This window comes from Somniosus microcephalus, chromosome 14, assembly GCF_052327205.1.
Source record: "Somniosus microcephalus isolate GS21.2 chromosome 14, FLI_Smic_1.0, whole genome shotgun sequence".
In the NCBI taxonomy this organism is placed as follows: domain Eukaryota; kingdom Metazoa; phylum Chordata; class Chondrichthyes; order Squaliformes; family Somniosidae; genus Somniosus; species Somniosus microcephalus.
This window is the reverse complement of record NC_141000.1, coordinates 82,604,524-82,853,064: the sequence shown is the minus strand read 5'-3', so window position 1 is coordinate 82,853,064 and position 248,541 is coordinate 82,604,524. Positions and strand designations below refer to the sequence as shown.

The following is a 248,541-nucleotide window of genomic DNA, read 5'->3' as shown; positions in this document are numbered from 1 at the left end:
TTCAGAAGTGTTTCATATTCTAGTTTTATTTTTTGTCATCAGAATATTGTAAATGGTGTAGAACATGATCCTGTTGTGATATGTCTACTTTCTGAATTTGCTGTCACAGTGGAATAATAAGCATGCAGCGTAAATGGCTGTTGCCATTACATGTTGCTTTGTCAATCTCATAATGATGAGCAGCTAGTGATGGTGCAATGTACACAGATTATAGGAAGAGAGACAACCGTCCAGATTGAAGGACTAGTCTGTGATGAAATTCTATTCCCATAAACCTCAAGTTATATGTGTTCCACACTATAGCCCCGATTTTAAATCAGTGCAGCATGCTGTAAGGTCGCATCCCAGTGCTGCATAGGGCCTGGAGAGATTTTAACTCCTGGGCCTCATTCCAATGATGAAGGAGCGAGCCCCGCTGGAACCCGACGGGAATTACTACCTGGCCGGTGAATGGGAGTGGGATTGGGTGCCAGAAAGTCACTGCCGGGTCCCACAGAACTAAGGTAAGTGGTGGGGTGGGGGGGGGGGGGGGGTAGGCTGGTTTGGGAGGGCATCACGGTCGGGGGAATGGGAGTGAAGTCTGGGGAAGGAGAGGCCCGTGGTTTCCTCGTGGGGGCCTAGAGGAGCATAAGGAAACCATAAAAATCAGTCTAAAAACTTACCTTCTCAGGCCTCTTCTGGCCCAGATCCAATTTGCTGCCAGGTTTCTCTGGCAGATCTTACACTGGTCGAGACTCACATGACTGCAAGTTAGAATCACATTGGATTTGCATCATAGGACTCCCATTTTTGCATACTTATAAGGCCCTTGACTTGCCTGCAGCGAACGCATTTGACGCCTCCCGAAATCCAGGAGTTAAGTTAGGGGCAGGCTCAAATGGGGAGGTAAATACTCTCCCCCTATTTTAACCCTCACGTGCTCTATTTTTGTCGGGTGCAGCGGGGTTAAAATTGGGGCTTTTTTTGTTAGAACGTATTTAGCAACTATGCAAATTAGGCATTGACATGTAAAACATAATTTATTCTCTAGGGAAGGTATGAGTACTGGACAAATTCACCAATCCCATGCACTTGAAAAGAGCTCAGACCAGAGAGTGGGTTACAAAACTATGAAACTGATCGTCTAACCTTCATTCTAGTCTACCCTAGGAGCACAGAATTGGTTAATTTATATTTATACTTTTGCCTGCCCCAGACATCACAAGAATAGCAACCCAAAAATACCCTTAAACAATGTAGGTAGCTCATGTGCTAACCATCCCAACTTCTATTCACCCATCATATAGCACTGCCAATGAAACATCATGATGCAGTTGTACGCAATACTACTGCTCTAATATATCTATATATATTATAGATACATACAATAAAATGAGTTTGCAAGATATATATGTGTGTATGTCTGTGTACCACAAACTCATTGTATTAATCTAAGTTCCAGTAAAATCACGTTCAACCGAAAACAACTTCATCAGTATGAAAACCCAATGCAAAATTCTGTCAAAAACTTCCTGTGTCAGTCTCAGTCTTCATTCTACTGTACAAATGAGAAATAATGTTGATTTCAAATTAAATGATGAGTATTGGAACTGGTGTGCTGAAATTTGAGAAAAACATACAATAACAATAACTTGTATTTATACAGCACCTTTAATCTAGTAAAACGTCCCAAGGCGCTGCACAGGAGTATTTTAAGACAAAAAATTTGACACCGATCCACATAAGGATAAATTAGGGCAGGTGATAAAAGCCTTGGTCAAAGAGGTAGGTTTTAAGGAGCGTCTTAAAGGAGGAAAGAGAGGTAGCGAGGCGGATAGGTTTAGGCAGGGAATTCCAGAGCTTAGGGCCTCGGCATCTGAAGGCACGGCCACCAAAGGTTGAGCGATTATAATCAGGGATCCTCAAGAGGGCAGAATTAGAGGAGCGCAGATATCTTGGGGGGTTGTGGGGCTGAAGGAGATTACAGAGGTAGGAAGGGGCGAGGCCATGGAGGGATTTGAAAACAAGGATGAGAATTTTGAAATCGAGGCGCTGCTTAACCGGGAGCCAATGTAGGTCAGCGAGCACAGGGGTGATGGGTGAACGGGACTTGGTGCGAGTTAGGACACGGGCAGCCAAGTTTTGGATGACCTCAAGTTTACGTAGGGTGGAATGTGGGAGGCCAGCCAGGAGTGCGTTTGAATAGTCGAGTCTAGAGGTAATAAATGCCTTCAAATGCCATTTCTATGAATATGTAGGGTAGGATGTAATGTCGGTAATATCAACACAGATGCCCATATGTGTGTAAATTTCTCTGGCAGCACCTATGATTGTTCTTTATCACTTCCAGTCTAACCTGGGGCAAAAAAACCTGATTAGTATATGTCTGCTGGTAAGAATTGATAATTACATTGTATCCTTGCAAGATGACACACTAGTATGGTTTGAAGTTGTCTTTACTCTAGTATCAAATTCCCAAATTTAAGCATGAGTGATAGAAATGGCAAAAACAAAGTTAAACATGGGGAAATAAAGTTTTCTATTTTAAAAATCTATGCTGAGATTTGCTAGCTCAAAGTTTATTTACCTGAAAGTACATTCTGCAAAGTTTCTGCATGTCCTGCCAAAGGGAAATCAATCACAACTCCATGATGTTTTTATAGCCTACATTACTGGACTGATTGCTTTCCTTGGTATAACAATTCCTTGATCCCTGAAGCTGAAGATCCACCATGTTCCATGCAGTATCTGATCATCACGGTGGCATAGTGGTTAGCACTGTTGCCTCACAGCACCAGAGACCCGGGTTCGAATCCGACCTCGGGCGACTGTCTGTGTGGAGTTTGCACATTCTCCCCGTGTTTGTGTGGGTTTTCTCCGGGTGCTCCGGTTTCCTCCCACAGTCCAAAGATGTGCAGGTTAGGTTGATTGGCTATGATAAATTGACCCTTAGTGTTAGGGGGATTAAATATGTGGGGTTACAGGGGTAGGGTGGGATATGTGTGGGGGTTACGGGAATCGGGTGGGATATGTGTCGGTGCAGGCTCGATGGGCCGAAATGGCCTCTATCTGCATTGTGGGGTTTCTGTGATCTGTATTTGACCTTACACCCCTCAGTCCCATTCCTGAACAAAGAGTCACCTACCTTTTAAAAGCTGTTACTTGACACGGGATTAATGGTTATGGCTCAGACTCTATTCCACATGTCCACTGCTCGGTGGAAAACAAATCTTTCTATTTTCAAGTGTTGCATGATGCTTGTTAATATTTTATTTAGGTCCTTTAGTTCTGTACTCACAGTCCAAGTTAAATAACCAGTTTGTATTGACTTCACACAATCCTTTCAACATTTTATAAACCTGGATCATGTTCCTTCTCAGTTCTGTTTTCATGATCAAAATAAATGTATCTCTGTGACTCTGCTCATAACATAGAGCCAGAAGTCCTGGAAATATCCAGGGCAATTAGAGAAGGGCAATAAATGCTGGCCTTGCCAGCGACGCCCACATCCCGTGAACGAATAAAAAAAAATCCTTATTGCTAATTTCTGAACTCTCTGCAGTGGCCCATTTCCCCGAGGTCTTGGAAGAGTCTATCCTTCTTTGAGCTACTTATGCCCCCTTTTCCTAATTCAAGTGCTTCCTTCGCAATTAAATTATGTAAATAAAACAAAAAAGCTGCCTTCCAAGAGCTCATAGAAGAGTTGCTCTTCCTCCCCCTCCGCCACCCTGATGGGCACCCCCAACTGCACACAATACTCCAAATGTAGGATCACCAGTTAGAATAACACTTGTAAGTGAGAGAAAATAGCGGATAATCCTGAAATATTTTCAAATATGTCAGCATGTAGTGATTTCAGAGAATTAGATGAAAGAATTTCGAATCATTTGCACTTTTCCTGTTGTATTTAATACTCCCAGTTAGAGATAAATATTCAGATACATTTGCACTTTTCTTCAGGCGAACAAGTCCAATGGAAACAAAATGTTCTACATTTGGCTGAAGTGTAATTTTCTTCAAATAAATTCAAGGTGGGCCAATTCAGGTTTATTGACTTAGATTTCAAATTAGCTGTAGTTAGCTGCTTTGTTTACAAGCAGAAATTTCTGATTTTCAAAACTGAAACTTCTGATCATCCACAGACTGTAGTCCTAATGCATCTACTGGCAGGCAGGCCTTACAGCGCCACTCAGTCTATGTTAATGATCATTTGACTAATGTTAAAGTTCAGATTGTAGACCCCCCCCTGCCACCCCATCAGATGTTAGAACCACGGCTCCTGCTGATACTGTATTTAGAATGCACATGCTGTTTGCTTCTACTTGTCAACAGAATGACCTAGCATCAGTATCGTGCTGGGATTCACAACAGGCCACCACAGGGGCAGTACTTGCCAGTTAGTTAAGAAAACAGTTGCCCTGCTTTTGGCTTCTGCTCTCATTGCCCCTATTAGGAACTGCATAATGTCTCCCAGGCATTTTACTAATTGTTTTACCACATCAGGCATCCTGTCTGCCTTGCAAGCCATACTAGAGCTTACTGAGATTATTAAGAAACAATCATTAACCAAACAGATTTATGAAGTACCAGGATCCAATATACTGACTGATTGGAGCAAAGGAATATTGGTTTAATTCTGTGACTGAGGTAGAACCTTTAAATAATGAAATTGTTTTGGTCAGCCAGTATCTGAAACACAGAGAACTTCATTACCATCTTTAAAACTCAAGTCAAGCTGTTAAGAAATCCATACAAGTAGAGTTTCTGTTTATGCAGTGCACACTCTCCCCCGCCCCATCACCCCTGCCATAGGCACAAACCCCACACAACTACGTTGAGAGATTTTAGGTGCAGTTAGGCAAAGCCAAGGCTTAGGGACCCTCCACAGTGAATTGGGGTGCTGCTAGAGTCCAAACAACACAGATCACTGTTAAGCTCCCTGCTGCTTGTTTGACCAGGAACAGCCTACCTGATGCGCTATCAACAATACCAAAGACTACGAGATGGACTTAAATGAAGTAGGCTTTTATTGACTAAGAACTAGAGCATGCCTCTGCTAGTGAATCCATCCTAAGAGCTCCCGGGGGAAGGGTGGTGAGTCACTTTTATACCTGGGCTTAGGGGTGGAGCCAGGGGCTGAGACATGCCTGGACTTGTACAGGGTTAACAGTGGTTTACCACACAGGCATGTACAGGTTAACAGTGGTTTACCACATTCACCCCTCGTTTAAAAAAGAGTCCGGCGGGGTGAAGTGTTTCAAAAGTTCGTATACGAAAGTCTCTCCGGGGGTCTTGTCTGCCGTAATGATCTTCGTGGTGCCGGTTGCGGCGGTTCTTTGCCCGCGGCCGCTTCTCGCGTGGGACGGAGCACTGGCGTGTCGTCCTCTCGGGGTAGGGATGGCACCGGCATGTCGTCAGTTCGTGGTAGACACCCCGGTGGTGCGTCGTGGGTAGTGGTGGTGGGTGGAGGTAGTGGATGGTGATCGATGGTGTTTCGGGTGGTACCTGAGGGTGCGAGGTCTCGAATTGAGACTGTGTCCTCCCGCCCGTCAGGATACGCCACATAGGCGTACTGTGGGTTGGCGTGGAGGAGGTGAACCTTTTCGACCAGGGGGTCCGTCTTATGGCTCCTCACGTGTTTCCTGAGCAGGACGGGTCCCGGAGACGTCAGCCATGGCGGTAGTGATGTCCCCGAGGTGGATTTCCTGGGGAAGACGAACATCTTCTTGTGAGGGGTGGCGTTTGTGGCAGTACAGAGCAGTGATCGTATGGAGTGGAGCGCATCGGGGAGGACATCTTGCCAGCAGGAGATTGGGAGGCCCTTGGATTTTAGGGCGAGCATGGCGGTCTTCCACACCGTTGCGTTCTCCCTCTCTACCTGTCCGTTACCCCGGGGGTTGTAGCTGGTAGTCCTGCTCGTGGCTATGCCCTTCTCGAGCAGGTACTGGCGCAGCTCGTCGCTCATGAACGACGAGCCCCTGTCGCTGTGGATGTAATTGGGGAAGCCAAATATGGCAAACAGGTCGTGGAGGCACCTGATGACTGTGGCGCTGGTCATGTCCGGGCAGGGGATGGCGAAGGGGAAACGGGAGTACTCGTCAATAATATTGAGGAAGTACGTGTTGCGGTCAGAGGAGGGAAGGGGCCCCTTGAAATCGACGCTGAGACGTTCGAAGGGGCGGGTGGCTTTAATCAGGTGTGCCCTGTCTGGCCTATAAAAATGCGGTTTGCATTCGGCGCAGACCTGGCAGTTCCTGGTCATGGTCCTGACCTCCTCGATGGAGTAAGGCAGGTTGCGAGCTTTAATAAAGTGGAAGAACCTGGTGACCCCCGGGTGGCAGAGATCATTGTCGAGGGTTCGTAGCCTATCGACTTGTGCGTTGGCACATGTTCCACGGGATAGGGCGCCTGGGGGCTCATTAAGTTTCCCGGGCCGGTATAAGATATCGTAGTTGTAGGTGGATAACTCGATCCTCCACCGCAATATCTTATCATTTTTGATTTTCCCCCTTTGTCTGTTGTTAAACATAAATGCTACTGACCGTTGGTCAGTGAGCAGGGTGAAACGTTTACCGGCCAGGTAATGTCTCCAGTGCCGTACAGCCTCCACTATCGCCTGGGCCTCCTTCTCGACTGAGGAGTGTCGAATTTCGGGGCCCTGGAGGGTCCGTGAAAAGAAGGCCACGGGTCTCCCCACCTGGTTAAGGGTTGCGGCTAGGGCGAAGTCGGATGCATCGCTCTCCACTTGGAAAGGGATGGACTCATCCACTGTGTGCATTGTGGCCTTTGCAATGTCCTCTTTTATGAGGGTGAAGGCCGCACGGGCCTCTGCCGTCAGGGGGAAGGAGGTTGACTTGATGAGGGGCCGGGCTTTGTCCGCATAGTTGGGCACCCACTGGGCGTAGTAAGAGAAGAACCCTAGGCATCTCTTCAGGGCTTTTAGGCAGTGGGGGGGGGGTAGTTCCAGGAGGGGGCGCATTCAGTCGGGGTCGGGGCTGGTGACTCCGTTTTCCACCACGCAGCCAAGGATAGCGAGGCGCGCGGTGCGGAACATACATTTTTCTCTGTTGTATGTCAGATTCAGCCGTTGGGCCGTACGGAGGAATTTTTCTAGGTTGGCGTCGTGGTCCTGCCGGTCATGGCCGCAGATGGTGACGTTGTCCAGATAGGGGAAGGTGGCCTGCAGCGCGTTCTGGTCAACCATCCGGTCCATCTCCCTTTGGAAGACCGAGACCCCGTTGGTGACGCCGAAGGGGACTCAGAGGAAGTGGTAGAGGCGACCGTCAGCCTCGAAGGCTGTGTACTGGCGGTCCTCAGGCCTGATGGGGAGCTGGTGGTATGCCGACTTCAGATCAATCGTCGAGAATACCCGGTATTGTGCTATCTGGTTGACCATGTCAGATATGCGGGGAAGTGGGTATGCGTCTAATTGCGTGTATCGATTGATCGTCTGGCTGTAATCAATAACCAGGCGCTGTTTTTCGCCGGTCTTTACTACCACCACTTGGGCTCGCCATGGGCTGGTGCTGCCCTCGATAATCCCTTCCCTCAGGAGTCTTTGTACTTCTGATTTAATAAAGCTCCTATCCCCGGCACTGTACCGCCTGCTTTTAGTAGCAATTGGCTTGCAGTCTTTGGTGAGGTTAGCGAACAACGGGGAGGGTTTGACCTTCAGGGTGGACAGGCTGCATACTTTGCGTGGCGCCGTGTTTAAATTCTGCTGGCTGCAGACTGTAAGTGGGGGCAGGGGCCCGCCATATGCCATCGTGACGCTCTCCAGATGGCACTGGAAGTCTAATCCTAGCAGTACGGGAGCGCAGAGCTGTGACAGGATGAGGAATTTAAACTCTTTGTACTCCACGCCGTTCACTGTCAGAGTCGCTACACAGTAGCCGTCGACGTCCGCCGTATGGGACTTTGAGGCCATAAAGACCTGGTGGCGTGTGCGCATAACCGATAGGGAGTAGTGTCGCACCGTGTCGGGGTGGATGAAGCTCTCCGTGCTTCCGCAGTCGAAAAGGCAATTTGTGGCATGGCCATTTACCTTTACGTTCATCATGGACCTGGCTAGTTGATGGGGCCTAGATTGGTCCAGGGTGATGGAGGCCATCGTCGAGGTTGGTGGGTCACTGTAGTATTCGCCCGCGCCGAGGGCCTGGTCCCAAGATGGTGTCCAAGATGGCGGCTCCCCCTCGGCTGGTGGTGTCCAAAATGGCGGCCCGCACGACTCACACGTGGTTGGTGGGGTCCAAAATGGCGGCCTGTACGGTTCACACGCGGCGCTGCTGGAATTGGGGGTTGATTTCGCCTTGCACACTCTCGCGTAGTGGCCTTTCTTGCCGCATTTGGAGCAGGTCGCGTCCTTTGCTGGGCATTGCTGTCTGGGGTGCTTGGCCTGGCCGCAGAAGTAGCATTTCTGGCCTCTGGTCATTGCAGCTGTAGTTGGGCTGCTGGCGGCTTGTGGCCTTACCGGGTCCCAAGATGGCTGCTCCCGTGGCATCCACGTGGCCATCCGGTCAGGGGGGTAGGCGTCCATGTTCTGGAGGGCCACGTCTAACGAGTTAGCGAGGGCCACCGTCTTCTGCAGGTCGAGCCCCCTCTGTTCCAGCAGCCTCTGCCAAGTATAGTTGGACCTGATGCCGGCTACGTAGGCGTCTTGGATCAGGTCTTCCGTGCATTCCTTGGCTGTCACCACTTTGCAATTACAGTCCCGGCCGAGGACTCTCAGTGCCAGTAAATATTCAGCGCCCGATTCCCCGGGGCGCTGTTTTCGGGTAGCCAGGAGGTGTCTGGCGTAGACCTCGTTAACAGGCCTCACGTATTGTTCCTTTAGCGTCGCGATGGCGGCCGCGTAAGTAGTGGCGTCTCGGATGATCGAGTAGACTCGGTGGCTCACCCGTGAGTTCAAGACAAGCCGTTTTGTGTCATCTGTAGTGACAGTAGTGCTGGAGGCCTCCAGGAAGGCTTCGAAACAGCTCAGCCAGTGTTCAAAGTTATTGGCTGCATCTGCTGGTTGAGGATCCAGGTCTAAACGTTCCGGCTTCAAGATTTGCTCCATGTTGAAAATTAGTCAATAAAATTGATGCGCTATCAACAATACCAAAGACTACGAGATGGACTTAAATGAAGTAGGCTTTTATTGACTAAGAACTAGAGCATGCCTCTGCTAGTGAATCCATCCTAAGAGCTCCCGGGGGAAGGGTGGTGAGTCACCTTTATACCCGGGCTTAGGGGTGGAGCCAGGGGCTGAGACATGCCTGGACTTGTACAGGGTTAACAGTGGTTTACCACACAGGCATGTACAGGTTAACAGTGGTTTACCACACTACCTGAGTTCCAGAGTTTTCTGGGGCTGAGTGGGAGACCGGATGGGATGCATCCTAGGATGATGAGGGAAGTAAAGAGGTATTTGCGGAGGTACTGGCCATAATCTTCCAATCCTCCTTGGATACAGGGGTGGTGCCAGAGGACTGGAGAATTGCAAATGTTACACCTTTGTTCAAAAAAGGATGTAAAGATAAACCCAGCAACTACAGACCAGTCAGTTTAACCTCGGTACTGGGGAAGCTTTTAGACATGATAATCTGAGACAAAATTAACAGTCACTTGGACAAATGTGGCTTAATTAAGGAAAGCCAGCACGGATTTGTTAAAGGCAAATAGTGTTTAACTAACTTGATTGAGTTTTTTGATGAGGTAACAGAGAGGGTTGATGAGGGCAATGAGGTTGACGTGGTATACATGGACTTCCAAAAGGCGTTTGATAAAGTGTCACATAATAGGCTTGCCAGCAAAGTTGAAGCCCATGGAATAAAAGGGACAGTGACAGCATGGATACGAAATCGGCTAAATGACAGGAAACAGAGAGTAGTGGTGAACGGTTGTTTACCGGACTGGAGGAAGGTACACAGTGGGGTTCCCTAGAGGTTGGTACTAAGACCACTGCTTTTCTTGATATATATCAATGACTTGGACTTGGGTATACAGGACACAATTTCAAAATTTGCAGATGACACAAAACTTAAAAGTATAGTGAACAGTGAGGAGGATAGTGATAGATTTCAAGAGGACATAGACAGGCTGGTGGAATGGGCGGACATGTGGCAGATGAAATTTAACGCAGAAAAGTGCGAAGTGATACATTTTGGTAGGAAGAATGAGGAGAGGCAATATAAACTAAAGGGTACAATTCTAAAGGGGGTGCATGAACAGAGAGACCTGGGGGTATATGTGCACAAATCGTTGAAGATGGCAGGGCAGGTTGAGAAAGCGGTTAAAAAAGCATACAGGATCCTGGGCTTCATAAATAGAGGTATAGAGTACAAAAGCAAGGAAGTTATGATGAACCTTTATAAAACACTGGTTTGGCCTCAACTGGAGTATTGTGTCCAATTCTGGACAACACACATTAGGAAGGATGTGAAGACCTTAGAGAGAGTGCAGAAAAGATTTACAAGAATGGTTCCAGGGATGAGGGACTTCAGTTACGTGGATAGACTGGAGAAGCTGGGGTTGTTCTCCTTAGAGCAGAGAAGGTTGAGATGAGATTTGATAGAGGTGTTCAAAATCATGAGGGGTCTAGACTGGGTAGATAGAGAGAAACTGTTCCCATTGGCAGAAGGGTTGAGAACCAGAGGACACAAATTTAAGGTAATTGGCAGAAGAACCAAAGGTGACATGAGGTAAAACTTTTTTGTGCAGCAAGTGATTAGGATCTGGAATGCACTGCCTGAAAGGGTGGTGGAGGCAGATTCAATCGTGGCTTTCAAAAGGGAATTGGATAAGTACCTGAAAGAAAAAAATTTGCAGGGCTACGGGGAAAAGGTGAGGGACTGGGACTAGTTGAAGCGCTCTTGCAGAGAGCTGACATGGGCTTGATGGGCCGAATGGCCTCCTGTGCTGTAACCATTCTATGATTCTATGAAATCCCACTCCCAATGGCAGGCGTACAGCTCCAGGTTCCCTTAGTAAACCAGGCTGGCTGGTCAGTCATCAACAGTGCCCTGAAATATTGTGGACCTGCCTGGCTCTTATATCAAATTACTTTTATTGTCAAGTGTATCATCTTAAAGCTTGACCCCAAAGTGACCCCAACTTACCCCACCAACCTCCCCCCACCCTGGTGAAGGAAAATAGTCACTAGTTAATTATTAGACAGTTAACAACCAGGGGGGAGAAATTCGCTCCTTTTAGCGCCCCAATAAAGTTAGCACCTCTGCTCCGTAAATTGAGTGGTAGGGCCCCAAGCAGGAGGCGGGGCGTGACTGGAAACACTCCCCCTCCTTCCTGGAAGCTACCATTGAATATTGCGGCGCTACGCGCAACAGCGCCACAATATTACAGACCTCCCTCCCCTGATTAAAGGGGAGGGACCTAGCGCAGTGCGCACCGGGGCTCTGCTGGACCACCGGGGAGCAGGGTGCTGGGAAACCAGCCCGGCACTCCTCTTGAGCAATCGCGGCTGGCACCCTGCATGAAAAAGCGGAAGAGGGCAGGTGCTGGCAGGTGGTCCCCGAAAAAAATGGCCGCCAGGCACCTGCTCTTTAATTTACGCTGCTGCGGCCGCAAAAACACCTCCCTGGCCCTGTCAGACATATCGCCTGGTGGTAGGTCAGGGGGCGCAAATGAAGTTTGCGGCCGGGGTGCTGCGCACGGCGATGACATCATCACTGGAGGTGCAGCACCATGGGGAGCTACCGGCTACCGCCGCCGCTAACATCCCACTGAATTTTGCGGGAAGCATTAGTGGTGCCGCGCCCAGGGGGGGAGAGCAACTCAACTTTTCCCCCCAAGAGTTTGAGCCCTTGCCAAGTGCACAGACGGTACCAGAAACTCATTATAAGCAGCATAGTGAACATTGCAATTTACCACAAGATGTGAGATTGCATTCCCATAATCCTCCTAACCATAGCATGCACACACTCCAGACCCCATTAGCAGTACATCCATCTATTCGAAGCACCATCTGCTTGCCTCTCTCCAATCTAATCATGGTAGGTTTCTTATCCTAGATATATGAGCACATGTTCTCATATCCTGGCCTCCAAGTTATGCATTCCAAGTCTCAAGAGTTTTTTAAAATCAGCTACGCAACAGGCATCTGCCTTCAGTATGGTTGAATGACCTATGCAACAATGTGCCAGTAATTACTTTGATGTTTCTGATATCTAAATCCAATGCCACTTAGCAGGCTTTCTCACCATCATTGAATGATCCAGGCCCTCGTGTGAGGGGTTTTGACAAAGAGACATGCCTTTTTTCCCAGAAATTGACTTCACAGTTTGGTCCTGGATCTTGTGAATAGGCCACAGAAAGCCATTCAGTTGCATGCCTAAGAATTCTGAGCCACGAAGGAGAATTTTTTGTGCACATATTTTAAATGTTACAAACTTAACTTGTAGTGGAACAACTGCTGTCATTGAACAAAAAAGACATTGGCCCGGAATTTGCGGTCCTGATGACAGCGAGCTGGCAGCATTCACCGTCATTTTACCTTTGAAACTGACCGCAATGTCAGGATTTAGCCCATGCGCTGCCTAACATGGAAATCTTGAAGTTGCGGACTGTCATTCACTGCTCCTCCACAGGCTGTGCTGTGACCCCCACCCCCGCACCCCCACAGAGCCGGCAATATCAAAATGTCAAATCATAGAAACTGACGAAAACTTCGGCTCTTCCGCATTAATTACTCTGTCAAATTCCCCATTAAAAGTTAGACCCAAAGGGATTAGGTGTAACCGGGGTTTTAACAGCGTATTGACTGCTAAACAAAGGTTATGGTCCTGAAAAACTAATTTAAATTTTGTGCAGTGTCAAATTTATCCATTTTAATAAAAATTACAACTTTTAAGAAACTTAAAAAAAAAATTACATTTTTTTTTAAAGTTTGTTCATCTTTATTTCAGGTGTGCCTTTTCCCCATGTGAGAGCCCCAATCTTTGTTTCGCTCTGTCTAACATTTTTTGAAAGTTAGAATTTTAGGCGCTTACTCACTTCCTGGTTCGCTGTATGTGTGAATTTTGCGTTTTGATTGGCTGCTTAGACAGCTTGTTGATGTCACAGCAACTCTTCGCTGGGAATCCCCATTAACTTCCGTTGATTTCAATTACGTGTCATAAAACCAGAAATTCTTGACACAGAGATTGCGAGATCTTTGTGCAAAGCTTACTTCGGGGCCAACGGCGAAAGCCTTTACATAGAAACATAGAAACATAGAAGATAGGAGCAGGAGTAGGCCATTCGGCCCCTCAAGCCTGCTCCACCATTCAATGAGATCATGGCTGATCATCCAAATTCAGTAACCTGTCCCTGCCTTCTCCCCATATCCCTTGATCCCTTTAGCCTTAAGAAATATATCTAACTCCTTCTTGAATATATTTAATGAATTGGCCTCCACTGCCTTCTGTGGTAGAGAATTCCACAGGTTCACCACTCTCTGGGTGAAGGAATTCCTCCTCATCTCAGTCCTAAATGGTTTACCCCTTATCCTTAGACTGTGACCCCTGGTTCTGGACTCCCCGACCATTGGGAATATCCTTCCTGCATCTAGTCTGTCTAGTCCTGTTAGAATTTTATAAGCTTCAATGAAATCCCCTCTCATTCTTCTAAACTCCAGTGAGTATAAGCCCAATCGACCCAATCTCTCCTCATACGTCATTCCTGCCATCCCAGGTATCAGTCTGGTGAATCTTCGCTGCACTCCCTCCATGGCAAGAACATCCTTCCTCAGATAAGGCGACCAAAACTGCACACAATACTCAAGGTGTGGTCTCACCAAGGCCCTGTACAACTGCAGCAAGACATCCTTGTTCCTGTACTCGAACCCTCTCGCTACGAAGGCCAACAAACTTACAGGATCTGGGCTTCATAAATAGAGGCATAGAGTACTAAAGCAAGAAAGTTACGATGAACCTCTACAAAACACCGGTTCGGCCCCAACTGGAGCACTGTGTCCAATTCTGGGCACCACACTCCAGGCAGGATGCGAAGGCCCTAGAGAAGGTGCAGAAAAGACCCACGAGAATGATTGCCTCATCGTTGACCACAAACTCTGGGCCAATAAAGACCAAAACTTCCTTTTTCTCTTCTCAGCATGGTGCTGAAAAACCGTGTCCAGGCTGAAGCTGTTATCTACCAGAACCTCTTGGTACTGAGAAGATTCAACAATTAGGACAGATCTAATCAATATCTTTGAAATTTCTTGCTAAGCTGTGAATAGCCATTATACCAAACTTGGGGGCATCTACATAGGAACAGGAGCAGGCCATTCAGCCCCTCGAATCTGCTCTGCCATTCAATGAGATCATGGCTGATCTGCGACCTAACTCCATATACCCATCTTTGGCCCATATCCCTTAATACCTTTGGTTAACAGAAAGCCATCAATCTCTGATTTAAAATTAAAAATTGATCTAGCATCACTTGCCATTTGTAGATTGATGCGCTATCAATTACTCATAAAAGACTGAGAGTTAGGAGAGTAACTAAAGGCTTTTATTAACAAAAGAATGGAGGTCTGCCTCGAGTGGTCGACCGGTCCAGAAATACAAAGGGCTGGGGAGCAGCCACCTTTATACTAGGACTTGTGGGAGGAGTCAGCCGAGGCATGTCCAGGCATGTACACAATGGAATGCAAACAGTATACAAACAGTGGTTTACCACATTCACCCCTTGTTTAAAATTGAGTCCGGCGGGGTGAAGCGTATTAAAAGTTAGTGTATTGGAGTCTCTCCGGAGGTCTTGTCTGCCGCTGTGATCGGCGTGGCGACGGCAGGGGTAGTGAAGCTTCCGGCGTCAAGTCCCGCGTAGGCTGTGGCGCTGGCGTGTCGTCCTCGTAGATGTTGAGCGGGTCGCGGGACCCAGGCCTGCCGTCTGCTGGGGCTGGATATCGGATCGTGGGGGGGGGGTGGTAGTGGGTAGTGGGTTACTGCGGCCCCCGAGGGTGCAAGGTCTCTTATGGAGACTGTGTCCTCCCGCCCGTCCGGGTACGCAATGTAAGCGTACTGGGGGTTGGCGTGGAGGAGGTCGACCCTCTCGACCAGGGTGTCCATTTTATGGGTCCTCACGTGTCTTCTCAGTAGGACCGGCCCTGGGGACGTCAGCCATGGCGGTAGCGATGTCCCCGATGTGGACTTCCTTGGGAAGACAAACATTTTCTCATGAGGGGTGGCGTTAGTGGCAGTGCAGAGCAGTGACCGAATAGAGTGGAGCGCATCGGGTAGCACATCCTGCCAGCGGGAGGTTGGAAGGCCCATAGACTTTAAGGCTAGCAGGGCGGCCTTCCAAACTGTCGCATTTTCTCTTTCCACCTGTCCGTTCCCCCGGGGGTTGTAACTAGTGGTCCTGCTTGTGGCAATACCCCTAGTTAGCAGGTACTGACGGAGTTCGTCGCTCATAAACGATGAGCCCCGGTCGCTATGGATATAGCTGGGGAAACCGAACAGGGTGAAGAGGTCATTTAGGCATTTAATGACCGTGGCACTGGTTATGTCCGGGCAGGGGATGGCGAACGGGAAACGGGAGTACTCATCAATAATATTGAGGAAGTACACGTTGTGGTCGGAGGAGGGGAGAGGCCCTTTAAAATCGACGCTCAGGCGCTCGAAGGGGCGAGTGGCTTTTATCAGGTGAGCCCTGTCTGGTTTATAAAAGTGCGGTTTGCACTCAGCGCAGACTTGGCAGTTCCTGGTCATGGTCCTGACCTCCTCAATGGAGTAAGGTAGGTTGCGGGCCTTGACGAAGTGGAAGAACCTGGTGACCCCCGGGTGGCAGAAGTCATTGTGGAGGGCCCGCAGTCTATCGATCTGCGCGCTGGCGCAGGTGCCACGCGATAGAGCATCCGGGGGTTCGTTGAGCTTCCCGGGCCAGTACAAGATCTTGTCGTTTTTGATTTTGCCCCTCTGCTTGTTGTTAAACATGAAAGCGACTGAACGCTGGTCAGTGAGCAGGGTAAATCGTTTTCCGGCCAGGTAGTGCCTCCAATGACGCACAGCCTCCACAATAGCCTGGGCCTCCTTCTCAACAGCGGAGTGTCTGGTCTCCGGGCCCTGGAGGGTTCGTGAAAAGAAGGCCACGGGTCTGCCCGCCTGATTGAGGGTAGCGGCCAGGGCAAAGTCGGACGCGTTGCTTTCCACCTGGAAGGGGATGGATTCGTCCACTGCGTGCATGGTGGCTTTGGCGATGTCCTCCTTGATACGGTGGAAGGCTAAGCGGGCCTCTGCCGTCAAGGGAAAAGAGGTGGACTTGATCAGCGGACGGGCCTTGTCCGCATAGTAGGGGACCCACTGGGTGTAATAGGAGAAAAACCCTAGGCACCTCTTCAGGGCCTTGAGGCAGTGGGGCAGTGGGAGTTCCATAAGGGGACGCATCCGGTCGGGGTCGGGACCGATGACTCCGTGTTCCACAACACAGCCAAGGATGGCGAGGCGGTTTGTGCGGAATATGCACTTCTTGTTATATGTCAGGTTCAGGAGTTGGGCGGTGCGGAGGAATTTTTCGAGGTTTGCGTCATGGTCCTGCAAGTCACGGCCGCAGATGGTCACATTGTCCAGGTATGGGAAAGTGGCCTGCAACGCATTTTGATCTACCATCCGGTCCATCTCCCTTTGGAAGACGGAGACCCCGTTGGTGACGCCAAAGGGAACCCTAAGGAAGTGATAGAGGCGGCCGTTTGCCTCAAAGGCAGTATACTGGCGGTCCTCAGGGCAGATAGGGAGCTGGTGGTATGCTGATTTCAGGTCAATGGTCGAGAAGACGCGGTACTGCGCGATCTGATTGACCATATCAGCTATGCGGGGGAGTGGGTAAGCGTCCAGTAGGGTGTAGCGATTTATTGTCTGGCTGTAGTCGATGACCAGGCGCTGCTTCTCGCCGGTCTTAACGACCACAACCTGGGCTCGCCAGGGGCTGGTGCTGCCCTCAATAATCCCTTCCTTCAGGAGCCGCTCCACTTCGGTTTTAATGAAAACCCTGTCCCCGGCGCTGTATCGCCTGCTCTTTGTGGCGATGGGCTTACAGTCGGGGGTGAGGTTAGCAAACAGTGGGGGGGGGGTGACTCGGAGTGTGGAGAGGTTGCACCTGGTGCGCGACGGGCAATTTGGAAGCTGCTGGCTGCGGACTGTGAGTGGGGGGAGGGGTCCACCGTACGCCATCGTAACACTTTTAAGGTGGCACTGAAAACCTAACCCCAGTAGAACGGCAGCGCAGAGGTCGGGCAGGACCAGAAGTTTAAAATTATCGTACACAGTCCCGTCTACTATGAGTGTCACCACGCAGTAGCCGCCAATGTCCGCTGACTGGGACTCGGAGGCCATAGAAATCCGCTGGTGTGCAGGCAGGACTGGGAGAGAGCAACGCCGCACCGTGTCGGGGTGGATGAAGCTCTCCGTGCTCCCAGAGTCAAAAAGGCAGATTGTATAGTGACCATTTACCTTAATGTCCATTGTGGAACTGGCCAGTTGGTGCGGTCTCGCTTGGTCCAGTGTAACGGATGCCAGCGTAGGGGTCGGTGTGTCGCTGCGGGTATCAGATGAGGCGGTGTCAGGGGCCTGCTGCGTCCCGGCTGTCGTCCAAGATGGCGGCGTCCATGATCCCCATGTGGCTGGAGGCGTCCAAAATGGCTGCTGTACCGGTGATTCGCACATGGCCGGGGAGGCCCAAGATGGCGGCCCGCATGGCCCACACGCGGCGCTGCTGCTTTGGCCCTGCAGACACTAGCGTAGTGTCCCTTCTTCCCGCAGCCCGAGCAGATCGCGTTTTTCGCCGGGCAGCGCGCTCTGGGGTGTTTTGCCTGGCCACAGAAGTAGCATTTCTGGCCTTGGGGCACTGCTGTCTGGCCTTGGGACACTGCTGCGGTAGTTGGGCCGTTGCTGGGGTGTGGCTGGGGTGGCACGGCGCTATGAGGCGGTCCTACCGTGTCCCAGGCTGTCGTTCCCCGCGGCGTCCACGGTGCAGAGGAGTAGGCATCCATGCCCTGGTAGGCTGCATCCAATGATAGTGCGAGTTCAGAGGCCTTGTTGAGGTTGAGGTCACTCTGCTCCAACAGTCGCTGTCGGGTGTAATTGGATCTGTGGCCCGCTACAAAAGCGTCCCGGATAAGTTCCTCTGTGTACACGGCGGCCTTTACATCCTTACACCCACAGGCCCGGCCAAGCACGGACAGTGCCTGAAGATATTCCACGGTCGATTCCCCAGGTTGTTGTTTACGACTCCCCAGAAGGTGCCTGGTGTACACTTCGTTCACTGGGCGCGTGTACTGGTCCTTGAGGAGCTTGATAGCATCCGCGTACGAGGTCGCGTCTTGGATGACCGAGTACACTCGGTGGTTCACTTTGGAGGTCAGGACATCCAGTTTGTCCTCTTCCGATTTGATTGCTTCGGAGGCGGTCAGGAATTTTTTGAAACACTTAAGCCAGTGAGTAAACTTGGTGGATGAGTCCGCCTCCCGATGATCTAAGTCCAGGCATGCTGGTGTGAGGATCTTCTCCATTATAAAAAATGTTGTTAATAAAATTGATGCGCTATCAATTACTCATAAAAGACTGAGAGTTAGGAGAGTAACTAAAGGCTTTTATTAACAAAAGAATGGAGGTCTACCTCGAGTGGTCGACTGGTCCAGAAATACAAAGGGCTGGGGAGCAGCCACCTTTATACTAGGACTTGTGGGAGGAGTCAGCCGAGGCATGTCCAGGCATGTACACAATGGAATGCAAACAGTATACAAACAGTGGTTTACCACATAGATGAGAGTTCCAAACTTCTACTACCCTTTGTGTGTAGAAGTGTTTCCTAATTTCACTCCTGAAAGGTCTTGTTGTGTATGTACCTTTAAGAGAGAACTGATTTTATGCTGTAGTACCGGCAGTGACCACACCTGTATATAAAGCCGTAGCAGGCTTCTGTACTTTCAGTTTTCAGCATACCCTCTGTTCAGTAAACACCTGTTATTATTGTTCTCCTGCAGTTCATGTGTTATTGATACGCGGACACTACACTGGCGACGAGCAGGTTCGAACTCACCTGCAGTACTGCATCACCTCACGGGGATCCTTCCCTGAAAAGAAGCTTCTTGGAGGTCGAAGTCAGAGCAACGGGCATCAACCGCGGGCAACCGCCCAGTGATCCAGCGGAGTTCAGAGAATCGCAGGGGAGGCTGTAGAGAGCTGGGCTTGGCTCCCCAGTCAAGGTGTTCCAGCAAATCGTGCTGGTAGCAGGTAGTGCGCTGACCCTTCTGGACTGCGGCGGGCTTGAGCTCGATCAAGCGGCTCTGCAAAGGGGCCATGCAGCGTCGTCGGGAGGAAAAGAGAGAGAGAGAGGGTGGAGCTAACAGGGCGCGGTCGGTGCTCAAGAACCGGGCAGCGTAGAGAAAATAAAATGAGGGGAAGGAAAGAGAGACGCGCCGAAGCCGCGGGGCGCCGCCATTACCCTTTAGAACGCTAGGAGCAGCGTTGGCAGCAAGGGGAAGAAGGAAAAGTGCGGGAGGCGACATTTCATTCCATTGGGGAAGAAGGAAAAGCACGGGAGGTGCCATTTTAATCCATTGGGGAAGAAGGAAAAGCGCGGGAGGCACCATTTTAAACCACCCAAGATGCCGAAGAGTGGCAGTATCGCTGCTTTCAACAACGAAATAGAAGACTGGACCACGTATGTGGAAAGAATTGAAGTGTACTGCAAGGCAAATGAGGTGGCCGATGGAAAGAAGGCGTCGGTATTATTAAATTTGATGGGCGTGAGAACGTACGGCCTATTGCGGAATTTAATTACCCCAGCTAAATCAATGGAGAAAAGTTTTGAAGAGATTGTTAATATCTTACAGGAACATCTAAACCCTACACCGCTGCTGATAGCAGAAAGATTCAAGTTCCATAAAAGAAACCAGCACAAAGATGAGCGCAATGCTGACTATCTTATGGAACTACGCAAGTTATCGAAGCACTGCCAGTTCAGAGCAGGACTGGCAGATATCTTAAGGGATTAGTTTGTCTGCGGGCTCCAGAGTGAAGGAACCCAGGAACGACTACTTTCGGAAAAGGACCTGACGCTAGAACAGGCTTTCAGCGTGGCAGTATCCTACGAAGCAGCAGCACGGGGAGCTGCGGAAATACAACAGAAACCACAAGAATATAGTGCTAACGAAATGGCATATGGAGCAGAAAAGTGCTATCACTGCGGCAGAACAACCCATGATCAGAAGGACTGCTGGTTTAAGGACAAAGTATGCAGGCAATGTGGGAAAGTGGGACACATAGCAAGAGTCTGCAGGTCAGGAAAGAAAACAAACACTAAAAGAACTACTAAGGAAAAGTACAAGAAAGTAAAAAAAAATGGCAGACAGTAGTTCAGAAGATCAGGAGAGTGATAATGACTCCGGGAGCAGGAGACTAAGTTGTCTAAAGTTACACAACGTGATTGCAAAGGAGGATCACTGAACCATTTGGGTCACCCTCATGATAGCAGGGTCCCAAGTAAAGATGGAATTGGACACAGGATCAGCCCTAACTGTCATGAATCGACGAGACTATGAGCGGCTATTCTCACACATACCCTTGAAGGACACGTCCATTGTATTGAAGACATACACGGGGCAAAAAGTCTACCCCAGAGGAAAAATAAGGGTGCCAGTTAAATACAACGGCAAGGAAACACAGAAACTGTATCTATATATACTACAAGATGGAGGACCACCATTATTGGGACGTGAATGGATCCAAAAAATACAATTGGATTGGCATTCCATTCAGGCGCTAACTGTGGCTGACAAAAAGGATGACGATGTCACACCTGGACGACTGTCAAAAATTCTAACTGACGCGAAAGAGGTGTTCCAACAAGGACTTGGGACTCTAAAAGGAGTAACGGCAATGATAAAAATCGAAGATAACGCAAACCCAAAATTTTTTAAGGCCAGACCGGTACCATACGCGATCCGCCCAGCCGTTGAAGCAGAGCTGGAGCGTCTGGAGCATTCGGGTGTGCTGTCCAAGGTGGACTGGAGGGAGTGGGCCACACCCATCGTTCCTGTAATGAAGAAATCATTGAGCAGCACGCCTGGGAAGCAGAAGAAGGTTCGCATCCGTGGGGACTTTAAGGTAACTGTGAACCCAGTCCTGCACACAGTACAATATCCACTTCCACGGCTAGAAGATATTTTCACCTCACTATCTGGAGGGAAACGCTTTACGAAGATTGATCTGGCCCAAGCGTATCTACAAATGGAGGTGGAAGAAGCATCTAGGAAATACCTCACGATAAACACTCACAAATGTCTTTACCAGTACAACCGAGTGGTATTCGGGGTAGCATCAGCCCCGGCTATTTGGCAGAGGGTGATGGAACAAGTCCTGCAAGGGATCCCGGGGACCCAGTGTTATTTGGATGACATCCTGGTTACGGGCGTAAATGACAGTGAACACCTTGCCAAACTGGAGCAGGTGCTCACTAGATTACAAGAATATGGGCTACGAGCCAACCGCCCCAATGCGAGTTTTTCAGGAGACAAATCTCGTATTGTGGCCACATGATTGATGAGGAGGGGTTACATAAGTCCCCAGACAAGATTGAGGCAGTAGTCAAGGCTCCGGCACCGGAAAATGTGTCGCAACTGAGGTCGTTCCTCGGGTTGGTGAACTACTACCATAAGTTCGTGCCGAATTTATCTACAATTCTGCACCCACTGAACGCCCTGCTGCAAACTGGAGTAACATGGAAATGGAGTGATGAGTGTAAGCGTGCCTTTCAGAAATGTAAATGCCTAATCACTTCAAAAGAAGTATTGGCCCACTACAATCCAACACTACCGATTCGGTTGGCATGTGATGCGTCTCCCTATGGCATTGGAGCGGTGCTGTCACACAAATTCCTTGACGGTTCAGGGAGGCCAATAGCCTTTGCGTCGCGCTCGTTAACCTTAGCCGAGTGTAACTACGCCCAGATTGACAGGGAGGCCCTCAGCCTGGTGTGGGGGGTGAAGAAGTGCAATCACTATCTGCACGGCAGAAATTTACCCTACTGACTGATCATCAGCCTCTGGTCTCCATTTTTTACCCAAAGAAGGGCGTTCTGGTGATGACGGCGCAACGGCTGCAAAGATGGTCACTTTTTCTAGGGGCACATCAATACGACATAGAGTACAAGGGTACGAAACAGCATGGAAACGCTGATGGGCTGTCACACCTACCGTTGCCTACGGTGGAGGAAGCACCTGCAGTGGACCCTGTTGAGATATTCCATTCGACCATAGTCGAATGTCTACCTGTTACAAACTCAAGTATAGAGAAGGAAACCAAAAATGACTCGACACTCTCTCGGGTCTATGATTTGACGGTGAAGGGATGGCCAGCACATGGCGACTCACTGTTGCCAGCATTCTCGCCAAGGAGAGAACAGCTGTCAGTGTGCCGGGGGACCTTGATGTGTGGATCCCGAGTGGTAATTCCACCCAAGTTGAGAGATAGAGTGCTCAATGAGCTTCATGAGGGTCATCTGGGAGAGGTAAAAATGAAGAGCCTAGCCAGGGCTTTTGTGTGGTGGCCGGGAATCGATAAAGAAATCGAGGATATGACCAAGAGATGCACAGGATGCCAGAAGGTCCAAAACGCTCCACCACAGGCCCCGCTACACTCATGGGAGTGGCCCTCATCTCCATGGCAATGGGTACACATTGATTTTGCTGGTCCATTTATGGACTCAATGTTTTTAATCGCCGTGGATGCACATTCGAAATGGCCAGAGGTCATCAAAATGTCCTCCACCACCACGGAGAAAACTATTGCAGTCCTACGGACCATCTTCACCAGGAATGGCTTGCCAGAACAGATTTGCTCTGACAATGGACCACAGTTTGTGTCCGAGGATTTCCGGAGGTTTCTGAGGAATAATGGGGTAAAACTTTACACATCTGCCCCATATCATCCAGCCACAAATGGATTGGCTGAGAGGTTTGTTCAGACCTTTAAAAAAGCAATAAAGGCGATGTATAATGACGACATACCACTACAACACAAGGTGGATAATTTCTTGTTTGCTTACCGGAATGCAACGCATGCAGTCACCAACCAAGCTCCAGCCATAATGTTCTTGAACCGAAGGCTAAGATGTCGCCTGGATTTGCTCAAACCAAACATAAGACGAGATGTTGAGGATAAGCAATTCCAGCACATCAGTGAGAAGCCAACCAGGAGCTTCAAGATAGGGCAACCAGTCTTGGCCCGCGACTACCGAACAGAAAAATGGCAGCCAGGAACGATATGCACACAGCAGGGACCAGTAATGTACACAGTGGATGTTGGAGAGAGCATCGTGAGACGCCATGCTGACCAGATTCTAGAGTCACAGGAACAAGCCAAACCCATACCACAAGCATGCGCACCTGGTGATGAACCCGAAGTACAGATTGCGTCTACCTCAGAATCAGTGGTATTGGAAGCTGACAAACCAACCAATGACAATGAGCCAGAATCGACTCCGCCGCAAGAACTGGATACTCGAGAAAGGCGCTATCCAGTCAGGATCAGGAAGCCTCCTCAAAGACTGAATTTATAAATGATTACTTCAGTTGATGTATATAGTACAGAGAAAATTGTAATTGTAATTAGTTATTATTTAATTGTTAAATGAATGTTATGTACTGTTTATCTAAAAGGGGAGGAATTGTTGTGTATGTACCTTTAAGAGAGAACTGATTTTATGCTGTAGTACCAGCAGTGACCACACCTGTATATAAAGCCATAGCAGGCTTCTGAACTTTCAGTTTTCAGCATACCCTCTGTTCAGTAAACACCTGTTATTATTGTTCTCCTGCAGTCCGTGTGTTATTGGTACGCGGACACTACAGGTCTGGCTCTAATTTTTAGACTCTGCCCCCTAGTCCTAGAATCCCCAACCAGTGGAAACAGTTTCTATCTATCTATCTTATCTGTTCCCCTTAACATCCTGAAAACTTCAATCAGATCACCCCCTAACCTTCTAAATTCTAGGGAATACAACCCTAGTTTGTGGATTCTCTCCTCGTAACTTAACCCTTGAAGCCCGCTGCACTCCCTCCAAGGTCAATCTATCCTTCCTAAGGTAAGGTGCCCAAAACTGCTCACAGTACTCCAGGTGTGGTCTAACCAGGGCTTTGTATAGCTGTAGCATAACCTCTACCCCCTTGTATTCTAGCCCTCTAGATATAAAAGCTAGCATTCCATTAGCCTTTTTGATTATTTTCTGTACCTGTTCATGACATTTTAATGATCTATGTACCTGGGCCCCCAAGTCTCTTTGGACCTCCACTGTTTTTAGCTTTTCATCATTTAGAAAGTACCCGGTTCTGTCCTTTTTAGGTCCAAAGTGGATGACATCACATTTGCCTACACTGAAATCCATTTGCCACAGTTTTGCCCATTCACTTAATCTGTCGACATCCCTTTGTAATTTTATGCTTCCATTTACACTGCCTACAATTCCACCTATCTTTGTGTCATCAGCAAATTTGGATATATGACATTCTATGCCATCATTGAAGTCGTTAATAAATACTGTGAATAGTTGAGGCCCCAAAATAGATCCCTGTGGGACACCACTAGTCACCTCTGCCAATTTGAGTACCCACCCATTATCCCTACTGCCTGTCTCCTGCTGCTCAGCCAATTTCCTAACCAGGCCAATAATTTGCCCTCAACTCCGTGGGCTTCTACCTTAGTTAACAGTCTCTTATGTGTCACTTTCTCAAATGCCTTCTGGAAGTCCATATAAATAACATCCATAGACATTCCCCTGTCCACTACTTTAGTCACCTCTTCAGAAAATTCAATCAGGTTTGTCAGGCATGACCTACCTTTCACAAATCCATGTTGGCTCTTTCTGATCAACTGAAAATTTTCGAGGTGTTCAGTCACCCTATCCTTAATTATAGACTCTAGCAATTTCCCGACAACAGATGTTAGGCTAACTGATCTATAATTCCCTGGTTTCCCTCTCTCGCCATCCTTAAATAACGGAGTGACATGCGCAATTTTCCAATCGAAAGGAACGGTTCTTGAATCGAGAGAACTTTGGAAGATTATAGTTAGGGCATCTGCAATGTGCTCACCTACTTCCTTTAAAACCCTGGGATAGAAACCATCTGGTCCTGGAGATTTGCCACTCTCTAGTGCCATTATTTTCTTCATTACTGTTATTTTACTTACATTAATTTTATTGAGTCCCTGTCCCTGATTTAGCTTCCTTGAATTTCTGGCACACTATTCTCTTCCTGTACTGTAAATACTGACGCAAAGTAATTTTAATTATACAACCATATCCCACTGATTAGTCTGTTGTTCAAGATTGTGAGCAGAGCACCTTAGCTTCCCAGGTGAGTCTGTTAACAACACAATATCATGCATGAATTAACACAAGTGTTTCAATTATATGTTCTCTTCATATTATAAGTTAAAACTAGACATATCAACCAGTTTCACTTTTACATAAAATCCAATGGAGACAGTTGAGCAGCTTTATGATGTCATGAAGAAATGCTGTGATCAACATCTACAACAACTTATATTTCTATAGTTCGCATTATGTACTGGGAGATGTCTTAGGATGCTTTACAGGGCAGTGGTTAGTAAATAGAGACCAAGCAGAAGGAAGAAAGGGAAGATAGTCAGGAGAGGACGAAAAGATTGTGAAAGATAAGGGCCAGGAGATTTTTGGTATACATAGCAAATACACAATGGTATGTCTGCTTCCAACCATCTCATCACTTTTATCATCGCCTCCCACAATTTAGATTTATTCTTTAATCTCCTGTATTCTTGCTCAAACATTGTATTGTGCTCCTGTATACAATTTAAATGGTATGATGTGGGAATGGAGGTTCCTACTAAATCACTGAGATCGACTCAGGCAATTAAAGCAACGAACTTTAATGAAACAAGTAACAAACTGCTGGAAACATCTATAACAGGTTTTCTCTCTATGACTACTCCATGAGGACTGCTGGGCTGGTCCGATCGCTGACGTCATGACGTCATCACGTTCTTCCCGCCGTTGGAGGATCACGTGACTGACGGCATGACGTCATCACGTTGGAACTGTGCTGTGAAGGCAACTAGACATAGTACAGTCAAACAGAGTAATTAAAGGTACAGGCACAGGCAATAATTACATTACTGTTAAAGGCATTATGACTAACTGCTCTGAGTCCTTTGGTGGCTCCGCCACATGCACCCCCCCAGAATTGTCTTTAACAGAAAACGTAAGACGAGGTGGCGGTCTGACCATTCTGTCCGACCGAGTGCGGTAGGCTGGCAGTGGAAGTGGATGACTGGTGGTCGAGCTGGTAGGCGGCTGTGGCTGAACTGGTGGGGTGGGCATAGTCGAACTGGTGGACGGCTGTGGCTGAACTGGCACGGCGTTCGTTTCCATAACGAAAATCTTCCACGAAATCCGATCGTAGAAGTCGAGGTCACCAATGTGGGAATGGAGGTTCCTACTAAATCACTGAGATCGACTCAGGCAATTAAAGCAACAAACTTTAATGAAACAAGTAACAAACTGCTGGAGACATCTATAACAGGTCTTCTCTCTATGACTACTCCACGAGGACTGCTGGGCTGGTCCGATCGCTGACGTCATGACGTTCTTCCCGCCGTTGGAGGATCATGTGACTGACGGCATGATGTTATCACATTGGAACTGTGCTGTGAAGGCAACTAGACATAGTACAGTCAAACAGAGTAATTAAAGGTACAGGCACAGGCAATAATTACATTACTGTTAAAGGCATTATGACTAACTGCTCTGAGTCCTTTGGTGGCTCCACCACAATGACCTTTTTATTCACGACTAATCACTCCCATTTAATTGAGTTGCAGATCCTACAGCCACATAAAATTTGCCAAGCTAACTTTATTCTATAGCATGCACTTAATTTTGCATGTACTGTGGTTTGAAATATCCTGCATGCTGGTTATTTTTGCCAGATTTGATTCCTGCTTTATCAAAGGTCAGGAAATGTTTAGGTTTATGATACATTTCACGCTGTCTACCCAGTTTTCTGTTTTTGACACTGACAGATGGCAATTCAGATTTCTCATTTGATTGTATCTTAATCCTGTTCCTAAATCAACTTTGAATGGTCCCTCACTGTAAAACTCTTCAGTCTGCTCTCTTAATAGCCCAGAAATTCGGGTCCCAACGCGTGAGTACGCATGGGGTACTCACGCGTAGGCCCAACGAAAGTGCCGATTTCGTGCATGCACTGTGCATGCGTGGGAAACCGGCACTTCCATTCCCCTGAAAGAAGGGGTTCAGAAGTCGAATGCGTGCGCCGGAGAGGCAGCGCGTGCGCATTGAACTTACGTTTTTTTTGCAGGTTTTTCCGGGAGGGTAAGTCTCCAGCAGTTACACTTTTAAAAAGCAGGCGCAAGGCCTGCTTTTAACAAGGTTAATTAAAATTAAACATTTTTTTCCACAGTTTTATTATTTTTAAATACTTTAAAGAAAGGTAAGTTTATTTTTAGCCCCGTTAGAAAATGTAATTAATTTTTTCAAAAATTAAAATTATTGTTTAAAATAGTTATTTCATGTAATTTATAGTTTATTTTAAAAATGTGATTTAAAAAAACAATTATTTGAGGTTTTAGTGATGTTTTGGGGCTTATAGTATTTATGGGTTTGACAGCTCTTCCTGTCAAACTTATGAATGAAGCATTCCCTGCTACCATTGGCTCTCCATGGCCCACGTGATCCCAGGGGACGCATCGAACTAACTGCGCCCCTGGGATAAGCAAGCACTGCGCGCCGGCAGTTGGAGCAGGCCCAGGATCGGAATCCCACGCGGGTCCACAGCTCAACGGCCGGCGCGCAAGGTAAGTGCAGGTCGGGGGCTTGCACCCGCGGGAAGCCCCCGACCCGAATTTCTGGGCCATTGTTTATTCTGTCCTACCTATCAATATTGCTTTATGTAATAAAAATAGAAACGCTGGAAATACTCAGCAGGTCAGGCAGCATCTGTGGAGAGAGAAACAGAGTTAACGTTTCAGGTCGATGACCCTTCGTCAGAACAGGAAAGAGTTGGAGATGGAACAGGTTTTTAAGCAAGTGTAGGGGCAGGGGAAAGGGGGAAGGGGAGGAAAGAACAAAAGGGAAGATAGGATGGAAGGCAGGAGAGATTAAGAGACAAAAGGGATGATAGTGCAAGGCAAAAGGAGATGGTAATGGGACAAGTTAAGAAACAAAAGATGACTCTAGATGAAGTGTAAATGGTAATGGTAGAATGATCGACAGCTGCATGTGAGAGAGAGAATTTTTTTTAAAAAAAAGATTGGGGCAGGGGTTATAGTCTGAAATTGTTGAACTCGATGTTGAGTCCAGAAGGCTGTAAAGTGCCTAATCAAAAGATGAGGCGCTGTTCCTCGAGCTTACGTTGAGCTTCATTGGAACAGTGTAATAGGCCGAGGACTGAGAGGTTAGGGTGGGAGTGGAGCAGCGAATTAAGGTGACAGGCGACCGGAAGCTCGGGGTCACCCTTACGTGCTGAACGGAGGTGTTTCGCAAAGCGGTCACCCAATCTGCGTTTGGTCTCCCCAGTGTAGAGGAGACCGCATTGTGAGCAGCGAATACAATATACTAAATTGCAAGAAGTACAAGTAAATCGCCATTGCTTTATGTAATGTTAGGCTGTGTTCCTTGAGTGCCTTTCTCTAACAGATTTGTCTGGCATTCCACAAACTGTTTTGTCCTTTAGCAGTGAGTTCCCCAAATTCACAAATCTTACTACAAGTTATAGGAACATAGGAAACATAGGAACAGGAGGAGGCCAGTTAGCCCCTCGAGCATGTTCTGCCATTCATTTAGATCATGGCTGATCTGTTTCTTAACTTCATCTAACCACCTTGGTTCCGTACCTTTTAATACCCTTACCTAACAAAAATCTATCAATCTAAGTTTTGAAATTTTCAACAAACTAGTCTCAACAGCTTTTTGGGGGAGAGAGTTCCAGATTTCCACCACCTTTTGTGTAAAGAAGTGCTTTCTGACATCACCCTTGCACGGCCTAGCTCTAATTTTAAAGCTATGCCCACTTATTCTGGACTCCCCTACCAGAGGAAATAGTTTCTCTCCAGTGACCCTATCAAATCCTTTGATCATCCTAAACACCTCAATTAGATCACTGAGAATCTTCGATATTCAAGAGATTACTAGCCTAGTCTATGCGCTAGTTCTTAAATCAGTTACATTTTGATCAATGGTTTTGTCTGTTTTCTGCACAACTGAATATTGTGTGCCTTTCAAATGCAAGATTTCATTTAGGATTGCAATAGCTCTCAAATCTCATCATTATTACATCCGGTACCACATTTTCTCTCTCCTGAAAGTTGAAATTCTTATAAATACCTAGTGCTTCTTTCCCAGTAACCTGTAGGAAAATGAATGGTTTCATCTGCTTACTCTTTCTACTTGCTGAAATAGTTACAAAATATACTTCCAATTTTCTGCAAGGCTTCCAGTCAGCTGAAGGCTAGGTGGAAGTTTCAATTCAACCACGTTATTGGGCCGTAATTTTCAGTCACTATGGGTGTGTATGAGGTGTGTACGTGCCCGTAGGGGCCGCGCAAGTTCTGGGTTTAGGTATGCGAAGCGCACGCGCTAAAACCTGGAACTTGCGATCTGTCAAGAATCACCTTGATAGATTGCACGCATCCCCGATAAAAAAGGGCCCCCGCAGGTGGCGAGTTGGGCTATTTGCCCAACTCTTGCCCAGCGAATGCCCGTGAAATTCTTACACCTGGTAAAAGCAGGTGTAAGGCCTGCTTTTACCAGCGTAAGACTTTTAAAGGACATAAAAATACATTTTTTCATTCATTTAAACATTATAACACATGTAAAATAAGGTAGGTTTATTTTTAGACCATTTAAAATAAGTACATTTATTTTTCAAAAAATTACATTTTTGTTTAAAATATTTAATTAAATACAATTTTGATTAATTTTAAATATGTGATTTTAAATTTTTTATTTTAAGTGTACGTGCATTTTTGGGGCTATCTCCATTCATGAAGGTTCTGTACATATGGAATCTCCATAAGTATGAATGGGGATCCCCTTCTATCATTGGTTGGACCGGCCCACATTATCCCAGGGGCGCTTGCGAATCGCCTGCGCTCCGGGATACCTGGGCCTCTACGCAGGCCTATGCATAGAGGCCCAGGAGGGCAAGTGTCCGAACCTCTGGGTCCATCAGGTAGGTTTGTAGATTTTTTGCAATTTCGGGCCAATTATTTCCTTTTTTTTACTTCATGAGGTTCTATTTTCTTCCAGTTACTATGCTTCTTTAATTTTCCTATTATGTATTTCACTTCTACTGACTGTTCATCACCCTGGCTGCTTACTTTCATGCAGTGCTACTAAAAGCATGACATACTGTGTTTGGGATGCCTTCGTGGAAGCATCCAGCATCATGATTATTCAGGCTTTCACATATCTCAGGGCCTCTGCATGAGAGTCATGTTCACCTCTGTCTGTAGAAATGAGTACTGGCACATTGGCACAAAACATTTCTCATGCAAAACATTTCTCCGGCCCGACATCCCTTCATTGGTCCTCCTCTTCTTTCAAATACCTTGGATGGGATATTCTTATTGTGGAAGATTGGAGCCAGTGAGCTTGGGATGAATATCAACAAATGGCAGTAATGTGGACAAGTATGAAGTCATAGTGGAGACATAGGAAGAAAAAACAGACAACACACACACTCCATGAATGGTGTTGAAATAGCTAAGATGAAAGCATCGTAGGAGTCTTAGTGGACTCATACTAAATATTTTCAACCAATGTGAAGCGGCAATTAATGATGCTAATAGAATATTGAACTACATAGCCAAAACATAGAATATAAGTCAGAGGAGGTAATGATGAAACTTTATAGTTCCCTTGTAAGAACACACCTTGATTACCGCATCCATTTCTGGTCATCAACAAACTGGAAACAGTGCAGAGAAGAGCCACAAGTCTAATCCTCATGTCAGGGGACTGGGGAAATTTGGGCTTTTCAACCAGGAAAGGAGGCATCTGGGAGGTGACATTGTAGAGGTTAGAATAAGTTAACCCAGAATATTACTTTAAATTAAACTGCAAGAGTAGAACAAGAGACTCGGGTTCAAACTAGAGAAGGGTACTTTTAGGATAGATATCAGAAATTCTTTCTTCACACAAAGAGTGATTAACATGTAGAATAAACTTCCAGATAGAGTAGTGGATAGATGAATCAAGATGGACTGAATGGCCTTCTTCATCTGTAACGATCTTGCGATCTTGTGAGCCTTCATTTGTCTCTTGCTCTGTGGGTCTCTGTGCTATTGTGTTGAGCTGTATTTCCACCCCCTCCCATTTCACGTTACAATTTTGATTGAGATTTAAACTCACCTGCCCCACTGGAGGAATTAATTTCTTAACACAGAATAGGCAACCAACAGCTGCTCTTACCCACAGTGCTTGCGCCTCAAAGTCACAGCTGAAATAGTAGATTGGGGACATGGAGACACTGTTGTGAGGCGGCTGGTGATGGATGTGCTCAGAAGACCATGTTATTTATTGCAGTCAAACACATTGCTTATTTTGTACGTGTGAGAATTCCACAACACTTGGTGGGGTGCGTGGAGGGGGAGAAGAGCTTCTTTCAAAAGAGGTTCAGCAATTCCTCCACTGTGTAGCCAAAGTAACAGTTCTATTCTCATTCATTTTAAGACTGTATCACAGCGCATCATCCCCTTTTCTGCAGTATTCCATTTGCAATGCTTCAATACTGTGAAAGCCAGTTGCATCCACACATAGATTACACATATTGCCATTAGCTTTTCACCTACTTTATGTCTAATTTATAAATCGAAGTACAGCTTGTGGAAAGCGAATGCATTAAGTGGGATTATGTTTCTGTCACTTAGTAAGCCAGGAGTCCTCAAGCACATTATAGCAATGTCAGATGCAGGTACTCGATATTCGATTACCAGATGAGTTTATCATTTTCTGTTATGAGACTGAACACTGCAGAAAGATGGCCATGGAATAATAACAACATTTTCTCCGTAAAGAAGGGGCACTTGTGTATTGCCATGAATTTATTGTTTGTCTTCCCGTGCGGGGCAGCAGGGTGGTCGTGCGGGGCAGCAGGGTGGTCGTGCGGGGCAGCAGGGTGGTCGGGCGGGGCAGCAGGGTGGTCGGGCGGGGCAGCAGGGTGGTCGTGCGGGGCGACGTGGATGAGAGGTCTGAGTTTGTAACTTAAACTGTCAGGAAATATATGGGAGAGATTACCCTTTACAGAAATTAATTACAGTGATACACTGGTAACCACATTTTATGTGTTTAACATGTTTTGTAGTGAAAGTCATTAATACTTTACGCCTTTGGAATTAGTAACATCAATTTGAATTATATGTATTAAAATGTGTAAATGTATTTATTGTTCAACTATTAACAAATAAAAAGAATTTGATGTCTGAAATTGAACTGTATGAAATTAATATTAAAATTATCTGCTTAAAAATTTAGGGAAATTGTGGTGATTTTTAAAAATTTGTTATGAAAGCCAATTGCAAATACTTTATCGCAATTTCATAAACGTTTATAACAATTTATATTAACTATATATTTAAGAAGCTATATAATTTAAAGTCTTGTGTCTGATAGGTGTTCGTAGTGCCTAGAAAAATTGTTCACTTCAAAGTGTCATATATGTAAAGTATATGTAACACATACCTGATTGGCTCAAATAGCCACTGTTTGTTAAGTTATACTGACTCATTTCAATGTTGACATGTGGGAAAAGCTATCAATCACAAACCAGCAACTTACAAAAACCCAACCATTGCTGCCTGTGTTAGGGACGAGGGATCCAAGTGATGCAACCACGCAGGGCTATGGTGTATCCAGCTGCATACAGTTTTTATCGCCTAGGTTGGTCAATCAGCTATTGGAGCACAGGATCGTGCTGTAATAACTGAGTGCAGCCGCAGAGGATCTGGCCAGGAAACCGCTGCCTTCCATTCACCGTTGTTTTTATTGCTTCTACTTAACGATTCTGCTTTGTCCTGGCAGCAGACTCTATACTGCAACTGAGAATTTGCTGCCTATGGCAATGTATGGGAAAGGTGATACACAGCCTCTCTCAATTATTACTTGCAGCCATCCAGTACTTCTCCATGCATACTCATTGACATAAGAAAACTACTAGGCACTTGGTCTAAGCATTAAACAAAGCTTTAATCAACTGTTTCACAACATGGAGGTCTAGTTGTGTCCTTCACTAGTTCCTGTTAAGAATGTCCTGCGCAAGCTGGGCCCGTGCCCGTGTATTTATACTCTCCCTGGACAGCGCCACCCGTAGGCTGCTCAGTATTGTTTCATAAGTCTTTCTTTCATGAATGACTGATTCATGTCACTCATTACTCTCCCCTAATGTCCTATAAATGATTGAAGCTCACTGGGTTCATTGAAATCTCAGAGTAAACAAAGATGGTGGTTTCTCATCTGGCACACGGAAATAAAGCAAATTCTACAGTGCAGTCAAAGCTCTTGTGGCAAGGGCTCTGAACTTTTCATCAGAAAGAAAATGATGTATGTGGAGCTACTAGTAAAAATAACCACCTTCAAGGTGAACCTTTTTCACATGACTTTTTTAAATGATTATTAACGATGGTTTTCTGCTTATAAATATGGTATGAACTGAAAATATGTCAGGAACCTGTGAGATATGGGGCCAGAAATTCCAGGCCAGAAGCGTGAGTACGGTTGGCTTACTCACGTTTCTGGCCGTTGGAAATGCCGGCGTTCAGCATGAACAGTGCATGCGGGGAACGCCGGCATTTCCAGACCTCGAGCGCGTGCGACTGCACAGGCAGCGCTTGCGCAGTGAACTTCGTGGATTTCATTCATGAAATCCGTGAGGTTAAGTCCTTAGAAGTTACACTGAAAAAAAGCAAGTGTAAAGTGGTTCATTGGCTGCGGAGGAAGATATATTTTATCGTGGAGCTTTTGAAATGCAATATTTTTGTTTGGGAAAGGGAGGGAAGTTATTTTAAGAAATTTTAAGTAAGTTTTAAAGTTAAAATTTTTTTTTTTTTAAAGGGTTTTCAGAACAGTAGGTAGAAGGAGCAATTGTGGCTGTGTGAATGGAATGTGAGAATGAGTTATGTATGTATGTCCACATATATTCCTTCACGTATATGTATGTATGTTTTATATTCCTTTACTATGAATGTATGTTTTTAATTATGATTTTCCAATAAGTTACTTTCTCTGAAAGTCATAATTAAATAATACATTCATACACATAAGTAAAGGAATATATACATAACACGCAAAGGAATATATACAGACATACATACTTTCAGAAGCTCCACGATAAGAAATATCTTCCTCCGCAGCCTCTGTAGCAACTGTACCCATGCTTTTTTCATGTGTAAGTTGTAATGACTGGACCTCACTGAAAGCATTAATGAAAGCGGCGAATTATACTGCGCACGCGCTGCATGTGCAGTCGCACGCGTTCTGCCTCTGAACCCCTTCATTCAGAGGACAGGAAATGCCGGTTTTCCCCACATGCACTGTGCATGCTGAAAACCGGCATTTCATCCGGCCAGATGCGTAAGTACCCCGACCGTACTAGCGCATTTGGAAGGGAATTATTGGGCCAACATTTTACATGTCAATAAAATAAAAAATTTAACACTTGCACGACTTGCCCCCTCGCATCTGCGACTGAGGGTCCAAGGAGGTGCATTGCGCAAGAGGTCATCATCGGACGTATCCTCACACTGTTCCCTTTGGGGAACTGTATGAAGTGGTGGAAGGATTTATGGCCGTGATTAACGCTCATTCCGTGACCGTAACCATCTTTGAACCAGCCATTAGGGTGGTTAGTCCTATGGCGGGAGGGTTTTACGGGCTCCCACAACCCATCTGAGGGGGGGGGGGCCACCAACACCCACGGACGCAAGTATCCCGCTGGATGTCCACCCAGAATTTAAAGTTGGAGCTCCGACTCCACTTGCCGGGACTGTCTGGAGTGGGGTTCAAAACCCTACTCCTTCTGGCCCAGCGGCGGGGATGCTTACTGCTACGCAAAAGGCCCACTCCGCACAAAAGGTGACACCCATACGTTTCCTGCGCCTTTTCCCTCCCCGTGACTGGAGCCCTATGCTGCCATTTCACGTTGCTAATCGGATTGGGCATTTGTCATAGCGGTAGGATCCCCGCCGCTGGGCCAGATCAGGGTAGGGTTTCGAACCCCGCTCCAGACAGTCCCGGCAAGTGGAGTCGGAGCTCCGGCTCTAAATTCTGGGTTGACATCCAGTGGGATATTTGCGTCCGTGGGTGTGGGTGGCCCCCCCTCCTTGTATAGCTTGTGGGAGCCCGTAAAACACTCCCGCCATAGGACTAACCGCCCTAATGGTTGGTTCAAAGATGGTTACGGTCACGGAATGAGCGTTAATCACGGCCATAAATCCTTCCACCACTTCATACAGTTCCCCCAAGGGAACAGTGTGAAGACACGTATGACGACGACATTGCTAAATAAATAAATGGAATTAAAAAAATTCTTTTAGGGCTTTTAAAAGTCTTTAAATTGCTTTAATTCTCTTTAAAACTACTTCAGATTACTCAAAATAATGTAAACATTTTAAAAAGTTTATATAAGTTACCAAAATCTTCAAAAAACTTCCAAAAACCTATTTAAACTGCTGCTTTGCATGTAAAAAAGCAAAGCAGCTTGACAGAAACATTGGGGGCGTGTCCAGTGAAACTGAGACCTCAAGGGGCGTGTCTCACTTACACTGCACGCTCCTGGGTCCGCGCTGGCTGCACTCCTGGGCGGCATGACGTCATACGCTGCCCGGGAATGTGCTTTCTATTTCTCCAAGTTCAGGCGTCCCAGAAGCTGATCGGCAGGAGCGCGGGGTAAGTGCAAATACGGGGCTTGCACGTGCTGCAAGCCCCGTTCTGGAATTTCTGGCCCATGATCTGTCCAACAGGCAGATCCAATTGCGATAAAGTATTTGCAACTGGCTTGTTTGTACATTATTCAGTTAAATCTGCCCATTCAATACCCATGGGTGCTCAACATACACCCATATTTGCTGCACATTTCTAAAATAAATGATATATGTGTTCTTAAAATAATATTTTAATATTGTTTTGTTCTCTATTTATTGTCATTTCTCCTATACATGGCCCATAGCAAAGTACTTTATCTTAGCAAAGACAATTTTATCTTGCTTTTGAGTAAGACTCAACTATTCCAATGTTATCCTAGTCACCCTCCTATCTTCCACCCTCCATAAACTTGAGCTCACCAATCACCACTTTGCTCGCTGACCTACATTGGCTCTCAGTCCACCAATGCCTCAATTTTAAAATTCAAATCTGTCCATGGCCTCACCCCTCTGTAACCACCTTCAGCCCTACAATCCTCCAAGAACTCTAAGTACCAGCTGGACTCAGGCGCATCCCTCACTCCTTTTGATCCACCACTGGTGGCTGTGCCTTCAGCCGTCTAGGCCCTAAGCTCTGGAATTCCCTCCTTAAACCTCTATGTCTCTCCACCTCTCTCTCTTCCTTTAAGACCCTCCATAAAACTTACCCCGTTGACCACGCTTTTAGTCATCTGTCCTAATATCTCTTTCTTTGGCTTGGTGTCAATTTTTGCCTGATTATTCTCCTGTGAAGCGCCTTGGGGCGTTTTGCTACATTACAGGCACTATATAAATGCAAGCTGTTGTTGAGTACATGCCTCCTGTAAATATTTCAACTAAAGCATAACAAAGCCAAATTACTGTTCACTTGATATGGCATATATCCATAGAAACCTAACAATTGTGACAAGTGAACTTCAGATCTGTTGCTTCTCTAAAGCACATTAGGCACAAAATTGGGATAGTTAGCGGCAGTTTCTTGGGCGCTATGAGTGCCCTTAGAGCTCCACTTGAGGAGCGAATCGCGCCGGACACCATATTGATGAGGGTGTTAGTGCGTGTGCAATGACCGTCCACCGGATGTATGCAGAGCAAGGTAGATCATGATGTCAATCAGTGTGTAACGCTGATTTGACGCCAGTGCTGCCATTTTGGAGCTCAATGCTCCAGCTAACACCCTCTCTTAACCTTGCACAGCTGAATACGAGTTCAGCAGCAGGAAGGGCCTACCATCAGTGCTATTTAAAGGGATCATCAACTACTTACAGGTTAGTTGCTGATTGATTTCTAATGACTGTTGCTACGATTCTACAAGTGTTTGGCACATTCTATAGTTGTTTCAAGTTTCAAAAGTCTACATGGAGTGGTGTGGCAGGTGCTGATGGACTTTTTCCTGACTTCAAAGCTTCTGCACAAATCACTTGTTGCCTGATATGGGTGTACTAGTAGGCATTCCCCTTGGTATACAATTGTACAGGGCCTTGGTGAGACCACACCTGGAGTACTGTGCTCAGTTTTGGTCTCCTTATATAAGGAAGGATATACTTGCCTTGAGGCGGTGCAGCAAAGGTTCACTAGATTGATTCCTGGGATGAGAGGGTTGTCCTATGAGGAGAGATTGAGTAGATTGGGCCGATACTGTCTGGAGTTTAGAAGAATGAGAGGTGATCTCATTGAAACATATAAGATTCTGAGGGGGATTGACAGGATAGATGCTGAGAGATTGTGTGATGAGGAGGAAGTGGGATGTGAGAAGGTATGAGGATACCGTCATCTTCAATTGATTCAGCCCTGCCGCTGGTCACAGGCCAAGCAATGGCTATCCCAATAATGGCCAGCACCTTCTCTTCTATGGATGTTAGGACATGCCTGTGCCCCTTCGGGTAGCTCCTATTGCCTCCAGTTGTGCACCACCTTGTCCTACAAGAGAGAGGGAAGTGTGTCAGTGACTGTCATGGAATGTGTTTGGCTGATGTGGCTGTCATGGTTGAATAGCTGCCAGTGTGTGCAAGCTGTGAGCTGTGGATGTGAGGCTTGCAGCAGTGCTAAGTGAGTGAGGGTGAGGTGAAGCATATGAATGTTAGGTATGAGTCTTGATTGATAGAGATTGTTGTTAGGTGAGTGATGGGGATTTGGTGATTTGAGCAGTAGCTGAGGCTACTGGTGCAGTTAGTAGGATATGGCATTTGAAGTTGCATTCACTGACCTTGACCACTCGTGTAAGGTCATTGAACTTCTAGTGGCACTGCATCCAGGTCCTCGGGGCATGACTCCTGGAAGTGACCGCCATGGCTATCTGCTCCCACTGCCTTCTCAGAGTTTGTCTGGAGGGCCTCCTGGCCCCATGTGAATAGAGGACCTCTCTCCTCCTGTTCACCTCCTCCACCAAGGCCTCCAGTGTAGCACCAGATAACATTGGAGCATGCTCTCTCCCCTGTTGTGCCATTATTCAGTCTTCTTCCTGTTCAGAGTCTCCTCCACAAAGAATTCCAGCTCCTGCTCCAGCCAGAATGCACCTCCCCTTTAAGAGGTGCAGGCTAGCTTTAAGTTGTGCTCGCCTCGCACAAACCTGGGCCCCCTGCTGAGGACTGCAGCTGTTCAACAGCGCTTTTAGCGCTGGCTGCACGCTCCAATCATTTGAATTAGCAGGCAGCCTGCATCAGAAGCAACGGGTGCGGGTTAATTGCGCATCGGGATCTCCGCGCCCGTTTTCTGGGGCTATCCAATTTAGTCCCCATTTACTTTAATCTCACTCTTTTAAGCACTGTTTTCTATTTTTAAACCCAGCGTAGAAGTACTTGCACAAGAGCAAGGCTACTTCATGGGATTGTCTCCAGAGTCTCCATTTTTTTCACATGTCTCTAGAAGTGAAAAAAGTGCTTTAACAGGAATTCATACTCTGGAACATAATGGAGGGGAAACAACTTTAATAAAAAAAAAGAGATGAGGTAACTCTTGCAGGACTTCTGGAGTGTCTGGGGAAATGTAACACCGCAGATCTTGGAGGAGATCCTTTGGGGTGGTGAGATACAAGGGGGACAGAAAATCACTCACACACACTCTTCCCAATTGGACTTGCAAGTGTTTATCAGATTCAGCTTCATTAAAATGTGCACTGATATCCTTATAACTGCATACTTCACCAAAAAACAATTTTAACATTTAATTACTAGTTGATAATTAAGTGCACATGCACAGGGAAGTGGGAAGGGAAGAAATTCACATTAAAACGTAGTTTGAATTTTATTACTAAACGATCTTTCCAATAAATTGGAGTGTTTTATGGTTCTACTAAAGACAAAAAAAAGTACAAATTACAGCAGGCAGATGGGAGAGCAGAGGGTCTGAAAAGCCTATAATAAGTAAATCCTTTCTCCAGAGAATGGAGGGTGTGCTATAAAATCTATATGAGGGGGTGTAAATCAGCTAGCAGCATACAGTGCTTTGGTGGCAGCGGCAGCTCCAGGGGACAGGGGTCTGCACAGTATCTGCTGCTTTTTCATTTCCTGTTGCTTTCCATGTTTTTGCAGAGTTGGAACATTCCTACAATTATGGATTTTTATATGTTAAACAGACCCTTTGCAAGACGAGGTACGTATCTGGAGTCTGAGCAACATATGGCTGGCACTTGGGCAGATATTTATTCATTACTTGTACTTTCAATGATGTTGAGTTCAAGCATTCCTAATGTAGTACAAAAGCCCTTTTAAAACAGTTTTCATTAGATTAGCTCCTCTTAGAATCATTTGCTGCAATTTAATTTTTAATCTTCGAATTTAACCCAATAACATTCAATTTTTAGACACCATAATTATAAGTTAGCAAAGATCAAATTTATGTCATGGGTGGGGGTGGGGGGTGGCAGTGGCGATATATTCTACAGTCGGCCGCCTGTTTCTCACCTGATAAATGGACAACTGGTAGAGGGACATCTGGTGGGGACCTTGTGCACCCAATTGTTCACCGGAATACAACTTCAAGTTAGCCAGAACTCCCACCCAAGAAAGGCGGGAGGCTGTTTTAATACAAAAGCAAAATACTGCGGATGCTGGAAATCTGAAATAAAAACAGGAAATGCTGGAAATACTCAGCAGGTCAGGCAACATCTGTGGCGAGAGAAACAGAGTTAACGTTTCAGGTCGATGACCCTTTGTCAGAACTGAAAAAAGCTGGAGACGTAACAAATTTTAAGCAAGTGTTGGGGCAGGGAAAGGAGGGAGGGGAGGAAAGAACAAAAGGGAAGGTCTGTGATAGGATGGAAGGCAGGAGAGATTAAGAGACATTAAGAGAGATTAAGAGATGGTGCAAGGCAAAAGGAGATGGTAATGGGAGAAGTTAAGAAATAAAAGATGGCTCTAGATGAAGTGTAAATGACACTGGCAGAATGAAAGACAGTTGCCATGTGGGAGAGAGGAAATGTGGTTTAATACATGTGTTGTAGTACAGAATTGCAATTTTCCTGGCGAAATAGGCAGAGAACTTGCCAGCCGCACTTTCCCCAGGAGTTGAGAGGCCTAACCGACAGTCCTTAAAGTGATTTTCGTGTGGCCAGGAGGAGCAAGAGTGCATCTGCTCCCCAACCTCAACAGGCCTTTTCTGTTGGCTGGCTGCGTGCGACAACTGGATGATTTTCCACTGTAGGCAACTGGCGAGCTGCAGTTGAGTGCCCATTTAATGCCCACAAATTTGCAGCAATATGTTAATGAGATCTGAAGCTGGAAATGATTCACATCTCCCAACTGCCCCATTGATCAGGCTGATAATGTGCCCAATTGGTGCCCAAGTAGAAAATCTTCCCCACAATATTTGCAATACTTCCACTCACCTGAACATTAGCAGAGTGTTTTACTGGCCCTGAATGTGTGGTCGGTATGATGGCATACTCTCAGAGTACGCTGTCATACCACCTTTGAAATTGACCGCAAGTTCACTTGTGATCTGTCCAGTTCCAAATAGACAGGCTGCGAATTTCAAGTCCTCATTGTAATGATGTGCTGGCGAAAAGTTTGTCTAATTGCCCACTTACTGTGCATCAATTACGTTGGAAAATTTTACGGCTGGTGTAAATAGGCATAGGAGCCTGTTTGCACAGCGTAAGGGGAGGGGGGCTGAGAAAATTGTATAATAATTAAAAATGAACGTGTAAAAGAACCTACCAGGCAGATGAGATCATTTCAATCTTTTTTTATCTTGCAGAGTCTTCCAGTAAATAACTGTACTTGGGTATTCCCTATGCTTTTTAAAGCCAAGTACTGTACTTGTCAAATAAATATAATTAGTATCACATCGTTTAATTTACAAATTCTTTGATGTCAAGTTGAAATGTTTCCTGATTGGTTAGTGAAAGGAACACCGGCCCACGTGATCCCAGGTCCATTTACACACAACGGTGCACCCTGGGATCCGCGGGCCACTCCGCTGTGCACAACTCCACAGCATTTCAAAGCAACTTCTCGAAGGAGAGTTCGCAGATAAGTGCGGATTCCATTCAGAGGTCGGAGGCATACTCCATAGTTACGCCGCCAACTGCAAATTCAGGGCCATTATTAGAAAATCTTTGGCGTCATTTAAAAGAGAATGTTAGTGTAAGAGTACATTTAACGGAATGGATTCTCATATGTCTCTCAGGTCCCCTGGATTTTTTAGACGAGTGCTCCATAGCTTCCAGCATCCCAGCAATTTGTGCGGCTATTGTCAGCCCTGCATTACATCATGGAGCAGTTCCACAGAGAAAAATCGAGTTTCCGATTTGGGAGTTGCGATATTCCTTGTAATCAGATACAAGACTGGTTTTGCTGTAATCTTTGAAAATGTCAGCCCTTGTTTAAAATCAAGCTGCTTTTCAGAGTTGACTAGCCTGCTGACACTCATTGCCAAGGATCATATGTGAGGAATGACCACTTGGGTAAAGTAGCGGAGGCCTACTGAAAACTGCAAGACCTAACCCAATATGAGTCACTGCTTTCAGAAGAGGAGAGTTGAAAGGGAGAGAAAATTGCAAAAATAAAAAACAATTCCTTTTGTGATTCATCTGCTATGATTATGAGAAACTAATTATGTGGGATACCTCAAATCTTTGTTGCTCGCTACATCGCACCACCATTTTATTTCAACCAGTGACTATCACAGTGGTTCATATTAATGAATTTTGTTTTTTTGAATAGACCTGAAATGGCCAGTTCTGATCACTTTGGCTGGGACTTTTTGCTCTGGCTGAATCCCAGTGTAAGCTCGTACGTATGGACCTTGCCCTCATCACAAGGCTGCAGTCCTGTCCCTGGCTAACTTGAGTGCCGCTTCCATCATGGAGCCTGCCTTGGGTGAGAGAGGAAACTGGCATGCCTAGTGGCCTCCAGGGCTGGCAAAAATAATTTTTCAAAACTCCCGCCTTGACCAATTCAATTGATTGTCCTGTGACTGATTGCACTAGACAAGGCATTGTTGAAGTGCCTTACTTCTTAGCTCTGGGTAATGACTCAATACACTCTTGGATTCGTCAGACGGACAGGCCTTTTATTTCCCTTGCAAGGGGAATCAGCACCTCCACTCAAGGGGTGAGGCTACTATTCCCATGATACAGCGTAAGCGTTCCATATTTATACAGTGTAACAAACAAGTTTGATTGACATTCCTTTGTTACTCTATCAGGATACATTTTAGATTAATCATCAGGTCTTATGACATATTGACAGAAGGATCCTGGACACATAAGTCAACCGTTAATCTATAACAGGGCATGAATCATGTAACCGGAGGTCCTCTTTAATCTTAATCATGTATTGGGAGGCTAGGTTTGCTTACGGTCGCAAGTTGTCAGGTCACTGGGTACTTCAGAAACGGAACCCATTGTTTCACTTCTACATTCTCATTAGGTGGGCAGACATCTGTTCTTGGCTGTAATCCAAGTACGTGCAATAGCTCTAGTTACACATCGACTCTTGACCGGTGTCAAGTCTGAAAACTTTTACCCAGCAAGCACCTGAAATTAACCCCTTATAATATGTAGATTTCCTCAGCGTGAAAGAAAAAGATCGGACTTGCTACAGGAAACTTTTGATTTACTGGCACCTAAAATAACCGGAAATCTCGGTTAACCGGCAAAATTCAGGAGTAGGTTCAGGTAAGTTTTACTTCATATTGTACTTGCCTTCATCGATCTGTTGCTGTGCAAGGGTGTGGCTGCAGCTGTTGCTAAGCTACAGAGATGCTTGGAACTTGTGGGCATTGTTCTGCACTTGTTGCTAAGCAACAGGGTTTGTTGCTTTATACAGAGCTGTCAGCTCTCCGTATCTTTTACTATAGCTTTCGGTTATCCGGAATTTTTGATGAACCGGCACCACGTCGGTCCCGTCGGTGCCGGATAAAAAAAAGTTTCCTGTACAACTTGTTTGGACGCACTGACAAATTGGTGCTCAACCTATGTTCTCAGAGGAAGATAAGGTGGAAGGCATTGTTAGGCCTCTCCCACCTCATGTGCTCCAATCCCCCTCAGGGAAAGTCCCAGAAATCCTGAGGCAACATAAAGAGGGCGGTAACCAGGCATCAGTGGTCTCTGCCTTTTTTTCCTCTCCTTTGCAGCTGGGAACTGAATGTTTCCCAGGCATATAGGAGAGGAATAACAGGGGCAATGTGTTCTACAATGAATTTCTGAAATATTCTGCACTGCAATATCCAATTGTTTTTGATATCAGCTAATTAGGTGTAATCTAACATTTTAAAATTTCTTGTAACTTAAAGCACGGTGTTATTTGGCACACAAAGCGTCTCTTTTCCTGGTAGATCTGGATTTTATCTGCTACCAAGTTTTCGGCAGCTAATCATCCTGGCAAGTTAATGTCCCACCCGCCTGTGGCAGAATGAGACCTGTCCAATTGTAGCTGTCTGCTCCTATTTAAGTGATGCCAACTGACTTGTCGGTGGAAAATCCCACAGCCCGGAGGCCACCCACCGAGACCAGATAAGCGGCAGGATCGGCTACCAGGACCATCTAGCTGGAGTCTCACGGTCGGGAAAGTCTCACGGCGCGACTAAAATCTGTGGCAGGGCAGGCCTGAGCTTTCCTTGTGAAGCCCGGAGGAGTACTCCTGCTCTTCCTGGTCCCACAAGGAAAGTTAAAAAAAAAAGTAAAGTTTTTAAACACTTGTAGGAATTGATGAATTCCTAACTAATAACTGAGGTTGAGTCAGGAGATCAATCAAACAGGTCTTTAATGTAAGACTAAACGAGTTCAAACAGTTTGTTGAGATCGATACAGGAGAACCACAAAAACAGGTCTTAACAAGATGGAGATTCCACAAGGACTGCTTGGGCAGTCATGTGGTTTGCGACGTGACGTCATCGCGTTTACCCGCGTTTTCCCGCGCTCTTAAAGGGGCCACGCCCCGTACATACAAAACACTATATACAAAACAAAGTAATGTCTAACACAATGGTACAGGCTTAGGCTGGTGTTAGAATATTGTTAAAGGGAATTATATACAGTTGCCCAGAGTCATTCAGTGGCTCCGCCACACACTTACCTTTTTGGGCCTCCTCTAGCCCCGATTCTTTTCCTCGCTAGGTTGGCCTTGCGGGAAACTCACAGGCCTATGGGTCTGTCTGGTTGGCCTTCCTCGCAGCTTCTCTTTCTTCAGCAGGCAGGGTTTTTAAAATTTCATCACATGGTTGGGAGTCTTCACATTTAGGGAGATCATTTTGAACTCAGCTGTGGCATGCTGCCTTGGTATGTTGTGGGTGCAGAGCCCAAGTTACGCCCAGCACTGGGCCACAAGTGGGGGAGTGGAGGAAATTCTCCTGTGGATTACAGTAATTGATCTCCAGTTTGTTGTGTCCTATGCCATGAGGAAAGTTTACTCTGGGAATAGTGTAGCTGGCTACTTTCATCCATTTCCCTGGAGGCTCCACCAGTCTCCCACTGGAGTTACATTGGGAGACTGGTAAACCCTCATGTAATTTCAATGAATTAAATTGTGCAGTTACTAGGAGCTGATGTTCCTCTCTGTGCTCCCCCTCCCCTTGCTGCGTATCTGCTGGAGGATCGTATTCACAAATTTCTTGGCCTGGCTCATTTATATGGACAGGGGTCCCTCTTGCACAGGGTTGGCCCCTAGCAGTGCCCTGCGCTGGGATCAGCGGGTGAAAGCTGTAGGCCTGAGGGTCTACACTCCTGACCACTGGCATCAGCACCTGCTGACTGCTCTTCAGACTCCTGGAAATCCTGCAACAAGCCCCACTGACAACATTTCTGGTTGCCCTCCATTTGAGCATCGCACAGGCACACTCAGGGGAAAGTGAGCCGGGAAAGCCCATTTTAGAAATCCCTTGAAATCCCAGGACAGCACAGTTGGATGGAGACTTGATCTAACTAGTTCAATGTAGAGGAACATCTACTCTAATGTTTCTTTGTGGGTAAATGTGGCAGTCATTCTGAATACAGCAAAGTCTCACAAACAGCAATAGGATGAATGATCGGATAATATGGTTTTTTTTTGTAATGTTGGTTGAGGGATGATATTGGCCATGACATCATAAGAACTCCCTACTCTTCTTCAAGCGCTGCCATGGGATCTTTAATGTCCACTGAAAGAACTAGAACAGGTAAACAGGGCCTCAGTTTTACAACTCATCTGGAGTATGACACCTCCAACCACACCATACTGCCTCAGTACTGCACAGTGCTCTTTCCGTACAGCAGTCAAGTGTTAACCCAGAATATGTGCTCAATTCCCAGTAGCAAGAACTAGTAGAGATTTGGTTTAGCACTTGTAATTCTGTTTAGTTGGGATAAGGGCGCTTTCTCAGAATAAGTATAGAGAACAGAATCTAAAACAAAAAGAAAGTGTAATTTAGCATGAGTTTCTGTATTTGATTCATGGTAATGCACCTGTCATTCATTTCATGTGGCTTTCACACACAGTAAAATGTCCAGCCGCGTGGCTTTATGCCCTTGTCACACAGTTTTAATGAACCACTGCTGAGACGGAAGGTTCTTGCCTAAAGCAATGGGTCTGGAAGTCATGACTTATTCAAAGTGCTTTTTTTTCTTGGTGACTGACTAATTGACAACAGCTCCATCAGCATGTAGACTGTCACCAAGATACCTACATCAACACATCTGACACCAGAGGGGAAGATTTTCTCTGTCCACTAAATGTAGTGAAATCATGTGTTTTTCTATAAATAGGTCTCCTATTTCATTACATCAGATGCACGGAGAAAATCTTACTCCCTGTTTGTAAGTACACTCACAAAGGAGCATGCCTGTTTACAAACCTTTCATTAAAATTACCAAAGCGGATGGTATAAATTAAGCAAATATATCTTAATAGTAATGATTTACTTGTGGGTGCATATTCCTGGGTGGGTTTTTTGTGTGACTTCTTGCTACTTGGCCTCTATCCTCAAGTAAATGAAGTTAGAAAATAAACTGATCTATCTGTGAAACCCGCAATACAAATAAAATATGCCTGTAGGATAACAAAAACCTGAGAGGTCTGCAATTAGCAGAACTCTGATGTGGCATATATCCATAATGTAATTCTTTGCTAATCATATCAAACCCATAGCTCTCATGAACAGAAAAGTTTTGCACTCAATTACTGTTCAGGTGGTGTCTGACCTCAGAAATATCATTCTGCACATCTTGGAAACAGCCACTATGCCTTTCTTGTGCAGCATTCCAAGGTGTCCACATTATTTGAATAAGAAGCAGCTTTGGACGAATGGCTCTTGGAAGAAAAAAACTGGCTCTAACATCATTGAGAAACCCTGTAATAGCAGAGGAGCACCTCAGTCTGGGAGTCTCTGCTTCTGTTTTGCTGGTTCTCACTAGCCGCCATCACCACCTTCAATAAAAGCTGCTATATAGCTTAGGCACAATGAAAGAGTATGTGTGCAAGGACAATCGGTTGTGCAAGAGTTCCCAACTTAGGCTGACTGCTATGGCTGACAGGATATCTGGAACCTTCTTTATTATTTTCAGCCAGTTATAAGGGACCTGGGTGACTACATTGAATCAGTTGGCAACCTTCCTAGATGCACCTGTGCTTTTATCATAGGATGCCCTTCAGCCCCAAACAGAGCTACCCTCCTTAATGCAACTCTTGCAATAGGATGTCCGAATCATCAACACCAAAGGGACCAGTGTTTATCCTCCTAGTTATTTTAATTACCTTCAATAAAAATAAGTACTCTTGGCTGAGAATTCAATGTTTGAATGAATCTGTTTAAAATTCAATGCAAAACTCATCTCTCCTCTCTCCCAACTCTACCATCATTGTTCAGGATCCTACTTCTAATTATAATGTAACACAGATATTTCTAATGCATCTCTGTTCGAAGCTGGAATGATTTCAGGTTTCTGCTGGCTCACTGACAGTACTACTTCAAGGTTTCTATGAACAGAAACCAAAATTCAAACTGATCTGAATTTAGTGGTTTGATTTCCAATGGGGGTTCCTGTTATCCACATGGAGCAACAAACTCTCAGAAGTAATACTATAACCTATATGATCAGTCTGGATAAAGTAAGGAACGGCCAGGAAGTTAGAATTTTGATACCAATAACATTTCAGAATCCTGACCCCCTGCTCTCAGAGACAGATTCATACAATAGTTAGAGAGGAGACCAACACTGGTGGAGGCAAGAATGCCCTTTATTGCTTGATCCCCTAGAACATTACCCTTTCATCTGGGGAGTTTAGGTTCAAAATGCAGTCTGCTGGGTCAAAAATCTTTCTTTTCTGCTGATTGTATCCTAAGTGCATTTGGTCAGGCTCAACCCAGTTTGTAGAGTGTCAAACAGACACAGTTCACTACAAATTGATAATCACAATGAGAAACCATAAATATTGCTGATGTGGGAAGTAATAAAAATCCCATTGGTACAGTGGAAATACTTTTCTAAGGCTCGGACTAAGCACATTACTGAGGTCGTGCATAGGGAGATTTTCCCTTAACTTAATCTGTGTTAAATCTGGCCTTGGAATATTGGATACTGACACCGAGGGCGCGATCTTGCCAGCCCTGGAGAGGTGGGTATGGAGGCGGGACTGCCAGGAAAATGGCAGAATCTGGGGACGGGTGCCCATCCCGCCCCCAACCTGCCCTCTTGCCAGGAAGCGGGTAGCCGACCCGCGCCGGGTCCCGTCTCCTGGAGGCGGAAAGGGGTTTACAGCCACTTAACTGCCTGTTAACAGGTAGTTAACAGGCAGTTAAGAGGATTATCCCCATTTTTCCAACAGAGGCGCGGGCTTCCCGACGTCGGGATACCCCGCTAGGGTCACCGAGGCGAGTAGTGGGTCTGCGGGGGTCTGCGGGGAGCAAAAGTGCGCTGTGAAGGTAAGTGATGGGTGCAAGTGTGGAGCGGTAAGTATGTGAGGTGAGTGGAAAGTGATAGAAAATGCTTACTTACCTTTGTTTCTTCCTGCAGACTTCAACAGTTGGGGTTGTGGAGAGTCTCGCATCTCACCGGCAGAGATGACAGATGGCTGCTACATTCTCCGATGCAACAACCATCTAATTTCTGCTAAAGAAAGAGGTTTGATGAGTCTTGAATACAAGGACTCATCAAACAATATAGAATGTCAGTGTTTGACAGCTTCACAGAGCTGACGTTCTCTGTAATCGGCTTCCCCTTAATTGGCCTGCTAAGCCCGCTGGGCGGGCTTAACAAAGTCAATCAAGGGAAAATAGCGTGGGTTGGCCACAAGTAGATGGCGGCGGGACAGCGACCCGACAAGCAGCAGTCCCGCCTCCAATGCGCCCCCAGTCACAAAATCGCCCCCTGAGTGAAAAAGGTGGAAAGCTGTTCCATTTCCCAGCACTCATTAACGTAAGAAAATTACTAGGCACTTGGTCTAAGCATTAAACAAAGCTTTAATCAACTGTTTTACAACATGGAGGTCTAGTTGTGTCCTTCACTAGTTCCTGTTAAGAATGTCCTGCGCAAGCTGGGCCCGTGCCCTCTCCCTGGACAGCGCCACACGTAGGCTGCTCAGTATTATTTCATAAGTCTTTCTTTCATGAATGACTGATTCATGTCACTCATCTCTCATTATTTTAAGCATGGCAGCTGGCAAGGTCAGTTTCCAATTTGAGGTCAACTGTACCTTGAACAAAATCTCTAAATTCTGATTCTGGCAGCACAGCAATAGATTTATATATATCTAATAATCTAAGATCTAGTGTTGCAGGAGTGGAGCTGAGATAGAAGTTGTCACACTGACATTCTTTGTTATTCAGAGATACACAGAGACATACACAGAAAGCATCCTCCCGTGCCAGACTAGATATCTGTTCAAAGTGTATTAATCCCACACTAGTGTGAATTCAGTGAGCAAAAGGCATCACAGTGGGATAATTGTCAGGCGAGAGCTTTAGGCTGCCAAAAGCAATGTGGTTTAAACTTGTTAATATGAATAGTCTACTCGCTCACACCATTTACTTTTTTTTATCCAGCTTAGGCCTCTTCACTCTGCCATTGCAACTGAAGGAAATTCAAATACAGATTCACCATTAAACCACCCGAACCTTGAACATGCATGCACCACTAGACAAATAGAAAATTGAATGCAGACACACAACTATGGTACCAATACATTGGTGCATATATTTCTCCAGAACACTGGAGAAATGAAGACGTCTCCTGTCTTCTCCCCACTCCCCGCTCCCTAGGTCACCAAGGGTAAAAAATTAATTGAACATTTTTCAAATCAAGTTAGAGTTCAGATACACACTCTGCCAGTTGGCAGGTCATTAATTTTAATCAACAAAACCCTTTTAATTATAAAAACAAACTACTTTTATCCCTGTGGTTTGTATGACAGACAATAGTTACTTACATGACTATGACCATGATGATGGAACCTGGAATATGTTGTCAAAAATATTCAGAGGAATATTTTGCCCATGTATACAAGTGCGTCATTTTATTTACTTAATGAAAGTTAGACAGCCATTTTAAAATCAAAGTGCGCGGAATGGTCACATTTGGTTATTTTACTGAATTGGCTTAAATTAGGTAAATTGTGTTTGGAATCTGGAGTAGTGCTCATTCTCATTAGGTGTTATAAGGCCGTTACTGGCAATGAGGTTGTTGCCCACTGATATGTTTATATTATAAAAACATGCAGTTTTCATTCTGAAAAGCAAATATGCAGGAAACATCTAGGACCAAACAAGGAGCCAGCAGGAAGTCCAGTTGACCTTGGGGGACATTTTCCTGTACTGTGGTCTCAGCAGTCATTAGTTGAAAATGCAAGTACCAGAAGCTCGAAGGAATGCCCCCCTCCAGCCCCCTCTTCTATGAAAAGTCAGAAAAAACAGATGTTCCTAGATTTACAGCCCACATACCGTCACAAGGGAAAGTGTGTGGTAAAAATTGACTGACATCGAACTATAAGAACCTGTAATAAATCCCAGCTGAGATAAAATGTAAAGATTATTTCCAAGAGGAGACTGTAAGAGCAAAAATACTTGTAAATAAAGATTAACTTGAGTTTTTTCAGAAAAACATTTGTGGCAGACTGATGACTTTTTTGTCAACATCTTATAGCTCAAAAGAAAGGGAACTGTTTAAGAGACAGTCTATACTTTTCATCTCTGTTCTTTAAAACAATACTTTCCATGCATGAAAAAAGATAATTACAGGCAATAGCACTGATTTCATTTTGATTCAATAAAAGGAAAGCCAAAACATGCTCATTTTGGCTGTTTATATGGCACTGTTGATAACTGCACTGGCTAGTATGAAATAGGTGCACGCCCTACTCTAGGACTTGAGTATATAATATAGACTAACATTTCAGTACAGTACTGAAGGGAGTGTTGCACTGTTGGTGTCAAATTTTGGAAGAGACTTTAGGCTGATACCCTATCTGCCTGCTCAGGTGGATGTAAAAGATCCTGTGGCACCATTTGAAGAAGAGCAAACACAGGTACACAGTGGAGAACAATGGAATAGCCAATCATTGGTCTTCCTCATTTGTGAACTACAACAATAACTTGCATTTCTTATGCACCCTTAAAAGTGCTTTACAGAGGTGTAAGGAACTAATCTGGTTGTTCTACTGTTCCCAACGGGTAATCTCTATAAAAAATGCACAAATTATTTCACATCTAATAAGAAGGTTGAAAGCAGGAATGATGGTGAGGAGCACAATTGAGAAGTAAATCCTTAAGATGCTGAAGGCATAGCTTAGGGTTTCAGTAGCTGTAATAATGCTCTAAGTGGAGAAAGGAGCAGATGGGCAGTGAAAAGTTCATCTTAGACTTAAGCAAGATTCTCAAGTTGATCATCATCTGATTCAGCCTGAGGGAGTTGATGGAGCTGGAGCCAGAGACATGTAAATGCTGAGTGGAACAGAGAAGGATGGCTTCAATTTTCCTGATGTTGAGCTGAAGAAAACTTTGACCTATCCAGGACTTAATGTTGGACAGGCAGTGTGGAAATATAGCAGTAATCTTTGAGTCAATGGTGAGAGGTGAAGTTGAGTTTTGTCAGTGTACTCTCGCCTCTGAGTCACGAGGGTTGTGGGTTTGAGTCCCACTCCAGTGACTTGAGCGCAAAAATCTAGGCTAACACTCCAGTGCAGTACTGAGGGAGTGCTGCAGTGTCGGAGGTGCCGTCTTTTGGATGAGACGTTAAACTGAGGCCCTGTCTGCCCTCTCAGGTGAACGTAAAAAATCCCATGGCAATATTTCGAAGAAGAGCAGAGGAATTATCCCTGGAGTTCTAACCAATATTTATCCCTCAGTCAACATCACTAAAAACAGATTCCCTGCTGTTTGTGGGTGCTTGCTGTGCGCAAACTGGCTGCCGCGTTTCCTACATTACAACAGTGACTACGCTTCAAAAGTACTTCATTGGCTGTAAACTGCTTTGGGGCACCCTGAGGTCATGAAAGGCGCTATAGAAATACAAGTCTTTCTTTTACTTGTGAAAGCTGACCCAGTGCTTCCAGCTGATGTTGCTGAGGGAAATTGTGTAAATGATCTTAGGAGGAAACAAGAATGGAGTGATAGGCTCTATTGGACATGACCATGCTGACATAGGAGGAGAAACCATTGGAGGAGATGTAGTAACTGTGCTGGGACAATTTGGAGTAGAACCACAGGAGCACACTGCTGTGGAGTGGGACTGCAGTGGAGAAGAAATGAGTGGTTAACAGTGTAGAAGGCAGCAGAGAGGTCGAGGAAGGACTCTTGGTCATAATTGCACAGGATGTTGTTGGTCACTCCAATCAGGGTAGTCTCTGTGCTGTCGATAGGTTAGAAACTTAATTGGAGCTATTTAAACAGGGAGTGTTGAGACAGATGAGCATGTTGGAGAAAAAGAGTGACTTGGAAATAGATAAGCCATATTGGAAGAGGCAAAACCATTCAGGTTTTACATAATGCAGTACGTGAGATTATTTTAAATTATGCATTGGTAATTCCATGGCAATATGACCAAAATTCAGTAACTGAATCATTTAAATATTCCAAGAGTACAATACAGAATAGACACAAGAACATTTGTGCCATGCTGACAAAATATCTTGTTGTCATCCTATTACCTTAGATACTAGGCCCAAATATTTCAAGTCCTGAGATCCACCATCCAGAAGTGTGACGGGGCAGCATTTCTGGCCACCTAGGACCCTGATGTTGACCCTAACAGAAATCCCAGGGTCAGTTCATTTTAATATTTTAATATTGCTGGATTGGACAAAGATCAAAATTCTGCCAGCAATTGATGAGCTACACCAGGGAGTCCTGCAAAACTCGAGGGTGGGTGGGGGGGGAGGGGGTGGGGGGGCTGCGGGAGGGGGGGGCGGTGGGTGCAGGGGTGTGTGGGTGAGAAGGAATGCATTACTTGGACGCTGTTTCAGCATTTAATGTTGGGCTGTCCTTAAAGGAAACACTGCAGGCAAGAGGAATAGAAAATGGTACCTGTAAAGGAGCCAATAATACAGCTTCTAACTTAACTGAGTGATGTTCAACACCTATTAACTGAAGTTAGGCAGAGGGGGGATAGCATTGTGGGTGTGGGTAGCAAGAACCCAGCAAAAAAAGCAGCAAACACCACGTGGAAGAGGCACAGGCAATGAATGATAACTGCCGAATGCCCCAGGATTCCTCTCCAATGCAGCAAGAAATCTAATGATATCACAAAGTCAGCAAAGGTAAGTGTTATGGCTGCAAGCTACCATTAATGCAGAGTTGGGTCAATTCAGACACTAGACCAATATTTACCCTAAAAGTTGACTTACAAGCTTAATGGTTTCACCCCGAACACTTAATGAACTGTAGTTACAACTGCACATGGAAGACTTAAAGTAAATGATGATAGCATCCTACAATGCATCACACACACTGAAGCTTCACTATCTGTGAGAATTGCATATGAAGAGGGAGGAGAATCATCAAATAGGCTGTGAGTGAGAGCAACAAGCATTGTTTCTTCATGCTTAGAACTGGGCGACATTGCCCATATTAAATGACATCACCTCCAAGCTGGGCACTGCCCATCTAAGATATGCCACAGTAAAACAGAGATATCTTAGAGCAGCAACTGAGGAAGACTAATGTTGGATTCTTAGTGCGTGTCCCCCTGGAGTATGTATAAGGAGTCTGAAATTCAGCCCAGAAGCTCTGAAAGAACTTTGCTCCCTCCAACAGGAAACTCTTCAAAGTATCGCAAAAAGGACAGCACTTATTGTGCTCAGAAAGTCACTACAGTGCCTGGATTTTAACTGCCAGCGGATTTCCCACCCACCTGCAACAGAATGAGACCCAGCAGATTTTAACAGCCAGACCTCAATACTGGAAACATGAATTACTGGGGAGAATTGTATACTATATACTCCAAAATGTATGGATGTAAAGAAACACTATGAATGCTGAAAATCCGAAATAAAAGATGAAAATGTTAGAAATACACAGCAGGTACATCTAAAAGGGAAAGATAGGTTAATGTTTGTTTGGGACCCTTCAAATTTCCTGAGCAACAGTCCATGAAATAGATGCCCTGGCAGTGTTAACGCGCCGTTTCTTTACAGTACAGAGTGACATGTGAAACATGTGCTGAATCAGCTATTAACTTACACAGCAATTCCACTAAATTAAATCACCGTGTGCCTGCATTCTACTTTTAACGTTCTGATGATAACCTTCCAATAGTCTGCAGGCATTCTGAGCTCATAGACTGCTCTTCACTAGAATACAATTTCTAATTCAACTCATCATTTTAATTAAATGCCATGTGTTTGTAGCCGTAATATGTAATATAATATAACGTGCCAGCAGCAAGGAGCAAGTATATGAGCACCAAACTAATGCAGCCAATTCAAAACAAAGAAATTCATTATAGCCTAGGAATGGGAGGTGTCATTAGAAAAGTTGGAGAATTAGCGCCAGGCGCTAATGGTTTAGACTGCATGCAAAATTCATTCTCTCTCAAAAAAATGATTGGAGTCCTAATTCAAGTTTTAAAGCCCAAGCTCATTGGCACTACATTCAAAGAGTGGACCAATATCAGGTGCAGTCTAATCGCAAGTCATGATTGCCACAGGCTTTCTTCAGTACTCAAAGGGGAGGTTCATTGATGCTGCAGAACCTCATTCTCAGCATTGCTGGTTGTGCAGCTGTCTCAGCAAGCAGAAGCAGGACAAGGAGAAAGAGCTGGAGGACTGAAGCAGCTGTACTCATAGAAGATCCATGCCCCAGGGAGAGCCCGCAGATTCTGCGATCAAGAATTGGAGGCGCTGGTGTTCGCTATGGAGAGACGGAGGGTGGTGCTCTACCCAGCAAGTGGCAGGAGGCCCTCGCCGTAAGTCTTCTGAACCATGTGGAGGGAGGTAACGCATCACGTCTTGGGCAGCACTGTGGTCCCCAGGACCCACACACAGTGCAGGAAGAAATTTAACGACATCACTCGGGTGGTCAGGGTGAGTGAATGCTTCAACAAATGCTACATAGCACCGTCTGAGCTACAACCTTCACACACTGCCCAAAGCACCACACCCCCAGCACTCACCCAGCAACACTCTCTACCTACCAACACTCATACCCACATCTCACACCTTGCACACCATGACAGCTATTCAACTATGACAGGCACATCACCCAAACACATTGATCCACACTCACTCACACACTTTCCTTCCTATTACAGGCCAAGGTGGCTCACAACAAGAGGGAGCAGGAGCTCACAGGCAGCAGACAAGCTGACACCCAACCACTGTCTGCACTGGAAATCGAGTGCTGCATATTATTGGGTGCCAGGTGGTGGGCACTGTGGCCACCGGTGATGTTGTCCCCCAACAATGGTATGTTCATTCCTACTCCTTCTTCTCACATCCCACTTCCCCCTCACCCCACAAGCATTTCACACTTTCCAGCTAATCATGCTGTTCGCATGCGTTTCTCCCTTCCTGCCCCCCTCCTCTCACCTTAACCCGACTCTTGTGCCTTTATGTTTTCAGATAATGAGCAAGCACCTGAGCAGCCTGTCCCTGAGGGCACCATAGAGAGCGAGGTGAAGAAGAGGAGGAGGAAGAACACACCGCATCACTGCATGCCTCACCCGCAGGCACCAGCTCAGAAAGTGGCACTACACTTTCTTTAGAGGCTAGTATAGTAGTGGGATCTGCACAGGGTGAGGCACCGGGGACGAGTGGGCTGCAGCAAGGCCAGAGGGAAAGGGTAGCTTGGGGGCCAGCTCCCCGGAGAATGAGGACCTCGATGGGGAGGTCTTTAGAAGAAGGGTGATGGGCATGCACACCGAGATGATTGGTGCAATGGCAAGGGTGCCCGAGAGGCTCTGCGCACACCATAGAGCTCATCATTTCCAGTCTGCAAAGGATGGTAGACTCCCAGAAAGACCGTGGCTACCCAGACCTGATGCCGCGTGTGATAAGCGATCTGGCAGCTTCCATTGCAGCACAGGTGGAAGCAACGCAACAAGTTAGGGCTGTAATGCAGTCTAAACTTGATGTCATCCAATCTCAGACTGCTCTCATGCAGTCTCAACTTGATGTCACGCAAGCTCTGACTGCTGCCATTGTGACTGGGTCTACCACCGTCGCAGCAGGCCAGCAATCTGTGCTTCAACATATTGCTAGGGATGCTGAGGTGCAGCCCCGGGGGAGTGGCAGTGGAGCAGGATCCTGCTGTCCTCTCTCAGGATGACAGCATTCTTGCTCCCACCACTGCCACTCCGACATTGCCCTGTCGCTGCCTGTCATCCAGCCAGCCCAGACTGCTGCTGCCCATGCTGAGGTGGTGCAGTCTACAGCCGGGCCGAGAGTTGGTTGAGGGCGTCCTGCAATGCCATCTGAAGTCTCCCTCATGGACACTCAGCAGCCTTCCACCAGTGTGCTGCAGCCACTTGGGCTAACACTTCGTAGGAGCACTAGAGTAGGCAAAGGCAAAGTAACGAGAGGCACTAAGGGATTGCACAAGGGTGAATAGTTAATATTTTTGTTCATATGTGTTCACTGATTTTTGATAGATTTAATAATTCAGTTTGGATTCTTTTGTGCAGTGTCTCATTTCAGCTTTGCACTGTGATATGGCCTGTGACAGGGAAAGATTGATGGGGATGTGGTGAGCAACGGGGATCTGGGGTTTAATTCATTGTAACCGCAGTCTGATGAGGCGATCCGGAAGGCCGATTGAATGGCTACCTCCTCCCTCGCTCCTGTTCCTCCTCCTCGTTGTCTTCCTCATCTTCCTCTTCCTCTTCATCCTCCTCTTCCTCTCCCTCTTCCTCCTCCTGAGGTGGCCCGCAATCCCTGGTGGCAAGGGCTGGGCCCTCATGATGGCCAAGTTGTGGAGCATGCAGCAGAGCACCACGAAATGGGACACCCGCTCAGCCGAGTACTGGAGGGCTCCTCCCGAGCGGTCAAGGCAGCGGAAATGTTGCTTCAGCAGGCCGATGATGATGTTCCTGGTGGCAGCTTGGCTCTCATTATATGAGTGCTGGGCAGGAGTGTTGGGGTTGTGGAGGGGAGTCATGAGCCAGGTGGAGAGTGGATGGCCCTTGTCTCCGAGCAGCCAGCCTCGAGCTTGACGTGGTGGCTGGAAGAGTGCTGGCATACCTGTCTGGCACAGGATGAAAGCATTGTGGCTGCTGCCAGGATAGTGGGCATTCACATTGAGGATTTGCTGTCTGTGGTCGCAGACCAACAGCAATTAAGTGAGTGGTAGCCTTTGCGGTTACAGAAGATCTCAGGATTGTTATGCAGTGCCTGCAAAGCCATGTGGGTGCAGTCAATGGCATCCTGTACCATGGGGCATCCTGCTATCCTGGCAAAGCCACATGCATGCTTGTCCTGCTTCTGTCTGGTGATGGGGAAGGAAATGTAATCCCTCCTCCTACTGTGGAGAGCCTCTGTGACCTCCCGGATGCAGCAATGGATGGCGAACTGCGAGATGTTAGCTGTGTCTCCTGTTGCAGACTGAAAGGATCTGCTGGCGAAGAAATTGAGGGTGACAGTGACCTTCACTGCCACCGAGAGAGCCACGGTCACCCTTTTCTGAGGCTGGAGGTCTGGTTGCAGGAGGTGACAGAGTTCTGTCTGTGACCACCTCTTTGGTGAAGTGGAGCCTTCTAATATACTGCTCCTCACTTAATTGGAGGTAGGAGACGTGCTCTCAGAATAACCTCAAAGGGTAAGGCCTCCTGTTGAGAGCCCTGATGGCCCTCCTCCTCCCTCTGGGCACATGTTCCAGTCTTGCTGGCTGCCTCTGCTCCCTCTGCTGTAGATCCTGAAGGGCAAGGTTGACTGGCAGTACAGCCCCTATTAATGTAATGAAGTGTAGCAGTTTGATTTTTTAAGAATAAATGTAGCTACTTTTTAGTTGCCACAACACTGCTGATACAAAATAACCTTGAAATTACTGAATGAAACAGTTAGACTATGTGAAACTGACAAGAAACCACTAAAATTTCACTAACATGACAGCTGCGAGTCATTACTGATGATCCCTTTAAATAACATCCCTTGAGCCGGCTTCCTGATGCTTCACGCCAGTTCTCCCTGTCGCTGTTTACTCCAGGCGCTAAGGTAGGTGGCGACAATCAATTTCACAGATCGGGCGGTCAGTGAGCGTTGCACACTCACTGATGCCATGATCCACCTGGCGTTGAGGCTCCCACCAATAACTGTTACTGGTGGGGGGCGGGATTTGGCATGCGGCGCTGGATTCGCCTCGCCCCAATGATAATGCTCTAGCGCCTCATCAGTGCCATCTGCTGGCGCTAACGGGAGGCACTAAGGGGACGAATTTTCCCCCCAAGCACTCCTAATCCAAGTATAGAACTCTAACCTAGTCCAGCATTCCTATTATCTCCTGATGTTTGTGATTCCTGCTCCAATCAGAACATATAAATACACATTGCTGATCTGAGCATCTGTGTTTCCCTTTGACACAACAAATATAGCCAGTCTGCTGATGAATAGTGCCTAGAGACCACAGGATCCAGTCACTTCTGTGAAAAATTGCATCTGTTAAATGTTTTCTGTTCCTTTTGTTTAGATTGATTTGCTGAATGAATGATTAAATGAACTATTGATTGAAGATTTATGAATTGGCTTTTTGTATCTGTTGTTTCTTGAAATCCAAACAGAACGTTTCTTGCCAAAGCAGTTCCACATTTATCATGGTTTTCAACAATACCTGAAGTGCCAGCAGTCTCACTCTACTTTGATTTTTTGAAACATTTTTGTTTATATTTTGTAGTTGTAGTTCTCCCCTCCTCCTTTTCTCCCCCTTCCCCCTTTTATATGCCAGCATTTCCCTTGTGTCTTCCTCAAACCACACAATTCTTCCTGAGTAGGAAGGTTCAGTCTGTGGAAATCCTTATGGATGCCTTCAGTATGGTTCCTTGGTTGACACTTTCAAGACGGACATCAAACTTGGCTTCTAGTAGATAAACTACTCAGTACATATTGCATACAGCAGAAATTTTCCTCTAGGAATCAAACTGACTCTTGCTGCCAGCATCTGATTTGAATTGTGAAATGAATATTGCAGCTGCCAATGAACTAGATACAGAGAAGAAAATCAATCCAGCTACTGACAAGAACACCAACAACATGCAAACAGCCAAGGTTAACAAGTCTTTGATTCTGTTGATAAACTGCAAAGAAATCAGTGATAACAGCATAGATCACTCCAGTTGATTCTGGAGTACTTTCACATTGACTGAATATATTTTTGTATAACTTCAAATAGTCCATTATTAGCAGAATTTGAAGATTGAGTTGGCACTGTACAACAACAACAACAACTTGTATTTATATAGCGCCTTTAATGTAGTAAAACGTCCCAAGGCGCTTCACAGGAGTATTATAAGACAAAAAATTTGACACCGAGCCACATAAGGAGAAATTATGACAGATGACCAAAAGCTTCGTCAAAGAGGTAGGTTTTAAGGACTGTCTTAAAGGAGGCAAGAGAGGTAGAGAGGTGGAGAGGTTTAGGGAGGGAATCCCAGAGCTTAGGGCCTAGGCAGCTGAAGGCACAGCCACCAATGGCTGAGTGATTATAATCAGGAATGCTCAAGAGGGCAGAATTTGAGGAATGCAGATATCTTGGGGGGCTGTGGGGCTGGAGGAGATTACAGAGATAGAGAAAATAAATTGAAAATAGAGCTTTATTCTTCCCTCCTGATTTTAAATGACTTTGGATGATGAATGCTTGCTGATTCAGTTCAGTTAAAGACTTCACTGACCTGGAACAGTCAGATTCCCTTGCAGATGCTGCAAAGAATCCCTATATAACTGGTATGCTTTTTGGCCTTCCTGGGAAGGCAGGGGAGGCGAGGTGGTTAATGCAAACTTGCAGAAATTAGTGATTCGCTTCTATTTTATGTATCCAATTTTCTTTTTCTTTGAGTTCCTAGTTTCTGCAGGTTCATGGTGGAAAACTCCAAAATAATTCAGCACTAATTGGTATTCTCGCTGACGGGAGAGGCCAGAAGAATGGCTGTTGAGGGAAGTGGATTATTTTTAATGAGACAAGTGTAAAGAACTTTGCAATTTAACAAAATGGCCAGGAGCACCCAGCACTCTTTCCAATAAGGTTACTGTCTACAATAAAGCTTATTGAAAAATTGATCCAATTAGAATTGCGCTTTTCAAGCAACTGATTTGCTTGAAGTACATTTATTTACTGCCTTTAGTCATTGCGCTAATCGAAAAATAAATTAAAATGAGAAGGAATTATAGTTGAGGTTTACAACAAACATACAGCGCAATTCTTCAGTTTATACCAGAAATGGCTGTGTATCATGTGGCTGTGAACAAAGGCTTTATGTATGGGTCTGAGTTGGCGCAGTGTAGTCGAGGTATTATTTATTTTTTATTTATTTTTTCCAGGATATGTGGTGGAGAGTGTTTTTCTGTCCATGTAATTAGAATTTTCAAAATGCTTACTGTAATTCTAAAACGTAAGGCCCAGAAAATCTGTGGACTGGTGCATCTGGCATAAGTACTGAGATGTGCCTTCATCAAACCTTCCCTGCTGATTCTGTCAATGTTCGTGCGGTCAAGGGAAGGTCCTGTGATTTACATGGCCATGGTGGGCTCGGGGCATATCTGAGGCACCAAAGATGCTGGCACGTCCAGTTCAGGTGCCTGTGCCCAGGCCAGGGCCAGGTTGGAGATGGAGGTTCAGGTCCCTTCCCCCCACCCCTGGAAGTAACTTTAAGGTACCAATGCAGCAAAGAAGGCCTTTGAACTCTTTAACAACAAAGTTACGAGACAAAACTTCGGAGGTCCAGGTCACAGTGCAGGCCTGGACTGCCAGCTGAGCCTAATATCTGCATTGGTGATGGCCAGCATGCCTGCTTTCACTAGGCGTACTGTCGCCAAGGATATGCTGGGTTCCTTTGAAGGTCAAGGTCATGAGAATCTCAGGCCCCTTAAGACAATGGTCAGAATTTTGCTAATAACAGCGAGGCTGTCAGCACTTGTCGTTATTACAGGGTAAATCTGACAGCAACTTCTGGCATCCGCACATACGCAGTTAAATGCGGAAATCCAGAAGTTGCTGGCAGTGATACCCTGCTCTTCCACAGGGTGTGCTGCTGCAGACTTTGCCGATGGAATCTGTACAGAAATCACTGTTAAGGCGTGAACTTAAACTGATTAAACGCTATTATCGCACTAAAGACCGATGAAAAACTTAAACCTTGTTCAATCACGAGTAACTGAGTTTTTAACAGCACAGTAAGTCATAATTACTGCTGAACAACTTCTCTGACCCTGAAAAATTAATTTTACAAGTGTGGAGCCTCATTCCCTCAGAAGAAAATTAATATTGTAGATTTTTTTTAAATAATTTTTTTAAAGGTTTTTGTGTTTTTCTATTTCAATTTCCCCCTTAATCCCATGTGTATGTCCCAATTTATATTTTCTCTGTTTTACTTCCTGAAGGATTCTTCAATCCTTCAAAGGTTGATCAGCCTCCCTTAGCTTGTCCTGTTCACAGACATCGCAGATCCCCTGTAGAGGGCGCTGAATTCAAACTGACAGTAAATAGGAAGTCTGCGCTCTAGAGTCAACTTTTTTCGAGGTGAACCGTGAGTGCCGTTCCTTCGCAACTGACCGCAAAATCCGGGCCAATGGCCGTGCTTGATGGAGTTTCCGACCCCAGAATGCCATCTAGAAACAGGAGTGTAAGGTTGGATCCCAAGTGTACCCAGGTCCCAGTTTTGTTTACAGCCTTTCTTGGGGACTCCTGCTGAGGTTATGAAAGAAAGACTTGCATTTATATAGCGCCTTTCACAACCCCAGGATGACCCAATGTGCTTTACAGCCAATTTAAAACTTTTGAAGTGTAGTCACTGTTGTAATGTAGGAAACGCAGTAGCCAATTTGTGCACAGCAAGCTCCCACAAACAGCAATGTGCTAATGACGAGATGATCTGTTTTTTAGTGATGTTGGTTGAGGGATAAATATTATGTTATGGCGGGAATATGTCAGAATGGTCATGGATTTTCAGTTTCAGGATAAATAACAATATGCCGACGAGCATCTTTATGTGCGGGTGTAACGTACTTGGAATAAGTGACATTGAGTTGAAAGGCATATTCATGTGTTGGGTATATTTAGGATTTTTTTCACACTAACTATTAAAAATGTAGATCAGGATGTAATTCAGATTAAAGTTGGTATGCTGGTATGTTTTGACTTTTCACAATGTGATATATTCAAGTGACTGTGAAGTCTTTTGGAAAGTATGTAATAGTGCTGTTGCAAACATTGCACTCACAATATAGTTCTCTTTAAATAAGAAAAATCTCTTAATCAGCTGCTGCTGCACAAGAGCTCTACCCATTCTTGTGTCTGACTGAGCAGCACTGCTAAGTGTCAGCATTCAGCTGTTCTCTCCTATCCAGCCCAGCAGGTGAATAGGCCCAAAGCGTCTGTCAGATTGTTATGGTAGCACGACAAATAATAATGACTTGAAACCACCAGTCATCCATCAAGGTTATAGCTTGTCCCTGCACAGCCTGGATCCAAACATCGTATTTTACTGTAAAAGACTGAGTAGATGGTTAATTAGTCACACTTATAGGGTTTAATTGAATAACCTTTGGCTCTGTTCAAACATAGTGTTTATTTGTGCTAAAACAATAGACATACTGTGCTTTATTAAATCAATTAGCACACCAAACAGCAAGTAAGCCCATCTGGTTCAGGTTAGGGAGGGTGTAAGAAGGTATTTAGGATGGCCAGACCTTAAGTTTTGATACTTGGCCTCTTAGAGCAGGTGACAGAACAGAATTGTCTGTCACCTTAATGGGTCAGTAGCTCTGCTAAAGAGATGACATTATCACTGTGTTAGAACTGTCTTAAAAAGACAATTATACCATTATCACAACCACCACTCCTCCCGCCCCCGATATAACATTCAGTGCACAGCTCCACTGCATAGCGTGGTACTGGTCCATGCTGATGAGGAAAGATCCAGATTCGAGCTCAGGTTTTTGCTGAGTTAGTGGACTTCAGTAAGCAATAGGGAAGTGGGGCGCTAAAATTTCTTTCAGAATCTCTAGGGCAAAAAGTAAAATTATTAGTGGCGGTTGCTGCTCCAATGACCCCTGCTGGAACGGGGTGTGTGTGCGTGAGTTTGTGTATTTATAGGGTAGATTTTAACTTGGTGTGCCCGTCGGGAACAAGGTGGCTGGGTGGTTAAAATCACGGTAGAGGACTTACCGCTGCATTCCCGATGCGCACCATATTAGCCGGTTGCCATATTCGCCGCAAAGTTTTCAGAGTCGTCCAAGGCTGCCCCCAGAGGCAGGCGGGAGCCTCTGGAATATGTGCAAATTGGGGTCCTAGGACACAATTATGAACCTGATGCAATTTAATGCCAAATTGTAGAAGCCCTGTCCAGTGCCCAACCCGCCAGTAAAACAGATACTTCATAACAATTAGATAGTGAGGAAATTATGGCGGTACAAGCTGAAGGCCAGGACACCTGTAATGAAATGGTGGCAAGTATGGCATTTTTGTCTAAGATTTAGCCTGGTATTAGCTTTTTCAATTCTGTCAGAATGCAAGGGGTTAAAAACCAACTTCATTGAAAGAATTTAAATCCCAGCTTAACTTAATATAACTGTTACAGATTTTATTTAGTTTCTTTGTGCCTGTTGCTTGAGCGAGGGAACAAGCTATTCAATTCAGATACAAACATCTTATGGTATCTGTTTGATTGGCAGCCTTTTTTAATTTAATAAACAGCTATTTAAATCTGCTTGGTCTAGTCAATTTTCTTTAAAAAAATGTTTTTCTAATTTTTTTTGTGCTTATTTAGGTGATGGATGCTAAAGAAAGAAAGAAAAACTTGCATTCATATTGTGCTTGCCGGGATTTCTCAAAGTGCTTCAAAACCAGTGTATTACTTTTGACGTGTAGTTGCTGCTGATTTATAGGTTAATGTGTTGGGCTGTGTGTGAGCAACTCCCTCAGGAGAGGTGGGTTGGGGACACCAAAAAGGTGGGTTGTCAATTTTAATATGTTAATCGCTCAATTACAGTGATGTTAACGTGGGTTTTGGGTTACCCAGGCTTCCTAAAACTCGCCAGTGCAAGCAAGGTGAGAAGAAAGCGGCAATTGAGGTGGCTGAAGCCATGACAGGGAAATATGCCAATAAGTACTGAACACTCAGCTGCTTTCTTACTTGCTTGTGTGAAAGGATTTGTTCACAGTACCTGAGCTGAGAAGTTACTTTACACACTTTGGAGGAGTCATCTACACTTTGGAGATTCGGAGGTCTGATCTGCACTTTGGAGCTTTGATCTATCATATCAGTATAGGTGCTGCTTACACTGTATTACTTTGGACCTCAAATGAGGACCAAGATGACCACCAACAGCACCAGCAAGAGCAGCATGAGCAGTAGGGGCAGCAGGAGCTGCACCAGCAACAGTCTTCTGCTCACAGACCTGCAGCTTCACAGGAGAGAGGGGATCAGCAGAGAGGTGCAGCTCACAGGAGGCCATACCCGGCACATAGTGTCTACAGGCAGAGGATAAGCTTCCTCGACATGTCGGAACACCAGTGACTCAGGAGGCTCAGGATGTTGCGTCAGTTGGTGGCAGACATTTGCAGCCTTCTTGAAAAAGACCTGCTGCCAACTTGTCCTGGTGGCCACAGTTTACCAGTGGCTGTCAAAGTCAACACTGCCCTCAACTTTTTTGCCTCTGGATCCTTCTAGGGCTCATCCAGAGGCACTTGCAGGATCTCACAGTCGGCGCTGCACAAATGCATAAGACAGGTGACTGATGGTTTCTTTGCCAGGGCTGACAATTATGTCTAACTTCGCCTGTGATGATGCCAGTCAGAATGAGTGGGTGCTCGGGTTTGCAGCTCTGGCTAGCTTCCCACAGCTGCAGGGCATCATCGACTGCCCACTTGTGGCAATTAAGGCGCCCGTAGATTACCCAGGAGTGTTCGTCAACCACAAGGGCTTCCAATCCATCAATTTGCAGCTGGTGTGCAACCAAAAAGGTTCTTTATGCAGGTGTGTGCAAGGTTCCTGGGCAGCTGCAATGATGCTTGCGTCCTGCGGCAGTCCACCCTCCGAGGCGTCTTCGCACCTGGAAGCAGAGTTACTGACTGGCTCCTCAGACAAAGGGATACCCACTTAAAACATGGCTGATGACACCTCTCAGAAACCCGAGGATTGAGGCACAGGAGCGATACTTTGAATGCCATATGACTGCCAGAAGTGTCATTGAACAAGCCATCAGCATGCTGAGGATGTGCTTCAGGTGCCTGGGCAGATCTGGAGGTGCCCTTCAGTACTCACCAGCCAGGGACTCGAGAATAGTCATGGTGTGTTGCGCGGCAGCGAGGTTTGGACCTGCAGGAGGAAAAAGGCTCAGAAAACAGAACCTCCACGGACGATTCCAAGGAGGAGGAGGAGGAGGAGCAGGAGGTGGAAGGTGTTGCAGGCAATGCTCCACCAACGGGGCACATTGCTGCCTGGGATGCCCAGGATGTCTTCATTATTGCAAAGTTCACTTAGGTTCCACCAGTGCGTCCATCTAACAGCCACGTGCAAAAGCCACTTTTGCAACCCCCCACCCCACCACAACCACCCCCCCGACCCCCGCCCAATGCTACCAACACAAAGCAGTCCTGCAAACAACCAAGCCTCCCTTTCACAGGCCCTCATTGCTCGGTGTCAATTCATGTCTTCCCATTCATCATCACACAACTGAAAAGGCCACTTGTCAGCCAGCACCCAAGAATGGGCAAGACGTGAAAGTGGTGCAAAACAATAATATTTATGTGGCTCACATATAAAACAGAAACTTAGGGTTACGGTAGCATAGTGGTTATATTACTGGATTAGTAATCCAGAGGCCTGAACTAATGATCCGGAGACGAGAGTTCAAATCCCACCACGGCAGCTGGGGAATTTAAATTCAGTTAATTAAATAAATCTGGAATAAAAAGCTAGTGTCAGTAATGGTGGCCATGAAACTATCGGATTGTTGTAAAAACCCATCTGGTTCACTAATCTGCTGTCCTTACCTGGTTTGGCCTATATGTGGCTCCAGACCCACAGCAATGTGGTTGACTCTGAACTGGCAGCTCACCACCACCTTCTCAAGGGCCATTAGGGATGGACAATAAATGCTAGCCTTGCCAGCGATGCTCACATCCCAGGAACAAATAAAAAAAACATAACATTCTAACAATGTATAACTCACCCATGCGCAACTACAAATTCTTTTCCTACCACTGCTAGTGGCTTCAGCAGAGATAGAGGCAGGCTGCTCAGATCCCTGCTGAGATGCTCTTGGCCAACATCCTCTGGAATTTGGAGCTTGTGAGAGCCCCGCCAAAGACTGCTCCACCTGCACCTGTACAGGGGCAGACTCGGCCATCGGAACATGAGGCAACATGTGAGATACTGACTGAGTGGGGGGGTGGAGGGGGGGTGTACTGCTGAGAAGTGGAAGCACTTTGAGCGGAGTCCCCACTTCCATGTCCCCTATCACCATCATCCCTATCATGGCCCAGTCGTACTTCCCTGCTAGCAATGTGCTGGAGACTTTACTGCTGATCAGTCGGGTGATGAACGGCCAAGGCTAGGGTATCATTCAAGGTGACATTCATAGTGTGTAAGCCATTGGTGAAGGCCTGCATGCACTAGTACGCGTTTGATGCTCCATGTAGGTGGCCACTCTTTCAGGGACAAAGACACCATCATAATGGCCTGCAACATCATGCCACTCATGCTTGAGATGGACTCCTCCAATCTCTCTGCAAGCGTGCACAGTGTTGCTGGAACGTCTGCCAGTACATTGCACATACTCTGCTGCTGCTACAGAAGTATCCTGTTTGTCAACGGCCCCTGAGGTACAGCATCTGCGTCCAGCTGAGCAGAGCTTGGAGGGTCCTGCGTCCTCCGATGCAGACTCTCCCCTGCAGTCCCTGCCACCACTAGCTGCTCATGCTCACTTGTGATGTGCAAGTCGCCAGGTGAAAACCCAATTATCTGCCTCACTGGTTCCACTGAAGTGAGTATCTGAGCTAGTGCATGGTCTGCATGAGTCCTGTGATGGTGCACCCTCAGAGGGAGTGACCTCCTCTGAGGACTCGTTGGCAGTGGCGGTGAGCTGGACCACCTCCTACGGGACGCGTGAAGTGCCCTGTGGGAGATAAAGCATGAATGAGTACTGTCAAGGTCAGAAAGTTCGACGTTATCTTTATGCACATGATCATATTTCACTTGCTGTTGACATCAAGTCAACATGAGTGAGTGTTATATGCTATGTGGATGTCTCGATATTTAATTCTGTCACCGGGTAGCTGAGAATCCCCCATCTCCGACAGCCTGGCACGCTGAGAATCCACTGATTTCCAGTGCCTCCTCCTCTGTGCTTGTAAGCTGTGAGATCTATGAAGGTCCACCTCTGGTTCTCAGCCTCTCCCTCGTGTACTGTGCTCTCCTCTGTAAGGAGGGAAAGAAGAGACCATTGAGTGAGAGTAATGACATGTGTTGAATGGATGGATGGAGAGCATTTGTTGAGAGTGACTATGAGGGAGAGGCATGACATTGCATAAGGATGAGGGCAAGTGTGAGCGGTTGAAGGACAGATGGGGATATAAGGAAGTGCATAGACAGAGAGATATGGGTGTACCTGCAAGGTAGGTTGGTGTGAGCTTTGATGTGCTGGAGTAGGCTTGAGATGGCTGAGTGAGGGGGTTGGGGTGATATGCATATCAGAATGTAGGTGAATGAACCATTGTTCTCACCTTTGTTGCCCTGCTTAGGTCATTGATCCACTTCCTACATTGTATCCATGAGCGTGGCACCACGCTCCTGCTGCTGACGTCTTGTGCCACCTCCAACTACACCTTTTTGGTATCCCGAGTCGCTTCTTCCTCCCATCGCTAGGGAACAGTATATACTTCCGGGTCCTCACAGCCCCCAGCAGCACATCGAGGGAGGCATCACTGAACCGAGATGTAGCCTTTGACCATCTGGACTCCATTCTCCCACTTCCTTCTCTTTGGCTCCCAACTGGGATCAGTGAGGGATTGGGGGGAATCAGTGTGGGATTGGGGGGATCAGTGCGGGATTGGGGGAGTTCAGTGTGGGATTGTGGGGGATCAGTGTGGGATTCTGGGTATCAGTGTGGGATGGGGGGATTAGTGTAGGATTGGGAGGGATTAGCGTAGGAATGGGGGGGGATCAGTGTGGAATTGGGGGGGATCAGTGTGTGATTGGGATTAGTGTGGGATTAGTGTGGGTTGGAGGGCTCTGTGTGGGATTGGGATGGGATCAGTGTGGGATTGGGGGGATTAGTGTGGGATTGGGGGGATTAGTGGGATTGGGGGGATTAGTGTGGGATTGGGGGATTAGTGTGGGATTGGGGGGATTAGTGTGGGTTGGGGGGAATTAGGGTGGGCTGGGGGATTAGTGTGGGATTGGGGGATTAGTGTGGGATTGGGGGATTAGTGTGGGGTTGGGATGGATTAGTGTGGGATTGGGGGCAATTAGTGTGGGATTTGGATTAGTGTGGGACGGGGGGGTCAGTGTGGGATTGGAAGATAGAACAAGTGGACATGACATTGGATGATGAGACTAGTAATGAGATAAGCACATTTAAATAAAAAGAGGGGATATATTAAATAAACTAATCAAACTCAAAGATCAGCCATGATCTTATTGAATGGCGGAGCAGGCTCGAGGGGCCGATTGGCCTACTCCTGCTCCTATTTCTTATGTTCTTATGTTCTTATAAAACCCCTGGTCCAGATGGATTGCATTCACACATTTTAAAAGAATCTGGGGAACAGATAGCAGAGGCATTACTATACATATTTAATAATTCATTAGAAAAAGGTGTAGTGCCAGAGGACTGGCAGATAAGTAACATAATCCTTATATTTAAGAAGGGGGATAGAACATGTCCAGGGAATTATAGACCAGCCAGCCTAACATCGGTGGTAGGAAAAATAATGGAATTCCTACTAAAGGAGAAAACAGAAGAACATCTAGAAACCCAAAACATAGTAATGAATGGTCAGCATGGATTTCAAAAGGGAAAGTCTTGCTTGGCCAACCTCATTGAATATTTTGAAGATGTAACAGAGAAAGTAGACAATGGTAATGCAGTAGATGTAATTTATCTAGATTTTCAAAAGGCCTTCAATAAGGTACCCCATAACAGACTGATGAACAAGGTCAGAGAATGCGGAGTCAAGGAACAAGTAGCAGAATGGATAGCTAGCTGGCTTCAAGACAGAAAGCAGAGAGCAGGGGTAAAGCGTAGCTATTCAGAGTGGCAGAAGGTGGGTAGTGGTGTTCCACAAGGATCAGTGCTGGGACCACTGTTGTTCACAATTTATATTAACGATTTAGACTTTGGAATCAAAAACACAATTTCTAAATTTTGCGGATGACACCAAATTGGAGGGGATAGTCAATAGAGTTGGAATAAACGGGTCTTTTTCAGAGTGGCAGGCAGTGACTAGTGGGGTACCACAGGAATCGGTGCTAGGACCCCAGTTATTCACAATATATATTAATGATTTAGACGAGGGAACTAGATGTAATATCTCCAAGTTTGCAGATGACACAAAACTGGGTGGGCGTGTGTGCTGTGAGGAGGATGCCGAGAAACTCCAGTATGATTTGGACAGGTTGGGTGATTGGGCAGATGCATGGCAGATGCAGTATAATGTGGATAAATGCGCGGTTATCCACTTTGGTGGCAAAAACAGGAAGGCAGATTATTATCTGAACGGCAATAGATTGGGAAAAGGGGAAGTGCAACGAGACCCGGGTGTCCCTGTGCACCAGTCGCTGAAGGTAAGCATGCAGGTGCAGCAGGTGGTTAAGAAGGCAAATGGTATGTTGGTCTTCATAGCGAGAGGATTCGAGTAAAGGTGCATGGATGTCTTGCTGCAGTTGTACAGGGCCTTGGTGAGACCACACCTTGAGTATTGTGTGCAGTTTTGGTCGCCTTATCTGAGGAAGGATGTTCTTGTCATGGAGGGAGTGCAGTGGAGATTCACCAGACTGATACCTGGGATGGCAGGAATGGCATTGTGATATCCGAATGGTAAGGTCAGAAACTGAGATAAGCCAGACTTCAGGAACCAAAACCCAACTTTTTAATTAACTGATTTAGCAGAGAACATAGCTCTTACAGCTGCAGCAAACACACTCTATTTCTTACTGTGCGATCACAAGATGGAGGATCAACCTCTGAGTCATACCCAGAATGCAATGCCACTACCTTAATAAGTGGTGTGCCAGGACATTACCTTAATACTGGTAATTATGATCCCTTAATATTTGTCTCCATCTGGTGGATAACTTAAGCATTACATCCCAGATTACTATAGACATATTCGCTAGAGTTTAGAAGAATGAGAGGGGATCTCATTGAAACTTATAAAATTCTAACAGGACTAGACAGACTAGATGCAGGAAGGATGTTCCTGATGGCGGGGGAGTCCAGAACCAGGGGTCACAGTCTAAGGATAAGGGGTAGGCTATTTAGGACTGAGATGAGGAGGAATTTCTTCACCCAGAGAGTGGTGAACCTGTGGAATTCTCTACCACAGAAGGCAGTTGAGACCAATTCATTAAATATATTCAAGAAGGAGTTAGATATATTTCTTAAGGCTAAAGGGATCAAGGGATATGGGGAGAAAGCAGGGACAGGGTACTGAATTTGGATGATCAGCCATGATTTCATTGAATGGCGGAACAGGCTCGAGGGGCTGAATGGCCTACTCCTGCTCCTATTTTCTATGCTTCTATGCTTCTACTGAGGAGGACTGCAACAAATTACAGGAGGACATTAATAAACTTGCAGAATGGGCATATAATTGGCAAATGAATTCAACACAGATAAATGTGAGGTATTACATTTTGGTAGGAAGAATAGGGAGGTCACTTATCACTTGGAGGGTGCGAGTCTAGGTGGGGTAGAGGAACAAAGGGATCTCGGAGTATAAATACACAAATCACTAAAAGTTGCAACACAGGTTAGCAAGGCCATTAAAAAAGCAAACCAAGCACTAGGGTTTATTTCTAGAGGTATCGAATTGAAAAGTAGGGAAGTTATGCTAAACTTATATCGAACCTTGGTTAGACCACACTTAGAGTACTGCATACAATTCTGGTTGCCATATTATAAAAAGGATATAGAGTCACTGGCGAGGATGCAGAGAAGATTTACAAGGATGATACCAGAAATGTGAGGGTATACATATCAGGAAAGGATGAACAGGCTGGGTCTCTTTTCTCTTGAAAAAAGGCTGAGGGGTGACCTAATAGAGGTCTATAAAATTATGAAAAATGTTGATAGAGTGGATACAGAGAGAATGTTTCCACTTGTGGGGAAGAGCATAAATAGAGGCCATCAATATAAGATAGTCACCAAGAAATCCAATGGGGAATTCAGAAGAAACTTCTTTACCCAAAGAGTGGTGAGAATGTGGAACTCGCTACCACAGTGAGTGGTTGAAGCGAATAGTATAGATGCATATAAGGGGAGGCTAGACAAGTATATGAGGGAGAAGGAAATAGAGGGTTATGCTGACAGATTTAGATGAGGAAAGATGGGAGGAGGCTCGAGTGGAGCATAAACGCCGGCATGGACTGGTTGGGCCGAATGGCCTGTTTCTGTGCCATATATCCTCTATAAACTCTAAATTCCTTCAAATTTCACGTTTGGAGTGTTCCTTTAAATACTGGAGTTGATATCACCTCATGCTGGTAGTCATCATGCCCGCTGATGTAAATTGTTTGGGAAAGCCGGAAATGATATAGTAATTATTATATCCGTATATAATTGAGACACGGACTGCAGGAGTTGATTATAACAAGTCTTTACTGAATGGAGACAACCTGGAAACTGAAACTACAGAAGCCTGCTAGGGCCTTTTATACAGGGGTGGTCACTGCCGGTACTGCAGTCTGAGACCAGTTATTCCCTTAAAGGTACATACACAACAGTAATGATATGGTAATGATATAGTAATGATATGGTAATGCAGTGGCTGGGTTAAGAAGCCACTGACAGATGGCTGCAGTAACTTCCGTGCTACCAGACCCACCCGCACCGAGCGTGTCCCGAACTTAAAATCCAGCCCAGTATCTCAATATCACTTTCAGGAGGTGACATACCAGCAGGATTTATTGGATAAAAGGGCAAACACAATCTTCTTGTTGCCTTATTTATTTATTAAAGACATTTATACTTACGTAAAGGCTCAGAGAAGTTTGGAAGATTGTTTACCAGAAACATCCGTCTGACATCAGCTCAGTACAGTGCATCTCAGGAGCCATGACTCTTCGGCTCACCCTAGCCCACTACGGTCATCAGTGCGTATGCCCCAACACTGGAAGCCACAGACAAGACCAAAGAGGAATTCTACTCCAGCCTCAAACAATCTCTGTCCCGGGTCCCAATGGGCGACAAGCTGATCCTCCTTGGTGACTTTAACGCCAGAGTTGGAAAGGATACAGACCTCTGGGGAGGTGTGATCGGCAGAGAGCGGGTAGGGAAAGCCAACTCCAATGGTACCCTCCACCTGTCGAAATGGTTAGAACATGGCCTTGTCATAACCAACACCTTGTTCCGTCAGAGAGACAAGTACAAGGCTTCATGGCAACACCCTCGCTCCAAGCACTGGCATCTGCTGGACTACGTCATCATTCGAGCGAGGGATGGCAAGGACGTCCGCATCACCCACGCCATGACAGGAGCTGACGACTGCTGGACAGACCATTGCCATCTCCATCAATGTAGCCCCAAAACAGTGGCGGCAACAGAATCAATGCCGCAGGAAAATTAACGCTGGAGCACTCAAAGACCCCATTAAGAAAGCCCAATTCTGCCTGCACCTCACAAACAACCTGATGACTCCCAGTGCTGCAGAGACACAGCGTGCCCACAGCACCTGGTCTGCACTCAAGGCCTTCATAATCAGCACCTGTGAAGAGACGCTTGGTCACTCGACCAGGAAACACCAAGACTGGTTCGACGAGAATGACCAGGAGATCCAGGAGCTAATAAGCCGCAAGCGCAAGGCATTCCTGATCTGGAAACAGCAACAGAACTCGGGAGCAAGAAAGCAGCTCTACAGAAGCCTGAAGGCCGAGGTCCAACAAAAAACTCGCGACCTAAAGAACAGATGGTGGGTGGAGAAAGCGCAGGAGATCCAGCAGTTAGCCGACAACCATGACCTGCGTGGATTCTTTAGCACAGTCAAGACCATCTACGGCCCAAACAGCCAAGGCCCTACCCTACTGCAGGCCAAGAACGGAGAGGTACTCATCAAGGACAGGGAGGCAGTCAGTGCCCGCTGGAAGGAGCACTTCGAATATCTCCTTAACCGCGACTCTGTCTTCAACGCGAGTGTCCCCAACTCCATCCCACAGCATGCTACCCCACCATCTCAGCACAACCCCAGCTCGGCATGAGGTTGAAAAGGCCATCCGACAACTGAAGAACAACAAGGCCCCAGGAGCAGATGGAATCCCCGCCGAGGCACTAAAGCATGGCGGAGAAGCACTACTGGTGCGAATTCATGAACTCATTTCTCTTATCTGGAAGGAGGAGAGCATGCCAGGGGATCTCAGAGATGCTGTAATTGTGACCATCTTCAAGAAAGGTGACAAGTCCGATTGCGGTAATTACAGGGGAGTTTCCCTGCTGTCTGCCACAGGGAAAGTCATCGCAAGAATCCTCCTCAATCGCCTTCTCCCAGTGGCCGAAGAGCTCCTCCCAGAGTCGCAATGCGGATTCCGCCCACTAAGGGGCACAATGGACATGATCTTCACCACACGTCAATTACAAGAGAAATGCAGGGAACAGCACCAACTGCTGTACATGGCCTTCTTTGATCTCACAAAGGCCTTCGACACTGTCAACCGTGAGGGATTTTGGAGTGTCCTCCTCAAATTTGGCTGCCCTCAAAAGTTTGTCACCATCCTCCGCCTGCTTCACGACGACATGCAAGCCGTGATCCTGACCAACGGTTCCACCACAGGCCCAATTCACATACGAACCGGGGTCAAGCAAGGTTGTGTCATTTCACTAACACTCTTCTCGATCTTCTTTGCTGCAATGCTCCATCTCACCCTCAGTAAGCTCCCCACTGGAGTGGAGCTAATTTATAGAATAAACGGGAAACTGTTCAACCTCCGTTGCCTCCAGTCCAGATCCAAGGTCGCCCCATCCTCTGTCGTCGAATTACAGTATGCAGACGACACTTGTGTCTGCACTCACTCGGAGATCGAACTCCAAACCATCGTCAACACCACCGAAGCGTACAAGAGCATGGACCTTGCACTAAACATCCGTATGACAAAGGTCCTCTACCAACCTGCCCCCACCACACAGTACTGCCTCCCGATTATCAAATTCCACGACAAGGCCTTGGACAACGTGGACCATTTTCCATAACTCGGGAGCCTACTGTCAACAAGGGCAGACATCAACGACGAAGTCCAACACTGCCTTCAGTGTGCCAGTGCAGCCTTTGGTCACCTGAGGAAGAGAGTGTTTGAAGACCAGGACCTCAAACCCGGCACTAAGCTCATGGTCTACAGAGCAGCAGTGATACCCGCCCCCCTGTATGCCTCAGAGACATGGACCATGTACAGCAGGCACCTCAAAGCACTGGAGAGGTACCACCAACGCTGCCTCCGCAAGATCCTGCAAATCCACAGGCAGGATAGGCGCACCAACGTCAGTGTTCTTGTTCAGGCCAACATCCCCAGCATCGAAGCTTTGACCACGCTCAATCAGCTCCGATGGATGGGTCATATTGTTCACATGCCCGATACGAGACTCACAAAACAAGAGCTCTTCTTGGTGCTCCGGTATGGCAAGAGAGCCCCAGGTGGGCAGAGGAAACGCTTCCAGGACACCCTCAAAACCTCCTTGAAAAAGTGTAACATCCCCACCGGCACCTGGGAATCCCTGGCCCAAGACCGCACAAAGTGGAGGAGAAGCATCCGGGAAGGCGCCGAACACCTCGAGTCTCTTCGCCGGGAGCAAGCGGAAGCCAAGCGCAGGCAGCGCAAGGAGCACACGTCAACCCAAGCACCCCACCCACCCACCCCTTCAACCACCGTCTGCCCCACCTGTGACAGAGACTGTAGGTCCCACATTGGACTCATCAGTCACCTGTGAACTCATTTTTAATGTGGAAGCAAGTCATCCTCGGTTCCGCGGGACTGCCTAAGAAGAAGACAGTGCATCTAGATGCAAAGCTAATCAAGTGGTTGCAGTTAGTGGCATATCATAGAGCAGATAGGCAATAATGTGCAAATCAATCAAAGTCAAAGAGCCAAAGAATCCACGAATTGGCGTTGAATATGGCCACCCAAACTTTACTGAAGCCAGATTCCATAGACAGCTACAAATATATTCTCTGAATATTGTTCTGATAGGCAGTGGAATCTTGCCATAGATTGATTAAACAGCATGAACATATATGAGTGAACTGATTAAGGGAGAGAATGAAACCATTCTTCCTGAGTAACTAATATAAAATTTGTTATTCAATTACATATATTAGTTAGCACGATAGTCAACTTCAAATAAATGCTGATTTGATTACAACATGAAAATGTTCCAAGCAATTTTGCACTCAATCCCAGAACGCAGAATCCCAGGGGACCAAACCTTTTGTCTATCAGATCCAAAGTTCCTCTGAGGACTACAGCACCTCTAAAGAATTCAAATTCAGAAATAGTACAAGATTACAATTTAGTCACTATTCCCCATTGAACAGTCTGAAAAACAAAATGCTTTTTTTGATTCTGTGTATTTCTATAACATGGATATTCAGAAATTTACCGACCTCGGGGAATGAAATTCCTGCTGTCAATCGGTTTACCTAAAGATTTGGCATGACAACAAAATGGGAAATCCTGCTTTACACTCATGCCAACGTTTTCACAAAAATTATTGGCAGGCCGCATTTCAGTCCCAGTTTGTATTTGCTTTAACACAGAAAAAGAGACATTTGGAAAATCAGTTTTTCATTACTGAAGGGTTCAAAAGAATTCCAATATTCTAAATTGTTTCCTATTTGGTATGATTACATAGAGTTCCAATGTCACAAATCCCTTTTCAGTCACTTTGATATCATCCCATTGTACCAAATGCAATCCAATCTTTTCCATGATATAATTCCCATGTGTGAGATCTTTTCTCATTTATGTCTATTACAATGCGAAGAATTCCAACGTACCAAATTATTTTCCATGCCTTCCTATCACCTCAAGGGAAATATCCCATATTGTTTTCCATTTTCCCCCATTATATAGAATTCCAAGGTATTAAATCATTTCTCTCCTATTCCCATTGTCTAGGTTTCTTGATACAGCTATAAAAACCTTCATTAGAACGTTGATAATTAAGGAAATGTTTAGAGAATGGAAGTAAGTTTTGGCTCCTGTAAAACGCTTTCTGGCAGATACAGAATACTTTACAGAAACAGCTTTTCAATTTTCCAATTTTCATTGCATTGTAACGTAAATCAATATTTTTCTTTTATTAAGTTTACAAAATTCAAAGTAAAACACTTCTTCTTGTCATACAGCTGCGATTGTGTAGCCCCAATTGCTTTTTAAAGACACCATCACTAGGAATTTGCTTGGAGTTTCTCCCGATTGGCTGCCGTCATTTTGGCGGAAGATCAATGAAATCCACTTTATGCAGTTTGTACGGAGTGTCCGTCAATCTTCCGCCGCAGCTACAGCGGCAGGTCAGGAGAAGCCCCGAGAAATTCCTGGAACATGTTCGCAGATTGCCTTATTTTGGCTTTGGATTTGCATTGGGGGGATCGGGGCGAACACAGCCTTATTTATGGTGAGCGTCACCAGTAATGCTGTTGCAGCAAATTCCCAGCCAGTAGGTCCACCACTTGAACTGCTGGTTTGCCTGATCTTGCCATAGTTTTAAGAGTGAACAAAAATTACAATTGTACCCCAAAAATTGACTTATTTTTTTAACAGATATTTTGGTCTCGATTTTGCCATTGGGAGCGGGCTGGGGGCGTGTCAGGTGGTCGTCATGTCAGGATCCTGACTCTGATGTGAAGTGGGACAAAAGTGCGATTTTGCCCTAATTGGGCACTTGATTTCCAGCGTGTGGAAACCCCTGGCCCAATGAGCCTTTTCATACAGAAAGTCGCCTCCGATGATGTCATCAATGCTGCTGGCTTTAAGGCCTGCAAGCAGCCTTGCTTCTTTTTCAGCCTTTAAACTTTATGCCCATTGTTCTGGGCACTTCCTTCAGCAATTATGTCCACCAGTAGACCAAAGTGTGCTCCAAGATTCGATGAGGCATCCCTCCAAGCTCTGGTGGAGGGAGCAAGAGCAAATAAGGAGGTGCTCTTCCCTTCCTCAGGGAGGAAAAAGCCTCCCCAGCAGACTAAAGCTGTGTGGCTGCAAGCGGTCCAAGAGGTAAACGCAATTTCTATCAGTAGCAGAAACTGGCTGCAGTGCAGGAAGAGGTTTCATGACCTTCTCCGCACAGAAAAAGTGAGTATGACTTTCACATCACCCTCAATCTGATCCCCATCGCCTCTTATGACCAGCACTCTGCTTTGCCAACCTCTTCCTCCACATCCCACTTGACCCTTACATCCCTGCACCCTTACCCATTCCCTCTCTCTCTATGGTCACATTCACTTAACTATTCGACCATGCAGCCCTCACACTCCCTATCACTGTGATGCAATGACAACAACTTACAACACACAGGGAGGGCCCTTTGTCTCCTTCTAAGCATCTATGCTATGGATTCTCTACACTCACTCCTTAATTCTCACTCAAACTCCACTTGTGTCCCTCATTGCAGGAAAAGAGAGCCCACAATAAGAAAAAAAGAGCGAGGACAGGAGGAGGGCCACACTCAGTAGCCCAGCTCAGCACTTCGGAGGAAGCGGCCCTGGAGATCGCCGGAGTGGAGGACGATTCGCAAGTGGGGGACGGACAGACGGGTGCATCACAGCAAGCTGGTGACAGAATAGTTTTGCATCTCTCTCATTGACATTGCATGAGTGACTGATAATGATTCTGATGCTCTAACAGATTGACTTATGATCATCTGCACAATTCAATGTTAATGTAACTTTTACCTCACATCTCTAACTCTTTCCTTTACTCCCCCACAGGACCATCGAGAACCCCCGTCCCCACTGTCCAGGAGGAAGAGCCTGAGCTTCCAGACTTCTCAGAGGAAGCGGCAACCTCTGAGGGCACAGCGTCAGCAGAATTCAGCGCACCCAGCACCAGCGCAGACACTCACACCTTGGTGGGACCTTCGCGAGATAGAGTAGTGTTGTCACCTGGTGTATCACAGATCACAAGTGAGCATCAGCAGATGGTGGAGACAGGGACAGCAGTGGGGAGTCCTCGTTGGAGGGCGCAGGACTCTGCCAGCTCGGCTCAGCTGCATGTCGACCCTGTGCGTCCGGGTCCATCCAAAAGGAGAGCGATGCTGGAACTCCAGGAACAGGTGCAGGAGTCTCTGGCAGGTTTTGTCTCCAGGGTCACTGCGAGTGCGGAGCGAATGGAGGAGTCCATCGCGAACATGAGCAGAGCTTTTGTGGAGGCATTGGCGCATGAACGCTTCACCACGGAAAGGATGGCAACCTCCGTGGAAAGGATGGCTACCTCCATGGTAAGGCTGGCTACCATAGAGGAGAGGATGGCTACAGTAGAGGAGAGGATGGCTACGGCCATGGAGGAGCTTAGTCGCCAGGGTATTGAAAATATGGTCATTGTTCAGAATAGACTGACATCTCTTGAGGAGCGATGGTCAGCTATTGAGCATAGAAACCAGACCTTCATGGAAGTCCTCTGGAGTAGGACTTCCGGTGCAGAAATGGGTCCTCATGGCCCCCCTGAAGTGCAGCAAGGTGCTGTCAAGCCACTTGCTAGCTCTGCAGTGGGGCTGACCCATGAGAGGGATGTTGGTGGCAGACAACAAGGAAGTGGAGGCTTCTCTCCAAGCGCTCACACGACCATGCCACTGCAAAGCCCTCGGTCAGAGCCCCACCAGAGTCCTCACCCAACTGAGATGGGCGTCTCATCCCCCGCACAGCTGCAGGAGCAGCAGACTGTTGCCGAGCCCTCACAGGTTCCAGAGGACGGCCGCCAAAGGTGTCGAGACAGCAGCAGCAAGAAAGTGAGCAAGGGGCCTCCACATCTGCTGAAGCCACAGGGGAAGCACCACGTAGGAGCACGCGTAAGAGGAAGATAAAGCACAAGTAGTCATAATGGTAGTTACTTGGGTGTTCTGTTGTATTGATTTTTGACAAGCCATCCTTGAATTGTTATGATAAACAGATTTTATGGCAAGCTGTTGAAGTTGTGGCCTGTGTCATTTTGCAAATGGGACTTCCACATTAAGGGCTTAGGGCAACTTGCAATTGTCAGTATGGTGGCCAGAGTGATAGGAATCCATAGGTTCTTGTCCATTGTCGATGCTCTGGTAAGAAGGTGCGAGGCAAAAGTGTTTAATTGTGCAGGCTAAGCAAATCTGGCCAACATGAGTAAGTCCCTTGCATCCTGGGCAGCAATGTGGTCGTGCGTTGGTGCCTTCTGGCCTGTGCAGCTTCAGGTGGGTGAGCAGCAGCTTGGCACGCCTGTTGTTGCTCCTGCTGTTGGTGGTGCTGTTGTTCAGGGTTCTGCTGCTGCTGCGGCTGGTCTTCGTCCGAATCTGATGTCCAGGAGGAAAGGAAATAAATGGTTCCCATGCTTCTGGTATATGCCTCAGTTGAGGAAGCGCTCAGTCAAAGTGGGGAGAGGGGTTTCCCAGGAGGTCACACTGGAGATGGGTGTCAGGCTCCAAACTTCCACAACAACGAGTAGGCCTGCTAAAAGTTCCCCCAGACCTGAGACAACAAAGTTCTGACACCTGCAAATGATCATTGGTGAAAACGCCTTTTTAATGGTAGAGCTGCAGCTGTTAGTAAGCAATCCACTTGTGAGGCCGCCAGGATTAACTGGCGTGTTCCAGAGGAGGCGTGTAGGATGGGGGAAATGTGTTAAAATCAAAAAAGGCCTCTCAAAATGGGATTATAGTGGCAATTAACTGGTTGTTAAGGGCCTTAAGGGCCTATCCCGCCTCTTGGAAGTGGGATGGAAATGGGTAGTTCGTGAAACCACGAATGTGGGAAAATTGCTCAGAGGCGGGATGGAGGCGGGATCAGAACTACCCGCCATTTTTTGCGATTTTGACAACTCACACTCCTCCAAATCCGCCTCCTCGGGCCTGGTAAAATCGAGCCCTTAGGCCACGAATTTAATAGCGCACAGGGGGTGGGTTTGGAGGCGGGTCTGCTGTCAAAATAGCAAAGATTGACAGCGGGTAGGAAACCCGCTGTCAACCCACCTGCACGCAAGTCTCCCAGGTGTCGGGTCTGTCAGCGGAGAACTCACCCGACACCAAGCGACGGGGGATACAATTCAACTACCTAAATGGCTTGTTAACAGCCAATTTAAAAGTATTTTGAGGCTTACTTCTAATTTTACCTTCTCCCCACGGGTTACCCGCTATTCGGGGAACACGCCAGCTCAACCTGGCATGTTTTGAGTCTGCTCTGATGTTTGTGAAAAGCTGACAGCTGCAGAAGTGGTGTCAAGGATGCCATGTTGCAGATGGTCAGTTTCAGAGTGCAGAAAATGTTGGTTACTGCATTTGTAAGACATAGAGATTTCTTTAGCTTGCAAGATTTTAGATCCAACTGTATGTCCAGTGCCACCTCATTGGGAGAACCTCTCTCACCAGTGACAGCTCGCTTCTGTCATCTCACCTGCAGCTGCCATCTATTGCAGCAACATCACAGCCAATAAAAGAATCAGACCTTGGTCCTCCGAATCCTTTCACGATCGGTAGGCACACCAACATCACCAACAACATCACCAACCTTCTCCACCATCACCTGATGCTGCACTGGACATAGGGCGTCAGCACCCGACAATATTGCTGTCCGGGAGGCCAGCGACGGCATCACCATGGCCAGATTTACTTCACTTGATGCTGTAAACCCTGGAGGAAGTCATTGGAGAGTCTGGGTGCAAATGTTCATCTTTGTGTAGTGATTGTCAGTGTTTGCAGCACCTCAATGCTGTCAAACACTGGCTGCCACATGATGCGCCAGGTTGACACCATCCTACACCAGCACCATGAAGCATCCCTTTAATGTCCAAGCCATTCCATGCACACTCATCACTATAGCAGCGGGGGGGGGGCGGGGGCTGGAAGTTATGACTGAACAATCACTGGAACACAGTAAAACACTTCTCAAGGTGCGCTCAGATCTGACCAATAAGGGCCACTTTTTGAAAAAGAGATTTCACTCTATGACAACACATGACCAGAAACTTCACATGGACATTGGCTAAACCTTTCAAGTGCCTACTCTTGTGTGTTGTGAGTTGGTATGCTTGCAGTAGGATGAGGCTGAGTGTGAGTCGTGGCTAGTGAGATGGGGAAGTGATAAGGTAGATAGAGAGGGTTGGGTGGAGGTGCAAGGTAAGTTGGTGTCCTTGGGAGTTCTCTTCCACCCTTGGAAGGGAAGAGAACCTCCCTGCGTGCTGTGACTCCCTCCATAAGCATATGGAGGGAGTCAGTGGAGAGTCTGGGTGCAAGCGTTCACCTTTGTGTAGTGATTGTCAGTGTTTGCAGCACCTCAATGCTGTCAAACACTGACAGAACAACAGTCAAACTCTAGGTGGGCGTGGTCCCTTTAAGGAAACCGGCTGATGACGCACCATCAAGCGAAGTCATCAGACCCGCTTCCTGTTAATTGGCCAGGAAGCCCACAGGGCAGGCTTAACAAGACCAATCAAGGGAAAATCACGTTTACAGAGCGACTGTAGCTGGGAGCGGGACTGGGACCAGAACTCGGAAACCAGCTGTCCCGCCTCCTCCATTAAATTCATGGCCTTAAAAAATAATGTGATAGTACTCAAGTTATCCTTCACTTTCTGTACATATGACAAGCTTCCAGGAAACTGATGCACTCTGTTTCTCTCTTCACGGATGCTGCCTGACCTGCTGAGTGTTGCCAACATTTTCTGTTGTTATTTGCACTTTTCTGAGGTGTGAGTGGAAGCTTTGATTGTGACAGTGCTGAAATTGCTTAAAGAATGGAACAAAAAAGGGAACAGTTTCCTTAAATTGATGGTACGCCTTCACTATTCTTTGCTATGCTGTAATTCATAGCCCTAAAAATCATCTTAAAATAATTTTTGTTCCACCCGTAAGGTAAAAATGCTGTCATTTTTCCCAGTGGTTTAAAATGTTTAGTTTAAATTGTGCAAGTGGCATAACCCCTGCCCAGAACATCCCTTACCTCCATTATTCCTCGGCAGTATTGCAGATCCTCTCCTTATTCAAACAAACATTCTTTCCCCGCTCAGAAATAACAAGATTTTAAATAGTTTAAATATGAACTGGCCACCTGTGATTACAACATCTGCTAAAAGGAAATGGTCGGCTAATCATGTGCGATTGGAACTGTAGGGTTCTCAAAATTCCCACATTCCCCAAAAGATTATGGATAAAGGGGCTCTGTATGGACAAGTTATTAAAAAGGGTACCCAAAATGGCTTCTGTAACCTCGTGACCAGAAGTACAGGATTTTAAAAGCAAGGCCCTGCAAAAGGGCAGGCACTTTTCAAAACCTGAAACGAAACCTAAAATGCATGAATCTGTGAAGGGACTTTGTGGAGCCAGACAGCTAAGCAAACACAGAATATGCATTCATTCACCTTGGAACAGATCAGGTTAGAATGGGCCTAAATCGAGGCCATTAGGTTTCTGCATATTTAATCGGTAACAGCTCACAGTAGCCATCAAGCCAGGGTGAGGACAATTAAGTTTCATAAATGACAAACAGCCAGGACATTGAGGCCATTAAGCACGGAGACAACCACTCCAGAAGTTATTAAAGTAAATGGCTGTAATCATTTTAAACGAGCCTGCCAAAAGTTAGACAAAGGACTGACCTGATTTGGCGCGCAGATAAGGAATGAAGAACGGGTATAATTGTAGGCCCATCAGTGGTGATTGCTCTCTTGCTCCTGCCCTCATCTTTTGGCCTTGGCCTCCTGCCTCTCGTTCTTGTGCCCTGGCCTCGTGGCGGGCTCTCTTCTCGCTCCCTGCGCTGCTCAACACCAAGGACGCCCATTACACTGGGGCCAAACGCGGGCAGACCCAATTCGAAAACACACAGGACACACAGGTCACAAACGGGCAGACGAGACGAGACGAGACGAAGAATACGTAAACCGATAAGGGCAGAGAAGGGCAGCGGAAAGACGCGTTGGGGGACAAACGCCTAGTTATAAGCTGGCGTTTGACGAATAAGTTGGTGTTACATGCATGGACAGTAAAACCCCAAATCATAGCCCAGTTTAAGAATAAGCTGGCGTTCGAAGGATGGGTAGCAAAATCAAGACAAACGGCCTAGTTGTAAGCTGGCGTTTGTTACATGGACAATAATAGCCCAGTTTAAGAATAAGCTGGTGTTCAAAGCTTGGATAGGAAAATCATTAAACGGTAAAGACCGCCAACCGACCCCCAACCGCAGCAATACCGTTGACAACCGCCCGAGGAAGAAGAAGAAGACCCATCGCGACTCGACGACGACGTTAGCTGAGGAAAAAGGAGGGTGCTTCGCACAAACAACTTCAGCGTCGAGTCCTGTGACCACGTGGTGACGAGATACCCCAAAGGACAGAAAGAGTGAACCTCAAAACCAACCCAGTTAAAGCAACAGGTTTCGAATTGGTGAGCATGAATTCCTGGCCCCTCATAGCTTAATCTAGTTAGGTATTAGCGGGTGGGATAAGGAAAAGGGGATTTTTAATGTATTTGTTTCCCTCGATGCGCCGTGTGTTCCCCATTCCCATATAAGTGTAATTGTTTATGCCTGTAACTATATCAGTAATTCTCAGTAAGATTGTGTTTATTCTGCCTTTAATAAAATTTTGGTTTTCTTGCACCAAACCACTTGTCTACTTGATTTTCTGTATCGCCGTCTGTACCTAAGTCCGGTGTCTAGAACCCAGGGGTGTGGGAGCGATTCGAACCACTCAGAGACAGTCAGAGGCGAAGCTGACTGGGCACACGCCAAGCCCCTACAGAACTAACACTGGATTTAAACAGCCCAATCAGAATCAAAACCAAATTTGTGGTTGGATTTATAACATAAAATGCCATCCTTCATTGGAGATAACCATTCCTCCCCACTTGTCGCCAACATTTGTGTTCTTCTATTAAGATTATTTTTAAAGCTGGGATAAAAAAAAGTCCATTTCTTTTCTCATTGGAAAGCTTTTTACAAGTGGCATATAGCTGTAACTCATCTATGTATGTGACAGATTGGATTTTACAAACTGCAAAGTACATGTAGTGCTGTTCTACCTCACAGCTTGGTCACAAAGTGTGTGTGCAGGACTCGGTTAGAAGTAATGATTTGAATTATTCCTATAATATAAAATCGTGTATTTCAGAGCCTGAAACTATGGAAATACTATTGCACGGATACTTATTTACACAATTTACATTGCAGTTGCAGGCCTTGCTCCACCATTGCCAGAAGCCACTGAAATCCCAAGAAACAAGGAAGGGATAATTTAAGTAACGATTGAAGTTGATGGAATCAGAGATAGTTCATCAGAGATACCATGGATCGCAAACTGGCTGGGAGGTAGGAGGCAGAGAGTTTGGATAAAAGGAACATACATGGATTGGCAGGCTTTAGAAAAGGTTGAAGGGCAAGAGCAGGGGGAAAGAAGGTCCAGGCAAAAATCAAATGAAAGGAACTCCAATGTAGAGTCTGGAGGTAAGTGACCGAGCAGTACAGCAGTCGACTCCCTGCTTTATGGTTGATGAAATTAACATTGTGCTGCATGAGATTAATGCAAGATATGTAGCCTTCTTTCGCACTCCAGACTACCATCCCATGGGCTGCAGCGCAGTATGCCTGCAATATACCTAAAGCATCAAGAATAAGGGTTTAAATGGCCTTCAAAGCCACTTGCAAAGCCATATCTGTGCTCGAGTTTGGCTGCAGGTCAGCTTACAGCATGCGGCACAGCTGTCAATGCCTTTGGGGTAAATAGGAGCAGAGTATCTATTGGCACCGCTGTGCCAGCCAATGAGTTGCAGTGTGTTAGCCAATGAGTCGGAGGCAGGACTTACAGCAAATAATCTATTTTACAGCAAACTAAGTCTATTGACTCAGCAAACAGAGTCTGTTTAAAAAAGAGTCTCTACAAACTACAGCAAAACAAACTCATGACCGAAACCACAGCAACATCTCCCAATAAAGGCACGGTTGTTTCACCAACAAAATACAATTAGTGGAGGTTAGTTACATAATACAAATTATGTGTGTAAAATCAATCCTTACAGCAGTGTGATCTCCAGGCGTGATTGACGGGGGGAATTACCCAATCATATCAATTCTGGCCAGGAATAGTGGCGTCACTATAAGTAGCCAAATAGGAGCGTACTCACAAAGAGTTGCTAAGCCAAATCCAGATAAGTGCTCCTCTGCCTGTGTTTGTAGGTGAAAGCGTAATGGTGGGTGAACACCTCACACACCTGGCATCCCTCCATTCCCCCTCCTCATCTTCCTCCTGATACAATGGGGAATTAGGCAGGAGAAAAAAGAATGGAAACACGTAATGCCAAATCTCTGCCCTATTTGCATTTGACATGTATTTCCTGGGGCATTCTTGGCATGGCAGGACGTTCCTGTCTTCAAATTGTATGCTAATGATGTGGGAGAGATGTCATAATGCCCCCTGCATCATTTTCTGGGGATTCTGTGCACAAAAGCACTTACAAAGTATATAGTTTATCTTTCCTGAGCCTTTAAATGCTCACTTTTGCATTCAACTTCTGCAGCAATCCTGGATGGCTGTTGCACATGAGTATATTGATGTACAACTCCAGATGTGGTTTAATATCTGGGTTGTCTATGGCATCATCTAACCTTTATTCTCATATTGTAATGAAGCTTCTACCTCCTGCTGGCGGGAGCTTCCTGAGTACAGTAGTTGATTTTGTTCACTAGAAATGCAGATCATGTGTACAGATCAAGCATAACTGATCTCTGCCTATTTTCATGCTCCATAATGCCCACAATTGCAACCATTCATAAGGCATAACATAGCTGAATATCAAGTCTACAGTTTCCTCATAAGCAAGCCTGTAAAGTCAATTAGAAATATATCATTTGGAATGCTCAGAAACTACCCAACACTGCAAGTAAGTTATTAAGTAAGGTAAATTTTATGAGCTGTGTTTTGCAGATGGAGCCCCATCTCACTAATTAATAATATTAATTTTAAGGACTAAAAAATTGGAAACACTGTGAATCAAGCACGCTGAACTCCCTGCGTCAGGTCGCTGTGCCCCAAAAATTGATCCCTTTTGCCCCTGTTTTCTGCCCAGAAAATGGACACAGCAGGGACCAATTTCCACCCCTACATGTTCTGATAAATTTTGATGATTTTATAGCGTATCATAAATATTTTATAAAGTAGAAACCATTAATTGAACACAGTTACACTGAACAATACAGAGCAACAACATTTTAACAAGACATAAGAGAGATTGTCAGGCAAACTGCCAGGGAAGCAAGCCTGTCAGACTGAGGCCTGTACAGCTTATTTTGGATGAAGAAGGTAAGGAGCTCCCCTAAACTTCGGGGAGGGAAAGTAAGCTTTGCTCAAATAAACTACTAATGGGGCATTACTCATTCATACACATTTTATGAACATGGTTTATGATGAATCATTTATGAAGTGCTTTAATGAGTTTTATCATATTTGCCTCTTGGCGGATATGTTTCAGGATTTGGTTCTGTAGATTTTTAAAACCATGGCCTCAATATGAATCACTCCCCCCATGATGGGCAGGCAGAGGCTGGATGAGGTTAAACAGGGAACACAACCCCAATCTGACGTCTATGCGCCTGTTGCTGTTTTTACGGCAGTGGGTTTCAAGCCCTGCGTGTGTCCTGTCTTGGAGAGGTGGGACACTTCATTAACATACTTAAATCATGCTCCTATAATGCAATCGGGAGGCTGATTTAAATTTAACTGCAGCCGGCCAGGTTTCCCAGGGCTCGGGAAACCCCGCAGCGAAAGGGAGGCGGGAGCTGCCGGCTCCGGGAGGTAAGTGTTTTTTATAGCACTCCTAGAGGGCTGGAGTGCTCCTCCCAGCACCTCAAATAAGTCCTCAGCCTCCCTTCTGCCGATCGCAGCCTCTCTCTGAAGCCCATGAATGTGGCTGACCCCCTCTCCACCAATTGAAGCCTGCCTCGCAATCACGATTGCCCGGAGCCCTCCCCAACAGGCCCCAGCTGCGGCCTCCTGCCACTGGTTTTCCTGCCCGGCTGCCGCCAGCCAGCCTGTTGATTTGGCCGGCTGCTGGGCGAGAAACAGAAGAAAAAATGATAATGAGGTCCTGCTGTTAAGTTCGACAGTAGCTCCGCATCCCGGCTTTACCGTGTTTCCCCCGTGCTCTGCCGCACCCTCCCCGCCTCCCAGTAAATATCCGGGCCCAGATCTACTAAATCTTTGCAGACTGTGGTATACAGTTTCCGTATCACAATTCACAGTCTGCACTGAATATTTTCCGGAGCAGTGACCTGGATCTGAGTGACACAGCTAGTGAGTGGGCCATTTATATTTAAATCGCTTTCGAATCAAACGGAATCATGATTAAATACCACATCCTATTCCAGGCAACAGCAAGGGCACTGGCAGAGTAGCAGTGGTGGGAGGATGCACGCTGTCATCCTGAGAGTGGACAGTAGGTTCGTCCTCCATAGAGCCAATACCACTCCCCCAGGGTGGCGTCTCAGCAATCCTAGTAATCTGCTGGAGGAATAGAATGCTGGACTGCTGTGATACCTATGCTTGCTTGGCAGCAAGCTGAGCTTGCATGCCTTCAGTCTGAGCTTCCACTGCAGCACTCAGACACTGGGTGGCTTCTGTTTGTGCTGCAATGGAAGCAGAGACTTCGGCCATCAGACGCTGCATGATGGTTGGGTCCATAAGTGTGCTAATGGATCTGCCACCACTTCCACGCTGGAAAGGATGGGCCCCAAGCTCTGTGCAAAGCCCTGTGCAAGTTTGGAGCTGTTCTCCTTCATGCTGCTTGACATTGCATTCAGGCTTTCCGGCAGGCCTGCCAATGCACCAAGCGTTTTGTTGTGCATACACATCAGCCTTCTTCTGTAGGCCGCCCCATCAAAGTCCTCAACTAAGTCCTGTGCAGCAGAACTCGTGTGCAACCTCGCCCTCCAGGGAGCTGGCACCTGTGCTACCCTTTCCCGCTGCCCTGGCTGCAGGCCACTCATGCCCGGTGTCTCACCATGTGCAGATCCTGTGGCTAAGCTATCCTCTGACGTACGCAGAGTGTCAGTATCTGAGCTGGTGGCTGGGAGTTTGAAATTGAGTGATGGTGCTGTGTCTTCAGCATCACTGCCTCCTTCCTCTTCCATTTCCTGCTCCTCCACCAGTGCCTGGCCAGGTTGCAGTTCTTGGCTATCTGAAAGGAGAAAGGCACAAGGATAGAGTTGTGGTGAGGGGAGGGGGGGGGTGAACTAAGAGGTGCATGCTTACACCATGTGCGGCTTGTAAATCAGAAGAGATTGTGGGATGAGGAGTAAGTGAGATGTGAGAAGGAGGATTAGGTATGTGGATATCATCATATTCAATTGATTCAACCCCGCCACTGACCACGGGCTCAGCAATGTCCCTCCCAAGAATGGCCAGCACCATCTCCTACATCGGAGTAAGGTTATGCTGGTGTGCCTGTGCCCCTTCGGGTAGCCACCTTCTCCTGCAAGAAAGAGGGGAGGTGTGTCAGTGAATGTCATACAATCTGTTTAGGTGATGTGCCTGTCATGGTTGAATAGCTGGCAGTGTGTGCAAGCTGTGAGATGTGGGTGTGAGGCTTGTAGCAGTGGTAAGTGTGTGAGGGTGAGTTGAAGCTATGAATGTGAGGTATGAGTCATGATTGATAGAGATTGTTGGTAGGTGAGTGAAGGGGGGGTGGTGAATTGAGCAGTGTGTGAGCCTCGTGCTTCACTTGTGAGGATATGGTATTTGAAGATGAATTCACTGACCTCGAGCACTCGTGTGAGGTCATTAAACTTCTTGTGGCACTGCATCCAGGTTCTCGGGGTTATACTGCTGGCATTGACCACGGTGGCTATCTGCCCCTATTGCCTTTACCGATTTTGCCTGGAGGGCTTCATGGCCCCCTGCAGATACAGGACTGCAATCCTCCTGTCCATCTCCTGCATCAAGGCCTCCAGTGTTGCATCCGAGAACCTTGGAGCACGCTCTCACCCCTGTCCTTCCATCAGTACTTCTTCCTGCTCACACTCTGTCCCCCAGCCAGTTGAATCACCTGCTGCATCCAGAATGCACCTACCATTTAAGAGGTGCAGGCTGCCTTTAAGAAGTGCAGGCTAGCTTTAATTGGTGCTAGTCTCGCATGAACTTCTGTAGTCACTCAGTAGCGCGTTCAGCGCTGGGCTGCATGGCACAATCATTCTAATTAGCAGGCAGCACAAAGTTGGTGTGCTGCCTGCATCGCTTTGAACGGGCGCAGCTTGATCCCCCATCGCAATCCCCACGCCTGTTTTTGGGGCAGTCCAATTTTTAGTCCGTGTTGTCTTTCATCATTCAATTGCCATAGAGTCTTGTCCCTCCTCGCTGTGATCCTAATCCTGAAAATATTGAAGAGCAAGTCTCAGTGCTTAGGGCTGTAATTTTGTCATGGTAAATTTAATGGAGATTATGGATTGGTCACAGTAAAAATGCCAAAACTCATGGATCTCCCCAGAGGTGGTGAATAAGTGTTTTGTGATTAATTCTTGGAAAATAAACAAGTGATTTTTTCTCTGTACTGAAGCTGACATACTTGTTAAGTAATTGGAACACACTGTTGCCTGGTACGGTATATTTTACTTTAATCAATTGGCAGTGTTACGCTGGCTTTTAAAATTGCTCCTGATTGGACTTAATAGAGTGGCATTCTATTGCAATGCAATTAATTCAGCTGAAAAATGGGAAACTAAACCAATGGTTTGTCAATTTGGCTCAGTGGTAGGTTGCTTACCTTTATGTTAGAACAGGGGGCAAAATTGGGTCGTGCCTTCCTTTGGGGCTCTAACTTCGCCGGGGTGCAACTTTTAGCGCCCCGAAAAAATTAGCACCCCCGTGCCCGAAATTCACAGATAGTGTCCCAAGAGGGAGGCGGGGCGCTACTGGAAGCGCCCGCCTCCCTCTTGGGGCGCTGCGAGTGAATATCGCAATGCGACGTGCCGCAGCGCATGTCACGCCGCGGTACTGCAGGCCTTCCTCCCATTAAAGGGGAGGGGCCTAATGCAGTGCGACCCGGGGTCCAGCTGGGCCACCAGGGATTGGAGTGCCAGCAAAAGAACCCGGCACTCAAGAGGAGTGTTGGTAGGTGAGTGATGGGGGTGTGGTGAACAAAGCAATGGTTGAGACTAGTGGTGCAATTGTTAGGATATGGCATTTGAAGATGCATTCACTGACCTTGACCACTCGTGTGAGGTCATTGAATTTCTTGCGGCGCTGCATTCAGGTCCTCGGGGCTTGACTCCTGGCATTGACCTCCAGCTATCTGCTCCCATTGCCTTTTGAGCGTGTGTCTGGAGGGTCTCCTGGCCTCCTGCGGATACAGGACATCTCTCCTCCTTTCCACCTCCTCCACCAAGGCCTTCAGTGCAGCGTCCGAAAACCTTGAAGCCCACTCTCTCCCATGTTGTGCCATTCTACACTGTTTCCCAGGTCAGACTCCCAGCACCTGCTCCAGCCACAATGCACCTCCCCTTTAAGAGGTGCAGGCTAGCTTTAAGCAGTGCTAGGAAGTTACGATTCTGGGCCTCTTGTTGATGCGTTCATCCAACGAACAGCATGGTTAGCACTGGCTGAATGCAGCAGCCACTCTAATGAGCTTACAGCACGTAGTTGGCGTGCTGCCTGCATTTCATAGAAACATAGAGACATAGAAAAATAGGAGCAGGAGTAGACCATTCAGCCCTTCGAGCCTGCTCTGCCATTCAATATGATCATGGCTGATCCTTTATCTCAATACCATATTCCCACGCTCTCCCCATACCCCTTGATGCCTTTTGTGTCTAGAAATCTATCTATCTCCTTCTTAAATATATTCAGTGAATTGGCCTCCACAGCCTCCGTGGTACAGAATTCCACAGGTTCACCACCCTCTGAGTGAAGAAATTTCTCCTCATCTCTGTCCTAAATGCCCTACCCCATATCCTGAGACTGTGACCCCTCATTCTAGACCCTCCAGCCAAGGGAAACATCCTCCTTGCATCCAGTCTGTCTAGTCCTGTCAGAATTTTTATATGTTTCAATTAGATCCCCTTTCATTCTTCTAAACTCTAGTGAATACAGGCCTAGTCGACCCAATCTCTCCTCATACGACAGTCCTGCCATCCCAGGAATCAGTCTGGTGAACCTTCGCTGTACTCCCTCTATGGCAAGTATATCCTTTCTTGGGTAAGGAGACCAAAACTGCACACAATACTCCAGGTGTGGTCTCACCAAGGTCCTGTATAACTGTAGTAAGACATCCTTGCTCCTGTACTCAAATCCTTTTGCAATGAAGGCCAACATACCATTTGTCTTCCTAACTGCTTGCTGCACCTGCATGTTTGTTTTCAGTGACTGGTGTACAAGGACACCCAGGTCCCTTTGTACATCAACATTTCCCAATCTATCACCATTTAAATAATACTCTGCCTTTCTGTTTTTGCTACTGAAGTGGATAACTTCACATTTATCCACGTTATACTGCATCTGCCATGTATTTGCCCACTCACTCAACTTGTCTAAGTTGCCTTGAAGCCTCTTTGCATCTTCCTCACAACTCACAATCCCACCTGGTTTTGTGTCATCAGCAAACTTGGTATATATAGTGAATAGCTGGGGCTCAAGCACTGATCCCTGTGGTACCCCACTAGTCACCGCCTGCCACCCCAAAAAAGACCCATTTATTCCTATTCTCTGTTTCCTGTCTGTTAACCAATTTTCAATCCATGCTAATGTATTACCCCCAATCCCATCTGCTTTCATTTTGCACACTAACCTCTTATGTGGGACTTTATCAAAGGCCTTCTGAAAATCCAAATACACCACATCCACTGGTTCTCGCTTATCTATTCTACCAGTTGCATCCTCAAAAAACTCCAGTAGGTTTGTCAAACACGATTTCCCTTTCATAAATCCATGTTGACTTTGTCTAATCCCGTTGATATTTTCTAAGTGTCCTGTTATCACATCCTTTATAATAGACTCTGAGGTCTCGATATTTCAAGCCCCAAGGAGGCGGGTTTGGAGGTGGGAGTGATGGGAAAATTGCAGAATCGGGGGGCAGGAACCCATCCCGCCCCCAACCCGCCTCCATGCCAATGTCCCAGGAGGCAGGTACCTGACCTGTGCTGGGAGCCGCCTCCCCGAGGTGGGAAGGGGATTAGTGCCAATTAACTGCCTGTTAACAGGTAGTTAACAGGCAGTTTTTTGCATAATCCCTATTTTTAGCCCTGAAGTGTGGGCTGTCCAACAGCTCCGAACCACGCCAAGTTAGTGAGGCGGACCATCGGTCTGCAGGGATTGGAGGGGTCGAGATGTCCGTTGTGTAGGTGAGTGATGGGTGCATGTGTGCAGAGGTAAGTGTGTGAGTTAAGTGTAAAGTGTTTTAATAAGTTTTACTTACCTTTACTTTCTCCTGCAGGCTTCCTTCCTTCAGTTCTCGGGAGTCCCTCAGCTTACCGGCACAGAAAGCAGAATGGCCGCTGAACTGTCAAAAGCTGCAGCCTCTGCTTTCTGCTCAGGAGAGCTCTCTAACTGAGTCTGAGTAGAAGGACTCAAGTTAGAAGACAGATTGTCAGTGTTTGACAGATTCACAGAGCTGTCAAACGCTGATTTTTCATCTGTCTAAAGCTCTTGACAGGTGAAATGTCAATCGCTGACGTCACCAGTAACCAAGTATCCCTTAATTGGCCTGCTGAGCCCACTAGGTGGGCTTAACAAGGTCAATCAAGGGAAAATAGCGTGGGTTGGCCACAAGTCGATGGAGGCGGGACTACAACCCAAAAAGTGGGAGTCCCGCCTCCAAAGCTCCCCATTGACAAAATCGAGTCCTCAGCATTTTCCTTACTACTGATGTTAGGCTAATTTCAATCAACGGGTGTGGGTTAATCTTGCATCGTGATCCCCATGCCTGTTTTTGGGGGCTATCCAATTTAACAAATATGCCTGCATCCCTTAGTGACTCCCTTCCCATCCCCTACACCATTACTCATAGCTTCCCCATCCATCACTCTCACCATGATCCCTACCACCACCTCATTCCCATTACTATTCCTACTCATTCCCTGCTCTACACCTACGTCTTCTCCCCTGAAACACCCACTCAGCCCCACATTCCCACATGCACTAAAATTGTCAAATATGGTCCACTAGGTCCAGCAAATATGTCAACTTCAACGCTTTATTTATGTGTTTTTATATTGTTTCACTTCTGTTTTTATCTTTATTGTCCGAATATATTTACAGTTCTTACTTATGACTGAGGCCATTCCCATACTTAAATGTCTTTATAGCCATTGGCAATCATAGAATGATACAGTGCAGAAGGAAGCCATTCGGCCAATCATGCCTGTGCCGGCTCTTTGAAAGTGCTACCAATTAATCCCACCCCCTTGCTCTTTCCTGGTAGCCTTTCAATGTTTTCCCCTTCAAGTATTTATCCAAATTCCTTTTGAAAGCTATTATTGAATCTGTTTCAACCACCCTTTCAGGCAGTGCATTCAAGATCATAACAACTCGCTGTGTAAATTTTTTCCCCCCTCATGTTGCCTCTGGTTCTTTTGCCAATTACCTTAAATCTGTGTCCTTTGATTACTGACCCTCCAGCCACGGAAACAGTTTCTCCTCATTTACTCTAACACAACCCTTCATGACTTTGAATACCTCTATCAAATCTCCCCTTAACCTTCACTGCTCCAAACAGTTTCTCTAGTCTCTCCACGTAACTGAAGTCTTTCATCCCTGGTACCATTTTAGGAAATCACCTCTGCACCCTCTTCAAGCCTTCACCATGATCAGCTAACAGGTGTTGCTCTTGTAGAAGGATAGAACTGATGTGGATGGAATTCTATTCTTTTTTCTCAGGTAAAAAATACAATTGCCTTGATGTGTGATGATGAAACATGTGTGCAGTCATAGAACAGACAATCCATTATATCTGTGCCATTCTTTGCTACCATGTAGTTTAGCACCTAACCTTAGTAAAAGGAATGGGGATACTTAAATTAACTGTTGTGTATAGCATCAAGAGACAGCACTGTGGTATAAGAAAAGCAATCTCCCTTGGATTTCAGCCGCATAAGATAAATGAGGTGGGTGGGGAATATACTGAAGATGATACATCAGCATTTCTTGTGCTCCTATGGTTACAGCAACAAGAATCAGGATAACAAGACTCCTGCTACAGACTGTGACCTCTATTTGGAACTGATATTGTCGGACTGGATTTTATTACCATACAACAGAAATTGGTACTTTTACAAAGATTGTACAGCAGTTCGCCCCATGAATGTTACACATGGATTGGTGATTTTTCTTTTCAAAATTTAAATACCGTGCAAATTTTGAAATTAAACCCGGGGGAATAGCCTGGGATGTGCATTGAGTTGTGGCAGTTATTCCTCTTGGCTTAGTGTTTTTTTTAGTGCCACAATGTAGATCTTTTACAACCAATTTCCATCTTTCCATGTGCACCATCCAACATCAGTTACATAAGAACATAAGAAGTAGGAGCAGGAGTAGGCCATACGGCCCCTCAGGCCTGCTCCACCATTCAATAGGATCATGGCTGATCCGAATCTAGACTCACGTCCACTTCCCTGCCCTCTCCCCGTAACCCCTAATTCCCTTATCTGCTAGGAAACTGTCTATCTCCATTTTAAATTTATTTAATGTTGCAGCTTCCACAGCTCTCTGGGGTAGCAAATTCCATAGATTTACTACCCTCTGAGTGAAGAAGTTTCTCCTCATCTCAGTTTTGAAAGGGCAGCCCCTTATTCTTAGATTATGCCCCCTAGTTCTAGTCTCACCCATCAGTGGAAACATCCTCCCCGTATCCACCCGATCAAGCCCCCTCACAATCTTATATGTTTCTGTTGTGTATGTACCTTTAAGAGAATAACTGGTCTCAGACTGCAGTACCGGCAGTGACCACCCCTGTATAAAAGGCGCGAGTGAGCCTCTGTTGTTTTCAGTTTCACTATTGACTTCCATCAGTAAAGACTTGTTTTGTTCAACTCCTGCTGTCCGTGTCTCAATCATTCACGGACGTAATACTGGCGATGAGCAGATACGAACCTACCTACAGTCTGCACCACCTCCGGGGATCCATTCCTACAGCGAAGTGAGCAGAGGTCGAGGCCAGAAAGAAAAGAAAGTAAGAGGCAGTAGAAACGGGCATCGACCGTGGGCATCCGCCCCTGTGTTTGCGGAGTTGAAGATTGCTGGAGAAGCTGTCGGAAGCGGGGCCTGGTTCCTGTCGACGGTGCTTCAGCTAATCGGGCTGGTGGCAGGTAGTACACTGATCCTTCCTGGGCTGCGGCAGTCGCGAACTCGAGCGGGTGGTTTGCAACAGGGCCGAGCAGCGTTGTCGGGAAGAAGAGAGAGAGAGGGTGGAGCACACAGGGCGCGGCCGGTGCTACGAAGCCGGGCTGCGTATAGACCCGCGAAGAGGGAGGCAAGAGTCCCACAGGGTTGTTCCACGACGGGAAAATAATAAAAAAAGAAATATTAAACGCGCAAGAAACCGCGAGGAGCTGCAGGTTGCAATGGGAACCGCGGAAAGCAGCGCTAACAACAGCGGGGAAGAAGGCAAAGCGCGGGAGGCGCCATCTTAATCAGCGGGGAAGAAGGCAAAGCGCGGGAGGCGCCATTTTGTTAAATCGGGGAAGAAGGCAAAGCGCGGGAGGCGCAATTTTAGATTTGCAAGATGCCGAAGACTGGCTGTATCACTGCTTTTGATAATACAATAGAGGACTGGACCACGTATGTGGAAAGAGTCGAGGTATATTTCGAGGCAAACGAAATAGCGGAGGAGAAAAAGGCATCGATATTGCTAAACTTAATGGGCGCTAGAACGTACGGCCTATTGCGGGACCTGATTACTCCAGCCAAACCGAAGGCGAAGAGTTTTAACGAAATTGTTGCTGTCCTACAGGAACACCTAAACCCTGCACCGCTGTTGATAGCAGAAAGATTTAAATTCCACAGGAGAACTCAGCATAAAGATGAGAGCAATGCTGAGTACCTTACAGAACTACGCAAGCTATCAAAGCACTGCCAGTTCGGAGCAGGACTGGCAGATACCCTACGGGACAAATTTGTCTGTGGACTCCTGAGTGAAGGAACACAGAAGAAGTTACTCTCAGAGAAAGAGCTGACGCTAGATAAGGTTTTCAGCGTGGCAGTATCGTATGAAGCAGCAGCCAGGGGAGCTGCAGAAATTCACAAAAACCACAGGAATACGGCACCCACGAAATGACACAGGGATTTGCAAAATGTTATTGCTGCGGCAGAACTAACCATGACCAGAAGGACTGCTGGTCCAAAGACAAAATATGCAGGCAATGCGGGAAGATGGGACACATTGCACGAGTTTGCAGGTCTGGGAAGAAGACCAGCGACAACAAAAAGGCTACTAAGGAACCGTACAAGAAAGTACAAAAGATGACGGACAGTAGTTCCGAAGGCCAGATGAGCGATAGTGAATCTGGGAACAGGAGACTAAGCTGTCTCAAACATCACAATGTAATCGCAAAAGAGGATCACCGAACCATTTGGGTCACCCTCATGATAGCAGGGTCCCAAGTTAAAATGGAATTGGATACAGGATCAGCGCTAACCGTCATAAATCGACGAGACTACGAGCGGCTATTTTCACACATACCCTTGAGAGAGACATCCATCGTCTTGACGACGTATACGGGGCAAAAAGTATACCCCAGAGGAAAAATAAGGGTGCCTGTCGAATACAACGGCAAGAAAATACAGAAATTGTATCTCAACATACTGCCAAATGGTGGACCACCGTTATTGGGACGGGAATGGATCAGGAAGATAAACTTAGATTGGCACTCCATTCATGCAATGACGGTGGACGGTAAAAAAGATGAAGACGTCACTCCTGGACGATTGTCAACAATCTTAGCTAACGCCAAAAAGGTATTTCAACAAGAACTGGGCACGCTTAAAGGTGTAACCGCCTCGATAAAAATAGAAGAGAATGCAGTTCCCAAGTTTTTCAAAGCAAGACCGGTACCATATGCAATTCGCCCAGCCGTCGAGGCAGAGCTGGAGAATCTGGAGAAGGCAGGCGTGTTGTCTAAGGTCGACTGGAGCGAGTGGGCGACACCCATCGTTCCTGTCATGAAGAAAACGTTAAGCAATAAGTCCGGGGAGCCAAGGAAGATTCGCATCTGTGGGGATTTCAAGGTGACTGTGAACCCAGTCCTTCACACAGTACAATATCCTCTTCCAAGGATAGAAGACATCTTCGCCTCACTGTCTGGAGGGAAGCGTTTTACAAAAATTGACCTAGCACAAGCATATTTGCAGATGGAGGATGAAGAGTCCTCTAGGAAGTATCTCACGATAAACACTCACAAAGGTCTTTACCAGTATCATCGATTGGTATTCGGAGTAGCATCGGCTCCGGCGATATGGCAAAGAGCGATGGAACAATTCCTGCAAGGGATTCCGGGGACTCAGTGTTACTTGGACGACATCCTTGTGACAGGTGAAGATGACAGTGAACACCTTACAACCTAGAACAGGTGCTCACTAGACTACGGGAACATGGGCTGCGAGCCAACCGCCCCAAGTGCGAATTTTTTACGAAACCGATATCGTATTGTGGCCACGTGATTGATGAAGAGGGGTTACATAAGTCCCCTGACAAAATTGAAGCGGTTGTTAAGGCCCCAGCGCCTGAAAATGTGTCGCAACTGAGGTCATTCCTCGGATTGGTGAATTACTACCATAAGTTTTTGCCGAATTTGTCGACAATTCTGCACCCACTGAACGCCCTGCTACGAACGGGGGTAGCATGGAAATGGGGCGATGATTGTAAGCGGGTCTTTCAGAAGAGTAAGGACTTAATCACTTCAAGGGAAGTATTGGCTCACTACAACCCAGCACTGTCGATCAGACTGGCGTGTGATGCGTCTCCCTACGGCATTGGGGCGGTACTGTCACTTAAATTCCTTGATGGTTTGGAGAGGCCGATAGCTTTTGCGTCACGCTCGTTAACTTCTGCCGAGCGTAACTACGCCCAGATTGACAGAGAGGCCCTCAGCCTAGTGTGGGGGTGAAGAAGTTCAATCACTACCTGCACGGTCAAAAATTTACTCTACTAACCGATCATCAACCTCTTGTCTCCATTTTCAACCCTCAGGAGGGCGTACCGATAATGACAGCAGAGCGGCTGCAGAGGTGGTCCCTTTTCCTAGGGGCACACCAATATGACATCGAGTACAAAGGAACTGAACAGCATGGAAATGCTGATGGATTGTCACGCCTACCGTTGCCGACGGTGGAAGAAGAAGACCTTGCAGTGGATCCAATGGAGTTATTCCACTCGACCATAGTCGAATGTCTCCCTGTGACGAATGCAAACATAGAAAAGGAAACACGGAATGACCCGACACTATCACGGGTCTATGATTTAACGGTGCAGGGATGGCCAGCACATGGCGAACCACTGCTGCCAGCATTCTCGCCGAGAAGAGAACAGCTGTCAGTGTGCAGAGGAACCTTGATGTGTGGATCCAGAGTAGTAATTCCACCTAAGTTGACGGATAGAGTGCTCAATGAGCTTCATGAGGGTCATCTGGGTGAGGTAAAAATGAAGAACTTAGCCAGAGCGTTTGTGTGGTGGCCGGGAATCGATAGAGAAATCGAAGAGATGACCAAGAGCTGTGCAGGGTGTCAGAAGGTCCAAAACACCCCACCAGAAGCTCCTCTGCATCCATGGGAGTGGTTCTCATCTCCATGGCAAAGGGTGCACATTGATTTTGCTGGTCCTTTCATGGACTCGATGTTTTTAATTGCGGTGGATGCACATTCAAAGTGGCCAGAGGTAATAAAAATGTCCTCAACCACCACGGAAAAAACTATCACAGTTTTACGAACCATATTCGCCAGGAAAGGGCTGCCTGAACAGATTTGCTCTGACAATGGACCACAGTTTGTGTCTGAAGAGTTCCGGAGGTTCTTAAAGAACAATGGTGTTAAGCATTACACATCTGCCCCATATCATCCAGCCACTAATGGATTGGCCGAGAGGTTTGTCCAAACATTCAAGAAGACTATCAAGGCAATGTGTAATGAAGATATACCCCTACAACACAAGGTGGACAACTTCTTGTTTGCCTACCGGAATGCGACACATGCGGTTACCAACCAAACTCCAGCCATGATGTTCTTCAATCGAAGACTACGATGCCGCTTGGATTTGGTTAAGCCAAACATCCGAAGAGATGTTGAGAAGAGGCAGTTTCAGAATATGAATGAAAGGCCGACCAGGAGTTTTAAGATAGGTCAACCAGTTTTGGCCCGGGACTACCGCACTGAGAAATGGCAGCCAGGAAGGATTTGTACATGGCAAGGACCTCTCATGTATACCGTGGACGTTGGGGAGAGCATTGTAAGACGCCATGCTGACCAGATTCTAGAGTCACTGGAAAACGTCAACTCCACACCACGATCTGATACACCTGGTAATGAAATCGACGTTCCAATTGCAGCTACCGCAGAACCGGTAATATTGGAAGCAGATGAACCAAACAACGACATTGATCCCAACTCAACATTGCCAGAAGAACCTGATACCCCAAAGAGGCGTTATCCAGACAGAATCAGGAAGCCTCCTCAAAGACTGAACTTATAATTGCTTAAACTTAACCAATGTATATAGCAACCGTAATTGTGATTGTAATTAGTTATCATTTAGTTGTTAAATGAATGTTATGTACTGTTTATCTAAAAGGGGAGGAATTGTTGTGTATGTACCTTTAAGGGAATAACTGGTCTCAGACTGCAGTACCGGCAGTGACCACCCCTGTATAAAAGGCGCTAGTGAGCCTCTGTTGTTTTCAGTTTCACGATTGACTTCCATCAGTAAAGACTTGTTTTGTTCAACTCCTGCTGTCCGTGTCTCAATCATTCACGGACGTAATAGTTTCGATAAGATCGCCTCTCATTCTTCTGAACTCCAATGAGTAGAGTCCCAACCTACTCAACCTTTCCTCATACGTCAACCCCCTCATCTCCGGAATCAACCAAGTGAACCTTCTCTGAACTGCCTCGAGAGCAAGTATATCTTTTCTTAAATATGGAAACCAAAACTGCACGCAGTATTCCAGGTGTGGCCTCACCAACACCCTGTATAACTGCAGCAAGACTTCCCTGTTTTTATACTCCATCCCCCTTGCAATAAAAGCCAAGATTCCATTGGCCTTCCTGATCACCTGCTGCACCTGCATACTAACTTTTTGTGTTTCATGCACCAGGACCCCCAGATCCCTTTATACTGTAGCACTCTGCAGTTTCTCTCCATTTAGATAATAACTTGCTCTTTGATTTTTTCTGCCAAAGTGCATAACCTCACACTTTTCAACATTATATTGCATCTGCCAAATCTCTGCCCACTCACTTAGCCTGTCTATGTCCTTTTGCAGGTTTTTTATGTCATCCTCACTCATTGCTTTCCCTCCCATCTTTGTATCGTCGGCAAACTTGGATATGTTGCACTCGGTCCCTTCCTCCAAATTGTTAATATAGATTGTAAAGAGTTGGGGTCCCAGCACTGACCCCTGCGGAACACCACTAGTTACTGATTGCCAGCCCGAGAATGAACCATTTATCCCAACTCTTTGTTTTCTGTTAGATAGCCAATCTTCCACCCATGCCAGTATATTACCCCCAATCCCGTGATTTATCTTGATCAGTAATCTTTTGTGTGGAACCTTGTCAAATGCCTTTTGGAAGTCCAAATACACTACATCCACTGGTTCCCCTTTATCCACCCTGTATGTTACATCCTCAAAGAATTCGAGCAAATTTGTCAAACATGACTTCCCCTTCATAAAACCATGCTGACTCTGTCCTATTAAATTATGTTTATCCAAATGCTCTGTTACTGTTTCCTTAATAATGGACTCCAACATTTTGCCAACCACAGATGTTAGGCTAACTGGTCTATAGTTTCCAGCTTTTTGTCTACTTCCCTTCTTAAATAAGGGTGTTACATTAGCAGTTTTCCAATCTGCCGGGACCTTTCCTGAGACCAGGGAGTCCTGGAAAATAATCACCAATGTATCCACAATCCCTACCGCCACTTCTCTCAAGACCCTAGGATGTAGGCCATCAGGTCCGGGGGATTTATCCGCCTTAAGTCCCATTATTTTACTGAGTACCATCTCCTTAGTGATTTTAATCGTTTTTAGCTCCTCCCCCCCCATTGCCCCCTGTTTATCCAGTGTTGGGATATTTTTAGTGTCCTCTACTGTAAAGACTGATACAAAATATTTGTTCAGCATCTTTGCCATCTCCATGTTCCCCACCACTAGTTTTCCGGTCCCATCCTCTAAGGGACCAACGTTCACTTTAGCCACCCTTTTTCTTTTTATATAGCTGTAGAAACTCTTGCTATCTGTTTTTATATTTTTTGCTAGTTTACTTTCATAATCTATCTTCCCTTTCTTAATTAATCTTTTGTTATTGTTTGCTGGCTTTTAAATGCTTCCCAATCTTCTATCCTCCCACTAGATTTGGCTACTTTATATGCCCTTGTTTTCAGTCGGATACTATCCTTTATTACTTTACTAAGCCACGGATGGCTGTCTTTTCTTTTACTCCCCTTTTTCCTCAGTGGAATATATTTATCTTGAAAGATGTGAAATATCTCCTTGAATGTAGACCACTGCTCTTGTACCGACTTACACTTTAATCTGTTTTCCCAGTCCACTTTAGTCAATTCTACTCTCATACCTTCATAGTTGTAACGTCCGTGTGTAATTGAGACACGGACTGCAGAAGTTGGTTATAACAGGTGTTTACTGAATGGAGACAAAACTGGAACTACTATACAAAGTTACTGCACAGGCTTATATACAGGGGTGGTCACTACTGGTACTGCAGTATACAGGGGCTGCAGAATATAGTTCCTTCTTCAAGGTACATACACTACAATTCCTCCCCTTTTAGCTAAACAGTACATAACATTCGATTAATAATTAAATAACATATTTACAATTACAGTTGCTATATACATTAGCTGAAGTTAATCAATTATAAATTCAGTCTTTGAGGAGGCTTCCTGATTCTGTCCGGATAACGCTTCTTTGGGGTATCAGGTTCTTCTTGCAAAGTTGATTCGGAATCAACGTTGTTGTTTGGTTCGTCTGCTTCCAATATCACCGATTCTACGGTAGATGCCATTGGTACTTCGGTTTCATCACCAGGTGTATAGGATCGTGGTGTAGATTTGACGTTTTCCAGTGACTCCAGAATCTGGTCAGCATGGCGTCTTACAATGCTCTTTCCAATGTCCACGGTATACATTAGAGGTCCTTGCCATGTGCAGATCGTTCCTGGCTGCCATTTCTCTGTGCGGTAGTCCCGGGCCAAAACTGGTTGACCTATCTTGAAACTCCTGGTTGGCCTTTCATTCATATTCTGAAACTGCCTGCTCTCCACATCTCTTCTGATGTTTGGCTTAACCAAATCCAAGCGGCATCTTAGTCTTCGATTGAAGAACATCATGGCTGGAGTTTGGTTGGTAACCACATGTGTCGCATTCCGGTAGGCAAACAAGAAGTTATCCACCTTGTGTTGTCGGGGTATGTCTTCATTACACATTGCCTTGATAGCCTTCTTGAATGTTTGAATGAGCCTCTCAGCCAATCCATTGGTGGCTGGATGATATGGGGCGGATGTGTAATGCTTAACACCATTGTTCTTTAAGAACCTCCGGAACTCTTCAGACGCAAACTGTGGTCCATTGTCGGAGCAAATCTGTTCAGGCAGCCCATTTCTGGCGAATATGGTTCGTAAGACTGTGATAGTTTTTTCTGTGGTGGTTGAGGACATTTTTATTACCTCTGGCCAGTTTGAATGTGCATCCACCGCAATTAAAAACATCGAGTCCATAAATGGACCAGCAAAATCAATGTGTACCCTTTGCCATGGAGATGAGGGCCACTCCCATGGATGTAGAGGGGCTTGTGGTGGGGCGTTTTTGACAATCTGGCATCCTGTACAGCTCTTGGTCATCTCTTCGATTTCTCTATCGATTCCCGGCCACCACACAAACGCTCTGGCTAAGTTCTTCATTTTTACCCCTCCCAGATGACCCTCATGAAGCTCACTGAGCACTCTATCCTTCAATTTGGGTGGAATTACTACTCTGGATCCACACATCAAGGTTCCTCGGCACACTGACAGCTGTTCTCTTCTCGGCGAGAATGCTGGCAGCAGTGGTTCGCCATGTGCTGGCCATCCCTTCACCGTTAAATCATAGACCCTGGAGAGTGTCGGGTCATTTCGTGTTTCCTTTTCTATGTTTGCATTCATCACAGGTAGACATTCGACTATGGTCGAGTGGAATATCTCCACAGGATCCACTGCAGGTGCATCTTCCACCGTCGGCAACGGTAGGCGCGACAATCCATCAGCATTCCCATGCTGTTTAGTTCCTTTGTACTCGATGTCATATTGGTGTGCCCCTAGGAAAAGGGACCACCTCTGTAGCCGTTGCGCCGTCATTATTGGGACGCCCTTCTTAGGGTTGAAAATGGAGACAAGAGGTTGATCATCAGTTAGTAGAGTAAATTTCTGTCCGTGCAGGTAGTGATTGAACTTCTTCACCCCCCACACCAGGCTGAGGGCCTCTCTGTCAATCTGGACATAGTTACGCTCGGCTGCAGTTAACGAGCGTGATGCAAAAGCTATCGGCCTCTCTGAACCATCAAGGGATTTATGTGACAGTACCGCTCCAACGCCGTAGGGAGACACATCACACGCCAGTCTTATCGGTAGTGATGGGTTGTAGTGAGCCAATACTTCTCTTGAAGTGATCAGGCCTTTACACTTCTGAAAGGCCCGCTTACATTCATCGCTCCATTTCCATGCTACTCCAGTTTGTAGCGGGGCGTTCAGTGGGTGCAGAATTGTGGACAAATTCGGCAAAAACTTATGGTAGTAATTCACTAATCCGAGGAATGACCTCAGTTGCGACACATTTTCAGGCGCTGGAGCCTTAACTGCCACTTCAATTTTGTCAGGGGACTTATGTAACCCCTCTTCATCAATCACGTGGCCACAATACGATATTTGTTTCTTAAAAAACTTGCACTTGGGGCGATTGGCTCGTAGCCCATGTTCTCTTAGTCTAGTGAGCACCTGCTCTAGGTTGGCAAGGTGTTCACTGTCATTTTCACCTGTCACTAGGATGTCATCCAAGTAACATTGAGTCCCCGGAATCCCTTGCAGGACTTGTTCCATCGCTCTTTGCCATATAGCCGGAGCTGATGCTACTCCGAATACCAGTCGATTATACTGGTAAAGACCTTTGTGAGTGTTTATCGTGAGATATTTCCTAGAGGATTCATCAACCTCCATCTGCAAATATGCTTGCGCTAGGTCAATTTTTGTAAAACGTTTCCCTCCAGATAGTGAGGCAAAAATATCTTCTATCCTCGGAAGAGGATACTGTACTGTGTGAAGGACTGGGTTCACAGTCACCTTGAAGTCCCCACAGATGCGAACCTTCCTTGGCTCCTCACACTTATTGTTTAACGTTTTCTTCATGACAGGAACGATGGGTGTCGCCCACTCGCCCCAGTCTACCTTAGTTAACATGCCTGCATTCTCCAGATTCTCCAGCTCTGCCTCGACGGCTGGGCGAATTGCATACGGTACCGGTCTTGCTTTGAAAAACTTGGGAATTGCATTCTCTTCTATTTTTATCGAGGCGGTTACGCCTTTAAGAGTTCCCAGTTCTTGTTGAAATACCTCTTTAGTGTTAGCCAAGATTTTTGACAATCGTCCATGTGTGACGTCATCATCCTTTTTACCAGCCACAGTCAGTGCCTGAATGGAGTGCCAGTCTAAACTTATCTTTCTGATCCATTCACGTCCCAATAACGGTGGTCCACCATCTTGCAGTATGTAGAGATACAATTTCTGTATTTCCTTGCCGTTGTATTCGACAGGCACCCTTATTTTCCCTCTGGGGTATACTTTCTGCCCTGTATATGTCTTCAAGACAATGGATGTGTCTTTCAAGGGTATGTGTGAGAATAGCCGCTCGTAGTCTCATTGCTTCATGACGGTCAGGGCTGATCCTGTATCCAATTCCATTTTGACTTGGGACCCTGCTATCATGAGGGTGACCCAAATGGTTCGGTGATCCTCTTTTGTGATTATGTTGTGTAGTTTGAGACAGCTTAGTCTCTTGTTCCCGGATTCACTATCGCTCTTCTGGTCTTCGGAACTACTGTCCGTCATCTTTTGTACTTTCCTGTAGTTTTCCTTAGTAGTCTTTTTGTTGTTGTTAGTCTTCTTCCCGGACCTGCAAACTCGTGCAATGTGTCCCATCTTTCCACATTGTCTGCATGTTTTGTCCTTGGACCAGCAGTCCTTCTGGTCATGGGTTGTTCTGCTGCAGCGATAACATTTTTCAAATCCCCGTGTCATTTCATGGGTGCCGTATTCCTGTAGCTTTTGCTGTACTTCTGCAGCTCCCCTTGCTGCTGCTTCATACGATACTGCCACGCTGAAAGCCTTATCTAGTGTCAGCTCTTTCTCCGAGAGTGGAATTTAAATCTTTCTGCTATCAGCAGCGGTGTAGGATTTAGGTGTTCCTGTAGGATATCAACAATTTCGTTAAAACTCTTCTCCATCGGTTTGACTGGAGTGATCAGGTTCCGCAATAGGCCGTACGTTCTTGCGCCCATTAAGTTTAGTAGTACCGATGCCTTTTTCTCATCGGCTACTTCATTTGCCTTGCAATATACTTCGACTCTTTCCACATACGTGGTCCAGTCTTCTATTGCATTATCGAAGGCAGTGATATTGCCAGTCTTCGGCATCTTGGAGATCTAAGATGGCGCCTCCCGCGCTTTGCCTTCTTCCCGGATTGAACAAAATGGCACCTCCTGCGCTTTACCTTCTTCCCCGCTGGATTAAGATGGCACCTCCTGCGCTTTCTGTCTTTTCCGCTGCTGCCAGCGCTGTTGCTGGCGTTTTTATGCCTTGATGGCGACGCCCTATGGTCTTCATGCACTTCCCCCTGCGCTGCTGCCAACGCCGCTCTCCACGGTCCCCGTGGCAAACTGCAGCTCCTCGCGGCTTTCTGCGCTTCTAATTTCTTTTATTTTAATTACTGTTCCCGTTGTCAGAGCAGACCCTATGGGACACTTTCCTCCCTCTTCTCGGGCCTGTAAGCTGCCCAGCTTCGTAGCACCGGCCGCGCCCTGTGTGCTCCACCCTCTCTCTCTCTCTCTCCACTTCCCGACAACGCTGCTCGGCCCCGTTGAAAAGCCACCCGATCGAGCTCTAGCCCGCCGCAGCCCAGGGAGGATCAGTGTACTACCTGCCACCAGCCCGATTAGCTGGAACACCATAGACTGGATAACCAAGCCCAGCTCTCGACAGCCTCTCCTGCAAATCTTCGAATTCGATGAATCAGAGGGCGGTTGCCCACGGTCGATGCCTGTTTCTTCTGTTTGTTTTTTTTTTCTTTTTGGATTTCTTCCTTCTGGCCTCGACCTCGAACAACTTCGCTTCAGGGATGGATCCCCGTGAGGTGGTGCAGAACTGTAGGTAAGTTCGGATCTGTTCGTCGCCAATGTAACGTCCGTGTGTAATTGAGACACGGACTGCAGAAGTTGGTTATAACAGGTGTTTACTGAATGGAGACAAAACTGGAACTACTATACAAAGTTAGTACAATAGTCTCCTTTATTTAAGCTCAGTATGCTGTTAGAATGGCTGGAGTGTCAAAAGAGGAATAAGTTACAGTAATGTTTTATATCAATTTAATAAAAAACAAACTATATGGAAGATAATCTTGATCGATCATGTTATATGATTTTATTTTTATTTCCACGAGCGCACAGGCTGGATAACCATCAAGAACCAAGGGCACCAGTGAGATTTGGATAGATTACATGTGAAAAAAATCAAACTCAGGTAATGTGTTGTTCAAACAAATGAGCTAATTCTGTAATGTTATTAACTTTAATTTATAATGAACACAGATGGCTTCTCAATACTCCCCATGACTTTGACACATATTTACGCTCACTCAAGCAATGATTGGGCTCCATCTTGAAAACCTCTAAATTTAATTTAAATTGACTCAAGGGTCCATTTCAGTCTGAAACAGTCAATGAGATTGTGCAAAATTTTCAACTCCATGGCTTGATGGAACGACTTTAATAAATGTTCAAAATTACAATTTTCCCGTGTCTGGTAATAAAATCAGCTCTTACAACCTCAATTCCATGTAGCAGGTCACAGTCCCAGTTGACTAACAATGTCATCAGAACTGCGGAGTTATGCAAAATTAATCCACACTTTAGAGTCCACTTGAGTGTTATAAATACCACTAATGAATTTTAAAATGTAGTCTGTAAAAACATTTTCTGTGTTGTAGTTTGAGATCCCAGCCAGTGAATGTGGACAGGGATGAGGAATGGAAACGGCACACTTTATTAGAAAGACTGTTATAACAAAATGTATACTTTAGCGCAAAGTAAGTTTTGCAGTAATCAGACTTCATTTGTTTCACGTTCAATGTCTTATTTGTATTATGAAGTTATTTTTTATTTCTGTGACTTTGTAGATTGTACCATTAAGACTAACACTATTTTAATTTACTCTTTGTAAAAATATTAATAAGGTTAAAATGTAATAACTGTCAGAAGTCCCACCAGCTAAGAAGCAGCAAATGTCTTTATTGCTGAATTCAAGCATCTGATAGTCTCAGAACCTGATAGCTGGTATTACATTGTATTACAGAGAATTTACAGCACAGAAACAGGCCATTCGGCCCAACTGGTCTATGCTGGTGTTTATGCTCCACACTAGCCTCCTCCCACCCTACTTCATCACCTTCTATTCCTTTCGCCCTCGTGCATTTAAGGGGAAGCTAGATAACTGCACGAGGGAGAAAGAAATGGAAGGATATGCTGATAGGATTAGATGAAGCAAGGTGGAAGGAAGCTTGTGTGAAGCATAGACCAGTTGAGCTGAATGGCCTGTTTCTGTGCTGTACATTCAATGTAATTCTATGTAATGTAATACTTATCTAGCTTTCCCTTAAATGCATCTATGCTAATCGCCTCAACTACTCCTTGTGGTATTTATTTCTAAGTGAAAGGAATGGAATGGAATAGCGGGAATCCGAGTGGCAGCGACCTATAAAAGGTAAGCCCGAGGCGCGGGTAGGCCTCAGTGTGGCAGCGGCGGGGATCCGAGCGGCAGCGTCTATAAAAGGTAAGCCCGAGGCGCGGGTAGGCCTCAGTGCGGCAGCGGCGGGAATCCGAGCGGCGCGACCTATAAAAGGTAAGCCCAGTCCACAGGTAGGCTTCAGTGCGGCAGTGGCGGGAATCCAAGCGGCAGCGACCTATAAAAGGTAAGCCCGAGGCGCGGGTAGGCCTCAGTGCGGCAGCGGCGGGAATCCGAGCGGGTGCGACCTATAAAAGTTAAGCCCGAGGTGCGGGTAGGTTTACTAATCTCCAATCTCAGAGGGAGAGAAGTAGAAAGTAATCGAGGTGTGATGTCACCACAAAGCAGGTAAGTGATTGGTTGGGAGTATTTCTCTCTTTTTTAAAACTTTAACTCTGTGGTTTATAGTTTTTAAGGTCTCTGTGGTGTAGTGGGGACAGTTTGTAAACCAGGGCCCTTAAATATATCATTTAACTGTAGTGAAATTGCTGGGATTCATTTGTTTAATTTAATTGCAATTAATTAAAGGTTAAGTCATGGCAGGACAGCCCGGTGCCGTGGCATGCTCCTCCTGCACTATGTGGGAACTCAGGGACACTTTCTGTGTCCCTGACAACCATGTGTGCAGGAAGTGTGTCCAGCTACAGCTACTGGCAGACCGCATTACGGTGCTGGAGCAGTGATTGGATACATACTGGACCATTTGCGATGCTGAGGATGTCGTGAATAGAACGTTTAATCAGTTGGTCACACCGCAGGTAAAGGTGGCACAGGCAGAGAGGGAACGGGTGACCAACAGGCAGAGTAGTAGGCGCAGGCAGGTAGTGCAGGGGTCCCCTGTGGCCATCCCCCTCTCAAACAGATATACCGCTTTGGATACTGATGGGGGGGATGGCTTACCAGGGGAAGGTAGCAGCAGCCAACTTCCTGGCACCAGGGGTGGTTCTGCTGCACAGGACAGGAGGAAAAAGACTGGGAGAGCTATAGTGATAGGGGATTTTATTGTAAGGGGAATAGATAGGCGTTTCTGCGGCCGCAAACGAGACTCCAGGATGGTGTGTTGCCTCCCTGGTGCAAGGGTCAAGGATGTCTCAGAGCGGCTGCAGAACATTTTGGAAGGGGAGGGTGAATAGCCAGTTGTCGTGGTGCATATAGGTACCAACGATATAGGTAAAAACTGGGATGAGGTCCTAAAAGCTGAATATAGGGAGTTAGGAGGTAAATTAAAAAATAGGACCTCAAAGGTAGTAACCTCAGGATTGCTACCAGTGCCACGTGCTAGTCAGAGTAGAAATAGAAAGATATTTCAGATGAATACGTGGCTAGAGGAATGGTGCAAGGGAGAGGGATTCAAATTTCTGGGACATTGGAACCGGCTCTGGGGGAGGTGGGACCAGTACAAAATGGACGGTTTGCACCTGGGCAGGGCCAGGACCGATGTCCTAGGGGGAGTGTTGGCTAATGCTCTGGAGGAGGGTTTAAACTAAAATGGCAGGGGGTTGGGAACCTGAGCGGAGAGACAGAGGAAAGGGAAACAAGGATAAAAGCAAAAGACAGGAAGGAGAAAAACAAAAGTGGCAGGCAGAGAAATCAAGGGTTTAAATCAAACATGGCCACAGTAAATAATAATTCTAAAAGATCTAAGAGTGTTAAAAAAACAAGCCTGAAGGCTTTGTGTCTTAATGCAAGGAGCATTCGTAATAAGGTGGATGAATTAGCTGCGCAAATAGAGGTAAACGAATATGATATGATTGGGATTACAGAAACATGGCTCCAGGGTGGCCAAGGCTGGGAACTCAATATCCCGGGGTATTCAATATTCAGGAAAGATAGGCAAAAAGGAAAAGGAGGTGGGGTAGCATTGCTGGTTAAAGAGGGGATTAACACAATTGAAAGGAAGGATATTAGCTCTGATGATGTGGAATCTGTATGGGTAGAACTGAAAAATACCAAGGGGCAGAAAACGTTAGTGGGAGTAGTATATAGACCTCCAAACAGTAATGTGGAGGTCGGGGATGACATTAAACGGGAAATTAAAGAAGCGTGCAATAAGGGCACAGCAGTTATCATGGGTGACTTTAATCTACATATAGATTGGGCTAACCAAATTAGTAACAATACTGTGGAGGAGGAATTCCTGGAGTGTATACGGGATGGTTTCCTGGACCAATATGGGCAGCACGGTGGCATAGTGGTTAGCACTGTTGCCTCACAGCGCCAGGGACCCGGGTTCGAATCCGGCCTCGGGTGACTGTCTGTGTGGAGATTGCACATTCTCCCCGTGTTTGCGTGGGTTTCCTCCGGGTGCTCCGGTTTCCTCCCACAGTCCAAAGATGTGCGGGTTAGGTTGATTGGCTATGATAAATTGACCCTTAGTGTTAGGGGGATTAAATACATGGGGTTACGGGGATAGGGTGGGATATGTGTTGGTGTAGGGGTTACGGGGACCGGGTGGGATATGTGTCGGTGCAGGCTCGATGGGCCGAAATGGCCTCTATCTGCACTGTGGGGTTTCTGTGATTCTGTGATTCTGTGAATATGTCGAGGAACCAACTAGAGATCAGGTCATCTTAGACTGGGTATTATGTAATGAGAAAGGATTAATTAGCAATCTTGTTGTGCAAGGCCCCTTGGGTCAGAGCAATCATAATATGATAGAATTCTTCATTAAGATGGAGAGTGAAATAGTTGACTCGGAGACTAGGGTTCTGAATTTAAATAAAGAAGACTACGATGGTATGAGGTGCGAGTTGGGTAGGATTGATTGGGGAATGACACTCAAAGGGTTGACGGTGGATGGGCAATGGCAAACATTCAAAGATCGCATGGATGAACTGCAGAATTTGTTCATCCCAATTTGGCATAAAAATAAAACAAAAAAGGTGACTCAACCGTGGCTAACAAGGGAAATTAGGGATAGCATAAGATCCAAGGAGAGGACATATAAATTGGCCAGAAAAAGCAGTAAACCTGAGGATTGGGAGCAGTTTAGGATTCAACAAAGGAGGACAAAGGGATTAATTAAGAGGGGGAAAATAGAGTATGAGAGTAAGCTTTCAGGGAACATAAAAACTGACTGTAAAAGCTTTTATAGATATGTGAAGAGAAAAAGATTGGTGAAGTCAAGTGTAGGTCCCTTGCAGTCAGAATCAGGGGAATTTATAATGTGGAACAAAGAAATGGCAGATCAATTAAATACATACTTTGGTTCTGTCTTCACAAAGGAGGACACAAATAACCTCCCAAAGATGTCAGGGAACACAGGGTCTAATGACAGGGAGGAACTGATAGAAATCAGTATTTGTAGGGAAATGGTGTTAGGGAAATTGATGGGATTGAGGGCTGATAAATCCCCAGGGCCTGATAATCTACATCCTAGGGTACTTAAGGAAGTGGCCCTAGAAATAGTTGATGCATTGCTGGTCATCTTCCAAAATTCGATAGACTCTGGAACAATGCCCATGGATTGGAGGGTAGCTAATGTTACCCCACTGTTCAATAAGGGTGGTAGAGAGAAAACGGGGAATTACAGACTGGTAAGCCTGACATCGGTAGTGGGGAAAATGCTAGAGTCCATTATAAAGGATGTAATAGCAGAGCACTTGGAAAAATGTGACCGGATCGGACAAAGTCAACATGGATTTACAAAAGGTAAATAGTGCTTGACTAATCTACTGGAATTTTTTGAGGATGTAACTGGTAAAATAGATAAGGGAGAACCAGTGGATGTGGTGTATTTGGATTTTCAAAAGGCTTTCGATAAAGTCCCGCATAAGAGATTAGCGTGTAAAATTAAGGCACATGGGATTGGGGGCAAGGTATTGACTTGGATAGAGAACTGGTTGGCAGACAGAAAGCAAAGAGTTGGAATAAACAGCTCTTTTTCCGAGTGGCAGGCAGTGACTAGTGGGGTACCGCAGGGATCGGTCCTTGGATCCCAGCTATTCACAATATATATTAATGATCTGGATGAGGGAACTAGATGTAATATCTCCAAGAGACGACACAAAGTTGGTTGGGCGTGTGTGCTGTGAGGAGGATACCGAGAAACTCCAGTATGATTTGGACAGGTTGGGTGATTGGGCAGAAGCATGGCAGATGCAATATAATGTGGATAAATGCGAGGTTATCCACTTTGGTGGCAAAAAGAGGAAGGCAGATTATTATCTGAATGGCAATAGATTGGGAGAAGGGGAAGAGCAACGAGACCTGGGCGTCCTTGTGCACCAGTCGCTGAAAGTAAGCATGCAGGTGCAGCAGGCGGTTAAGAAGGGAAATGGTATGTTGGCCTTCATAGCGAGAGGGTTTGAGTACAGGAACAAGGATGTCTTGCTGCAGTTGTACAGGGCCTTGGTGAGACCATATCTGGAGTATTGTGTGCCGTTTTGGTCGCCTTATCTGAGGAAGGATGTTCTTGCCATGGAAGGAGTGCAGCGAAGATTCACCAGGCTGATACCTGGGATGGCAGGAATGACGTATGAGGAGAGATTGGGTCGATTGGGCTTGTACTCACTGGAGTTTAGAAGAATGAGAGGGGATCTCATCAAAACTTATAAAATTCTAACAGGACTAGACAGACTAGATGCTGGAAGGATGTTCCCGATGGTCGGGGAGTCCAGAACCAGGGGTCACAGTCTAAGGATAAGGGGTAAGCCATTTAGGACAGAGATGAGGAGGAATTTCTTCACCCAGAGAGTGGTGAACCTGTGGAATTCTCTACGAAAGAAGGCAGTAGAGGCCAATTCATTAGATATATTCAAGAAAGAGTTGGATATATTTCTTAAGGCTAGGGGGATCAAGGGATATGGAGAGAAGGCAGAAATAGGGTACTGAATTTGGACGATCAGCCATGATCTCATTGAATGGTGGAGCAGGCTTGAGGGGCCGAATGGCCTACCCCTGCTCCTATCTTCTATGTTTCTATGTTTCTAATAGGCCAGTTATCCTGCAGCTTCTACATTGATCCAATGTGATTTTCTGAGCCCACTAGCTGCAGTTTGGGTTCAGCCAGGCAGGAGTACGTTTCTATTGTCAGGCTCCTGCCTGGCTGGAAGTGTAACAGGGATGCCCAAGAGAGCAGTGTGCATGTCTCAATACAATGTGGGCACCTCTCCCAACAGTTAAAAATGGCAATATTTTGAAAGTGGGGAAGAGGAGAATCCTCACTCTGTAGACATTTAAATTGAAGTTAAGTGGGTTTACAGAGTGGTCAGGGGGTCGAATTCCCTGAACATATTGTAAACCAGGTTTGACACTGCACTGGGTTTATGCCCCATGTGGTGTCAAACCAAAGTGCAATGAGACAACCCACTCGAGGGAGTCTCAATCCACTTCACTCCGGAGTCAGGTGGAGTCCTGAGGTCCAGGTTTACACTGACAGGTTTTGTGCTGCTGTGAAACCAAAATTGCTTTGCACCCACGTTAAGCTTACAGTGTAAATGCATCCTAAGCGCGGCCTGAAAATTGTAATTCGGTGTGATATTACCTTTTTATAACTGCAACCAGCGCAAAGACATCTTTTTAAATGTTAGTTCCAAAATTAGAAAAGATCCCTGTTGGATTGTCTTTACATTTTTAATAGTAAGAAGCTGGCAGGACTGTTAGCTCTTTACTAATGTTAAACATGTCACAGACTTTCGAATCGTCAGCAGAACAGGCTCGAGGGTACTGAACGGCCTGCTCCTGTTCCTATGCCAGCAAGCACTTATCCACGGTTACCCTGGGCTCCGTTTTGCTGAAGTACAAACTGATAGTCTTCTTTGCACTTTTCTAAGGGATGTATCAGATTCAATCTAGTACCTGCAGTATAAAGGAAGCATAACTCTCCCTGATCACCAACTTTGAAACTTCCCATTTCTAATTTCACAAGTCCCAATTTGTAAATCCAATTCAAATATTTATGCTACAAATAATCCTTTAACTGGACACTGACAAGCTTTTATAAACTCCACCGCGTCAAACGAGAAAACATCATAAGTGTGCACTGTTTCAGCTCCATATATCTTTACATCCCAGTGGGGACAGATTAAATGGCTTCTGAACTTTGCTGTCTCAGTAGAAAGGGGAAGCAGTTAAATGTCAGACTATAACACAACTTGACTGGTCCAAGGCAACTTCCATTATCTCTAGCCCCTTCTTCCCTGGGGAGAAGTGCTTTAATTTCCTGTCCTGGGCTGAAGTCCACCATCACATGTTTGTGTTTCTCACCGAGCAGCGCAAAGTGATGAAATACGACATCTGGCTGGGGAGTGATTGTGGAGAGGTAAATTAATTGTGGGTCCCCTGAGCATGAACAGAGAGTAATGAAGGCCAAACAGACCAGGATTAGCTCTCCATCTTTGTGATTTAGGTCATTGTGTTAACCCTGTGTAGTCATCAATAGTATCCTGTTGTCAAAATGAAATCATCTAATAACAAAATTATAAGTGTTGAATTTCTTATTAAAATATTATAAATTAACCACTGAAATGCTAGTGCGAGCAGTTTGATGTTTGCGTTCATTTGCCAGGATGAGGGTTAAAACTTTGAGGGTCTAGTGCTGCAAGTGTTTTTGGCCTTTTAGCAGCCACGTGCTGTCAGGAATTTCTGTTTTGTAACTGATTGCGAGTAGGGTTCCATTTGGAGCGCCAACGAAGGCAGAAATATGGAACTGCCATGATTTTTTTAATGAAGTGTGATCTTGTTTAGCTGCAAAATGCTGTTTGGCTCAACAGGTCAGAATACAGAAAAACATTGCATCGGAGATGAATGATTTTCAAAATTAAATCTAGTCACTCTAGCTAATAGCATAGGTATGTAGTTATGTGCTATATTATCTGTGGTGTACAGGATAATTAAATAAGGGACTGTAGTTTGAAAGGGCTAATTATTCAAATTCCACTTGCGTTTAATTGCAGCAAATAGTGTTAGATGATTGCGTACACACAGGGGTGTACCTACAGGGGGAAACTAACAGCTGAGCAGATTTTAAAGAACAATCTGGACAAACAGAGCAAAGATTCTGAACTCATTACAGATACAGAACCATCAATTTATTCTGACCTACTTTGTCAAAGATGAAGGCAATACAGAAGTTCACAGAGTCGACAGAACCTGCATGTTTTTCACTCAATCCCTCACTTGCTGTAAGCTTACATATTCATCTTATATTAGGTACAGGGAGGCAGACATTTGCATTATGTGGTAATATCTACTTTTTAAAACAATTGTAATTGCTTGAAAAATGCAATTAAAAGTTTTAAAATTGTCATTTATTGTTAGAGTTGAAAGTTGAGGCTGTCTTGTTATTCAAGTGAAAAAGAAAACAGGCACATGGTAGACGGACTAACAAAGGCAGAGTAATGGGCTTATACAAAATGCTGACCGTAGGCATTGCAGGACCACAATAGGAGCAAAGGTTTCAGTGAAGTTTAAGAGATAGGTAACAGTTCACAAGTTCACAGGATAGGTTCAGATGAAGAACGTCCTTCAGCCTATCTTATTTCAACCTTCTAGAATATCAACCCCTTCCATTTTCCCATTACAGCTTGGTGTTTTTTAGTTGAAGCCAGTGTCCTTGCCTCAAACACCTTTCCTGATTGCCTGTTCCAGTTGTTGAACATGTTCTTGGGGGAGCATTGCCCAGGAGCCCCCTAGAAATGTGCCACCAAGCTTGTGACTTCAACATTTGCATTTCCCCTTCAGGCTTTTATGTGCTTATATTTTTTCTCTCTCTAATACAATTAGAGCTATGTTGTGTATACCGGCTACTTAAGTTACAAAGCCCATGGAGCACATATCAGGTCTATTCTTGAGTTGGAGGCTGTGCCAATCTTTTTGAAGCTGTTGGTCAGCTTTTGCTATCCTTCTAGGTTGGCATGCATGACATGGCGAGGGATGACTCCACGAACACTCTGAGCGCTTTTTCAACTTCCCTCTTGCCAAGTTCTATCCTTTGTGAACTGCAGGATGAAGAGCTTGAATCCTTTGAACAGGGGGTGGGGATGGGAAGGAGAAGAGGTGTATCAGAATCAAATGGGAGGGAGGCAGGAGAACATCAGTGCCAGCATAAACTGCTGTGGAGAAACTTAGTGCCAGCGTGAGTTAGGGATGGAGTCAGGAGAAGAAAAGTGCCAATGTTTTCTGGGGAACTGAGGGAGAAGAAAACATCAACTGGTGGGGAAAGAAAAGTGCCAGTGTGAACTGGGGAGGAAGGTTTTGCTGAGCTGGCATTCAGGCACAGGAGGCATTGCAGAGAAGAGCCATGTGGTTGATTTCCAGTGACAGCAGTTTGATTTATGGGGGAAGGCTTGAGAAACTAGGTGACCGAGAAGTAAGGGTGGGGAATTGACTGCCAGTGAGTTTCTGGTAAACCGCTGGTTTTAGTTAGTTTCCCGCTCACCCGCAGCAGTCGACCAGGAACAGGTGGGAAGCAGCCTCTGGAATATTGGGTGATTAAGGCTTGCCCACCGGCACCCAGGTATGTATGGGGGAAGGGGAAGGAGTCCAGGGCAGGGCAGGCCTAAACTTTCCTTGTGGGGCACAGAGGAAAGTAAAAAACGTGCCTGGACGGCTTCTACAGCTTCACAATCCTCTTCATGGCAGCCTTCAACTGACAGGAAAGCTGCGGTGGATTCTCTTCTCAGGTTGAATTTAAAATCACGGTTGAGGCTCAATTACATCATTGGACCCCTATTAGCATAAGTGAATTAGGACCCGCCAGCTTTGAGTGGGGTGCTTTTTGGCAGGTAAGATGCCCGGGGCATTTTATCTGCCCACCAGCCCATTTTTACACAGGTTCAAACTAGAGATGGGTAATTTTAGGACAGATATCAGGCAATTTTTCTTCACACAATGATCAACAGGTGAAATAAGCTTCCAGATAGAGTAAAGGAGGCAAAAACCCTGGAATCATTTACGAACCAACTGGAAGGGCAGCAGATCCAGATTGAGGCTCCTATCTGGTACTAAATATTCAAATGTTCAATTAGCAAATACAGAGCCACAGAACATTGCTACTTTCACAAAATACTTTGAAAAACGCGAGAAACTGTAATACTAATTAATTTCCACTTTACTTCAATGTGTAAATAGAAAGTAACATATTGGACCTTGACCCATATTTGGACTACCAGAAGTTCTTTGAACCGCTGAAGCTTTCAACAGGGCTGGATTATCTGCTATATAAAGACATTTGATTTCACATTTTTAATTTGCTCCTGCATTCTGTTTACTTTACCCAGCCTTCACCGGCAGGAAACACTCTGAATTGTGCTAAAATATATATTTACTGCTGGACTCAGCGCGGCATGGTGTCTAAGGAACTTGTTAATTGATGTCAGCGTGATATTCTTGTAATGTGGAATGGTTGTAGACCTCCAACAGGGTCTTTCATAGACCCTCTCTGAGCCAAGAGACCTGTCCAAAATGTAATTGTGATTCCCTGCCATAGACTATTTTTTAATATTATTCTTTATTGAAATTCTCATTGAGCACAAATAGCGATCAAAATGCAAAAATTACAGTCCAAAAGAACAAGAACAGTAGTTATTTTGGGTAAACCTTATTTAAATATGTAAGTAAAAATTTCATTCATTAAAAAAAGTTAAAGTGCAATTAGAATAAATTTAGAATAAGATCAAGCTAGCTATGTAGGGGCTATTTCCTGCAACTGGTGGCCAGCCACTCATCACTATTTATAAAAATACATACAGAAGAAGTCTGAATTGCAAATGAAAGTATTGTTTAGTAACAACCATTTGGCAATTACAATTCGTGTAGTGCAGCTTCAATCAAAGACTGTAAACCAACCAAATCATCAACAATCTTCCTTCGCTTGCCTTGTATCTGTTGCTGGGTTGCTACTGCACATCTCCGAGTTTCCCTTTGACTACATTTGACTCCCCTTCGTATTTCTCATGGCTCTCTCACAAGTAACTTTAATTGCTAAGGCCTAGAAATTCAGTTGTTTGCGCCAGCCGCTAGCGCCTTAGGAGGAGGAGAAGTGGGACGCTAAGCGGCTAGTGCCCGGGCGCGGCGCGATCTGCACCTCTCGCGAATATCAGTTAAGATTTAGCGGTGGCGCAAAACCTTTGCGCGCGCTCAGCTGCGCGCGCAGATCCTGACGTCATTTCATGGTGCAACGCTCTTTGTGCGCCCCGAACCGGAAATTCAGTGGCGCCGCCCTTCTTTGCGCCTGGCGCCCCCAGCGACTGGTAGAGGGGAATGGTTCCCAGTCGCTGCGGGGCGCGGGGGGCACTATTTAAAGGGGACTTCTCTTACATTATAAGTGGCAGCCATTTTGTGCCAATCCTTCTGTGTGAGAGACGGATATTTGGAGGGCGACAAAGGCAGAGAGCTTTCTGCTTTGACTCAGCGCTCACACAGGTACTTCTGGCTTCAGGCCAGAGCTTTGCACTTGGATTTCACTTTCAGTGCCATAGCCTTGAGTCGCCACATATAATGGGGGCTGCAATGGGTGGAAACGTTGGCTTTCTGCATTGCATTCAAAGGGATCAGAGACGCCGTGAGAGAGTGCCAGTCATGGCCAGACGGAGAAGGGCCAAAAGGTGTCGGCACAGGAGGCCTTACCCACCCAGGGTATACCGCCAGCAGTTCTCATATCTGAACATGTCTGAGGAGCAGTGTGTTCGGAGGCTGCGATTCAGAAGGGAGGTGGTCACTAAGATCTGCCACCTGCTTCGCAGAGAGCTGCAGCCACAGCTGAGGAGCAGGACGTCTCTGTCAGTGGCAGTGAAGGTGACGGTGGCTCTCAACTTCTATGCCACCGGCTCCTTCCAATCCGCTACTGGGGACATTGCCAACATCTCCCATTTCGCGGTACATTGCTGCATCCGCCAGGTGAACAATGCCCTTTTCAGAAGGAGACGTCAGTACATCGCCTTCCCCATGACCCTGGACAAGCAGCAAGAGTGTGCAATGGGATTTGGAAGAATAGCGGGCTTCCCCGTGGTCCAGGACGTAGAACTGATGAACCAGCAATGGTCAGGCCTTGCTTCAGGGCTGCAGTGTGCAGGGCATGGCAGCCAAACAAGTCGACCCTTCCCCTTTAAGAGCTGACCGGCGCCAGCGTGTCTGCCTTCATTGAGTAACTCGCCGCACCTGCGCTGCGCCCGCCCTCGGTGTTAGCGCCCCGGATCGCCGGCTTAGCGCCTAATAATAGTCTTGCATCACCTGCTTTAGCGCAGCAGCAACCTCTAGGGGCGATGCAACTGAATATCGGTGAAGGTGGCGCTAAGTTGCGCTGGGCGCAAAATTTAGCGAACGCCCGGCTGTAGCGCCCCAAACGTGGCTATACTGAATTTCTAGGCCTAAATGTCTACCCTCTATTCTGGCTACACATCCATCCAGTCCGATGGCGTAACTCCCTTTTACAGTCAGACTCAGTACCTGCCTAAGTTCCTTCTCCCTCACTCAGTGCCTGCTCTCTCTGCCTTCCTGGCATTGAAAGGGACTGTAACACGTGTCGTGCCCCTTTTAGTATTGTTGCACCAAGTAGCCTGGAAGACCTGCTCAATTGAAAGCAGTCCCAGCTACTGACTTCCCTTGGGATGATCCTATTGATTTCTGTGGGGCTGAGCGCTGGAGGGCTTGGATGTTTCTGGTGTTCCTTCATTCGACAAGGGATGAGTTTGAGGCACAAAAGTCCCGCTTACTGCTTTGCAATTCGATTGATATTTGGAGTAGCCAGTCAAGCTCCCCGGATCACATTCCCTGCAATGGAATTTTCACTGTAGACTTCCAGAGCTCGATTTTACCTCCAGGGCGCGAACACGGCAAAGTGAGCGGGAGGTCTGTCTGGGCAGGGCGGCTCGGCTGATTTTACCGTCCGGCCCTCATTAACATGCCACGCTCCGATTTCTCGACAAAAATGGCCGGGATGTCAGCGGGAAGCAGCTGTCCTACTGTTAAAATCAGGTGGCAGGGGCTGAGGGAATTAGATAGTGGCAGTGAGGACGTAATACACAAGTTGCTGACCATGCATGTATTATTTTGTACCCAATATATAGTCAAAAATACCATCAGCAGTGTTTTAAGCAAATGAAAAGATCAGGATACCATTTTAATGGTGAATTTTGAAAGACAATGGCAAAAGTGACTGCATTCTGACCAGCCTTAAGCACTGTTAAACTGATTGCAATCCCGGTAAATTGCAAGAGCCCATACAGGCACTTAATACAAAGGTTATTTGAGTTTTATAACTATGCGATTCACAGAGCACGAGGGAGCCGGACGAGTGGAATGTTGGTGAGGATGTGCCACCTTCCCAGCGGAGGCTGTGGAGAGGGTTGCCCATGGCATCAGAGTTGTGGGACCCAGAACTCATGCGTTGATCTGCCTGATACTGCTGTCACCTGAAAAGGAGGATGTTTGAGGAACATCACACCTACATGCAGGCTCTGAGGTCAGACGTCAAGGATGTACGGCAACTGACAGATATGACTCAAGTCTACAACCCTCATTACTGGCAACGTCAGGGAAGCTTCTTCTTAGTTGCAATGGAGTTGTGTCAGTGTCACTGGACTCTGCAGCAGATGTCCACCTAAGAAGTGGCCAGGAACCAGTTAGTATCTATGGAAGTGCGGATTGCAGCTCTGGTGGCAATGGGGAGAGAATAGACAGTGCTGTGCATACTGGCTTTCAGGGCATAGCAGTTGCGATGTATTCTGCTGCCCCTCAGGTCTTTCAGGATCATATAACTAGCTACCATTAGACCAGCCATCTCGCTGATCATTGGACACAGGGATCCAGGGCCTAGTGGAATGGTGATGGCTGGAGTTGACCTGCTATCTCACAAACAGCACCACATACCAGGTCTGCAGCCTTCCCCCACTGAACACCAGTGGAACATAAGATGCGGCATGAGGCTGCCCAGGAACATGCTCCGGAGAAGCAGCCAGCAGCTACTGTCTGCCTGGAGTCGGCTGCCCTGAGAGGAGGGCCACCCCTAGTCCCCTGACCCTTTTGTAGAACATGAACAACTAATCATCTCTCGTGATACTGGCCCTCAGGTTGCATCTCTGAGAAGCAGTGGAATATGTGCAATAAAGGCATGTTTAACCAACCAGGGGAAATGTTGTGTTAGGGAAGAGTAAGTTGTCTTGTGTTCATTTTGAAATTTGTTGTAATAAAATAAAATATGCCCTTATGTCATGCTTTGTTATTTATAGAGGTTAAAGTCAGAGGAAAGGGTTCCCCTATTTGGTGCTGACTTATTCAATCATGTTTGGATATCTGTTTCTCTTTCCTGATCACTCTCACATTCCATGTCTTTCTCGCTTTCCCTCTGATGGTTGTCTCTCTGATCGCTCTCAGTCTGTTGATGTTTCTCCTGCTTCATCGAGTACTATGCAACCACTGAGGCTTTCATCAGAGAAAGAGGCTGACGTAAGAAAACTACTAGGCACTTGGTCTAAGCGTTAAACAAAGCTTTAATCAACTGTTTTACAACATGGAAGTCTAGTTGTATCCTTCACTAGTTCCTGTTAAAGAATGTTCCGAGCAAGCTGGGCCCATGCCCGAGTATTTATACTCTCCCTGGACAGCGCCACCAGCAGGCCGCCCAGTATTATTTCATAAGTCATTTCCACATGAATGACAAGATTCATGTCATTCTTCCCGCCTGAAGGATTGGTAGTCCGGCGACTTCCTTCTACCGGATTAACCGGACTACGAATAGCCACAGTCGTTTGGATCTCCGTTTGTGGCTGGAAGGCACGTCTCCTCGGACTGTGTCTTGGTGCCTGGGGCGCTTGGTTTGTACCGGCAGACTGGCAGAGCCCGTGTCGCCTTGATTGACCTGAGGGGGACTGGGAGATGGTGACTCCAGGTGTGGGCCCCCACAGGCACAGAGTTGGCTTCAGCCTGCTCAGTAGTCGGTGATTGACTGGCATCCTGGCTTCGGGTGGTCATCCTGCGGGGAGAGCTCTGTTCCCCGGGTTGATCCAGCGGAGTAGCTGGCAGATCCCTTGACGTCCTGGGTAGGGCATCATCCTCGGAGGAGCGCAGAGGATCGGCGTCGTTAATACGGATCCCTCTATCGATTGGGTCCGTGGGGCTGGTTGGGCAGGGAGCCAGATCCCAAAGTGAAACTGTGGACTCCCGGCCATCAGGGTACCGCACGTATGCGTATGTAGGATTGATATCCGTTAGTTCCACTTTGTCGATGAGGGGATCACTCTTGGAGGATCGGACGAATCTTCGGAGCAGCACGGGGCCAAGAGCTGCCAACCATGATGGTAGGGACGTCCCATGAGTGGAGCGATGCTGGAACCTGAAGAATTGTTCGTGAGGAGTAACATTGGTGGATGTAGAAAGGAGAGACCTGATGGAATGCAACGTGTCAGGGAGAATAGTTTCCCACTGCTGATCTGGTAGGTTGTGTGACCTTAGTGCAAGACAAACAGCGTTCCAAATGATAGCGTTGTATCTCTCAACCTGTCTGTTTCCAATAGGATGATACGGTGTTGTTTTACTTGTGGCGATTCCCCGTTGGGAAAGATAACTTTTGAGTTCACTTGACATGAAGGAGGGACCCCGATCAGAGTGGATGAAATTGGCCATACCGCAAAGGGAAAAGACCTGATCGAGGCATTTGATCACTGTGGAAGTAAACATATTGGGACAGGGGAAAGCAAAGGGAAAGCATGAATATTCGTCCACCATAGTAAGCAAGTAGGTGCTTCGCGTTGAAGAAGGCAGTGGCCCTTTAAAGTCAATGCTGAGTCGCTGCATAGGCTGTGTAGCGTGTATGAGCGAGCCATCCGACGGACGGAAGAATTGCGGTTTTAATTCTGCGCAAATTTTACAAGTGGAGCATGTTCTTTCCATGTCTTCCGTAGAAAATGGGAGAATTTTAGATCGCACAAAGTGTAACATACGGGTAACGCCAGGATGGCATAAGTCAGTATGAAGATCCGCAAGAGTCAAAGTTGACATGGAGAAGCAGAATGCACGTGTGAGGGTATCTGGGGCCACATTATCTTTGCCGGGTCGATAATGTATGGTGTAGCCAAAGGCAGCCAATTCCATTCTCCAGAGCTGTATCTTGTTATTCTTGACCTTAGTGCGTTTCCGGTTATCCAGCATAAAGGCCACAGAGCGCTGATCGGTTATAAGCGTGAAATGGCAACGAGCGAGAAAATGACTCCATTTACGTACCGCTTCAATGATAGCCGTAGCCTCCTTCTCGACAGGAGGATAATGGAGCTCGCTACCCTGCAAAGTTCTGGACAGAAATGCAATGGGTCGACCATCTTGATTCAAGGTAGCCGAGATCACCACCTCCAATGCATCGCACTTGACCACAAAAGGGAGATTTTCATCGATGGAACGAAGCGTGGCTTTTTCCAGTTGTTGCTTGAGGAGGTTGAAAGCTGAACTAGCCATTGCCTCCAACGGAAATGACTTTGCGTGAAGCGGGGCTGGATCTTGTCGGAGAAGTGGGGTATCCACTTCGCATAATAGGCGAACATGCCGAGGGCCCGACGAAGAGAGCTGAGTTTCATAGGGGGAGGGAGCTCCTGAAGCGGACGAAGTCACTCCGGGTCCGGTTTGATGACACCATTGCCCACCCAGTAGCCAAGGATGTTGACTGATGGTGCTGATTTCACGGATTTGGACTCATTTAAGGTTAAGTTGCGACGACGGAGAACGTCAAGAAATTTCTGGAGGTTGGCATTGTGCTCCTTCTGGTCATGACCAGCAATGGTGATATTATCCAGATATGGAAAAGTGTCTGTTAAGTTCTCCTGTTTGACTAGGTTATCCACTGCCCGTTGAAAGATGGCCACCCCATTGGTGACGCCAAACGGAAGGCGACAAAACTGGTAAAGCCGACCATTGGCCTCAAAGGCCGTATACTTCTTGTCAGAGTCCTTTAACGGTACTTGATGATATGCACTCTTTAAGTCAAAAGTTGAAAATACCCTGTAGTTGGCAAGGTTATTGACCATGTCATCGATGCGTGGTAGTGGGTAGGCATCCAGGTCAGTATACTGGTTAATAGTTTGCGAGTAATCGATGCAAAGACATTTCTTGTGTTGTTTCAGTGGATTTTTAACAACGACGACTTGAGCCCGCCAGGAAGATGAACATGGCTCAATGATACCGTCAGCTAGAAGGCGAGAGATTTCTGCCTCGATAAAGGATTGATCATCTTGGCTGAAACATCGTGATTTAGTGACTATGGGTTTATATCAGGGGGAAAGTTTGGCAAACAAGTAGGGCTTGTCGAGCGAAGCCGCCGAAAGCGCACAAAACGGTACTTTGGAAATAGTAAGCTCCGGCTTTGACCCTCCAAACTCGAAAGTGAGTTTTTTGTGTTGCTTCTGGAAATCCTGTCTCAGGAGCACATCACTGCATAGGTTTTTGAGCACCCCAAGCCGGGTCAACAAGACAAAAGCCGAAAGAGTTGGTGGTCAGTGTCATCAGAGCCATTGCAATTTCCCTGTCCGAGGGGTAAATACGCAGTTTTAACTTACTGACAGCCTGCTCACTGATGAAGCTGTCAGAGCTACATGAGTCAATTAGTGCACTCAAAATGTGTCCATTTACCGAAACCTTTGTGGCTGCATGGGACAGACTTTGGGGAAAACTGGCTGTGATGGGAGGAGGGGCAGTTTTATACTTGACAGCTGTAACATTAGTAGTCGTTCTTGGGGGAGGAGCAGTTTTATAGATGACAGCTGTAACATTAGTAGTGGCTCTTGGGGAAGGAGCAGTTTTATACTTGGCAGCTGTAACCTTAGAAGAGGCTCTTGACTGACATACTTTAAAAAAGTGACCTTTCTTACTGCAATGATTGCAGATTGCATTACGGGCAGGACAAAATTTCTTATAGTGAAATGCACCTCCACAGAAGAAACACTTCTTTTGAGATTGCCAAGATGCCGCTAGGGTAGGGTCGTCGTCAGTTAGGATAGATTCATCATCAGTGAGGGCTTCCGCCTGAGGCTTATCGGAGGAGTCACTAAAAGTGATAGCAGCAGTCTGTGCACGTGGTACAAGATAAGCATCTGCATTTTTTTTGCTAAGTCCAGAGAGTATGCCTGGTCATAGGCAGCTTGTAACTCGATGGTTCTATTCTCCAACAGATGCTGGCGTATGAAGGGAGACACAATTCCATTAATAAAAGAATCACAAATTAATTCCTCCTGGTACTGCTCAGCTGAGACAGCTTTGAGATTACAGTCTTTGCTGAGCCTGCGAAGCTTTTGAAGGAATTCATCAAGTGATACCCCAGGTTGTTGTCGAGTTGTGGCCAGTAAGTGCTGAGCAAAAATTTTGTTTGGGGCCTTAACATAAAGTTGCTGCAGTATTTGGATAGCGGAGTCATAGTCTACATAGTCTTCGATATAGTCAAACACATGAGGAGATACATAATTGGCAAGCATTTGTAACTTATCAGGAACATTCTCACCACAAGCCCCGAGGAAGTTGCCGAAGGTATGATACCAATGTTTCCATACCTTAGCAGTTGTAGGTGAATTCGGGTCCAGGTCAAGACGGGCGGGTCTGAGTAGTTTCTCCATGATGGGTTGATTATTACCCCTGGTTCCCTTCTACCATTTGAGTCGTAGCCATCTGTTCCCAAAATCACTCGGAGCCTGGAGCAAGTTCCAGTTGATTAAATTGACATAAGAAAACTACTAGGCACTTGGTCTAAGTGTTAAACAAAGCTTTAATCAACTGTTTTACAACATGGAAGTCTAGTTGTGTCCTTCACTAGTTCCTGTTAAAGAATGTTCCAAGCAAGCTGGGCCCATGCCCAAGTATTTACACTCTCCCTGGACAGCGCCACCAGCAGGCCTCCCAGTATTATTTCATAAGTAATTTCCACATGAATGACAAGATTCATATCAGAGGCTATTTGCCCCCTCATGTCTATGCCAACTCTTTGCCAGAGCAATCAAAATCTAATTCTAATACCTCTCTCTCCCCATAGTTTTTTAAAATATTCTTCTGCTTCAAATATTTATCCAATTATCCCTTAAAAGATGTAATTGTCTCTCCCTCAATCACGCCCTGTGGCAAAGCAGTCCAAGTTTAACAACCTGCTGAATGAAGTAATTTCTCCGAATCTCTCTCCACTCTCATTTTAAATTGATTACCCCTCCTTATTGACTCCCCAACCAGAGAAAATAATAATTCCCAATGCACTCTATCGAAACCCTTCATAATTTTAAAACCGTCTCGAAAATCTTCTTTTATCCTTCTATGCTCCAATGGAAATAGTCCCAGTATCTCAAGTCTCCTTAAACCTATAGTTATTCATTCTAGGCATAATCTTAGCGAAGCTATGCTATACACTCTCTATGACTTTAATGCTGTTTCTATAATGGGACAGTCAAAAATGCACACAATACTCTAGCTGTGACCTAACCAGTGTTTTATGCAAATTTATCATTATATCTTTACTTTTGCACTCTATGGCCCTATTTTAAAAACCCGCAGTGTTACTGTCCTTTATTATGGCTTTATCTTGTTGCACTCACACTTTCAGGGAAATAGATATATTTGAACCTCTAGGTTTCCCTGTTCAGCCACATCCTTCAATATATTTCCACTAACTGTATACTCCGGTTCCCTTTTCCCTCTGACTATCCATATTAAATTGCATCTGCCACCTGTCTGCCTATTCCACAAACTTGTCCATGTCTTTTACAGTCCTCCTCATTGTTTGCCGAACCTCTTACTTTTGTGTCATCAGCAACTATTGAGATTGCATTCCTATACACAAGTCAAAATCACCCATTTATACCAGGAGCAAAAGTGTTTCCATCCCTGACCCCTGGGGTACACCACTCCATCCCCTTCTCCAGCTGAAGCAATTCCCATTTATCATAACTCTTTGTATCAGCCCATCAACTAAATTTCAATCTATATGTCCTCTTATACCGTACACCTGAATTTTTCTGACAAGCCTCTTGTGAGACACCTGATCAGAACACCTCCTGATAATCCATACATCTACTGCATTTCCTGTTACATATCCAATCCTTGTGAATCTGCATTGCACCCTCTCTATACACTCTACATTCTGAAGAAGGGTCCCAGACCTGAGACGTTGGGGTCAATTTTAACTCAGGTGTGGGGAATTCTCGGTTTCCCCAAATTTAGTGTCTCCCACACGAATCTAAATGGGTCTGTGAGATTGATGCAATATTAACTCAATTGGCCAATTGATTTCCAATGTGTGGGAAGCCTTGGCAATTGAGTATTTCCAGTCAGAAAGTCGCAGAATATGACGTCATCGTTGCTGCTGCTTTTAAGGTCCACAGCAAGCCTTGCTTCTTCTGCAGGCTTCCAAACTTTACCATTAAGATGGCACAGGAGCCTACAGGAGCAACGGCCAGCGGGAGGGCAAGAGCTGCCCCAAAATTTGATGAGGCTTCACTCCAGGCATTGCTGGATGGTGCTAGGGCCCACGGGGAGGCCCTGTTCCCTTCTTCAGGGAGGAAGAGGCCTCCCAGTCAGACCAAGGCTGTGTGGCTACAGGTGGCTGGGGAAGTCAACTCCTTGGGGCTCACACGGCGCACCAGGATGCAGTGCAGGAAAAGATTCCATGACCTTCATCGCACTGGAAAAGTAAGTACTGTATGACGTTTCCATCACCCTCAATCTGATCCCCATTGCCTTTCCTCACCAGCACTCAGCTTTAGCAATCTCTTCCTCCACATCCCACTTGACACTCACATCCATGCACCCTTACCCATTCCCTCTCTCTCTATGCTCACATTCACATAACTATTCCACCATGCAGCCCTCACACTCCCTCTCACTCTGATGCTTTGAACACAGCTGACAACACACAGGGAGGGCCCTTAGTCTTGCAACCTCACTCCATCTTTGTCTCCTTCTAAGTATCTATGCTATGCAATCTCTGCACTCACTCCTTCATTCTCACTCAACCTCCACTTGTCTCCCTCCTTGCAGGAAAAGAGAGCTCACAACAGGAGAGAGTGAGCCAGGACAGGAGGAGGGCCGCCCTCATTAGCCCAGCTCACCCCCTGGGAGGAAGCCATCCTGGAAATTGTCGGGGCTGACAGAGATGTGGAAGTTGGGGAAGAACAGAAAGGTGCATCCCCGCAAGCTGGTGACAGAATAGTTTTCCATCTCTCTCATTGGCATTGCATGAGTCACTGATAATGATTCTGAAGCTACATCATATGGACTTATGATCATCTGCAAAATGCAATGTGCATGTAACCTTGGCATCACATCTCTAACTTTTTCCTTGACTCCCCCACAGGACCATCGAGAGCCCCCGTCCCCAGTGTGCAGGAGGAAGAGCCTGAGATGCCAGACTCCTCAGAGGAATCTGCAACCTCTGAGGGCGCAGCATCAGCAGAAATAAGCGCACCCAGCACCAGCGCAGACACTCACATCTCGGTGGGACCTTCGGGACATAGAGTAGAATTGTCACCTGGTGTATCACAGCTCACAAGTGAGCATCAGCAGATTGTGGAGACAGGGACAGCAGTGGAGAGTCCTCGTCGGAGGGCGCAGGACTCTGCCAGCTCGGCTCAGCTGCATGTCGACCCTCTGCCTCTGGGTCCATCCGTAAGATCAGAGGTGATGGAACTCCATGCACAGATGCAGGAGTCTCTGGCAGGTCTTGTCTCCAGGGTCGCTGCGAGTGTGGAGTGAATGGAGGAGTTCATAGCGAACATGAGCAGAGCCTTTGTGGAGTCAGTGGCGCATGAACGCATCAACACGGAAAGGATGGCTACCTACGTGGAAATGATTGCTGCCTCCGTGGTAAGGCTGGCTACCGTAGAGGAGAGGATGACTACGGTAGAGGAGAGGAGGGCTACGGCCATGGAGGAGGTTAGTCGCCAGGGTATGGAAAACATGGTGAGTGTTCAGCATAGAATAACATCTCTTGAGGAGCGATGGGCATCTATTGAACAGAGAAACCAAACCATCATGGAAGCCCTTCTGAGTAGGACTGCCATTGCAGATACGGGTCCCCATGGCCCCCCTGATGTGCAGCAAGGTGCTCTCAAGCCACTTGCAGGCACTGGGGGGGATCTGGCCCATGAGAGGGAGGTTGGTGGCAGACCTCAAGGAAGTGGGGGCTCTTCTCCAAGCGCTCACACTTCCATGCCACTGCAGAGCCCTCGGTCAGAGCCCCGCTGGAGTCCACACCCAACTGAGATAGACGTCTCAACTCCTGCACAGCTGCAGGAGCAGCAGACTGCTGGCGAGCACTCACAGGCTCGCCACCCCAGAGGACGCCCGCCAAAGGTGTCGAGACAGGAGCAGCAGGAAAGTGAGCAAGGGGCCTCCACATCTGCTGAAGCCACAGGGGAACCATTATGTAGGAGCACACGTAAGAGGAAAATAAAGCACAAATAGTCACAAAGGTAGTCACTTGGGTGAATTGTGTATTTTGTAAAAATGCCATCAGTTGTTTGTTTTGCATAAAAATTCTGATGGCAACTGCTGCAGTTCTGGCGTGTGTCATTTCATGAATGGGGCTTTCACATTGAGGGCTTAGGATTACTTGCAGTTGTCAGGATGCTGGTCAAATAGCTCGGAATCCGCAGGGTTTGGCCATTGTCGATGCTCAGGTAAGAAGCTGTGAGGCAAAAGAGTTTTATTTACTAGGCTAAGCAAATCTGGCCAGGATGAATGCGTTCCTTGCATCCCGGGCAACAATGTTCTCGCGTAATGCTGCCGCTGGTTGATGGGCCTCTGCAGGATGCTCGTTCTCGCCCTCCTCCTCCTCCTCCTCCTCCTCCTCCTCTTCCTCCTCCTCCTCCTCATCATCATCATCATCATCATCTGAGGAGGGTATGTGAGGAGCCACTTGGTCCTCAGGAATCTGCAAGCTACGACGCTGTGCCATGTTGTGGAGTGCACAGCAAACCACGACGATGCTGGAGATCCTGGCTGCTGAGGACTGTAGGGCTCCACCTGATCTATCCAGGCATCTGAAGCGCATCTTCAGTAAGCTGATGGTTTGCTCAATTACAGATCTAGTGGAAATGTGGCTGGAGTTGTAGCGCTCCTCAGCTTCGTTGGCTGACCTCCTCAATGGCGTCATTAGCCAAGTCCTCAGGGGATAGCCCTTGTCTCCAAGCAGCCATCTGTGAAGTTGGTCTGGTGGACTGAATAGCAGAGGCACACTAGACTGGTGCAGTATGAAGGAGTCATAGCAACTGCCAGGGTACTTGGCACAAACATGCAAAATCTCCTTCTTGTGGTCACACACCGGCTGAACGTTAAGGGAGTGGAAGCCCTTGCGGTTGACAAAAATACCTGGATTGCAATGGGGTGCCCTAAGGGCCACATGTGTGCAGTCAATGACGCCCTGCACCCTTGGAAAGTCTGGCAGATGAGCTAATCCAACTGCTTGTGCCGTCACATTTGCGCGATCCCTGGTGAAATGGATCTGATTGTGTGCGTGATGCAAGTGTGTGCGGCCGACTGGGAGATGCCGCTGATGTCTGCTGCTGATCCCTGGAATGAGCCTGAGGCAAAAAAGTTGAGTGCGGTGGTGACTTTGATGGCCACTGGTAAGGAGTGTCCACCTGGTCCTCTGGGCAGCAGGTCTTGCTGTATCATTGCGCAGATGTCAGTCACTACCTGTCGCGAAAGTTGGAGCCGCCTTTGGCACTGCTGCTCAGTCATGTTGAGGTAGCTGACCCTGTGTCTGTAGACCCTGTATAGTGATCTGGGTTGTTATGGTTGGGGTTGTCCACCGCTAAGGTCGGGGGTTTTACTTCCTGTTAAGGTCAGCAAAGGTCAAATGCCAGGATGCAGGCCTGATGTATGTGTTTCCCAGTTGTTAATAAAGTACTCGTGTTAAATCTACGATATCGCCTCCTTGAGTCCTTGTTCCACTTAATGGATTTATCACATTTGGCAACGAGGCAACTAAAGGACCCTGCATAAAGAAGAAAAGTCTGCCGGGACCTTTAAACAACAAAATCACGAGCTAAAGTTAGCTACAAGCTGGAAGGGAACGTGGCTGCCATGGTAGGAACGGTTTCCGCTTTTGATATTCAAGCACAAACCTGGGAAGAATACTGTGAAGTGTTGGGTTATTTTTTCGAAGCAAATGAAATAAATGATGCCGGAAAAAGGAAAGCCATTCTGCTTAGTTCAGTGGGAAGCCAAACCTACAGTTTGATGAAAAATCTGCTCAGTCCTGAAAAGCCTGGAGACAAATCATTTGTTGAATTAGTGGCCTTGCTAAAAGGACATTTCAACCCTAAGCCTAGTGAGATTGTACAGCAGTTCAAGTTTAATTCAAGGAACAGAAAAGAGGGAGAGAGCGTAATGGACTATGTAGCGGTGTTGCGTAAATTAGCACAAGATTGCAATTATGGGAACAACCTGAAGGAAATGCTGTGAGGTAGGCTAGTTTGCGGAATTATGGACGACCAAATGCAGCGTAGATTATTATCCGAGACTGGGCTTACTTATGAAAAAGCATTGGAACTTGCTCAAGCCATAGAGACAGCGAGCCGAGATGTATAAGAAATACAGGGTTCAGACAGGGCTAATGCTACGCAAGTTACAGGTCAGGTTGTTGTGCACAAGTTGAACATGCGTCAGAAACCACAACGTAAGCATGTGAAGGCATGTTATAGATGCAAGGGCGATCACCTGGCGAGTGAATGCCGGTTTCTGGAGGAAAAGTGCTATAAGTGTGGGAAACAAGGACACATAAAACGAGCTTGCAGGGCGAAATCACCTGTGGAGGAATCCAAACCAAAAGGGGGAGGACAGCAAAACCAAGGGAGAGAAGTGAAAAAACATGGGGCACACCACATCAGCGGGGAAGCTGAGGAAGAAGAGGACATGTTCATAATGTATAGCATGTTGGAGAACATTCCAAAAGTGTCTCCTATCACATTGCAACTGACAGTAAATGACTCTAAGGTGAACTTTGAAGTGGATACAGGGTGTGGCGTGACCATAATGAACAAGGCAGAGTACTCAAAATTGTGGAACCGTGCAAAAGTTCCAGAGTTAAAGCCTTGCTCCCTGCATCTTAAAACATATACAGGCGAACGAGTAGCGACATTAGGTACAGCTAAGGTGACTGTGCAACACAGGGACACAGTGGAACAGCTACCTGTAGTTATAGTATCGGGTACCGGACCAAACCTGTTAGGTCGGGGCTGGATAAAAGAACTTAAATTAGACTGGGGAGCAGTACATCAAATAGATGCGGGCAAACAGTTGACTTTGCAAGAAGTGTTGAGTGAACATGAGAGTGTGTTCAAGGAGGAACTTGGCACATTTAATGGCCACCCAGCTAAGATTTATGTAGAGAAGGAGACACCACCAAGGTTTTTTAAACAACGACCTGTGCCTTATGCCATGAAGCCAAAGGTAGAGGCTGAGCTTGACCGTCTATTGAGAGAGAACATACTGGAGCCGGTGAAATGTTCGGAATGGGCAGCTCCCATAGTACCTGTTTTAAAACCGGACAATTCGGTAAGACTCTGTGGAGACTATAAATTGACTGTCAATCGGGTGTCCAAACTAGAGCAGTATCCTATTCCCAAAACAGAGGATCGCTTTGCAAACCTAGCTGGAGGAAAGAAATTCACAAAGTTGGATATGAGTCATGTCTACTTGCAGATTACACTGCATGATGAATCAAAGAAGTATGTCACCATAAATGCACACAAGAGCTTGTTTACATATAACCGCTTACCGTTTGGTGTCTCATCTAGTCCAGCTATCTTCCAGAGGACAATCGAAGGTGTACTGCAAGGGATTCCACATGTTTCCATCAATCTGGATGACATTCTGGTGATGGGAAGAACCGACCAGGAGCATCTGAGCATTCTGAGAGAGGTACTACAGAGATTGGAGAGGGCAGGGTTCCGGCTCAAGAGGAGTAAGTGCACTTTCCTGGGGAATGAGGCAGTGTTCCTGGGACACAGAGTGGATGCCACCGGGCTCCATCCACTCAAGGAGAAGGTACAAGCACTGCAGGACGCCCCTGCTCCTACAAATGTGGCTGAGTTAAAAGCTTACCTGGGACTGCTGAACTATTATAACAGGTTTTTACCAAACTTGTCAACAGTGTTAGCACCTCTTCACAAACTACTGCGCAAGGAGACACAGTGGCAGTGGGGAGAGGAGCAGGGGGTTTCATTTGAACAGTCCAAGAAACTGATGCTGTCGTCGGATGTGCTGGTTCACTACAATGCAGAGAATGACATCATTCTCTCGTGACACTTCACCTTACGGGGTGGGAGCAGTTCTTTCACACTGCATGGAAGATGGAACTGAAAGACCAATAGGGTTTATGTCCTGAACTCTAACAGCAGTGGAAAAAAACTATTCCCAGTTAGACAAAGAGGGGTTAGCAGTAATGTTTGGGTTACAGAGGTTCCACAAGTACATATATGGCAGGAAGTTCACCATATGCACCAATCATAAACCTCTTATCTCTCTTTTCAATGAAACGAAAGCAGTTCCACAGATGGTGTCACCCCGGATCCAGAGGTGGGCCGTGACGTTGAGGGCATATGAGTATGTCATCGTCTACAAGGCGGGCAAGTACCATGGGAACGCAGATGCCTTGAGCCGTCTTCCACTGCCAGGCACACCTATCCGTGCAGCTCCAGAGGACAGAGTAATAATGTTGGAGGACACTGACACGGCACTTGTGACTGCAGAGCAAGTAAGAACATGGACAGGTAAAGATCCAGTACTGTCTAGAGTTCGAGAATATGTGGTGAGGGGATGGCCACAGCATCCGGAAGGGGCTGACTTCACACCCTACAGTGTCAGGAAAACAGAGCTGAGTGTGCAGGATGGTTGCGTGTTGTGGGGCGCACGAGTGATTATTCCACAGCCAGCATGACAGTCTATCCTAGAGCAACTACATCAGTGTCATCCTGGGGTCTCGCGTATGAAAGCCTTGGCTAGGAGTTACTTGTGGTGGCCAAAGCTAGATGAGGAGATAGAAAATCTAGTCAAGACATGCAGCACTTGTCAGGAACACTGGAAGGCACCAGCAGCGGCTCCTCTCCACCCCTGGGAGTGGCCGGATAAACCATGGAGAAGATTGCACTTAGATTATGTGGGTCCATTCATGGGGAAGATGTTCCTCATAATCATTGATGCACATTCCAAATGGATGGATGTTTAGCCTGTAAATTCTGCTTCCGCCACTACTACTATAGACTGCCTGCGTCGGAGCTTCAGTAATCAAGGGCTACCGGAGATCGTGGTAAGTGACAAAGCCACTTGTTTTGTGAGTACAGAGACAAAAGAGTTCTTGAGGAAAAATGGCATAGTGCAGGTGACCTCGGCTCCATATCATCCGTCCTCAAATGGACTGATGGAGAGAGCCATACAAACATTTAAAGAGATGATGAAAAAAAGTGCAGAAGGGAGTTTAGCAGCCAAAGTGTCACGGGTTCTGTTCAGCTACAGAATAACACCTCAGTCCACCACAGGACTCTCTCCTGCTGAGATGTTATTAGGTCGTAGACTACGCTCCACTCTTGACCTTGTCCACCCAGACCTAAAAAGGAAAATGGAAAACAGACAAAACAAACAAAAAAAGAACCATGACAAAAGAACAAGGAGCCGAAGTTTTGGAGAAGGAGATGCGGTCCTTGCCAGGAATTTCAGTTATGGACCTAAGTGGATTCCTGGTTTCATAGACTCAATGACCGGTCCAGTCTCATACAAGGTCATGTTGGGAGATGGTAGGGTAGTACGCAGACATGTAGATCAGATATTTACCAGACAAGGGGAAATTGAAATGAAGGTTCCAGATGCAATGGCTGAGGACAGGTTGGCCCCCAGTTATTCAAGTGCATCTGTGGTGACACCACCAGGGACAGCGACAATTCCACAGGAACCCATTCGTCAAGAGGGAACCATCATTGCAGAGTCAGATACTCCGAGCACTGCTCAGGAGCAGCTGGTGGCTTCACCACAAACAAGCAGGGACTTTACTGTTAGACGTTCACAAAGGACTCGTAAGCCACTAGAGAGATTGATACTGACCTGTTAGATTCGTCAAGTATGGAACATGGTGAATGGAGACTTCTTATGTGATCCTTAGGAATGGTTGTTTGTTAAGAAATTCATACTGAAATCTTAAGGGGGGAGGGATATAGTGATCTGGGTTGTTATGGTTGGGGTTGTCAACCGGGTGGTGCTGTAGCCAATGGTGCTGCTAAGGTCAGGGGTTTTACTTCCTGTTAAGGTCAGCAAAGGTCGAATGCCAGGATGCAGGCCTGATGTATGTGTTTCCCAGTTGTTAATAAAGTACTCGTGTTAATTCTACGATATCGCCTCTTTGAGCTTGTTCCACTTAATGGATTTATCACACCCTGTTTGGGGGTATCTTTTGCACTGACGGGCTTCCATGCGCTGGCCCCTTCTGGCCAGTGCTGCCTCAGGTGGGTGAGCAGCAGCCTGTCGCTCCTGCTCCTGCTGCTGCTGCTGCTGCTGCTGTTGTTCCTGGTTCTGCTGCTGCCGTGCCTGGTGCTGGAGGTCCTCTAATGCCAAGAAGGGAAGGAAAACAAGGCCTCACATGCTTCTGGTAGATGCCTCAGTTGAGGAAGCAATGTTGAGGGTGGTGAGAGGGGTTTCGCAGGAGGTCACACTGAAGAAGTGTGTGAGGCTCCAACCTTCCACAGGTGTGGTTAAACCTGGTAAAAGTTGCCCCAGGCCTGAGACAACAAAGTCCTGCTACCTGCAAATGAAGACTGCTCAAATCTCCTTTTTAATGGTTGGCCTGCAGCTGATAGTCAGCAAGCCAATAGTGCTCACGCCAGGTTTCACAGGCGTGATCCCCACCAGGCGTGATTTATGTGGGAAAAGGGTTAAACAGGCAAGGGCGTGTTAAAATGAGATTATAAAGGCCAATTAGTGCTGTTTAAGGGCCCTAAAGACCAGTCCCGCCTGTTGCAGGCGGGACTGATTCGGGACCATCAGACACGCCTGGGTTAAAATGGCTAGGTGTCTGGAAGTAGGCGGGGGGCCCCGACCCCCAGGTTTTGCGATTTTAACCCCCCACATGCCTCAATGCCCGCCTGACGCCTGAGGTAAAATTGAGCCCAACGTTAACTCTGTTTCTCTCTCCACGGATGCTGCCTGGCCTGCTGAGTGTTTCCAGCATTTTCTGTTGTTATTTCAGATTTCCAGCATCCACAGTATTTTGCTATTGTTCAAATAAAATAATAATAATAATAATAATCAACTTTATTGTCATTGTTAGTGCACAAGTGCAGTACAACGAAATGTAAGCTTGCGGCTCCCGAGAGTGTACATTTTGATTAAGACATTTAACATTCAACATTCATTTGGCTTGTAATACATAAACATAAACATAATAAAGTGCATTGGCAGATGTGCAGGCTTTAGAGTTTATTTGTGGAGTTCAGTAGGGTGACAGCCCTGGGAAAGAAGCTGTTCCTAAATCTGGTCGTTCGGGTGCGAATGCACCTGTAGCATCTCCCAGATGGCAGGGGGGCGAACAAACTGTGGCTGGGGTGGGTAGGGTTTTGATGATGGTCAGTGACCTCCGTAAACAGCGTTTCAGGTAGATGGTCTCAATGGTCGGTAGCCGGGTGCCGGTAATGCGTTGGGCAGTTTTGACTACCCGCTGCAGGGCTTTCCGGTCATAGGAGCTACAGCTGCCATACCACACTGTGATACAGTTCATCAGGATGCTCTCTATTGTGCAGCGATAAAAGTTAGAGAGGATCAGGGGTGACAGGTTACATCCCTTCAGCCTCCTTAGGAAATATAGGCGCTGCTGGGCCTTCTTCACCAAAGAGGAGGTATTGAGAGACCAGGAGAGGTCTTCCATGATGTGGACTCCGAGGAACTTAAAGCTGTCCACCCTTTCCACCACAGCCCCATGGATGTGGATGGGGGTGTGTCTTCCGCCTTTAGACTTCCTGAAGTCCACAATGATTTCCTTGGTTTTCTTGATGTTAAGGGCCAGGTTGTTATTGGCGCACCACTTCACGAGATGCTGGACCTCCTCCCTGTAGGCTGACTCATTGTTGTTGGTGATCTGGCCTACCACGGTGGTATCATCCGCAAACTTGATGATGGTGTTGGAACCATGAACAGCCACACAGTCGTGGGTGAAGAGGGAGTAAAGGAGGGGGCTCAGCACACATCCTTGTGGGGCCCCCGTGTTCAGGGTCGGGGGGGGCGAGGTGTGGTTACCTAATTTGACAGACTGGGGTCTGTTAGTTAGGAAGTCCAGGGTCCAGTTGAAGAGGGAAGTGTTCAGGCCAAGAGTGTGGAGTTTGGTGGCCAGCTTGTTGGGGACGATAGTGTTGAATGCCGAGCTGTAGTCTATGAACAGTATTCTGATGTAGGTCTCTTTACCGTCTAAGTGTTTCAATGCAGAATGTAGAGCAGTTGTGATTGCATCCTCCGTTGATCTGTTTGCACGATAGGCAAACTGGTGTTGGTCAAGAGAGGCGGGAACACTGGCTTTGATGTGAGCCAGGACCAGTCTCTCGAAACACTTCATTATGATGGGTGTGAGTGCGACAGGTCAATAGTCATTCAGACACGTCACAGCCGTTTGCTTTGGCACAGGAATAATGGTGGCGGTCTTGAAGCATGTAGGGACTACTGCCTGGGCCAATGACAGATTGAAGATGGCGGTGAAGACATCAGCCAGCTGATCAGCACATTCCTTGAGTACCCGTCCAGGGATGCTATCAGGTCCAGCAGCCTTACGTGTGTTCACTCCGCGTAGAACACCCCTTACGTCGGAGGTCGACAGAGTGAGCACCTGGTCTTCCGGGGGTGGCAAGGCTTTGGTAGCCGGCTCCCTGTTGTCCCTGTGAAAGCGAGCGTAGAAGTTGTTAAGCTCCTCCGGAAGGGAGGCATCGCTAACCGGGGGGCTGGTGTTTTTACTCTTGTAGTCAGTGATGGACTGGATGCCTTGCCACATGCGCCGGGGGTCCGAGTTGTTGTGGAAATGATCCTCAATCCACAGTGTCTGTTTTCTTTTGGCAGTCCTGATACCCTTTTTTAGGTTGGTCCTAGCTGCACTGTAAGCCGCCGCGTCGCCAGATTTAAATGCTACATCGCGTGCTTTCAACAGCGAGCGGACCTCCCCGTTCATCCAGGGTTTCTGGTTGGGGTATGTCCTGATATTTTTATGGGTCGTGACGACCTCGACGCAACTGTTGATGTAGAAAAGCACTGTGGATGCGTATTCCTCGATGTCAGTATGGGCAAACATGCTCCAATCAGTGTGTTCGAAGCAATCCTGAAGCTCTGAGACTGCCCCCTCTGGCCACACTTTCACTGATCTTACTGATGTTTTCACTCTTTTGATGAGCGGTTTGTATGCCGGGGCTAGAAACAGGGAGAGATGGTCAGACTTCCCAAGGTGGGGGCAGGGAATGGCCTTATAAGCATCTACAATGCTCGTGTAGACTTGATCCAGTGTGTTCTCCCCTCTTGTGGGGCAGGAAACATTCTGGTGGAATTTCAGGAGTACAGATTTTAGGTTTATGTGATTGAAGTCCCCCGCGACGATAAAAGCTCCGTCTGGGTGCGCAGTTTGTTGTTCGCAGATGGCCCTGTAGAGGTCCTTCAGTGCTAGTTTGGCATTAGCATGTGGTGGGATGTAGGCCGCAGTGATGATAACAGCCGTGAATTCCCGAGGCAGGTAGAAGGGTCTGCACCTTACCATGAGGAATTCCAAATCAGCCGAGCAGGACCTATCGATTATGTCCGTGTTAGTGCACCAGGCATTGTTAGTGTAAATGCACAAACCGCCTCCCTTGCTCTGCAGTTCTGTCGGCGCGGAAGACCGTGCGTCCTTCTAGCTGAATGGTGGTGTCAGGGATGCCGTTGTTCAACCAGGTCTCTGTGAAGATCATGGCGCAGCATTCCTTTGTCCTTTTCTGCGAGGAGAGATCAAGTTTGATCTCATCCATTTTATTTTCCAGTGACCTAACGTTGGCCAGGAAAATACTTGGGAGGGAGGGTTTGTGTGGGGCCCTCTTCAGCCTGTTGTGGATTCCGGCCCTCTTGCCCCGCTTCTGTTTGCGCTCTCTGCGCGGTCTGTGCCGACTTCCGGCTGGGGAAGGACGCCACGCTGGTCCCGGGGATCGGGCGATGTCGGGAGGCAGATCGACAGCGCCGAGTGTGAGCCGCACACAATCGGCCCCGATATCGAGAAGCATCTGCCGGCTGTACAGTAGCCTTCTTCACTCCATCTAACCCCTTTAAAGGTCACAAAAATGTGAGCTTTGTTTTAAACGTAATCTGTTTTTCAGTGAGGCCAAATTAATGTAAATCAGTTCCTCCTTTATTGGGTCATTTAACCTTACTTTTAATTTTGGAAGTTCTACTTTTCAACACATAAACTTCTGCAATTTCAGCTAGCTTGCTCCCCAGTGCGATAAGGTTTTGTTTCTTTGACAAGCAAAATATACATTTACGGGTGACCAGCAGGTCCAACAAAACCATTCTGCTCATATGGTCAGGCTTGCACAAGAACGCCAGATTTCCCCAGTACACATACACCAGGGATGAAAGGCATATAAATCTTTGATATATTGGGAAAAAACCTAATACCTTGTTCCAAAAAATCCTTGGCCCTCAACACAGCCACATTACATGTGCAATAAAGTTCCTTCAGCCTCATAATATCGCCAACTTTCTATGGTGGTCTGATATCCATTTTTTGAAATCTGCTGGGAGTGATGTAAAACCTGTTGAAGATCTTTAGCTGGATGAAGCAGAGGCGAGCATTCCACGTGGCCCTTCTAAAATTGGAACAGATGTGTTACCATCGCTTGTTGCTAAACGCTGATCTTGTATTTACATCCCACATACCTTTGGCTGAATTGGATACACATCTGAAGTAATTATCTACAAATTTCTATGAATCCATTTTTATTATTTTTCAGGAAATAATCCAGGTGTGAGTAACCTTGCTTTGGAGTTTCCCACTGCCCCATTATTTTTATTACTGAGGCTTCCACCTGAAAATATATAAAGCAATGAATCTGCTTCAGTCCAACGCATTGTTTAAAATAATTAATGGGCCGGTTTTGGGAGTGTTAAACCCTGCCAATTTCCTTTTTTCTGTGTAAAGCCCTGGTTCCCATTCATAAAAAGGGGACTTTTCTAACTGAGAAGGTGAAGTTGAGAGGTAAAAACGCCTGATGGTCCCCGGCAGTGAGTTTCTAAAATGTTAAAACCCTGAAGGTTTCCAGTAGGGTGTTTCTAAAATGGTACCCATAGTTCTTCCCATCCCATAAGAAGTTATTTTTTTATTTTTATGAAAAAGTTGACAGGAACCAGAAGTGATGAAACATAACGGGCAAGATTTTCATTGGGCCGTGGAGGCGGGATTGGAGGCGTGTGGGGGGTTAAAATCCCGAAATCGGGGGTCCGGACACCATCCCGCCCCCAACCCGCCTCCATGCCAGTTTCAAAGGAGGCGGGTACCCGCCCCGCACTGGGACCTGCCTCCCCGAGGCGGGAAGGGGATTAGTGCCAATTAACTGCCTGTTAACAGGTAGTTAACAGGCAGTTTTTAGCCTAATCCCTAATTTTAATGCTGAAGTGTGGGATTCATGACGGCTCCAAACCACGCCAAGTTAGAGGAGGCGGCCCGTCGGGATGAAGGGCTTGGAGGGGTCGAGATGTCTGGTGTTGAGGTGAGTGATCGGTGCATGAGTGCAAAGGTAAGTGTGTTTGGTGTGTGTAAATTGTTTAAAGAAGTTCTACTTACATGTACTTACCTTTACAGCCTTTCTTCCTTCAGGTCTTGGGAGTCACTCATCTCACCGGCACAGAAAGCAGAATGGCTGCGAGCTGTCAAAAATTGCAGCATTCAGCTTTCTGTTCTGGGGAGATCTCTAAATCATCCTGACAGGAAGGAATTAACTTAGAGTACAGATTGTCAGTGTTTGACAGCTTCAAACAGCTGTGAAACGCTGATATATCATCTGTCAAAAGGTCTTGACAGATGAAATTTCAATCTGTGACGTCACCTGTTGCCGGGTGGCCCTTAATTGGCCTGCTGAGCCCACTGGGCTCGCGTGGGTTGGCTAGAACTCGATGGAGGCGGGACTACAACCCCGAAAGTTGTAGTCCCGCCTTCTACACGCCTCCTCAATGAAAATCCAGCCAACATGATTGTTGGGGGGTGGCATGTTAATTTTTACATCGTCTGTATCCCGCCAAAGAGAAATGGCAAGAAGAGCCATTTGTGGACAGCCTAAACTTGACTAAGCACATTGGTATTAAAGGGTATAATGTTAACAAGCTCTCAGTACTGTATGCCATCCTTAAGCTACACATTAAGCGCAATAATTGGGAATCACAGGACCTAGATAAAGGAATGATGTCAGATTATTCCAATTTATCTGATAACTTTCCAAATTGATTCAGCAATTGTAATACAGCATTCTAGGATGATGTCAGTTGGAGAGGAATATATTATATTGAACGATACAGCAAAAAGGAAAGCATTGAATAGAATATATATATTTTAAATCATAAAGAAGGCAACATCATAGAAGCAGGACAGAACTCTAATAAATAAAATGATTTACACTTGAGATGCCATGAGTTGTTTTTCCAGAGAGAAAGGAAACTGCATTGATAATTGGACTAGATTTACCCTTCCACCTGATTAACTTGCCAAGCTAACTAATTTGGGAATACAACTTCTCTGATCATTCTGAGCTGTGCTCTCTTACTGCTTCAATGCCTTTCTGTGACCTACAGCATTTATCTTGGCAGCAATCTTCATCCCATTGGGCATTGTTTACTTTGTATCTAAAGGAGACATAAGCACTCCTGTTGGTGCTTCTCTGCTCTTGGAGAGGAGACATGGAGATCAGAACAAACAATCTGGGCCTGGAAATGACCCCTGACAGGTAGCATTACATATAGGGAGAGTAATGATATAGTAGTACCATTTCTAGACATTCCCTGAACATCAGTTTCAGTATGGCCATTGTGAAGCATTCCTTTAATAATCAGAATCTAACAATGAATTAGGCACAATTATTTAGATTGACACAGTTAGATCCATACAGGAAAAATCAGTCAATCTTGAAGTGAATGTAGCTGTAGGTATTGTTTTATACAGACCAGTTTCGCATTTACAATTGAACCTCCTAAGAGGAAGACATTAATTCAGCCTACTCATCTTCATTCAAATTGTCTGATGATTCAATTATTTTTAGCACAAAAAATGACTTTAGTTTATTTGGAGTAGACTGTAACAAAAAAACAGGCGCACTGTCCAAACCAAAATCCCAGCTGACAACCATCAAATCTAAATGAATAAGGCAGTCAATCCCCTGAAATATCATGCTATTGTTTGTAAAGTTATTTTAAACCTTAATAAACTTGTTCCTCTTCAGTTAACTTTGGATTATATATTTTGAAACCTAAAACAAGTTCAAATTCAAACTATATTTCCCAGCATTCTATGCTCTTTTCTAGTTCTAGACTCCCCAGCCAGGGGAAATATCCTCCCTGCATCTACCCTGTCAAGCCCTGTAAGAATTTTGTATGTTTCAATGAGATCACCTCTCATTCTTCTAAACTCTAGAGAATATAGGCCTAGTCTACTCAATCTCTCCTCATAGGACAATCCCCCCATCCCAGGAACCAGCCTGGTGAACCTTCTGTAACCGGTTTCTGCGGTGGCCAATTTCCTATGGCCCCTGCCGCAATCGGCAATTATTGTAAGTGGTTTCGGCCCACCCGTAGTGAGCACGCAAACCCCCTTACTACAAGTTCTGGGCAATAGGGATTACTGAGGACAGATTTGAACACGGACAGTGTTTTCGGGCTCACCCGTACAGTGTTTATTAAGGTTGACAAAAACCACTCCACTCGCATACAGTATGAGCAGTGTGAACACAACAGTACAGTTTAAAACAGTACAACCTTGACTTGTCCAACAAGCCCCTGCCATGCTGACTTACCACGGCCTAAAAACACCCTCCTGTGAACTAAACTATCACAGGACCCTTCCAACACTAAACCCCCTCTGGTTTGGTAGGAACATACAGGCACCCCCTCACACAGCTAAGTGATCTTGTGGGTGTGTAGGCTTGGCAATACTCACCTAGATTGCCCTTTGATCTTGCTTGCAGCTTCCTCCTGTACGTCTCGGCTACCTGGTTCCGTACCGGCCTTGCGGCATGCGAGTAGCAGCCTTAATCGAAGTCCGTCTCGGTTGGAAGAGCAAGGCTCAGCTCCTCTTGATGTTCCGTTGTGTGGAGAACAGGAGAGAGAGAGAGAGCTATCCAAACTGCTCTCTGATATACCCCTCCAATACACAGACCGCTGTCTGTGGTTTTAATTGACACATGGCCTCAGGGAAATGTTTTCCAGGCTTCCTTCCAGGTTTGGATGGTTTAGCTCATTTCGATCTCCCAGCCGACTGACTTAATGAGCTCATCTTCTCCAGAAACAATGAGTCGCCAGCCTTGTTATTCAAGACTTGGGAATGGGCGTCTCAGGCCATTGTTCCCAAGGACAATTCGTTTCCATACGAATGCAACCTGGTTACATGAGACACCTTCAGCTTGAGTGGTTTTTCACTGCTCCCCCCCCCCAAACAGCCTGTCCAGTTTTTAATAAGGGTATATGTTCATAATCTAAAAATCCATGGAGTCTGCGCTGACTGCTACACTTCATTGCACTCCCTCTATGGCAAGTATATCCTTCCTTAGGTAAGGAGATCAAAACTGTATACATTACTCCAGGTGTAGTCTTACCAGGGCCCTATATAATTGCAGTAAGACGTCTTTACTTTTATACTCAAATCCTCTTGTAATAAAGGCCAATATACCATTTGCTTTCTTAATTGCTTGCTGTACCTGCATGTTAGCTTTCAGTGATTTGTGTACAAGGACACCTAGGTCCCTCTGAACACCAACATTTCCCACTCTCTCACCATTTAAAAAATGCTCTGCTTTTCTATTTTTCCTACCAAAGTGAATAACTTCACAGTTCTCCACGTTATATTCCATTTGCCATGTTCTTGCCCACTCACTTAGCCTGTCTATATCCCCTTGAAGCGTCCTTGCATCCTCTTCACAACTTACATTCCCACCCAGCTTTGTATCATCAGCAAACTTGGATATATTACATTTGGTCCCCTCATCCAAATCATTGATGTAGATTGTGAATAGCTGAGGCCCAAGCACTGATCCTTGCAGTACCCCACTAGTTACAGCCTGTCAAGCCGAAAATGACCAGTTTATTCCTATACTCTGTTTTCTGTCCATTAACCAATCCTCAATGCATGCTAGTATATTACCCCCAATCCCGTGAGCCCTAATTTTGTATAATAACCTCTTGTGTGGCACCTTATCGAATGCCTTCAGAAAATCCAAATACAGCACATCCACTGGTTCCCCCTTATCTATTCTACTAGTTACAACCTCAAAAAACTCTAACAGATTTGTCAAACACGATTTCCCTTTCATAAATCCATGTTCACTCTGCCCAATCCAATTATTATTTTCTAAGTGCCCTGTTACCATGTCCTTAAGCATTTTCCCTACTATTGATGTCAGGCTAACTGGACTGTAGTTCCCTTTTTCTCTCTCCCTCCTTTCTTAAATAGCGGGGTTACATTTGCTGGGGTGCACTGCTAAGTATGAATAAGGTACCCATCTGCTGGAATGGCTGGAAAATAGGGTAGGACCCAAATATACCAGGTTTGGACCTCGTCCCAAAGAATCCAGTGGCCTTGTGGCAAGGACATGGTAACAGGGCACTTAGAAAATAATAATTGGATTGGGCAGTGCCATCTTCCCTAAACAAGGCCATCATTAAAAGGGGGTGCCAGGGGTAGGGAGTCTTTAACGATAGCAAAATACTGCAGATGCTGGAAATGCAAAATAACAACAGAAAATGCTGGAAAAACTCAGGGTTTTGTCTTGATAAAGGGTTTTGAACCGAAACATTGACTCTAATTTCTCTCCACGGATGTTGCCTGGCCTGCTGAGTTTTTCCAGCATTTTCAGTTGTTATTAGGGAGTCTATAAGTTGGGCGGCATTCCCATGCCCTGGGTCTTCACAGGGATTTGGTGTATGGTCGGCTGAGGCATGCCTGGTCAGACCTGGTGTACCTCCCCGACCACTGACTCTTATGGGGCTCACCGAGACCTCCCAACCAGCCTAGATCCCTGAAGACCTGCCAGCAAGTTTCTTAATAAAAATTTTAAAGCGACCCCTTACAATGGGGGCTGTGGGGGCATCTATAACTTCTTTCTGGAGAAGGGGGGCAATACTCTTCCTCTGGCTGGACCACCTTTGCCATGTCTTTTTCGTCCTGCTGCTAAAGTAGACATCCCCGATTCACCACTAGAGGCACAGGTGCTTTCCGATGGTAAGCAAACTGTGACAGGGTTAGTGGCAGAGGACCTGGGCAGGCACTTTAGGCTGAGATGCACTGCCCTGCAGTTTTAGGGGCTCATGAATAACTCTATATTTAAGATGCATTCATGTCAGAAATTTCTTGCTTGAAAACTACAGATTTCTGTACATAATGACCTTCCATATTGGAGTTTACGTTGGAGTGTGGCGGCACGGGGGGGGGGGTGGGGGGCGGGTGATGGGGAGGTAATTAAATGGTTGCATAAATAGTACTGAACAAAAATAAGTGTACCACAAACCTCTTCCAAGCTGGTTTCTAATGTGAAAATCTGCCATTTGTATATCACAAGGTATATCTTACCAAGAAATTCCTGACAACATTTCATGTTAAGAAGGCTCCTCTAACTCCATATCTTCTTTTTATTTCAGCCTTGTGCTATATGAGCTAATAGCTGGTGTAGGTTACTGCAAAGGCTACTGTCTTCATAGTTCTGTCCCTAACTATGAAAATCTCCACTGTTTTATTACTGACTTACAGGAGGAGGCTATACCCTATAAAATTTGTCATAAAAGATTCTCCTTCAGGAATGCTGAGCCTGGACGGACCGTGAATAATCATAACACCATGTCTCGAGTTAGGGGGAAGTCATGCTGTAAATTGTCCATGTCATCACCAGCATTTGCCCATGAAATACCGTCTGACATCATGGCCATGTGAGGGCGAGATGTTTCAGGGACTGATGCTGTTTGTCAGGAATGCAGAGAAGAGCTGCTCTGTTAAATCCATTAAATGCTCCCCAAGTGCCTTTAATATTATTACCTATTGCTTACCCCTTTAATACTTCTTTTCTTTGCCAATTATATGCTAATACTTTAATACTGTGAAACAAATTGTCGACAAAATATTATGTCATCTGTTAGATCCATGATTCTTTAAATAGGATGTTTCCCCAAGAACTACACGGATGCTGTAACTTAACAATCAACAGGTGTTTACTGGAGTAGAGTAGTCTCAAGACTGAAGTACAGAAGCCTGCTCCGGCTTTATATACAGGTGTGGTCACTGCCGGTACTACAGTATACAGGAGCTGTAAAACAGTTCTCTCTTAAAGTTACATACACAACAATTCCTCCCCTTTTAGATCAACAGTACCATAACATTCATTTAACAATTAACATTTTTAACATGCAACATTAACTGAAAATAGTCCATTTACAGATTCAGTCTTTGGGGCGGCTTCCTGATCCTTTCGGGATAGCGCCTTTCCTGAGGTTCTTGTTCTTGGTGCGGAGGTGATTCTGGCCCTTTTTCGTCGGTTAGTTCATCGGTTTCCACTGCTACTGGTTTGGAGGTAGATGCTACTGGTATGTCGGGTTCATCCCCAGGTACTCGAGACATGGGGTTGACTCGTTCCTGTGACGCTAAGATCTGATCGACATGGCGTCTCACAATGTTCTCCCCGACATCCACTGTGTACATTAATGGCCCCTGCCTTGTGCATATCGTTCCGGGTGGCCATTTCTCTGTTCGGTAGTCACGGGCCAAGACTGGTTGTCCTACATTGAAGCTCCTTGTCGGCTTCTCGTTGATGTGCTGGAATTGTTTATCCTCAACATTTCTTCGCACATTGGGTCTGAGCAAATCCAGACAAGATCTCAACCTTCGGTTAAAGAACATCATGGCCGGGGTCTGGTTGGTAACTGCATGTGTCGCATTTCTGTAGGCTAATAGGAAATTGTCCACCTTATGCTGTAGTGGAATTTCATCGTCGCACATGGCCTTTATCGCCTTTTTAAAGGTTTGTACGAACCTTTCAGCCAATCCATTTGTGGCTGGATGATACGTAGCGGATGTGTAATGCCTTACCCCATTCCTTCTCATAAATTTTCGAAACTCTTCGGACACAAACTGTGGTCCATTATCAGAGCAAATCTGCTCTGGCAAGCCGTTACTGGCAAATATGGTCCGTAGGACTGCAATCGTTTTCTCTGTAGTGGTTGAGGACATTTTTATCACCTCAGGTCATTTCGAGTGAGCATCCACTGCTATTAAGAACATTGAGTCCATGAATGGGCCAGCAAAATCAATATGCACCCGTTGCCATGGAGAGGAGGGCCACTCCCATGGGTGTAGAGGGGCATGTGGTGGTGCATTTTGGACCTTCTGGCATCCTGAGCAGCTCTTGGTTAGGTCCTCGATTTGTTGATCGATCCCCGGCCACCACACATAAGCCCTAGCAAGGCTTTTCATTTTCACCCCTCCCAGATGACCTTCATGAAGCTCATTGAGCACTCTCTCCCTTAACTTGGGTGGAATCACCACTCGGGATCCACACATCACTGTCCCCTGGCATACTGACAGCTGTTCTCTTCTGGATGAGAATGCTGGCAACAGTGAGTCGCCATGTGTTGGCCATCCCCTCACTGTCAAATTCTATACCCGAGACAGTGCCGGATCATTGCGGGTCTCCTTCTCTATATCCGCGTTCGTTACTGGCAATCGTTCAATTATTGACGAATAAAATATCTCGATAGGGTCCACTGCTGGTGCTTCCTCCACAGTAGGCAGTGGCAGGCGTGATAGCCCATCAGCGTTTCCATGCTGTTTCGTGCCTTTATATTCTATTTCATATTGATTCGCCCCTAGAAACAGGGACCATCTTTGTAACCGTTGTGCAGTCATCACTGGAACGCCCTTCTTAGGATTAAAGATGGAGACAAGTGGTTGGTGGTCAGTCAGCAAGGTGAACTTCTGCCCATGCAGATAGTGGTTGAATTTTATTACTCCCCATACTAGGCTGAGGGCCTCCCTGTCAATCTGGGCGTAGTTGCACTCAGCTGAGGTTAGTGACCAAGACGTAAAGGCTACTGGCCTCTCCAACCCGTCTGGGAATTTGTGCGACAGCACCGCTCCAATACCATAGGGTGATGCATCACATGCCAAACGAATTGGTAGTGCTGGGTTGAAATGGGCCAACACCTCTTTCGATGTGATCAATTCTTTACACTTCTGGAAAGCTCGTCTACGTTCGTCATTCCACTTCCATGGCACCCCTGTTTGCAGTAGGATGTTCAGTGGGTGTAATACCGTGGACAAATTTGGTAAGAACTTATGGTAGTAGTTTGCCAGCCCGAGGAACGACCTCAGTTGTGACACATTTTCCGGTGCTGGAGCCTTGACTACTGCCTCAATCTTTTCAGGGGACTTATGTAACCCCTCTTCATCGATGACGTGGCCACAATACGAGATCTGCTTCTGGAAAAACTCGCACTTGTGGCGATTAGCTCGTAGCCCATATTCCTTTAATCTGGTGAGCACCTTCTCCAAGTTGGCAAGGTGATCACTGTCATTTTCGCCCGTGACCAGGATGTCGTCCAAATAACACTGGGTCCCTGGAATCCCTTGCAGGACTTGATCCATCGCCCTTTGCCAAATAGCCGGAGCTGATGCTGCCCCGAACACCAGCCGGTTGTATTGATAGAGACCTTTATGAGTGTTGATCGTGAGGTATTGTTTTGAGGCTTCTTCTACCTCCATTTGCAAGTACGCCTGGGCTAGATCAATTTTGGTGAAGCGTTTACCTCCAGATAGCGAGGCAAAAATATCCTCAATTCATGGAAGCGGATATTGTACCGTGTGAAGGACTGGGTTCACTGTCACCTTAAAATCCCCACAGATGTGGACCTTCTTTGGTTCCCCAGGCGTATTACTCAACGACCTCTTCATTACAGGAACGATGGGTGTAGCCCACTCACTCCAGTCTACTTTGGACAGTACTCCTGAACGTTCCAACCCTTCCAGCTCTGCTTCGACGGCTGGTCTGATCACATAAGGCACTGGTCTAGCCTTAAGAAACTTTGGGCTTGCATTTTCCTCTATTTTAATCGTTGCTGTTATGCCTTTTAGTGTTCCGAGTCCCTCCTGGAACACTTCTTTTGCGTCAGTTAGCATTTTTGACAGTCGTCCAGGTGTGATGTCGTCATCCTTTTTGGCCTCAACCTTCAGTGCCTGTATGGAATGCCAATCTAATTGTATCTTCCGGATCCATTCATGTCCTAGCAGTGGTGGTCCTCCATCTGGCAATACATATAAGTCCATTTTAGGTATTTCCTGGCCTTTGTATATCACTTTTACCCTAATTTTTCTTTTGGGGGAGACTTTTTGCCCCGTGTACGTCTTCAAGACAATCTCTGTAGCTTTCAAGGGTATATGTGAAAATAGCCGCTTGTAGTCCCTTTGGTTTATGACTGTTAGGGCTGATCCTGTGTCCAATTCCATTTTCACTTGGACTCCGTCTATCTTGAGTGTAATCCAGATAGTCTGGTGATCCTCCATTTTGGTTACCTTATGTAGTTTCAGACAACCCAGCTCCTTGCTTCCGGAGTCTGTGTCACTTTTCTGTTCGTCTGAACTACTGTCCATCACCTTGTGTACCTTTTTGTACTTCTCCTGTGGAGATTTCTTGCTGTTGGTTTTCTTCCCAGACCTGCAGACTCTTGCTATGTGTCCTGCTTTTCCACACTGTCTGCACACTTGGTCCTTGAACCAACAATCCTTCTGGTTGTGTGTTGTTCTGCCGCAGCGATAACACTTCCCTGTTCCATAGGACATTTCATTGGTGCCATATTCTTGCGGTCTCCGTTGTATCTCTGCAGCGCCCCTTGCGGCTGCTTCGTGTGATACTGGCATACTGAAAGCCTTGTCCAACGTAAGATCCTTTTCTGATAGAAGCCGTTTCTGGGTTCCTTCACTTTGAAGCCCACACACAAACTTGTCCCTTAACGTATCTGCTAGTCCCATTCCAAACTGGCAGTGTTTCGATAGCTTGCGCAGTTCCGTTAAGTACTCAGCATTGCTTTCGTCTTTGTGTTGGTTCCTTTTATGGAACTTAAATCGTTCTGCTATCAGCAGCAGTGTGGGGTTTAAGTGGTCCTGTAGGATTTCTACTATGCTTTCGAAATTCTTGTTCACAGGCTTCTCTGGGGTTATTAGGTTTCGCAGTAACCCATAAGTTTTTGCACCCATGGAATTAACAAAACCAGTGCTTTCCTAGCATCTGGCACTTCATTCACCCTGCAGTACACCTCAATACGTTCCACATATGTCGCCCAATCTTCGACTTCATTGTCGAACGTAGAGATACTGCCACTCTTCGGCATCCCTGGGTGTGATTTAACTGTCAAAAATGGCATCTCCCGCACTTTCCCTTCTTCTCCGCTGGCACAAAATGGCGTCTCCTGCGCTTTCCTTTCTTCCCGCGCTCGCCCTTCTTCTCCGCTGTGGCTTCTAAAAATGGTGTCTCCCGCGCTCTTCCTCTTTCTCCGCGGCTCAATGGCGTCTCCCGCGCCCTCCCTTCTTCTCCCCGCAGACACTGTTCAGCCCTTGAGCCCTGGCTGTGCTCTGCGTGTTTTTTTTTCTGTGCGCCTTTCCCGTTTCCGCCGCTCGGTCCTGAACCCGGCTGCTGCTTTACCCTCTCTCTCTCCATTTTGTTTTTCCTCGACGCCGCTCGGTTTTCAACCCCCGGCTGCGCCCTGTGCGCTTCACCCTCTATCTTACCCCGTCGACGCTGCTCGGCTTTTTCTCTGCCGTCGGTCAGCTCCAGCCGCCGCTGGAAAGGGTCTGCGCTGTACCTGTCGTCAGTCTCTTGCTGATCGTCGTGGCTGGGGAACCAAGCCCGGCTCTCCACAGCCTCCCCTGCGATGTTCACTCTCTGCCGGACGACTGGGCGGTTGCTCATGGTCGACGCCCGTGTTTCTGGCCTCGACTTTCTTCCACCGCCCTCCCGGAGCAAATCCTCGAAGGGAAATGCAGAGTTGCAGGTAGATTCGAATCGACACTCGTCGCCACTGTTAGATCCGTGATTCTTTAAATAGGATGTTTCCCCAAGAACTACACGGATGCTGTAACTTAACAATCAACAGGTATTTACTGGAGTAGAGTAGTCTCAAGACTGAAGTACAGAAGCCTGCTCCGGCTTTATATACAGGTGTGGTCACTGCCGGTACTACAGTATACAGGAGCTGTAAAACAGTTCTCTCTTAAAGGTACATACACAACATCATCCAATATTAAACTAAGTGTGCTGATGACATAATAGTTGATCAGGATGGTGCAAGAGGAGTTGGTCTAGGTCAATAGATTAGGAAGAAGACAGTAAAAGCTGCAGGAGTCTTGGCTCTTTGTCACTCCTTGGTTCCTTGCCAACTCTCTTTTGAGCTTTTGTAAAATTTTCTTGGTTATATCATCTCAAACACCTTTTACTCATTCTCCGGATTCATTCCTTTCTATCTAACTGTCTCTCTGGGGGGATTCTTAACATAGGTGAGCACGTGGGATTGGGTGCAGGTAGGCGGTTAAATCGGGACTTCCAGGTATTATGTAGGCGGGACAAGGGGCGGGCAGCAAGCCAGCTCCCAGGAGGCAGGTTGGCATTTTAAATATGTTGATGAGGCTGGCAGCCTCTTATTTAACCTGCTTTGCAGGTTTTACAATGGCCGGCCGGGTTTCATAGAATCATAGAAAGTTACAGCACGGAAGGAGGCCATTTTGGCCCATTGTGTCTGCACCGGCCAACAAAGAACTATCCAGCCTAATCCCACTTCCCAGCTCTTGGTCCGTAGCCCTGCAGATTAAAGCATCCCAAGTGCACATCCAAGTACTTTTTAAATGTGGTTAGGATTCCTGCCTCTACCACCCTTTCAGGCAATGAGTTCCAGACCCTGAAGTTTGCAGACGACACAAAGCTGGGTGGGCATGTGTGCTGTGAGGAGGATGCAGAGAAACTCCAGTATGATTTGGACAGGTTGGGTGATTGGGCAGATGCATGGCAGATGTAGTATAATGTGGATAAATGCGAGGTTATCCACTTTGGTGGCAAAAACAGGAAGACAGATTATTATCTGAACGGAAATAGATTGGGAGAAGGGGAAGTGCAATGAGACCTGGGTGTCCTTGTGCACCAGTCACTGAAGGTAAGCATGCAGGTGCAGCAGGTGGTTAAGAAGGCAAATGGTATGTTGGCCTTCATAGTGAGAGGATTCGAGTACAGGAGCAAGGATGTCTTGCTGCAGTTGTACAGGGCCTTGGTGAGACCACACCTTGAGTATTGTATGCAGTTTTGGTTGCCTTATCTGAGGAAGGATGTTCTTGCCATGGAGGGAGTGCAGCGAAGATCCACCAGACTGATACCTGGGATGGCAGGAATGATGTATGAAGAGAGATTGGGTCGATTAGGCTTATATTCACTAGAGTTTAGAAGAATGAGAGGGGATCTCATTGAAACTTATAAAATTCTGACAGGACTAGACAGACTAAATGCAGGAAGGATGTTCCTGATGGCGGGGGAGTCCAGAACCAGGGGTCACAGTCTAAGGATAAGGGGTAAGCCATTTAGGACTCAGATGAGGATGAATTTCTTCACCCAGAGAGTGGTGAACCTGTGGAATTCTCTACCACAGAAGTCAGTTGAGGCCAATTCATTAAATATATTCAAGAAGGAGTTAGATCTATTTCTTAAGGCTAAAGGGATCAAGGGATATGGGGAGAAAGCAGGGACAGAGTACTGAATTTGGATGATCAGCCATGATCTCATTAAATGGCAGAACAGGCTCGAGGGGCCGAATGGCCTACTCCTGCTTCTATCTTCTATATTTCTATGTTTCTATGTTAACAGACCCAGCCTATCCAGTCTTTCCTCATAGCTAAGATTCTCTACTCCCGGCAACATCCTTGTAAATGTAATACCCACTGGAAATGTTATGTACGCTAAGTATGGTTATCAATCTTTAACTTAGACACTGTATTCTCATTGTTATAAATCCCTGGGTTAAAGTTGCCCATGTGAAGGTACGGCAAGAACTTTTAAGGACACAATGTGACTAAGAGCAGACTTTCCATAATTCTGCACCAGTATCAACTGTTGCAGACAGTGAGGCTGCGCAGTCTCCAGTGCTTTGTGCATTGAGTGCTGTTGGAGTTTTGCTAAGTGGGAGAAAAATCATTTAAGTGTATTTTGTGAATTTTAGTGTGTTAAGAAGTCAATTATTTGAAGTAAGTTTAATTTTTTAAGGGTTTTTTAAACTCTTGGGCAGTTTAAACAGGAAGTAGAATCCGGGTATAAAAGGGGAGGGGCTGGTGCGGTGCACGGAGTGCTTTGTGCATTGAGTGCTGTTGGAGTTTTGCTAAGTGGGAGAAAAATCATTTAAGTGTATTTTGTGAATTTTAGTGTGTTAAGAAGTCAATTATTTGAAGTAAGTTTAATTTTTTAAGGGTTTTTTAAACTCTTGGGCAGTTTAAACAGGAAGTAGAATCCGGGTATAAAAGGGGAGGGGCTGGTGCGGTGCACGGAGTGCTTTGTGCATTGAGTGCTGTTGGAGTTTTGCTAAGTGGGAGAAAAATCATTTAAGTGTATTTTGTGAATTTTAGTGTGTTAAGAAGTCAATTATTTGAAGTAAGTTTAATTTTTTAAGGGTTTTTTAAACTCTTGGGCAGTTTAAACAGGAAGTAGAATCCGGGTATAAAAGGGGAGGGGCTGGTGCGGTGCACGGAGTGCATTGAGTGCTGTTGGAGTTTTGCTAAGTGGGAGAGTTCGGATAAGTGGGAGGTGAGGGCGTGTTTTTTTTTGCTCTGTTTTGTTCCCCACTCCCAGGCTTAGACATCACTGCGGAGGCGGAGCAGCGAGACGAGTCAACCAAACAGGCTCCACAGACAGTATTCAAGGAGGAGGTTGGTGATCAGCTGGTTGGTTGGTTTTCTTCCTTCTCTTCTCTTTCATACCTTTAAGTTGGTAAGTCCTATTGAATAGTGGTGTGATATTATCATATATATCCGGGCAGGGTCTTCATAACTAATAATAAGAAATTAAATTAATTATATAGAATGGAGCAGGTGATGTGTTACTGTTGCGAGATGTGGGAGCCGTTGAACCCCATTGAGGCTAACGGTGATTACATCTGCGACAAGTGTTTGCTGCTAGAGGAACTCAAGTTCCATGTTATGGAGCTTGAGACCGAGCTTCGGACACTGCGACACATCAGGGAGGGGGAGAAGTTCCTGGACTCTATGTTTCAGGAGATGGTCACACCTATGAAGTTAATTACTGCAGATGTAGTCCGTGGTCAGGGACAGGACGGTGTGACTACGAGTGAGGAAGGTACAGGGATCCAGGATGTAGTGTTGAAGGAGACGCAGCCCTTGTTCTTGTCCAGCAGGATCGAGGTTCTTACTCCCTGTGAGGGCGGGAGCGGGGACTGCAGGGAGGATGAGCAACCTGGCCACAGCACCGTGGTACAGGGGGCCATTCAAGTGGAGGGAGTAAAAAGAAATGTTGTAGTGGTAGGGGATAGTATCATTAGGGGGATAGATAGGGTTCTCTGCAGTCAAGAGCGGGAGTCCCGAAGGCTGTGTTGCCTGCCTGGTGCCAGGGTTAAGGACATCTCTTCTGGGCTGGAAAGAAACTTGCAGTGGGAGGGGGAGGATCCAGTTGTCGTGGTCCATGTTGGTACAAACGACGTAGATAGGACAAGGAAGACGGTTCTGTTAAAGGAGTATGAGCAGCTAGTGGTCAAATTAAAAAACAGAACCTCAAGGGTAATAATCTCTGGGTTATTACCTGAGCCACGAGCGAATTTGGCTAGGATAAATAAAATTAAAGAGTTAAATGCGTGGCTCAAAGACTGGTGTGGGAGAAATGGGTTTTGCTTCTTGGGACACTGGCACCAGTACTGGGACAGGAGGGAGCTGTTCTGTTGGGACGGACTCCACTTGGCCAGTGCTGGGACTAGAGTCCTGGCGAATCATATAACTAGGGCTGTAGAGAGGGCTTTAAACTAATTAGTGGGGGGGAGGTTTCTAGAGAGCAAATCATAGAAATGACAACAGAGAAGGTCATAGACTTAGGTAGCAGTGGGGGAATTAAAAAACAGAATGTGTCAGGAAGGGACAGAAGGTATGGAGTAAAAAGTAAAGTACTAAAAAGGGAAAAAACAGGAACTAAGTGTTACAAAACATATTTGAAAGTTCTTTATCTGAATGCACGTAGCATTCGTAACAAAATGAATGAGTTAACGGCACAAATAATGACATATGGGTATGATCTTGTGGCCATTACAGAAACATGGCTGCAGGGTGACCATGACTGGGAATTAAACATACCAGGTTATTTAACAATCAGGAAGGACAGGCAGGAAGGGAGAGGAGGTGGGGTGGCTATGTTAATAAAGGAAGGAATCACTATAATACAGAGAAATGATATTGGGTCAAAGGAGCACGATAGTGAAACAGTTTGGGTGGAGGTAAGGAATAATAAGGGGAAAAAAACACTAGTGGGTGTAGTCTATAGGCCTCCGAACAGTTGCAACTCTGTTGGACGGAGTATTAATCAGGAAATAGTTGAGGCTTGTAATAAGGGAACAGCTATAATTATGGGGGATTTTAATTATCATATTAACTGGACAAATCAAATTGGGCAGAGCAGCCTTGAGGAAGAGTTCATTGAGTGTATTAGGGATGGGTTTCTTGAGCAGTATGTAACTGAACCGACCAGGGGGCAAGCAACCTTAGATTTGGTCCTGTGTAATGAGACAGGATTAATTAAAAATGTCCTAGTAAAGGATCCCCTTGGAATGAGTGACCATAACATGGTTGAGTTCCATATTCAATTAGAGGGTGAGAAGGTTGGATCTCAAACAAGCGTGCTGAGCTTGAATAAAGGAGACTATGAAGGTATGAGAGCGGAATTAATGAGAGTGGACTGGGAAAATAGATTAAAGGGTAAGACGGTACATGACCAGTGGTGTACATTTAAGGAGTTATTTTACAACTTCCAAAAAAAATATATTCCACTGAGGAAAAAAGGGTGTAAAAGAAAAGATAGCCATCCGTGGCTAAGTAAAGTAATTAAGGATAGTATCCGACTAAAAACAAGGGCATATAAGGTAGCCAAATCTAGTGGGAGGATGGAAGATTGGGAAGTCTTTAAAAGACAGCAAAAAATAACAAAAAGATTGATTAAGAAAGGGAAGATAGATTATGAAAGTAAATTAGCAAAAAATATAAAAACAGACAGTAAAAGTTTCTATAGTTATATAAAAAGAAAAAGGGTGGCTAAAGTAAATGTTGGTCCCTTAGAGGATGAGACTGGGAAATTAATGGTGGGAAACATGGAGATGGCAAAAACACTGAACAATTATTTTGTATCAGTCTTTACAGTAGAGGACACTAAGAATATCCCAACACTGGACAAACAGGGGGCTCTAGGGGGGGAGGAACTAAATACAATTAAAATCACTAAGGAAGTGGTACTTGGTAAAATAATGGGACTCAAGGCGGATAAATCCCCTGGACCTGATGGCTTGCATCCCAGGGTCTTGAGGGAAGTAGCGGTAGGGATTGTGGATGCATTGGTAATAATTTTCCAAAACTCCCTGGACTCGGCAAAGGTCCCGGCAGATTGGAAAACTGCTAATGTAACACCATTATTTAAAAAGGGTAGTAGGCAGAAGGCTGGAAACTATAGACCTGTTAGCCTAACATCTGTGGTTGGTAAAATGTTAGAGTCCATTATTAAGGAGACAGTAACGGGACATTTGGATAAACATAATTTAATAGGGCAAACTCAGCATGGTTTCATGAAGGGGAAGTCATGTTTAACAAATTTGCTTGAGTTTTTTGAGGAAGTAACATACAGGGTGGATAAAGGGGAACCAGTGGACGTAGTGTATTTAGACTTCCAAAAGGCATTTGACAAGGTGCCACACAAAAGATTATTGCTCAAGATAAAAAATCACGGGATTGGGGGTAATATTCTGGCATGGGTGGAGGATTGGCTCTCTAACAGAAAGCAGAGAGTTGGGATAAATGGTTCGTTCTCAGATTGGCAACCAGTAACTAGTGGTGTTCCGCAGGGGTCAGTGCTGGGTCCCCAACTCTTTACAATCTATATTAACGATTTGGAGGAGGGGACCGAGTGTAACATATCAAAGTTTGCAGATGATACAAAGATGGGACGGAAAGTAGTGAGTGAGGAGGACATAAAAAACCTGCAAAGGGACATAGACAGGCTAAGTAAGTGGGCAGAGATTTGGCAGATGGAATACAATACTGGAAAGTGTGAAGTTATGCACTTTGGCAGGAAAAATCATAGAGCAAGTTATTATCTTAATGGCAAGAAACTGGAAAGTACTGTAGTACAAAGGGATCTGGGGGTCCTGGTGCACGAAACTCAAAAAGTTAGTATGCAGGTGCAGCAAGTGATCAAGAAGGCCAATGGAATGTTGGCTTTTATTGCTAGGGGGTTGGAATATAAAAACAGGGAGGTATTGCTGCAGTTGTACAAGGTATTGGTGAGGCCGCACCTGGAATACTGCATACAGTTTTGGTGTCCATACTTAAGAAAAGACATACTTGCTCTCGAGTCAGTACAAAGAAGGTTCACTCGGTTAATCCCGGGGATGAGGGGGTGGTCATATGAGGAGAGGTTGAGTAGATTGGGACTCTACTCATTGGAGTTCAGAAGAATGAGAGGCGATCTTATTGAAACATATAAGATTGTGAAGGGGCTTGATCGGGTGGATGCGGTGAGGATGTTCCCAATGATGGGTGAAACTAGAACTAGGGGGCATAATCTTAAAATAAGGGGCTGCTCATTCAAAACTGAGATGAGGAGAAACTTCTTCACTCAGAGGGTGGTAGGTTTGTGGAATTTGCTGCCCCAGAAAGCTGTGGAAGCTACATCATTAAATAAATTTAAAACAGAAATAGATAGTTTCCTAGAAGTAAAGGGAATAAAGGGTTACGGGGAGCGGGCAGGAAATTGGACATGAGTCTGGGTTCGGAATGGTCATGGCCCTGTGGGTAGTGGAGCGGGCCCAGGGGCCGTGTAGCCTTGTTCTGCTCCTACTGTGTTCTAATTCTGTTAGATTTCAGGAGATGGTTTTATTCCTGTTCCTGGCTGGGGTGGAGATCGCCTTTACAGAAGGTAAGTACTGTAGAAAATATAGGGACAGAGTGATCTCCTGGAAGAATTTCGATCGCCTAGATGGGTCGGAGAGGAATTTCCCAGATTTTTTTCTCCCAAATTGGCCATTGGGTCTTTATCTGGTTTTTCGCCTCTCCCGGGAGATCACATGGGTTCGGGTGGAGGCAGAGTGATAGAAGATTTGAGGTTAGGATCAGATCAGCCATGATCTTATTGAATGGTGGAGCAGGCTCGAGGGGCCGATTGGCCTACTCCTGCTCCTATTTCTTATGTTCTTATGTTCTTATGTAAACCCCAGGAGGAAGGGGTGGAGTCGGGTTTTTCGAGCGGGAAACACGAGCGACTGGAAGAAAAGAGGGCAGGAGCTCTGAAAAGAGGGCTCAGGAGGCAAATGGCTGCCGCATCCCGTCCCGGGCTTCCAAACTCGGCCGCCGCCCTTCGTATTAGTAGCTCTGCATCCAGAACTCAAAGTGGGATTCAGTGATCGTGAAGAGAATTCAACGAAGGGGTTCGGAGTCGTAAGTCTTGCAGACATTATACATACCATGAGCTCCAACTTAAGCGCGCCAACGAAAGAGTGCACTCGAATTTGGACACAGGGACAGATTCTCCTTTAAATCCATATAAATGGAGAATGTATGTTTATTATGTCTAGATTCATTCTAATGTATGCAAATGTCTAATTTAGGTAATTGACCCGTAATCTTCTTATACTGTCTGACGTTAAAACTATAAAGTAAGATAATTAGAATTAAGCCATTGTAGTAGTGATCTCCTTACTGGACTATAGAATACTGTCTACAACAGAGACCACATCTCACATATATCTAGAGAACCGTGAAGGGGTTACATAAATCTCCTCTGTACCCTCTCTAGTGCAATCACATCTTTCCTGCAATGTGGTGGCCAGAACTGCATGCAGTACTCTAGCTGAGGTCTCACTAGTGTTTTATACAGTTGAAGCATAACCCCCCTGCTCTTGTATTCTATGCCATGGCTAATAAAGGCAAGCATTCCATATGCCTTCTTAACCATCTTATCTACTTGGCCTGCTACCTTCAGGGATCTGTGGACATGCACTCCAAGGTCCCTTTGTTCCTCTACACTACTCAGTATCCTACCATTTAATGTATACTCCCTTTCCTTGTTAGCCCTCCCCAAATGCATTACCTCACACTTCTCCTGATTGAATTCCATTTGCCACTGTTCTACCCACCTGACCAATTTATTGATATCTTCCTGCAGTCTACAGCTTCCTTCTTCAGTATCAACCACACAGCCGATTTTAGTATCATCTGCAAACTTCTTAATCATACCCCCTATATTCAAGTCAACATCATTGATATATACCACAAAAAGCAAGGGACCTAGTACTGAGCCCTACGTAACCCCACTGGAAACAGCCTTCCAGTCACAAAAACACCCATCAACCATTACCCTCTGCACCTGTCTCCGAGCCAGTTTTGAATCCAACTTGACACTTTGCCCTGGATCCCATGGGCTTTTAACTTCGTGACCAGTCTGCCATGTGGAACCTTATCAAAAGCCTTGCTAAAGTCCATATACACTACATCAAATGCACTACCCTCATCTACCCTCCTTGTTACCTCCTCAAAAAATTCAATCAAGTTTGTCAGAAACGACCTTCCCTTAACAAATCCGTGCTGACTATCCTTGATTAATCCGTGTCTTTCTAAATGAAGATTTATCCTGTCCTTCAGAATTCTGTCCAATAATTTTCCCACAACCGAGGTTAGGCTGACTGGCCTGTAATTACTCGGTCGATTCCTTTTCTCCCCTTTTAAACAAGGGTTCCACATTAGCAGTCCTCCAGTCCTCCGGCACCACATCTGAAGCCAGAGAGTATTGGAAAATGATGGTCAGGGCCTTTGCTATTTCCTCTTTTGCTTCGCTTAACAGCCTGGGGTACATTTCACTTTTATCCACTTTTAAAACCCGGCAGCTGAAGCGAGGCATGGACAGCTTCGGGGAGAAGGTAAAAGCCTTCACAGCATTGCTTGCGGCCCCCCAAACTCTCCACCATCAGACCGCGCCCCCCCCCCCGTTCAAAGGCCCCCGGGATTGGGGCCCCCAAAATTGGGGATTGGACCACCCCCCGCCCCCCGGATCGGACCTGTCACCCAGGGTTGGAGATTGAAACCGCCCCTGGGATCGAACCCCCCCCCCCCCACGGGTCATGGATCGGATCTACCTGGTCCTGCAGCCTGCTCTGGAGTGCTCCCCGCCCGACTGAAAGCCAAGCCTGTCAATCAGGCTGATTTCTGGGCAGAGAACCTGTCAGGGCTAGAAGGCGCATGCTGTGGAGTTAAAACTCCATGGCATGCGGGGAAACCTGGACTTCCGGGATTCTCATCCTAAACTCTGCCCCCTCCCCCGTCTATGTAACCCACCTCTGTTAATATCCAGGCATCTATTTCCATTTCTTCCCAGCTGGTGTTACTCACTCTATCCATATTTCACCACCCAGTTTATTTTCTTCCCCAGTTTATACAAATGCCTATATCTTCTTTATTAAAAACGAGCTGGTCTCCCATGGTCTTGCTGATGGGTAGCCTGGGGTCTGGAGCACAGTTGTGATATTTTGCTGCTAAGATGAAGCGATGTTTAACCTGGCCTGCCCATTTAAGGCCACTGTGCAGGTACTCCCTGTGGGGAAGTTGTCTAAATAGGCACATCCTGAGCTCAGTCAGCAAGTAAATCCCTCACTTTTGCCCATGGGGAAGGGCCAGTTCACGAAGGTCAGAAAAACAGGAAATAACGGGCTTTCCTTTTTTAAATACTTTTGATGTGTTGAAGTGTGCTATCTGAAGTGCAATGGATGCATAAGATATAATACATATTATATGTACACACTAGCAGGTCTTCCATGGCATTGCTTTTGGTGAGTTTCTACATTTCTACATTAATGATTTGGATGAGAATGTAAAGGGTATGATCAGTAAGTTCGCGGATGACACGAAAATTGGTGGGGTGGTAAATTGCGAGGAGGAAAGCCTCAGGCTACAGGACAATATTAACGGGTTGGTCAGATGGGCGGAAAAGTGGCAAATGGAATTTAACCCTGAAAAGTGCGAGGTGATGCATTTTGGACGGACAAATAAGGCAAGGGAATACACAATGAGTGGTAGGACCCTAGGAAGTACAGAGGGACAGAGGGACCTTGGTGTACATGTACATAGATCCCTGAAGGCAGCGGAACAGGTAGATAAGGTGGTTAAAAAGGCTTATGGGATACTTGCCTTCATTAGCAGAGGCATAGAATATAAGAGCAGGGAGGTTATGATGGAGCTGTACAAAACGCTGGTGAGGCCACAGCTGGAGTACTGTGTGCAGTTCTGGTCGCCTCACTATAGGAAGGATGTGATTGCTTTGGAGAGGGTGCAGAGAAGATTCACCAGGATGTTACCTGGGATGGAGCGCCTCAGCTATGAAGAGAGACTGGACAGGCTGGGGTTGTTTTCCTTGGAGCAAAGAAGGCTGAGGGGGGACCTGATTGAGGTGTACAAAATGATGAGGGGCATAGATAGGGTAGATAAAGAGGAACTTTTCCCCTTAGTAGGGGGGTCAATAACAAGGGGGCACAGATTCAGGGTAAGGGGCAGGAGATTTAGGGGGGATTTGAGGAGGAACTTTTTCACCCAGAGGGTGGTTGGAAGCTGGAACTCACTGCCTGAAAGGGTGGTAGAGGCAGGAACCCTCACAACATTCAAGAAGCATTTGGATGAGCACTTGAAATGCCATTGCATACAAGGCTATGGACCAAATGCTGGAAAATGGGATTAGACTGGACAGGGAGGGATGGGCGGCGCAGACACGATGGGCCGAAGGGCCTCTTTCTGTGCTGTAAAACTCTATGACTATGACTCTATGATACAATGGTTATAGCAGTGTAGGTGTAGTGCATGATGTATTGTCAGAGCCATTGACTTACGCTAATTGTTTTTATTAACGATATTCTGGGAACTTTGGTGATTGAATTTTGAGAATGTTCACTTCTCTCTGAAAGCTCTGTAGTGTGGCGGAGCCACTAAGGGACTCAGACCAACTGTATATAATTCCCTTTAACAATATGTTAGCTACAGCCTGAGTCTGTATCTTTGTTTTTACTGTTTGCATGTACAGAGCGCGGTCCCTTTAAGAGTGCGGGCAAACGTGATGACGTCACGTCGTTCATCACGTGATCCCCTACCAGTGGGAAAAACGTGATGATGTCATGACGCCAACCACGGGACCGCCCTAGCAGTCCTCGTGGAGCCTCCGAACTGACTAGACCTGTATACGTAGTTCTCTTGCATTTTGTTGTTAAACTCTGTTCGTTTTTCATTAAACATCATTTGTTTGGTCGCCTGGGTCGACCTCAGTCTCTTGATAGGAACTAGACATTCCTACAGTAGCCTATTTTATATACAGGTATATTCCTGTACTCACATATTAATTTTTTTTCTTATTTTTTTAAAGCTGAGGATACAACGCAAGATGGAATGCAAGATATACCGGGTAAGTGTCTGGAGGCTGAAAATTCACATTGCTGTTTGCATTGTAGGACCTTTATCCAACACTGACCTTGCCAGAATTCATGGGATCAGCTCATTTACATATTGAATGGTGAACCAAGAACACACAGGAGTAAATGAGTGTCAGCTGTGCTCAATTGGTAGCACTCTTGCCTCTGAGTCAGAAGGTTGTGGGTTCAAGTCTCCACACCAGGGACTTGAGCATAAAAATCTAGGCTGACACTCCAGTGCAGTGCTGAGGGAGTGCTGCATTGCCAGAGGTGCTGTCTTTCAGATGAGACGTTAAACCGAGGCCCTGTCTGCTCTCTCAAGTGGATGTAAAAGATCCCATGGCACTATTTCAAAGAAGAGCAGGTGTCCCTCAATCAACATAACAAAAACAGATTATCTGGTCATTATCACGTTGCTGTTTGTGGGAGTTTGTTGTGTGCAAATTGGCTGCTGTGCTTCCTACATTACAACAGTGACTCCACTCCAAAAGTACTTCATTGGCTGTAAAGTGCTTTGAGATGTCTGGTGGTTGTGAAAGGCGCTATATAAATGCAAGTTTTTCTTTTAAATCACTGCGGGGGAGGAAACTTTTTGCTGCAGGATTTAAAAGTCTGCAGCAACTTAAGGTGGCAGCAGATTCTTGGAGGTTATCTCTTCCGGCCTTTGTCAGGATGTTCAGCTACAGCTATTTCTTACTAAAGGTTTCCTTTGTGATTTCTCAAGACTTCATCATGGCTTCCACATCATACACTGGTGCATTGCAAGGAAGGCATCAGGCAAGTGGGGAAAGAAGGAGGTGAGCCCATAATTTTGCAGATACCGATTTACAGAGCTCCTGGAGGAGATCCGCTACAGGAGAGGCCGCCTGCTCAGCTTGCAGTGGACAGAGGTCACCTATATCAGTCACCAGAACCATGTAGCGGTAGGTGGGATTGGCTCCGAGTGCCACGTCTCACACCCTGCAGGTGATAGCAGACCAGTGTTGCAAAAATTTTAATGACCTACTGAGGGCAGCCAAGGTAAGAAACCTGTGATCTTCACCTTTTGACTTTGACACTGTCGGAGCCTCTCCACTGATTACCCCCACTTCTTGAATGGGATGATGTGTCTTCATTAAGAGCACACCCTTATTCAATGGCTTTCTAACTTTTCCATCCAGCACTAATGATTGGATCTCTCCCAAAAGTCCTTTTTGCATGCAGCCCCTTAGAACACCAGCTTTTATGTTACACAGTCCTTCTGGTACTTATCCTTCTGATTACATCTTCTGCCACCTGGGAGATTCCCTTCAGGTGCTTACCTTCACCTCCAGCTGTTAATAGTGTTCCAGGAGAAACTGACACACAATGCCTGGGAAAGGCAAGCCACCAGCTGGGGGACCCCAAACATAAAGTTGCTGACAGATTTCAAACTACAGGCTATCAAGCAGGAAAGTAACTTCCTGTCTGCACACAATGTATATCTATACAGAAATTACCCTTCCAAGCCAGATTTATATATGCAATAAAATCGTTTCAAAGCAATGGAAATTTCCAAGGTCAATAGAAAACTGAAAGCCTCTTGTACCAGGATTCAAAGTTAGCAAAATACATAAAATTGCTGACCAGAGAGATGCAAAGGTCAGCAAGTGCATTAAAATTGAATTCTTCTTCACTTTTATACTTTATTTCAAGGTTTGCAAAATGCATTTTGTTTATCAATCTTCTATTCATTTTATGTCGATTTTTTTCCCCCTTTCACCTCTTATTCCTCTGTTTCTCAGCTGACCTCCTCTAATGTGTCTCTTTATATCGCTGCAGCCATTTACAGAACTGCAGTAGAAAAGTTTGAAGCTGAATTCTGACTTTGGTCCCCAACTAATTGACATTGATACTGTTTTAGTTCAGTGATGCACAAATTAGAAAGCATCTTTCTGTGTGAATTTTGTGCTGATCAAGATGAAGAATGTTAGTACTGGGGAATGGAGCGTCTTCCATTTCAGGCACCAAGGGCCCGGAATTTTCTTGGACCTTCTCCCTCTCTGCTGCTTTAACGCAATTCATATACATAAATTGGATTTCCACCGTGACATAAGAAAACTACTAGGCACTTGGTCTGAGTATTAAACAAGGCTTTAATCAACTATTTTTCAACATGGAGATCTAGTTGTGTCCTTCACTAGTTCCTGTTAAAGAATGTCCTGCACAAGCTGGGCCCATGCCCGAGTATTCATACTCTCCCTGGACAGCGCCACCAGCAGGCCGCCCAGTATTACTTCATAAGTCATTTCCACATGAATGACAAGATTCATGTCACACCGCACTTTGTCAAAGTTACAGTGGCAGAGCGGGAGCAGCTCTGAGGAAATTCCAGGCCCATGTGTCAGCACCAGACATTTCCTGATTAATTTTAGCACAGGAATAAAGCTCCTTCTATATTGCCCCAGATTATGATGGCAAGGGAGTTTTTAGTGAGGTACGGATTCCTTCAGATGAAGAGGATTAGTACTACTTTATGACATTTCCAGACTATGCCACTTTCTTCTAGAGGTCTTTGAAGGGCTAATTGTGCAAGGAATTGACAAGATAGGATTTGGTTTTCATGCCGTAAATGGGGTGCAGTGCGGTGGCCTTGTTCCAAGTAGCATTTCCTGGAGTTGGGCCACCCAATACTAGGGACTGATATGATAAGTATTTCACGCTCAAAATCATTGTAAAATTCAAAGTCCAAAACTAGAGCTTTAAACTTAAATAAAGCCAATTACATAGGTATGAGGGGCGAGTTGGCTAAGGTAGATTGGGAAATTAGATTAAAAGGTATGACAGTAGATAAGCAGTGGCAAACATTTAAAGAAATATTTGAAAATTCTCAACAAATATACATTCCATTGAGAAATAAAAACGCCACAGGAAAAATGATCCAAGCATGGCTAACTAAAGATGTTAAGGATAGTATTAGATTAAAAGAAGATGCTTATAATGTTGCAAAGAATAGTAGTAAGCCTGGGGATTGGGAGAGCTTTAGAAACCAACAAAGGATGACCAAAACATTGATAAGAAGGGAGAAAATAGAATGAGAGTAAACTAGCAAGAAATATAAAAACAGATTGTAAGAGCTTCTACAAGTATGTAAAAAGGAAGAAAGTAGCAAAAGTAAGCATTGGTCCCTTAGAGGCTGAGATAGGAGAAATTATTATGGGGAATAAGGAAATAGCAGAGACTTTAAACAAATATTTTGTATCTGTCTTCACATTAGAAGACACAAAAGGCATACCAAAAATAGTGGGGAACCAAGGGCTAATGAGAGTGAGGAACATAAAGTAATTAAGATCAGTCGAGGAAAAAGTACTTGAGAAACTAATGGGACTGACAGCTGACAAATCCCCTGGACCTGATGGCTTACATCCTAGGGTCCTAAAAGAGGTGGCTTCAGAGATAATGTATGCATTGGTTGTGATCTTCCAAATTTCCCTAGATTCTAGAATGGTACCAGTGGATTGTAAGGTCGTAAATGTAATCCCGCTATTCAAGAAAGGAGGGAGAGAGAAAACAGGGAACTACAGGCCAGTTCGCCTGACATCAGTTGTCAGGAAAAAGCTGGAATCCATTATTAAGGAAGTGATAACAGGGCACTTAGAAAATCATAGTATTATTAAGCAGAGTCAACATGGTTTTATGAAAGGGATATCATGTTTAACAAATTTATTAGAGTTTTTTGAGGATGTAACTAGCAGGGTAGATAAAGGGGAACCAGTGGATGTAGTATATTTAGATTTCCAATAGGCATTTGATAAGGTGCCACATAAAAGTTTGCTAAGCAAGATATGAGCTCATGAGGTTGGGGGTAATATATTAGCATGGATAGAAGATTGGTTAACGGACAGAAAACAGAGAGTAGGGATAAGCAGGTCATTTTCTGGTTGGCAGGCTGTAACTAATGGGGTGCCGCAAGGATCAGTGCTGTGGCCTCAGCTATTTACAATCTATATTAATGACTTAGATGAAGGGACCGAGTATAATGTATCCAAGTTTGCTGACGATACAAAACTAGGTGGGAAAGTAAACTGTGAGGAAGACACAAAGAGCCTGCAAAGGGATATAGACAGGTTAAGTGATTGGGCAATAAGGTGGCAGATGGGCTGGGGAAATGTGAGGTTATTCACTTTGGTAGGAAGAATAGAAAAACAGAATATTTTTTAAATGGTGAGAAACTTACAAATGTTGGTATTCCGAGAGATTTAGGTGTGCTCATACAGGAAACACAGAAAGCTAGCATGCAGGTACAGCAAGCAATAAGGAAGGCAAATGGCATGTTGGCCTTTATTGCAAGGGGGTTGGAGTATAAGAGTAAGGAAGTCTTGCAACAATTGTACTGGGCCTTGGTGAGGCCAAACCTGGAGTACTGTGCACAGTTTTGGTCTCCTTATCTAAGGAAGGATTTACTTGCCTTGGAGGCAGTGCAACAAAGATTCATTAGATTGATTCCTGGGATGAGAGGGCTGTCCTATGATGAGAGATTGTGTAGAATGAACCTATACTCTCTGGAGTTTAGAAGAATAAGAGGTGATCTCATTGAAACATACAAGATTCTGAAGGGGATTGACAGGGTAGATGCTGAGAGTTGTTTCCCTTGGCTGGAGTGTCTAGAACTAGGGGGCATAGGGGGAAAAATTCAGTTGGTTTGCGCCTCCCGTTAGCGCCTTAAGAGGGCGCTAATGGGGCGCAAAGCAACTAGCGCCCGGGCGAGATGATATCTGCGCCTCTTGCGGAATTGACCGGACATTTTGCGGCTGCGCTAAACAATACCGCCCGATCTCCTGCGCACGCAGATCTTGATGTCATTCGAGCGTGCAATGCCCTTGGGACACCCTGGAATGGAAATTGAGTGGCGCCCCCCTCCTTTCCGCCTGGCACTACCAGCGACAGGTTGACTGGAACGCTTCCCAGTCGCTGTGGGGCTGGGGGGGTGCTATTTAAAGGGTGCCTCTTCCTGGCTTTTTCTGTGGTAGACATTTTTGCATCACTCGTTCTGAGAGAGAGAGAGAGATTTTGAGAGAGAGAGAAAGTGAGACTTCTGCATTGAGTCAACGCTGTCTGAAATAGTTTTGGCTTCTGACCATAACTTTGCAGGTACTTTAGTTTTTGACCTTCATTACTTTGATTGCCCAGATACTATGGGGGCTGCAACAAATGGGGGCGTCATCCTGCGCCATCAGATTCGGAGGGCACAGAGACACAGAGAGAGAGTGGCAATCATGGCCAGATGGAGGAGGGCCAACAGGCCTCTGTACAGGAGACCTTACCCTCCCAGGGTATTTCGCCAACAATTCTCCTACATTAATATGTCTGAGGAGCAGTGTTTGCGAAGGCTGCGCTTCAGCAAGGAGGTGGTCACTGAGCTCTGCCACCTACTGCAGCCAGATCTGCAGCCTCAACTGAGGAGCAGGACGTCTCTGTCAGTGGCAGTGAAGATAACAGTGGCTCTGAATTTTTATGCCACCGGCTCATTTCAATCAGCTTTTGGGGACATCGCCAATATCTCCCAGTTCGCGTGCATTGCTGCATCCGTCAGGTCACAAATGCCCTCTATAAAAGGAGACGAGAGTACATCTCTTTCCCCATGACCCCAGACAAGCAGCAAGAACGCGCAATGGGCTTTGCGAGGATAGCGGGCTTCCCCATGGTGCAGGGCACCATTGACTGCATGCATGTGGCTTTGCGTGCTCCGCATGAGAATGCCGAGGATTTCTGCAACCGAAAGGGCTTCCATTCCTTAAACGTTCAGATGGTCTGTGACCACGGACAACTGATACTCGCTGTCAATGCCCACTATCCTGGCAGCAGCCACGATGTATTCATCCTGCGCCAGACTACTGTGGCAGAACTTTTCCAGGCACCGCCTCACCCAGGTGGTTGGTTTCTCGGGGACAAGGGATATCCACTATGCACCTGGCTGATGACACCGCTCCATACGCCCAACACCCCTGCTGAGCTGCGGTACAACGAGGGCCATCAAGCTACCAGGAACATCGTTGAGCACACAATCGGCGTGCTCAAGCAACGGTTCCGCTGTCTGGACCATTCTGGAAGAGCCCTGCAGTACTCGCCTGAGCGAGTCTCCCACTTCGTAGTTGTGTGCTGCATGCTGCATAACCTGGCAATCCTCAGGACCCAGCCAATGCCACCAGGCCTTGGAGCACCACCAGAGGAGGAGGAGGAAGAGGATGATGATCAGCAGCACCAAGGCGGGAGGGAGGCACACAATGTCGAAACTGAAAGGGCCGTCCGTAAACGGCTGATAGCAAGCCGCTTCTAGGCCCCTGCTGAGGAAATGGCTTCTGCCATGGAGAACAACATGAATTAAACCAACCCGCAACCCCAAAGCCGGCCAAGGCAACAATGATTGCAAAGACCAAACATGTACATTTTGAATACAAAAACTTTTTTATTTTACAAACTCTGTGTGTGTCATTTCCACATGACAAACTAATAGAAAGAAACACAAAAAAAACAGTCATTAACATAACTGGCTCTCACAACCTGGAGATAATGTCCAAAACACTTTAAAAAATTTGACCACGAGCCTCGGCCTTTAATAAAAAAATGAACAACATTTTGTCACACCTCCTACCTTTTGCCCTTCGAGGGTGATCTCCTTCCCTTGCGCACTTCCCGCCTTCCCACCCTACTGCTCCTCTGTAATGGGACCCCAGTGGCTGTAGCAAGGCTGGTGGAAGGCTACTGATTGTCACAACCTGAGACTGCAGATGCCCTTGAAGGACGGCCTTGACCAGCTCTGGGCCTGGAGGGCCCGGCTGCAGACTGCACCAACTCTGCATGGGCGGCAGCAATCTGTCCTAGAGGCAGTGGCAAGTGCAGTGGAGAAGTGACAGTGGTGGCAGCAGGAATGCTGTCATCTTGAGAGAGGACAGCAACTCCCTGCTCGAACGACACACTGGCACTCCCACGGGGCAGCACTTCAGCATCCGGAGCAATCTGCTGAAGCACAGATTGCTGGCCTGCTGCGGCGCGGTGAGAGCCCCGGGGAAATGTGTCCGAACCAGCGAAGCTGGCAGCAGTCAGTGCTCACGTGGTTTCAATCTAAGTCTGCATGAGAACAGTCAGAGATGGGCTCATGGCAGCCAGTGACTGAATTGCAGCACTAAGCATTTGCGTGGCATCCGCCTGTACTATTGCGAAGTGCTCCACACTCCTTGCCAGTGATTCAATGTATTCGGGAACCCTTCCCACTGCACCCATGAGCTCAGTGTGCCTGTGCACCACCTGGGTGTTCATTTCAGCGAGGAGCCGCTCCTCCTCTGCGTCCAGTGCAGTAGGACTCATTGGCATACTCTCCCTCCGGGGAGAAGACCCCCGAGCTTCCCTACCCCCATCGCGTTGCTGCAGCCCGCTGGGTCCTGGAGTTTCACCCTCATCAGACCCTTCCCCCCTGCTCCCCTCCAGGGAAGGGATGTTCCCAGTGTGGGCATGGGCTTCCTCGGGAGAGGGTGGCGCTGATGCTCCGGCTTCCTCTTCCTCCTCGCCTTCAGCTTCACTCCCACTGGTAGCTTGAGGGCCTGTCTCCTCAACTGGTGAATCACCATCTGAAAGCAGGGAGGTACAAGAGTGGCTTTAGCGTGAGAACAGGGTGGCAGCAAGGGAGGAATGAGTGCAGTGATTTAGTAAGTTGGATTGAAAGTGTCAAAGGCTGGTGTTGTGAGGAACAAGTGGAAGGAGAGAGGACAAAAAGGTGATGACCTTACCATTGCTATCCAGAACAGTGTTGGCGTCTCCAGTGGCGACGGGACCGATCACCTGGCGTGCCACAATCCTCTGGACGTGCACCTCAAGATCGCTGAGGGGTTGCAGCTGAGGCCGCCCTCCACCCGTCCGTTACTGCTGTCTCCTATTATGAGATAGCTTGGCCTGCAAGAAAAAGGACGGCGTCTGAGTAAATATACAGCCATGGTCTTGCCTGATGTGCCTCCCATAGTTGAATAGCCCTTACTGTATGCAGCCATGGTCTTGCCTGCTGTGCATCCCATAGTTGAATAGCCCTTACTGTATGCAGCCATGGTCTTGCCTGCTGTGCATCCCATAGTTGAATAGCCCTTACTGTATGCAGCCATGGTCTTGCCTGCTGTGCATCCCATAGTTGAATAGCCCTTACTGTATGCAGCCATGGTCTTGCCTGCTGTGCATCCCATAGTTGAATAGCCCTTACTGTATGCAGCCATGGTCTTGCCTGCTGTGCATCCCATAGTTGAATAGCCCTTACTGTATGCAAAGTGTGGAATGTGCGTGTGTGTTTGATGAAAGGGCCATAGGTCTTGGATGAGTGTTGGGCATTGGGGCTTTTAAGACCCTCTGGCCATAGAGTGAGGTTGAGATGGAGGGATGGAGAGGTTTTGAAAAGAAGCCACTCACCCTGACGACCCGAGTGAGGTCGTTGAACTTTTTCCTACATTGTATATGGGTCCTGGGCAACATGCTCCTTGAGGAGATGCTCTGAGCCACCTCCCTCCACACTCTTCTGTACTCGCGTGGCAAAGGCCTCCTGCCACTCTCCGGGTACAGTATAGATCGTCTGTGCTCCACCGCGCCAACCAGAGCCTCCAAGGCCCGCTCGCTGAAGCGATGTGCTCGCTCCCTGGCCCTCTCCATAGTCCTTGCCTGCAAGATTTAGCCACAGGTCTGTCCAGGCCGAGATTCAAGGCGCCAATGAGCAGGGTGTGGCTGGAGAGCAAGATTGACCCTCCCCTTTAAGAACTGACCGGCGCCAGTGTGTCTGTGTTCCATTGCTGACTGACAGCACCTGCGCTGCGCCCGCGCTCTGAGGTAACGCCTCGCTCCTCGGCCTTAGCACCTTAAGAGAGGTGTGTTGTGCTTGATTTAGCGCTCCAATCACCTCCAGTGATAAAAGCCAAGTTTGCCGTCGGAGGTGATAATTAGCGCCAGGTGCTAAATTTTGCGCATGGCCGATAACGGTGCCCCAAACAGGGCGATACTGAATTTCTCCCCCATAGTCTCAGGATAAGGGGTAGGCCATTTAAGACTGAGATGAGGAGGAATTTCTTCACTCAGAGGGTTGTGAATCTTTGGAATTCTCTGCCCCAGAGGGCTGTGAATGCTGAGTCTTTGAGTATATTCAAGGCTGAGATAGATAGATTTTTGGACTCTAGGGGGATCAAGGGATATGGAGATCGGGCGGGAAAGTGGAGTTGAGGTCGATGATCAGCCATGATCTTATTGAATGGCGGAGCAGGCTCAAGGGGCCGTATGGCCTACTCCTGCTCTTATTTCTTATGTTGTTATGTTCTTATGAGAGGGTTGTCCTATGAGGAGAGATTGAGTAGATTGGGCCTATACTCTCTGGAGTTTAGAAGAATGAGAAGTGATTTCATTGAAACATACAAGATTCTGAGGGGGATTGACATGATAGAGAGGTTGTTTCCCCTGGCTGGAGAGTCTAGAACTAGGGGGTATAGTCTCAGGATAAGGGGTCGGCCATTTAAGACTGAGATGAGGAGGAATTTCTTCACTCAGAGGGTTGTGAAACTTTGGAATTCTCTGCCCCAAAGGGCTGTGGATGCTGTATCGTTGAGTATATTCAAGGTGGAGATAGATACATTTTTGGACTCATGGGGAATCAAGGGATATGGGGATCAGGCGGGAAAGTGGAGTTGAGATCGAAGATCAGCCATGATCTTATTGAATTGCGGAGCAGGCTCAAGGACAGGGGGGCGGTGGGTATGGCCTACTCCTGCTCCTAATTCTAATTTTCTTATAACTGAAGTTAGAGAGGCTGAGTTCTACTGTTACAATGTGCGAACAATATGCTGCTATATATAGCCAACTCCAGCATCTTCTATAAGTTCAAAGATTTGGGAAGATTCTTTAGTATTAACGTAACCACTGCAAAACAGAAAACATGAACCTCATGTAGGATATCTCTGCACATATAATGGAGATCTACTCCTTGATTTGTAAACTTATCACAACAATCTTTTTCTAGTACTGTAGATTAGTGCTCATGGGATGTGTAACCTGTGATCACATCACCAGTGTTATTAATCTTCTGGGGATAAATAATGGCTGAATTTTGGTGGATACTTATGAATTCAGACTATTCACATTAGATTTCACTTTTATCAGCAATTGACAGAATTTAAATAATTAAAGTAGCAATGTTGTGATGCTGGCGTAAGGGTTGATTAATAATCACTGTGAGTGGATTTAAACCAGTAAGATGGGGAAGGGGTAAACAAAACAGACTAAAAAGAAAGTAAAATTAATACCACCAATACCATAAAAATCAAATAAGAAAATAAATATTATGATGTGTATGATTAACATATTAACATGCATATATATGAATACAAGAAGTCTTTTTCACAAGATACTAAAGGCTGCTGGCTTCATTTGGATATCTCTCCAGAGTCTCTTTTCTTTGGGAAATTTCCATAGAATATACTGTTACGCTGCAGTATGGGTTTCCCATTGAGGATTCCCCTCGTTATGATATATATGGAATCGCAGAGAATCCAGGAGACCTGCTCCTAAGGCAGCAGAGCAGGAAATGCACACACTCTGCAGGTACCCAAAAGGTCTTATTTGAATATCTTCCTGGAGGTATGTGTATGGCGGCTGCAGTTTACTCCAAAAGTCCTAGAAGCGCTTTGCACCATCCTAAAGGGCGATCTGCAAACTTCCTTAAGTTTCCAGCACAGACACGCTGGGCCGAATGGCCTCTTTCTGTGCTGTATCACTCTATGATTCTATGAGGTAGGATGGTGCTCAAAAAAGTCACTACTGCCCTTAATTTCTTGTTCATAGACTCATTCCAAGGGGTGGTGGGCAACTTCAGCCAGTTTAGTAAATTTGCAGTCCATTCTTACCAGGGCAGCCTAGTTCATGACATCTGACACAGAGCAAGACAATTGCGTGAGCAGCCATTAACTTTTATTGTCTTGCTGAGTTTCTCTGAATGCTTGGAGATATAGATTGCACTCGTGGCCATACAACCCCCACTGTCAACCTACTTCATATGTGAACCTAAAGGGATTTCACTCCCTTTTGTTTATTCATTCACAGGATGTGGGTGTTGCTGGCAAGGCCAGCATTTATTGCCCATTCCTAATTGCCCTTAACTGAGTGGCTTGCTGGGCCATTTCAGAGCGCGTTAAGAGTCAACTACATTGCTGTGGGTCTGGAGTCACATATAGGCCAGACCAGGTAAGGACGGCAGATTTCCTTCCCTAAAGGACATCAGATTAATGTTCAATTTATGTACGACTTCTGGCGCAAGTTTCTGCATGGCAGTGCCCTATATGCAAGGACCTGCCATTATTCATTCATCTTTCAGTAGTCCAATGTCCCTGTACTCTTTCATAACCAACGGCTGGTCAGACTGCTTCTCTGGGCTTGGAATTTCCACAGACTTGGCTCGTTGACTGTCTATCATCTCTGAAGGCCTTTGAGAACTCTGCAATACTGCTGTCCTGAGGGAAGGCAGAGTCCTCAGACTCATCTCCTGTTCTGCCACTAAACATGGGGTCAGGATATTTGTTGCCATTGAGCTGGAGGAAATTAGACCTTTTGGAATTCTTAATATCCTTTAATCTCTGGGAGAGAGGATGCTGATAATCATGCCCTGGAGATCTTGGAATCCATTCTCTCCATTCTGTCACCCAAGGTTTGAATGCCTGCACGTTAGAGGTGATGAGTTACCTCCAGACATTTGTATTCTGTGGGACAAAAACAGAGGTTCCTGCAGCTGCCATTCATTCCAGGCTCCTCTGTATTGTCAAGAGGCCCTCTTCTATATTGTGGAAAAGGAGAACATTGGACTTTGCTTCCAGCCCTACCAGCTTCTGCACATATTGGAGAGGCTTTGCTGCGTCTTCATGTATGTTTGATGCTCTGTTAATATGCTTTTCGTGGTAGGATCCCTCTGATCATTGTCAGAATGCTCTTCATCCAAGGGCTGACAACTCATAAGCCTCTGCTGGGCAATATCCTTCTCCACTTCTGTTACCTCTTCCTCTGGTTTCCTTCTGTGTCATGTAGCACCCAATGCCCACTCCTCACATGGACTATCTATATCCCCATAAGTGCCTTTATTTTGATTGGTGAGTGCGAGTGAGAGGGTGACTGATGGTGTGGATAAATTTTTGTTGGCAGTCCCTGCTGTTGAGGGTTCTGCCATTGTAACAGTTTCTCTCTCTGCTTCTTCTTTCCTACTTCCAGCTCATATGGAAGAAAAAGACAAAGAAATTCAATGGCCCTGAATTTGCGGTCGGAGGCTTCCCGCGGGAAATGCCTCCGATCCGCAAAGAAGATCCGCGCCTACCTGGGGCCTCAGGATCCACAGAAACTTGTGCTCCTGGGCCTCTCCGGGTACCCGCGGGTAGAGGACCACGTATCCCAGGGGTGCAGGCGGTTCGCAAGTGCCCCGTGGATCACATGGGCCGGCCCAACAAATGAAAGAAGGGGATCCCCATTCATGCTTCTGGGGATTCCGTATGTACGGAGACCCCATAGGCATGAATGGGTATACACCAAAAAATACATCTACGCATCAAATTAAAAAAATTACCTATTTAAAATTAATTAAAATGCCATTTAATTAAATATTTAAAACAAAAATTAAATTTTTTGAAAAATAAATTTAAATGTTTTAAAAGGGCTAAAAATAACCTTACCTTATTTTGCAGGTGTTTTAATGTTTAAATGATTGAAAAAAATTATTGTTATGTTAAGAATTTCACGGGCATTCGCTGGGCAGAAGCTCCGCTCGCGGATGCCCTTTTCCTGGGGATGCGTTGGATCTGCCAAGAAAATTCTTGACAGATTCACGACGGAGCCTCATTAGCATGCCACTGGCTATCTTCCTGACCAAAATGGCCAGGATGTCGGTGGAAAGCTGGTGTCTGGCCGTTAAAATCTGGCGGCAGGAAGCTGTCTCCGGGGACCAGAAGGAACGGTCCTCGGCACTAGGTTAAGTCTTCTGGAGTGGGGTCCGACAGTATATTAAGATTATGCCCTCATATTCTGGATTGCCCCACCAGAAGAAATCTGTATCTACCCTATCAAATTCCTTAATCATTTAATATACTTTGGTTATATCATCCCTCAAACTTCTCAAGGCAAGGAAAATCAAGGCAAGTTTATACAACCTGTCCTCATAATTTAACCCTCTAAGCTCTGGTATAATTCTGGTGAATCTATGCTGTGCCTCATTCAAGGCCAATATATCTTTCTTGAGATTTGGTGCCCAAAACTGAACGCAGTATTCCAGATGGAGTCTGAAGCATCACTCCGCTTGAGATAAAGGCCAACTATCCATTAGTCTTTTTGATTACTTTTTGTACCTGTGCACTAGCATTTAGTGATTTGTGTACATGGACACTTAAACCCCTGTGCTTCTCCACAGATCCGAGTCGCTCACCATTAAAAAAATATCCAATTTGTCTTTTGCAGATCCAAATGGATGATGTCACACTTCCCCACATTGAACTCCATCTGCCATAGTTTTGCTCACTCACTTAGTTTGTCTATGTCCCTTTGTAACTTCTTCCTCCTATCCACATAACTTACTCTGCTTCCTAAGAGTGTCATCTGCAAACTTGGATATACAATGATCTATTCCTTCATCCAAGTCATTAATATATATGGTGAAAAGCTGAAGCCCCAGTACAGATCCCTGGGGAACTTGTCACATCCCACCAATCAGAGATTAAGCGCTTTATCCCTACTCTCTATCTCCAACCTCCCAACCAATCATCAACCTGTATCACAAAGTTACCTCCAATTCCATGCGCTCTCATTTTTTCCAATAATCTCTTGTGCAGTGCCTTCTCAAATGCCTTTTGGAAGTCCATATAGACAACATCCATTGACACTCCCCTATCCACCATGCTAGTGACCTCCTCAAAAAATTCAACAAGATTAGTAAGACATGACCTACCCTTCACAAATCCAAGCTGATTCACTTTGATCAGCTGATAATTGTGCGAGAGCTCAGTCAGTTTGGGGGAATTTTTACTTGCGACACGCTGGGAGCGGGAGAGGGGGGCAGGGGAGGATCCGGTAGTACGTGGGACTCCCCGCATGCTGTGGAGACTTAACTCCACAGCTTGCAACTTACATCATTGACAGGTTCCCCACCCAGAAGTCAGCCTGATTGACAAGCTTGGCTTCCAGTCAGGTGGGCGTGCACCAGAGGAGGCCGCAGGGACAGGTAGACCCGATCCCCGACCCAGGGGTGTGTCCAATCCCAGGGGGCGGGGGGGTCCGATCCCTGACACGGGTGTAGGGCGTTAGTATGAGGGGGCGGTCTGATGGTGGGGGAGATTGGGGGGCGGGAGGAAGCACTCCTGCTCCTCCTGGACTACAAGGAGCGCTCTGCAAGGCTGTCCACGCCTTGCTGCAGCTGCCGGGTTTCCTGAGGCCGGGGATTTCTGGCTGGCCACTGTAAAACCTGCACAGCAGGTTATATCTGAAGCTTCCAGCCTACTTAACATATTTTAAATGCCAACCCGCCTCCTGGGAGCGGGTTGGCTGCCTGCCCCTTGTTCAGCCTCAGGTAAAACCCAGAAGTCAGCAGGTTGGAGCCAGCTTCCCGACACAAATTTTTGGCTATTTACCACCCCCCACCCCACCACCCTCCCCCTCCACCCTCCCCACCCGCTCACCCATATTAAAATTCCCCCTTTGTCTCTGATGATAGATTCCAGTAACTTCCCCACAATCGATGATAAACTGACAGGTTTGTAGTTACCTGGTTTCTCTCTCCCTCTGTTCCTAAATAATGGAGTGACATTTGCAATTTTCCACTCCAAAGACCTAATTCCTGAATCTAGAGAGCTTTAGAAAATTATGATTAATGCATAGAGGAATGCTCTAGGGGAATCAAGGGATATAGGGATCGGGCAGGAAAGTGGAGTTGAGATCGAAGATCAGCTTGATCTTATTGAATGGCGGAGCAGGCTCGAGGGGCCGTATGGCCGACTCCTGCTCCTACTTCTTATGTTCTTACACATTGGCTATTTCATCACTTTTTTTTAATTCGCTGGGTTGGAAACCACCAGCTCCTGGAGATTTGTCTATCTTAACTACCATTATTTTCTCTATTATCATATTTGAAACTTATATTAAATCCTGTAAGTTCCTCCCCTTGACTTACCACTGATATTTTATCCACTTCCACCACTGTGAAAATGGATACAAAGTACTCGTTTAACAAGACTGCCATTTTCTTGTTATTGATTATAGTCTTGCTTGAACTTGCTTTTAATGGGCCCACATTCCACTTTACCATTCTCTTTCTCTTAATATATTTATTATAACTTGCTGTTATCTTTGGCATTCCTTGCAAGTATTTTTTCATGTTCCCTTTTGCACCTCTTATTACTCTTTGTATCCCTTTATTGCTTTTTATTATATAGCTCTCCCAGTCCACTGGATTTCCACTTCTCCTGGCATTTGTGAAAGTCTTTTCTTTTAGCTTGATAATGTTTCTTACATCATTTTATTCACTGTGGCTGCTTAACTGCACAAATGGAGCCTTTGCCTTTATATAAATGCAAGTTCTTTCTTTCTAATATAATACTAATTAAACTTGTAGTTTATAAAGTGCATAGTCAGGGGAACTTTCCTGTTTTTCTCTAAATAGTACCGTACGATATGCTGCATTCCACCAGTGGACGTAGTGTATTTAGACTTCCAAAAGGCATTTGACAAGGTGCCACACAAAAGATTATTGCTCAAGATAAAAAAATCACGGGATTGGGGGTAATATTCTGGCATGGGTGGAGGATTGGTTATCTAACAGAAAGCAGAGAGTTGGGATAAATGGTTCATTCTCAGACTGGCAATCAGTAACTAGTGGTGTTCCGCAGGGGTCAGTGCTGGGTCCCCGACTCTTTACAATCTATATTAACGATTTGGAGGAGGGGACCGAGTGTAACATATCAAAGTTTGCAGATGATACAAAGATGGGAGGGAAAGTAGTGAGTGAGAAGGACATAAAAAACCTGCAAAGGGACATAGACAGGCTAAGTAAGTGGGCAGAGATTTGGCAGATGGAATACAATACTGGAAAGTGTGAGGTTATGCACTTTGGCAGGAAAAATCATAGAGCAAGCTATTATCTTAATGGCAAGAAACTGGAAAGTACTGCAGTACAAAGGGATCTGGGGGTCTTGGTGCACGAAACTCAAAAAGTTAGTATGCAGGTGCAGCAGGTGATCAAGAAGGCCAATGGAATGTTGGCTTTTATTGCTAGGGGGATAGAATATAAAAACAGGGAGGTACTGCTGCAGTTATACAAGGTATTGGTGAGACCGCACCTGGAAGACTGCATACAGTATTGGTGTCCATACTTAAGAAAAGACATACTTGCTCTCGAGGCAGTACAAAGAAGGTTCACTCGGTTAATCCCGGGGATGAGGGGGTGGACATATGAGGAGAGGTTGAGTAGATTGGGACTCTACTCATTGGAGTTCAGAAGAATGAGAGGCGATCTTATTAAAACATATAAGATTGTGAAGGGGCTTGATCGGGTGGATGCGGTGAGGATTTTCCCAATGATGGGTGAAACTAGAACTAGGGGGCATAGTCTTAGAATAAGGGGCTGCTCTTTCAAAACTGAGATGAGGAGAAACTTCTTCACTCAGAGGGTGGTAGGTCTGTGGAATTTGCTGCCCCAGAAAGCTGTGGAAGCTACATCATTAAATAAATTTAAAACAGAAATAGACAGTTTCGCAGAAGTAAAGGGAATTAGGGGTTACGGGGAGCGGGCAGGAAATTGGACATGAGTCTAGGTTCGGATCAGTCATGGCCCTGTGGGTGGCGGAGCGGGCCCAGGGGCCGTGTAGCCTGGTCCTGCTCCTACTTCTTGTGTTCTAATTCTGTGTTAGATTTCAGGAGATGGTTCTATTCACAGGGATTAGTGGAGACCTCAGGAACAGGCTGCCAGCTAGGAGTCCTTCAAGAGTAAATTGGGCCTGTTCCTGGCTGGGGTGGAGATCATCTTTTACAGAAGGTAAGTGTTATGTCCGTGTATCTTAATGTTGTGTCCTTCAATAATCAGACAACAGACTGCAGGGAACGATTCAACAGGTGTTTACTGAATGAGGGTTACTCTAGAACTAACTCTACAGATCACTACTCAGGGTTTATATACAGGTGTGGTCACTGCCGGTACTACAGTATACAGGAGCTGTAAAAAGTAGTTCTCTCCCTTAAGGTATATATACATTACATACATTACAATTCCTCCCCTTTTAGATTAACAGTACCATAATACTCATTTAACAATTAACATTTTTAATATACAATGTTATATGAAAATAGTCCATTCATATATTCAGTCTCTGGGGAGGCTTCCTGATTCTTTCTGGATAACGCCTTTCCCGAGTGTCTCGCTCTTGGTGCGGAGGCGATTCTAGCACCCTGTCGTCAGTTGATTCATCAGTTTCCAATGCTATTGTTTCTGAGGTAGATGCGACCTGTACATCGGGTTCCTCACCAGGTACGTATGGCCGAGACATGGGGTTGACTCGTTCCTGTGACTCTAGGATCTGGTCAGCATGGCGTCTCACAATGTTCTCCCCAACATCCACTGTGTACATTAGTGGCCCCTGCCGTGTGCATATCTTTCCTGGTTGCCATTTCTCTGTTCGGTAGTCGCGGGCCAAGACTGGTTGCCCTACATTGAAGCTCCTTGTCGGCTTCTCATTGATGTGCTGGAATTTCTTACTCTCAACATCTCTTCGTACATTTGGTCTGAGCAAATCCAGACGAGATCTCAACCTTCGGTTAAAGAACATCATGGCCGGGGCCTGGTTGGTGACTGCATGTGTCGCATTTCTGTAGGCTAACAGGAAATTGTCCACCATATGCTGCAGTGGAATGTCATCATTGCACATGGCCTTTACTGCTTTTTTAAAGGTTTGTACGAACCTCTCAGCCAATCCATTTGTGGCTGGATGATACGGGGCGGATGTGTAATGCCTTACCCCATTCCTTTTCATAAATCTTCGAAACTCTTCGGACACAAACTGTGGTCCGTTATCAGAGCAAATCTGCTCTGGCAAGCTGTTCCTGGCAAAAATGGTCTGTAGGACTGCAATAGTTTTCTCCGTGGTGGTGGAGGACATTTTGATCACCTCAGGCCATTTCGAGTGCGCATCCACGGCTATTAAAAACATTGAGTCCATGAATGGACCAGCAAAATCAATATGCACCCGTTGCCATGGAGATGAGGGCCACTCCCATGGGTGTAGAGGGGCATGTGGTGCTGCATTTTGGACCTTCTGGCATCCTGAGCAGCTCTTTGTCAGGCCCTCGATTTGCTGATCGATCCCCGGCCACCACACATAAGCCCTAGCAAGGCTTTTCATTTTCACCCCTCCTAGATGACCTTCGTGAAGCTCATTGAGCACTCTCTCCCTTAACTTGGGTGGAATTACCACTCGGGATCCACACATCAAGGTCCCCTGGCACACTGACAGCTGCTCTCTTCTGGATGAGAATGCTTGCAACAGTGAGTCACCATGTGCTGGCCATCCCCTCACCGTCAAATCATATACTCGAGACAGTGTCGGGTCATTTTGGGTCTCCTTCTCTATACCAGCGTTAGTTACTGGCAAGCATTCAATTATAGTCGAATGAAATATTTCGACAGGATCCACTGCTGGTGCTTCCTCCGCAGTAGGCAGTAGCAGGCGTGATAGCCCATCAGCGTTTCCATGCTGTTTCGTACCTTTATACTCGATTTCATATTGGTGCACCTCTAGAAAAAGGGACCATCTTTGTAGCCGTTGCGCAGTCATCACCGGAACGCCCTTCTTTGGATTAAAGATGGAGACAAGTGGTTGGTGGTCAGTCAGCAAGGTGAACTTCTGCCCGTGCAGATAGTGATTGAACTTTTTCACTCCCCACACTAGGCTGAGGGCCTCCCTGTCAATCTGGGCGTAGTTACGCTCGGCTGAGGTTAGTGACCGAGACGCAAAGGCTACTGGCCTCTCCGAGCCGTCCGGGAATTTGTGCGACAGCACCGCTCCAATGCCATAGGGTGATGCATCACACGCCAACCGAATTGGTAGTGCTGGGTTGAAATGAGCCAACACCTCTTTTGATGTGATCAGTGCTTTGCTCTTCTGGAAAGCTCGTTTACATTCATCACTCCACTTCCATGGTACCCCCGTTTGCAGTAGGGTGTTCAGTGGGTGTAGTACAGTAGACAAATTTGGCAAGAACTTATGGTAGTAGTTCACCAGCCCGAGGAACGACCTCAGTTGTGACACATTTTCCAGTGCTGGAGCCTTGACTAATGCCTCAATCTTTTCAGGGGACTTATGTAACCCCTCTATCAATAACGTGGCCACAATACGAGATCTGCTTCTGGAAAAACTCGCATTTGTGGCGATTAACTCGGAGCCCATATTCCTTCAATCTAGTGAGCACCTGCTCCAGGTTGGCGAGGTGATCACTGTCATTTTCGCCCATGACCAGGATGTCGTCCAAATAACACTGGGTCCCTGGAATCCCTTGCAGGACTTGTTCCATTGCCCTTTGCCAAACAGCCGGAGCTGATGCTACCCCGAACACCAGCCGGTTGTATTGGTAGAGAACTTTGAGTGTTGATCGTGAGGTACTGTTTCGAGGCTTCTTCTACCTCCATTTGCAGGTGCGCCTGGGCCAGATCAATCTTAGTGAAGCGTTTCCCTCCAGATAGCGAGGCAAAAATATCTTCAATCCGCGGAAGCGGATATTGTACAGTGTGAAGGACTGGGTTCACTGTCACCTTAAAGTCCCCACAGATGCGAACCTTCTTTGGTTCCCCAGGCGTATTACTCAACGACCTCTTCATTACAGGAACGATGGGTGTAGCCCACTCGCTCCAGTCCACTTTGGACAGTACTCCTGAACGTTCCAAACCTTCCAGCTCTGCTTCGACAGCTGGGCGGATCGCATAAGGTACCGGTCTGGCCTTAAAAAACTTTGGGCTTGCATTTTCCTCTATTTTGATCGTCGCTGTTATGCTTTTTAGTGTTCTGAGTCCCTGCTGGAAAACTTCTTGTGTGTCAGTTAGCATTTTTGACAGTCGTCCAGGTGTGACGTCGTCATCCTTTTTGGCATCTACAGTCAGTGCTTGTATGGAATGCCAATCTAGCTGTATCTTCCGGATCCATTCACGTCCTAGTAGTGGTGGTCCTCCATCTGGCAATACATATAGGTCCATTTTTGGTGTTTCCTTGCCGTTATATATAACGTTCACCCTTATTTTTCCTTTGGGGTAGACTTTTTGCCCCGTGTACGTCTTCAAGACAATCTTTGTATCTCTGAAGGGTATATGTGAGAATAGCCACTTGTTGTCCCTTCGGTTTATGACTGTTAGGGCTGATCCTGTGTCCAATTCCATTTTCACTTGGACTCCTGCTATCTTGAGCGTGACCCAGATAGTTTGGTGATCCTCCATTTTGATCACATTATGTAGTTTCAGACAACCCAGCTCCTTGCTTCCGGAGTCTGTATCACTCTTCTGTTCGTCTGAACTACTCTCCGTCACCTTATGTACCTTCTTGTACTTCTCCTGTGGAGATTTCTTGCTGCTGGTTTTCTTTCCCGACCTGCAGACTCTTGCTATGTGTCCTACTTTTCCACACTGTCTGCACACTTTGTCCTTGAACCAGCAATCATTATGGTCGTGTGTTGTTCTGCCGCAACGATAGCACTTCACTGTTCCGTGTGACATTTCATTTGTGCCATATTCTTGCGGTCTCCGTTGTATCTCTGCAGCGCCCCATGCTGCTGCTTCGTGTGATACTGCAATGCTGAAAGCCTTGTCCAGTGTAAGATCCTTTTCTGATAGAAGCCGTTTCTGGGTTCCTTCACTTTGAAGCCCACACACAAACTTGTCCCTTAAAGTATCTGCTAGTCCCGTTCCAAACTGGCAGTGTTTCGATAGCTTGCGCAGTTCCGTTAAATACTCAGCATTACTTTCATCTTTATGCTGGTTCCTTTTGTGAAACTTAAATCTTTCTGCTATCAGCAGCAGTGTGGGGTTTAAGTGGTCCTGTAGGATTGACACTATGTTTTCAAAATCGTTTTCTACTGGCTTCTCTGGGGTTACTAGGTTTCGTAGTAAGCCATACGTTTTTGCACCCATCGAATTCAACAATACCAGCGCTTTCTTGTCATCTGGCACTTCATTCGTCTTGCAGTATACTTCTATGCGTTCGACATATGTCGTCCAATCTTCGACTTCATTGTCGAACGCTGTGATACTGCCGCTCTTCGACATTTTTGGGTGTGGTTAGACTGGCTTAAAATGGCGTCTCCTGCGCTTTCCTTTCTTCCCCGCTGCGGCTTAAAATGGCATCTCCCGCGCTTTCCTTTCTTCCCCGCTGCGGCTTAAAATGGCGTCTCCCGCGCTGCTGCCAACGCCGCTCTCGGCGGTCCTCGTGGCAAATGGCGACGCCCTGTGGGTTTCGTGCACTGCTCCTGCGCTGCTGCCAATGCCGCTCTCTGCGGTCCTCGTGGCAATGGCAGCGCCTCGCATTTTCCTGCGCGCCTCTCTCCCCCGTTGACGCTGCTCGGCCCTTGACCACCGGCTGTGCTCTGCTCTCTCTCGTCTCTCTCCCCCGTTGACGCCGCTCGGTCCTGAACACCGGCTGCGCCCTGTGCGCTCTGCCCTCTCTCTCTCCCCCGTCGACGCTGCTCGTCCCGTGACCACCGGCTGCATTCTGCTCTCTCTCGTCTCTCTCCCCTGTTGACGCCGCTCGGTCCTGAACACCGGCTGCGCCCTGTGCGCTCTGCCCTCTCTCTCTCCCCCGTCGACGCTGCTCGGCCTTTTTCTGTGCCGCTCGGTCGGGCTCTAGCCCGCCGCTGTCCGGGAAGGGTCTGCGCAGTACCTGTTGCCAGCCCGTTTCGCTGGACCACCGTGACTGGAAAGCCAAGCCTGGCTCTTGACAGCCTCCCCTGCGATGCTCAAGCTCCGCTGGATGACTGGGCGGTTGCCCGTGGTCGACGCCCATGCTTCTGGACTCGACCTGCTTCCACTGTTCTCCAAGAGTGAATCCCTGGGAGGTGATGCAGAGTTGCAGGTAGGTTCGAATCTGCGTCGTCGCCAATGTTATGTCCGTGTATCTTAATGTTGTGTCCTTCAATAATCAGACAACAGACTGCAGGGAACGATTCAACAGGTGTTTACTGAATGAGGGTTACTCTAGAACTAATTGTACAGATCACTACTCAGGGTTTATATACAGGTGTGGTCACTGCCGGTACTACAGTATACAGGAGCTGTAAAAAGTAGTTCTCTCCCTTAAGGTATATACATTGCATACATTACAGTAAGTACTGCAGGAAATACAGGGACAGAGTGATCTCCTGGACGAGTTTCGATCACCTAGATGGGTCAGAGAGGAATTTCCCAGATATTTCTCCCAAATTGGCCATTGGGTTTTTAACTGGTTTTTCGCCTCTCCCGGGAGATCACATGGGTTCGGGTGGGATGGAGAGTGGAAGTAGATTTGAGGTCAGGATCAGATCAGCCATGATCTTATTGAATGGCGGAGCAGGCTCGAGGGGCTGATTGGCCTACTCCTGCTCCTATTTCTTATGTTCTTATGCATTCACCAGAACACTGAAATATCACAGAATCACAGAAATCACAGAAACCCCACAGTGCAGATAGAGGCCATTTCGGCCCATCGAGCCTGCACCGACACATATCCCACCCGATCCCCGTAACCCCTACACCAACACATATCCCACCCTATCCCCGTAACCCCATGTATTTAATCCCCCTAACACTAAGGGTCAATTTATCATAGCCAATCAACCTAACCTGCACATCTTTGGACTGTCAAAACAATTAACACAATCCAATATTATGAATTAATTTTCTTTTTAAATTGTTGTTAATTTAACTGTTGTTAAGCAGGCAAAATAGCATTCCCTTAATTCTTCTTGCTGGAGAATAAAAAAGAGCGCAGAATGCTGAATCTCAGCTTTTCTTTCATTCCACAATTGGAGGCCCAATGGTATATGGAGCAGTAAGCAAGCTGAAGGCCACAAAGAGACAGGTTGTGAGTAGCCTTCAACCTATTTTATGAGTGTCACAGATGTACAGCTTTCTTTTCTTTCTTAGTAAAATGCTTTTACTTCAATAAGTGTACTTTGTTGCAATTTTCAAGATAAAATTCCCAATTTCTGGACACAAAAATACCCTTTCAGGGACTCGCAGCACATAAAGCTAGGCTGACACTCCAGTGCAGTGCTGAGAGAGTGTTGCACTGTCGGAGGTGCCGTCTTTCAGATGAGACGTTAAACCGAGGTCCCGTCTGCTCTCTCAGGGCGTGAAAGATCCCATGGCACTATTTCGAAGAAGACCTGGGAGTTATCCCTGGTGTCCTGGCCAATATTTATCCCTCAACCAACATTACAAAAACAGATTATCTGGTCATTATCACACTGCTGTTTGTGGGAGCTTGCTGTGTGCAAATTGGCTGCCGTGTTTCCTACATTACAACAGTGACTCCACTTCAAAAAGTACTTCATTGGCTGTAAAGCGCTTTGAGGCGTCTGGTGGTCGTGAAAGACGCTATATAAATGCAAGTCTTTCTTTTCTTTCTTTGACTTTTGATGTTATCCAGCATATTCAGTGTACGTCACTCACTTGTTTGTTTGTATGGATTTCTGGATCAGAGCATATTGACCAAATCCTGGCCCAGACACCAAGCAAAGACAAGCAGATTCCTCAGAGGAAGGCATGGAAAATTTGAAGATGAATCAAGCCATACCTCTTACCAACTCATTATACCATCACTAGCTGGGGTCTGGGATCATACTGCCTCCGCTCTCAAGCACAAACTGGTGCATGGCATATGGGGATCTTGAAGCTGAGATAGAAAAAGAATAAGGAAAAAATGAATTAACAGATGGGGCTTAATTTCTTTGAAAAGGAACGTAACTTTTTCAACTTAAATTCTTTGAAAGATGACTTAACGTTTTCAACATTCCAATGTTCAGTTCTAATCAGCGTTTATCGTTCTCATACAGTGAAAAAGAATGAGATGCAAATTTAAGACAGCTGAGTACTGAACAGAATGGAACCTCATGTTTAGCAAGGATCCTGTCTGGATAGGGTTTGCGTATATCTGGAGTTGGCTGTGCAAGCCTGTAACCATGAAAGGGCTTCACTTCATTGCAATGTGTCAGACTTGTAAGCATTTACCCGCACCCCCCCAATCATATCTCATCGCAGAGGAAATAGTGGTCTTGACTAGTGACTTAACAATACATCTGGTGGCCATAGAGGCACATCAAGGAATCTGCAATTTTCAATTGACAAGTTTATAAAAATGTGCTTGGCTTTGTTTCACGCCAAAACAGTTCCTTATGTGCTAAAATCTTTCATAACTGTACACCTTGTTCATATTGCCTGGTTTAAACATCAAAATAGCATTTTAAACCAAAGTACTTAGAATAATGGGGGAGGTGCTCAAAATGTCAATAATTTTACCACCCAATTACGACCAGGCAAAAGTGCAATTGAGGCATCAGCATCCTTTCAGCAGTACATACACCACTCTGCACATTCTGATGTACATTTAATAAAGCTGTAAATAGTCACACCAATTATTGGAGGAGGGCTTCCAATTAATTTAAAGGGAAAAGAAAAGTCGAGGGGAATACTTGCTGTTTAAAGTACTCACCAATATTTAGCTGGGAAAAAATAAGGTAATTAATTATTTGTTACCTATCGAAAAATATTGCTGAATTTGCTGAAAATAGAATCCATCTTTTCGGGTCACTTTTCCTCTTCAGCGATTCTAGTGACATCAATTGCAAGAAGTGGCCACCTGCAGTGATAGGGAGGAGACACAAAATGGCAGGTGAACATATGAAAACATCAGACAGGAAAAGCCCAGCTGGTCCATCTAGCCTTTCCATACAGTTGTGATAACTTACGCGTCAGGAAAGCCAGATCAGCAACCCAAGGCCAATTAGGAGAAACAAATCTCAAAAAATTCCTCTCCGATCTCTTTGCATGATCTTAACTAGTCCATGAGACCACATTGACCATGCAGCTGAGTATCTTTAGCTATAGCTTCTCTGCATTGGTCGTGAACCTTCAGGTGGGTTATGCACTATGATACCAAAATCTTTTACTTGCACCACTGGCTTCAGTTCTGTTCCTGATAATGTGTAAGTATGCTTAGCGTTGGTCCTACCCACATGCGTAACACTGCATTTGTCTAAATTAAGTAACATTTGCCAAACACAGGCCCATTCCCTCAACATATCGAGATCTGCTTACAGCAGTTAGTCTCCTCTGCTCTCCTAACAAATCTTTGTATTATCCACAAACTTGTGGCTCATTCCCCCAATACCTTTATCTAGGTGATTAATATAGACTGTAAACTTCAAAGGCCCTAACACCGATCCCAGTGGGGCACCACTGGTAACCAGTCTCCAAGCAGATCTGCAGCCATTGATAACAACGTTCTGTCTACAGGCATGTAGCCAATTCTTTATCCAGCAGCTTCTCACTAATTATCCTATTGTGAAGTACGGAGTCAACATTGGCTGGGCCTGTATGTGAATCCACAAAATTGGAGAGTTAGAAGCATTAATAAATATGGTGAGATATGATATAGTAGCTATATCAGAGACATGGCTGAGAACTTAATACTTCTGGCTATAACATTTTGAGGATAGATAGGGAGAGAAAAAAGGTGGGGGTGGGGTGGCAGTGATGGCTAAGGATTGTATCACAGTGCTAGAACGTAAGGATGTCCTAGGGGACTGGAAGGTCCCAAAATAACTTGATTTTATTGGTGTGTCTGGGGCGTTATTTCAGCACAATTTCAGTGGGGGATTCAGGGGCAAAACCTATTTCTGCTAGAGGGTCCTAATGGCCTACTCCTGTTCCTATGTTCCGATTCAATTCCTTTCAATTCCTCGGGACATCCAAAGCATTCTCCTGGTCAACAGTTACGTCCCAATCAACACCCTCAAAAACAGTTTAATTGCTCATTTATTTTATTGTTGTTAGTGGGACCTTGCTGTGCACATAATGGCTGCTGCGTGTATCTACCAAACAATAGTAAAAACATGTAAAAAAAAACAATTCATCGGCAGTGAAGTGCTTTGGGATGTCCTGAGATATGAAAGGCTCTATATCAAGTTCTCTTTCATAGCCAGGGGATTTATTCCTATATTACAAATTGGTTGCATGTGTCCTTCCTGCAGATGGCAAAGCTCTGCCCTGCTGATGTAGAGCAAGCTGAGGCAGTTGCTCTTGGTCATTGCAAGATAGATGTGGCGATGTCTGCAGATATGGCTTTATACCTGATGATTTCCCTGACCTTCCTTCTTTTATCTTGAACTACCTCAAATACTGTATTAGAAGACCTTAAAAAACAAAATGGCCCTCAAAATAAAATAAATATCAATAAAGCATTTCAGCAGTTTAAAAAGTACTGTATACATTACAATAAAATATACAAAGGCAAATTAAGAGTTACTTTGTACATAGAACCTTCCCTTCCTCCCATTATAAATATAAGGAAAAATGAGTAATTCTAACCCAAATACAGCAGAATTGCGCTGGATGTTCATTTATTAATTTTTTTTCATCCAATGTGGGATTTTAGGGAGAGTAGTGCACAAAAATGGATGCAAGCACTTCAGCTCACTAAATGCAGAAAAGCACTGAATTACCAAAGGAATTATCATTGGACCTACTGTCCTAATTCAGTTGCCCCTTGCTGGTTGCACACCGGCTCTCCTGGCCCATAGGTGTGCTGAATAGGTTCTTATCTATCTATCAACTTTAAAATCAATGCACCTTCACTGTGCTGGCTTTTTGTTGCTGTGCAGTTGGCCAATAGAAGCAGGTGCTCTTCAGTGCAGGCATGTGCAGCTCTTTGACACAGGTGCTTCAGATATCACTGCGATATCTATCAAATCACTATCAAAACTCAGAGAAAAGTGGCTTGTGGAACGTTCGTATGGTTTTATAACATAGTGAAGTGTGATAAATCCATTAAGTGGAACAAGGACTCAAAGAGGCGATATCGTAGAATTAACACGAGTACTTTATTAACAACTGGGAAACACGTTTACAGACAGCCTGCATCAGCATCCTGGCATTCCACCTTGTGCTGACCTATATGGAAAGCAAACCTCTGACCTTAACAGGAAGCAAACCTCTGACCTTAGTAGCAGCATTGGCTACAGCACCACCTGGTGGATAACCTTAATCATAACATCCCAGATTACTATATCCCTCCTCCCTTAAGATTTCAGTATGAATTTCTTAACAAACAACCATTCCTGAGGGTCACATAAGGAGTCTCCATTCATCATGTTCCATACTTGACGAATCTAACAGGTCAGTATCAATCTCTCTGGTGGCTTGCGAGCCCTTTGTGAACGTCTAACAGTAAAGTCCCTGCTTGTTTGTGGTGAAGCCACCAGCTGCTCCTAAGCAGTGCTCAGAGTATCTGACTCTGCACGATGGTTTCCTCTTGACGGATAGGTTCCTGTGGAATTATCTCTGTCCCTGGTGGTGGCACCACAGATGCATTTGGATAACTGGGGGCAACCCTGTCTTCAGTCATTGCATCTGGAACCTTCATTTCAATTTCCCCTTGTCTGGGAATTATCTGATCTACATGTCTGCGTACTACCCTACTGTAAAGTCCGCGCCTCAATAATACACGGACTTCGGGAGAACAGTTAACAGGTACTTTACTGAACAAGAGGCAGCTTGAAACTGAAACTACAGAAGCCTGCTAGGGCCTTTTATACAGGGGTGGTCACTGCCGATACTGCAGTCTAAGACCAGCTATTCCCTTAAAGGTACATACACAACAATTCCTCCCCTTTTAGATAAACAGTACATAACATTCATTTAACAACTAAATAATAACTAATTACAATTACAATTTTCTCAGTAATATATACATCAACTGAAATAGTCATTTATAAGTTCAGTCTTTGAGGAGGCTTCCTGATCCGGACTGGATAGCGCCTTTCTCGAGTATCCTGTTCTGGCGGTGGAGTCAATTCTGGCTCATTGTCATTGGTTGGTTCGTCAGCTTCCAATACCCCTGCTTCTGAGGTAGACGCAATCTGTACTTCGGGCTCATTACCAGGTGCACATGCTTGTGGTACAGGTTTGGCTTGTTCCTGTGACTCTAGAATCTGGTCAGCATGGCGTCTCACGATGCTCTCTCCAATGTCCACTGTGTACATTAGTGGTCCCTGCTGTGTGCATATCGTGCCTGGCTGCCATCTTTCTGTTCGGTAGTCGCGGGCCAAGACTGGTTGCCCTATCTTGAAGCTCCTGGTTGGCTTCTCATTTATGTGCTGGAACTGCTTATCCTCAACATCTCGTCTTATGTTTGGTTTGAGCAAATCCAAGCGACATCTTAGTCTCCGGTTGAAAAACAGTACGGCTGGAGTTTGGTTGGCTACTGCATGTGTCGCATTCTGGTAAGCAAACAGGAAGTTATCCACCTTGTGTTGCAGTGGTATGTCGTCATTATACATTGCCTTTATGGCCTTTTTAAAGGTCTGAACAAACCTCTCAGCCAATCCATTTGTGGCTGGATGATATGGGGCAGATGTGTAATGTTTCACCCCATTATTCTTCAGGAACCTCCGGAAATCCTCAGACACAAACTGTGGGCCATTGTCGGAACAGATCTGTTCTGGCAACCCATTCCTGGCGAAGATGGTCCTTAGGACTGCAATAGTTTTTTCCGTGGTGGTGGAGGACATTTTAATGAACTCTGGCCATTTCGAATGGGCGTCCACAGCAATTAGAAACATTGAGTCCATAAATGGACCAGCGAAATCAATGTGTACCTGTTGCCATGGAGATGAGGGCCACTCCCATGGATGTAGCGGGCCTGTGGTGGAGCGTTTTGGACCTTCTGGCATCCTGTGCATCTCTTGGTCATATCCTCGATTTCTTTATCGATTCCCGGCCACCACACAAACGCCCTGGCTAGGCTCTTCATTTTTACCCCTCCCAGATGAACCTCGTGAAGCTCATTGAGTACTCTATCTCTCAACTTGGGTGGAATTACCACTCGGGATCCACACATCAAGGTTCCCCGGCACACTGACAGCTGTTCCCTCCTTGGCGAGAATGCTGGCAACAGTGAGTCGCCATATGCTGGCCATCCCTTCACCGTCAAATCATAGACCCGAGAGAGTGTCGGGTCATTTCGGGTTTCCTTCTCAATACTTGCGTTTGTAACAGGCAAACATTCGACTATGGTCGCATGGAATATCTCCACAGGGTCCACTGCAGGTGCTTCCTCCGCCGTAGGCAACAGTAGGCGCAACAGCCCATCAGCGTTTCTATGTTGTTTCGTACCTTTGTACTCTATGTCATACTGATGTGCCCCTAGAAAAAGTGACCATCTTTGCAGCCGTTGCGCCGTCATCACCGGAATGCCCTTCTTTGGGTTAAAAATTGAGACCAGGGGTTGATGATCAGTCAGTAGGGTGAATTTCTGCCCATGCAGATAGTGATTGAACTTCTTCACCCCCCACACCAGGCTGAGGGCCTCCCTGTCAATCTAGGTGTAGTTACGCTCGGCTGAGGTTAGCGAGCGCGACGCAAAGGCTATTGGCCTCTCTGAACCGTCACGGAATTTGTGTGACAGCACCGCTCCAATGCCGTAAGATGACGCATCACATGCCAACTGAATCAGTAGTGTTGGGTTGTAGTGGGTCAATACTTCTTTTGAAGTGATTTGGCATTTACATTCCTGAAAGGCACGCTTACACTCATCACTCCATTTCCATGTTACACCAGTTTGAAGGAGGGCGTTCAGTGGGTACAGAATTGTAGATAAATTCGGCAAGAACTTATGGTAGTAGTTCACCAACCCGAGGAACAACCTCAGTTGCGACACATTTTCTGGTGCTGGAGCCTTGACTTCAGCCTCAATCTTGTCCGGCGACTTATGCAACCCTTCCTCATCAATCATGTGGCCACAATACGAGATTTGTCTCCTGAAGAACTCGCATTTGGGACGGTTGACTTGTAGCCCATATTCCTGCAATCTCGTGAGCACCTGTTCCAGGTTGGCAAGGTGTTCATTGTCATTTTCGCCCGTAACCAGGATGTCGTCCAAATAACACTAGGTCCCCAGGATCCCTTGCAGGACTTGTTCCATTGCCCTCTGCCACATAGCCGGGGCTGATGCTACCCCAAATACCAGTCGATTGTACTGGTAAAGACCTTTGTGAGTGTTTATCGTGAGGTATTTCCTAGATGCTTCTTCCACCTCCATTTGTAGATATGCTTGAGCCAGGTCAATCTTTGTAAAACGTTTCCCTCCAGATAGTGAGGCGAAAATATCTTCTATCCGCGGAAGCGGATACTGTACTGTGTGCAGGACTGGGTTCACAGTCACCTTGAAGTCCCCACAGATGCGAACCTTCCTTGGCTCCCCAGGCGTGCTGCTCAATGCTTTCTTCATTACAGGAACGAGGGGTGTGGCCCACTCACTCCAGTCCAACTTAGACAGCACCCCCGAATGCTCCAGACTCTCCAGTTCAGCTTCCACAGCTGGGCGTATCGCGTATGGCACCGGTCTGGCCTTGAAAAATTTTGGGGTTGCGTTATCCTCAATCTTTATGGTTGCCTTTACTCCTTTTAGAGTCCCAAGTCCTTGTTGGAACACCTCTTCCGCGTCAGATAGAATTTGTGACAGACGTCCAGGTGCGACGTCATCATCTTTTTTGTCAGTCACAGTTAGTGCCAGAATGGAATGCCAATCCAATTGTAGTCTTCGGATCCATTCACGTCCCAATAATGGCGGTGCTCCATCTCGTAGTATATACATGTATAGTTTCTGTGTTTCCTTTCCGTTATATTCAACTGGCACCCTTATTTTTCCTCTGGGGTAGACCTTTTGCCCCGTGTATGTCTTCAATACAATGGACGTGTCCTTTAAGGGTATGTGTGAGAATAGCCGCTCATAGTCTCGTCGATTCATGACAGTTAGGGCTGATCCTGTGTCCAATTCCATCTTCACTGGGGACCCTGCTATCATGAGGGTGACCCAAATGGTTCGGTGATCTTCTTTTGCGATCACGTTGTGTAACTTTAAACAACTTAGTCGCCTGCTCCCAGAGTCCTTATCACTCTCCTGATCTTCTGAACTACTATCTGTCAGTTTCTTTACTTTCCTGTACTGTTCCTTAGCAGTTCTTGTCGTGTTGGTCTTCTTTCCCGACCTGCAGACTCTTGCTATATGTCCCATTTTCCCGCATTGCCTGCATATTTTGTCTTTAAACCAGCAGTCCTTCTGCTCATGGGTTGTTCTGCCACAGCGATAGCACTTTTCGGCTCCATACGCCATTTCGTTAGTGCTGTATTCTTGTGGTTTCTGTTGTATTTCCGCAGCTCCCCGTGCTGCTGCTTTGTAGGATACTGCCACGCTGAAAGCCTGTTCTAGCGTCAGGTCCTTTTTTGAAAGTAGTCACTTCTGGGTTCCTTCACTCTGGAGCCCGCAGACAAACTTATCCCGTAAGGTGTCTGCCAGTCCTGCTCCGAACTGGCAGTGCTTCGATAACTTGCGTAGTTCCGTAAGATAGTCAGCATTGTTCTCATCTTTCTGCTGGCTTCTTTTATGGAACTTGAATCTTTCTGCTATCAGCAGTGGTGTAGGGCTTAGGTGTTCCTTTAAGATATGAACAATCTCCTCAAAACTTTTTTCCATTGGTTTAGCTGGGGTAATTAAATTCCGCAATAGGCCGTACGTACTTGCACCCATCAGATTTAATAATACCGACGCCCTCTTTTCATCAGCCACCTCATTTGCCTTGCAGTACACTTCGATTCTTTCCACATACGTGGTCCAGTCTTCTACCTCATTGTCGAAAGCAGTGATACTGCCACTTTTCGGCATCTTGGGCGATTTAAAATGGCGCCTCCCGCGCTTTTGCTTCTTCCCCAATGGAATAAAATGGCACCTCCCGCGCTTTTGCTTCTTCCCCAACGGAATAAAATGGCGCCTCCCGCGCTTTTGCTTCTTCCCCTTACTGCCACGCTGCTCCTAGCGTTCTACGGGGTAATGGTGGCGACCCGCAGCTTCGGCGCGTCTCGCTTTCCTTCCCCCCCGTTTAGTTTCTCTCCGCTGTCCTGTTCTCGAGCACCGACCGCGTCCTGTGCGCTCCACCCTCTCTCTCTTGTTTCCTTTTCCCGGCGACGCTGCGCGGCCCGATTTGTAGAGCCGCTCGATCGAGCTTGAGCCCGCCGCAGTCCGGAAGGGTCAGCGCGCTGCCTGCTACCAGCACGATTCGCTGGAACCACAGTCTCTCCCGCAATTCTCCAAACACCGATGGATTCTTTGGGCGGTTGCCCTCGGTCGACGCCCGTTGCTCAGACTACGACCTTCCAGGACCTTCCTTTCAGGCGAGATCCCCGTGAGATAATGCCACACTGCAGGTGAGTTCGAACTTACTCGTCGCCACTGTAAAGTCCGCGTCTCAATAATACACGGACTTCGGGAGAACAGTTAACAGGTACTTTACTGAACAAGAGGCAGCTTGAAACTGAAACTACAGAAGCTTGCTAGGGCCTTTTATACAGGGGTGGTCACTGCCGGTACTGCAGTCTAAGACCAGTTATTCCCTTAAAGGTACATACACAACACCTACCATCTCCAAACATGACCTTGTATGATACTGGACCTGTCATTGAGTCTATGAAGCCAAGAATCCACTTTGGTCCATAACTGAAATTCCTGGTAAGGACCGCATCTCCTTCTCCAAAACTTCGGCTCTTTGTTCTTTTGTCATGGTTCTCTTTTTGTTTGTTTTGTCTGTTTTCCATTTTCCTTTTTAGGTCTGGGTGGACAAGGTCAAGAGTGGAGCGTAGTCTACGACCTAATAACATCTCAGCAGGAGAGAGTCCTGTGGTGGATTGAGGTGTTATTCTGTAGCTGAACAGAACCCGTGACACTTCGGCTGCTAAACTCCCTTCTGCACTTTTTTCATCATCTCCTTAAATGTTTGTACGGCTCTCTCCGCAAGTCCATTCGAGGACGGATGATATGGAGCCGAGGTCACCTGCACTATGCCATTTTTTCTCAAAAACTCTTTTGTCTCTGTACTCACAAAACAAGTGGCATTGTCACTCACCACAATCTCCGGTAGCCCTTGATTACTGAAGCTCCGACACAGGCAGTCTATAGTAATAGTGGCGGAAGCAGAATTTACAGGATAAACATCCATCCATTTGGAATGTGCATCAATGATTATGAGGAACATCTTCCCCATGAATGGACCCGCATAATCTAAGTGCAATCTTCTCCATGGTTTATCCGGCCACTCCCAGGGGTGGAGAGGAGCCGCTGCTGGTGCCTTCCGGTGTTCCTGACAAGTGCTGCATGTCTTGACCAGATTTTCTATCTACTCATCTAGCTTTGGCCACCACAAGTAACTCCTAGCCAAGGCTTTCATACGCGAGACCCCAGGATGACACTGATGTAGTTGCTCTAGGATAGACTGTCGTGCTGGCCGTGGAATAATCACTCATGCTCCCCACAACACGCAACCATCCTGCACACCCAGCTCTGTTTTCCTGACACTGTAGGGTGTGAAGTCAGCCCCTTCCAGATGCAGTGGCCATCCCCTCACCACATATTCTCGAACTGTAGACAGTACTGGATCTTTACCTGTCCATGTTCTTACTTGCTCTGCAGTCACAAGTGCCGTGTCAGTGCCCTCCAACATCAAAACTCTGTCCCCTGGAGCTGCACGGATAGGTGTGCCTGGCAGTGGAAGATGGCTCAAGGCATCTGCGTTCCCATAGCAGCCAAAGTGTCACGGGTTTTGTTCAGCTACAGAATAACACCTCAATCCACCACAGGACTCTCTCAATAGACGGTCAAGCTCAGCCTCTACCTTTGGCTTCATGGCATAAGGCACAGGTCGTTGTTTAAAAAACCTTGGCGGTGCCTCCTTTTCTACATAAATCTTAGCTGGGGTGCCATTAAATGTGCCAAGTTCCTCCTTGAACACACTCTCATGTTCACTCAATACTTCTTGCAAAGTCAACTGTTTGCCCGCATCTATTTGATGTACTGCTCCCCAGTCTAATTTAAGTTCTTTTATCCAGCCCCGACCTAACAGGTTTGGTCCAGTACCCGATACTATAACTACAGGTAGCTGTTCCACTGTGTCCCTGTGTTGCACAGTTACATTAGCTGTACCTAATGTCGCTACTCGTTCACCTGTATATGTTTTAAGATGCAGGGAGCAAGGCTTTAACTCTGGAACTTTTGCACGGTTCCACAATTTTGAGTACTCTGCCTTGTTTATTATGGTCATGCCGCACCCTGTATCCACTTCAAAGTTCACCTTAGAGTCATTTACTGTCAGTTGCAATGTGATAGGAGTCACTTTTGGAATGTTCTCTAACATGCTATACATTATGAACATGTCCTCTTCTTCCTCAGCTTCCCCGCTGATGTGGTGTGCTCCATGTTTTTTCACTTCTCTCCCTTGGTTTTGCTGTCCTCCCACATTTAGTTTGGATTCCTCCACAGGTGATTTCACCCTGCAAGCTCGTTTTATGTGTCCTTGTTTCCCACACTTGTAGCACTTTTCCTCTAGAAACCGGCATTCACTCACCAGGTGATCACCCTTGCATCTATAACATGCCTTCACATGCTCACGTTGTGGTTTCTGATGCTTGTTTACATATAACCGCTTACCGTTTGGTGTCTCATCTAGTCCAGCTATTTTCCAGAGGACAATCAAAGGTGTACTGCAAGGGATTCCACATGTTTCCATCTATCTGGATGACATTCTGGTGACGGGAAGAACCGACCAGGAGCATCTGAGCATTCTGAGAGAGGTACTACAGAGATTGGAGAGGGCAGGGTTCCAGCTCAAGAGGAGTAAGTGCACTTTCCTGGGGAATGAGGCAGTGTTCCTGGGACACAGAGTGGACACCACCGGGCTCCATCCACTCAAGGAGAAGGTACAAGTACTGCAGGACGCCCCTGCTCCTACAAATGTAGCTGAGTTAAAAGCTTACCTGGGACTGCTGAACTATTATAACAGGTTTTTACCAAACTTGTCAACTGTGTTAGCACCTCTTCACAAACTACTGCGCAAGGAGACACAGTGGCAGTGGGGAGAGGAGCAGGGGGTTTCATTTGAACAGTCCAAGAAACTGATGCTGTCGTCGGATGTGCTGGTTCACTACAATGCAGAGAAAGACATCATTCTTTCTTGTGATGCTTCACCTTACGAGGTGGGGGCAGTTCTTTCACACTGCATGGAAGATGGAACTGAAAGACCAATAGGGTTTATGTCCCGAACTCTAACACCAGCGGAAAAAAACTATTCCCAGTTAGACAAAGAGGGGTTAGCAGTAGTGTTTGGGTTACAGAGGTTCCACAAGTACATGTATGGCAGGAAGTTCACCATATGCACCGATCATAAACCTCTTCTCTCTCTTTTCAACAAAATGAAAGCAGTTCCACAGATGGTGTCACCCCGGATCCAGAGGTGGGCAGTGACGTTGAGGGCATATGAGTATGTCATCGTCTACAAGGCGGGCAAGTACTATGGGAACGCAGATGCCTTGAGCCGTCTTCCACTGCCAGGCACACCTATCCGTGCAGCTCCAGAGGGCAGAGTTTTGATGTTGGAGGACACTGACACGGCACTTGTGACTGCAGAGCAAGTAAGAACATGGACAGGTAAAGATCCAGTACTGTCTAGAGTTCGAGAATATGTGGTGAGGGGATGGCCACAGCATCCGGAAGGGGCTGACTTCACACCCTACAGTGTCAGGAAAACAGAGCTGAGTGTGCAGGATGGTTGCGAGTTGTGGGGAACATGAGTACTTTATTAACAACTGGGAAACACGTTTACAGACAACCTGCATCAGCATCCTGGCATTCCACCTTGTGCTGACCTATACGGGAAGCAAACCTCTGACCTTAGTAGCAGCATTGGCTACAGCACCACCTGGTGGATAACCTTAATCATAACATCCCAGATTACTATATGAAGTTATGTCGATGAAGGAACTATATCAATGTGTCCATAAGAAAAGTAGTTCACAAGACTTGAGCTATGAGCATTGTGCTTTAAAGGAGGATCCAGTGAAGGCAATGGGTTTGATGTGGTTCGTATCTAGCCAAGAGGCAAACAGCCTTCTCTGGGCATATGCTGGCTGGATGTTTACATGTAGATCACCATGCTCCTGCCAACACTCTGAAGATGTGTGCTATTAGTTTTTTTTTGTAGCATATGCTCTGAATTTGTGAGCTGTATCTTTGGAGATTCCCCAAGAAGGGTGGAGGGGATGGGGTGGGTGGTGGTGCATTTTCTGACGGATACTTTCATGTAAATTCTTCCAGGGTGAGGTTTTACTGTTGACTGGGGTATGTGTGTGTGTGTTGTTACACCGATGGATAGGCATCTGTGCCAAAAACAACACAGCTTTGACAACAAAACCCCCAACCTCCCTTTTCCAGAATACCAGTATTGTTGGTGCTTCTCTAGATGTTCCCTGTATGTTCCAGCCAATCAAAACTGAAATTTAGATTCTGTCTGTACTGCATCTGAGTTTACTTAAACAGATAAATTAATATGGTGTGAACAGAAACTGAAGCTATACACAGTCACAAGCTTTCACTAGGCTAATGGGTGTTGTCAGCGGTGTCACCAAGAGCAACAGTAACAACAACAACAATTTATATAGCGCCATTAACGTAGAAAAATGTTCAAAGTGCTTCACAGAGGTGTAATCAGAAATAAATAGACACCAAGCCAAAGAAGGAGATATGAGGAGAGACAAGGAGGTGAGTTTTAAGGAGGGTCTTAAAAGGAGGAGATGGAGTTGGAGAGGCTGAGAGTCAGGGAGAGAATTCCAGAGCGCGGGGCCTAGATGGCTGCCAGTAGAACAGTAGACTGATAGATGGTTTTAAAAAACTTATTGAGAGGCAGTCCCCTAAACTGTAGGCTGAATGTCTCTGTAGCTTCACATTTTCAAAGTTTCAGAGTTGAAAGGTGTCTTACCCTAGTGGTAGAGCTTAATACAGCCGACACACCCTATAATTGGATGGAACACACAAATTAGCTGCACCTGGGAGAGAGAGATGACAAATAAAGGAGAACTGTTTACAAGGTAGAGAGGGAATTTAGAAAGGAAAGTCAACCAGTTTGTCTCATATGCACATATACTGGTAGGTGGAAGTAAATTGCTGTTCATTCTTTCATGCCTGAGGTAGAGAGTTGAGATGAAAATACTGGAAGAAAGTGGCAGTAAAAAAGTTATTTTCATATTTAACTTCTAGGAATAGGAAAATATATGTCCTCATTAGACATCGAGACCATGTGGTATGTCTTAGTCTGGGTAAAATTAGCTTGTAGGAATCAACGGATTCCTATCTAAATCACTGAGGTCGAGGCAGTTCAGTAAATTAACCGAATTTAATTAAACTGGTGAACAAAACAAAAACATGCAGGAGCAACAGCAAACAGGTCTACACAGTAACTAGTTCCACGAGGTCTGAACTCAGAACCTCCCACCTCTGACGTCATGACGTCATCACGTTTCCCGCCACTCGGGGCACCACGTGACCAACGTGATGACGTCATCGCGTTGTTTCAGGGTTTTTACAGAAAGCTTGTTTACACTCAGCAAACGGACATAGGTGCTGTAACATTGCTTTAAAGACAGTCATTCATTTGTACAGGAGTTCATTGGTGGTTTTACCACATGCGCCCCCCCAGAAGTGTCTTTAATCATCAAAGTCAATCGCCGAGGAGGTCGGACAATCCTGTCGGAGCGACTCCGATATTCCCGGAGAGGAATGGATGGTGCAGGAGAGGAGCTGGGCTGCAGGGCCGATGGGCCAGGTGTAGCGGCCGCGGGCGGTCGTCCACGACGCGGCAGTTGCGCTGTTTCGACTGGCTGGCCGAGGTCCAGGTGTGCAGCCTTGAGGCGGTCCATGGAAATGTAGTCGGGCGTCCCGCCGACGTCTACCAGAAAACTCTTGGCGCCCGCCTTCAGTACCTGGAAGGGGCCCGTGTATGGAGGCATGAGGGGACTACGGTGGGCATCGTGCCGTACAAAAATGAATTTAGCCCTCATGAGCATTGGCGGAACATGTGACGCAGGCAGTCCATGCTGTGAAGTCGGAATGGGCCGGAAAGCGTGCGCCGCGGCTCGGTGAGCCTTCAGCTGTTCAGTGGCGGACCACGGACGCGTCGGCGATGGGAGAAACTCGCCGGGGACCCTGAGCGGCTGGCCGTAGACCAATTCGGCGGCCAACGCCTGCAGGTCCTCTTTAGGCGCTGTGCATTACCCATGGCAACTTATCCATCCACGCGGTCCCTTGGAGGGTGGCCCGCAGCGATGCCTTCAGAGAACGATGGAAGCATTCGCATAACCCATTGGCCTGCGGGTGGTAAGCCGTGGTGCGATGGAGCTTGGCGCCCAATTCTGAAGCCACGGCGTTCCACAGAGCAGAGGAGAACTGCGGCCCGCGGTCCGATGAAATGTCCGACGGCACGCCGAAACGGGCAACCCAGGACGAAAGAAAAGCCCGGGCGACGTCCGCGGAGGTGGTGGACATCAATGGAATGGCCTCCGGCCATCTGGTGGTACGGTCGACGATTGTCAGCAGATGCGTGAACCCTTGTGACGGTGGTAGTGGGCCCACGAGGTCGATATGAACATGATCGAATCGCCGCTCCGGTACCTCAAAAATGGCGACAGGAGCTTTAATGTGGCGCTGCACCTTCGCTCTCTGGCACACGACACAGGTGTTGGCCCAGTCGCGCACATCTTTTCACATTCCTCTCCAGACAAACTTGGATGCTAACAACTTCTGTGATGCCCGCACACCCGGGTGGGCGAGGTTGTGCATGATATCGAAGACTTTCCTGCGGCAGGATGACGGAACGATCGGGCGTGGGTCTCCCAGGGAGACATCGCAGAGCAAGGATGTGCCGTCTGAGTGGAAAAGTACGTCCACTGGCCGCAGGCCGGACAAATCGGAACGGAAAGCGTGCGTCTCCGGGTCAGCCGCTTGGTCGACCGCCATTAGTGAATAGTCGAGACCCAGTTGGACGGCCTGGACGGCCGCACGCGAAAGGCAGTCGGCAACCACGTTGTCCTTGCCGGCCACATGACGGATGTCGGTGGTAAACTCGGAGATGAACGTGAGTTGCCGTTGCTGTTGGGCCGACCACGGCTCAGTTGTCTTGGCCATGGCAAACGTCAAGGGCTTGTGATCCACGAAAGCGACGAATTGGCGTCCTTCTAATAAAAAATGAAAGTGGCGGATGGCCAGGAACAACACCAACAGCTCTCGGTCAAATGTGCTATAGCTACGTTCGTTACTACGTAACTGGCGGCTAAAAAACGCCAGCAGTTGCCATGCCCCGTCGACCCATTGCTCTTGCACGGCGCCGACGGCGTAGTCCGACGCATCTGTCGTGAGCGCGATGGTGGCGCCGGGCAGCGGGTGCACTAACATCGTCGCATTGGTGAGGGCCTCCTTCGTGTCCCCAAATGCGCGGTCCATGACCAACGACCAGATCACCGGTTCTTTCCCCGGCTTCCCTTGGAGTGCCTCGTAGAGCGGCCGCATGAGCTGGGTGGCCCGGGGGACAAAGCGATGGTAAAAGTTTACCATGCCGAGGAATTCTTGGAGCGCCTTGATGGATTGCAGCCGTGGTAACGCTGCGACGGCTGCCACTTTCGCCCTGAGTGGCAGTGCCCCTTCCGCGGTGATGCGGTGGCCCAGAAAATCGATCTGCCTCAGACCAAATTGGCACTTGTTTGGGTTAACTATAAGGCCGTGCTCCTGGAGACGACGGAAAAGGAGACGCAGGTGACGTAGGTGTTCTTCCTTTGACGCGCTGGCGATGAGGATGTCATCGAGGTATACGAAAAGGAATTTGAGGTCCCGGAGCATCGAATCCATGAGGCGTTGGAACGCCTGCGCCGCATTTTTAAGCCCGAAAGGCATCTGTAAAAATTCAAAGAGGCCAAATGGGGTAATGACCACCATTTTCTGGATGTCCTGAAGGTGGACGGGCACCTGGTGGTATCCGCAGACGAGGTCGATCTTGGAGAACCACGACATGCCGGCCAAATGGGCGGAAAAATCTTGAATATACGGTATCGGGTACCGGTCTGGAGTTGTGAACTCGTTGAGGCGCCGATAATCACCACAGGGCCGCCACCTGCCGCCGGGCTTTGGCACGGTGTGTAGCGGGGACGACCAGGGACTGTCAGGTCGGCGAACGATGCCCAACCGCTCCATAGTGGCGAATTCCGCCTTCGTGGCCTCGAGTTTACTGGCCTCTAATCGCCGAGCCCGGGCGTAAACCGGGGGACCGGTTGTCGCAATGTGGTGTTCAACACCGTGTTTGGCGGTTGTCGCAGAGAAAGTGGGTCAAGCGAGCTCCGGAAATCCCTTGAGCAGGCGGGCAAACCCGTCGGGCGGCGACTCGGTGTGGGCAACCGCGTGGGTCGCGCTGAGGTCCCGAAAACCAGGGATGGGGGCTCGTGAGGCGGCATGGATCAGGCGGCGATTACGTACGTCGACCAGTAGGTCATGCGTGCAGAAAAAATCGGCACCGAGGATTGCCAGTGGTATCGTGGCGGTGATAAACTCCCAGTGGAAGAGTTGGCCGCCGAGACACAATCAGATACGCCGCTTCCCGTACGTACGGATGGTGCTGCCATTGGTGGCCTGTAGTGGAGGATCGCGTCGCCCAGATCGGACATCGAGAACCGAAGCGGGGAGGATGCTGCACTGAGCGCCCGTGTCGCATAAGAAACGCCGGCCCGAAATGGAGTCAGTGATGTACAACAATTTCCCGGAATCACCAACCGTCATTGTGGAGGCGAAACCGACCTCGGGGCTTCCCTTCCGGTTGCGCAATCGGTGTTGCTGCTTTCACGGTGCCGGTGGCACGAATTTACACAGGGGTCGGCAGCATCTGGCTTTCTGACCGAAACGGGCGTGGTAGTAGCAAAAGCCGGCCTGTGGAGGTGCCGAGGCGGGGTTCTTGGAGGCGGGGCGCGTCGAGGTGGTGCAATACTGTTGCATCACCGCGTAAATGGTGTCAGCTTCGGCCGCGAGCGCCACACCGTCCGTAGCCGTCGACCTGGCCAGGGCTGCTTGCACCTGCTCAGGGAGCTGGCTGAGGAACAGTTCACGAAATATAAAACACTGCGGCTCAGACCCGAGGAGGGGTGAGCATGTGGCTCATCAACTCGGAAGGCTTAGCATCGCCTAACCCGGGGAGTGCGAGCAAGCGTCGTGCGCGCTCCACCTTTGTGAGACCGAATACCTGCAGGAGGCGCGCCTTGAGCGTTTCGTACTTGTTCTCCGCGGGCGGGGTCTCCAGCAGGCTGATAATGCGGGAAGCCGTCGAGCTGTCCAGTGCGGAGACCACATAAAGGTAACTGGTCCGATCCAGCACTATGTTTCGCAGTTGGAACTGAGCCTCTGCTTGAACGAACCAGGAGGCTGCCTATTGTTCCCAAAATTGAGGGAGCTTCAAACTCGCTGCATTTACATCCATCTTGTTCTTGAGCTTGTCTCCGCGAAAATTGTCCGCGAAGCTTCGGGGTCACCAATGTAGGAATCAACGGATTCCTATCTAAATCACTGAGGTCGAGGCAGTTCAGTAAATTAACCGAATTTAATTAAACTGGTGAACAAAACAATAACATGCAGGAGCAACAGCAAACAGGTCTACACAGTAACTAGTTCCACGAGGTCTGAACTCAGAACCTCCCACCTCTGACGTCACGACGTCATCACGTTTCCCGCCACTCAGGGCACCACGTGACCAACGTGATGACGTCATCGCGTTGTTTCAGGGTTTTTACAAAAAGCTTGTTTACACTCAGCAAACGGACATAGGTGCTGTAACATTGCTTTAAAGACAGTTATTCATTTGTACAGGAGTTCATTGGTGGTTTTACCACAAGCTCATCCTTGCACTAAACGAGTCTCTGCCTATAGCCACCATGCAGCCATTAAATGTAAACCAGCACAACTTGTTTTTTTATTACCTCCTGCATAACTCTTAAACAATTCAAATCGTTAATTTTAATGTACAGAACCAATAGCCACGCAACCAAATGCAACAACAAAATATAAATCATGGGACTGTATTATAATGCTCAAAAACATAATAAATGAAATACAGGAAATTACATCATAAGTCAAAATGTTGTAACTTTCATTGCTTATGTCTCCATTGTGATTCAAATTAATAAAGAAAACAAGCTGATCCAATGCATGGGCTTATATATCTGATATGTCAGCCAATGTAGTCATCTCTACCACCCAGCTACCTCATCATCCGAGACACCTGCAAATATGTGTCTCTCGAAGCACTCGTATCACACTTTACATTGGACTGGGTGAGGTCAGTTTTCTCATATCGTGAAACTACTTTTTCCTGTAGTCATTGATACAGTTCACCTCAAAGCAGCCTGATTCAGAGACACAGCTAACTTATATTTATTTGGCAAGATAAGGTTAAAGTTATATTATACAAGCAATCTGAGATGGTATTGTAGAAGGCAAAGTGCAGACAGCAAAACAACAGTTATAATGTGGGCTGCACTTTGTACTGTGTCTGCCAGGAGAGAGTACATGTGCAGAGTGCTGCTCTCTTGTTAACTCTGTTTTAACCTTACAGGAGAGTGGCTGGCATACGCTGGTTTCTTATAATATTAAAAGATTAAATACTAAAGCCCCGATTTTAAGCCCCCTCCTGTGCCTGATGAGAACAGGCATGCAGGGGGTTAAATATAAGCAGTGTGGAACTCACCAGATCCACAGTGCACATGCGCCACACGCCATTTTAATAGGCGTGTTTCGGGCAGCGTGTGAGGCCTCTGCCCCAGCCAGGCGTGAGACTCACTGAGGTTCAAAAGTCAAGGCCTGATGACATCATTCAGACCTCGACGACCTTTTAACCTGCAGCATCGAGGTTGGCACCTGGTGCCGGCATCGCCTGGGAAACTGGTGCCAAAGAGCAGCAGGTCCAGAAGAGGGCCGAAAAGGTAAGTTACGTTTATTTTTTTAATGTCTCCTTGGGGGCCAGGAGGAGCAGGGTTCAGGCAGTAGTCGGGCCTTACTTATTTAAATGAGACCCTGGAGTTAAAATGGCCTGGGCGTCACATTGGTGAGCCGGGGCAAACCTGAAGCTCGCCCCTGACAGCCCCATGTTCCAAGTTGAAATCAAGGCTTCAGACTTAGATTTTCTTCTCACATTATGTTGGCTCCCGTATAACTCCAGTGGAATGTATCGGGAAATTCTTCAGGAGCCGCTCCCCAAGCTCCTTGCTTACCTTTGCCACTTCTAGCATTTCTGCTGGAAGTGATGTCAAACATATAGGGCTAAAAATTTGTGGCCGCCACGAGAGTTGCTGGTGTCATGGCGGCCTCGGGTTAACGCCCACTGAAAATGGATGAAGCGCTACCTGAGAAAAATTTGCGCTGGGGCTAAAGATTTGTAGCCCAGTGCTGACTGACAATGTAACACCCTCCTGGTGGCGTTAGTGCAGGCTGGGAGTTGAAGCTGCCATCCTGAAGCAGCATTCCAGCTTCTAACGGCCTCTAAGTGAGGCAATAGAGTTCACTGGGCAAGGGCAATGCATTAAAAGGGCAATGCCTTCTGAAGTAATAAAAATGAAGTGAAAAAATGCAGTTTTGAACGCTTACTGCCTTTTTAAGAAAAAATTTACATTAAAAAGTCCCAAATGGAAGTCTTCAGCTCTTAAAGCTGAATTCCTTTCCAAACCTCAAAAAATGGAAAAGTGCTTCAGCACTAACACAAATGGCTCAGCAAGCCAGGGAAGGGGCACCCAAGGTTTCGCACGCAGCACTCCAGCTTTGTGCGGGGATTCAACACTGTAAGAGAGGTCCTCTACCCACAGGGGCCAGGAGGCCCTCCAGAAAGAACGATATGGGACCACATCACCGAGGCCATCACTGTCAACGGTGTCACCCCCAGCACCTGGTTCCAGTGCCCAAAGAAGCTTCATGACTTCAGACCACTGGTCAAGGTCAGTGAATGCATCTTCAAAAGCCTTCTCCTAACAACTACACCACTAGCCTCACACACTGCGCAATGCATGACTACCCCCACTCAATCATTCACCTACCAACAATCTGTACCAATCATGAGGCACACCTCCCATTCCTAACCTCACCTCACTCCCTTGGAGGAGACGGTGCAGGCCATTTTTGGCAGGGACATGGCTGAGCCCTTGGCCAGCGGCGGGGCAGAAAGAATACAAGATGCTTGTATCCTTATACGTTATCCTCCTTCTTGCATGCACATCTTGCTTTCCCGCCCTCCCCTCACCACAACTCCCCCTTGCGCTTTCCTCATTTCACACACCCAAGAAATACAGCCTGCCCAGCCAGTGGTTGACCAAGCAGAAGGAGAGGAGAATGAAGAAGAAGACCACCGTCACTCGATTTGACACTCCCAGCCACCAGCTCCTCAAGGTCGACCAGCAAGGCCATTTGCAGTGTCCCCCACTGAAAGTCAGCAGTCTTCCACCAGCCATGCTGCAGTCACTGCATGACATCAGTAGGAGAGGCAAATGCACACACAAGACAGTCACAAAGATAATGCATAAGGGTGATGAGTTAATTTCTTGATGTCATTATTGGATGGATAGATGTATAAAGTTGGATTGGAAAGTTTGCTTTGTGGTGGCTTTTATTTCAGTATCGTGGCCGAGGATACTATGATGGTCAGTAACAGAGGGAAGGTAAGGTGTGGGACTAATGTTGAAAGGGGAATTGGGGTTGTGGTCACCGCAGATGGATGATTGTATCCCAGATATCCGGGCCAGAAAGGGGCTGTCTGGGTTCCTTCTGCTTCCTCCTCTCCTGTTTCCCCCTCTTCTGTTTCCTCCTCTCCTGTTTCCTCCTCTCCTGTTTCCTCCTCTTCTGTTTCTTCCTCTCCTGTTTCTTCCTCTCCTGTTTCCTCCTCTCCTGTTTCCTCCTCTCCTGTTTCCCCCTCTCCTGTTTCCTCCTCTTCTGTTTCCTCCTCTTCTGCTTCCTCCTCTTCTGTTTCTTCCTCTCCTGTTTCCTCCTCTTCTGCTTCCTCCTTTTCTGTTTCCTCCTCTTCTGCTTCCTCCTCTCCTGTTTCCTCCTCTCCTGTTTCTTCCTCTCCTGCTTCCTCCTCTTCTGCTTCCTCCTCTTCTGTTTCCTCCTCTTCTGTTTCCTCCTCTTCTGTTTCCTCCTCTTCTGTTTCCTCCTCTCCTGTTTCCCCCTCTTCTGTTTCCTCCTCTCCTGTTTCCTCCTCTCCTGTTTCCCCCTCTCCTGTTTCCCCCTCTCCTGTTTCCTCCTCTTCTGTTTCCTCCTCTTCTGCTTCCTCCTCTTCTGTTTCCTCCTCTCCTGTTTCCCCCTCTTCTGTTTCCTCCTCTCCTGTTTCCTCCTCTCCTGTTTCCCCCTCTCCTGTTTCCCCCTCTCCTGTTTCCTCCTCTTCTGTTTCCTCCTCTTCTGCTTCCTCCTCTTCTGCTTCCCCCTCTTCTGCTTCCCCCTCTCCTATTTCCTCCTCTTCTGTTTCCTCCTCTTCTGCTTCCTCCTCTCCTGTTTCCTCCTCTCCTGTTTCTTCCTCTCCTGCTTCCTCCTCTTCTGCTTCCTCCTCTTCTGTTTCCTCCTCTTCTGCTTCCTCCTCTTCTGTTTCCTCCTCTTCTGTTTCCTCCTCTTCTGTTTCCTCCTCTCCTGTTTCCCCCTCTTCTGTTTCCTCCTCTCCTGTTTCCTCCTCTCCTGTTTCCCCCTCTCCTGTTTCCCCCTCTCCTGTTTCCTCCTCTTCTGTTTCCTCCTCTTCTGCTTCCTCCTCTTCTGCTTCCCCCTCTTCTGCTTCCCCCTCTCCTATTTCCTCCTCTTCTGCTTCCTCCTCTCCTGTTTCCCCCTCTTCTGCTTCCTCCTCTTCTGTTTCCTCCTTTTCTGTTTCCTCCTCTTCTGTTTCCTCCCCTTTTGTTTATTCCTCTTCTGCGTCTTCTTCTTCTGCGTCTTCCTTTTCCTTCTGCAAGCGGATGCTGTAAATCTGAAATGACAGCATAAAATGCTGGAAATACTCAGCAGGTCAGGCAGCATCTGGACCTGAAAAGTTAACTCTGTTTCTCTCTCCATGGATGTTGCCTGACCTGCTCAGAGGCCTTCCTTTAACATTGGAGGCCTTGCAAGTGTCTAGCAGCATTCCCTGCACACTTAAAAACTTTTAACATATATTGCATAAAGCCTCTACTTCAATAAAAATCAAAAAAGCGCAGTCCAAAAGCTTAAATGCAAACTTTTCTGAAAGATTTGTGTGTCCCTTTAAGAGGTGCTGACAGCGCCTCAGTCAGTCTGCTGCATGCTAGGTTTACATGGTGAGCTTAGGATCCAGTGCTGAACTCAGCGCAAAAGTCCAAGTTCACCGTGGTGATGTTAAGCCAACGTTGCACGCTGACTGACGTCACCTCTCCTTCATTGCAATTTACAGGGTGATGGGCCTGGGAAAATGGAGGATACCGCAGGACCCACCATTAGCTGGCGAAAGAGCGGCAGCCACCCTCTTAACGCAACTTTTTGCCGGTAATGGGTGGCGTTAAGCCTCCGAATTTTTAGCCCATGATCTTTTTGCCCAAATATTTGTCGGTGTATTATATTTAGAGGTAAATGGCTTTCCTGTCACTTGTGGTTTAGCAACACTTGGTTCAAGGGAAATCTATATATCCTGGTGTCCTGTATTACTATGGGCAGTGGAGGGGTGACTTAAGTTTTAAAACCTGTGAAAGGAATTGAGTGATCAATTAAATCCCTGGTTCCCCCAATTTTTATCTTAATGAAAAATCCTGTCCTTCTTTGGCTGCCCTGGAGGCTGCCAGACAGGCGATACTGTAGCAGGCCTCCAAGACCGGCTGCAGCTATTCTCTGGCCTGTCCTAGGCAGGCTCTGGGTGAAATCCCGTCAAAGTTATTTTAATCGCCCTGACCCAAGAAACTCTGTCAAGTTTAAGATGCATTCTTGAGGTAGGCGGAAGTCCTGTCCTGCTGCACTTCCACTGGCATTACAGCCGAGAGGAAGATCTAAGCTTACGTCTTTTGCTGCACTCTCACATTAGCTTTAGCATCACTATACCCCTACTGCTCCACAGCACTGTTAATGTTGGAGTGTAAACAGGTTCACATAAGCAATCTCACAACAGGTTGTACTGGAACAGTGGAAGTGAAATCCTGGCAGCCGAGTGTTTCACATCCGAACCACAAATCCGAGACAATAGTACAAACTGCTGTTTGGATTCAAAAGTGCAGAGAAGTAGGAGTCCATCCCTAGAATGTCAGAATGTCAAATGGCTTCCCATTGCTTGCAAAACCAGCAAGTGTAAATTAGTTCTCCAAATCCACAGCAAACTAAGGAGCAATGCGTTCTCTGGTTGCTGAAGTATAGATGCACCCTAGAAAGTGCCCAGGAGATGCTATGGCTGGCTTGACCACTTTGTAAACCTGTGTCACACTGGACTGGAGTTACACTCCACCTGTTGCGACGTGCACGTGGTGTGAGACGGTCTCCTCTATGGGTCTTAAGCTGCTTAGCTTTAAGATGCTCTGGAATTAGATTGAGGCCTGACTCCTGAGCTACACTGTCACCTTTGCACTGATACTTATCCAAAACTGTGTGTAAAACGTAGTGTAACTGTAGCCTAAATCATCACTTAAATTCCTTAGATGCAGGAAGTGTGGAGCATGGGTTAGCCAGACGATGGAGATGAGACTACTGAACTTCCCATGTAAGGTGGTGTATCTGGACTTTCAATTAAAATCAACGAGAGTGGGTCAAGTAAGGTAAACCTGATGATAGTGCTTAAAAATCAATTAGACAAGCTGCAACAGCCTGAGAGCATGGTATTTATTTTTCTGGTGCTGCAAAGTGAATTGTTTAAATAGTTTGTTCTAGGTTACTGAGGGAATTAAAGACGGGAAATACTGCTTTGTGTCATGTCTTTGTTTCTTGCTGCGGTTTGGATCAGGAAAGTACAGTTTAATTTGGAACCTCTAGCCAGAGTAAACACCACATGGGAGAACGTTACATGCGCTAAGGTAAATGAGATGCTTATCACTTTATGGGAAGTAGTTGTCCTTGTTCAAGGAGGAGACCAAATTAAATTACACGCTTTCACTTCTTCTCGGGTGACCAGTCTTCTAACACAGATGGCTGAATTTCACAAAGAATGTTCAGATCTGATGGACTGGAACCCCCGACCTCTGCCATGTGGAGAATGTTTGGATATACACACACAAAACTGTCATCAGCAGCTGCTTCAGTACATCCCATTACAGTACCACCAGTCTGTTGTTTTTACGGGCCATTCCCTACTAAAATGAGACCATTGGTGTCTAACTGTCCTGTTTACCTGACAACAGGTTGCAGATTTACAAATATTTATATCCTTGCGATGAGATCCACTTCAAATATTCTTCTTTTTAGTGTTTGGTGTTCTTGGATGCTCTCATACTCAGTGTTTGTTACCAGGTTGGCTGTGCCTGGATACAGTAGTTGCTGTTTACTGGTCAGGCTAATGGGACTGAAAGCCCATCACACACAGTTTTAAACCTATTTCAGTGGCAGTGTGGTTGTGAGCATTTCAGATATTACTGGGACAACCCATCCTCGTGTAAGAGCTCTATGTATCATCTTCCACATCTTGAGTATTATCCCAGAGATAGAAATTCAAAGATATCGGAACCTGGTTATTTTAATCAGTTCAGCTTTTGATTCCCTACAAAATATGGAATTTCACAAGAAAGGCAACCTCCAACTGCAAGTAGAGTTAAAGTCACCTTTTCCTTACTTGCACTGTTAATCCTGATAAGGCTGTCTGCCTTTAACAAAACTTGGCTTCGGTTTGGATCAACCTGAACACAACACATTCAAAATTACGTAAGATCACATCAAGAGAGGATGAAATTGGCCCCTTCCCATTACAGCACTGCAGCACTTCCATATTTTCAAAAAATAATGCAGATGGTTTTGTGTGTGACTGAAGTCTGAAACTTCAAGTACTCGCACAGGATGTATGACTAAGAAGAGCCTTTTGAGATCAAGAGTTACTCAAATATTTCCAACAAGAATTCCGGTATAGTTTGCCTACAATCGACAAGGATTTTCAAAAGATCCTTTAACAGGAAACAGCCAGTAAAATCAGACATGTCGCCCACACTCAATCAATTAACAACTGAAACACCTCTCTCCCGACTAGAAAATGATCAAATGAATACATCAACCTAACATCAAGCTGAATCAATCCTTTCTGGCTGACGATTGCTAGAACCAGGCCATTAAATGCCTGGGAAAAAATATACTGCCACGCAACTTCTGTTTCGACCGCAGAACTGACAGCTAGGCAAACTAGCAAAATCTAACCAGCAGCTTGAGAAAAGCTGACAAAGCCCCCAAAAAAGATGACAACCTAAGAAGAAAATGCTCTAAATGCAAGCCTATGACATGTGAAAACAAGTAATTATACTGAAAGTGCAATGAAACATGAGCTTACAATTTAAGGTTGAGGTGTATCCAGCATCAATCACTTCACTGGTATTGGAGTGTGAATCTGGTAGGGACTAGGGAGGGCATTACTCCTCTGGAACACTTTGAACTTTTCATTAAAATAGTACATTTTGGTTAGTTTTAAGCATGTTTATACTTCACAAGATTTTTAACCCAATAAAGGAAAAGGCTATTTGCCTTTTTGATTGATGACCCCCAAAGCTGCCTCAACAGTCAATTCCCTCCTACAACCCCCCTCAATTCACAAAAATCTCTCTTCCACCAATCTACCCAGTTCATGCTGGTACTCTTTTTTCCCCCCTCTTCTGATGTGTGCCCCAGCCGCAGATGTTGCATACACAAATGGGATGATTTAAATTATTAACCATTCTGTTTGTAATACTTCTTTTTTGACAATTTTCTGGCATGAAAATGGTCTGTTAGTGAAAATTTTGGGTCCACTGAGTCCTGAAGAATTGTAGCCAATTGACCAAAGTCGATCTTATTGATTAACTTGTCATATCACGGAACAAGTGGGAAGCTACACCTATGCAAGTACCATACATATCACCCTCTCCTCCTCCAAAGCAGCACTCTAAGCTTCTACCTTATTCCCCAGCTCAAAGTGCCACTCCTGACTTCTTCCTTCTCCTTCTGTCCCAGAGCACTGCCCCCAGGTTCTCCCCTTCTACTTCCCCTGCTCAGGTGCTCTTACTTGAGTCCTTTATGTTGCTGCTGTAAGTGATTCATGCTTTTCTAACCTCCGGACTCTACTATTCCAATGCTCTCCTGACCGGCCTTCCATCTTCCACACTCCGTAAACTTGAGCTCGTCCAAAACTCTGCCAGCTGTATCCTAACAGCAACAACAGGCCGCAGGTAGGAACTCCATATGATGCTGAGGGGAAAGAGCCCAATTGCAATCCCAGTTCACTTTGATTTTTGTCCATTGACCAGGCTCCAAAGCACTGAAAGTTCATGTCAAGCTTTGACTGTTGTTTAATTGGCTAACTAAAAATGTAACAGAGGTGTTAGAATTGACTCTTTGGGTACAATCTTGCCAGCCCTGGGGAGGTGGGTTTGGAGGTGGGACTGCCGGGAAAATGGCAGAATTTGGGGGCGGGTGCCCAGCCACTTAACTGCCTGTTAACAGGTAGTTAACAGCCAGAAAATAGGATTATCGCTATTTTGCCCTCACAAGTGCAGGCATCCCGAAGGCTCCGAAATCTGCCAGGGTCACCGAGGCAAGTAGTGGGTCTGCGGGGTTCAAAAGTGTGCTGCGGAGGTGAGTGATGGGTGCAAGTGTGGAGAGGTGAGTATCTGAGGTAAGTGCAAAGTGTTAGAAAAAGTGTACTTACTTTTGTTTCTTCCTGCAGGCTTCAATCGGTGGGTATGCGGAGAGTCTCGCAGCTCCGCAGTGGAGATGACAGATGGCCGTTGCATTCTCCAATGCAGCAACCATCTAATTTCTACAAAAGAAAGAGGCTTGATGAGGTCTTGAATTCAAGAACTCAACAAACTACAGAGAATGTCAGTGTTTGACAGCTTCACAGAGCTGTCAAACGATGACAATTCATCTGTCAAAATTTTTTGACAGATGAAACGTCATACATTGACGTTCTCTGTAACTGGCTTTCCCTTAATTGGCCTGCTAAGCCTGCTGGGGTCAATCAAGAGAAAATAGCGTGGGTTGGTCAGAAGTTGATGGAGGCGGGACTAAAACCCGACAAGTGGGAGTCCCGCCTCCAAAAGCTCCCCATTGGCAAAATCCAGCCCTTACTGTCTGAATCCTAAATTTATCAGTGGAGGTGGGTTTTTCACATTTGTGAAAGATTACTAACGGCATAAAGTCTCACATGACACATAGCCATTGTTACAACACTGTGCACAGCTAGAGATCTTAGGTGTAGCTCCCAGCTTGTTCTGTGATATGACAATTTAATCAATAAGATCGACTTTGATCAATTGCCAATAATTCTTGAGAACTCATTGGACAAAAAAAACTTTTTCGCTAGCAGCCCATTTTCATGCCAGAAAATTGTTACAGTCAAAAAAGAAGTGTTACAAGCAGAATGGTTAACAACTTTAATCATCCCCACTTGTATATACGGCATCTGGGGCTGTGCCACACATCAGAAGATAATTATAACAATAGTATTCCCCAACTGGAATACTGTGCTTGGATCAGAGTTTTACTTGGATTAAGTATGTGTTTAATCTGCTGAGTCTGTGAGAGCTCTGTTTGATGGGTTTCCTCTCACACTGGTCAGCTTGCATACAGACGTCAGGCAGTGTTTGTGAGCTGATGAAAGTTAGTAATAAAGAGAATGGTGAATTGTCTTTGCTGAATACAGGAAATCATTACCCTTCTCTCCCCATCCCCCCCACCCCTCTCAAACCCCCCACCACCACCTGACTGCTATCTGGATTTAGTGAATACTTGCTTTGAGTAATAATAATTTTTTCCCAAAAAATGTCTTCTTTTATTTCAGTGCCAAATGTGACGTCATCAAGTTAGCAACCTTTAACCCTCTAACCATTTCACACAGCTTATATCTCCATAATTCTTTAAAATGAAAGTGATTAATTTGAGAATATAAAACAGGATAAATTCCCAATGGCCCAGAAATTGCTGGAATGGTACATCTGGTAGCGAGTGCCGTGAATTGGATTTTTTAATTGATCCTTCTGGTCGTATTATTTTTGCAACATGAATTGCTGGGGATGCGGATTGATAACGGTGCAGCGATATCAACGGGGCACCTGGGACCTCGTGAACGTCAAGTCCAATGGTCTATCTTTAACCAACAAAATTTAAGGATAGAGAAAGAATCAGAGCAAATGAAAGAGAAGGCAATAGGGTGAATTAGAGTCAAATTAGATACAGAAAGAGAAAGGCCGGAATATTAACCTGGAGGCGGGTCAGGAACGGGGTGGGGACTGAAAGCGGTCAGGAAACCTGGGAGAACGGGCTTCCCACAGGCCCTGCCAAATGTAACGGCAGGGCCAGATTTGCATATTAAAGCTCTGTTTCCCATCAGCAGCCACCCAGATGGAGAGGTTGGCTGGCTGCGGGTGGGTAGGCCTGTGGCACTAGGCCTCAGGGAAGAGGGAGGGAGGGATCAGGTGGGGGCCCGGGGTGGTCAGGGGCCAAAGAAGGATCGGGGGAGGGGGAATAGAGGATCAGGGCCGACCGGAGAAGGATCTCGGGGAGGGGGAATAGAGGATCGGGGCCGACCGGAGGAGGATCGGGGTGGGGGGGATAGAGGATCAGGGCTGACCGGAGGAGGATCGGGGTGGGGGGGATAGAGGATCGGGGCTGACCGGAGGAGGATCGGGGTGGGGGGGAATAGAGGATCGGGGCCGACCAGAGGAGGATCGGGGGGGGATTGGGGCCGACCAGAGGAGGATCGGGCGGGGGAAGAGAGGATCGGGGGTGGGGGGAAGCATCAGGGCCGGCTGGAGGAGGATTTGTGGGCAGAGGAAGCATTGGGGCCGGAGCATCAGTGGGGGTAGGAGAGGATCAGGGCCGGAGGAGCATCAGGGCTGGAGGGGGGATTCCGTAAAGGCGATCGGAGACCTCATGGGGGGATCGGAGGCCTCGGGGGTGGGGGGGGATCGGAGACCTCGCAGGGGGAGTGGAGGTTTCATGGGGGGATCGGAGGCCTCAGGGCAGGGGGAGATCGGAGGCCTCGGGGGGGGGGGCGGGGTCTACGATCATTGGGGGTGGGTGAGGCAGGGATGCTGGATCCAGGGGGTAAGTGTAAAGGCACTTCCCTCCTGGATCCAGCAGTCCTCACCTTACTTTAGCTGGCGGGTTCCCCGAGGCCTGAGAAACCCAACCAGCCACAGTTAAATTTGTAATGGTGGTTAAATCTGAGGCACGGCAGCCTCATTATAATATTAAAATGGGCCACCTGCCTCCTGGGAGCTGGTTTGCTGCCTGCCCCCTGTCCCACCTCTGTTAAAACCGGAAGTGGATGGGTTGGAGGTGGGTTGGGGTCGGGATTCAGTTTTTTAACACTTTTTAATCTCCCACCCGACCCCAACCCACCAGTTTTCTGGGGTTAAAATTCCCCCCAAAGAGAGGGAAAGAAAGAGTGTGGATTAAGAGAGAGAAAAAAGAGATTGAAAGAAGAAGTTAGGAAAAATATTTAACATTTTAAATTTAAAGTTTAAAGTTTAAAAAACCTCTAGGAACAGTTTACTACCTGTGGGAGTGAGACTCCAGTTTCATTGTTCCCTTTCTGGGCCTCCAAGGGTGAATGGTATGGCAGCAACATAAATCATGTCATTAACAGGGTCCTTATGGCATGAACTACCAGACCTAAATGGCTGTGGCAAGATTAATTCACATTAACAGTGTAAATCCAGCAACTTCATGACAAACAATGGGGGAGGCTCACAGCGCCATGGTAATTTTTTGGTTTTGGCGAGGCTAATGGCAAAACGGCGCGAATCATCCAGCAATTTGTGGCAAATCGGAACTCATGGCATATCTCTTCTTCGCCACAGATTTCTGGATTTTTTACGCATTAATAATGGCGCCGTGAACTCGAATTTAACCAGCAATTTCTGGGCCATTATTTTCTATTGAGCAGTTAATTTAAAAATAAACATATATAGCAGTAGTCCATATGTTTCCTGCCTTCAAAGTACATTATTTGCTTACTTGTGTCAAATACCAATGCATGGGCAGAGGCTAGAGCGGGCGAGTGGTGGGGAGATGGCTATAGACTTATTGACCTTTCAAAACCCAGGAGAGACACGACTTGATACAAAGTAAAGGAGGCCTTTGTGAGGTGGCAATCATAATTCTAATTACATTCTCAACACCTATTTTCACTCTCCACTGTTTTAAAGCAGTGAAAATATAATTTACTGCCTTGACCACACATTGTCTCCTTCATATGTTCCATTGCTGGCATTAAAATAACTGCTCAGCTTTCCAATTTCATTTCTTATAAAACATTTATCAGCCTATTAATTCTTCTAAAGACCAAAGAACATACAAAATGTGGATCTGAAATCGTAAAATGAATACAATGGTGGTATGAGGTTAGGTGAAGCGCAAACATTGGCCCAGAATTTGCTGCCATGGTGATATTGGTGACAAATGCCATAAATTAGACCATTGTGCACCCTGATCCTCCAGTGGAGAACTTCTGCCAAAATTTGCTGGAGAACGGATTAGAATATGCCACAATGAGGACAGCAGCGGATTGGATGCGGTGTGGCCAATGGTCAGTGCAAAACCCCATTGCGATGTGAAGTTACTCAGGCCCAGAAGTGTTTCATATTTTAAGATTGAACCGATGGGCAGAAACAAGCACAAATTCTAAATATAGAGAGCCTTAAGGACTGATTATATATCTGCCTGGTTGGTTTATTGGATGGAACGGTGACCCGGCCCTATTGAGGTTGAACGAACAACACGGAAACCAGTCTTTAGTTGCTCAAGCAGTCTGTAATCCCTGTGATATTTCTGACTTGCTACTTGGATTGTAATAAGAGGCAAATGGCCACTGTGATCACTGACAACCACATTCACATTAGGATTAATCATATAACTTACATATAAAAAATGTCACTGTCAGATGGGAGTTTAAGGCTAGGGACTAGCAACCTGCTCCCCCCCCCCCCCCAGATACATATGATTTCTGTTGTTTTGCACTTTACAACAGTGACCCAAGACACTGTCAGAGGCTGAGACAGGAGAAATTATAATGGGGAATAAGGAAATAGCAGAGACTTTAAACAAATATTTTGTATCTGTCTTCACAGTAGAAGACACAAAAAGCATACCAAAATAGTGTGGAACCAAGGGGCTAATGAGAGTGAGGAACTTAAAGTAATTAAGATCAGTAGAGGAAAAAGTACTTGAGAAACTAATGGGACTAAAAGCCGACAAATCCCCATGATCTGATGGCCTACATCCTAGCGTTCTAAAAGAGGTGGCTGCAGAGATAGTGGATGCATTGGTTGTGATCTTCCAAAATTCCCTAGATTCTAGAACGGTCCCAGCAGATTGGAAGGTAGCAAATGTAACCCCACTATTCAAGAAAGGAGGGAGAGAGAAAACAGGGAACTACAGGCGAGTTAACCTGACATCAGTCATTGGGAAAATACGAACAATGACGGACAGGTAAAGACCATTTGGCCCATCCAGCCTGTCCCCCACAATTGCGATACTTTGTGTATCACAATACATACACTCCACCCACCCGAAACCATGGGATCGCTTGGGAGAGGCAAAAAAACATTAAAAACCCAGGCCAATTTGGGGGAAAAAAATCTGGGAAATTCCTCTCCGACCCATCTAGACGATCGAAACTAGTCCAGGAGATCACTCTGGCCCTAAATTCCCTGCAGTACCTACCTTCTGTAAGAGGTGATCTCCGCCCCAGCCAGAAACAAATCCAGCTCTCGCTTAAAGGAATTCAGCAAGTCTGCATCCACCACACAAGACAGCAACCTGTTGCAGAGGTCCACTATTCTCTGGGAAAAGAACCACCTCCTGATATCTAACCTAGATCTAGCCTTATACAACTAAAATTTGTGACCCCTGGTCCCGCCTAACCTGTTTAATTGAAATAAACTGTCAGCTGGAACACATAGGAATATAGGAACAGGAGTGGGCCATTCAGCCCCTCGAGCCTATTCCGCCATTCAATGAGATCTGCGACCTAATTCCATATACCCGCCTTTGGCCCATATCCCTTAATACCTTTGGTTAACAAAAAGCTATCAATCTCAGATTTAAAATTAACAATTGATCTACCACCCTTTGTGTCTAGAAGTGTTTCCTAATTCCATCCCTGAAAGGTCTGGCTCTAATTTTTAGACTATGCCCCCTAGTCCTAGAAACCCCAACCAGCGGAAATAATTTCTCTCTATTTACCCTATCTGTTCCCCTTAATATCTTGAAAACTTCGATCAGATTACCCCTTAACCGTCTGAATTCTAGGGAATACAACCCTAATTTGTGTAATCTCTCCTTGTAACTTAACCCTTAAAGCCCAGGTATCATTCTGGTAAACCTACGCTGCACTCCCTCCAAGGCCAATATGTCCTTCCTAAGGTGTGGTGCCCAGAACTGCTCACAGTACTCCTGGTCTAACCAGGGTTTTGTATAGCTGCAACATAGCTTCTACCCCCTTGTATTCTAGTCCTCTAGATATAAAGGCCAGCATTCCATTAGCCTTTTTGATTATTTTCTGTACCTGTTCATGACATTTTAATGATCTATGTATCATTTAGAAAGTACCCTGTTCTATCCTTTTTAGGTTCAAAGTGGATGGCCTCATATTTGCTTACGTTGAAATCCATTTGCCACAGTTTTGCCCATTCACTTAACCTATCAATATCCCTTTGTAATTTTATGCTTTCATCTACACTGCCTACAATGCTGCCTATCTTTGTGTCATCGGCAAATTTGGATATATGACTTTTTATGCCGTCATCTAAGTCAATGATAAATACCATGAATAGTTGAGGCCCCAACATAGATCCCTGTGGGACACCAGTAGTCACCTCTGCCAATTTGAGGACCTGCCCATTATCCCTACTGCCTGTCTCCTGCTGCTCAGCCAATTTCCTAACCAGGTCAATAATTTGCCCTCAATTCCGTGGGCTTCTACCTTAGTTAACAGTCTCTTATGTGAGACTTTATCAAATGCCTTCTGGAAGTCCATATAAATAACATCCATAGACATTCCCCTGTCCACTACTTTCGTCACTTCTTCAAAAAATTCAATCAGGTTTGTCAGACATGACCTACCTTTCACAAATCCATGCTGGCTATCTCTGATCAACTGAAAATTTGCGAGATGTTCAGTCACCGTATCCTTAATTATAGACTCTAGCAATTTCCCGACAACAGATGTTAGGCTAATTGGTCTATAATTCCCTGGTTTCCCGCTCTCACCATTCTTAAATAGCGGAGTGACATGCGCAATTTTCCAATCTAAAGGAATGGTTCCTGATTCTAGAAAACTTTGGAAGATTATAGTTAGGGCATCTGCAATGTGCTCACCTACTTCCTTTAAAACCCTGGGATGGAAACCATCTGGTCCTGGTGATTTGTCACTCTTTAGTGCCATTATTTTCTTCATTACTGTTATTTTATTTACGTTAATTTTATTGAGTCTCTGTCCCCGATTCAATATTAGTTATCTTGGGATTTCCGGCATGCTATCCTCCTCTTCTACTGTAAATACTGATGCAAAGTAATTATTCAACATGTCCACCATTTCCTTATTATCATTGACAATATCACCACTTTCAGTTTTTAAGGGGCCAACATTGCTCGACTACCCTCTTTTTCCTAATATAATTGTAACAATTCTTTGTGTTGATTTTAATATCGCTTGCAAGTTTCTTTTCATACTCCCTTTTTGTAGCTCTTACTATCTGTTTTGTGACACTTTGCTGCTCTTTGTAACTTTCCCATTCGCCAGGATCTGTGCTATTTTTTGCATTTTTGTGTGCTTTTTCTTTTAGTTTTATGCTGTCCCTTACCTCTTTAGTCGCCCATGGCTGCTTTTTTTGGCAAGTAGAGTTCTTGCCCCTCAGGGGTATAAATTGCTTCTGTATCACGTTAAATTCTTTTTTAAACATCTCCCACTGATCTTCTGTCATTTTGCCCATTAACAGAGTTGCCCAGTTTACTGTGGACAGTCTCTGCACCCTTCAACACAATCAATTCCCTTCATTATCTTATAAACCAGAATCAGATCCCCCCTAAGTCTACAGTACTGTCCTCCCTACGTGTATGTGTCTGTACGCAGTTAGACAGCCAGCCAAACTCCTTTCAATAACGCCATGGGAGTCAGGATGTAGCGTCCAAGCTCTGGTGTTTAATAATGCCACACTTGCATGAGGTCAATGAAACAATACAAATCAGTTGCATTGGGTTGGAGTAAAACTGAGAAAGAAAAAAGAAAGAAATGCACCTTGTTACATACATGAGATATAACTAACATCTAAACATGAATATGTAATGAAACCATTCAACTCACAGGCAATGCTTTCGAAGGCGTAACAATGTAAGATTACAGCGGATTAACTTGCAGCACGCTCCATGCTGTTGTGACCTCTTTGTTTGCTATCACTATACTACTTCCTGTTGAGTGACCCTACTGGCCATTTCCATTTACTGCCACCTACTGGCGGCAACAAATGAAACTCCTGCAATTATAAGGCAGAACATCTACGCTTCTCTAAGGTATATAGTCCCAACTCTTTTAGCCTATCTTGATAACTAAGATGCTTTAGACTAGGAATTAGTTTAGTGGCCCTCCTCTGTACCCTTTCCAAAGCCTCAATATCACCCACCATGTGAGGTGACCAAAACTGGACACAGTATTCTAAGTGCGGCCTGACTATTGTTTTGTACAAGGACAAAATAGTATGCCTCGTCTTGTACTCAATTGTCCTATGGATATACCCCAACACCCTATATGCTCCAACTATCGCTACATGGCATTGCTCATTTACCTTTAAGGATGTATGCACTAGAATGCCCAAATCTATTTGTATCTCCACCATGTTTAATGCCTTTCCCTGAAGGGTGTATGAATGTTGAGCATTTGACATAAAAGGTTGTTATGCAAGATAAGGGCTCATGGGGCTGGGGGTAATATATTAGCATGGATAAAGGATTGGTTAACGGACAGAAAACAAAGAATAGGGATAAACAGGTCATTTTCAGGTTGGCAGGCTGTAACTGGGGGGGGGGGGCGCAAGGATCAGTGCTATTTACAATTTATTTTAATGACTTAGATGAAGGGTCCGAGTGTAATATATCCAAGTTTGCTGATGATATAAAGCTAGGTGGGAAAGTAAGCTGTGAGGAGGACACAAAGGGCTCGAATTTCCAAGCCCCAAGGAGGCGGGTTTGGAGGTGGGAGTGGTGGGAAAATTGCAGAATCGGGGGGCAGGAACCCATCCCGCCCCCAACCCGCCTCCGTGCCAATGTCCCAGGAGGCGGATACCCGACCTGTGCTGGGAGCCGCCTCCCCGAGGCAGGAAGGGGATTAGTGCCAATTAACTGCCTGTTAACAGGTAGTTAACAGGCAGTTTTTTGCCTAATCCCTATTTTTAGCCCTGAAGTGTGGGCTTCCTGACGGCTCCGAATCACGCCAAGTTAGCGAGGTGGACCGTCGGACTGAAGGGGTTGGAGGGGTCGAGATGACCATTGTGCAGGTGAGTGATGGGTGCATGTGTGCAGAGGTAAGTGTATGAGACAAGTGTAAAGTGTTTTAATAAGTTTTACTTACCTTTACTTTCTCCTGCAGGCTTCCTCCCTTCAGTTCTCGGGAGTCCCTCAGCTCACCGGCACAGAAAGCAGAATGGCCGCTGAACTGTCAAAAGCTGCAGCCTCTGCTTTCTGGTCTGGAGAGCTCTCTAACTGAGTCTGAGTAGAAGGACTCAAGTTAGAAGACAGATTGTCAGTGTTTGACAGATTCACAGAGCTGTCAAACGCGGATTTTTCATCTGTCAAAAGCTCTTGGTGTCCCTTAATTGGCCTGCTGGGCGGGCTTAACATGGTCAATCAAGGGAAAATAGCGTGGGTTGGCCACAATTACTTTATATATATATTTCTATATATTTTTATCCACACCTTTGGTTTGTGCCTTTTCCTTTTTTCTTTCCCGCTTGGCAACTGTCTCTCATTCTGCCAGTGCATTTCACACTTCATCCAGAGCCATCTTTTGTCGCTTCACCTGTCCTATTATCACCTCGTCTCGTCTTGAATACCTCTTAATGTCTCTTCACTTCCCTTTTGTTCTTTCATCCCCTCCCCCATTTTCCAGCCCCCAAACTGGCCTTTTAATCTGTTTCATTTCCTGCCTTTTTTTCTCAGTTCTGAAGAAGGGTTTTGACCTGAAACGTTGACTCTATTTCTCTCTCCATGGATGTTGCCTGGCCTGCTGAGTTTTTCCAGCGTCTTCTGTTGTTATTTCGGATTTCCAGCATCCGCAGTATTTTGCTATCGTTATAAAGGGATATACAAGGTCTACAATTCAGAGCAGCTGAAGGCAGTTAATTAGGGAAACTAGATTAAACTGGTTCTCCTGTAGCAGGGCTCCACAAGCTCCTTTGTTTCAGGGCCTATAAAAACAGGCTTTGCAGTGCGATTTTGTACTGAGTGCGGTTTAAACAGTGTGCTGCGAGTTGGGTGAGTCAGGGAGCTAGGTGAGGAGTAGAAGGAGAAGCTCCCTTGCTTTGCCTTTGTTTTTCCTAACTTTTCACCCTGTAAGAATTGGTTCTTCCTTTATACCAAGGAAAGAGTCCGAGAGCGGGAGCAGTCAAACAACAACAACTGCGAAACCGCTAAAGTGATGTCACAACTAGGGAAGGAGCTGATTGGTAAGTAGGACCTGGTGAGTATTTCTACAGTCCAGTCATTAAAGTAAAAGTAAGGTCTCTAGTTTAGAGTAAGTAGTGTGTAAAGGGAAGTAAGGTCCTTAGTGTATTTAATATTCTTTAATTTAAAGGAAGTAAAGGGAATAAATTAAGGATAGGACATGGCAGGGCAGCTCGGCAGTGTGGAGTGCTCCTCCTGTGCTATCTGGGAAGTCAGGGACACTTTCGGTATCCAGGGCAAATACATGTGCAGGAAGTTTCACCAGCTGCAGCTACTCGAAATCCACATTTTGGCGCTGGAGCTGTGGCTGGAGTCACTGTGGAGCATCCGCAAAGCTGAGATCTTCGTGGATAGCACGTTTAATGAGGTGATCACACCGCAGATAAAGAGTGCACAGGCAGACAGGAAATGGGTGACCGCCAGACAAAGTAAAAGAACTAGGAAGGTAGTGCAGGAGTCCCCTGGGCCAATCTCCCTCTCCAACAGATTTTCCATTTTGGATAATGCTGGGGGAGATGGTTTCTCAGGAATGCAGCAAGAGCAAAGTCTGTGGCACTACGAGTGGCTCAGCTGCACAGGAGGGGAGGAAAAAGAGTGGGAGAGCAATAGTGATAGGGGATTCTATCGTAAGGGGAACAGATAGACATTTCTGTGGCTGCAGACGTGACTCCAGGATGGTATGTTGCCTCCCTGGTGCCAGGGTCAAGGATGTCACTGAACGGCTGCAGGGCATTCTGAAGGGGGAGGACAAACAGTCAGAGGTCATGGTTCACATTGGTACCAATGACATGGGTAGAAAGAGGGATGAGGTCCTGCAACAAGAATTTAGGGAGCTAGGTAGCAGATTAAAAAGCAGGACCTCAAAGGTTGTAATCTCTGGATTACTCCCGGTGCCACGTGCTAGTGAGCATAGGAATAGGAGGATAGAGCAGATGAATGTGTGGCTAAAGAGTTGGTGCAGGGGGGAGGGCTTTAGTTTCCTGGATCACTGGGTCTGCTTCTGGGGAAGGTGGGACCTGTACAAGTCAGACAGGTTGCACCTGAACCGGAACGGGACGAACATCCTTGCGGAAAGGTTTGCTAGTACTGTTGGGGGGGGTTTAAACTAACTTGGCAGGGAGATGGGATAGGAGTGGAGCTATAGTAGGGGGTGATGCACAGCCAAATATAGAGGAAAAAGCAAGTCAGCCTGGAAGGCAGAGCAAATATGTAATGGCACAAGGGAGTATGGCAAGGCTGGATGTCATTTATTTTAATGCAAGGAGTCTTGCGAGTAAGGCAGATGAATTGAAGGTGTTGATGAACACATGGGGGTATGATATTGTTGCTATCACAGAGACATGGTTGAGGGAGGGGCAGGACTGGCAGCTCAATATTCCAGGGTATATAATCTTCAGGCGATAGAGGGGGGTGTAAAAGAGGAGGGAGTGTTGCAATATTAATCAAGGAGTCAATTACTGCTGTAAGGAGGGATGATATCTTAGCAGGTTCCTCGAATGAGGCCATATGGGTAGAATTTAAAAACAAAAAGGGGGCAAGCACTTTGTTGGGAGTGTACTATAGGCCCCCAAACAGTCAGGGGGAGATAGAGGAACAGATATGTAGGCAAATCTCGGAGAAGATTGAAATAATAGGGTAATAATAGTAGGGGATTTCAACCTCCCCAATATTAACTGGGATAGTCAGAGTGTGAAAGGATTAGAGAGTGTGGAATTCTTAAAGTGCATCCAGGAGAGCTTTTTGAGCCAGCATGTAGAAAGTCCTACAAGAGAGGGGGCGGTACTGGACCTAATTCTAGGGAATGTAGCCGGGCAAGTGGTAGAAGTGTCAGTAGGAGAGCATTTTGGTGACAGTGACCATAATTCGGTGAGATTTAAGGTAGTCATGGAAAAGGACAAAGATGGATCGGAAATAAAGGTTCTAAATTGGGGGAAGGCCGATTTTAATATGATAAGGCAGGATCTGGCCAAAGTGGACTGGGATCAGCTACTTGTAGGAAAATCCACATCAGAGCAGTGGGACAGAGCAGTGGGAGTCTTTCAGAAAGGAAATAGAGAGAGTACAACGCCAACATGTTCCCGTACAGGTCAAAGGTGGGACCAACAAGCTCATGGAACCCTGGATGTCAAGGGATATACAAGAATGGATTAGGAAAAAAAGGGAGGCTTTTGGCAGATACAAAGGACTAAAAACAGTGGAAGCCCTAGAGGAATATAGAAAGTGCAGGGAGGTACTTAAAAAAGAAATTAGGAGAGTGAAGAGGGGGCATGAAAAAACACTGGCGGGCAAAATAAAGGAAAATTCCAAGGTGTTTTATAAGTATATTAAGGGCAAGAGGATAACCAGGAAAGAGTAGGGCCCATTAGGGACCAAAGTAGCAATCTGTGTGTAGAGCCAGAAGATGTAGGTGAGGATTTAAATGAATATTTTGCATCTGTGTTCACTATGGAGAAGGACGATGTAGGCATAGAAATCAGGCAGGGGGATTGTGATATACTTGGAACAAATTAGTATTGAGAGGGAGGAGATACTAGCGGTTTTAGCAGGCTTAAAAGTGGATAAATCCCCAGGCCCAGACGAGATGTATCCTAGGCTGCTGTGTGAGACAAGGGAGGAGATTGCAGGGGCTCTGACACAAATTTTCAGAACCTCTCTGGCCACAGGGGATGTGCCAGAGGACTGGAGGACAGCTAACGTAGTACCATTATTCAAGAAGGGTAGTAGGGATAAACCAGGGAATTACAGACCAGTGAGCCTAACATCAGTGGTAGGGAAATTATTGGAAAAAAATTCTGAGGGACAGAATTAGTCACCACTTGGAAAGGCAAGGATTAATCAAGGATAGTCAGCATGGCTTTGTCAGGGAGAGATCATGTCTAACCAATTTGAATGTATTTTTCGAGGGGGTGACTAGGTGTATAGATGAGGGTAGTGCAGTTGATGTAGTCTACATGGACTTCAGTAAGGCTTTTGACAAAGTCCCACATGGGAGACTGGTCAAGAAGGTAAGAGCCCGTGGGATCCAAGGCAATTTGGCACATTGGATCCAAAATTGGCTTAGTGGCAGGAGGCAGAGGGTGATGGTCGAAGGTTGTTTTTGTGACTGGAAGCCTGTGTCCAGTGGTGTACCGCAGGGATCGGTGCTGGGTCCTATGCTGTTGTAGTGTATATTAATGATTTAGATATGAATGTAGGAGGTATGATCAGTAAGTTCGCAGATGACACGAAAATTGGTGGAGTGGTAAATAGTGAGGAGGGCAGCCTCAGGCTACAGGACGATATAGACAGGTTGATTAGATGAGCAGAACAGTGGCAAATGGAATTTAACCCTGAAAAGTGTGAGGTGATGCATTTTGGGAGGACTAACAAGGCAAGGGAATACACAATGAATGGTAGGACCCTAGGAAGGACAGAGGATCAGAGGGACCTTGGTGTGCATGTACATAGATCCCTGAAGGCAGCAAGACAGTTAGATAAGGTGGTTAAAAAGGCATATGGGATACTTGCCTTTATTAGCCGAGGCATAGAATATAAGAGCAGGGAGGTTATGATGGAGCTGTACAAAACGCTAGTTAGGCCACAGCTGGAACACTGCGTGCAGTTCTGGTCGCCACACTATAGGAAGGATGTGATTGCATTGGAGAGAGTGCAGAGGAGATTCACCAGGATGTTACCTGGGCTGGAGCGCTTCAGCTATGAAGAGAGACTGGACAGGCTGGGGTTGTTTTCCTTAGAGCAGAGAAGGCTGCGGGGGGACCTGATTGAGGTGTACAAAATTATGAGGGGCATAGATAGGGTAGACGGAAAGGAACTATTCCCCTTAGTAGAGGGGCCAATAACCAGGGGGCATAGTTTCAAGGTAAAGGGCAGGAGGTTTAGAGGGGATTTGAGGAAAACCTTTTTCACCCAGAGGGTGTTTGGAATCTGGAACTCACTGCCTGAAAGGGTGGTAGAGGCAGGAACCCTCACAACATTCAAGAAGCATTTAGATGAGCACTTGAAATGCCATAGCATACAAGGCTACGGACCAAGTGCTGGAAAATGGGATTAGAATAGCCAGGGCTTGATGGCCGGCGCGGACACGATGGGCTGAAGGGCCTCTTTCTGTGCTGTGACTCTATCTATCTCATTGAAATATATAAGATTCTGAGGGGCATTAACATGGTAGATGCTGAGAGGTTGTTTCCCTTGGCTGGAGCGTCTAGAACTAGATCTCAGGATAAGGGGTCGGCCATTTAAGACTGAGATGAGGAGGAATTTCTTCACTCAGAGGGTTGTGAACCTTTGGAATTCTCTACACCAAAGGGCTGTGGATGCTGAATTGTTGAGTATATTCAAGGCCGAGATAGGTAGATTTTTGGACTCTAGGGGAATCAAGGATATGGGGATCCGGCAGGGAAGTGGAGTTCAGGCCGAAGATCAGCTATGATCTTATTAAATGGTGGAGCAGCCTCGAGGTGCCGTATGGCATACTCCTGCTAGTAATTCTTATGTTCTTATTTTCTTATTGGAACTGCACCACTGAATAATTTTTAAAAATGCATCAAATGAGGGTAACACATTTATTTCTTAATTTCAACAGTAAACTATAATTGCACCAATCATACTGAGCCCAGCAGCACCATTCTGCTACCATCTAAGTGGCTTTGGTAATTCAGCAAACGCGATCTCGCCATTGATTTATTATAATTAGCTTAATTTTTTAGGCGAGGGAAACGGTGGAGCGGCGCAAATACCTGGAAAATTATGGAGTGGCTGAAACTGAAATGATGCCATAATTTCCTGGCGTTTTGGCACTGTAAATCGGGCCCTATGATGTAGATGCACCATTACAATGGCACAATTCTCCAAAGCTGAGCCATGTTATTTTCTCCACTATATTTAAAATAAAATAACAAGAACATTTTTTTGTACCACTTTTATACTGTAGAGATTGCTAAATAAGTTGAACATTGAATTAGTTGCCCTGGGTTCAATTTTTCATGCGGATCTTCCTAATTCATACTTGTGAATTATGGGTCTTGGGTATGGTCTGTTTGTCTAACAGCTGAGTCCCAATCCTGAAAAGTGACCCTGCCACAAGGTTGGTGGGAGATCGGTGGAACCCCCAGAAAGACTAAATAAACGGCTGTTTTAGCTGTTGACGCCATTTCTCTGGGGGTCCCACCGATCTTCTGCTGTAGAACACCCGCGATGGTTCCAGGAGCTCGTCAATTATCTGTTATACAATCTGTGAAATAGTCTCCTGTCAGCTCTTCATTCTCTTGTATTCTGATGTCCACACTACAGGCACACACACTGATGTAGCAGCAGATGTTTCTGATTTCATTCCATGGACCATTTCCCATTTTTACTGCTCCAAATATACAATCTTATTTTGTGATAGTTTTATCACCAGTATTGGAGTGCACAGTTTTACAGTTGATGGTTTATTGCTGGAAAGTTGATATCATTACAGGTTTCCCAGAGTCTTTGGAGATAAGCCTGACAACATTGGCAAAAAAAATCGCTTAGAATTTATTTATTTATTAAAGTAATTGACACGTAACCTAAAGAAACAGATTACACACCAGGGATTGATGGTTTGCAGAATGATTTGCAGTGAGCCACACATAACTCACCCAGTGTTACGTTCTCCATAATACGTCGACTCCCATCTTCGACCTTCTATTCAGTCTATCTTCTGTTAAAACATAGATTGAAATTTAGAAATGGTTAGTATGGAAATTTACTATAGAACTAACTTTTTAACTGGGCCAGAATTTTCTGAAGCGGAGCATCTCGCGGCAGGGCCAGCGAGTTGGAGTCTTTTTCCTCACCCTTCAGCTTGAAAAATTCATCGCAAATTGCTGGAAGTGCGAATTGATAACAGTGTGGCGAGGTCAACAGGGCATCTGACTGACAGAGCCAATAGTCTATGAAAACGTCCAACTATGTATATCACTAAAATAAATAGATGAAAATTGACCTAATCAACTCAGTTAAGTCGTGGCACTGAGAGGTGAGTAACTTTGATCTTATGAAATAACCTAAAATTAACTTTAAACAGTTATTAAAACATAAAATAAATTTTTCAAACCTTTTTACAAAGCAGTAGAAAGTAAGTAACATATGGGGGAGAAATTCGGTATAGCCCCGTTTGGGGTGCTAAAACTTTAAAAGTTGAAAAATTAGCGGCAGACGGTAATCATTCTTGCCTCCGTCAAAATTCAGTTTTAGAGTTCCAAGAGGGAAATGAAGTGCTAAATCAAGCGCTAACCACTTCTCTTAGGGTGCTAAAGTCCAAGAGCGGGGCGGCAGCGGCAGAGCGTTAAACAATTTCGAGCGCATTGTAAACGGCACTCTTTCATCACAGATGCTGCTTCCCTCGCTTAAAGGGAAGGGCCAATGATGCTGCACAAGTTAGTTGTCGTCAGTTCTGTTTTACAAGGCTACCTGGGCGACTGCCATTACAGCCCCAAACACGCTCACAGAATGGAGGGCTTGGACATCTTGCATCAATGAAACATTAAAAAGTTTGCGCAGGCACCAGACTGGTGCAAATAATAAAAGTTGCGCTAGCTGAAAAGCATTCCCTTTAATTACCACGCCCAAAGTGGCCAGTCGAGTTCACAACGCCTCCTCTTGCTGGCGTTGTCAGTGCGAGGTGATAAAGCAGGGGGGGACGAGATTCAATTTTCCATCTGGGGCGATAACGGGGTACTGCGCACTTTATGATGTCACGATCTGCGAGGTGCTAGAGGCCCAGGCGCGAAGAGATCCGGCACTGAAGTTCGTGGGTGTTGCTGCATTCGCCACGCCCGGGTGCTAACCCCTTAGCGCCCTGTTAGTGCCCCCATCAGGCGCTAACGGGAGTCGCTAACATCCCAAATTTTGCGGCCATAATGTTTTACATATACATTTCTTCACAGAAAAAATAAAGTTAAGCCAAAGATGTCTCAAGAGAAGATAGAGGAAAAGAAAAGGTTACATAACAGCTCAGATGAGATGGAGTTAAGGCATCAGCAGCTGCTCGGGAGCAAGAGATCCAGAGTGCCATGCTAAATGAGCATGGTAGTGTGGAAGGAGGTGGCAGAGGCCCTCATCATGACATCCATGGTGCCATGGACAGCAGAGCAGAGTTGAAAGAAATTCAATGACTTGACCAGCGTGGGAAAGGTGTGTTCAGATTATTAGACATTTTCAAATTTAGATTTTTTTAAATGCCATTAATTTCTGTTACACACCATGTAAGCCAGAGTTTCTTTATAAGTAGTGAGGGTTCAATCCAATGTCAATTGATCGTAAAACTCAGTTGCCATGGGAGACAGTCTTCATTAAGTGGTTTAACAGACCTCTTATATCGACTTCAGATATAAGAGATGTGTAAAACCACTTAGTGAACTATTTACCTTTCCCAACAACAGGCACAAACTTTTCCATATCACTCTGTCTGTGTAGGGTAAGCTAGCTCATAATAACAGGAAAGGTCAATGACAGCTAGGCGTATTCCATACTTGAGAGAGCTTACCCCTCAATGAGGACAGTGCCCTGCAACTACAGGGTTACAAGAGTGTAAAGTCTGAGACCCAATCAGACATTGCATTGAGGCAAGGTGAGTGTCACATCTCTTGCTTTGACCAGGAGACAAAAAAGATTTGTGAATTGCATGTGTTCTAGGGGTTGCATGTTTAAAATATCTTTCGTGGCTGCAGGGTGGGCAAAGGAAATTGGAATGGGAGGATGCTCATGCGGCGTGTGGGCACTGGCATACATTGATTGGGGTGAATTCCCTTTTTCCGTGTTGCGCATTGAATGTGAAGATAAAACTTATGTGATGTGGCAGTTGAACATGCTTTGCTATTGTAACATTTGTTTTTCCTTCTCACAGGTCAATTGAGGAGGCTGGGGCTGCATCGGACACGCTGCAGCGTGCACGGGAGCAGGGGCCGCTGAGAACATGGATACTGGGGCTGCAGATGGCATGGATACTGGGGGCTGCAGATGGCATGGATACTGGGGGCTGCAGATGGCATGGATACTGGGGCTGCAGATGGCATGGATACGGGGGGCTGCAGATGGCATGGATACTGGGGCTGCAGATGGCATGGATACTGGGGGCTGCAGATGGCATGGATACTGGGGCTACAGATGGCATGGATACTGGGGCTGCAGATGGCATGGATACTGGGGGGCTGCAGATGGCATGGATACTGGGGCTGCAGATGGCATGGATACTGGGGCTGCAGATGGCATGGATACTGGGGCTGCAGATGGCATGGATACTGGGGCTGCAGATGGCATGGATACTGGGGGCTGCAGATGGCATGGATACTGGGGCTGCAGATGGCATGGATACTGGGGGCTGCAGATGGCATGGATACTGGGGCTGCAGATGGCATGGATACTGGGGCTGCAGATGGCATGGATACTGGGGGCTGCAGATGGCATGGATACTGGGGGATGCAGATGGCATGGATACTGAGGCTGCAGATGGCATGGATACTGGGGCTGCAGATGGCATGGATACTGGGGCTGCAGATGGCATGGATACTGGGGGGCTGCAGATGGCGCTAAGGCAGTGACTGAACGGGAGGCGGAGGAATGGGTGGCCAGCTGCAGGAAGAGGAGGTTGCGAGCCCAGGAGGGAGGACAGGTGAAGTGTCATTGTCTCTCCTATCCCTACGCTGCAGCTTGCAGGTGCTGATGTTGGGGTAACTCTTGACCGTGACAAACCTCACCTCAACCCCATTGGAACACCACCCTCCTCTCCAACTCTGGGCCCCTCTGGCTCTGCGCGAGACACACATGCTTCCCCTCTCACAAGCATCTGCCAAGCTCTCTGAGTCCAACCTGCCAGGGGTTGAGGGACCACTGGAAAGTGGGGGTGATGCATTACTGTCCCCCGTAAGATGGGGTAGATGTCGGGCCCCCCCCGTAAGATGGGGTAGATGTCGGGCCCAGCTTGAGGATGACTGGGAGGAAGACTTCAGGAGTCGAGAAATGAGATGGAGATTGATTGTGGAGCATGGTAAGTACCTGGAATTTATTGGCTCCATGACCCAGGAGATTAAGGTCCTCGGACAGAACCTTGGGCAGAAGCTCGACCACATTGGGCAGAATGTGGGTAACCTTTGCCAGGTTCTCTCAGGTGCAGTTGAACTGTAAACAGCTGGTGTGGCTGTACTGCAGCTGATGCCCATGTCCCCACCCCCCTGTAACGGTTCCCACCACAGACACAGTCCAGGGTTATGAGTACCTGGCTGCTGAGGATGATCCTCCAGTGATGCAGCTGCCCCTCTACAGAACGCAGTTGCCAATACTCACAGCACAACTTCTACCCATGTCCGCTTGGAGCAGCAACAGCAACGCAGTTCCCTGATCCCGATTGACAGGCCGGACACAGAGGCCGTGCTCTTGGCACAGGAAGGGTTCAATTACGGGGAGGGGCAAGGTGTAGGAGGGAATAGGGCGCCCCTCTCATGCAGAGTCCACTCAGTTTCACTCACGGCTGACCCTCAGGCAGGCCTGTGAGGGTGCCGGTCTTGTAAATAGTTTATTAAATTTGTTGCTGATGTTCTTGTTCTATTGTTGGCGTTGTGTTATTTATTGATATTGATAATTATTTTGAATTGTTATTCCAATAATTGTTCTTATTATTGTTGTTGCTGTTGTTTAATAATTCTGTGAGAAGTCAGTTGCAACTTTTTGAAAGTTTGAAATTATTTTGTAATAATTTCAACATATTTGCATTTACAACTGTTGTCAATGGAGAAATCTAGCACTACTTTTAAATTGATGAACGACCTCAAATGTTGTTTAAACTGTTGCAATAATAGTTCCACTGTTTGACTTTTAATCTTGTGTGTCCTCCCTTTTGTGTGCTGTCCTGGGGAGGGGAGAGGGGGGGCGGTGGGGAGGAGGCATTTTGTATAGTGACCATGTAAATCATGACAGGGTACTTGCGTCATTTCAGACCCGCCCTAACTATCTGCGGTGGGTTTAATTTGTATTTACGGAGCAAATCCAGCAATTTCTTGACTTTTAATGATTGTCAATAGAGAGGCTAATGGTGGAGTGGCGCAGATCGCCCAGCTATTTGTGGCGATTCCCAACTCACGGCCTATCTCTTCCTTGCCACAAATTGCTGGATTTTTTTACACACTTTAACTCGCCGTTATTTTGATGGCAAATTCTGGCCCAATAGGATCACCGAAGGACAGCCAACTTGACAAGGTACTACAGTGTGCCCAGCACCCACAGAACCATATCCCAGTATGAATCAGCACCTCAGGAGTAGAAACATAGGGAGATTTTTTTCCTTTCTAGCTGTGGAGTGCTGAGGTCAATTGTAGCACTCGAACTGCAATCAGCTAACTCAGCACAGACTGGGGAATAGAACCTGGGACCTTTCCTCCTGTAAACTTAAAACTGTGCTGGACCGTGCCTCTATCCACTCTAGAATAACAGTTTGAAAATCTAAGTATTTCACTCTTGCTTGACGTGGTGCCCCTTTTTACCCCTCCTATTCTTCCATATTCTGTCGGCCTTATTTTGCTATTATAACTGTGGTGTATGTGCCTTTAAGAGCCCCAGGTGTGCATAATGCCGGTAATTGCCACTTGGGCTATATAAGCCTGTGTATTGTGTATATCCTTTAGAAACCCCCCCCAGACTTGCTTAGTAAATACCTATGAACCAACTCCTGTCTTCAGTGTCTTTATCTACAAACGGACACTACAGTGGCGACGAAGTGGAAACGGACTTACCTGCAATTCGGCAGCACCTCAAGGACATCGATTCCTCCAGCGTCCAGAAGACTCAAGGAAGTAAGAGAAACTGTGGTTTCACCAGCTGGCCAAGCTGGTGACAGGTACTGCGCTAATCCTTCCTGGGCGTCAGGCTGGAGCTCCAGCGGCGGGCTCTACAGCTGAGACAGGCAGCGAAATCGGAGGCAAGCAATAACGGACTGGGAGGGTGCACTCGAGAGACGGCCGGCGCGGCAAGCAGGTCAGCGTTTAGACCTCCGTCGGGAACGAGTCTCCAACAGTGAATAAACGGAAACCACAGTAAAACAGCGTTGTTATCGGAAGCAGCGGCGGGAAAGCGCGGGAAGCGCCATATCGTTGCTACAGAGAGGAAAAAAAAAAAGCGTGGGAAGCGCCATATCTTTTCTGAAATGCCTAAATCCGGTAATATTGAGGCTTTTGATGGCGAAATAGAAGATTGGACCACATACGTGGAAAGAGTAGAGGTTTATTGCACTGCAAATGGAATAACAGATGAAAAAAAAGCTTCAGTACTTCTGAACTTAATGGGCGCGAAGACATACGGGCTGTTACGAAATTTAATCACTCCAGCTAAACCAAAGGACAAGACTTTTAAAGAAATTGTTGATACCCTGCAGGAGCATTTAAACCCAACACCGCTGCTGATAGCGGAACGATTCAAGTTCTTCAAGAGAAATCAACACAAGAATGAAAGTAACGCTGATTACCTAACCGAATTAAGAAAGCTATCAAAGTACTGCCAATTCGGAGCAGGACTATCGGATTATCTTCGAGGCAAATTTGTTTGCGGTCTCTTAAGTGAAGGAACACAAAAAAGACTGCTTTCTGAAAAAGATTTAACATTGGACAAAGCTTTCAGTATGGCTGTATCATACGAAGCAGCAGCAAAAGGAGCTGCAGAGATACAACAAGAGACACAGGACTTCGGCACCCATAAAATGACACAGGAGTTCGGAAGATGTTATCGCTGCGGCAGATCCACCCATAACCAGAGGGACTGCTGGTTCAAGGGCAAAGCATGCAGGCAATGTGGTAAGATTGGACACATTGCACGGGTATGCCAATCTGGACAAAATAAATCCACTGACAGAAAACAAAAAATCAATAAAGAAAAGTACAGGAAGGTACAAATGATGACGGACAATAGCTCCGAAGACCAGAATAGCGATAGCGACTCCGGAAACAAGAGACTAAGCTGTCTCAAATTACATAATGTACTTGCCAAAGAGGATTACCAAACCATTTGGGTTACCCTCACAATAGCAGGGTCCCCAGTTAAAATGGAGCTAGATACAGGATCAGCTCTAACCGTAATAAATCGACGAGATTACGAGAGGCTATTTTCGCATATACCTCTAAAAGACACATCCATTATCTTAAAAACATATACGGGGCAGAAAGTCTACCCCAAAGGAAAAATAAGGGTGCCTGTGGTATACAACGGCAAAGAAATACAAAAGTTGTATTTATACATTCTACAAGATGGTGGTCCACCGTTGTTGGGACGTGAATGGATAAGGAAGATACGTTTAGACTGGCACTCCATTCAGGCACTGACGGTGACCAGTAAGGAAAAAAGCAATGATGACATCATACCTGAACGATTAAAAGACATCTTGGCCAACGCCAAAGAAGTGTTTCAAGAGAAACTAGGAACCTTGAAAGGCATCACCGCCTCAATAAAAGTGGAAGATACAGCAATTCCAAAATTTTTTAAGGCAAGACCGGTGCCATACGCAATACGTCCGGCAGTCGAGGCAGAGCTGAAGAATTTGGAAAAGGCAGGCGTATTATCCAAAATAGATTGGAGCGAATGGGCAACACCCATCGTTCCAGTCATGAAAAAAACATTGAAAAATAACTCTGAGGAACAGAAAAAAATTCGCATCTGTGGGGACTTTAAGGTGACTGTAAACCCGGTCCTTCACACGGTACAGTATCCTCTTCCGAGGATAGAAGATATTTTCGCCTCACTATCCGGAGGGAAACGTTTCACAAAAATTGACTTGGTACAGGCATATCTACAGATGGAGGTTGAGGAGACCTCTAAAAAGTATCTCACAATAAACACACACAAAGGCCTGTACCAGTACAATCGACTGGTTTTTGGAATAGCATCAGCTCCAGCTATCTGGCAAAGAGCTATGGAGCAAGTCCTGCAAGGGATTCCGGGGACTCAATGCTACCTAGACGACATCCTTATAACAGGAGAAAACGACAACGAGCACCTTGCCAATTTGGAGCAGGTGCTCACTAGGCTGAAAGAACGAGGCCTACGAGCAAATCGCCCCAAGTGCGAATTTTTCCAAAATCAGATATCATATTGTGGCCACATAATTAATAAAGAAGGGTTGCATAAGTCACCTGAAAAAATTGAAGCAGTTATAAAAGCCCCAGCACCTGAAAATGTTTCACAATTAAGGTAATTCCTGGGATTAATAAATTACTATCATAAATTTTTACCAACTTATCAACTATTCTACACCCTCTTAATGATCTTCTACAGACAGGAGTGATTTGGAAATGGAACGAAGACTGTAAACGTGACTTCCATAAATGTAAAGACTTAATCACATCCGAGAAAATTTTGGCTCATTACAACCCATCACTACCAATCAGACTGGCGTGCGATGCATCCCCTTACGGCATAGGAGCGGTATTGTCCCATAGATTCCCTGATGGCTCGGAACGGCCGATAGCTTTTGCGTCACGCTCATTGAACTCAGCTGAGCGTAACTATGCCCAGATAGACAGGGAAGCACTCAGCCTGGTATGGGGAGTGAAGAAATTCAACCATTACCTACACGGACAAAAATTTACCTTGCTGACTGACCATCAACCCCTCATCTCCATATTCAACCCTAAAAAAAGGTGTCCCCATTATGACGGCACAAAGACTACAGAGGTGGTCCCTTTTTCTAGGGGCACACCAATACAACATTGAATACAAAGGGTCAAAACAGCATGGGAATGCTGACGGTTTATCGCGCCTGCCGTTGCCAACGATAGAAGAGGCACCTACAGTAGACCCAGTAGAGATATTCCACTCTACCATAGTGGAATGTCTACCGGTGACAAATTCTGCCATTGAAAGGGAGACAAGAAATGACCCTACTCTCTCACGGGTCTACGATTTAACAGTGAAGGGATGGCCAGCACATGGCGAACCACTGTCCAGCATTCTTGCAAAGAAGAGAACAGCTGTCAGTGTGCCGAGGAACCTTGATGTGTGGATCCAGAGTGGTGATTCCACCCAAACTCCAGGATAAAGTGCTAAAGGAGCTTCACGAGGGGCATCTGGGTGGAGTGAAAATGAAGAACCTAGCTAGGGCGTTTGTATGGTGGCCAGGTATCGATGGAGACATCGAAGACATGACCAAGAGCTGCCTAGGATGTCAGAAGGTCCAAAATGCTCCGCCACAGGCCCCTCTACATCCATGGGAGTGGCCCTCATCTCCCTGGCAAAGGGTGCACATCGACTTTGCTGGTCCATTTATGGACTCAATGTTCTTAATCGCAGTTGATGCACACTCCAAGTGGCCGGAGGTAATAAAGATGTCCTCCACCACCACGGAAAAAACCATCACAGTATTAAGGACCATATTTGCCAGGAATGGGCTGCCGGAACAGATATGTTCTGATAATGGACCGCAATTTGTGTCCGAAGAATTCAGAAAGTTCTTAAAGAACAATGGGGTAAAGCACTACACGTCCGCCCCATACCATCCCGCCACCAATGGATTGGCTGAAAGGTTTGTCCAGACCTTCAAGAAGGCCATGGGTAATGAAGACATAAAACTTCAGCACAAGGTGGATAACTTCTTATTTGCATATAGGAATGCAACGCATATGGTTACTAACCAAACTCCCGCCATGATGTTCTACAATAGAAACCTAAGATGCCGGCTGGATTTGGTCAAGCCCAACATCCGAAGGGACGTGGAGAACCGGCAGTTTCAGGGCATGAATGAAAGGCCAACTAGGGCCTTCCAGATAGGCCAACCGGTTTTGGCCCGGGACTACCGTACCGAGAAATGGCAGCCTGGAACTATCTGCACACGATTAGGACCACTGATGTATACCGTGGACATCGGAGACAGCATAATAAGGCGCCATGCTGACCAAATCATCAAGTCATCCGAAAAGGGACAACCTACACCACCATTCTATACATCTAACGATGAAGTAGAGATACCCATATCTACCTCCGATCCGGTGATACTGGAGCCCGATGAACCCGACACTGGCCTTCAAGCTGAATCAGCCTTGCCAGAAGAACCTACTACACCACCAGAAACTACTACACCCCCGAGGCGTTATCCGGACCGAGTCAGGAAGCCTCCTGAGAGACTAACTTATAATTAATTAATACAGCAATGTATATTATTTTGCATATAACATGTAATTAATAATTACTTAAAATATGATGTACTAGTTAGCTAGAAGGGGAGGAATTGTGGTGTATGTGCCTTTAAGAGCCCCAGGTGTGCGTAATGCCGGTAATTGCCACTTGGGCTATATAAGCCTGTGTATTGTGTATATCCTTTAGAAACCCCCCCCCCCCAGACTTGCTTAGTAAATACCTATGAACCAACTCCTGTCTTCAGTGTCTTTATCTATACACGGACACTACAATAACTGTAATTTAATTTTTTCCAACTAGTACAATATTTATTTTACTGTTTTTTTATTACCCTGTAACTTCAGCCAACTGTTCTTGTCCCCAATATGGACTGGGATCTTCTCTGGTAGATCCATGGGACGTGGTGAATAGTCACTTATTAAACTCTGGCCTACACCCTAAGTTATTTTTCCAAAATGAAGCCAGTCCCTTCCTTTCATATGAACTTTTCCACTGGATGATGTCACGGTTTGTGAAACGAACAGATTATATGAGGAACGTGGCTGAGATTCAACTCCTAACATAAGCAGTAAAGCAGTCAACTTAGAGCAGGACCGTGTATAAATCTGACAAATTAGAAGTTATACATTTGATATTTTAAAGTACCCAACATTACAATTTTAATAAGAGTCTTATTTGCCAGAATTTTCTGTTGGTAAATGAAGCTGTGAATTTACTTTCAAAGATTAATTTCATCATAGCAAACAGATGAGGAGGTTTCGTGGCACCATATGTCATACATTTTAATACTATTATTACAGAATATACGGCTGTAATTGTTTTGGCATTTTAAGCCTCTAGAATGTGATTCTGGAATTGAAGAAACAGGAGTAACAAAGCTTTGTTTCTTCTTACTTTCAGTGGGTCACATCAGAGAAGCAGCCCCAGCCATAATCTGAGAAACCCTCAACAAGTACTTTTATTTGGTCTGTAAGTTTGCAACACATGAAATGCCTACATATTTAATTGAAGAAACAGCCAGGAGCCTGGGGGTTAGATTCAGTGAATATAAAAAACTTATTTTTTAGGAATCAGGAAAAGGCCCATTAGATCTATTAAAAAATGTCATTTTTGTTAAATCTCAACCTCATACTACCTCACTATGGGAGAAGATTTTTTCTATGATGTAACAAAATCATCAACCCATTTACAAAGAATGGGTTTACAATTTAATTACACACAACGCACAGAGGAAATAATGTATCAGTTATGTTTTACTAGAGGCTTGTATTAGACTTTGAGACAAAATGTCTTCAGTTTGTTAGATTAGATGAGGCACAGGCTAGTTATCTGTTGTTTGTAAGTTAGGGTTTTGACTTTGTTAAAGTATCTTTAATTTGGCCAATGAAGGCCCAACCTATGTTTCTTCCATTATTACTAATAACCATATTCACTGTTGACCCGTGCCGCACCTTCCCTGGGGGAGGAGGGTAACGTTGGAGTTGGTTTTCCCTACCCCCTCTCTGCCGATCACACCTCCCCAGAGGCCTGTGTCCTTTCCAACTCTGGCGTTAAGTCGCCAAGGAGGATCAGCTTGTTGCCCATTGGGACTCGGGACAGGGATTGTTCGAGGCTGGAGTAGAATTCGTCTTTGGTCTCGTCTGTGGCTTCCAGTGTTGGGGCGTATGCACTGATGACTTAGCGCACTGGTTCCGGGCTAGGGTGAGAAATTCATGAACTCATTTCTCTTATCTGGAAGGAGGAGAGCATGCCAGGGGATCTCAGAGATGCCGTAATTGTGACCATCTTCAAGAAAGGTGACAAGTCCGATTGCGGTAATTACAGAGGAGTTTCCCTGCTGTCTGCCACAGGGAAAGTCATTGCAAGAATCCTCCTCAATCGCCTTCTCCCAGTGGCCAAAGAGCTCCTCCCAGAGTCGCAATGCGGATTCCGCCCACTAAGGGGCACAATGGACATAATCCTTTGAGTGACATTCCCTAATCAATCCTACCCAACTTGCGCCTCAGACCATCGTAGTTTCCTTTATTTAAATTCAGGACCCTAGTCTCTGAGTCAACTACTTCATTCTCCATCTTAATGAAGAATTCGATCATATTATGATCGCTCCGACCCAAGGGGCCTCGTACAACAAGATTGCTAATTAATCCTTTCTTGTTACATAATATCCAGTCTAAGATGGCCTGATCTCTGGTTGGTTCCTCGACATATTGGTCCAGGAAACCATCCCGTAAACACTCCAGGAATTCCTCCTCCACAGTATTGTTAGTAATTTGGTTAGCCCAATCTATATGTAGATTAAAGTCACCCATGATGACTGCTGTGCCCTTATTGCACGCTTCTCTAATTTCCCTTTTAATGCCATCTCCAACCTTCGCATTACAGTTTGGAGGTCTATATACCACTCCCACTAACGTTTTCTGCCCCTTGGTATTTCTCAGTTCTACCCATACAGATTCCACATCATCAGAGCTAATATCCTTCCTTACAATTGTGTTAATCCCTTCTTTAACCAGCAATGCTACCCCACCTCCCTTTCCTTTTTGCCTATCTTTGCTGAATATTGAATACCCCTGGATGCTGAGTTCCCAGCCTTGGCCACCCTGGAGCCATGTTTCCATAATTCCAATTGTTAAATCCGTGTATCTTAATGTTGTGTCCTTCAATAATCAGACAAAGACTGCAGGGAACGATCAACAGGTGTTTACTGAATGAGGGTTCAAACTGCAACTGACTGTACAGATCACTACTCAGGGTTTATATACAGGTGTGGTCATTGCCGGTACTACAGGATACAGGAGCTGTAAAAAGTAGTTCTCCTCCTTAAAGGTACATACATTACAATTCCTCCCCTTTTAGATTAACAGTACCATAACACTCATTTAACAATTAAATATCAAACTAATTACAATTAACACTTTTAACATGCAACATTAACTGAAAATAGTCTATTTATAAATTCAGTCTTTGGGGAGGCTTCCTGATTCTTTCTGGATAACGCCTTTCCCGAGTGTCTCGCTCTTGGTGCAGAGGTGATTCTAACACCTTGCCGTCAGTTGATTCATCAGCTTCCAATGCTATTGTTTCTGAGGTAGATGCGACCTGTTCGTCGGGTTCCTCACCAGGTACGTATGGCCAAGACATGGGGTTGACTCGTTCCTGTGACTCTAGGATCTGGTCAGCATGGCGTCTCACAATGTTCTCCCCAACATCCACTGTGTACATTAGTGGCCCCTGCCGTGTGCATATCGTTCCTGGTTGCCATTTCTCTGTTCGGTAGTCGCGGGCCAAGACTGGTTGCCCTACATTGAAGCTCCTTGTCGGCTTCTCATTGATGTGCTGGAATTGCTTACTCTCAACATCTCTTCGTACATTTGGTCTGAGCAAATCCAGACGAGATCTCAACCTTCGGTTAAAGAACATCATGGCCGGGGCCTGGTTGGTGACTGCATGTGTCGCATTTCTGTAGGCTAACAGGAAATTGTCCACCTTATGCTGCAGTGGAATGTCGTCATCGCACATGGCCTTTACTGCTTTCTTAAAGGTTTGTACGAACCTCTCAGCCAATCCATTTGTAGCTGGATGATACGGGGTGGGTGTGTAATGCCTTACCCCATTCCTTTTCATAAATCTTCGAAACTCTTCGGACACAAGCTGTGGTCCGTTATCAGAGCAAATCTGCTCTGGCAAGCCGTTCCTGGCAAAAATGGTCTGTAGGACTGCAATAGTTTTCTCCGTGGTGGTGGAGGACATTTTGATCACCTCAGGCCATTTTGAGTGCGCATCCACGGCTATTAAAAACATTGAGTCCATGAATGGACCAGCAAAATCAATATGCACCCGTTGCCATGGAGATGAGGGCCACTCCCATGGGTGTAGAGGGGCATGTGGTGGTGCATTTTGGACCTTCTGGCATCCTCAGCAGCTCTTTGTCAGGGCCTCGATTTGCTGATCGATCCCCGGCCACCACACATAAGCCCTAGCAAGGCTTTTCATTTTCACCCCTCCTAGATGACCTTCGTGAAGCTCATTGAGCACTCTCTCCCTTAACTGGGGTGGAATTACCACTCGGGATACACACATCAAGGTCCCCTGGCATACTGACAGCTGTTCTCTTCTGGATGAGAATACTGGCAACAGTGAGTCGCCATGTGCTGGCCATCCCTTCACCATCAAATCATATACCCGAGACAGTGTCGGGTCATTTCGGGTCTCCTTCTCTATACCAGCGTTAGTTACTGGCAAGCATTCAATTATAGTCGAATTAAATATTTCGACAGGATCCACTGCTGGTGCTTCCTCCGCAGTAGGCAGTGGCAGGCGTGATAGCCCATCAGCGTTTCCATGCTGTTTCGTGCCCTTATACTCGATTTCATATTGGTGCGCCCCTAGAAAAAGGGACCATCTTTGTAGCCGTTGCGCAGTCATCACCGGAACGCCCTTCTTTGGATTAAAGATGGAGACAAGTGGTTGGTGGTCAGTCAGCAAGGTGAACTTCTGCCCGTACAGATAGTGATTGAACTTTTTCACTCCCCACACTAGGCTGAGGGCCTCCCTGTCAATCTGGGCGTAGTTACGCTCGGCTGAGGTTAGTGACCGAGACGCAAAGGCTACTGGCCTCTCCGAGCCGTCCGGGAATTTGTGCGACAGCACCGCTCCAATGCCATAGGGTGATGCATCACACGCCAACCGAATTGGTAGTGCTGGGTTGAAATGAGCCAACACCTCTTTTGATGTGATCAATGCTTTGCTCTTCTGGAAAGCTCGTTTACATTCGTCACTCCACTTCCATGGTACCCCCGTTTGCAGTAGGGTGTTCAGTGGGTGTAGTACGGTAGACAAATTCGGCAAGATCTTAAGGTAGTCGTTAACCAGCCCGAGGAACAACCTCAGTTGTGACACATTTTCCAGTGCTGGAGCCTTGACTACTGCCTCAATCTTTTCAGGGGACTTATGTAACCCCTCTTTATCAATAACGTGGCCACAATACGAGATCTGCTTCTGGAAAAACTCGCATTTGTGGCGATTAGCTCGGAGCCCATATTCCTTCAATCTAGTGAGCACCTGCTCCAGGTTGGCGAGGTGATCACTGTCATTTTCGCCCGTGACCAGGATGTCGTCCAAATAACACTGGGTCCCTGGAATCCCTTGCAGGACTTGATCCATTGCCCTTTGCCAAATAGCCGGAGCTGATCCTACCCCGAACACCAGCCGGTTGTATTGGTAGAGACCTTTATGAGTGTTGATCGTGAGGTACTGTTTCGAGGCTTCTTCTACCTCCATTTGCAGGTACGCCTGGGCCAGATCAATCTTAGTGAAGCGTTTCCCTCCAGATAGCGAGGCGAAAATATCTTCAATCTGCGGAAGCGGATATTGTACAGTGTGAAGGACTGGGTTCACTGTCACCTTAAAGTCCCCACAGATGCGAACCTTCTTTGGTTCCCCAGGTGTATTACTCAACGACCTCTTCATTACAGGAATGATGGGTGTAGCCCACTCGCTCCAGTCCACTTTGGACAGTACTCCTGAACGTTCCAAACCTTCCAGCTCTGCTTCGATGGCTGGGCGGATCGCATAAGGTACCGGTCTGGCCTTAAAAAACTTTGGGCTTGCATTTTCCTCTATTTTGATCGTCGCTGTTATGCCTTTTAGTGTTCCGAGTCCCTGCTGGAAAACTTCTTGTGTGTCAGTTAGCATTTTTGACAGTCGTCCAGGTGTGACGTCGTCATCCTTTTTGGCATCTACAGTCAGTGCTTGTATGGAATGCCAATCTAGCTGTATCTTCCGGATCCATTCATGTCCTAGTAGTGGTGGTCCTCCATCTGGCAATACATATAGGTCCATTTTTGGTGTTTCCTTGCCGTTATATATAACGTTCACCCTTATTTTTCCTTTGGGGTAGACTTTTTGACCCGTGTACGTCTTCAAGACAATCTTTGTATCTCTCAAGGGTATATGCGAGAATAGCCGCTTGTAGTCCCTTCGGTTTATGACTGTCAGGGCTGATCCTGTGTCCAATTCCATTTTCACTTGGACTCCTGCTATCTTGAGCGTGACCCAGATAGTTTGGTGATCCTCCGTTTTGATCACATTATGTAGTTTCAGACAACCCAGCTCCTTGCTTCCGGAGTCTGTATCACTTTTCTGTTCGTCTGAACTACTCTCCGTCACCTTATGTACCTTCTTGTACTTCTCCTGTGGAGATTTCTTGCTGCTGGTTTTCTTTCCCGACCTGCAGACTCTTGCTATGTGTCCTACTTTTCCACACTGTCTGCACACTTTGTCCTTGAACTAGCAATCATTATTCTTGTGTGTTGTTCTGCCGCAGCGATAGCACTTCACTTTTCCGTATGACATTTCATTTGTGCCAGATTCTTGCGGTCTCCGTTGTATCTCTGCAGCGCCCCGTGCTGCTGCTTCATTTGATACTGCAATGCTGAAAGCCTTGTCCAGCGTAAGATCCTTTTCTGATAGAAGCCGTTTCTGGGTTCCTTCACTTTGAAGCCCACACACAAACTTGTCCCTTAAAGTATCTGCTAGTCCCGTTCCAAACTGGCAGTGTTTCGATAGCTTGCGCAGTTCCGTTAAATACTCAGCATTACTTTCATCTTTATGCTGGTTCCTTTTGTGAAACTTAAATCTTTCTGCTATCAGCAGCGGGGTGGGGTTTAAGTGGTCCTGTAGGATTGACACTATGTTTTCAAAATCCTTTTCTACTGGCTTCTCTGGGGTTACTAGGTTTCGTAGTAAGCCATACATTTTTGCACCCATTGAATTCAACAATACCAGCGCTTTCTTGTCATCTGGCACTTCATTCACCTTGCAGTATACTTCTATGCGTTCGACATATGTCGTCCAATCTTCAACTTCATTGTCGAACGCTGTGATACTGCCACTCTTCGGCATTTTTGCATTTTTGGGTGTGGTTAGACTGGCTTAAAATGGCATCTCCCGCGCTTTCCTTTCTTCCCCGCTGCGGCTTAAAATGGCGTCTCCCGCGCTTTCCTTTCTTCCCCGCTGCAGCTTAAAATGGCGTCTCCTGCGCTGCTGCCAACGCCGCTCTCGGCGGTCCTCGTGGCAAATGGCAATGCCCTGTGGGTTTCATGCGCTGCTCCTGCGCTGCTGCCAATGCCACTCTCTGCGGTCCTCGTGGCAATGGCAGCGCCTCGCGTTTTCCTGCGCGCCTCTCTCCCCCATTGACGCTGCTCGGCCCTTGAACACCGGCTGCGCTCTGCTCTCTCTCGTCTCTCTCCCCGTTGACGCCGCTCGGTCCTGAACACCGGCTGCGCCCTGTGCGCTCTGCCCTCTCTCTCTCCCCCGTCGACGCTGCTCGGCCTTTTTCTGTGCCGCTCGGTCGGCTCTAGCCGCTGCTGTCCTGGAAGGGTCTGCGCAGTAGCTGTTGCCAGCCCATTTCGCTGGACCACAGTGACTGGAAAGCCAAGTCTGGCTCTCGACAGCCTCCCCTGCGATGCTCAAATCTCCGCTGGATGACTGGGCGGTTGCCCATGGTCGACGCCCGTGCTTCTGGACTCGACCTCCTTCCACTGTTCTCCAGGAGCGAATCCCTGGGAGGTGATGCAGAGTTGCAGGTAGGTTCGAATCTGCGTCGTCGCCAATGTTATATCCGTGTATCTTAATGTTGTGTCCTTCAATAATCAGACAAAGACTGCAGGGAACGATCAACAGGTGTTTACTGAATGAGGGTTCAATCTGCAACTGACTGTACAGATCACTACTCAGGGTTTATATACAGGTGTGATCACTGCCGGTACTACAGGATACAGGAGCTGTAAAATGTAGTTCTCCCCCTTAAAGGTACATACATTACACCAATCAAATCATATTCGTTTACCTCTATTTGCGCAGCTAATTCATCCACCTTATTACGAATGCTCCTTGCATTAAGACACAAGGCCTTCAGGCTTGTTTTTTTTAACGCTCTTAGGCCTATTAGAATTATTATTTACTGTGGCCATGTTTGATTTAAACCATTGATTTCTCTGACTGCCACTTTTGTTTTTCTCCTTCCTATCTTTTGCTTTTATCCTTGTTTCCCTTTCCTCTGTCCCCCTGTTGAGGTTCCCAACCCCCTGCCATTTTAGTTTAAACACTCCCCCAGAACACTAGCAAACACTCCCCCTAGGGCATTGGTCCCTGCCCTGCCCAGGTGCAAACCGTTCGGTTTGAACTGGTCCCACCTCCCCCAGAACCGGTTCCAATGTCCCAGGAATTTGAATCCCTCCCCCTCGCACCATTCCTCTAGCCACAAGAATTACAAGAGAAATGCAGGGAACAGCACATACCACTGTACATGGCCTTCTTTGATCTCACAAAGGCCTTCGACACTGTCAACCGTGAGGGATTATGAAGTGTCCTCCTCAAATTCGGCTGCCCTCAAAAGTTTGTCACCATCCTCCGCCTGCTTCATAACGACATGCAAGCCGTGATCCTGACCAACGGTTCCACCACAGACCCAATCCACGTACGAACCGGGGTCAAGCAAGGCTGTATCATCGCACCAACGCCAACGCTCTTCTAGATCTTCCTTGCTGCAATGCTCCATCTCACCCTCAGTAAGCTCCCCACTGGAGTGGAGCTAATTTACAGAACAAATGGGAAACTGTTCAACCTTCGTAGCCTCCAGTCCAGATCCAAGATCATCCCATCCTCTGTCATCGAATTACAGTATGCAGACGACGCTTGCATCTGTGCTCACTCAGAGGTCGAACTCCAAACCATCGTCAACACCTTCACCGAAGCGTACGAGAGCATGGGCCTTACACTAAACATCCATAAGACAAAGGTCCTCTACTAACCTGCCCCCGCCACACAGTACTGCCCCCCGATTATCAAAATCCAGGAGAAGGCCTTGGACAACGTGGACCACTTTCCATACCTTGGGAGCCTACTGTCAACAAGGGCAGACGTCGATGACGAAGTCCAACACCACCTTCAGTGTGCCAGTGCAGCCTTCGGTTGCCTGAGGAAGAGAGTGTTTGAAGACCAGGACCTCAAACCCGGCACTAAGCTCATGGTCTACAGAGCA

General features: G+C 46.3%; 1 long non-coding RNA gene across 1 annotated transcript; it reads right to left on the bottom strand.

The window, feature by feature from the left end:
- Positions 1-25,849: 25,849 nt before the first annotated feature.
- On the bottom strand, positions 25,850-143,852 carry LOC147107622 (uncharacterized). Its single transcript, XR_015080923.1, has 2 exons — positions 143,639-143,852; positions 25,850-26,654 (listed from the first exon to the last, which is right to left on the bottom strand). It is a non-coding gene; the product is annotated as an uncharacterized LOC147107622 (long non-coding RNA).
- Between the last annotated feature and the right edge of the window lie 104,689 nt (positions 143,853-248,541).